General features: G+C 39.8%; 13 protein-coding genes, 4 long non-coding RNA genes, 1 other non-coding gene and 3 pseudogenes across 85 annotated transcripts; 11 read left to right on the top strand and 10 right to left on the bottom strand.

Moving 5' to 3' along the window:
• The first annotated feature begins 2,965 nt into the window (after positions 1-2,965).
• LOC148868160 (type I inositol polyphosphate 5-phosphatase 8-like) lies at positions 2,966-11,021 on the top strand. Of its 11 annotated transcripts, XM_088968190.1 has the most exons (12): positions 3,991-4,121; positions 4,221-4,628; positions 4,730-4,830; positions 4,923-5,001; positions 5,103-5,183; positions 5,738-5,828; positions 6,234-6,338; positions 7,504-8,050; positions 8,194-8,390; positions 8,480-8,588; positions 9,047-9,195; positions 9,850-11,021. In XM_088968190.1, exons 3-12 carry the CDS (start codon positions 4,801-4,803, stop codon positions 10,085-10,087), a joined length of 1,626 nt encoding a protein of 541 aa, XP_088824316.1. In that variant the 5' UTR covers positions 3,991-4,121; positions 4,221-4,628; positions 4,730-4,800; the 3' UTR covers positions 10,088-11,021. The 11 variants fall into 11 exon arrangements, with proteins under 11 accessions (XP_088824318.1, XP_088824314.1, XP_088824315.1 ...); XM_088968192.1 differs by lacking the exons at positions 3,991-4,121; positions 4,221-4,628 and adding an exon at positions 2,966-3,415 and having other exon boundaries at positions 5,103-5,180; XM_088968189.1 differs by lacking the exons at positions 3,991-4,121; positions 4,221-4,628 and adding an exon at positions 3,061-3,415.
• A 6,849-nt stretch (positions 11,022-17,870) lies between these two features.
• Positions 17,871-24,767, top strand: LOC148868159 (uncharacterized). Of its 7 annotated transcripts, none has more exons than XM_088972418.1 (7): positions 17,871-18,250; positions 18,500-18,872; positions 22,395-22,569; positions 22,639-23,771; positions 23,849-23,917; positions 24,029-24,227; positions 24,355-24,767. In XM_088972418.1, the coding sequence occupies exons 2-7, from the start codon at positions 18,870-18,872 to the stop codon at positions 24,435-24,437; spliced, it is 1,662 nt and encodes a 553-aa protein (XP_088828544.1). In that variant the 5' UTR covers positions 17,871-18,250; positions 18,500-18,869; the 3' UTR covers positions 24,438-24,767. The 7 variants fall into 7 exon arrangements, with proteins under 7 accessions (XP_088828544.1, XP_088828545.1, XP_088828542.1 ...); XM_088972419.1 differs by having other exon boundaries at positions 22,392-22,569; positions 23,852-23,917; XM_088972416.1 differs by having other exon boundaries at positions 22,395-23,771; positions 23,852-23,917.
• Positions 24,768-24,850: 83 nt separating this feature from the next.
• On the top strand, positions 24,851-25,843 carry LOC148868158 (uncharacterized). Its single transcript, XR_016107809.1, has 2 exons — positions 24,851-25,563; positions 25,631-25,843. It is a non-coding gene; the product is annotated as an uncharacterized LOC148868158 (long non-coding RNA).
• Positions 25,844-27,182: 1,339 nt separating this feature from the next.
• UMAMIT14 (nodulin MtN21 /EamA-like transporter family protein) lies at positions 27,183-29,248 on the bottom strand. The gene is made up of 7 exons (XM_088973781.1): positions 29,034-29,248; positions 28,846-28,908; positions 28,629-28,745; positions 28,226-28,466; positions 27,949-28,110; positions 27,521-27,672; positions 27,183-27,386 (listed from the first exon to the last, which is right to left on the bottom strand). The coding sequence occupies exons 1-7, from the start codon at positions 29,246-29,248 to the stop codon at positions 27,188-27,190; spliced, it is 1,149 nt and encodes a 382-aa protein (XP_088829907.1). The 3' UTR covers positions 27,183-27,187.
• An 11,548-nt stretch (positions 29,249-40,796) lies between these two features.
• LOC148868156 (dehydration-responsive element-binding protein 2C-like) lies at positions 40,797-41,570 on the top strand (annotated as a pseudogene).
• Positions 41,571-44,440: 2,870 nt separating this feature from the next.
• LOC148868155 (putative pectinesterase/pectinesterase inhibitor 41) lies at positions 44,441-46,416 on the top strand. Its single transcript, XM_088972412.1, has 2 exons — positions 44,441-45,465; positions 45,574-46,416. Exons 1-2 carry the CDS (start codon positions 44,475-44,477, stop codon positions 46,263-46,265), a joined length of 1,683 nt encoding a protein of 560 aa, XP_088828538.1. The 5' UTR covers positions 44,441-44,474; the 3' UTR covers positions 46,266-46,416.
• An 8,365-nt stretch (positions 46,417-54,781) lies between these two features.
• Positions 54,782-61,284, bottom strand: LOC148868154 (ras-related protein RABE1c). 4 transcript variants are annotated; one of them, XM_088968835.1, is made up of 9 exons: positions 60,931-61,284; positions 60,715-60,824; positions 57,847-57,919; positions 57,651-57,751; positions 56,967-57,032; positions 56,517-56,614; positions 55,614-55,676; positions 55,433-55,525; positions 54,782-55,208 (listed from the first exon to the last, which is right to left on the bottom strand). In XM_088968835.1, the coding sequence occupies exons 2-9, from the start codon at positions 60,785-60,787 to the stop codon at positions 55,128-55,130; spliced, it is 648 nt and encodes a 215-aa protein (XP_088824961.1). In that variant the 5' UTR covers positions 60,788-60,824; positions 60,931-61,284; the 3' UTR covers positions 54,782-55,127. The 4 variants fall into 4 exon arrangements, with proteins under 4 accessions (XP_088824961.1, XP_088824964.1, XP_088824965.1 ...); XM_088968838.1 differs by having other exon boundaries at positions 60,715-60,807; positions 60,890-61,277; XM_088968839.1 differs by having other exon boundaries at positions 60,715-60,816; positions 60,890-61,244.
• A 16,147-nt stretch (positions 61,285-77,431) lies between these two features.
• LOC148868152 (uncharacterized) lies at positions 77,432-82,624 on the top strand. Of its 2 annotated transcripts, none has more exons than XM_088973199.1 (2): positions 77,432-77,556; positions 81,204-82,624. In XM_088973199.1, exon 2 carries the CDS (start codon positions 81,301-81,303, stop codon positions 82,489-82,491), a length of 1,191 nt encoding a protein of 396 aa, XP_088829325.1. In that variant the 5' UTR covers positions 77,432-77,556; positions 81,204-81,300; the 3' UTR covers positions 82,492-82,624. The 2 variants fall into 2 exon arrangements, with proteins under 2 accessions (XP_088829325.1, XP_088829324.1); XM_088973198.1 differs by having other exon boundaries at positions 80,435-82,624.
• Positions 81,679-81,785, bottom strand: LOC148868153 (small nucleolar RNA R71). The gene has a single exon (XR_016108597.1). It is a non-coding gene; the product is annotated as a small nucleolar RNA R71 (small nucleolar RNA).
• A 17,850-nt stretch (positions 82,625-100,474) lies between the features above and the next one.
• Positions 100,475-108,818, top strand: LOC148868151 (soluble inorganic pyrophosphatase 4-like). 3 transcript variants are annotated; one of them, XM_088968833.1, is made up of 10 exons: positions 100,480-100,808; positions 104,004-104,148; positions 104,332-104,360; positions 104,632-104,697; positions 104,784-104,891; positions 106,413-106,478; positions 106,561-106,681; positions 106,835-106,916; positions 108,096-108,174; positions 108,311-108,818. In XM_088968833.1, the coding sequence occupies exons 1-9, from the start codon at positions 100,494-100,496 to the stop codon at positions 108,136-108,138; spliced, it is 975 nt and encodes a 324-aa protein (XP_088824959.1). In that variant the 5' UTR covers positions 100,480-100,493; the 3' UTR covers positions 108,139-108,174; positions 108,311-108,818. The 3 variants fall into 3 exon arrangements, with proteins under 3 accessions (XP_088824958.1, XP_088824959.1, XP_088824960.1); XM_088968834.1 differs by lacking the exon at positions 100,480-100,808 and adding an exon at positions 102,717-102,832; XM_088968832.1 differs by lacking the exon at positions 108,096-108,174 and having other exon boundaries at positions 100,475-100,808.
• Positions 108,819-112,796: 3,978 nt separating this feature from the next.
• On the bottom strand, positions 112,797-113,215 carry LOC148868150 (uncharacterized). The gene is made up of 2 exons (XR_016107049.1): positions 113,125-113,215; positions 112,797-113,047 (listed from the first exon to the last, which is right to left on the bottom strand). It is a non-coding gene; the product is annotated as an uncharacterized LOC148868150 (long non-coding RNA).
• Positions 113,216-113,436: 221 nt separating this feature from the next.
• LOC148868149 (small ribosomal subunit protein uS8z/uS8w) lies at positions 113,437-117,141 on the bottom strand. Its single transcript, XM_088968831.1, has 4 exons — positions 117,061-117,141; positions 114,451-114,601; positions 114,154-114,314; positions 113,437-113,758 (listed from the first exon to the last, which is right to left on the bottom strand). The coding sequence occupies exons 2-4, from the start codon at positions 114,581-114,583 to the stop codon at positions 113,660-113,662; spliced, it is 393 nt and encodes a 130-aa protein (XP_088824957.1). The 5' UTR covers positions 114,584-114,601; positions 117,061-117,141; the 3' UTR covers positions 113,437-113,659.
• A 6,503-nt stretch (positions 117,142-123,644) lies between these two features.
• On the top strand, positions 123,645-132,605 carry LOC148868148 (uncharacterized). Of its 2 annotated transcripts, XM_088969753.1 has the most exons (3): positions 123,645-124,890; positions 126,372-126,440; positions 132,305-132,605. In XM_088969753.1, the coding sequence occupies exons 1-2, from the start codon at positions 124,268-124,270 to the stop codon at positions 126,385-126,387; spliced, it is 639 nt and encodes a 212-aa protein (XP_088825879.1). In that variant the 5' UTR covers positions 123,645-124,267; the 3' UTR covers positions 126,388-126,440; positions 132,305-132,605. The 2 variants fall into 2 exon arrangements, with proteins under 2 accessions (XP_088825879.1, XP_088825880.1); XM_088969754.1 differs by lacking the exon at positions 126,372-126,440.
• An 8,607-nt stretch (positions 132,606-141,212) lies between these two features.
• LOC148868147 (uncharacterized) lies at positions 141,213-150,330 on the top strand. 13 transcript variants are annotated; one of them, XM_088969743.1, is made up of 13 exons: positions 141,220-141,331; positions 141,464-141,675; positions 141,786-142,084; positions 144,621-144,701; positions 146,520-146,624; positions 146,717-146,791; positions 147,162-147,286; positions 147,481-147,557; positions 147,748-147,939; positions 148,065-148,142; positions 148,261-148,326; positions 148,504-148,548; positions 149,884-150,330. In XM_088969743.1, the coding sequence occupies exons 6-13, from the start codon at positions 146,751-146,753 to the stop codon at positions 150,016-150,018; spliced, it is 759 nt and encodes a 252-aa protein (XP_088825869.1). In that variant the 5' UTR covers positions 141,220-141,331; positions 141,464-141,675; positions 141,786-142,084; positions 144,621-144,701; positions 146,520-146,624; positions 146,717-146,750; the 3' UTR covers positions 150,019-150,330. The 13 variants fall into 13 exon arrangements, with proteins under 13 accessions (XP_088825875.1, XP_088825869.1, XP_088825876.1 ...); XM_088969749.1 differs by having other exon boundaries at positions 141,213-141,675; XM_088969751.1 differs by having other exon boundaries at positions 141,235-141,675; positions 147,165-147,286.
• A 3,117-nt stretch (positions 150,331-153,447) lies between these two features.
• On the bottom strand, positions 153,448-160,952 carry LOC148868146 (U-box domain-containing protein 25-like; annotated as a pseudogene).
• An 8,023-nt stretch (positions 160,953-168,975) lies between these two features.
• Positions 168,976-170,059, top strand: LOC148868145 (uncharacterized). 2 transcript variants are annotated; one of them, XR_016107852.1, is made up of 2 exons: positions 168,976-169,226; positions 169,309-170,059. It is a non-coding gene; the product is annotated as an uncharacterized LOC148868145 (long non-coding RNA). The 2 variants fall into 2 exon arrangements; XR_016107851.1 differs by having other exon boundaries at positions 168,976-169,229.
• On the bottom strand, positions 169,639-170,499 carry LOC148868144 (uncharacterized). 2 transcript variants are annotated; one of them, XR_016107850.1, is made up of 2 exons: positions 170,249-170,499; positions 169,639-170,142 (listed from the first exon to the last, which is right to left on the bottom strand). It is a non-coding gene; the product is annotated as an uncharacterized LOC148868144 (long non-coding RNA). The 2 variants fall into 2 exon arrangements; XR_016107849.1 differs by having other exon boundaries at positions 169,639-170,150; positions 170,249-170,474.
• Positions 170,500-172,568: 2,069 nt separating this feature from the next.
• On the bottom strand, positions 172,569-173,746 carry LOC148868143 (histone H2A). Its single transcript, XM_088968071.1, has 2 exons — positions 173,427-173,746; positions 172,569-173,026 (listed from the first exon to the last, which is right to left on the bottom strand). Exons 1-2 carry the CDS (start codon positions 173,634-173,636, stop codon positions 172,787-172,789), a joined length of 450 nt encoding a protein of 149 aa, XP_088824197.1. The 5' UTR covers positions 173,637-173,746; the 3' UTR covers positions 172,569-172,786.
• A 9,711-nt stretch (positions 173,747-183,457) lies between these two features.
• On the top strand, positions 183,458-187,688 carry LOC148868142 (uncharacterized). Of its 30 annotated transcripts, none has more exons than XM_088972824.1 (7): positions 183,477-183,677; positions 183,780-183,942; positions 184,108-184,214; positions 184,578-184,700; positions 184,873-184,998; positions 185,613-186,064; positions 186,955-187,688. In XM_088972824.1, the coding sequence occupies exons 6-7, from the start codon at positions 185,642-185,644 to the stop codon at positions 187,378-187,380; spliced, it is 849 nt and encodes a 282-aa protein (XP_088828950.1). In that variant the 5' UTR covers positions 183,477-183,677; positions 183,780-183,942; positions 184,108-184,214; positions 184,578-184,700; positions 184,873-184,998; positions 185,613-185,641; the 3' UTR covers positions 187,381-187,688. The 30 variants fall into 30 exon arrangements, with proteins under 30 accessions (XP_088828959.1, XP_088828932.1, XP_088828930.1 ...); XM_088972818.1 differs by having other exon boundaries at positions 184,481-184,700; XM_088972814.1 differs by having other exon boundaries at positions 183,477-183,680; positions 184,481-184,700.
• Positions 187,689-189,017: 1,329 nt separating this feature from the next.
• On the bottom strand, positions 189,018-249,722 carry LOC148868141 (arginine biosynthesis protein ArgJ family). The gene is made up of 17 exons (XM_088969129.1): positions 248,803-249,722; positions 248,559-248,684; positions 248,134-248,257; positions 247,527-247,600; positions 246,650-246,694; positions 246,006-246,056; positions 245,839-245,907; positions 245,619-245,677; positions 245,288-245,357; positions 215,362-215,442; positions 215,182-215,268; positions 204,587-204,709; positions 196,082-196,144; positions 194,614-194,691; positions 194,367-194,512; positions 191,918-191,988; positions 189,018-189,563 (listed from the first exon to the last, which is right to left on the bottom strand). Exons 1-17 carry the CDS (start codon positions 248,860-248,862, stop codon positions 189,481-189,483), a joined length of 1,410 nt encoding a protein of 469 aa, XP_088825255.1. The 5' UTR covers positions 248,863-249,722; the 3' UTR covers positions 189,018-189,480.
• Positions 249,723-251,289: 1,567 nt separating this feature from the next.
• Positions 251,290-269,855, bottom strand: LOC148868140 (increased DNA methylation 1-like; annotated as a pseudogene). Its single transcript, XR_016107105.1, has 15 exons — positions 269,375-269,855; positions 267,640-267,740; positions 266,799-266,867; positions 266,593-266,674; positions 266,434-266,493; positions 266,291-266,343; positions 266,035-266,206; positions 263,512-263,695; positions 262,116-262,173; positions 261,974-262,030; positions 261,653-261,898; positions 260,841-260,899; positions 259,758-259,814; positions 259,553-259,646; positions 251,290-251,747 (listed from the first exon to the last, which is right to left on the bottom strand). The product of XR_016107105.1 is annotated as an increased DNA methylation 1-like (transcript).
• Positions 269,856-286,995: the final 17,140 nt, after the last annotated feature.

Here is a 286,995-nt window from a genome sequence, read left to right as displayed (position 1 = left end):
TCTAAAAAACAACAGAAAAAAAAATAATAATAAAGTTGTCGCCTGAATACTTTCCAAACAGGTACTATATATAGATATATAGATATATATGGTGAGTTGGTGACTAAAGAGAAGCACCAAAGGTCGTTCCCATGTCTTTTGAAATTTGAATCCATAATAATAATAATAATAATAAAAACCAATTCCATAATCCTATATTTAGAATAATAGAGATGCCGAGCCGAATTAAAACCCAACAAGAAATTAGAAACGGAACGAAAGTAACCGACGTTGACTTTGTGAGCTAGATAGAGATAAATGGAGATATTAAATGATTAATAATGCATTCACAAGATCCAAACTGCCTCTTTCAGGAAAAAGAAAAACCTAATAACTTAACCTTGTGCTTGAAACAGTCTTAATTAAACACAAGAAAAAATCATTGTGCTTACTGCTTGGCAAATCACAACTGAATTTGAATTGAGTTCGCACATTTACAATTAAAGCTTATCGTTTACAATAAATTATGAAATTAAAAAGGACTCAGCAGTCGACATGCGTTAATTTAACAACTATCACTGAATTCTGAATACATCAATATATATCTCTAATCACCTCCAGAGACTCAAGTTTTAAGCAAAGAGGTGGAGGTGAGAATTGTAAAATAATTTGGCTGATCGTCATCATCGACTTGTAAATGTCATGTCGCCCCTGGTAACTGACCTCTTAGCTGTAGTTTTGACACTTATCGTCAGTCGCGATGATGAAGACTCTTCCTTCATCTCTTCCTTTGCAACTGCCTACATGTATGCAATGACATTAATAAATATTTTAATTTACTCTTTTCTTTTCGATGAGTAAGAGTTAAAGACTCTTTGTATTAACCAAAAATGATGAAATTTGTACATCAGTAAAGCCTCATTTGTTAAAAACACGGTAAGTCATTTGTATGAGTAAATATGTTTATTTAATTAAATATTCTCTGAAAAACACACTTGTTAGATAATTACATTTACCAAGTGTTCTTTTGTTTTAAATTAATTATTTTATCAATAAAATGTAATTATTGGTGGGATAATATTGTTCCATGATGTATTATAAATTTTATATACAGAACATAAAGTATTATATTACTTATCCAGGTAAATGAATTATTCTAAAGTCGTTATTTTTTGTGGGATCCACTAATACCAAAATACAAATACAGATTTCTTTCTTTTCCATAAAACCTACCAACTTATCCACCCCGTCCCCCATTTACCGGAAAACAAATGTGCCCTTGAGGTTCACTCCCTCTTTCTTAAGCTTTGTACCCCCTACTGATCGGCCAAAAGTTGGGGCTACGACTATCACATGCAAAGTTGATTTTTTTTTTTTTTGAACAAATCACACAGAATGTTGATTAATAAGCCTACAAACCCAATTTGGATTACCCATATAAAAAAATAAAAGAGCAGAAAAAAAAAAAAAAAAAAAAAAACAGACAACAATTTGTGTTCAATAATGCATGATCTACCTAGTAGTTAAAAATTGTCATCTGGAAAAAGTCTCAAAAAACGCTGTTTGATATGTAGATTTGCTTTTCTTTCCATATACGTAGTTATTTTTGTTAAGTAATAAATAATATTACTAAGTAGAGATGTCACAACTCCTTTATCAAAAATAGGATGTGCTCTGGTTGTCCCCGTCTTGAACTGGTTAAAATTTGAAAAACATACAAAGGAAAGACCAATCACAAATGTATTTTATATTATTAGAGCCAGAACACACTTTTACAGGACTATTTTATGTATCTATCAAACTGTTGATAGGAATGTTGATCGATAACTTTTATATAAAAAAAAAAATGATTTCATTCAACGTCCAATGTTCATATCATATGTTTATAAGAGAAAAATAAAAGTAAACTTATTTATATTTAAATGAATAGTGCGTATAGAGCGGTGGGTTATTAAGCTAATTAAGATAAACAAAATTCCACTAAAATAGTTGTCATGTCTTAATTAAGATTTGTGAATGCACCAATCACAACTTATTATTTCGTATATTCAGTCAAAACTTTTGCGGAACAAGCAGAAGGCTGAAAGGAACTTTTAGTTTGAAATAAACAAAAGCTGCAGAGATATTTTTATACTGTGCAGTGTATACAAATATCCGTGAGCAGAAAACTATTTAAGTTATACAAAACGTTGACGAATCGAATAACGTGGGACCGTGGGTGGGACTACTAAACCAAAACCCGACCCGGACAATATTCCAAACACGAAGTGAGACCGGATCTGCTCCTGAAGTATGATATGAACGAAGAACATGGGAGAATGACGGACTTGGATCGACGGTACAGATCTCGACTCTATGATAGTGCGAGCGTAGATTCGTATATATACCGATCTAACAGTGTTAGAAGTTTGACCACGTCTATTTTATTTTGTCCGGCTTATCATGTCCCTTCCCTTGCAATCATATCCCTTCCAAGTTCAATTCCATCAAGCCTTGCTCGTTGTTCATAGTCAAACATAGTACTCTATTGATTTGACGGCAACAAGTAAATAAGGGTAACGATGGTAATTCGTCAAACAAGTGAGAGGCAATTCCGTCATCCTATGAAAGGAATCCAGGGGTGGGATTTGGAATGGGAGAGTCGATGGCTGAATTGAATTGAAAACAAGGGTGAGGAAGATGGGCCCACTGGCCCAGGTTGCGTAGAGACAGACCAGAGAGAGAGAGAGAGAGAGAGAGAGAGAGAGAGAGATGAAGCCATTAGCCACGTCCGTCGACTCGAGAGGGAGGTGGCGTAGTGGTAAAACCTCACACTACCACGAATTATCGGAATGATTTGACTGAGATTCAAACAATTGTCACATGAGCGGACCGCTACCCTCGCAACTTCGCAAGACGCAAGTGGGCCTGGGCCGAGCTTTGTTTATTTAACATGTAAGCAGAGCTTAAATATCGAAGAAAACTTCAATCAATTAATTAATGTTGGGAATTAAGATGGTGGTTTGGCTTTTCTCTGTGTGTGTGTGTGCGGCAGGTCCTTTCTCATCAGGTTATAAATGGAGAAAGACGAGGTCCTTTTTTGCTTTTCCGAGGAACACCTACGACTACGAACCTCCTGTCCTGTCCATTCTGGCATTCTCTTCTCCGCCACTAACAACGAACACCACCCCCCTGAGCCAATACCAATACAAAATATCATAGAAGAGACAGAGAAGGCGCCGATTTCTCACCATCCCTCCCTCTCTGTCACTGATGACTGAACCAAAAGGAAACAACTGCAAAAAGAGTTAAAGACAACCAAAAGCGCTCGTCTTTAGTTTTTTTTTCTATTTTTTTTTTGTCTTCCGCGCAGCAGAAGTAGGTCTCCTTTACGAGTTCTAACATCAAACCCAAAGAAAGATTGGAAGGCGTTGTTGATTCTGTTTCTTCGATTCCTGTAAGTGTTTCTGATTCTTTCTTCTTCTTTTGCCCTCTCTCTGGGCTTTCTTGCAACTAAAGATTATTACTTTTGACCAGATTTAATCCTATTTCGTTGTCTTTCAATCTTCTTCAGTGGATTTCCTGTTGTTCTTACATTCTCTTTTCTCGATTTCTGAGATTATCAAGCAATGTTGCATGCCACAGACCGGGAAACTGGTTGGTGTTCTGGTTCAGTTTCTTCGTTTTCTGCACCATGTTGTTCTTGGTTGCCATTTATTTGACTATCGCTATAATCTCATTTCTGGTACTTCATTTATTTTGACGAATATCTGTCTCTTTGCTAAACAGGTTTTTTCGTTTTTGTGAATAAAGAATGTTTTTTTCTCCTTGGTTTCAGTTCCCTTGTGCCAGGCGAATACTCTCTCTCTCTCTCTCTCTCTGTCTTTCGTTTCCGATTTTTAGAGCCGTCGAAGAAATTTCGGGACTCAAGTTCCTCTTGTTTCTTTCTGATCGTCTTGTCTTTTGTTTATGTATTTTATTTTTCCATCATGGTGATGGAGTTTCTAACTTGTTGATTTCTGCGAAATCTAGGAGATCTTGAGGTGAGAAGGTTGTTTTCAAATGCCCCAGTGATTTGTCGTTCTTTTGATTTCTTATCCACTTCTGCCGGAAACTGGATCTCCAGTTCTGTTCTTTTCCAAATTAAGACGGATCTTGACAGGGTATTCTCCTGCTGTCCCTTACCATATTCTTTACCTTGTTTATTTAATACTTCCGGATTCCTCTCGTTTCTCTGTATAACAAATTAAACTTTTATGCAGCGTTCTTTTAACGAAGAACTTTATTGACTGCATCACCAGATTCCCCATCTCAAGCTCCAGAAAGCTCCCAAGCTTTTGTTGATTTCTGTTTTACCTTTTCGATTTCTCTTCACCTTCCACCATGTTCACGCTGAAAAGAAAATATTCTAACTCTGAAAGAACTATCTATGAAGGAAAAGGATGAACTTGACCTATTCTCTCTCTCTCTCTCTCTCTCTCTCTCTCTCTCTGTATATACTATTATATTGGAAAACTTATTCTATTGGATTCCCTCCTACCTTATTTTCAAGTTTCAGCTTGCTCTTTTATAAATCGGTAGTTAGACTTCATTAAGCACTATCTGACACTAATTTAAAAAAGCAGTCCCTGTTCGAAGCCACGACAAATTTAGCCGAAAACCTGAAATTGGTTATCCATTTTTTCCTCAACTCCCCTTTTAAATTTTCGATTGAAATTCTAAATAAAACATGTGTTTAAGAGAAACATTTCTTCTTCTTATTCTTCTACAGGTTAAAGATACCTACTGCCGGTGTTGTACGCTGGATTTGGTCCCTTTGTGTGACCTGAAAGGTGGAGCAAAATGAGAATAGAGTGTCGTAAGAATTACAAGGTGAGAGAAATCTCCACTCTTTTCTTTTATTTTCTTTCTGAAATTATTATTCATTCAGGATTTGAGAACTTCAAGCCTAAAATGTATGGCAGTCTTCCTGGCCGAAAGTAATTGTGAGGAAATGGTTGAATATCAAGGGCAGAGGTGACGAGTTTCATTCCGATTATGTAGGTATGCTCCTAGAATGTGGTATTTGCACCGGGTTTTATCGGTTTCGTGTCGGAATAATTTCAGGTATCCGATCTTTGAAATTTTCTCCGTTGGAATTGCAGGGGCCTGGGGCACGACCGACAGAAGGAGGAGCTGTTCAGACGAGGACCGATATGTTTTCCTGCCACAAGAGTTCGCAGGTAGTAGTTATCTATCTGAGAAATTCGTATCCTTTCTGTCAGCCTCAACCATTCCCGTCCACGTGATCCACAGATGAGGAACCTCCTAGTCCTCCCTCCATGGGCTTCATTACCTCCTGATTATTCTATAAGGTCAGGCCAAGAGGAAGAGCCCTGCTCCACAGGTTATGTGATTACTGGACCATGATTATATTCGTGGGACCAGTTGATTGGATGGTCGAGATGCCATCGCATATGCCACGTGGACGGAAGATGGAACTGAATAAGAATTGATGGGCATATATTATCTCTCTGGCACTGGCAGAGTGGAGACCGGATCTGCTCCTCACACGCACATCCTATCATGGTATTGGGAACATCTCCCGTACTTGTTGGGAGATGCTCCCAATGCATGGTGGATGTGGCTGTGAGGCGCCCGTTTGTGAGGAGCAGATCCCGTCACGGCAGAGTGGCAGTGCGAAATATGTAATGGGATTTAGCCGTTTTAAAAGTGTTTATTTATCAGTTTATGGTGCTGAATAAATCAAAGTAATAAAAGCCGCGATTGGTAATGGTAGGGTGGGTGATGGAGGGTACTGAAAATCTGAAACGGCCGAGATTCGAGCAGGAAGCGCCAGCTGTTTCTACTACTGATATTCTAGACTTGAGGTATCTAATCGATACTGTTTTTGACCTTTCCTACTCTCTTTCTTTGTTTCTTCTTTCTTGAAAGAATTTTCATTGTTGAACTCTAGTAAACGACGAGATGGTGCAATTCTTCGATTCTTCGCCCTATAGACACTGCACGGTGGGACTCGTATTGGGTCTCACTTTATGACGAGGAAAATTAATTGTAGAAATTGCACAGCTCTTTTCATTTAAAAGAAATTGGAAGCTGCTCCATGTATGTTCCGGCATTACATAAAATGAACAAATTAACCACCCCATTAATGAAGAGAGTAACTTCGAACTTGGATGGATTTCTGGTCGTTTAATTATCAAATATTATGTCCTCCTTCTTAGCATTTCAAATTCTAAGCTGTGATTGTCCTTGCTGGTGGTGGGATGGTTTAGGATGTTTGTGGGCACATGGAACGTAGGAGGAAGATCACCTCACGACGGCTTGAACTTGAGGAATTGGCTACGGACGCCTGATCCCGCAGACATTTATGTTTTTGGGTAATTTCCTCCACCTACCCCTCCCTCTTCCCTTACCTGCACTTTCTTCCTATTCTGATTTTTGTCTGGATCATGGGGTCGGGGTAGTGAACCTTCCTTATTTATTATTAATTTTGTTTTGGGGGGATAGCTCATGGCATGGGATTCCGTCTCCCCCTGAAGCCCTGCCGGGGAAGAGAGAACCTTCCTGTCTTGTTTGGTTCTTGGCATTCGACAAATTGTCATATTATTGCACATTTTCTTTCTAGTTAAGAATATAACTATGCAAAAATCTTGGCTTTTATTGTCTGATAAAATGACTCGGAAGTGGGAAGGACAGTTTTGATATTTAATTTTGCTATAAGTGGCAGCTACTACTGTCTTCATTTCCTTTGGCGGACTAAAACGTGCTCCAGCTCATTATCGACAAGCTTTCTTTCTTTTTCTTTTATCTAATATAAAATAATTGAATCTTTGTTTCTGACGCCGTAGAACCAGCAAGCAAACTGATCAGAGCCCTACAACCGGCTATATGTCCCTCCCAACCTGCCAAAATGGCTGGCTTTACCATGCCAAGCGGTTTTTGGTTGGTAGGCTTCTCCTTCCACCCACCTTATGCGCTGTGTCTGCCCTGGTACTTGGTAGGATTTAGATTTTGGTCCTAGCTAAGCTAATCAGTCCCTATCCGGATGCTCTCAACATGCACAGGAAAGTCCAGAATTGTGGGACCCTAGACACCATTGTCGCTTTCTGACCCGTTACCCCAATCCAAAGGTTCAATGCTTCATATCCAATGTGCAACGTGTGGTTTCCTTTTTCTTTCTTTTTCTTTTCTTTAAGGGATTGCCAGTTGCCTCCTTTTCTAAATGATGAATGTGACTCGGCCTCTTCACTCGTCAATGTGGCCAGATTTCACTTTTTAAGTTTTACCCAAATCACACTGGTCAGGCCCCAGCAAATTGCGGAGTGTGTGTTTTACTTTACCCTTCCCTTTGGGATATTATCAATGATTATTAGAAAAGAAGGTCAAGTCGTCGTCTAAGTGAGTAGTGACTACTGACTATCTACTACTAGAAAGCGAAAATCTGCTTTAATTTCCACTTGTGCGCATATATTTGCGTAGTAATTTGTAAGAAAAAAGATGCTAATCCTAATACTTTCCATCCTATTCCTGCCGTATTATCAGGTTCCAGGAAATCGTCCCTCTAAATGCAGGGAATGTCCTAGGCGTGGAGGACAACGGTCCGGCATCTAAGTGGCTGTCCCTCATTCGGCAAGCTTTGAACAGCAACGACAAAGAAGACCAGGAATTTGGCCAAAACGTCAAAGTTGCCACTGACGACGCTGAGTGGAGAGGGTGCACCCCCACCCCCGTCGATGTGGACCAGCAGTACCCTCGACCTCAAATGAACCAAAAATCAAGAATTAGTTTCTCGGATCTACTATCCATGGAAGATGAACTGGATCAAGAGGATTTTGAAAGAATATGCACTTCATTCCGGGCTTCGAACGCGAGTGAGGAAGGATTGGTCAGCCCACCAGCTTCAGCTTCAGCTTCATCCTCATCGAGAAGGCGTAGCAGTCCCATTCGTGGTAGATATTGCTTGGCCGCGAGCAAGCAGATGGTGGGCATCTTCTTAAGCGTGTGGGTGCGCTCTGATCTTAACCGGCATATTAGCAATTTGAAGGTCTCCTGCGTTGGAAGAGGCCTCATGGGATATCTTGGAAATAAGGTTAGTAAATTCATAAACCAACTGAAATTTATACCAATTTTAGTTGACATACATATGAAATCAAAATTATGCCTTTTAATTTATACCTTGTTCTTATATTTATAAAAAAAAATAAATAAAAAGTTGGGTGTTTTCACTTGCAGGGCTCTATATCCATAAGTATGACTCTACACCATACAACCTTGTGCTTTGTTTGCACGCATCTGACGTCGGGCGAGAAAGAAGGGGACGAGGTCCGAAGAAATGCAGATGTCATGGAGATATTAAAGAAGACAAGATTTCCTGAATCTAGTCACCGTGGACGCCGATTTTGCTATCCTGATAATATATTGGACCATGAGTAAGTTTTAGTTTTCACTCTCATGCCTGCCTCGTTTTAGATTTTTACTACTTATGAATTGATATGTATTGTTTCTCTACTTGTTACAGTAAAATTATTTGGCTTGGTGATTTAAATTATCGGCTCGCGGCTAGCTGCGCTGACATGCACCAACTTTTGAAGAATAACGATTGGCAAGCATTGCTTGAGAAAGACCAGGTGAGACTGATAAGAGGCTTTCCCTCATTGTATGTTTGTACGAGTACCGATCGAGATCGACCCGTGAGTCGTGACCGATAGAATAGGCGGCTCGTCGATTCTTTCCCAAATCAATGTCACATTGTACTTGTGGAAGAAAATAATGAATGTTAAGTTATAGTTTTGTAGTGTAAGGGAAAGAGAAAAAAACAAAACAAAAAAAAGGCCGCTACCTTTGCCTACAAAAGACTGGACAAACTAGTGGTGGGGTCTTGGTTCCCACCCTCCCAACAACGTGTGTTCTGAATCTTTCGATATGTAGTATTCGATGTGACTGAGAGACTGATGAAGAACAACTCTGATACGAATAGGATTATAGGCCTCCTCACACAAACAAACCGCATTTATATTTCGTTCGCTTTTTGAAAATATATATATGATTCTAACTTTCATCTTGTGTGTGTGTGGGGGGTGAACAGCTGAGAATAGAGCAAAGAGCAGGGCGAGTGTTCGCAGGTTGGGAAGAAGGGAAGATATATTTCGCTCCCACCTACAAATATATCGCCAATTCCGACCATTACGTTCTCCTGACGTCCAAATCAAAACAAAAGCGGCGCACACCTGCTTGGTTAGTCTCTCTAATTCTCTATCTGTCTTTCTCTCTCACACACACATATTTTAAGGACCGATTGGTTCTCGGGAATAGGGGGTCTGGAATTTAAATCCAATTCCCATTTATGGTGATTTGAGGGAATAGCCATTCCCTCGGTCCCCCTCCTTGGGGATGAGAATCTATTCCAGCTATAATTCTAATGTTAATTCGTCTAAACCAAAGAAACTAGGGGGTGGGGGATATTAGAATAGAATATTCCGATTCCAATTCTAATGAATTTCCATTCTGATTCTTACTGCAAACCAATGGACTCTACAAGCCCGCGCATGTCGCAGGTGCTCCGCAGTTTGACCTTGAGAAATGAGAAGTCATTAGTTTCTTTTAATTAATAGTTAAAAAATATATATATAAAAAAAAAAAACTCTTCTCTTGACTCTTGAGGTTTTTAATCACCGCCCATTTGGTTTCACATCTGATAATTAAACTAGTACTAGTACTAGTTGGTTGGCTGGCGTTTGTGGACGGTAGATTAATAAAAGAATATATACAACATATTATATTTAGATAAATAAACAATTCTTAGAGTTGCAAGTGGTGAGCAAAATTATATTTGTTGTTGAAAATTGGAGCCAGCACTAACACTCACATCACATGCAATGTGGGGGACAGGTGCGACCGGATTCTATGGAAAGGGGAGGGACTGAAGCAGATGTGGTACGTGAGAGGGGAATCAAGGTTCTCGGATCACCGTCCTGTCTATTCTTTGTTCTCCCTACAACTCCACCTCCCCAACGTCACCAGCAATCCAGCAGCTTCACTTTCGTCGTGCGTGGCCAGAGTCCAGGCCGAAGAACTTTTGCTTGTAACCAGGGCACGGAGCTGCATAGAGACCGCCTCCAGGTTCTGATCATTTCCTCATTTACAAATCGAGATTTCAAGATATCAGATCCAACACCAGAAGACAACAATGAAAGCATTGAGCTGACTTCCAATTGTTCGTCTCCCAACCGTTTGGAAAGGGCATGCTGGATGAAAGATGATGGCGATCGATGTTTAATGTTCGTTCGGAGGATGATAACTACGGCCAAGGCCGCCGGCGGATTTGGAAGTCTTTCTAACTACTTTCAAGTTTCAAGTGGGGGAACAAGAAAAGCAAAATAGGCGCAAGATCATGCGTCTTGCACTGCAGCAAAGCACGCGCGATGCCTGATGGACACGTGGAACGAACGAAAAGTGGTGTTCATTTGTCAATATATCATTCAGTAGGCCCCTGCTAACGAATGATGCCGTGCGTGCTGGGCCTGGGCTTTAAGGCTTTTTCTTCCCCTAAACAAAGTCCAAGCGCTATGCAGCCTGAACCTGCAGATCAGATGATTGAGAACTGGGAAGGAAACATTAGACAATTTAATGTCTGAACTTTTATTTGGACTTTGCGTCACGCCCGCGCTGTTTCTAAACGTGCTGCGAATTAAAGAATCTGGATTGGCTTTGAATAGTTTGTTAGTTTTTGTCTTACAGTAGCAGTAGGAGAATGTTTCAGATGGAGGAAAAAAACAAATGTATACACAGTATCAAATGACAAAGGTTTATTAAAATGGGGCTTTCAGCTTTGGGAGGGGGAACAAGATTTGCAGGAACCAGGCAGCAGTGTATACGGAAATATGATTTAGGGTTGATGATCATTTTGGTTATTCAGGGGTCCTTTTTCTTTTTCTCCACATCTTAGTTTCATTTTTTTTTTTTATTGCATAATTGTTTGAATCCTTTCCCGGTATCATGTGTTTCCGGTCGGACATTATATATTTTTCCAAAATTAAAAACAACCTCTTCTTTTAAATTTATTGTTATCTCAAAGTTTACGGTTACAACCGATTGGTTACATTTTATCCACCCGTCGTTAATTTTGATGTCATTGTTACTTTATGCAGATATTTTCCCCCGATCAGACTCTAACCTCTAGAAAAAGAATGGTTTTACTTCTTCTTTTTTAATTTCGTAACGTTGTTTAGTTAGAAATCTGGTACCTCAAGGTTTTCATCCTTTCTACATCCTTACCCAATGGCATTATTGGGAATATTTCCCTTGTCATTCATGAGAAGATAGTCAGGGATGTTATAACAGTTTGTGAGCAGCAGATCCAAATCGCTTGGAACCAGACCCAATACGTGAAAAATAATTCAGTTATTATTAGCTGCCATATCGATCAGAGTTCAAAAAATACGCAGCACTTCTTTGTGATGCATTTGTCACCACATGGGTGCTCTCATAAGCTTGGGTATTTAGCACACATGTAATGGTATTCTTATCTTCTATCAATGGACCTGATATTGGTTCAATTCAACCCAACCCAATCCAATAAATACTTTGGACCATTAAATTTGGACTGGTCCATATCAATGTCTAGTTGTCCCATCCGCTCCATCCAATTTTATTTTGATTTGGATGGGATTCAACCCAAAACCGGTCTATTGACACTCCTAAATGGTATAACTGAAGAGGAAAAGGAGGGATTTTGCCCTAGGGCCCGTACTCATTCACAGACTTGAAACATGCATATTGTTTATTTGGATGCTAACACAAGTAAATAGACATCTCAATCCAACCGAGCTTGAAACCAATTCAAGCCTACACAAGCAAGAGCGCATTGCTGAGTTGTGTTACTTTGAGCTTGGGCTGGAAAACTACTGTTGGACCAGGCCTGAGGCCAACGTTTAAGGTTCATATTTCAGTGTTGGGCCTAGATTGACCCTAAACCTGGCCCAAATTACAACATAACTCCGGTTGTGTTTGGTATCATGGAATTTTATAGATATTGTGTTTGTGATTGATATGGACATCAAAAGTGAGGAAAAAAGGGGCTGGGTAGAAAGTCATGGTAGTATATTGTTTATTCCTGTTTTTTTAACAAATGAGTGCTTGGTGCTGGCACCACATAGGAGAAAATAAGGGTATCAATTGGACAGAATTTGGCCCAATCCAACCCGATGAATACTTTGGACTATTTTGGATCAATCCAATTCATTATTTGGACTATCCAATATGTTGGAATTGGTATTAATTTAGATTGGTTCCAACCTAAACCTGGTCCATTAACAGATGTAGGAGAAAATACCCACACAATTCATCCTAAGCAGAAAAAACATCTATAAATAGTGTTGACACACCACTCAAAGGAAAAGATGGATTTATTTGCATGTAATGCTTTAAAACTTTCGTTGTGACAGTAATGCCAGTTATTTGTCTATCTTTTACCATATGTTCATTTGGTTTCTGTAAACTTGATTTTTGTTTATATTCCACAAAATTCTCCATGTAACAAAGAGATGGCCCAGGCAACTACCCAATATAAATAGTACTACTATGATTAGAAAAAAGTAGGCATCTAGTAGCGGAGGATGGCATATCTGTTGCTGCGACTAGTGTCATAGCACTCCCTGACTCTTCAATGCTGCATGAACAGGCTAGCAATGGGAGCTAGTGCTGTAACATGTATGTTTTATTATGTTCATTGGGGATGGTTGGACGATAGCATATTTTGTGTGGCTTATAGAACATATATCCATGGGACGTGATTAGGGGAATATATTCTTTAATTTGTGAATTGTGACATGTACTTCTTGAGTCACTCCTCTATTATTATCCTTCACACAGTCTTCATTTGAAAAAAAGCGGTGTAAATACAAAACTTCATTAAACGCTCAAATGTATCAGGGTAAAAACTAAAGCGGCCAAATGCATGTTTTATACTCTTGTGCGTTTGGAAAAACGGTGTAAAATCATTGGCGTATGAGTATATCTGGTATGCGTCAATGGAGACATTGTCTCTACACTGAACAAGTCTCATTCTGTTCTCCTCTACTCACGCTCTATCCTCTCCATGCTCTTCCTGGGCCACCTCGGTGATATACAACTTACTGCTAGCTCCCTTGCCATAGCCTTCGCCAACATCACCGATTACTCTGTCCTTTTCGGTCAATCACTGGGCATGGAACTCTATGTGCGCAAGCATTTGGAGCTCAGTGTCCCAAGATTCTGGCCCTTACCCTTCATCGCTCTGTAATTTTTCTACTCTTCTCCTCAATTCCCATATCTCCTCTCTGGCTCAGCATGTCCAAGTTGCTTCTTTGTTTACACCAGAATCCTAAAATCACAAATCTCACTCAGAGCTATCTTCTATTGTCTCTTCCGAACCTCCTCACCAGATCCTTCCTGCATCTAGTCTGCATTTATCTCCGGGCGCAAGGATTAACCCACCCACTCACCTTAGCGTCATTGGCCGGGGCGATCTTCCTTGTATCTTGGTGTATCACCTCCAAATAGGGGTAGCCGACGTCGCCATTGCTTCGGTGGCTTCGAACTTGTTTAAACTGCTGTTCCTGGTTGGGTACGTGTGGGCTACGAGGTTACACCTGCCCACGTGAACAACGCCGAGCTGGGAGTGCTTGACTGGATGAGAGCCTCTTCTCCAATTGGCGGGGCCGAGCTACGCGTCCATATGTCTAGAGTGGTGGTTGCTGGAGCCGGTGATGAAGCTTCTACCTCTGTTCTCATTGAACTGTTTTTGCTGAGCCAGTGATGGTTTCCATGGAGCCGGTTCCCATGGAAAACGTAGGTGGGTTCAAATATGCCGCTGCAACTGGTTACATGTTTCCCAGCGGTGGTGACGGAAAGAGAAAAAAAGGGAGGAAGAGAAGAGAAGGAGAAGAGAGAGAGAGCGCGAGCGACGGCAGAGAAGAAAAGAAGAAGAAGAGAAAGATGTAATAAATACATCATGTATTTATTATATCAATTATCGATGTAATTCAACGGTAAAATATAATTTTACACCCTTCAAAATCGAACCGGGGTATAAAGTTTACCCCGGTTCCATTTTACACCTCTACCAAATGCAGCCTAAAAGAAAAAAAAAAAAAAAAAAAGTGATTGACTGCTTCTAGGTGGATCTTGAACCGGGGTATAAAGCCTTTGGCTTTCATCTCACAAAGGTTAAAGAATTATGACTTGCACATGGACTGGGCAAGTCTTGGCTAAAATTCAAAATCACCCTGATGAAGGTGCCTGCATGCTAGCTGGTAATGTCTAGTATAGCTAGGGAAATTGGATTGGATTTGGTCCAATCCTTTCCGGTCCAATGTGATTCCATTACAATTAGACCAGGTCCAATCCGATCCAATGAATATTAGACTATTTTGGACTGGTCCAATTTGATGTCTGGACCATCCAATCTATTCAAATTTGTTTTTAGTTTAATTAGATTAATTCTAATCTAAACCTGGTCCATTGACACCTATATTCTTATCTTATACCAATGGATCAGATATTGGTTCAATCCAACCCAATCCAATATAAGTATGTTATGGATGGGCTAGGTCCAATCCAGTCCAATAAATACTTTATAACACTAAGTTTGGACTAGTCCAATTCAACATTGATGTAACCGTTTTCGACCACGTACCAATGTTTTGTGATGTAAATTTTTTTGGCTAAGTACCTCGTTATTTGACCCGGTGGTGGCGTGCCTTAGTGATGAGCTACTTGGTGGTGAACTGCCTACTGGCGAACTGCTCGGTGGAGAACTGCCTGGGGGCAAACTACCTGGCGGCGAACTGCCCGACGGTGAACTGTCTGGTGGCGAACTGCCTGGTGAAGAGCTCCCTGGTGGCGAACTTCCTGATGGCGAGCTCCCTGGTGGCGAACTGCTTGGTGGCGAACTGCCTGGTGGAGAACTGCCCGGTGGCGAGCTGCCTGGTGGCGAACTGCCTACTGGCAAACTGCTCGGTGGCGAACTGCCTACTAGGCGGCCGGTGACTTAGAGAATGCTGGAGCTCCCTGGTGCGGCGCAATCCGACTGCCCTCAGCATGAGGTGGTTTTCTTTCCTTTATAGGCTGTGGGAGCTGAGGGACTTGCGAGAACTTCATCTTTTCCTCTTCTTTGTAGGTGGCGGGAGCTGAGGGACCTGCGGGAACTCCATCTTTTCCTCCTCTTTGTAGGTGGTGGGAGCTGAGGGACCTCCGAGAACTCCATCTTTTCCTCCTCTTTGTAGGCAGCGGGAGCTGAAGGACCTGTGAGAACTAAATCAGAGGTCCCGGGGGTATTTTCCCGGTGGGGGCTTTCCGACGCTTAAGTTAGCACTCTTATTATAGAGAGCTTTGAAGATAATATGAGAGCTAGAGAGCAGGGGTTACTTCCCTTTTTTCATTCCCTTTCCCTTGGGGGGTGAGGTCTTTATATACGGGAGTCCTCGCGGGTTAGGTGGGTGAAAAGCCTCAAAACGGTGAGACTCGTCGCATCCTGTTAGAACCGGGGTACGGTGGTGAATTCCTCGAGGTCGTCAGGCTGGCGCTTGTGTCAGGCGGCCAGGTCGGCGCCTGGGCTGGGTTGTCAGGGGGCGCCTGCGTCAGTCGGCGGGTCGGTGTCTGGGCCAGGTCATCAGGTTGGCGCCTGTGTAAGTCGGCGGGTCCGTGTCTAGACCAGGTCGTCAGGTTGGCGCTTGTGTCAGTTGGCAGGTCAGTGTTAGGCTAGGTTTGTCGGTGGGCGCCTTATGGGCGACTTGGCCGGATCATGCGCTAGGCTGGTCCAGGTCGGCCAGGTCGCGCAGGCCATGCGCAGGCCGCGTGCCCGCGCAGGTCGCGCCAGGCCGGCCAGACGTGCTCGGGTGGGTCACCAACTTTGTAAGTTTGTTGGTTGGGTGTTTTCCTAGTTGTCACGAGGTGCCACGTGTCACAATTTCACTGGAGGGCCAAATCTGCCCTCATCAAATATGACTTGTTGGCCTGTCCAATCCATCTAAATTGATTTTTATTTGGATGGGATCCAACCCAAAACCAGTCCATTGACACCCCTAATTGTAGGTACTGGTGGATTCGAGCTAAGCCAAGCCAAATAGTACAAGGTTTGAGCTCAGCTCACCAATGTTGTACAAGGCTCAAGATCGAGCTCAATTCAAGCTAGAACATTGAGCTCGAGCTTAGCTCGAGTAAAAACTCATAAGCTCGAGCTCAATTTCAAAAAAGAATGTTTTATAAAATATATATATATATATATTTTTTTTTTTTATTTGATATTTAAAAAATAAAAAATTATAATATTTTTATTATATATATTATTTTCTATAATGTAGATCTTGAAAAATTATCTAAAATCAAAAAGTAAAAAATCACTTTTGTGGACATCAAAGTGCAAAGTTATGACTTTCGAAAGTTTTGCATGCATCAAAGTGTACAACCTATTACCCGATCACAAGGTCAAACTGGTTGGATTGAATGATTTTTGACTATCTAACAGGTCTTGACTGAACTAAACCCGATATCATGGCCAAATGACAATTCAAACAATTTGATCAACTAAATCAACGACGAATTGAAAACATTAGAAATAAATATGTGGGGCGTATTGAGTGGGGAGTTAATATGAACTCCCTACCATTAACGGGGGGTTGAGGGGTTTAAGGGTTTGGAGGAGCTACCCCTGTTGTGTAGCCCAGTTGCCTGCCAAAATAAAAAATTCAGGCTATTAATCCATTACAGCTGAGGTTTTATACAACGTAAATACAATTTTTGAAAAACATCTTCTACTGTACACACCGGTATATACACTCTTTCCAAATTGAGCCTCGAGGACAAAATTTTACTATTTCGGCTAGACACAATGTGGGCCATGGCCCAAATATAGTCATTCTCAATTTGCCAGGAGATGACAAGTTCGTTGAGTGAAAGTTGAAAGTGACCCAACAACTATGACCAAACTGTCTAGGCCTGCTGCCAGTATTTGACGTTATCTACACACTTCAGTGGCTTTGTAGAGTGTTTTTTTTTTTCTGATTATCCACATTTATGGCTGCAAATAAATCGGATCACATACGATCCGAATCGGATACCAATTCCTTAAGAGGCGGATTCAGATATCCCTTCTGATTCTAATAAAATTGGATTGGATTGAAAAAGTTGATCTGTTAATTTAATGGATCGAATTTGAATATTGATTGATTCAATTTACTGTGACCCGATCCAATCCATTAATTATAAAATATTATATATTATATTATTTACATATTATATATGCATATTCTATATATTATTTTTATATTATTATATTTTATATTACATATATAAATATAATTCTAATTGAATTTGAATTCAAATCATGTTTTTAAAAATCCGATGGATCCTTATTGAATTTGGATCAGTCGGATTTTCTTAACGGATCGAATAGGATATGCCCTTACCGAATCCAATCCGATCCACATTAACATTAGACTCCAGATTCTGAATCTGATGAGACTGACCGCTCATCAAGTGCCGCATCAGCCCAATAGGTGGGCCCAACGAGTGGGGGACTCATGCTCGATAGAACTCACGTCACGTGGACCCAGTATTTACAAGCAGAACCGTAGACCATCATATGATTGGGAAGCTAATGAAGCTTCTGATCATTTGTCCAAGAAGGTAGTTACTAGTTGGTACGTGAGTAATACGAAAATCCTCACGGACATTTTTGTCAATGTACATCCGAAACCGACAATAAACCGAGGATTTCTTTGGTCTTGGTGAATAAAAACTAAAAAAAAGGTCCTGATGTTTTCTGATTCTCCCATGTGTCGCTAGTCGCTACTCCCTACTCGCTACTCGAATTTCAGTAACGCATATAAATAATAGACCTTATCACATATTCCCATCCAACAGTTCCTAAGCCCTGTCGTAAGTCATAACCTCAACTTCCCAGTTTCCAAATAGAGCAGATTGGTCTGAAGTCTTGCCTTCCTGCACCATCCGCTGCATGATAATTGGGCTATGACGCTGTGCACCATTCAGTACGTTTACGACTAATGGATGGTCCGGATGAATCAATGTCTTGCATACGTGTACGGTCTGGATTAGAAACTCTTAATTGTAGTCGTGGAGAGTGCCATCTTACATCTTTTCCTCCCAAATAAAACCCACATTCCAATTTCGCATCCAACGATACTTACTTGCTCCGGTTCAAATTCGCCGGTGAAGAGCGAAGGGAAAAGTTCTTCAATCTCTAACCGGAGACTATCTATTTATTCAAATTACCCGCCCTGTATCGAAGGTACAGTTGGTCGACAAACTCTCTTTCTTCTCTATCACCGTTTCTCCACGTTTAGGGTTAGGGCATCACTACTCTTGCCACTTTATTCCAAAAAAATAAAAATAAAATAAATCAATCCTTAAAAATTTCTCTGCCGTTTGACATCTATGATTCGATAAACCCTTCAAAACTTACTGCTATGAAGTAAAACGAGTTGGTTCGAGTTGAAAATGGAATGGTGAATTTACATGCATGGATTAGCTTTTGCAGGTGACGGGGTAGATGGTAAGGAAGATCGGGCACTAGTTCGATCAATTCTCTAAGCTCAACAGTGATCTCGACGAGAATAAGCTCCGATCCTGATGTCCAAGTGACTTCTAGTAGAGGCTGTAGCGGTTATCAGGCCGCACTTACACTATCGAAGCGCAACCCATACTACAACAAAGCTTCACAGCTTAAACGAATTCATTTTTCGAGTTTCCATCGGTCGTCCTGGAGTGCGACTGTGTTGGCCCGAGGGCTTGTGTTTACTTATCTGCTTATCCTTGTCGTAGACTGGCGAAGGAAAGCTCCGGGTTCATAACTTGATTTGATCGTGCCGTTTGGAGTTCCAATCACGCTTTGAAGCAAAATAGTGAAAATGGTATAACACAATTAAAGCTTTCTTTCTTGAAAATGTTGTGTTGTAGTTATGGTGTCTGTATGAAATTCTAGATCAAGGGAGTTTTTTGTACTCAATATTAAGGTTCAGATGGTTCTTTTGATGTTATCATGTCCATGTGGAATGCACCATGCATGTGGCCCAAAAATTTTCTTCTCACAACTGTAGAGCTTAATATGAATTCTAAATCTGATGGACATTTTGTTTCCTTCTCAAGTGTCTTATTATATATTTTATTTAGTAATTCTCCTTTGCTATTACAAGATCATGAGTACAAAATGCAGATACAATCCATGGGGTTTAGAAAATGTGTCATGAAGGGGCAATCGCTTCAGCAGTTCCTAGATCTTCTAGACTTCTTATGGTATTATCTCTTGAAGTTGTCAGCATCTTTGGAGTTTGGGTTTAGCTTGCAAATATACAAGCATATATCTGGACAATTTCTTCTTGTTGAATACCATATTGTTAGTTCCATTGGAGGTGACTGAAGCTACTATTGATTTCCCAGAGACTTTGGTGGGGATAGTTCTTACCATATTGCCCTGATGGATTCTTTGAGCAGCTGATGAGGAATGTGATGTTTGACATCATGCATGATTAGCAATGCTCAGTTGGATTGGATTATTGGCTTTGCCTGTTTTTACTTCCAAAAGTAGTCTTTAACTCAGTGCCCTAATCTGTGGATTTGGTTGGCATTCTTTCATTGAGAGCGTTCATTCATGAATTTAAGGGGAAATAACTACCAAGCACATTCCACAGGGGATGACTTCCAATATTTGGGATAAGGGGACTGGATTTTATTTTATTTTATTTATTTTGTCGTCCATTGTTTGTCCATAAATTTTTATGGTGGTGGTGATGATTTTTGGTTATGTATCTTTCTCATTATAAATTATTTTTGCTTTCTAATTAAGATACTTTATTATGTATCCCCTAATCCTTATCTTTCATGGCAATAACTTTCTCCTTTCTCTTCAATTGTTTAATGATTAATTGTCCCATACATATCTAAAAAGGTAAGTTGCCATAGTTGTCAATTACCTCATCTAGGCATGAAGTGAATGCCATGACTTGTATGAAAAAAAGCGCCTGTCCAGGTGACTACAGAGTAGAGGTTTGAGTTTCTTTGGATTGCATGATGTGGACAACATGTTGGTATAGAAGCAAAATGGAGTTAAATGTTAGGATTATGTATGGACCTCTTCCATTTGCTGAGCTCCTTTATTGGAAACATTGCTGTTGTCAATACCTCTTAATGGCTTTTATAGTTACTAGATTCTTCAACCCATTGAAAAGAAGGAATTAATCAGAATAGTCTTCACAAGGGAGCTTTTTTCTTTGGAAATTTGTCTTGGTATTGAGGAATCTTGCGCAACATGGAAATTCATTGTTATCTAGGGTTATGAGATTCACTTAAGAGCTTGCATTTTGCATAAGCAAGAAATTTGATCATGTTATGGGAGCGTGGCTTTCTATACCTCAAATATGTCCTTATCAATGACTGCTATGAGGTATCGTACATAACAAGGAAATTAGTTAAGGCCATTGAGACTGCATTAGGCGTCTGCACTCTTTTATGAAATGAGGGGATTTTGGCCACATTTTGGAAGATATGGTTTTACATGCATAACAATGTCAACTATTTACAACAAATAAGTTTTCGAAGAAAGATGGATGCACCAGGAAAGGAAATAAGGAGCATTACTTTTTTCCATTTTTTTGTTCTGTATCTTCGTTTTCCCTTTTCCATGTTTCCATTTCTTTTTGGACAAGAAAGAAGAAGGATTTTTGTCATATTGTAGAAGGCTGTATGAGTGGACCTAAATAGTGATTGTATCATTATATTTATTTTTGCTGTGTGGTCAGCATTCATGATGCTTTTGTCTCCATATCTTGAGCCACATAGTTAAGTGTTGGCGTTTTCTATCTCACCCTGGTCAATAACATCTTTCTGATAGTTGTTGCTGACTCAAAAATTAAAATAAAATAAAATAATGGTCTAGGAGAAGCTAGGATAAAGCTCTCTATTAAGTTGTTTGAGTGTGATCCTACAAATAACCTATAGATTGGGTATTAGTCCTGCCACTGGGTTCTGAAGAGTCTTTAGCTATTGTGTAAAAGGAATCGGTGATGTGCAATAGTTCCCAAGCCAGAAGTAGATATAGTTTTGAAGAGCCAAGCAAGAAGAGGATTCACTGCCAGAGCCACCATACATAGAGATATGAATGCCAAGAGATGGGTACAGAGTGTTAGAATGAGTTTGACTGTATTAATAGTGGGATACCTCCTGATCTTATTCTATACTGATAGAATTATAGTGGGACATAATGAATGTGATCTATGCCTCCAAACTTTCTATCTGAAGGTAGTGCTGTATGTTCATGCCATCTTTTGGAAGTATGAAAAGATAAATGGTAAGATGTTTCATGGTGCTTGATCAGAATGATTAAATGTTGAAGTCTATGCATCTGATACAAGTAATCTTCGCATTTTGAAGTGTCACAGTATTTACATTGATCTATATGAAATACAAACTGTTAGTCTCTGTCCTAGAGATAGTGTTTCTGAGCAATGCCTTATGCATCATAAATATCCATAACTACATACTCCTACACTTCATCAAGCTTTTGCAGGGCTGGATGGATCTTGAAGAATTGATTGCTTTGAAGGGTAACTTCGTTATCTGCTCTTTGAGCACTATAATTCTCAATGGTACTTTTTGTTGCATAATGGAACAAATGCAAAGGGTTTACCTTGCAGCCTCCAGGTGTTGCCAGTACCCTCCTCAATGAGGGTTTTAGTGTTTTAGAGTTTCTAGTTTGAACTACATAGTGGAGTGGTTTCTAAAAGCAGAGTCAATGCAAATCCTATGTGTTTCCTTGTTGGTTTGAAAAGAGAGAATATGAAAACATAGACTTCCTGGTTTTGGATGCCAGGATGGCCCATCCCGCACACTCTCAAATGAGTATATGGATTGTTAATTTTATTTCAAATCTGGACACAGATGCAGGAACCAAATTCTGATGCCAAGGAATATGATCCTTTAAGAAGAATAAACAAGAACTTGTGAACATGTATAGATAAGTACAAACTATTAAGTTAGTTCATCATATTTACTTGAATTTTATTGTTATAACCCTGTAGGAAAAGGTCTAAAGATTAGCTTTGCTACTTAATAACATTTTATAGGAAAAATGACATTGCTGTTCATTTATGACCAATGAACAAGGAGAAAAAGAAAAATATCACATAGAAGTATCCTTTAAGAGTCTATTGGATTGTTGAATTCTAACAGATGTATGATATTGTCACTTCATCCATTTAGGAGAGTCCATGCGACACTTCATCCATTTGGATGAACAGGATTGTCGGTGGAGTGATTAAGGATGGATTTTGATACTGGACCACATAATTGACTTATCAGTATTCTTTTAAACTAGCTATGTTCCGTAATCAAGTGACTTGTCTTTTGTGGGTCCTTTATTAACTAATTGTTTATAGCAGTTTTTCCAGAGCAAGGGCTTTTGGATGGCAAAAGGTCCTGGGTGTTTAAATGATGGTGAGATGACTTACGATAATTCTTCCAGAATTGAACCAAAGCGTGCTCACCCTTGGTTTGTAGATCCTACGGAACCGGAACTGTTTCCCAACAAGAAGCAAGCAATAGATGCTTCTAACAGTAAGTCAATTTCGGGAATTTCAAACATAAATGTTTCTCCATGGGATAACACTTTAAGTTTCCAATCAGTGCCGAGCCAGTTTGGTGACCGGTTATTTGGATCTGAGCCAGCAAGGGCTATCAACTTTGGTGCTAGGAACATACTTTCTGTCAATACAGGGCACCTCAATATGGGAAGAAAGGTTTTTGAGGACCAATTTGGACATGATCCTTCTGTTGGCTTGTCTATTTCTCATACAATGGAAGATCCTGCATCGTGCCTCAGCTATGGTGGTATCAGAAAGGTCAAAATTAATCAGGTCAAGGACTCTGACAATGGCATATCTGTGTCAATGGGACATGCATACAATGGGGGAGACAACAATATCATGTCAATAGGTGATGCCTATGATAAGAGGGATGACCATACCATTTCAATGGGTCATGCATATGACAAGAGGGATGGCAATGCTATATCAATTGGCCACACCTATGATAAGAGGGATGACAATCCCATATCAATGGGTCACACCTATGATAAGAGGGATGACAATCCCATATCAATGGGTCACACCTATGATAAGAGGGATGAGAATACAATATCAATTGATCATACCTACAATAAAGGGGATGAGAATACCATATCAATGAGTCATGCATATAATAAAGGTGATGATAATACCATATCGATGGGCCACGCCTACAATAAGGAGGATCAGAATACTATGTCAATGACTCATGCCTACAAGGGGGATGAAAATACTATGAAAATGGGTCACATCTACAACAAAGCAGATGACGGTACAATAACAATGGGTCACATCTTCAACAAGGGGGATAACAATATAATCTCAATGGGTCATCCTTATAACAAGGGTGATTCCACTACTATATCTTTCACTGGCTTTCATGAAGAAACTGACACAAACCCCTCAGGCAGGCTTATAAGCAGCAGCTATGACTTGCTAATGAGTCAATCTTCCGTTCAAACATCAGAGACAGAGACCGTCAATGAAAAAGAATTAGTTGATACAAGTGTAAATGTATTTGTAAATAATGCTCAAAATACATCTGGGGTAACTGAAACTGTTACTAAGAATAAGATGGAGATAAAAATGTCAAAGAAGGTTGCTCCAAATAACTTCCCTTCAAATGTCAAAAGCTTGCTATCAACGGGTATGCTTGATGGAGTTCATGTGAAGTATATTTCCTGGTCACGGGAGGTAAAATGCGACTCTTGTGTACTTTTAACTTAATGTTAGTTTGTGTTTAATAACTTGTTTGTTTAACTTCCTGTCAGAAGGAGCTTCGTGGAGTTATAAAAGGTTCGGGATATTTGTGCAGCTGTCAATCATGTAATTTCTCCAAGGTAAAAGCCAGTAATTGTAGCTTCCATTTCAAAGGATTACAACAGCAGTTTTTACCGTTCCTCTTGAACAAACTTATCAGCCAATTATTTACAGATTTAATGATCATTCAGGTGCTGAATGCATATGAATTTGAGCGCCATGCTGGTTGCAAAACGAAACACCCAAATAATCACATATTTTTTGATAATGGGAAGACTATTTATGGGATAGTCCAAGAGCTAAGGAGTACGCCACAGAACTTATTGTTTGATGCAATTCAAACTGTGACGGGTTCCCCAATCAATCAGAAGTCTTTCCGTATCTGGAAAGGTGATGGAAACTCCTATTTGATTACATTGTTGGTTTAAAAGAAATTTTATATGGTCACTTGTTTTAAGAAAGATGGCTTTCTTACTTGTTCTCACATAGTCACATGCCCATTTGCCTTGCTTTTCAGCATCATTTGAAGCAGCAACGCGTGAGCTTCAACGAATCTTTGGAAAGGATGAAGCACAGCAATCTCAAAGTGAAGTCTTTTAGGTGTGCGTCATGCAAAAGTATAAGGTAGGATAATCCTTAAATTTTGTGAATAGAAGGAAACATTTGTTCCGGCAGTATTATCGAATCAGTGTGGAAATTGAAATGGTTTGGGATATTGTGATGTTTCTCACACTTTAATGCGTATAGAGTTTTGCTGAGACATGGATTGTCCTCGTGCTTCAGCTTCAACTATCAATGTAATTAAAAAGAGCGTTTGTGCTGCACTTGTAGCTACAGAGGGAGATGTCTGGTCTCTCTTCCAAGGCACTGAATGTGTATGTTTTGCATAGTTTATAGTGGTCATATAGAATGAGTTGTTGGCTTCTCTTCCGTGGATGCTCTGGTTTAGTTTCTCTTGTAATTTACCCCTTGCTTTCTCTTTCAGAATGAAGTAGTTGAAAGTTGGGTACGTAGGAGTTGAAAATACAAGAGACCTGAATGGTTGAATGGATGTCACGACGCTGTTTTACTGTTTATGCTTCTTGCTCCCTTAAATTACTCAAAAGAATATACAAAGAAACGTTTAGTTAGCGGTTCCAACCATTTTGCATGCTTGCATTGCAAGTATTCCAAATTTCCAACCAACCAACCTACCTCAGCCCCCAGCCTCCAGGCTTCATTGAGAATTTGATCCCTTCAAGCATGAATACGTGATCATGCTGGTTCTAGTCTCTACTTCTACCCACGGCCCTAAGTGTGCAAGGGCTTTCGGCATTAATAGCGTCAGCACCTGCCACAGCAGCTCCGCATCACCCAGTACCAGTAGGCAAAACTCAAAAGCTTATTTATTTGGCGAATCACTGAACATATGTGGAAGCACCGCGACTCAGTAATTCATTTGGACAGCCAATACTAAGTTGCAAGAGATTCACACTGCATTGAAGTTCAGAGGTCGAATCCAGATCTTAACCATGAATTCATACTATTTGACCTGAGATCAGTTCGATTCCCTTGTGGGTCTAGGGTTGTTTTAAAAAACAAATATAGACGGCAGTGCGGGAATTGCTAGGTTCGAGGCAGTTGGACTTGGCTGGTAGCTTTCCAAAACCATCCCTTCATCTGAGATGAATCCAGAGGAAGCAGAAGCTTGAAAATGTTGCCCTTGAAGGAGATGCAGCTAATGTTGGTAAGTACCTATTGGATAAAGTGGAATCCTCTCCCTGGCAATTAACAAGTCTAATGGCGGATTGCAGGTCTCTCCTATTGTTCTCATCATACCAACTCAACCACATCTCAAGAAAAATAAATCAGGTGGCTCATTTATTGGCGAAACTGCGTTGAGTATCTCCACCACCTCTTTTCGGAGGAATGCTGTTCCTTTTCTTAGAGGAAATTGTGTCATTTGAAGCTTGTAATTTTCAGATTTCTGATGAATGAATTTGCCTAAAGTGCGTTTTCTTTTGAAATTGCTATGATATTCTTCATTCGTTACCAATCCAATGATCAATCTGGTACGATTTGAATCCAAATTCAAATCAAACTCGTTGATGCTCCTAAAATTTACCCCATCTCATCTGTATGACTGTTACTCCATCCATACCTGGCGGGCTGTGATCATACAAGAACCCTCCACAATCCACCTGATCTGATTCCGAATTCCGATGGTGGCTGCATTAATGAAATGGCAAGACCAACTATAAATTGGGTCCAATTGTTCATGAACACTTTACCAACTCTCCACCTCACTATAATTTACTTAATACTTACACATGAACAATGTGACGTTTCTTTCTAACATAAGAGTAGGATAAGGCACACGGCACAGCACACCACACCACGTGTAGGCCCTCGGAGCACCTTTTTAAGGCTAGTCCCTCTTTACAATCGATTTAATCATTTAACCCTCAGTAAAATGCCAACAGGCTACCGTGTAGAATAATAAAAACTCCTGTCAATCGTGTAGAATAAAAATCGTTCCTCAATTTCAAATTTGTGCCGAAATCACTTAGATAGGTTGGCATAGAGTGTTTTTTTTTTTCCTTTTCAACAGAAATCGCTCGCTTTAATACTTAATAAGCTGATGTAGCACAACAATGGTTTTTAAAATCGGACCAGAAAAACCGGGAACCGGTCACCTCACCAGTTCTGTTTTTCCCTAAAACCGTTTTTTTCCTAAAATCGTTGATTTTGATCAGCAAATCGTTAAATTGGCCGGTTAACTGTTTTGACCGTTTTTTAAATTTTTTAAATTTTTTTAAAATATTTTATTTTTGTATCAGAACAAACCGGACCATTCGACCCGGTAAGGGACCCTGACCGGTTCGGTCATCGAGTCAGTTTTAAAATTCATGAGCACAACAACTTCAGTATTTTCCACTCTCAACACCCGTAAGTAAAAGTAGATCCAGTTCATCAAGACATCAAATCGATATGCTGAAAGATGCGATTTCAGCAAAAATAAAAAAAAAAAAAAAAGTGCCGGTATAGTGCTATTCAATTCTGATTAGATCTTTAATTAGCCATGCTTAACACCAACTTTATTAGTTAGAACTGTACTGGTACGGTTACAACTTACAAGATCCGCTACATTAATAGCAAAAAAGGAGGCCAAGCTTTTGCATTCTCTCGCAGAGAATTTTGGGAAAACAAATAACGAAGACGATACTCTATACGGATAACATGAAACTTGGTGAGTAGAAGAAAGAGAAAAAACAAACCCCTTCTCTAACTCTTCAGAGAAGAGATGCCACGATTAAATTGGTGCAAATCATATCAATGCCGCAGCAAATCAAATCAACACACCCCTTCTCCTATACTTGCGCAGCTGCAGCATCGATTCCCACAAACTCATCATCATCGGGGTTGCCTTTCCCAGTGTCGATGGAACTTGCTTTTAGTTCAACTGGTGCAATCTGTTGGTTGGTAGACGGGGAGGAGGGGATGTGATCCTTGCTCTTACCCCACACAACAAGGTAAAGGCCAACCACTATGACGGTTGCTCCAATTACACTGTAACCATGCACATGCATCATAAAAATTAATGTTTTAATTTAGGCAAGCTAGCTATGAATGAATTTTATTTATTTAATTTCCTCCTTGATTATGGAGAGTAGAGGGATAATTAATAAGATATGTATATATACCTTCCTAGATACATCTCTTCTGCTAAGATGAAGGAACCCAATATGGCAACGATAATCATGCAAAGGGGACTGAAAGCGGTGACAAACACCGGACCTCTTTCCTTCATTATCACTCCTTGAACGTAATAGGCAACTCCAGAACACATTATTCCCTGCATCCAATCCAGATTCTTGCGTGAGCATATAAATTAAAGAAAGCTGAAATGTCAATCATATAGTTAAACTTTTTTTTTTTCTATGACACACATAAAGTCATGGGTTCAATACAATTAACTATATATTAAGTCAAATTAACCCATAAACAACAAAGGAAATCGAATCATTAATATTCATTGTTGAGATTGAACTGCTGAAATCTTGATCACTAATCAAAATCAAGCTGAACAGGTAACAGTTTTGTGATGGGTTCCTTTGAATTCATCACTTACACCATAGACAGCAGCGAGGAATTTGGCATCCCAATGAATGGCCCAGGAAGAAGTGTTTCCCCATTGCATGGCAAGCGCCACAACAGCACCCTCTATTGTTCCCATGAAGCACAGCAACGCAGTGAGAGAGAGTCCGGCTGGGTATGCCTTGAGTGTGATTGCCTGTAACAAACATATTTGCATGGCGTACTTAACAAAAGAAAAATACAGAGGAACAATGAATTATTATCAAGTGATCAATGATGATGTGAAAGATCGCACTTTAATTAATTAATACCTGTAAAATTATGAAACAAGACCAGCAGAAGCAACCGGTTGCGATCATAAGAGCACCCTTAATCGGATCTTGTTGGACTGGATGTCCTGTTTGGTTTGCATTATTAACTGTTCCTTTTGTCCAAGGCAGGTCCATCGTGGGGCCTTTGATTAGTGTCATGAGCATGGCTCCCCCAACCGTTACTAGAGTTCCCACCACCTTTGCTTGGCTACGCACGTTCTTAATGTTCACCTTCTCAAGCCTGTGAAATAATCCAAAGAAGCAGCAGCTGGGTTTAATCTCATCGGTTGAAATGTGCATGTCATGAAACGATTGATTAATGGAGAGAATAAATATTTAATCTAGTAGCGTTGGGTGGAAATTAATTAAGGATGCTGGCAACTAATGAAGCAAAGAGAGATACCTCAGAACGAAAGCCAACAAGAAGGTTAACGCAGGAAGAATATTGCACATGGCAGCTGTGAATGTTGCTGTTGTGTAACTCATTCCCGCGTAATACAGGTTTTGGTCGATCACCGGCCTGTAGAGACAAGACAAAATAAAAAAGTTTGTGGTTAGATAGATAATACTAGCAGCTCTATATATCTTTCATCAATGACGATCGAGCTTCAGATAGTTACTCCATTAAGCCTAGCAATGCTATCTTGGCGAAGACTGAGTATGTCATCTTGGGCCTCACTTTCCTGTTAAAATTTGTAAACCGAGAAACCGATTAGTTAAGTGGACATTTATTATATGTACTTATATAGCTAGAAATGCACAGCACAGAGAGAGAGAGAGAGAGAGAGAGAGAGAGAAAGCAACGGACCTCTCCAAGGTGATAGCAAAAGGAGCAATGACACAAGTAGCAACAGCATTACGATAGACAACAAATGTGTAGTGGCTGAGCCCCTGGTCCAAAGCAATCTTAGCAATGATAGCCATACCTGCAAGGCCGAGCTGCAGGAAGATCACCGCCAAGAAAGGCTTTGCCTTGTTGAATAGGCGACAGAAAAGTGACTGGCTTGACACTTGGTCTTTCATCTTGACCAACCCCAACACCTAGACGGTAGACACACTACTGTAGGAATAGGCTCTGTAGCTAGTTTGTATGGGAAATGTATATATGTGACAACACAAAAACACCAGAAATTCTGTCTTAGATAGCTTGGTAGCTAGCGAAAGCTTCTGTGCAAGTCAAACAGAAGCATGGATCCTGTTTATATACGAGTCTGTTCATGCACCAAAAACCATTTCCAACACAGCATCTTTCTTCATATATCCAAATCTAGGGACTCCACTAGCTAGTTTTGTCTAACCTCTCTTTTAATTAGTTTGCCATTCATAAACACCTAAAACAAGTGGCCTTATGCATCTGAAGTCCACTACGAACGAAGAATCATGCAAGCGCCAGAGGAATTGTAGTCCAAAACAATGTCTTCTCTGCATTATTAATTGATACTTTTTTTTTTTCTGAAATATTACAAGGGAGGGACGTCTCAGAGCCTATGCAACATGCATTATCGAGCTAGTGCGGTTCCTGTTTCAACTTTTCAGGATATGTAAGTTTGCTGCAACTCATATATAGTTTTGTGTCATTTATCTTGCTGATGTTGAACTGACGCTACCTCTTTGTATATTTAATATAATTCTCTGCTTGTCCAAGCTTAGACTTTTAACACACTGTCTTCCCACTACTACCCTTAAATTCTTTCTTTCTTTATTTCTTTTAATTATTACAGTAAGGTACGAGTTGACTTTGGGAGAGACACAGGAAATGGTTCGTGCCATGATCACCCTTGAAAGGCCGTCGTCCCCTAAGCCCAAATTAATCCTATTATCTCCCGGCCCATTCAATATTTAAGAGACTCAACTTGAACTTATGCTTCATATACAAATCGATTATTAACTCTGTTTTATTATAACCTCTATGAGTTTAGTCCATTTTATTGGTTTTATTTTTTTTTTCTGTTCATTTCTCTGCAAATTCTTTTTCTACTTGTTATAATCAATGTGAAAACGTTGATGAAGTCACATCTGCTTGTAACCACTGTCTTTCTTTAATTTCTTAATTCAAAAGAATGGATTATGAAATAATCCTTTTTAAAACAACTTAAAGAACAAAAAATGGATTCGATTTGCAAATTAAAGAGGGGTACGTACCTCTGATAGTTTTAAACCTAAAAGACCAGAAAATGGACAACAAAACAGAACCATTCGATTTGGATGGTCCAACCAAGCCCAAACAGCATTCATGTACCATCTGGTCTACTTTATTGTCGATTCCGCTGCTTATTTGAAATAATAAGATGGTTCTTCATTTACTTTCTCAATTCTGTCTACAGTCTAGTTTTTTGGAACGTCATCGGTTTGACACGTTAGAACATCGTTGGCACAATAACTAGACGGTTCCCCCCTAAGAGTAAGATATCGCTTCAAAGCCAAAAATCTTTTGTCTGTTCATTATTTTAATTCAAACCCTTCAAATAAATCTAATCCGTGGATTAGAGTGCTAAAGTTCATTCCATCACCGAGTCACCCAACTCGACTCGTCACTCATGTTTTAGATAAACCCAAACATATATATACTGCCAAATATATAGAATCGATATAAACTTGGGGTTTGAAAAACCAAACAAAAAGAAAAAAAGTTTAGTTAATTTACAGTTTGCGCGCGGCGAACAGGAACAGGATGAAGGTTACGCTTTGGAGATGAGTCATCCAGGTTTGAAAAATAAAAAAGGTTGCAGTTTAACTGTAGTGCGCGCCCCTCGCGGCGAACAGGATGAAGGCTGCACTTTGGACATGAGTCATCCTGAGTCATCCTGTATTCTGTTCTGTCTCTGTGTGATATATCGTAGGATGTTGGCGAGTCGTCCTGACTCATCCTGCCACCCTTATGCCAACATACGAACTTGTTGCGAGTGGATTCGCTGAACTTGATACTTGTGAACGGACTGTGGTGTGATACCAATCATTACATCCCATGCCAGCCATAAATCGAATAAATGGGGAGAGAGGGTAAGAAAAGTGAGTAGGAAATCTGGGTTCATTCAAGTTCAGCCCATATCCGTTCTCATGAGGTGGCAGAAAGGTATATTACGTAGTATTTCGTGTGGTCAACAGACTCAACGCTCAACACAGAAAGAAGATGTATTCCTGTACAAATTATAAACCACCTTTTTAATTAATTGCTTGTTGTTGCGAATTCAAAAAGATGGATCATTTCTAATTAATTAAGAAAATATCCCACATGCATTTTGAGTTTTGACCTCATCTTTCTACCAAACCAAATGATCGACTGAAACGTAGACGGCAACTGCCGCCTGCCTGCGAATGTTTAGGCTTCAACTGATGATCCCGATGCCTTCCATGCATTCCCATTCCTAATTAATTAATAATCTAATACGACTTTCATTAGCTTTAGTCTTTAGCAAAGTCAGAGCACCGCTTGACTAACGAATTACAGATCAAATTAGTGCCTATAAATTGTATGTGTGTGTGAGAGAGAGAGAAACAAAACCAAGTAGCTAATTACGAGGGATGATAGTAAGCAATTAATTAACAACAATGGCTTCCGTTTCAGACTCAAATTTGATGATTATTGTTGTGCTAGCTTGGGAACGCCAGAAGACCCTTCATTTCGTAGTTCCTACGTACGTGGAATCTGACTGTGTGTGTGGTTGAGTTCTGTGTAGAAGCACTCAACTCCAATTACATTTTCATGTCACCATCATTTGCGTGGATGGAGCTCTGGTGTGGTAGTGGTGTTTGTGTTGGGGAGAGAAAAAGCTACATATATTATTATATATAATGCGTTTATTGGAGACGGTGTTTTCGCATTTCTGCCCTTTTCGCCCACCGTTACAACAGGGTGGCTGACTGGCTGTATAACCTTAAAACCAGGTGGTATCTATGTGGTCTGCTACACTATAAGTGTGGTCTGCAGCTGAGTTGTGGGCTCCATATATTTTTATAATTGGCGTTGTGCAATACCACTGGTTCCACATCCTATTAAACAGTTATTGCGTTCAGCTAATATGAAGAAATCTGTTAAGACATTTTTTATAATTATTTGGATTTAACATTACCATTGGAGATCCGGAATGATCATGGGCCGGGCTTGGCTGAGACCGAATCAGCCCCCCACAATGTTCTACAGCATATCTTCACCGTATATTAGGAATATCTCCCAATAATGACATCAGCATTTCTGGTATCATCATTATGTTTCTAATACATGGCAGGAATGTGTCACGTTGTGGGGGACAGTTTTGCAGGGTGCTGATTTGAACTTGGCTTGGCTTGGCATTGATGGCAATGGCTATATCTCCCAAAATCTAGCCCAGGCCCAGGCTAGATTTTGGGACTACGTTATATGAGGGAGAATTGAGGTAGCAGGAAATTTTACCCAATGCAAAATTTGTACTGCCAGCAAGTGTAAATGAGAAAATATGTGCAAATTTTATATACTAGGTAAAAATACAAATCGTAGCCACAAATAAATGGATGCAAAACTGAGCCGGATTGGGGTGGGACTTCCCTTAAAACATAAATACTACAATTGACAAGTTCGAGATGAATAGGAGTGTTTCCAAACGTCCATGTTTGTATGTAATTTTCACCTTTTTACAATAAACATGTAAAGTTTAAGTCTTTGACAACAAGAAGAGCATTCAAAGTTTAAACTGGATTAAAAATCAGTATGAGCAATTAAGCAAGAAATCAGAAGATGGATACTATTCTCATCTTTAAGCGGGCTTTGCTTCTTTTGTTTTCCTGTTATTTACTCTCTTATATCATTCTCCTCCTTTCATAGAATTTCTTATTCTATCCCTAATGTCGATTTGCCAAGTTTTTTTTTTCCTTAATCATCATTCATCATGATTTTATGGATTACTCTTTCATATACTTTGGCAGGTTATTTTAGTTCCTGTGGCCATTTCCAAATGCAAGAAAAAGCATATATAGGCGTACAACTTGGACGGACTGCGCTGGGATTATGGCAAACCAAGGCCCAACCCTAGGAGGTGAACTCCAACCCAATACCAGGCCCACCAATCTGACCTAAACTTAACACAGTTGGGTGGACCTTAGAGTGTTCATTCAGTTTCTTCATATGTTAGGTTTGGTGTAAAAATAGTATCACTGAACAACTGCTTTCTCAACAAACGCTTTGGTCTCAACAAGTTATTACTGTTACCCTTTGGGACATTTTCCTATGAATGACAAGGGAGATGTTGCCACAGCTGCAGTGGCCTTGGGACAGTATAGGAAGCGTTGTTGGTAATAGATCCCTTCCGGATCAGATGAATAATATGTATGCCCTGTGGAAGAATTATAGTAAATCTATTAAGAAAGGAAGGAACCAGGATTTGACCCTCTCCATTGTGTTTCACACATCAACCTCATAGCATACCCCATCGTGTATTGGGAACATTTCTCTATGAATAACAACATACAAGTATGGGAGATGTTACCATTGTGCCGCTAGGATATGTTGTTGAGTAGGAGTATCAAGTATTGGAGATGTTACCCATGTGCTGCTAGGATATGTTGTTGAGTAGGGATATCAATTGGAACGAATTCGGTCCAATATGAATCTATTACAAACGGACAAGTTCAATGCAATCTGGTGAATACTTTGTGCCAATTTGGACTGGTCCAATTCAATGTCTACACTGTCCAATTTTAATTTAGATTTGCTCCAATGCAAACCTGGTCCATTGACACCTATATTCTTAATTTCTATCAATGAAATTAATATTGGTCCAATCTCACCCAATCCAATATAAATCCATTATCGATGAATCAGGCCCAGTGCAATCAAATAAATACTTCATACCATTATGTGTGGACTGTCCCAATTCAGTATGTCATATCTGTCCAATCCATCCAAATTGATTTTGATTTAAACGGGTCCAAGTCCAACACAAAACGGATCCATTGAAACCCATAGTTGTGACTTGTGAGGTGGGTGTGAGGATGCTTTATCAGGGCCATATCTATAAGGGAAAATTCCCCATAGGTACCCTGTACTTTAGGTTGAGTGCCAACTAAACTTTAAAACGAGACAATATATTACCCGAACTTTCATTTTGTGACAATTTAGTACCTACCATCTTCTTTCTTAAAAAACGAAATAGAGCCGGAGCCAGCTCTTTAAGCAATTGAGGGAGGGGGAAAAACGAGAAAACAAGAGGGAGAGAATCCACCATACCCTTTCCTCTTGTGATGTCGTGCTGGTCATCGAATATGTCGTAAGCAAGGGCCCTCCATTTGTCTTTGTTGGTCTGCTTTGATTCATTGGCTTCCGCGACCACCTTGAAGTTTCCCGATGAAAACTTTGGCTGATCGAACCCAAAACTTACCTATTTCAATTCCCTTGTTTCTTCAATCTTTCTTCCTGATGTAACCATTTTCGGCCACGTACCAATGTTTTGTGATGTAAAATTTTTTGGCAAAGTACCTCGTTATTTGACCCAGTGGTGGCGTGCCTTAGTGATGAGCTACTTGGTGGCGAACTCCCTGGGGGAGAACTCTTGGTGACTAACTGCTTGGTGGCAAACTGCCTTGGTGGCAAACTGCTTGGTGGCGAACTGCCTGGGGGCGAACTGCCTGGGGGCGAATTGCCTTGGTGGCGAACTGCCTGGGGGCGAAATGCCTGGTGGCGAACTCCCTGGTGGCGAACTGCCTAGGGGCGAACTGCCTGGGGGCAAACTACCTGGTGGCGAACTGCCTAGGGACGAACTGCCTGGCGAATTCCCTACTAGGCGAACTGCTTGGGGATGAACTGCCTGGCGAATTCCCTACTAGGCGAACTGCTTGGGGATGAACTGCCTGGCGAACTCCCTACTAGGCGGCCGATGCCTTAGAGAATGTTGGAGCTCCCTGATGCGGCGCAATCCGACTGCCCTCAGCATGAGGTGGTCTTCTTTCCATTGTAGGCTGCGGGAGATGAGGGACCTGCGAGAACTTCATCTTTTCCTCCTCTTTGTAGGTGGCGGGAGTTGAGAGACCTGCGAGAACTCCATCTTTTCCTCCTCTTTGTAGGTGGCGGGAGCTAAGGGACCTCCGAGAACTCCATCTTTTCCTCCTCCTTGTAGGTGGCGGGAGCTGAGAGACCTCCGAGAACTGCATCTTTTCTTCCTCTTCGTAGGCGGCGGGAGCTGAAAGACCTACGAGAACTGAATCAGAGGTCCCGGGGGTACTTTCCCGGTGGGGGCTCTCCGAAGCTTAAGTTAGCACTCTTATTGTAGAGAGCTTTGAAGATAATATGAGAGAGCTAGAGAGCAGGGTTACTTCCCTCTCTTTTCCCTCCTCTTCCCCTTTGGGGGGTGAGGTCTTTATATACCGAAGTCCTCGCGGGTTAGGTGGGTGAAAAGCCTCCAAACGGTAATACTCGTCGCATCCTGTCAGAACCGGGGTATGGTGGTGAACTCCTCAAGGTCGTCAGGCTGGCGCTTGTGTCAGGCGGCCAGGTCGGCGCCTGGGTCGGGTTGTCAGAGGGGTGCCTGCATCAGTCGGCGGGTCAGTGTCTAGGCCATGTCGTCAGGTCGGCACCTATGTCAGTCGGCGGGTCAGTGTCTAGATCAGGTCGTCAAGCTGGCGACTGTGTCAGTCGGCGGGTCAGTGTCTAGATCAGGTCGTCAAGCTGGCGACTGTGTCAGTCGGCGGGTCAGTGTCTAGATCAGGTCGTCAAGCTGGCGCCTTGGCCGGATCATGCGCTAGGCTGGTCCAGGTCGGCCAGGTCGCGCAGGCCGCGCGCTAGGCCGCGCGCAGTTCGCGCATTTCGCGCACGCCGTGCGCAGGTCGCGCAGGCGCGCGTCAGGCCGCGCGCAGGTCGCGCCAGGCCAGCCAGACTGGTGCCCGGGTGGGTCACCAACTTCGTAAGTTTGTTGGCTGGGTATTTTCCTAGTTGTCACGAGGTGCCATGTGTCACAATTTTACCAGAGGGCCAAATTTGCCCTCATCACTTCCCATCTTTTTCCACATGCATATTCGCAAGAAACTATAGGTGTTTCTGCTGAATGAATTCCAGCTCTAGAGATGGCGAATAGAGGTAGCGAGGTAAAATGGGTGGCCTTCAATTCCCGTGAAGAAGAAGAACAGGACGAAGCAGACTTATCGCTCTCTCATCTATTGATTATGGAATTCAAGAGAGAGAAGAATTCAGATGAGTAAATTAAAGCTCTTGAAGCCGAAGAGGACTTCGAATTTGGTTCATGGGTGCCTCTCTTTTCACAGAATCAGAAATGTGTGAGCCGACGATGTGTTCTTTCAAGGCCAAATCCTACCTTTACGACTCTCGGTTAGCTCTGGTAGTGGGTTGGCCGGATTCCATCAAGATAGTCGGAATTTTAGTCATTAAGGTTCAAGATCAGAGTCCTTGGAGCATAGTTCTTCTTGTAGTTTCACCAGCTTAAGCAACAATTGCAAAAGCCACAACTCGTCGAGTAGAAGCTCCGTCAACGCCACCAGATTCAAGCCAAGAGTGAAGAACCATTTTCATATCCACCCTAGCCCAAAACCCCAGTTGTGGTATTCGAGTGCTACTGCTCAGCCGGGGAATGTAGGTAATCAAGACAGGCTATTGTTGATATGGGATTTTTCTAAGTGGGTGTAGTATGGACACCGAAGATTGAGTTGTATAAGTGCCCTATTAACAACTCCGACGGTTGGGACAGCGGTAGCCATTTTTGTCGTACGGAACCCGACAGGTAAGATGGAATCAAGGCGCCCAAGAGAGCACGAACGAACTGAAACCACAGGGTTTTCCAGAGTAAATAAAGTAACAAACAGTTATTCTCTTTGAAAAAGAACCGGCACTACAGTCTCTTCGATAAAATTTTGCTTGATTCCGGCCAATGTAGCAAGATTTCTCAACACCCCGGTAATGAAGGCCTGAGAACCAGGTGTCCCGGCGAGAAAAATTTCTAGAAGAGAAGAAATCCCACCTCTAGAACCAATGGCTCTCGCATTCCCCTTGGAGAAACTTCGAGCTTAGAGGGTAATGCAAGCCTTCTCCTTTGCAAACCCACTTCTCGATTCAAGAACCCAAATCAGATGATTCAGTAGTAGAACCTCTTCGGCAATCAAAACATGCTTGCTAGAATCTGCAACCAAAATACTCAGAATATGCCGCAACGAATTTCTCTTTTATTTTTAGGGAGCTCGAATCGAGTAACTGAACAAGAACTAGAACCACACCTTGTGCAACAACAATTAGGGACGTTCTTCTTATCATCTTCATGGTGCAACCCAAGCAAGGAATCCATGGCAGCATTCTTAGACTAACAAATTAAAGGGGCGGAGAGGAGGAAAGAGTGAGGAGAGACGAGACGATGAATAGGTGGCACTGTGGTCTGGTTTTACCAGATGATTGATAAAGAAAATTAGATGAAACTTGAAGTGCATTTTTGTCTTTTTACATATCACTTAACGGTTGGTTAACGTCGGGTACTAGATTGTTACAAAATAAAAGTTTGAGTACTAGATTGTCGAGTTTTAACGTTCAGGTACTAAATTGGCACTCGACTTAAAGTACAAGATACCTATGGGAACTTTCCCTATCTATAACTATAATCTTATAGCATTTGGGAAGATGTACGGAAGACACTTAGGGTTTGACATGTGGTGTATTCTTAGCTTAAAGGACATGGTGTTTCTACCTCCTTTTACCCTTCAACTCCTCACCTTTTCTCTCAAGTTTCTCTCGATTCTCTCCCACACGTTCTGTGGTATTATTTTTTTTATTAATAAAGTAAGAAAAGAGTCCAGGTTGAAAAGGTAGCAGATTGTATTTCTCTAAAATAGCATGTCTATGTATCTTAGGCCATGTTTGGGAGTGCTTATTGAATAAGTGTTTAAAAACAACTGCTTATTTGAATAAGCACTTAATTGTATTTGGCACTTAACTTTTTCAAGTGTTTACTTTAAAAAAATAAACACTTATTTCATCTTTTAAGTTTAATAGTCTTTTTCTCCCTTAAGCACTTCAAAAAATATTTTTTGGCTATTTTGTTCTTCATTTTCTTTCAAATTGTATGAAAATATTTTTATAAAAATACTTTTATGAAAGTAGTTTCACATGAATACTTTTATGAAAGTAGTTTCACATAAATACTTTTATAAAATTCAACTAGGCATAGTTTTACAAGTGGTATTTTAAAATTCAACTAGGGATAATTTTGGAAGAAAATAATTAAATAAGTGATTATTGTATAAGCACTTAAAAAGAAGCCAAAAATTTGGGCTTAAAAAATAAGCACTTGTTTTAAGGCCATGTTTGGGAGTGCTTAAAAATGAGTGCTTATTTAGGTTGGGACTACACCATTGACCACTTATTGGTGTTTGGGAAATAATCCCAAAATAAGTGCTTATTTAAAAATAAGGGCTTATTTTTTAAACCCAAATTTCTAGCTTTCTTTTAAATGCTTATACAATAAGTGCCTATGTATCTTAGGCCATGTTTGGGAGTGCTTATTTGGGCCGGGACCACACCACCAAGTATTTATTAGTGTTTGGAAAATAAGCCCAAAATAAGTGCTTATTTTTTAAGCCCAATTTTAAAGCTTCCTTTTAAGTGCTTATACAATAAGCACTTATTCAAATTTTCTCTTCCAAAATTATCCCTAGTTGAATTTTAAAATACCACTTATAAAACTATCCCTACTTGATTTTAAATGTACTTTTATAAAAGTACTTCTGTAAAAGTGCTTTTATAAAAATATTTTTGTACAAGTACTTTTATAGAAGTGCTTTCGTACAAGTTGAAAGAAAGTGAAGGGCAAAATAGTCAAAAATGCTTATTTAAATGCTTAATGGAGAAAAATACTACCAAACACATAATATGAAATAAGTGAAAATAAGCACTTGAAAAAGTTGGGTGCCAAATGCAAATAAGTGCTTATTCGAATAAGCACTTATTTTTAACATAAGCACTCCCAAACATGGCCTTAGTATGTTGCACATGCCAACACTGGACAAATAAAATCCTACATGGGTCGAATTTGAATATAGGTTGATCTGATTCGCCATGAACCAATCTAATAGTTATGAAATATTGTATATTATATATTATTTACATATTATATATGTATTTTCTATACATTATTTATATAATTATATATCATATATTATGTTATATATTTTAATATATTATTATATTATATAAATAATACAATATATTATTTATATTACATCATTAAGTTTTTTATTACAATTCTAATCGAATCAGATATCCGATAATATATTCAAATTCAAATTCGAATCATGCTATTGAAAATCTGACGGATTCTTATGGGATTCAAATAAATTGGGTTTTCTTAACGGATCAGATCGAACTTACCCTTAACGAATCTGATCCGATCCATTTGTAGCCCTATCAACCCAACATAAAATATTGAGGACCCGACGAACTAGACCTAAAACCGACCCGTTGGGTCCAATTCTTAGAACCAGAACCGACACAATCAGTTCTGGTATGTCGGGTCAAACCGACCCATTGACAGCCCTACCTACAAAGCATGAAACATGAGACATTTCGACAATTTTTCTCATAATGGTTGCACATTAACAAAAAAATTAAGACTCAGTTTGGAAGGAGTATAAATACATACAAAATAATATAAATTACAATGCTTTACACTCTACATATTTATATTTATACTCCTTCCAAACTCGACTTAAGAAACAAAAATTGTGATGGACACTTTTATGCCCAAACCTATTACCGAGTATCCTAAACAAAAAGGATTTCATGTATATATATATATATATATTAAAAATGTTTAAGTTATTATTTGAATAAATAACTATTGTTTAAGTTATTATTGAATAAATAATATAATTATAGTATTTTATTTAACAAAAATAATCTTATTTATTATTATATCTTGGAATGGCATTTTTCTATCTCGTCCCTGCGACTCTGCGAAGCAGGAGGTTCCCGCTAGTCCGGATTCAAAAGAATGCGTAGGTGGCCCTCTTGAGTAGCAATGTAGCACCAGCACTTGCGATACAGCACCCGCACTGTGGATGCTGACATGGCAGCCATCATTGGCAATATTAAAATTCACACGTGGTCGTAGCTGTAAACTTGTCTACATTTATGCATAGAAATTAAAGAAGTTGGACGATTTTTAATTTTTAGGCCCTATAAGGCTCCAAAAGAATAAGTACTGGGGGGATTGAAATTGATTCACTTTATATTCAAATTTGAATCTGATCCTACCATCAGATTTTTATCGGATTCTAATTGAATTTGGATTGTAAATAGTATAAATAAATTAAATTAATAATGATATAAATATTTTATATTATTAATAAGGTTAAATCTTTTAAACTATCCGTACTGCTTGTTAAATTGAAAAAATGTACTTTTACCATTTAGATATTGTCTTACGCTATCTTAAGTTTTCTAACAATTGTCTAAAACTTCGTTTACCCATAATTATTTTAAAATTCTTAAAATACTCTTATTGTTTACCGCTATTGTTGGAAGTTGCAATGGTGACCGTGATTTTGGTATCAACGTCACAGGTGACGATGGCCACTGCAACTTCCGAATGAAACTCTCCTCTTAACGGTGATGGTGGTTGGGGAGAACGATTGTAGAGGCAGAAAACAAGTGATTCCCGTGGAGCCGACTTTGCCTAACTATAGAGGCGTCAGAAAGCGAGCATGGGGAAAGTGGGTCGCCGAGATTCGAAAACCGAACTGAGGAAGCCGGCTTTGGCTAGGAACCTTCTCCAATGCTCTCGAAGCTTCTCTTGCTTACAATGAGGCTACCAAAGCCATGTATGGTCGTTGTGTACGTCTCAACTTTCCTGAAAGCTCCGCATCGATGGAATCTTCATACTTAGCTACCACTTCATCCAGCTATTCTGGAGTTTGCTTAGATGAGGAATTGAAGGTGAATCTTCCAAAGGTAGAACCTAAGCCAGAGCAGTGTGAGTCGGGGATTTACAACCAGTCTTGTACTGCAACGGAAGCAACTACGCCAGCACCAATGCATATTGTTAAGCAAGAGCCAAAGGAAGAGCAGCCTGTGGAACCCATGAATCCTGATCAGTTTAGAGGGTACAAGATCACCCAAGGACCAATACATTCTAGTCACTTGACTCAGTTTAGTGAGAGTGGATGAAATCATTTTGATGATGTGCTGAACTTTTCATTGGAACAACTGTTTAATATGGAGGAGCTATTGGGGATGCTGGGTCCAAATACTCCTGGGACAAGACTGAAGAATGAGTATGATCAATTAGGTGTCTCTGATCAATTGCAGTGTGATAGTCCATCAGATTTATCGTATCAGCTGCTAAATCCCATTGAACTGGAGGGAGATGATATGTATGGGCTATAGAGTATGACGAGCAGGATTGCTTCAATCCTGATTTGTGGTTTTAAGTAGTTTCTTGGAGGGCTGAACTGATTCTAAGGGAGTAAGGGGGGACTCTGCTTCAACTTCTGATCTGTACTGAGTCTAGGTGTATATATTTTCTTTTTGAGTCTTTCGCCAACTGTTGGAGTTGAGGGATGTAAGCCGATTGAACTTTTTGGGGTGTAATCACGAATTCAGAGCTTATTGTCTATGGTAGCAGAAGAGACGTCGTGAGACGACAACGCGATATCAGATAGATTGAAGCCTTGCAAAAGAGACATAGTGAGTCTCTGGTAGCCCACTTCCCTATTGGTAATCCCAGGACTTGATCCTTCGACGGCAACGCGAAGCGGAAGAGACGAACGTCGTGAGAGATTAAAGTCTTGCAGATGAGCTTGCATGGAATTTTTTCATGCGGTATCAGAGAGCGAGAAAATCTGGCGAAACAGATGGCTTCTCCAAAGCCGTGCTCTCCGTGTCAGAAGCGACAGAAACAAGGCTGAGCCCATTACCAGTTTGTTCTCTGCCCGTGAATGGCTGACTTCCTTCTCTGTCCATGAATTTGAGGCAAGAACTGTTGCATTTTTCGGCAAACCCCGCTTACCCATCGACTCTTTATCTTCCACTAAATTCGCCATTGCTTTGACGTTGGGCGAGGTGTAGGATGAACAATCGCTCGAGAACAAAGAGGCACGGATTTCTTTTTTGAAAAAAATTGGAAATCAGGGGTTTTCATCAGCTGGGTTTAATTTTTAAAATTTGATAAATAATAAAGGACAAATTTGACATTTTATTTTCTTCTGTTAGCAGTTTACGATAAATTTGAAAAAATTGTCAAAAAAACTTAAGAATAATAAGGGTAGTTTAAGAGATTTATCCTATTAATAAATTGAATTAAAATTGGCTGATATTATAACTCAAAAAACAAATTGAATCAAATTATAAATCACCCCCTATGGAATAGTATTTGAATTCGAATTGGGAGTTGGGACAATCAGATAGATACTTGTGCAGTCCTACTCCTATCTGGTTGTCCCGTCCGGCCCACATTTAGGGGTACACTTACCTGGGCCGGGCCTTTTGGCTCCTTGTTGATGCCTGTACTCTGGACTGAAGGCATACGCTGCCAATTCTCCAACATACGGATACGGTTATTGTTAGGAACGACGGTGGAAGTCAAATCATTGACGAAAGGAAGGTCTAAATGGTGACTGCTGACTAGTAACTGACAGACGAGCGTTTTGAGAATTTTCGCATATTCTATATTATTAATATTCAGTAGTAGAACGTATGTATGTATGTATCGCTATCGCTATCAGAATTCAGAAACCAAAAAGACGCGCTTTCTGTATCGTTATCACAACATACGGCTGTGCTCCTGTTAGGTTAGGGATGGGATGGGATGGTCTGTTCACTTTTCAGTGTTGAGTTGGCTGACTCGATATAGCTTTGAGTTGAATATTCCCACCGCCCGCCCCCGTTGCGCCTTGTGTGTCTTACGCACGGTGCTAGCTCTAACTCTAAGGCCACAGGATGACACCATCCTCTCACCCTGTGATTTGCCACACTTGATACGTTGAGAGCCAATCGAGAGCAACAATCAACTCTGCACAAATTAACCATTGAATGAATATCATCATGGGGATGAGTTGTGGTTTCTTGAAAAAAAAATGGAAAATGGGTTCCGTCCGTGAAACTCATTTATGATAATGCTGATGCTTCTGGTTCTGGTGCAGGCTCTATTAGCTTCTTCTATTTGATGGGACCCCACCAATGGCGAGCATGAGTTGTGGATTGATTTATGGAAACCGCGTTAGCCGGTCTACACACTACCAGACTTCAAACAGGGAGATCTAGAATGGACAGAGTAGAAACGCAGACGCTTGTTATTGTCAACTTAATTTTGGCATGCTGGGAGTTCACCGTCTTGGTTCTATTTTATTTTATTTATTGGCACCGGCGCCCAGTTTTAAGTTTTTGGCCTTGTTAGTTTTTCATTTGTTCTTTTTTTCATTCTTATTATCTTTTAAATCTTTTTAGCTATACTAGATAGGGGCTCAACTCTCCCCCCAGCCTGTAGTTTGAATTCGACGAGGAGGATTTGATATGAGACTTAGATTTTGACTCGCCTAAAAAATTTCTTTTCTTTATTAGACTAGTATACCTGGCGGTATCTCACAATTCACAAATAAAATAGTTTTTTCTTTCTTTCCATCACTTTCTTCTAAGCCAGTAGAGTTTTCAATTTTGTATTCATTAGACGACTTGCCACCTGTGACATGTCTCAAGACTCAAGACTCAAGAGTAGGAAAAATCAGCATCTGATGGGACTTAACAATCACTATGTTAATAGCCAGCTGGATTGGTCATTATTAATCATATATAATTTGTAGGCTTGTTAATTTTAAACTTCATTAGAAACTTCTACTAAGGCCCGGCCCGTACGTTCTCTAGCACATCCGTATGGCATACGGTCATCCCAAAACGAAATTTTGCATGGTCCAGCCAGAACAGGTTCAATTGAAACCTGAACCATAAACAAAATTGGATTTTTTTTTTTTTTCTCTCGACGGGGCTATAGTATACAATGGGCCAAAATAAATAGCGCTTTGGCTTCTGCAAAAATGAGAAAGACCAGATGATTGTATTCTGTGCTGTTAGAGAGTTAATGTAGAATGTAGATGGAGATCGACGCGCTTCTGCGTGGTCCTAAGTAAAGTTTGACCTGAAATATAAAACAAATTGACATTTGCATACATATGCGTATGGCTTAATGCAACCACCTCTTTGCATCTCTCTCTATATATATTGGCCTAACTCCTACCCCAATTCATCAAATTAATCCCGTAACAGCCTTCTCAAGTCAAGACTCAACACCAATACACCATGGCTTCCTCCTATCTCTATTCCCTCCCTCTCTGCATTGTCATTCTCTTTCTCTTTTCCTCCTCATCACTTGCCCAAGATCCCTCGTCCACCCCAATTGCACCTGAAAATGCTTGTAACTCCACCCTTTACCCTTACCTCTGCAAGTCTCTTCTTCCACGCAACCAGTCGGGCAACATCTACGACTACGGTCGGTTTTCTGTTCGGCGCTCTATATCCGCGGCAACCAAGTTCTCGTCTCTGATTGATCGGTATCTCCGAGGCCGGTCAAAACTGTCCACAACTGCCGTTCGGGCCCTGGAAGACTGTCGACTCCTTACGGGACTAAATTTGGATTTCTTGTCAAGTACAATCAATACGATCGGTTCTGACAAAGCTCTCCCCAGCTTGCAGGCCGATGACGTCCAGACCTTGCTTAGCGCCATAATGACTAACCAACAGACTTGTTTAGATGGCCTCCTGGCAACTGCATCAGCTTGGAGTGTCAAGAATGGTATTTACACCCCTCTCTCCGATGGAAACAAACTCTATAGTGTCTCTCTGGCGCTGTTTACTCGTGGTTGGGTTCATAAAAAGAACAAATCCAAGGGGAGGAAGCTCATGTTCTCCGACACGAAAGAAGTTCGAGACGGCCGCCTACCTCTGATGATGTCGAGTCGTATCCAGAAGTTGTACGAGTCGGCGAGCAGAAGGAAGCTAGTTCAGACAACCATACCTAATGTCCTGGTCAGTGATTTGGTGGTGGTGAGCCAAGATGGAAGTGGAAATTTCACCACCATCAACGACGCTGTAGCAGCAGCTCCAAACAACACCAAAGCAAGCAAGGGCTACTTCGTGATATACATTGCTGCTGGGGTCTACGAGGAATATGTATCCATTGCTAAAAATAAGAAGAATTTGATGATGATCGGTGACGGAATTAACCAGACCGTGATCACAGGCAACCGAAGCGTGGTTGATGGGTGGACTACATTCAACTCTGCAACCTTGGGTAAGCTAGCTGACTAATTGCAATATTCTTAGATATGCAGAACTATTTCGTATTAATGGTTTAATATTTTTCATTAACGACATTGACTGGATTCATTCTTGGTTGCAGCTGTTGTTGGACAAGGGTTCGTCGCAATAAATATAACAGTTCGCAACACAGCGGGGGCAATCAAACACCAAGCAGTAGCCGTCCGGAATGGAGCAGACCTGTCGACCTTCTACAGTTGCAGCTTTGAAGGTTACCAAGATACCTTATACGCACATTCTCTCCGGCAGTTTTACAGGGAATGCGACATATATGGCACCGTCGACTTTATATTTGGGAATGCTGCCGCTGTTTTCCAAAACTGCAATATCTATGCGAGGCTGCCGATGCAGGGACAGTTCAATGCCCTCACCGCCCAAGGTAGAACAGACCCGAACCAGAACACCGGCATTTCAATACATAATTGCAACATCAGAGCGGCCCCAGACTTGGCTTCCAGCAGCGGCACTACTAAATCCTACCTCGGACGACCATGGAAGGAGTATTCTAGGACTGTGTATATGCAATCCATCATTGATAGCTTGATAGATCCCGCCGGTTGGAAGGAATGGTCCGGAAACTTTGCGCTTAGCACACTCTATTACGCTGAGTATAACAACACAGGAGCCGGATCAGTGACTACAGACAGGGTTTCATGGCCAGGCTACCACCTGATAAATGCTACGGATGCAGGCAACTTCACAGTTTCTAATTTCATATTAGGGGATAGTTGGTTACCCGCCACCATAGTGCCTTACAGTGGTGGCCTACTGTGAAAGCCATCTTCACCCTTCCGTCCTTGCTGATTTTTATAATTAATCTTTTTTTTCTGTAACTGTTTTATACACAATTTGTTTTCGTTCATCCATTTATTGTATTGTTCAGTAAGATGGAATTGATCTAAGCTTCCCAATTCTTCTTCACTTACATGCAGTGTTTTCAAAACCCGATGGAATGGTTGGACCAGAAAATCAGGAACCAGTCACCTGACCGGTTCCGTTTCACCTAAAACCGCTGTTTGGCCAAAACCTGTTGATTTTGTCAGCGAACCATTGACCCGGATTGTCAAATCATCAAGTTGGACAATGATTTTTGGCTGTTTTTCATGTCCGGTTTGGTTTTAAAAACCTTACTTACATGCAAGTTCAAAGTATCAACATATATCAGCCGATACGTGTCGTTCCAGGGCCCCTTTGATACGCCCCAATAGTGGGTGTATCGGGAGTCTGACCGGTTCAAGGGGTGGAGGAGCCCTAAACCGGGGCCCCTGAACCGATTTCATAAAAGATAAAAAAAAAGTAAAAAAAATAGCATCAATTCGATACACGCCTATGGACGTATCGGCTGTATCGATATTTTGAACCTTACTTACATATAATGTTATAAAAGAAAATTGTTAGAGGAAAGGAGTATAATACATTGGATAAAACAAAATCAAACTAAATGGAAGAATCTAATTTTTCCTTCAGTTGGGATCTGCTACTCACACCGATCTCACAGCCACATCCCATCGTGTATTGAGAACATCCATCTCCCATAAATAATAACATATAAATACAAGAGATATTCTTAATACACGGCTAGAACATGCTGTGAAGTTGGTGTGAGGAATAATAGATCCAGACTCCTGATCATGATCGAAATTTCAAGTATGGGATGGATCATGGTGTGGATTTTACAGGTCAGCCCTAAACATGGTAATGGTAAAGGACCCACTTGACTCATGACTGCAGTCTTCAAAGCCCTATCCTAGTGCGCGAAAAATTAATATCATTATTTTTTGTTTAATTTTAGGGGGTTGAACATGCATGAATGTTTTTGTTTTCATTTTATTTTTGAAATTGCCACATCAGAAAAAAAGAAATAAGAACATGTACATGAACTATATTTCTGTTTTGAAAAGCAAAAACAAGGTGATTTTTGTTTTAAAAGAAAAAAAAAACACATGCATACATGTTTTTGAAACTGTCAAATTAATGGTTTTGAAAACAATTTAAAACTGGTCGAGGAATTGCATTATGTATGGAACATAACATTAACTAACCACATGAAAACATGTTCTTTAAACAAGAAATTCAATTATATGTTTTTTTATTTCAGTTTTGAAAGAAAAATAAAACAAATATATAATCAAGGACATATTTTTTTGTGTTTTTGTTTTAAGAACCAATTGGTATTCAAGCCAGCTGGTTTTGTTTTGTTTTTTGAACTCATAACAAAAAAAACAATTCACATCGGAAGTAACATCCCCTTGCCCTCAATGACTCTTTTCAAGAAAATTTAGATACTCTCTGTCCACCATCCTTTTTTAATGGTTTTTCTTCTGGTCTCAGTCATGGATCGTTCTTTTTCCCTTCCTTCAATCAGTTTTTTTCTGACTCCTGGTCTTGTCCTCGTATCTTTTACCATTCTTCGGTTAAATCACCAAACCGGATCGATCGATGATAAACACTATATTCTGGTTGAAAATTTGGGCATGAGTTAGGGAAGTAGTCAGTGTACATAGAACAAGTGAATGTTGTGATTGACCCAGAAACAGAGAAAGAGAGAGAGAGAGGGGAGGGGGGGGAGACCGTTGGCAATTACCAGCCTAACTTGGAATTTTGTATTTAGCGGTCAGCATTCAGCAATAAGCAACCCCATGCTTCAAGTTTCATGGATCATGTTGACCAAAATTAATGGAAGTCCACTTACCACTACTCAGACTCTGCTTTTATAACAAGTAACTTAACAAACATCACTAATACATGCAGCTGTAGCCTCACTTTTGACTTTCTACGTAGCCGTCCGATTGGTAACAGAAGACTGAGGGTCTCGTCTCGTCTATCGTGGTTAGGTCGAGTTGACTGGGATTTGCTCAAGTTAGGTCAGGTTTGGCAATTGGCACGAATACAGACTCCAGCCCTTTACCTTCTTCTATATACAATTACCCCCCACTAGGCCACTGGCCCACCAATGACCTAAACTCACTTCCATCCTCAGCCTCGGATTTACCAAGGCCTCAGGCCCAACTGCCCAAGTCACACTTAGATTGGATTGGCTGTTTTTAGGCCCAAGCCCAACCTTGTCTGGACCAAACCAGGCCTGGCCCAGCTTCTAATTTCTCCTCTAAACTCTAAAAGTCTAAAGTGACTCTGGATCTCCTGTCCACAAGAACCCTGCCGATGCCTACTTACAATACATTATCCCGTGAATTGAAAACATCTCCCCCTGCATAATATTATGCGGAGGATGAGATGTTCTCCATGTATGAATACGATAAATATGGACAGAGTTCTTATGGACAGGAGATCCGGACTCGTCTAAAGCACCCTGTGATCCAAATGAAATGCGGATAGGTTTATAGAAACCGTGTCAACCCATCCCACAAGGCCACAACTCAAAGGTTACTTTGGCAGCAAGTTTCAATCCAATGGAAAAAGCCTAGGAATATGGCAGAAGCCAGAAGGATGAGTTCTATGGGAGAGCCGGTATTACTCATGTTCTTTTATTTCTCAAGTAAATAAGACAATGACCATTTTAGCCATAAAAATTCATCATTAAAAGAGGTATTTTTGTCTTATTTAAGTATTAGTGACTACCCCCATGTGGGAAAGTTATTTACTCACCCAGAAGATGGGTATCACTTACCTGGGTAAGTGATAACCAAGAAAATAAAGTTTCCATTGTCCTCACATAAATCTGAAAAAAAAAAAAGAATATAGGTTTCTTCATCAATGGAAATCAAAATCCAATTAACTAACATTTTCTCTCTCAAAATCCAAAAAAAGAACGCCCCCCTAAAGATGATATTTACCGGCTAAATATATAACTATTCAAAGTTCAAAGTATCAATATGTATCGGCCGATATGTATAACTCTGGGACACCTGCAATACGCCCCTACAGTGGGTGTATCGGAGGTCTGACCAGTTTAGGGGTAGAGGAAACCTAAACCAGGCCCCTTGAACCAGTTGAAAAAAAAAATAAAAAATAAAAATAAACGCAATAAAAATATGTATCGATTCATCCAATACGCCCCTACCTTGTAACTATTATGCATTAGATTAATTAATTCTTTTGCTTTGCAATCCAAGAGAAACTACGTTATTTGCCCACAGCCACCTCTCAAACTCAGTTATCGGGACACCAAAAACTTCAATAAATTCATCGGTTTAACACCTCAGATCCACCAGACGACCCAGGTTAACCCTTACGTACTTCAATAACTTCATTAATTATCAATGACAAACAGGGGTTTGTGATTATAAATTCCTGTACGTCTGATATTTATATTTCTTTACGCTGTGTGACTTGTGAGACTTAGGACAGATATTTTTGAAAGAACTAACCACATCTTCTACCCAAATGCCATCAAGAGCGTTGTCAATCAATAAATGAGTTCAATCCATATTAAGTGTGTATGTAGTAAATATAGATGATAAAATAATTATTATATTCTTTTTCAAATAAAAATAAATAAATGTTAATTTTAGTCTACAAAATTCATTTTATATCTACACTTCATATATAGTATGAGTTCGACTATGATATGAAAAAGATATGATAATCGAAAAACTTATGGTAACAAACTAGGTATTATTTATCAAAATTCATGGATGGGTTTTGATTGATGGGTTTTGATTGGTCAAAACTCTTTCCATACCATATCTTTTCCGCCTTGTATGCTTGTATTATATTGACCTGCTAGATGAAACTCAAACAGCCAGGATTCAAAATATCGATATGCTCGATATGCCAATAGAGACATATCAAGCAATATCGGTAGTCTTTTTTTCAAATTCGATTCAGAGAGACTGGTTTAAGGACCATCCACCCCTGAATCAGTTAAAACCCCAATATACCCTCTATAAAAATGTATCAATAAACTCTCAATATGATACGTATCAACCGATACTTTGAACCTTAGTGTAGGAGTGAGTGAATATTTCCTCTTCACCTATCCACGCTAAGCTAGGCTTGGACCAATGATCTCCTGACATGAGTCATATCTTTTAAGTTTTAACTATTAATGCTGAAGTCCAAGCCCTTTTTTCACAACCTTGCACAGATACAACAGACCAGTTCTTAACAAATTCCATTCTTTTATTTTATTCTTTCTTTTCGTTTTCTTAAATTACCTTTACTTGAACCCCGCCCATCAGCCGCTATACTCTTTCATTGGTTTTTAAAGTTTAAATTATAATTAAGTTCATAAAATAATTGCGTTGCCTTCTTTTATTCATGTAGAAACCTGCGGATACCGTAGAACTGAACTGTATGTAGATGGGGTTCGACGCGCTTTTGCTACCCAAAAAGTGGAGGTGTACAATAGCATGGCACAGGCTTAGAAGTGTAAAGTGGGACATGCCGAGTCGGCATGGCACGGCCCGTAGGCGGTCATGGGTCATGTTGTCTTCTCCGGAGGAAATTTTGGGGGTCGGCCCGGCACCGTTTAGACCCAAGCGGGCCCTTGCCATGTCGTACCAGCATGTGGGTCTGGACCGTGTCGTGGGCTTGGACAGTGCCAGGCTGGGCCACAGGGCGGGCCGTGGGAATGAAAAAAAATACTTAAACAAATTAAAATAAGAATGATGGAATAACAAACTAGAAGAAAAATAGGAATTTTATTTCATTTAAATTTGAATGGTACAAATTAGTGAATTACAAATACAACGATTTGATCATTGCATACTTGGATGAATGAAATATAAAAATGGAATAAATTAATAAAATATAAAAAATACAATATGGTTACGAATTGAAAATACAAAAAAAAAATTAAATATATATATATCAAATAAATTAAATAAAATTTATAAATTTTACAATAATTTGAAAAAATGAAAAATTCTACAAGTAGTCAAATTCATGAGTCATCATTCATGACTTTCATCATCTGCTTCGGGTGAAATGTCTGGTGTTGTATCATGCCCTCTCTTGTCTTGTAATCTACTTCTGCATCTAGTCGATCCTTGAAACTAATACACATCTCTATGATCTCATCGTTCATGCAGCTTCTTTTGTCATCCAATACCCTAGTACCTACACTAAAACAAGACTCCGATGGAATTGTAGACACCGGGAGGGTTAGTAGATCACGTGCCATGATGGTGAGAACCGGATAATTTTTCGAGTGTTCAGTCCACCAAATTTCTGCCTTCTACTTATTAAATAAAAAGGCTTTTCTCTTTTACTACTGGGCTCAAAGTCAAAAGGAGAAGAAGAAAATGATGAACAAGTTGTAGGAATACTTCCTACAATTTCAGATTCATACAAATTGTACATTTCAAATAATAAATTATTAATTTCTTCTTGTTAATTTCCTATATCAATATTCATATTTTCATAATATGTTTCAAGTAAAATATCTAAACCATCTTTCCTAATGCTAGGGTCTAATATCGTAGCTAAACAATAAAGGGGAGAAATGTTCTCCCAATATTTTTTAAATTTATTTTCCATAATTTCAACCATACATTGAAATTGTGGATTATTTCTATATTTGGCAAAATAACCACTAATCACCATTAATTGATACAATAAATTACAACTAATTGGATAATAAGTTCTAGATAATTCATTTGTTGCATCATAAAAATGTTTTAAAAAATCTCTTATACAAATTGTCATTTCATAATCTTCCTCAAATATCATATTATTAGGCCTTTTTAAATTAGAAAAATCAGAAAGAATTTGTTTATGAGATATACAACTTTCTAACACAGCATAGGTAGAACTCCACTTATGCTTTACATCTAATATAAAATGTTTATATTTTAAACCATAATTTTGTCATAAATATTTAAATTCTTGTTTTCTTGCCCTTGAACTTTTTATATATAAAATACAATTTCTAATTTTGGAAATATGATTTGAAATAATATTCAAGGCATCTTGAATACATAAATTTAAGATGTGACATGCACATCTAATATGAAATAATTTACCATTTAAGCATGGTTTTAATTGAGATTTTAAAATATTTATTGCAGAATCATTATTGCTAGCATTATCAAAACTAATAGAAAATAATTTGTTTTCTATTCCATAAGCATGCAAAGTATTTAAAATACTTGCAGCAATAGTTGGGCCACTATGTGACCATTCAAGCCTAATAAAACTTAATATTCTTTTATTCAAAAGCCAATTTTCATCAATGAAATAGTTGGTAACACAAATATAACTAATATTAAATTTGGATGTCTAAACATCCGTAGTAATTGCAACTTTAGAATTAAGATTTGCTAACAAAGAAATTAAATTTTATTTATATGAATAAAAAAAATAAAACACCAATTCTTATAGTATTCCTAGAAACTTTTTTATATTTTGGGTTTACAAAACTATGCAACCAATTTTCTAGCTTTGGATCTTCAGCATGTACAATATACTTAGCAAGTTCCCCTTCCAATCTGTGTTTGGGTTGTTTCTCTCCCTTCATCATCCTCTCGCTCGTGTGTGAGCAGATGTCTGCTCAAATGACCCATACCACCCTTGCTATAATAAGTAAAGTCTTTCCTACATTTTTGGCAAATGGCCATTTTCCTCTTCCCCTCAATATCTTCTACTTTGAAAACTTTCCAAACCGGGCTACTTAGCTTAGGAGCCCTCCTTTTTCCCCTAGTATTACTACTACTAGGGGTGAAATTTCCACTTCCATCGACATCAAATGCATCAGTGCTAACACTAATACTATCGTGATATGATTCAATGTCATCCATGGTGAACATGTTGGAGAATCGGTTTTGAGAAGGGCCAATCATTTTTTTTAATTCTTAAAAGATAAAAATTAATCTAATTCGACTTACCCATATTCCCGGTTCAAAATCCTAACTTGATTTTAATGGTTGAAGTCTTTCAACATCCAAGCCTCCCGAATTGAGATACTTGAGCTGGTTGAGCAAGCCTTCTTGTTGAAAGTCAAAACTTCGATAAAGTCAAGACTTGAGAATTGGAGAATGCAGAATCAGACAATCAGCTAATCAAAATTTCTCATATTGCAAATAATTGAGAATGTATTAGTATGAGAGAGAGAGAGAGAGAGAGAGAGAGAGAAAATTAAGAGAATTGTTGAATTGGTGTGATGAGAATGGAGGATAGGACTATTCAATTGCCCAAAATACCCAAAAAACTATTTGTTATTTATTTGTTAGGAGGGGTATTTTGGTCATTGTAAAGTTACTAATAACTTTACCCAAAATGCCCCCTAAAATAATTGTTATATAACTGTTGGAGGGCACTTATGTCATTTTTCAATTTCCCATAAACAAAATACAGAAATACCCCCTAATATGACTGTCGCGGGCGGCATGGCACATGCTGTCGTGCCGGGCTGGACCTGGCACGGCCCGTTAGTCATCGTGTCGAGCTGGTCCAAAATGTGCCAAGCTGCCACACCTCTAAGCACAACCCACCAGCTATAGTGACAGGTCGTGGCATGGCACTACCCCCGAGGCCAGGCTTGGGGCCAAGGGTTTCTAGCCTGTAGGCTATTCTGGCCCACAGCCCGTGAGGATTCATGTTGGCATGGCACCAGGTCTATATAATTCAATTTTAGTATTATTTTATTTTAATTTTGATGTAATTTTTTAATTTTATTTTATGATTTTATATATATATATATATATATATATATAAACAATTATATACATCAAAATTCATATCAAATAAAATTTTAAAATTTTCTCTCTTCCGAAATTTGTGCCAAACAAGCACAGCCCGCTACAGTGCGATAGACCCACAAAAGTGGGCCCGGCCCATCCTTAGTAAGAGTTTATCATCTGGCTTCTCTTCCCAGCAGAGTACAGACACAATGCCGGATTGACCATAACTCCACAAGTACAAAACAAATGATCATCTACTAGGACAAGACTCATCCCTCTTCTGCGAATATGCACCGACCATCTGGTTCCACCTAGGGGTGTCAATTAGACTGGAGTTGGTCCAATCCAATCCAATGTGAATCCATTATAAATGGACCAGTCCAATCCAATCCTATCAATATTTTGAACCATTTTGTATCAATCCAATTCAATGTGTCGGTGCTTCTTTTTTTTATGTTTTACTTTCTTATTTGAAAACAGTTCAGAGGGACCGGTTTAAGGCCTGACTACCCTCTGAACCAATGGCTGACCCGATACATATCAGGAAGCCACCAGCATGATACATATCAGCCGATACAAGCCGATACATGTCGATACTTTAAATCCTGGATATAACTAGTGAGATTAACAACCACCTCTCTAGTTTCTACTCCAAATAATTAGTAACCAATAAACAAATTGTACAAATGAAACAGTCGAAGGGATTCATAGGAGAAAAGAAAGGCTGCTTCTATTTATATTTCTACATTAAGATTTAAGGACAGCAACAATATTAGGGTTTTTAATCCCAAACCGAAAAAAAAGGAAGGAAATGGAAAAAAAAAAGACAAAAAAAGGGAGAAAAACAAGTAATGTCTGTTATATCATAAATTCCTCAAATAAGTGAGAAACTACCTTTCACACTCTAAAAACAAGTAGTAGGTAAAAAGAATGATGAGGAGAAAAATACAAGCACCCGTCAAATATTGTAAAACAATTAGTTTTTGCAACACTACTAGTGTCGCCACCAGGACCTGCCCTCTCTCTCCTCTCCGGTCATCATACTATAATTCTCTTAACCGCAGCAGGTAGATTTTTGAGGAGTTTGACCAGATCCAGCCGCTTGGTCCGTTTGATTAATCCTGATTGTCTGGGGCTGCAACCATCCAATAGAAGGAACATCTTAGAAAATTAAATGTCTAGAATAAAGACTTGACCGATTTGAGTTCTACATCCACTGCAACACAGGCACATGGTAGATGTGACCCAGTGCGGTTAGATGTGCAGATCCCATATTTTGATAGGATGACTACAATTGAAGAAATGGCACACCACATTATAAAAATTTATCTCACAAAATGAAACGGACGAATGTTATACCTCAGCCCTTGAGTCACTTTCTGCAAGCCTTTGCTTTATATCCCTTGCTATTGAAAAGAAAACTTGCTCCACATTTAAGTTTGTCTTTGCACTCTACAGAAAACAAAGTACATCCGAAATTTTATAAAGATCCAATAATTCTGGAACAGAGGATCAAGATCAGGAATCAATCTCTACTTACAGTCTCAAAGAACTTGATGCCATACTCATCAGCAAGCGCTTGGCCCTTTGAAGTGGGCACAGCCTAAAAAAGGACGGATCTATCTTATTTCAATATATTACTTGAAAATGATGAAGACAAGAGAAAGCCAAATTCGAATTATCTTTATTTCAACCATATGGAAAAACAGTACAGCAGGACCATGTAATAGCACCACACAAGTACCAGATTAAGGTGACTGATTCTATCAAAAAAAAAAAAACAGATAAGGTGACTGATTCAATCAAAACTTTTCTTCTTTTTCCTTTTAAGCATGATACATGGGCCCAACAATGTAACCCAAAAGCAAGCACTTCCACAGCCAGTGAGAGAGCTCACAATCCATCTTTAGAGCCTTTTAAAAGCAATAGGAACAAATAAAGCACAAGCATAGAGCCTGAGGTGAAGACCTGAACCAAAGTTAAGTGCCACTTATTGGAGAAAAAGTAAAACACACACACACACACACAACAAAAATAAGTTTAAGATCTAGATTCTGAAAAATAAAGCATGTCAGGAACCCATTAGCTTAACAAGTTGGAGTGTCACGTTATTAACACAAAGGCTGTAGCCTCATGCATTAAGGTCCTACATAGGCAAACTGCTTAGGTTCTAATCAATATAGGTACAACCAATAATTTAGTAAATTACATGTTCAACATCAATTTCAAAGTTAATTGATTTTTTCATTGTAATTTCAAAGTTAATTCATCAAAAGATAGCATAAGCCAATTGGTATGCACCTGGGTTCAAGCAAGGCACACTCCCACAAAATGAGCCTTGCCTGTGAGCCTAAGTGAACCAATGCTGCCCCTAACCAAACACTGCTGAACCACCAATAAAGACATGCAAATCCAAGGACAGAAAAACATAGCAGAACCTTACCCTTTTGCTTTCATCCATATCAGCCTTGTTCCCCACAAGTATCTTGTTCACATTGTCAGAAGCATGTTGTTCAATGTTGCGAATCCAGTTCCTGATGTCTGTAATCATGGTAATAAGCCAACTTTAACGAAAACAAGAAGAAAACTGAAGATTAGAAATCAAAGATCCACTATTAGCAGTGAAACAACCTCCTCCATAAAGTAGATTTACCCATCCACCTCAGTTAAACGAGATATCCAAGCACTGGGAGGTGCATAAAAGTCAAGGGGGGGAATCCCAACTTAAGAGAGCAAATGAAGTAGATGGTTGATCTTCCTTCAGTAAATAGAAATTTCAGGATCTTTTTTTGGAAAAGATAACAGAAGTTTCAGGATCTTATGATTTCTAAAATAATAGATCCAGCCATCAAATCACAAAATAGAAGGAAGAAAAAAAGGAGATAGCAATTACTGTTGAATGAAGACTCATCAGTAACATCATAAACCAGCAAGATACCCATGGCACCACGGTAATAAGCTGCAAAATACCAAGAGAAACAAAGAAAACTAAATTATTAAGAGGAATCTTAATACACCCACCCTACATATCTCACAGAGATCAAGAAGTATAATGCAAAGGAATTGAGCAAAGACTATAAGAAAAATGTAGTGTATATCATAGATCAGATATCATTTTTCTGGACTGGTCCTACATATATGTTCTATTTTCTTTTTTATTTCTTTTTTTTCTTTTTTGAAGAAAGATAGCTTGTATTATAAACAAAAAGGCAAAGGGTGTACACACAGGGCCTTAAGAGAACAAAAAGAACAAGAGCCCAAAATGACTAACATGGCATTATATTTGCACTAATACAAAACGCCACTTCCGAAACCAGATTTTGCTAATCCATCAGCCATTTGCTCCATGTATATTCATTTCATGAACTGAAAAATTCTATTTATCCAGGCCAGCTGCCCAGCCAAAAACATAATGGATAAGTTGCCCTTTTTTTGGCTACAGGTAACTAAAGGTGAAGACAATGAAATTTATCCCATCACACCATTGCCAGCACCAAAAGGGCAGCTTTTACTCGCATCTTTTATCTGGCAAAATTATGAAATTGCACAAGAAACTCATACATCTATATATCTCTACCTGTTGTGATTGTCCTGAACCGCTCCTGGCCAGCTGTATCCCAAATTTGCAGCTTGATCCGTTTGCCATCAAGTTCAATGGTTCTTATTTTAAAATCAATACTGCCAAAGAAACCACAAGCTTGAAATCAGAAGTAAATTTCTAAAGGAGTATACAGTGCAATGGGAATTAGGATACTAAAGATTAGAGAACACACCCAATGGTAGTAATGAAACTGGTGGTAAAGGACCCATCCGAGAAACGCAATAGAAGGCAACTCTTACCCACACCTGCAAAGGAATGTGAAAGTGAAAAACCTAAATGCTAAAGATCCATATGTAAGAATCAACTAACTAGAACCTAAAAAGAAGAAATTGATTTTCCAATTTCCGTTTTACAGAAATTAAAACTAGTAGCTCAGAACTATAAGAACCCTTGTAAGCTAACACAATCAATGTCAATGGTGCAAATGGATAAGCATCGTTGAATGAGTTTAGACTAGTTTAAAATGTCTCTACAGTTTCACATTTGAGTGTACGATGGTGATATTTTCAAACAAAGTCAACTCATGACAAATTTCCTATGCAAATGGGATATTTTGCCAGGATGGGGTGGACTTATTTTGTGGATTGATGATCTTATAGATCCCAGAAAAAGAGAAAGAGAGAAACCATGTAGTAGGCGTTACTAACAAGAATTTGTCCATCATTCTCAATCATCAATAATTGATCCTTTGATAGAAGTCATAGAACATTGAAGACTCCAAAAAAAAGGTAAAAAGATATAGACCCCATGGCACATAAAATCAAGATACTTCCCAATTAATCCAGAACATGCTCATGCATTACTTCAATGCACAACCTCTTTTGATCAATATTTCTTTATTATGTCAGTTCCTAAATAGCCCTTAATGTCACTTAGAGACCATACCCCACCCTCCAATTTGAACAGAATGTTCTATATTGGCACAGCAGAAAATCTAGCCCTTTTACGAGTAAGCTATCAGACAGTAGACAGTTTCCACTCAACTCTACCCATTCATACTGTTCTTAAAATGAAATCCAGACCTTAGTAGAAACAATCCAAAACACCACTGGAATAGCCTTCCAACTGCTGGATATTAAATGAACTGTACTCCCTGTTTGAATGAACTATCCCTTCAACTACAATGATCAAAGTAATGCCTATTATTCTATACATAACCATCATCATCATCATCTAAGCCTTGTCTGAACCATATGGGGTCAGCTACATGAATCCTGTTTCACCTGTCCATTCTATTTGGTGCCGACTGCCATTTCCCCTATTCTTGTATACATAAATGTGATAAAAAACATAGCAAATCCCCATAAACTTGCCTTCCCTCAGATTGACAAGATACAGACAAGACATTGGCAAATAATGAGTTTTTTGCTACAAATAACGAGTATTTTTGGCTGCAAATAATGAGTTTTTTCGCTGTATTTCCTTAACATTATCATATGTGGCATAATGTAGTTAACAGTAAAGACCAAATAAAAATAAAACTAATGCCAGAGGAAAAGAAATATGCAGTGTTTTAGAGGCAGATCATTCATGTTTTTTTATCAGTAATAAGCAGATCATCTGTGTTAAAAATGCATCATCAAATGAGCAATTGGAAATTTTTATTATGGATTAAAAAGGCCGTAAAACATTGGTCCAACCAGCACAGGTGAATATAATCACCAGCAAGATCCTGTCCCAATTATGCAAGAAGAAAAACATGAAGGAATCTGATAAAGAAATCTTCCCAGAGTTCAAAACAACTAAGAGAGACAGGTAGTTATTTGTTTATTTCACCAGTTTTGCAATGGGAAAATTTATTATGAAAAAAAAAGATCGAAAAGGTCAAGAAATCTTTCCCGGGTCCAAAATAACTAAAAAAGGCAGCTAGGGTATGAAAACAAACTCAGGATGCTGAAATTATGCACCGGAATTGTTGCTGAAAACAGACTCAGAACCAAAAGAGGCAGCTGAAATTATTTGTTTATTACAGGATCTAGGGGTTATGTCAAACGACCATGCAAGGTGTGAAAACAGACTGAGTTGATATATAACTTATTGCTGAAATTATGCACCAAAATGCAGAATCAGACTCACAAGCATAGTTATGAAGATTTTGGTGTAAATAAGCAACTTAATAAAGGCTTGGAGGAAGCATGTAAAAGGGGTATTGAATAACAACTTGACAAAAACTCAAAATAATCCCTTCATCATGCAATGCCATTATTGAACACGAAAAAGTAATGCCATACAAGGAAAACAATCATGTCGTATTACCATTACCAAAAAAAAAAAATATTTACTATCAAAACAATTAGCTCGACATTAATGCCAAGAAAAGGCCATAAGAACTTTTTTAAGGAAACAGATTGCGTCAGCAGTGAAAGGCACATAATCTCATAATTCTTCCAAATTCCTTCAGGATCAAATCTTAGATCCATGATAATTTCCAATGTGAACTGGGGAATTAAACAAGGTCCACAGGGTGATCGGTAAGACTTGAAAGAATCAGGTATCCATTATAAGCCTAAAACATGCCTAACCAAATAATTTCCGATAACCTTTCAATCATAGTTTGCCGTGCGATGTTTGTCCAGAAGTAAATCTCCATATGTCTATTAAGGGGAGAAATTCAAATTTGAATAACCTCCATTATGAAGAGAAAAAGAGGCATCATTTCGAACCAATGCCTCTTCATGAACGAATTATCTCAACGCAGAGTAAATACGTTCTTTAAAAATCACAAGACAGTAATCTGCTACAAAACTGGGTTAATCCCTCCGTAGCCCCAGACGAAAAATATATGATCTGTGAAAGCGTAAAACAGAAACCGAACCGAGCATCGTAAACCTTTTGGACTCTCCGATCCGCATAGGCGGAGTAGCATCAAATGAAAATAATAGGATCACAGTCGTAGAACTCTCACCATCGATGCCGGAAGATCTTAGAATTCCAAATCTAAATCACGATCCGGAAAAGTAAAAGAAAATGACAAGAAAAAAAAAATCGAAATAAAATGCGTTACAGAGGAAGGGACGAATGCAAAGAGCAAATCTCTTACCGCTGTCGCCGATCAGGAGAAGCTTTATCAAGTAATCGTAATCGGCTCGGGCCCTAGCAGGTGGAGCAGCCATCGAAGAAGAGAAAGAAAAACCTAGGAAAGCTTTGTCTCTGCGTGTAAGAAAATAGATAATAGATTAAAGATTAAAAACATTAAGAGAGAGATTGAGATTTACCAAATAGGGGAGGGAAAACTTTGATTGGTTCTCGTGCAAACCAGCTAGAGACTAGTATGATGGCTGGAACTGGATGCGCACTAGGCTTTCTTTTTTTAGAGGCGCCGGTTGCTACCGTGCGCACGCTAGCAGGTCGTCGGCGACGTGGGAAGATACAAAAATGAATGCGCTCCGCGTAGATGCAACCTCCTCCTCACTTTATCACTCTCCCTATAAATATATCTTATTCTTATTAGCTATTATTATGTATGTCATGTATAATATTGCGCTTCTAGTACCAGCCTTGTAATTGAAGGATGTTTATCTGTCGACTCGATATTGAATCGATTATCAACTGTTACTTCTTTATTTTCCCTCGTCAGTTGATAGATATAGATATTTTAATATCAATGATCAATAGATATATATATATATATATATATATTCATATATTCTTTTATATATATTCTTGCTCCTTGGAAAGCGAAAATATCAATCACGATTCAACTTTAATCAGACGAGCTGTTTTTCGTCTGTCACACAGGTGAGGTGACTAATATATTGCTTCAATCAGAACCGTCCAAACTGGGCATTGTCTCGTTTTAAGATTGACCAGTATATATGGAAATTGTACGACACCAAGAAGTTTAACATATCCTATGTGGGCCCCAGCCCAATTCAAGCCAGGGGATCCCTTGCCTTGACTAGTAAAACAGTAAAAAGCTTCAGAGACTAGTTTTTCTTTCAGAAATCAAAAGTGAAAAACGGACAATTTGCAATTTTTACAGTGCAGAAATAGCTAGGTTCCAGGACACAGCATCGTAACACGGTCTGGGCCCCTACAACTTACCATAATTGGGACCAAATAATCAATAGGTCCCACTATGGAGATTAGCTGGAGTCTGGAAAACAACAGAAACCTGCTTAAATTATGGGATCACCATAAAAAATTCGCGTTTACTGGAAAGCAGAAAAGTTCATATTACAACTCATTTTCAATTACCGGCATACGCCACATGGCATCGTTGAAAAATCTCTCTCTCTCTCTGACAAAGACGAATCCAATGCTGGGTCATGATCCTACCAAATATCCAACACTAGTCCAGTTCTAAAAGTGGTCTTAATACCCAATCACAAGCCCTGTGGACCCATAGGCCCAGACCCAAGAAGCCGAGACGGTTCCCAACGTAAATTACATTAGGATTTACATTTTAAAGTTTAAACAATGCTTTGAGAAAATAAAGAAAACAATCACTACATAGCTTGTCCTCTGTCTTATGGAATGAGGCATTGCCATCATCATTGGCTTCATCTGTCCGGGATGAATTGGGATTGGGACCTACAAGTTGTTCTTCATGGATCGTGATAAAAAAAAAAAAAAGGGTATTCATATACGTTGTTAGAAATTCTTAAAAAATAGAGAATTAATTCACTTGTTTTCTGGTAATTAATAAGATCAACCCTTTATTGATATGGCCCACCAGAGCAGAAACCACATTAGATGGGCTTGTCATTGAAAAGGCGAAAAAAGGATAGTGCAATTCTGCTTCCCTGACTGTCAAATTTCAAAAATTCAACTTCCACGGCTAGCATCAAACATATGGATATGGACACACAGCGATTTCAGTAGCTACCTCAATGAATGTCGGCCTTTTCCAGACATTAAATCGGAGGCCAATGCTTTGTTTGTAGTAGAGGGCTAGAAGGTCACAACCGCAGACGCGTCATCCATAAATACGACTAGACAACCCTTGTGAATTGTGACCCTAGCCACCCTTCCGTCCATTACTTCAATTGCAAAATATATGAAGAATTAATGTTGTTTCAAGCCTCCCCTACAATTATTATTACTTGTTTCTATTTTCTTTCTCCCTTTTTAACCTCTTCAATCTTTTTACAAAATAAGTTCTAATCTCCTAGTTCTCAGTGGTCAGTGGGGATGGATGTGAGAACAGATTGTGGGTAGAAGTGAAAAAAATAGGATTGATTAGTTCCAATCAACGTTCAAATTGATGCGCCTCCATATGTCGAAACGTATTTATTGGGGTTTTGACCAACACATTCCCCCTTTTTAAAAAAAAAAATTATAAGGGCACGTTTTCAGCAAGGCCTGGTTATATTAAAATACATTTATATTTATATTACTTACCATGAATGTTCATTCTTTCTCGAATTTTCATTGGATATTTTTTATTCCTTGTTCAAACATATAATGGGCATAAAGAAGACATATATCTTTTACTTTCATTTCAAAAACTGTCCACTTATAAATATTCAAAATTTGTTTATAAATAATAAATAATTTTATATTAAAAATACTGTCATGAGTAAATACACATATACATTTACTAGTAATATTTTATGTAGTAATATACAGTTGATCCTTGGATCCAACTGTATATTAAAATAAGTCATGCTCTTACCATTTAAATTTTGGGTAATATTGTCTTATTTCTCTTCTTTCCTTTCCTTGCAATTGAACTTTTATTTAAAATAACACACTTTAGGATCAAAGAGGACTAAATTAAAGAATTGTTTTGCATTGGAAGAGTAACAAGTGAATTGATAAAATTGCAATACATATAAATCTGAAAAAATATATCGAATTGATTGAATGGGATGATGGGACCGATTCTTACACTTTTGACCATTCTTAGAAAGCAAGCCGGTAAAAGGTTCTTCTGATTTCTTGTGCTGGATAGAAATAGAGGACAGATGCGGCCAGATAGACCAATTCGCTGCATCCAAAATGAAAATATTAAAAAAAAAAAAAAAGAAACAAAAGGAATTTGTGCTTGCGAGCACGACGATCCATATCCAACAACAACTACCCCCTACCAATTCAACATGGGCCCAATTCCTCGGCCGGATGACCAATTCATTCCTTCTTTTGTTTTCTAAACAAGATGGCCATCATCTAACCTCGCAATTCATTAAACCACAAATGGAAATTCTTACAAACAGATTAAAGTCATTCAACCAACAGGTTCACCAACTGACCAAGTCATCTTAAACCAAGTTTTGTAGATATAGTATTATCTTTTGTAAGACCAACATGGGAAATAAAAAACAAAATAAGAAATTCTGGACCACTTGTTAGAAATCAAAAACAAAATGGTAGAAGCTGACTTTTTTCAAACCGTCTTGACCTGGGCCGATGAACCAATGAAACCAATAACTTAATCAGGCTACAATGTCCCAGTTTTCGGACACCTACACAACAGGCAAGCTGCTCGATTGAATCGCCAAGAACCGGGACCAACAGATAAGGACTCAGGAGGAGATATTTAACTGGATGCCTTACTCTCAGGGTGTTGGCATGGTTTTTGTTTTGATGAAATACCATCTCATCAAAACGTCCGCGACCATGGTTGTACGTGATAGTTTATTGCTAAGTTGTTGAATTCACATCTGCGTCCCACAGTACATGTCAAGCATGCATTGGAAATGTTCGTAATGCCTGCTGAGATGTGTTGTGGGACGCAGATGTTAACTCTAAATTGTTGGACTTGGACTTTTATTCCTAATTATTTGTTCCAAATTCAATAACTACAATATGAATTCAAATCTGTGCCCCACAACATATTTGAATTATGTATTGAAAATGATGTTACTCAATCCAAGGTAGTGCACTAATAAGGTGGGGCTGAGTCAAGAAAAAAGTCAAAGGTTCGAGGAATTATTCCCAGGTAAGTACTACGACACTCAAATCAGTAAGAGGTGGTGAATATTTGGATTGAGCTATAGGGATGCTGGTCCAAACTAAATAGCAGTATTGGTGTCCAAAGTCCCTTACCTCGAGCATGGAGTACATTTTTACAGTCAGGGGGTATGTATCTTGGTTGGAATAGGGTTCTAGGATAATCAGGATAGAGTTCTCCGCTGAGGTTACTGGGGGTAGAGTCCTACTTCTCAACGGAGTTGTCTTTCCATCCTTATCCGCTAGGCGAGCTTATGCGCATGGCATGTAGCTGACATGGCCATCGAGATTAGGCAGGGGACCACGATAATAACGTGGCTTGACCGGACTATACCGACGTAGCCGAGCTATGACAGGTGGTTGTGGGCCTCTCTAGGCTAGTTCAGCCATGCCCCCAACACCACTCCCCCAGTTCCAAAGTCGATAGATGAGATCCTCTAGGTTTGTTGCCTAGCTGAGGAACTTTCGGGTGTGCATATCATCTGTGTTGTGTCGATCATTGCCGAGGAGTCCTCCGATCATCGGCTGCAGGATTTAAATGGGAACCAAAATTTCAGTTCCTGAACCACTCCCCAAGTTCTACTGTCAAGGAGGGGGAATGCTCGGCTGGACTATTGCGCAGCCTTGTAGCCTTGTTCGGTGTTGGTTGGGGTCGGTACCAGGCATTCCAGTTGGGCTTGCACCCTTGTGCGTAGACCTATTCATGGACCGGGTAGCCCGATGACCCGGCCCGCACCCCGGTCGGGCTTGGTGATGTAATTAGGCCCGCAGGCCTGACCCCGGGCCTAACATAGTAAGCCCGACTGTGTTTTGGGCCGGGCTCGGGATTTGTCAAAAAAGCCCAACCCGGCCCGACTCAGCATTATATATTTTATAAAATATATAATATGTATATTTATATATTATATAAAATATATAAATAATATAATATTTATTAAAATATATATTTATATTTTAATATATACATTTTTTATTCTTTTCTTTATAATCTCTCTCTCTCTCTTTAGCCGCTAATTGTATGGACTAAATTTTGGGCTCGGGCCCAGGCCCGGGCTTTGGACTTTTTATGAGAGTCGGGCTCGGGCCCAAGTTGTAGGCCCGATGATCGGGTTGGGCTCGGGCTCATGCCTTAGAAAATTTTGTTAATACAGAGTGAAAGCCCGACCCGAGCCCAACTCATGAACAGGTCTACTTGTAGATCAAATCGACACAATTAATGGGCGTAACCGATGCCTATTGAGAGTGATGCTTTGGTTTTCGAGATTTCACATTGTACGTTATTGAAGCATGGCCTCGCCATTGTGACTCAGCCCCATCCTCTCAATAAAAATTATCTAGTTACTCTCCTCAATTAGTGCATGTTGGGCGCCCTCTCTGCGGCGCAGCCACCTAGGTGTGATCTCCTACAATATAACTATTCTATCGTATTTGAGTTTGAACGAGTCACAATTGCTTGTGTGAAACGTGAAAAGTCGTGATGTGATTGAAGCGTTCAATTCAATAAGAAATTTTCAAAAAGAAAAGGGATGCATAGGGTAGCAGATCCCACCCTGGAGCCTTGATGTTACAAATTATAATATATGTGGGACGAAATTTTGCAATGAATTGGAGACTTGCCTTTCCTTTTCCAGAAGGCGGGGTGGATGACACAGCAGGTTACAGCTTGGAGATGCTGATTCCATAAAATTGGGTATCAACAACTATAACATTGAATATAAAAATGAATGATTTGACTAATCATATAATTAATTTGTTATATAATTGTTGTTGGTGTCAATATTCCATTTTGTATTGATTTAGAAATAATTTATAAATTAGGTTTTTTTTCTCTTTTTGTAGAGGTGGGATCCATTTATTCAACCAAGAGAGATAGATAGCATCAATGTTATAAAAACCGATTTAGAATCAATGAATTATTATCCGGGTCAAACAGGTTAACTGCTTCGACTGTCTGAATCAACGAATTATTAATCGAATCAACGGTTCTTTTACCAAAATAGGGGTAAAGGATGAAACAAAACCAATTGTCTAAACTATTTGCAGACCCAACGGTCCAACTAGCATCATATAGCATCATAGATGACATCGTATGGAGGAAGGGACCTATCCATGGGCCATGCATGGGTCAACAGTCTCGACAACGACGAACTGTTGCATGGGCCACTTGATTTGCATTTCCTCCCTGCTCAGAGTAGTGTAAAGAAACTTGCTATCTTCAAGACGTACGGACGGATAAAAGCCTAATATCAGAGATGACATGGAAGAGCGAATAATGCCTTGGCACATCACACAGTCACAAGGCATAAAATCTGGCTTATGGATCAGCATTAATGGTAGTGCTCAAGCCTCTTTTTGAAGAACAACATTGATAGGGCCCTCATCATATACGTTTACGGGCTGCAGCTAATCGTGGAGTGGCCGTTTATTTGTCGAGACAGACGTACAATAATGTCTTTAACGCAGTTATATATGCTTGTTGGAAATGCAGCCAAGGCAACATCATCACGCCTAATGTTACTTTAGAAAGTGACACTCAACTTCACGTAACATCACATTATTTCGGGAAGCAGAATACGTTGATACCAATACAGTTTTTTTATTAAGATAATGACGTGCGGGAACATTGAAATTACAATTTATAAACATAAGTTCTACTCACTGAAAATAATGAAATAAGTTTTTGTTGCCATTAAAAGCCTCAGGCTCGACGAGTGTAGAAAAGTCTTATTTTGGAGAGTATGAACAGCTAGTTGGGAATCCTAATATATCAAAAGATTAGTTTTAGCCATTTGAAATATTTGATGAATTCACTGTTGTATGATATCAATACAGTTGATATCGTTGTTGGTGAGTGTAAGATATTTTTTATTGCTATCTGATGAAGAAGGAAGATTTGGCCCGACCTCTCTATTACGTGACACGTGGCAAAAACAATAATTTGGCAAAAGGGGCCAAGGCAGGAACAAGGGGACACGAGCAGACTGAACTCCCTACCGGGGGCCCGAACTTACCCTTTGTGATAGCTCGGGGTACACTTCGCCGAACTGACCCACTTTGTAACAGCTTGGGATACACTTTGCCGAACTGACCCACTTTGTAATAGCTCAGAATACACTTCGCCGAACTGACCCACCTTGTAACAGCTCGGGATATACACTTCGTCGAACTGACCCACCTTGTAACAGTTCGGGATACACTTCGCCGAACTGACCTGCCCTATAGATACCTCCGAGCTCAAGACCGCCTCGCTCAGCACTTCGCATCACTTGGCACCAAAACCAAACAAGTCGTACCACACCTAACACTAAGGAAGTTCGTGCCCAAGGGCGCCGCGCCTGACTGACTTGGGATCTGACGTTTGGCGGTAGCACCCTAAACGGCCACCTGCCACCGCCACTGACACCGCCATCTCCAGTTAGATGACGGTTAGGCAATGACGGTTCTGTCTCAGCAGAAAGGACGACGGCCGAATTGACAAGCACAAGGGTAATCATACTTGACCTGACAAGGGCCCCGGGACGAGTGCACGAAGTGACTATAAGAGCCACCTGCCCCCCGACAACAGAGGTATGCAAACTTTGCGCTACCTGGTATTACCTTGCTTTTGAAGGATTCTAACTTGAGCTTCGGAGCCTCTACACCAGGTTCCCCCCGGAGCTTCTCCATCTCCTCCGTTTCATCCCTGCTACCCCGTTCGGAAGCAAGGCAGCGGACAGCTAAGACCGGCCGGATCGCGCTCCATCAATTGGCGTCGTCTGTGGGAACACGCTTCAAAAAGCCTCCCTCCAAACTTCGATAACCCCTTTTCTTCAAAAAACCCAACACTCATGGCCTCCTCCAGCAACACCGGACGTCGCACGGAGACAAACGCCACTGGGGAACAACTTCAAGTCCCCGTGGTGTGCGTTGGACAGTTCACCATCCCCCTTTCGGCGGATGGGATCCCCAGCTTGAACGCGCCACAAGCAGTGGCACCCGTAAACCCTCCTACCACAAGCATCCCCTTTCCTCCCCCCATTGAGACAACCTTCACTGGACCGACTGTCGTCTCCCTGGCAGCCAGCCAAAACCGGTTGGAGGACTTGATGCAGTGCATGCGGGCAATGCAAGCCCAAATGCAACAATTCCAGCAGCACCAGCTTCACCAACACCAAGTGCTGCACAACATCTCCCAGTATCACTATCAACAGCAGTTCCCCCAACTGCCACTGAACCAACCACTACTTCCACCTCGCCACCCCGCACCGAGGCCGGTCAAGGCCTCCCCGTAGGATGGACGCCCCCACTAGGCGAAGGCCTCCCGGCCCCAGAACCACCCTAACAGCCAGGCCTCGTCCCCAGGCCGAAGAGAGAAAAGTGTCATCCCCGCCTCGCAAACCGCAGGCGGGTCGGGAACCTCACCCGCGAGGTCGGCACCCCGGCGCTCCAAGCCCGAGCTCCTGCTCACCAAAAACCGATTCAGCGCCCTGGCGGTGGACTACCAGCATTCCGGGCCCATCGAGCTTGGTAACATGGAGGCCAACAGCGCCAGTACAAGGCCCACTCAACGGCGAAGGCGCCGGCGAAGTCGTCGAACCGCCACTCGTGCCTTGTCGAAATCCAGAGGCAAAGACACGAACTTGGGCGAGGTAGGGGCTGCCCCGGTTCTCTCGGTTCCTTCCCCCCTCGCATCGGAACTCCTAGCGGTCCCCTTACCCAGAGACTTCAAACTCCCACCTCTGGACAAGTACGACGGGTCCTTCGACCCCAACGACCACGTTGACGCCTTTTCAGTCCCAAATGCACCTCACCAAGGCCAGCGAATCGTGCATGTGCGTGGCCTTCACCACCACCCTCAGGGGGGTAGCCCGCACTTGGTACAGGAACCTGGCCCCCGGGTCAATAAAGTGCTGGGCCCAGTTTGTGCAGGTCTTCACCGCACACTTCGTCACCAGCCAATGGTGCCCCAAGCATCTTCGGAGTAGTCCAAAGAGAAGGAGAATCCATTTGGGGCTACATCAAGCGATTCAACGAAGCATGCCTGCAGATACCGCGGTTGGACCCCGCAGTGCAGCTCGTGGCGGCCAAAAGAGGGGTGACGCACAAAGAATTCAAATGGCACATGGTGGCCAACCAGCCCGCAATCGTGGCCAAATTCCTCAAACTCGCGGATAAGTTCATGAGGACAGAGGAAGAAATCAACCAACGAACCGAAGGCGGGAACGAGAAAAGAAAGAGAGAAGGCGAGCTCTCCAACCCGGTGAATAGAAAAAACCTGACCCGGGAACCGAAGCCGAACCAGTCATTCCGGGCCCCCTAGCAGTTCGGACGGACTACACGCCGTTAAACACGAGGCGGACAGAGATCTTAATGACGATCAAAGACGCTTCGTACGTTAAGTGGCCACCTCGCCTAAAGGGAAATCCGAACGAGAGAAATAAGAATTTGTATTGTAGTTTCCATAGAGACCATGGTCATAGCACCGAACAGTGTAATAACCTCCGGGACGAGATAGAGGGGCTCATCCATCGCGGATACTTGAGAAACTTTGTACAGCACAACAATAACAATAAAGTAGGTCGGCAAGGGGAGCACGAAAAGGATGCCCCCGAGTCTAGCAACAGACCTGCCGAACCGTTGCAGAAGCAGCCTCCGGAAGAGAGGCCAGTTCGGGGAACCATCCATGTAATAGTGGGAGGTTCGGTGGTAGCGGGGTGTACCTCGGTAGCAGCCCGGACTTCAGTTCGCGAAGCGGCCCTCGAAGAACGGAACCCCCCAAAGAGACCAAAGACCGAAGAACCAATCTTTTTCACGGAGGACGACGCGCGAGGAGTCCACTACCCCCATGATGACGCGCTTGTCATTAAACTAAGGATCAGGACTTCGAGGTCAGGCGCGTACTCGTAGATTCGGGCAGCTCAGTGGACATCCTCTTCAAATCAGCATTTGACCAGCTGTAGTTATAGAGGAGCGAGCTGAAGCCCGCGAACACTCCCCTGGTGGGTTTCAGCGGAGAGGAAGTCAGGCCCCTCGGAAAAGTAACTGTCCCTGTGGAAGTCGGCGCATGGCCTTGTGTGGTCAGACTCAACCATGATTTCCTGGTAGTCGCGATCCCCTCCCCATACAATGCCATAATAGGGCGGCCGATCACGCATATCCTACGGGCGGCGGTCTCCACCTACTATTTGGCCATGAAGTTCCTACAAACTTCGGTATAGGGGTAGCGCGGGGCGACCAGCTCGAGTCCCGCAAGTGCTACGTTGCCGCCCTGAAGGGAAAAACCAAGGCGACCGACGACCTCGAACTGGAGCGGCCGGCGGAGCAAGGTAAGGAACGAGCTTCGCCCACGGAGGAAACTGTTGCAATCCCGACTTCAGCTACGGACCCAGCTCGCACACTAAGCATCGGAGCTTCCATCGAAGACCCCCTACGAGCCGAACTGGTGAGTTTTTTACTTCAAAATTTAGATATTTTTGCCTGGTCCGCGGCCGACATGCCCGGCATTAGCCCCGGACTGATAACTCACAAACTTAATACTGACCCTGTAGTCAGACCCGTTAGACAGAAGAAACGCAACTTAGCCCCATAACGCTGGAGAGTGGTCGACGAGGAGGTCGAGAAGCTCCTCGCAGCAAACTTCATAAGGGAAGTCCATTACCCGAGCTGGGTGGCCAACCCGGTGTTGGTAAAAAAGGCAAGCGGCAAGTGGCGCATGTGCGTCGACTATACCGACCTGAATCGAGCTTGCCCGAAAGATTGTTTCCCCCTCCCCAGAATTGACCGTCTAGTGGACGCGACCTCGGGAAACGAGTTGCTAATCTTCCTGGACGCCTACTCGGGCTACAACCAAGTTAGGATGGACCCATCCGATAAGGAAAAAACCAGCTTCATAACCGAGTTCGGCCTGTATTGCTACAAAGTCATGCCCTTCGGACTAAAAAATGCCGGAGCGACTTTCCAAAGACTTGTAAATAGGCTATTTCGGCCCTTGATTGGTACGAAGATAGAGTGCTATGTAGACGACATGGTCGTCAAGACTCAGTTTTCACAAGAATTAATAGAAGACTTAGATTCTGTTTTCCAAATCCTGCGTCAGTTTAGCATGAAGTTGAACCCCAACAAGTGTGTCTTCGGTGTCACCTCGGGCAAGTTCCTAGGCTACATTGTCAATCAGCGCGGTATTGAGGCCAACTCGGACAAAATAAAAGCCATTCTAGATATGAAACCACCTCGGAAAGTAAAAGAGGTTCAGAAACTAAACGGCCACATAGCCGCTTTAAGCCGCTTCTTGACTAAGTCAGCAGACCGCTGCCTACCCTTCTTCAAGGCAGTCAAAGGCAAAGGGTTCGAGTGGACCCTGGACTACTAGTTCGCGTTCGACGATTTGAAAGGTTACCTCGCTAGTGTGCCGACCTTAGCCCGGCCTGAGGTGGGCGAAGTCTTAGAACTGTACCTCTCGGCGAGCGACGAGGCGGTCAGTTCGGTACTGATAAAAGAAACAGACCGGGTCCAACGACCCATCTATTATGTTAGTAAAATTTTGCAGGGAGCAGAGGCAAGGTACCCGGAGATAGAAAAACTAGCATACGCCCTAGTAATAGCAGCTCAGAAACTCCGCTCATACTTCCAGGCTCACACCGTCATCGTCCTAACTGACAAATCTCTTAAACAAGTTTTACTCAAACCCGAGGTCTCCGGTCGACTGACGAAATGGGCCATCAAACTCAGCGAGTACGACCTCCAGTACAAACCGAGGACCGCTATCAAGGTCCAAGCTTTGGCAGATTTTATCGCCGAGTGCACTTTTAGCCACGAATCCCTACAGGTCGAGCCCGAGGTCCCCAGTTCGGGCGAACCTGGAGCTCCTGAGCCCATAGAGTCCGAACCCCATGAAGTAGCAGCCAGTGTGGCCTCTCTCCTGGTCAGGCGAAGCGCGAATTGGGATGAGGAGCCCTGGATCCTTCACGTGGACGGTTCCTCGAACCGGCAAGGCAGCGGAGCTGGAACAGTCTTGTGCGGCCCGGGCGGCACAAAGATAGAATACGCACTACGCTTTGAGTTCGCGGCATCCAACAACGAGGCAGAGTACGAAGCACTGATCGCCGGGCTGGACCTAGCGCGAAAGGTAAAAGCAACACACTTGGTCATCTGCAGCGATTCTCAGTTCGTGGGGAACCAAGTTACCGGCGAGTACGAAGCACGCGATCTCTCCATGATTGCATATTTGGCCAAAGTAAAAGAAGCCCTTCTCAACTTCCGGTCACACATCATCAGGCAAATCCCGAGGTCAGAAAACACTGAGGCCGACGCCCTGTCTCGGTTAGCCAGTATGAGTCACAACAATATGAGAACTGTGTACATAGAGGACCTACCTCGGCCTAGTATTCTCGTGGGGACAGAGGAGGTTGCTTCCGTCTTAGAAGCAGAGCCGAGCTGGATCGATCCACTCGCGAGCTTCTTGATAGACGGAACCCTCCCTACAGAACGCAATGCGGCCAAGAGGGTGCAGCGCCAGGCGGCCAAATACGTCATAATAGACGAACGGTTATACCGACGGTCATACACGCTCCCCTATTTGCGTTGCCTACGACCTACCGATGCCGAGTTCGTACTCTGCAACACTCATTAAGGCCTGTGCGGCGGACATTTGGGGGGCAGAGCACTCACCCAAAAGGCACTTCGACAAGGATACTACTGGCCAACGATGAAGGCAGAAGCTGTCGAGCTCGTCAGAAAATGCGACAAGTGTCAGAAGCACACTAACATCCACCATCAACCTGCCTCCGACCTCAAATACCTCGCCAGCCCGTGGCCCTTTGCACAATGGGGCATCGACCTCCTAGGGCCATTCCCACCAGCAACAGGCGGAAGAAAATTCTTGGTTGTTGCGGTAGATTACTTTACGAAGTGGATAGAAGCCGAACCTCTGGCAACTGTTACGGCTTGAAACATACAGAATTTCTTTTGGAAGAACATAGTATGTCGGTTCGGGTTACCTCGGGTACTAATCTCCGACAACGGCAAACAGTTCGAGGGTATCAAGTTCCAAGAGTGGTGCCAGAACATGGGGATTCGGCAAAATTCATGTCAGTCGCGCACACGCAGGCAAACGGTCAGACGGAAGTAATGAACAGAGCCATCTTGCGCGGACTGAAAAGCACGTCTGGATCGAGCTAAGGCATTGTGGGCCGAAGAGCTACCAAGTGTCTTATGGGCTCACCGAACTACCGAAAAAGCAGTCACGGGAGAAACCCCCTTCAACCTCACCTACGGCACTGAAGCAGTGATCCCGGCGGAAATCAAAATACCAACGTTGCGATTAGAAACATACGACGATCGGACGAACGGAGACGAGTTACGCACCAACCTCGACCTACTGGACGAGGTAATGTACCTCACGCACATCCAAACAGCAGCATACCAGCAGCAGGTAGCTCACTACTACAATAGCAGAGTAAAGCAACGAAGCTTCCGAGTCGGCGACCTGGTCCTTCGTAAGATTATGGTGCCCGAACCTGGTATCGGCAAGCTTGGATCTAAATGGGAAGGGCCCTATAAAGTAAAAAGAGCGCTCGGGGGCGCATACGAACTCGAAATTTTGGAAGGCAAACGAATACCTCGAACGTGGAACATCGTGAACTTAAGGCGATACTACCTATAAACCACCAAGCGAAGTGGACGAAATCAGGCCCTATGTGCCACAAGGCAAGCCAAGAGAAACTTCGGCGTAGACAAACAAAGAGCACATTATCAGCTCAGCAAAAAATCAGTTCACGGCATAAAAGACCGCGGAAATTTAATAACCCGGCAAAGAAACAATTCGGGGAAGATAAGCAAGGGGAAAAAGACAATACTCCATTGCAAGAAACAGTACATTGGCAAAAAAAAAAATTTGCATTCCCGGAGCCACTTCTTCGCCATCGGAAGGCACTTCAACAACACCCGAAGGCCCTGCCTCTCCTTCAGAGTCTGGCTCGCCATCGGCAGCATTGGCCATCTCTTGAGTTATACGCGAAGTGGTTATGGCACTTACATCGAGGTCGGGGTACGTATTCCGGATCATCCACCGGCTCAACTTGAACCCCCTCCTGTAAGAGTCCACCATCAGATCGTCAAAACGCAGAGAGGCAATGTAGTCTTCAACTGACTTCTTCTTGGCGTCTTTAATGCCTTGGGAAAAAATCTGTGTTCTCTCCCTGATGTCCTCCTGAAGATATTCGACTTGATGCTGCAAATCCAACTTCAAGTCCGCCATATGCTTGACAACTACCCCCATGGCCTCGGCGTCACGCTGAGACCTCACCTGTCTGGCCATCACGACGCGAGCAGCCTCTTCAGCAGCATAAGCAGCCGCCTCAGCAGCCCGGGTATTTGCCTCTGCAACACGGAAGGCTTCTTCAGCAGCACGGGCGGCAGCCTCAGCAGCTCGCGCCTGTCGCGAGCTCCTCTCCACTTGGGCCGCCAAGGCATGAATTGAAGAATTCACCTACCAAAAGAAACAAGTGAGCAAATGACAGCAGAAGCAACAGAATAAAAAAGGAAGACAGAATCTAACTTACCACCATGGCATGTGTTACGGGGCGGCAAGCGACCTGATTCAAGGGAAGATCGGTCCATGCCACGACCTCCTCAGGGAAAGTAGCGTCCCTACTCTTCTAAAGAGCGTAGTTCGGCGTCAACACGCTCCTAAACTCCCCTTGAGCTCCCGAGCTTGAGGGCTCAGCCCGCGTATGAGCAGACCCGGAGTGAGCAGGAGCACTTGAGTACATAGGAGCGCCCGTATGAGTGGTTTCAGCGTAAGGCGCCCCGAAAGTTTAATGCACCGGTGGAGTCACTTCGGGCTCCCTGGGCAGATCCTCTGGCGTATGGTCTGGAACTTGGGGCACCTCATCCAGGGGCAGCTCGGTACGAGTTCGCTTGGCGACCCGCTTCCTCCTCTTCATACCTTGGAACAAACGCCCCCCACGAGTTCTCTCCGCGTCCATCACACCTGCAGAAATGAGTTCGACATCAGAAAAAATGAAAGAACAAAGCAAGCAAGAAACCGCATAGCTAGAAACCTACCCAAACTCAGGTCGGCTGCAATAAGCTCGGCCTCCGTTAAGTAGTGGTGGCACTTTAAGCCTTGCCGTGCCCATTGCCGGAGACCCTTCACCGTCTCTTTATCAAGAGTTACGCCCAAATCGGGAGCGGCCTCACCCCACCCGGTTTGAAAGGGCCATCCTTGTGCACTTCGCACGCTGAAGTAGTCCCGCTTCCAAGCCAGGACCTTATTAGGAAGATCGTGCAGAAGCTTAAAACCCTGGCAAGGAGAAAGGTAATACGCCCGTCTCCCCCCATGAAGAGAACCCGCCTGTCTCTTGAGCATCAAAATAGAGGAGAATATCTCTAAGTCTAAGGGGAAGTTCTGCTCGCAAAAAAGGGAAACTGTCCCCACCAGGTTCCGAATAGAGTTCGGATGAAGCTGACCAATGGTGACACCGAAGTGGTTTATGACTTCGACGAGAAGGGGATGGAAAGGAAGTCGCCACCCTGCAGCGAGCTTCTCTCAAAAAATCACGATCTCGTCGGGACCGTGTTCCCCCCAGGAAGATTGTAAGACAGAAGTATGGATTGAAGCCCCTCAGGCGTCATGGTCGAAGGACCAAACCTGTCTAGCATCCGCCCTTGGCGGGAGGTAGACGCCAAACTGTCCGAAGCGACTCGGCCCACTAGTTCATAGTCCTCAAGCTCCACCTCAAGATCACTGAGGCAGTCTGGGAACACGGCTCGGTTGGTGGAACCTACGTCGGCCCTACTCGAAGAATCGTCTGATCTATCAAAGCTAAACATTGGGGAAAAGATGGATTCAAGAAAGTACTCACCGGAAAGTTTGAGAACAAGCCAAAGAACCGTGAAGACTGTATAACCTGCCTTGACGCGAGCTGGAAAAGACTTGGACGCGAGCTGAAAGGTTGGACGCGAACTCAGTAGACAAACCGCAGAAGTGACAAACCGACTGGGGTCCCCCACTATTTATAGCTACAGTAACCAAGAATTGACCGTGCAGATCAAAGACGATTCGACGGCCCACGTTCTTACTGACCGCACGACCCCTAAGGTTGAGACGTGATTGGCGCACGTGTTTCCGGAAAAAGCAAAACGTCAGCGCACGTCTTTTTGAAACTGACGTCGCTTCGACACGCGTCTTTCCGAAACTGACGCGCCGCACGTCTCCCTGACAGTCGCCCGCGGACGTACAGCAGTGGCGCGCCTTTTTGAAATGACCCGTTGTCACGTCCCAGCAGCGCGAATTGGTTTGAAATTTAAAACGTGCGCTGTCACAAAGATGAACTTACAATTTATCTATAATTTTTGAGGACTTTAGCATGGATTTTTATGCCGGTTTTATTAATTTTTGCCTTAATTTAGCTTAATGCTAAGAATAGGTTCAGGGATAATCAATCCAAGAGAAGGAAGGAAAAAGGCAAGAAAAGAAGGTTCAAAAAGACCAATTTCAGTCCAGCCCGGTCGTGGAAGCAAGAGAGAGCACTTCGGCCCAAAAAGAGCAAGTGAATTCCTTGAGAAAACCCCAGAAAATAAAGCCTAGCTATGAGGAGAATTCGGCCCAGCAAGGAAGGCCCATTTTTAGCCCAAATAACAGCCTAGAGTGTAGCCCACATGAGCTCAAAAGCAAGCTAAGTTGTAGCCCAAATAGCAGCCCAAAGGGAGCTAGGGGCGGCAACTTCTAGGAGTTTCTTGAAGAGAAGGAGGGAGCACTCTAGAAGGTTCATGAGGGGTGTAATACACCCCATTCTAGAGGCTTCAAGAAGGGGCAAGAGCCCCCTTGAAAAACTATATAAGGAGGCCTCTAGGAGGGGAGAAAGTTGTTCAATTGCTTGAGAGAAAGGCTCTCCCACTCTTAGAGGTTCAGCCACCTTGAGAGAAGAGAAGAGAAGAAGGCTAGGCGCAAGGAAGAAGAAGAAGAAGGGCTGAAGGAAGTTCAAGACAAGCAAGCTAGAAGAAGAAGGTGAGTTCGAATTGAGGGATTGTGATTCAAAGATTTTTTGTAATAAATCATTTGTAGTTTCATTCTCTTTTGATTTGAATTCAGTTTCTTAGTTATATGTTCTTTCTTCTTTCTCCTTGTTTCCATTCTTCCTTGATGTATTTCAGCTTGTAAAATTTCAGTTCAGCAATCTAATTCTTTTTGATTCATTCAAATGATCATGCATTGTACTTGAAGTTTCTTGAATAAGGGTGTGATTGCAGATCAATTCGGCCAACTAACCTTCAAAACTCAGATCTGAATTCTCAGATCTGAGATTGCAAGATCTGAATTGCTTGAAAGAGAATTCAGATCTGCAATTTTCAGATTGGGCGAATTAATCTACAGCTTGGAATTCCTAGAGTGCTTGAGAGAGACTCTAGGAATTCAGATCTACTATTCAAGAACTGAATTGAGTGCAAGGTTAGAGATAACTTGCACAATTCAGTTGGTGATCAATTCAGATTTGAATTGATGCCTTAGAAGTGTTTGAAGAAATGCATGCATGGGGATTAGATTCTTGCTAGAGATAGAAGAACCGTCACTCATGCATAGGATGAACATGCACTTGAGAGAGGCTGTTCATGACCTTGGGGTTTCACCAAACCAAGGCTCAATCATGATTCATTCGAATGATCCAAATTGATAGATTGCTGAATTCTGAGATTGACATTTACTGCTTACTCTTCTAACCTGAATTGAAGGCAATTGGACCAATGATTTAGATAGATTTTAATTTAGGATTTCTTAGCTTTCATTAGAGTTTTGATTTATTTGTTGATCAGATAAGAAATGTTCAATTTAGTATTGGTAATTGTTTCCTAAATCCTCGTGGGAACGATACTTCACTCACTACTTTATTACTTGAACGGCTAGTGCACTTGCTAGTGTCACAATGAGCCACACATCAAGTTTTTGGCGCCGTTGCCGGGGATTTAGAGAAGCAATATTAGGAAACATTGAGCATTCTTAATCTGATCTCATTCAGCATTGCATTCATAGTTGGGTTAATTTGCTAACTTTTTCATTTCAGCTTGGACTGCAACTGCTGTACTCATGTAGTTATGTTTCTTCTTTCTTAAGTAGATTACTCTCTTTTTCTGGTTTCAGTTTCATTTTAATAAAGGCATATTTGATTTCTATTCAATCTTGATGTTGTTCCCTTCAAAAAGAAAAAAAAAAGAAAAAAAAATTTCACAAAAAACATGAGTGTTGCAGATCTGAGTTGCATTCGGCACTCAGATCAGCAGATTTCAGATCTGCAGCACTCAGCTGAAAAGAATTGCTTGTGTTTCAGAATTTTATTTCTTTTTCCATTACAAAAAAAAATATATATATATATATATATAAAATGAAAAGAAAAAAAAGGGAGATCTTTTGAACAACCAGAGGAGCAATTGAGAATTCGGATCAGAACTCAGATCTGAGTTCAGATCTGAATTCTGCTATTGCAGATCTGCAACAGTTCAGATCTGAGTTCCTCTGAACTCAGACCTGAACTGATGAAATTTTGAGGGGAATTAGGTGTCATCACCACCCCAATTCACCCTAGGGCACTTCTTCTATTCCCCAAAAAAAAAAAAAACAATTTGGTAGCAATAACTGAAGGTAAGGCAATTGAGATTTCAGATCCGAACTCAGACTTGAGTTCAGACCTGAACTCTGCTATAGCAGAACTGCAATACTCAAAAAAAAAAAAATCTGTTCTCAGCCCTTTATTATTCTTTTCTTTCGTTGCAAAAAGAAAAAAAATATATATTTAGATAGTGAAAAAAAAAAGAGAGAGAGAAAGAACCATGGAAACCAAGGATTCGGATCAGAACTCAGATCTGAGTTCAGATCTGAGTTCTGCTGTAGCAGATCTGCAACAGTTCAGATCTGAGTTCTCTTGAACTCAGACCTGAACTGATGTAAATTTAAAGGATAATTGGGGGTTATCGTCACCCCAATACACCCTACAAAAAATCTGCTATCTCCCAAAAAACAATTGGATAGTCATGGTTGAAGAAATTCGGATCTGCAACCACCTAGATCTGAACTGGGGTTGTGAACAGAGCAGGATACAGGGCATACTTTGCTGTATTAAATAACTTGTACTCCGATCTATCTAAGCTGATTTGGTTGAAGAAAAGTATATTTAATCTGAGAATTTTTTTATGCCTCAAGAGATTTCATGAAAAGTGGCACTTCCACACCATTTTTCTATTAGAGTTCAGACCTATAGCAGGGCTACTATAGCAGACCTGCTACAGCAAGACTGAACCAGGGCAGGTTTTGAACAGGTTTGTATTACAATTAACATTACTAAATTGGCATTGTGAATTGTCCTAGGCAGATCTTTGAAATTTTTTTTTCAAGATAGATAGCTCTGATTTCAGCTGTGCATGAATAGAAAGTCTAACAGATCTGAATGGGTGTGTGCAGCCGTGTGTACTACATTCCAATAAGTGTATACTCCATCAAGGGCTACATTGATGGAGCCATGTTTCTTCTCTTGATACTTGATTGTTCCATCCTTAGTTTCAGTTTTAATGTAGCTTATGCAAATCAAATTTCTCTTCTTCTTTTGGTTCTAAAAAAAAAAAAAAATACAAATAAATAAATAAATAAATCTCAAAATGAGTTCAGATCTGAATTGCATTCATCAATCAGACCTGCACTCATCCAAAAAGATTTTGGTTGCATTGCTGTATTTTGTTTTAGTTTTCTTCCTTTAAAAAAAAAAAAAAAAAAGAAGGAAAGAAAAGAAAAATAGAAAAAGAAAAGAAAAAGAAAATAAGATCCCAGCATCCACACCATGGTGAATACAGGTCTGATTTCAGATTATTTTTTTCTACTGATTGATTTCGGTTTTGTGCAGATCTGTATACAGCATGTTTCATTGCTAATATCAGTAGGTTATCCTACTGAATTGCTCAGTTTTAGTATGGCTACTCCATCTGGTGTTTGGTGATGCATAGCTCATCAAAACAGTGGGCTCAGATCTAATATTTAGTAGCCTTCCAATATGGAAATCAGACCTGAGCACAACTGTACTGTTATCAGCAGCTGCTATTATATTTATTGTTGTTCTTAGTGGCTTCTGAGATTTCAGAGCTGATCTCAATTTTGTGTAGAACTGATGTCTGAATTGCTATCAATCCTTTGTACATTGACTTCAGTTTAGTGTATTGACCTTCAGTAGCACAGAAGAGCCTTTTAATATGAAACTCAGACCTGAACACAATCACTGCTGATCCGCACTTGGCTGTCCTCAGTAGCTGCTAAGATTTCATAACTGTATATTACTGTTCTCAGTAGCTACTGAGATTTCAGCTCTCAGCAGTTTAGATCTGTGTAATTAAATCCCGTCCCTGATTTCAGCAATATAAAGAAGAGGAATTTGTAAACTGTTGTTCTACTCAGAGATTACTGAATTCAGACCTGTTTGTAAATTGCTACTGAATTCTGTATATTGAATAAAATGTTGATATGCTTTTAGTTAGCTGCATTTATTTATTTTAGGATGTAGGTTTGTATATTCCAATACTTCACTTTACATTTTCAGTTGTAATAGGATTAGTTATTTATTTTCTTTTGTGAATATTGGCCTTTTTATTGCTTTGACCTTTACAGTTTATGACAAGCAGACCTGAACTGGAAGAGATCCTTTACGACCCGGAGATTGAACGGACTCTCCGTGTCCGTTTGAGAGCTGCTAAGCAAGTCAGACAAGAAGCACAAGAAATGGCTGAACAAAGAACTATGATGGATTATGCCAAGCCTACCCTCACCGGGACTGTCTCCAGCATTATCAGGCCAACTATTGCTGCCAATAACTTCGAAATTAAACCGGCCATAATCCAAATGATACAAAATACGGTTCAGTTTTGTGGTATGGCCCATGAGGATCCGAATGCCCATATTGCTAACTTCTTGGAAATCTGTGACACCTTCAAACACAATGGGGTAAGTGATGATGCCATCCGGCTGAGGTTATTCCCATTTTCTTTGAAGGATAAAGCCAAAGCTTGGTTGAACTCATTACCGGCAGGATCTATAGCCACATGGGACGAAATGGCCAGCCGTTTTCTCTCTAAATATTTTCCCCCTTCTAAAACTGCTAAAATGAGGAATGACATCACTACTTTTTTCCAGCAAGAGGGGGAATCTCTCTATGAGTCCTGGGAACGTTACAAGGAGCTACTAAGGAGGGTTCCTCACCATGGCCTTCCGATTTGGCTGCAGGTGCAAACATTTTATAATGGTCTGACCGATTCAAACAAGACCATCTTAGATGCAGCAGCTGGGGGCTCCATAAACAATAAGACTCCCGAGGTTGCCCATGCACTCATCGAGGAGATGGCAGCCAATAACTACCAATGGCATTCAGAAAGGACACCAGTTAGAAAGCAGCATGGCCTTCATAATGTGGATACATACACAGCTCTCTCTGCACAAATAGGAGCACTTAGCAAAAAATTTGATGAGATGCAGATGGAAGCTATGCATATACAGTATGATAAGTGTGGGGGAGGCCATGATAGCACTGAATTCCAAGTTGGCAGTCAGACTTTTCAGTCCACAGAACAAGTAGACTTTGTTGGCAACTTTACAAGACAGCCAGGAAATCAGTACCATCATGCCCATAACCCCGGATGGAGAGGCCACCTGAATCAGCATGCACCTAAGCCTTTCCACCAAAACTTCTATCAGCCGGAACCAAAATCTAACTTGGAGGAGCTGATGACCAAGTTCATAGCTAGTGCGGAAAATAGATTTCAGAAAAACGAAACATCGATAAGGAACTTGGAAACTCAGGTTGGGCAGCTGGCACAGATGATTTCAGAAAGGGCTCCGGGTACCTTACCTAGTAACACCATGGTAAACCCAAGGGAACAAGAGGCTGTTGGGAGAATTCCCAATTCAGATACTTAGTCATAAACTGTCTTACTTGCTTTTTGTTTTTATTTTTCATAGCATTTAAGTTTAGTTAGTTTTTCTTAGAATTTAATTGAATAAAGATACTGATCTCCTCTTCTAGTTTGCAAGTGATTTCTAGCAGAAGAAGTTTTCCACCGACAACATATTGCAGAATTTAAGAATGAATTTAGACTTACCACCTATGAGAATGCCAAAGTTTATAAAGAAAGAATAAAAAACTGGCATGATAAGAACTTGCTGAGACGGGACTTTTATGTAGGCCAACAGGTATTGTTATATAATTCCCGTCTCCGCTTGTTTCCAGGTAAGCTGAGATCCAGGTGGTCTGGACCCTTTACCATTTCACAGGTTTTTCCCCATGGGGCTATAGAACTCACCCACCCAGTTCAAGGCACGTTTAAAGTAAATGGTCAGCGCCTGAAACCATATTTAATGGGCAGTACTGTACCCCCTCCATCCACTGTTTATCTAGATAACCAATAATCTCTTATGCTTGCTCATGAACAAGTTAAGGAATCTTTTTGTCATTTATCTTTTTAGAATATTAGTTAGTAAAATAAAGATCTTTTTCTCAAAATTCCAATTCTTTAAGGACTCAGTTCATCATTTTCTTTTCTTCAGTTTGCTCTAGCAAGTGTGACTCCCTAACACTACGAACATTGAGGACAATGTTCATCTCAAGTGTGGGGGAGTGAGCCCGAGGCTAGGGTATGGGGGTTGAAACCATGCACCTCATGCACCCCAACACACATATGCAAGCAATGACATCACAAAAAAAAAAAAAAAAAAAAAAAAAAAAAAAAGAAAGACTGGAACCCCTCAAGTTCATTACTATTTATTTGATGATTTTTTTTAAGAAGGAATTCAATGAGTTGAGGGAGACTGATGTACTTGTTAAGTTTTTATTCTTGTGAATGACCCAATTTGATTTATGCAGGAGAAAAGGGGAGATGAATATGCCTTTCAGCATGACTAGCCCTAACTTCCTTCATGTGTATGGAAGCCCTTGATTTCATTGTTAATGGTCAAGAGAGCTAGTGCACATCTGAAGTGCTAATTCTTGAGGTTCAATAATTGCAAAGAAGGACAAAAGCCCAAATTGACTCCGCTATTCTGAGCTGAATAGTAAAACTAGCAGCTTAGAACATGAGTCCTATTTACCTACCTCAAACAAGTGACCAGTGTGAGATGGAGCATAAGATGCACTCACACCAAAAAAAAAAAAAGTGTGAGATGGAGCATAAAATGCACTCACACCGAAAAAAAAAAAAAAAAAAAAAAAAAGGTGAGATGGAGCATAAAATGCACTCACCCTTAGAAATAAGTAATTGTGGTGACAACCGAGGTTCAAAGGGGCACTCTAAAGTTGAACTCTCATAGAGATTTAGTTATAGATGTGAAACTTAGTGAAATTTGATTATTAACCTTGACAATTAAGGAGCTGATTTATATATGAATTAGGAGTGAAGGCTAGACTATGATGAAATTCATATTCTCCTTTCCTCGGATCTGATACATATCTTAAATGGTAATTTACAAGAATAAGAGTTGAGCACTTACAAAAGTTCCCCGACTACTCAATGCATTTCTATCTTAAAAAGTTCACCAGGTAAATGGTGAGAACAGAAGGGGGGAATGTTAAGTTTATGGCTGATGTCTTTGCTTGAGGACAAGCAAAAGCTTAAGTGTGGGGGTATTTGATGAACTTACAATTTATCTATAATTTTTGAGGACTTTAGCATGGATTTTTATGCCGGTTTTATTAATTTTTGCCTTAACACCGCCATCTCCAGTTAGATGACGGTTAGGCAGTGACGGTTCTGTCTCAGCAGAAATGACGATGGCCGAATTGACAAGCACAATGGTAATCATACTTGACCTGACAAGGGCCCCGGGACGAGTGCACGAAGTGACTATAAGAGCCACCTGCCCTCCGACAACAGAGGTATGCAAACTTTGCGCTATCTGGTATTACCTTGCTTTTGACGGATTCTAACTTGAGCTTCGGAGCCTCTACACCGGGTTCCCCCCAGAGCTTCTCCATCTCCTCCATTTTAGGTTCCATGCTACCCCGTTCGGAAGCAAGGCAGCGGACAGCTAAGACCGGCCGAATCGCACTCCATCAGTATCAATAATCTGTCTCCCTTGTTTCCCAGACTACTCTTTAACTTGGCCGAATAGATCCCATGGGCCAGCCATGGTCGTGGTTGTTGTGTGGCACCCTTGGCCCCTAATGGCTTTGAATCTCTATTCTCTACAGTAGACCAGTATCCCACCATTCAAACTGCCCACCCCACTCCACTATGAAAAAGCACAAACTAATTAAATAAGGTAAATTAAATGAAACAATCACTAAGGGGTGTCCTGTACTACATATGCAAAAAATGTGGTGTGTTCTCTAAGTTAGTGCATGCTACTATGGTGTAATCAAAATGGTAGGGTTTGAAATTCATCACTGATTTGATAGTGTTATATGCCGAAGTGGTGAAGCGTGTTGAAAGGCATTAAGATTTGAAGTATAAGTATTTTTATCAAAAATATTATCAAATCAATGTTTTATCAAGTGTTGTTAGGTATTATTATATGTTCTAATTTGTAATACCTTGCATTTCTAAACTGAACTCATCAGCCAGTTCCAAAACACTACTACATGACTAAAAAATGCATATGCCATGGTGCATTTTGAAACCAAATGAAATGGGAAGTAGCCACACAGCACCACCGAAGAGTACAAGTTCTTTGCCAAAGCTTCAACAAAACAAAACATTATGCTGAAATGTTGTGATTTGATTGAGATGGAATTGCTGACAGCTGAAAACATAATAACAGGCTGACATAAGAGATGTTCTGAATGCACAGACAGGTGCATTGCTGTCGGTGTGTTAATACGTTAAGTTTGTGCTTTCAGCAGGCATGGGCTCTATTTGTTGAAATGGAAGCACTGCATATAGAATCCCGATAGAGTCTGAGCACACAGCTGCACCATAAAGATCCATACTCAAAGATAGCATTTAATTTCAGTATCATTTATGAGGTAAAGGAAATATTTTTCTAGGGTTGTATGAGAGTCATCCATTGAAGAAGGAAGATGTCAAAGCATTTCCCCCAATCGTAAGGTATTTCTTCACAGATTGGCACGTGTGATATGTAATAATAAACATTTTTAATGATTTTTTTCACTTTTCAAGAAAAGTAGCTACAGAACACTTATTAGTTAAATAGCAATGGGAACTAAGTAACTTCTTAAATTAAATCAAGCCTGATTCCAAAAGTGAGGATCTAAAAACAATCTGATAAAGGACTCCCCATAGGATCCTGATAGGGTCTGAACCCACATTCGAATTTTCTTCCCAAATCATGGATACGTAGACTGAGTACACATCTTCACCCCACATCGTCCCACAGGCCACAGCACATCCCGTCTTATTGGGATCCCGATGATAATATCAGAATCGATGTCGGGAGATGTTCTTAATTCATGGCGGGAATATACAGTAGGACGTTGTGGGGGAAAGATTGAACTCATGGATTCGGGTGAATCCATTTCATGCCCTAATGGCAACACTTTTTCTACAAAATCTTGTAAAGCAAAAAATGATAATAAATTAATAACAAAAAGGTCGTATTTTACCGATTTACTCATTTGAAGTAAAAAGGCTCACATAACGCTGTGTGTTCGGTGCATGGTTTTTAAAATTGGACCGAACTGGAAAAATCGGGACTTGATTGGTTCCGTTTTTCTTTAAAACCGTTGATTTTGATCAACAATCCGCTGAACTGGCTGGTTAATCATTCGAATGATTTTGATCATTTTTTAATTTTTTTATTTTTTTGTCAAAACGGTCTGATCGTTCATGACCCTGACCAATTTGATTACCGGGTTAATTTTAAAAAACCATGGTTCGGTGTGAGAAAATAAGAGAGAAATTAAAATTTTGTGAAATTTCTTAAAAGCTTTCTCTCTACTTTATGCTTTTCTATTGTTTTTATTACACAAAACATGACCTAAAAATAACTAGGTGAGAACAGATATTTTAATTAATCAACGGATGGCAGTTCAGCTGATAAGCCTTCCTGAAAGCACGAACTCTAGTTGAACCGAGTTAGTATTTTATACTGTCTTGATTCAGGCCATTGAACCAGATTTTCATTCCAATTTTAACAAAATTCGAATCCATTTTCTTGAAATGGCAGTTGCTTTTCTATTGTTTTCATTACACAAAACATGATCTAAAATAACGTAAGTAAGAACAGATATTTTAATTAATCAACTGATGGCGGTTCAGTTGTTGATAAGCCCTCCTGAAGAAATGAACTCAAGTTGGCCCGAGTTAGTATTTTATACTGACTTGACTCAGGCCATTGAATCGGATTTTCATTTCAATTCTAACAAAATTCCAATCCAATCCCGCCTAATTTGCACCCCAAGTATTTCTGAATAGATGTATTGCAGACTTGGGATCAAATCCTGTTACCAAAGCCCAGATACTGATTATCTAATTACTTTTATTACATAGTAAAAAATAAATGTTTCAATAATAACATACTAAAAACCATATATCGAGAACATTTTGGGGGGATATAAAGTCATTCATACCGATGAACACTCTATATGTAAATAATGAATATGATTATCAATGACTAAAATAATCGTATTTTATTCATTGAAGTAAATAAAAAAACAACTAAATATAACTTGGCTTAGTGTCTATTTATTGAATTCAGCTATGAAATTGTTGGTTCCATACTTCGTAAAGTAGGTCGAGGTTGGTACGTATTTCGTCTTCACTTGCTCTGTCCTCGTAAGCTTTTAATCGCAGCGAAGAGACTTCAATCTCGGCTGGAATGACTGCTTTGATGTCGTATATAAGGTTAAAGGGGGTTTTTCCTATGGTAGTCTTTTCCATGGTACGATAGGCCTATAATACATTAGGCAGCTCATCCGTATACAGCCCCTTAGCTCAGTTTAGGCGCGCTTTTAGTCCTCGAAGGATAGCCCTGTTCGTAACTTCCGTTTGGCCATTTGCCTAAGGGTGCGCCACCGAGGTGAAGTTCTGTTGAATTCCCATGTCTCGGCACCAATTTTGGAACTTGATGTCTTCGAAATGCTTACCATTGTTGGAGATCAGTACCCGAGGTAATCCAAAGCGACACACTATGTTTTTCCAAAAGAAGTTCTACACGTTCTGAGTCATAATTGTTGTGAGAGGTTCAGCTTCAACCCACTTTGTGAAATAGTCCACTGCCACTATTAGAAACCTCCTCTGTCCTGTTGCTATTTGGAATGGCCCGAGTAGGTCAATTCCCCATTGTGCAAATGGCCATGGTTTAGTGAGGTATTTTAGGTCGCCAGCAGGCCGGTGGTGGATGTTAGCATGCTTCTGACACTTGTCGCATTTTTTGACAAGCTCGGTTGCATCTGCTTTCATCATTGGCCAGTAATACCCCTGTCGTAGTGTTTTCTGAGCAAAGCCCTACCCCCAAAGTGACCGCCACATAGGCCTTCATGAGTATCGCGGAGGACGAGCTCGGTTTTCAAGGGTCGCAAGCAGCGCAGGTAGGGGAGCGTGTAGGATGTTTGGTATAGTCGTTCGTCTATCATGACATATTTGAATGCCTAACCTCCACCCTTCTGGTGGTGTTACGATCTGCAGGGAGGGTCCCGTGTAGCAGGAAGCTCGTGAGCGGATCAATCCAGCTCGGCTCTGTTTGAACGACGGGAACTACCTCCTCTACCCCCTGAGAATGCTAGGTCGAGGCAAGTCCTCTATATACATGGTCCTCATGGTGTTATCGCCAGTACTAGCTAAACGGGATAGGGCGTCGGCCTCGACATTCTCTGCTCTTGGGATTTGCTGTATGAAGTATGACCAGAATTTGAGTAGAGCTCCTCTTACTTTGGCTAAGTATGCTACCATAGTTGGCTTGCGGGCTTCGTACTCACCCATAACCTGATTTACCACGAGCTTGTTGTCACTACAGACGATGGTGTGCTTGGCTTTGACTTCCCTTGTTAGGTCCAGCCCGGCTACCAGTGCCTCGTACTCTGCTTCGTTGTTGGATGTCGTGAACTCAAAGCATAGCACATACTCCAGTTTCACACTGCTTGGTCCGCACAAAATGAGCCCAGCTCCGCTGCCCTGCCGGTTTGACGAACCATCTACGTGAAGGATCCAGGGTTCTACTTCATGGGGCTCGATTTCAACCGGCTCGGGAACCCCAGGCTCACCCACACTGGGGCCTCGTGTTCCACCAGCCTAGGGACCTCAGAATTGAAGGTACACTCCACGATCAAATCTGCTAAGGCTTGGAACTTGATAGTAGTTCGCGGTTTATACTAGAGTTCGTACTCGCTGAGTTCGATGGCCCACCTCATTAACCTTCCTGAGACCTTAGGCTTGAGCAAGACTTATCTCAAAGGTTTGTTGGTAAGGGTAATGATGGTGTGAGCTTGGAAGTACGGGCGGAGCTTTTGAGCTGCTATCACCAGTGCATAAGCTACCTTCTCTATCTCGGGGTACCTCGTTTCTGCTCCCTGCAACAATTTACTAACATAATAGATGGGCCGTTGGACCCGATCTACTTCTCCTATTAGTACCGAGCTGACCACCTCGTCACTCACCGAGAGGTACATCTCTAAAACATCACCCTCTTCGGGTCGGGTTAAGACCGGGATGCTGGTCAGGTGCCTTTTGAGCTCGTCAAACGCGAGCTGACATTTTTCAATCCATTCAAAACCTTTGCTTTTTATGGCCTTAAAGAAGGGCAGGCAGTGGTCTGCTGACTTGGACACGAAGCGGCTCAGAGCGGCTAGCCAACCGTTCAACTTCTGAAACTCCTTTAACTTTTGGGGTGGTCTCATTTATAGGATGGCTTTGATTTTGTCTGGGTTGGCCTCAATGCCTTGTTGGTTAACGATGTACCCTAAGAATTTACCCGAGGTGACACCGAAGACACACTTATTCGGATTTAACTCCATATTAAATCTACACAAGATTTCAAAGACTGGGTGTAAATCTTGTATTAATTCATGTGAAAATCGGGTTTTCACGACCATGTTGTTTACATAACACTTTACTTTTTTGCCAACAATTTGCTTAAACAACTTATTTACAAGTCGTTGAAAAGTAGCCTCAGCGTTCTTCAGCCCGAAGGGTATGACCTTGTAGTAGTACAGGCCGAACTCGGTTATGAAGGCAGTTTTCACCTCATCAGCTGGGTCCATTTTGATTTGGTTATAGCCCGAGTAGGCGTCCAAGAAGCTCAGCAACCCGTGCCCCGAGGTCGCATCCACTAAACGGTTGATCCTGGGAAGATGAAGCAATCCTTTGGGCAAGCTTGGTTTAGGTCAGTGTAGCCGGCGCACATGCACCAATTACCGTTAGCCTTTTTCACTAGAACGGGGTTGGCCACCCAACTCGAGTAATGGACTTCCCTGATAAAATCGACTGCAAGGAGTTTCCTGACCTCCTCATCGACTGCCCTCCATAGCTCTGGAGCTAGGTTGCGTTTCTTTTGTCTAACGGGCCTAACTACAGGATCAATATTAAGTCTATGAGTGATAATGTTGCGGTCTATGCCGGGCATTTCTGCTGCCGACCATGCAAAAACATCTAAATTTTTGAGTAAGAAGCTTACCAGTTGAGACCGCAATGGCTCCTCAATGGAAGCTCTGTAGGTCATCCTAGCTCGAGGTCGTCAGCTACCTTGGCCTTTCCTTTGAGAGCGGCTACGTAGCACTTGTGGGACTCGAGTTGATCGCCTTGTGCCACTCCGACTCCAAAGTCTGTAGGGAACTTCATCACCAGGTGGTTGGTGGAGACTACCGCTCGCAGGACATGGGTGATGGGCCAACCTACTATTGTGTTGTGCGGAGAGAGGGTCGCAGCCACCAGGAACTCATGACTGAGCCTTACCACATTGGGCTAGGTACCGATCTCCACCGGTACAGTGACCTTTCCCAAAGGCCTGACTTCTTCGCCGCTAAATCCCACCAGTGGAGTGCTTGCGGGCTTCAAGTCGCTTTCTGGGAGCTAAAGCTGATCGAAGGCTGCCTTAAAGAGGATATCCGTCGAGATGCCTGAGTCTACTAGAACACGCCTGACCTTGAAGTCGTTGATTTTGATCTTGACGACAAGCGCATCAACGTGGGGGTACCGAACCCCTCGCACATCGTCTTCAATGAAGAAGATCGGTTCCTCCACCCTTGGCCGCTTTGGGGGGTTTAATTCTTCTTTGGCGGCTTCGCGGGCTAATGACCAAGTTGTTGCCGAAGTGCAGCCCACGATAATCAATCCTTCGACGATTACATGAATGGTCCCCCGGATTGGTCTCTCATCTGGAGGCTGCTTCCGTGGATGTTCTGCCTATCTACTGAACTCGAGGGCTTCTTTATTCTGTTCCCCGTGCCAACCTGCTTTATTATTGTTATTGCTATGTTGTACAAAATTTCTCAAATATCCGCGACAGACGAGCTCTTCTATCTCATCGCGGAGATTCTTATGATTTTCGGTACTATGATCGTGATCTCTATGGAAACTACAATACAAGTTTTTGTTCCTAACATTAGGATCGACCTTGAGCCGAGGTGGCCATTTTACATAGGGGGCGTCCTTGATTGCCATGAGGATCTCTGCCCGTTTTGTGTTGAGGGATGTAAACACCCTTTCTGCTGCTGGAGCTCGGAAAGGTTGGACTGGTTTTGCCCCCCGAGCTTGGTCCTTTTTCCTATAGTCACTTGGAGCTGAGGGTTTCGATTCCCTTTTTCTTTTTTCGAGGATGTGCTCGCCCTTCTGGTTGATCTCCTCCTCTGTTCATATGAACCGATCTGCGAGCTCGAGAAACTCAGTCACGGTCTTGGGTTGGTTGATGACCACGTGCCATTTAAACTCTTTGTGAGTGATGCCCTGTTTGGCCGCAGTGAGCCGAACTGCAGGGTCCAGGTTGGGTATCTGTAGGCAAGCGTCATTGAACCGCTTGATGTAGTTCCGGATAGACTCCCCATCCCTCTGGACTATGCTGAGGAGTCTTTCCTGAGTCTTCGGGCACCTCTTACTGGTGACGAAGTGGGAGGTGAAGACCTGCACGAATTGCGCCCAGCTCCCTATTGACCTCGGCGCAAGGTTTCGGTACCAAGTGCGGGCTACTCCCTTCAATGTAGTAGAGAAGGCCACGCACATGAAAGATTCACTCGCCCTTGCCAAATGCGTCTGGGACTGGAAGGCGTCGACGTGGCCATTGGGGTCGAAGGACCCGTCGTACTTCTCCAATGGGGGGAGCTTGAAGTCCCTAGGCATGGGGACAGTGAGGAGCTCCGAAGACAGAGGAGAGGGGACTGAGAGAAGTGGTGCAGCTCTTACCTCTCCCAAACTTATTTATATTTTGCCCTTGAGCTCGGGAAGATTGTGGGTGGTGGCAGTTCGGCGAGCCCGATGGTGTCTCCGCCGCTTCTTGGTCGGCTCGGCGTTGGTGCTGCTGGCCTCAGTATTGTTGAGCTCGATGGGCCCAGGGGGAGACAGGGATGATTGTCGGTAGCTGCGGACAAAAGGACCTTGTTCCAAATCGTTGGCTAGCACTTTGAACCTGTTCTCCGCAAGCAAAGGCTCGAACTACGGATACTGAGGTGACACCAGCCTAACCGACTAGGAAGCCCCCAACCTGACTGCGGGCAGCGAGGTGGGGGTAGGGAGTCTTCCCTTCCTTCCATGAGATGATGCCAAAGTCTCTACCCAACGGGAAGGGAGTTCACTGCGGCGATGAGGCTTAGTTGGTTGTGTAGCCGGATGCCGGGGAGGGAGTGATGGGAATTGTTGCTGGTACTGATACTGGGACACTTGGTGTAGCACTTGTTGCTGGTGGAACTGAAGTTGTTGAAACTGTTGCATCTGGGCCTACATGGCTCGCATGCACTGCATCAGGTCTTCAAGTTGACATTGACTGGCCACTAGAGGGAGGATGGTGGGTTCAGCGAAGGTCATCCCGACTGCAAGGGGCAGCGAAACACTCAAGGGTGCCACCATCGTAGGCACATTCAAGCTAGGAACCCCATCCACAGAGAAGGGGACGGTGTACTGCCCGATGCAGATGGTGGGCAGTTAGAGTTGCTCCTCTGGGGTGTTCTGACGTCCGAAGTTGCTGGAAGAAGCCATGGGTGTTGGTGATGCTGATGAGTTAAATAAAGAAAAATTTCACAGAAGTTAGAGGGAGGCTTTTTGAAGCGTTTCCCATAAACGACGCCAAATGATGCTGCACAATCTGGGCACTCCTAGCTGGCTGTGACTTGGCTTCTAGCTCGGACGGGCGGCACCTGAGAGGAAGAAGGTGAAGGATTCTCGGGGAGCTCTCTCGATGGGAACACTCCGATGGCTAAGTTAGAACTGGAGAAATCTCAAAGGAAAAACAGAGAGTAAGAGTGTTGAAAGTGCTTAAGCTTCAATACCTTTGCTTTGTGAGGGTTGGGGTCCTTTTATAGTGGAGCTCAGTCACATCAGGCATAACCGTTACTGACTGGGCAGAGGTGGCATGTGTAGGCTGCCGCCACAGGCTGCTAGTGTAGGGTACGGACGTCAGGCGGGCCATGCTTTTCAGAGACGGCAGGCAGAATGCCGCCTGGCAAGGGATCCGAGCACTGCCACCGGATCTGGTAGGTATGGATGTCAGGCAGATCTCCCTACAGTTTGCCGAGCTATCGTGCACCGAACCACCTAGGGCAGGTTTGTCTTGCACCGAGGCTTCGAGGTACACCGAGGTGCCCATACTAGAGGTGAGCCTTAAGCAAGTACGAGCAAGAGTCTTGATGGTGTTGTCCCGAGGTGTTTCTCCCTCATGACACTTAGCCAAAAGTTGGGGTGCTTCCTTCTTAGGAAGGGAGAGCTCGGAGTCCCTTAGGAGGAACTCGGGTCCCACGAGGAGCTTGGGTCCCTTTGCACGGGGGAGCTCGGGGGCTCCATCCTCAGGTCCGGGGCTAGCGGAGCCCGGCTTCTCGACGAGCTGTCACACCCGATGAGTTGTTTGACAAGGCCTCGACGAGCTTGCTGCACCGAGTAGTGGCCAGGCTGTCACACTGAGTTGTCACTTATGCCAGGTCATGTCCACGTGTCCCCATGTCATGAGGTTGGGCCAAATCACCCTACATCATACGGTATAAATGATACCAAACAACAGATTTTGGTAATTTTTGAAAATCACCAATTTTAGATAATCGACAAAGAAGAATCATCATCGATGTCAAACATCACCTTATGGGAATTTGACTCTAGTTTGTACATCTTGGAAGAGAAGATGAAACTTGAAGAAGGAAAATAAAGAAAAAAAGCACTTCAAAATAATCAACCTTTACCAATCATGATCAACTAGAAAACGCAAATGCTAGTGTTAAAAAAAAAAATGAATACATGCCAATGACAAAACCATACAGCCAATTATTACCCATGAATTTGATAAATAATCTGCTTCTGATTTGTAATAACAGGTTATTAATACAGTTGTGGCCCATCATTCTTAAAGATGATTGCCTTCATTTTGGATTTGTGGTATCGTAATATTTGTTTTTGTTGGGATTTCGTCTTATTTTACAATCGCTAGATTAGTTTTAATATAATGATTGGTGTGGTCTTCTTTTAGGTTAAAGATGTTTTACATATAAAAGCTTTCTTTTGTATGTGCTTTTTGGGGAGAAAATTTTGGAATGCTCTTGGTGTGAGAGTGGGTTTTTTCTCTTGTTTTGTTCTTCAGGTTGAGAGGAAAGGGAGAACGGGTGTACAAGGGTAAGGGCTAGTTTGGGCTACAAGTTTCAAGGTACTTGTATTGTTCTCAATTTTTCTTTCATAGTGAAGAATATATTTCGTTTTTCCTGTAAATGTAGGCAATAAGGCCAAACCACGTAAATCTTTGCATTCTTTGCAACGTATGTTTTTATTTGTCTTTGCTTAGATTTCATCTTTTTTGTTGCTATTAGATTTCCCGTACTTGTTATTTCAAAAACGTTGTTATTATAACGCCAGGGTCATCTTTTTTGTTGCCCAGGACCACAGCCTACCAACAAAGGGTAGCTCGGTATTATAACGCCAGGGTCAAAAAGCGAACTCTCATCGTTGGCGACTTGGTTCTCCATAAGGTTATGGTGCCTAAGTCCGGCGTTGACAAGCTCAGTCTGAACTGGGAAAGACCCTACCAAGTAAAGCAAGTACTCAATGAATGAACATACGAGTTCGAAACTTTAGAAGAGAAACAAGTACCTCGGGCGTGGAATATCATCAACCTACGACAGAAATACCTATGAGTAACGGAGTAAACCGCGGGTCACTCTCAGGGCTCAAGGGCCAAAAGGCACTTCGGGCAATTCGGGCTCAAGTGGCCACTATGATGCGAATGAACTTAAAGGGTTGAAACGAAAAGCTGACCATGGAGATCAACACCATAGCACACTGCACCGAGGGCATGGGCAGACCAGTAGACCCTATGGCGTTAAGCCCACCTCAGTGTACATCACAAGGTAGTTCGGGCATACGCCTTACTATGCCTTACTATGTTAATCACCTATGTACGTCACAAGGCAGTTCGGGCATGCGCCCTACTATGCCCTACTACGTCAAACCACTCCGCACACAACCATGATAAGCTCGGATAAGACAGTACTTGGAAAGATCACTTGGAAAAGGGTCATTCATTAATAGATAAAGTTTGTACAACGAGTTCAAGAGAAAAGAAAAACCAAGAACTCGCTAGCTCAAAGTACAAAGGTAATTACTTCAGGGTCTCTCCACCCCCGCGTGAGACTTCCTCAAGAGCTTCAGGTTGGTCAGGGGCATCTTCTTCGTCACCACCCTCCTCCTCTAAGTTCGGGTCCTCCGCGGCTTAACGAGCTTTCTCGTCCGTAATTTGCGAGGTGGTGATGATGCTTGTGTCAAGCTTGGGGTACGAATGCCTTATCAGCCACCTACCGAGCTTGAACCCCTTGCAGTAGGCCTCCCCCAGAACGACATCAAACTTATCAGACTGGATGTAGTCAGCAATGGCTTTGGCCTTCGTCTCCTCTATTGCCTGAATGAAGATCTCTGTTGTCTCTGCAATGTCCGCCTTGAGGAACTCCACCTCGTGTAGAAGAACCTTCTTAATTTTCTTAAGCCCTTCCGCCTCTGCTCTAAGGGCATCCAACTCGCCTTTCAGCACAACCTTCTCACGTGTCAACTCTGCTTTAAGGGCCTCCATCTCGCCCCTCAGCTCGTTATTCTCACAGGCCAACTCATCCTTTTCCACCGTAAGTGTCGTGATGACGCCCCTCTGGGCCATGGCACCACTCTCCAACCGATGGATCTGCTCACGAGCTATCCTCGGTTCAGTATGGGCAGAGCGGGAAGACACCTCGACAGTCAAAGCCCGCTTCAGGTTCCTCTTGGACTGAAGGGTAAGGGCGTGCACGACGGAGTTCACCTGACAAAGAAGATAGTTAGTACCGAAGAAGCACAAATACAAAAGGAAAAGAAAAGGGAAGGAAACTTACCACCATAGTGTGGGTGGCAGCCCGGGCTCCAAGCTGAGCAGGGTTGAGCATATTGGCCCAAACCAAAATCTCCTCGGAGTAAGTGGCCCCCTTGCTCTTTCGAAGACCGCATTAGGGGAGCAAGATGCTTCGACCCCCATCCGGGCTCCCCAAACCAGAGACAACCATCTCGTCTGTGTGAATGGGCTCGGTAGATGCTCCAGCTGCAATGTTAGCAGCTCCGGTGGCAACCTCGGCCTCGGCTACCGACCTCACAACGGCCTCAGGCTCCCTAGGTGGTAGAGACTCCTCCAAGCTGATGATCGGAAGAGCCCGAGGGAGCTCGGGCTTAGAGACTGGAGCCAACGAAAGCTGGGGCTCGGGAATGGGGGCAAGTGGTGACTCGATACAAGCTCTCTTGGCAGCCCACTTCTTCCTCCCATTCATATGCTTAAAGAGCCGGTCTCCCTTGATTTTGTTTGCCTCCATAGGACCTGCAAAAGTGTTCGACATTAGTATTCAAGTAAAAGAAAGAAAAGGAGAGTAGACCAAACAACTAAGGTACTAACTACCTACCTGGGCTCAAGCTAGCATGGAAGAGCATACCCTCTTTGATATAATCTCTGAAATCGCAGTCGACCTCAGCCCATGACCGGAATGCCTCCCTGGTCTTCCTATCGAGTATGATGCCAGAGTCTTGGATAGCTGCCCTCTAGTGAGTAGGGAAGGGCCACCCCGTGGGATTCCGGACTATGAAGAGTCCTGCTTCCAGGCCGGGACCTTACTAGGAAGCTTGTGCATGAGCTTAAAGCCCACGTGGGGGGACAAGTAGTAAGCCCTCCTATGCTCGGGGAGAACACACAAAGCGCTCTTCTTGATGGTGAGGATGGAGCAGAGTATGTCCAGGTTAAGGGGCCTGACATATTCATAACAAAGAGAGATGGTCCCGACCACGTTACAGACCGAGTTCGGGTGAAGCTAGTCTATCATAACGTTGAAGTGCTTCAGGACCTTCACTAAGAGTGGGTGGAAGGGAAGGCATAGCCCGACTATAAGTTGCTCTTGGAAGATCACGACCTCATCAGGGTCGTGCTCCCACGAGAAGTTCCCCGCAAGTAAACTATAGGTATACTCCTTTGGCAAGTTATATTGCCAAATGAGATGGCGGAGCCTCTCCAAGGTCATGGTGGAGGGCCCGAACCTATCTGACATCCAAACTCAGTGAGAGGTGGACGCCTGGTGACCAGAGGCCTCCCGCACCTCGAGAGACTGGACTTCGGTAGGGTTACCCTGAGCTGAGGTGTCCACCTCGGGCTCATCTAAAAGGCTATCAAAAGAAGACATAATTGAAACTAAGGAAGAAGCTAGGGTGACTCACCAAAGAAAAATAAGACCGGACTGGAAAGGAACTAACCCGAGCAGAAGGCTTTGGACGCGAGCTTAAGACTACAACTGAATGTTTGTGGCAAAGGAAAATGACCAGGACCCCCACTATTTATAGCCACTATCCGTGGGCATCAACGGTTGAGATTGAAGCAATCTGACGACTCTCATAAAAACCAATTGTGCGACCTTCAAGGCAAAATCAGTTTAGCTCAATTTTTGATGTCCGTGGAGTCTATAAGTCGTGTGACATCCGCGCGTAGGCCATACGCGACCCGAGTTGCGCCTGGAAAAACCAAGTAGAAGACTGGTCCAACCTATGAGTTGGCATACAAGAAAGTTTGGACTCCGAAGCCAAATCCACCCGGCATACTGCGGACTCCCTGTGCTAGGTCAACACCCCTAGCACAGGGAGTGGGGGCAATTGATGTAGGGTGATTTGGCCCGACCTCGTTGCATGGGGACACGTGGACATGACCTGGCATAAGTGACAACTCAGTGTGATAGCCTGGCCACTACTCGGCGCAGCAAGCTTGCCGAGGCCCTGTCAAACAACTCGTCGGGTGTGACAGCTCGTTGAGAAGTCGGGCCCCACTTGCCCTGAACCTGACGCTGGAGCCCCTAAGTTCCCCTGTGCAAAGGGACTCGAGCTCCTCCTGGGACCCGAGCTCCTCGTGGGACCCGAGTTCCTCCTAAGGGACTCCGAGATCTCCCTTCCTAAGAAGGAAGCACCCTGACTTTTGGCTAAGTGTCGTGAGGGAGAAACACCTCGGGACAACACCATCAAGACTCTTGCTTGTACTTTCTTAAGGCTCGCCTCTAGTACGGGCACCTCGGCACCTCGGTGCAAGGCAAACCTGCCCCAAGTGGTTCGATGCACGGTAGCTCGGTAGACTGCAGGGATATATGCCTGACATCTGTACCTGTCGGATCCAGTGGCAGTGCTCGAATCCCTTGCCAGGCAGCGTTCTACCTGCCGTCTCTGAAAAGCATGGCCCACCTGACGTCCGTACCCTGTAGTAGCAGCCTATGGCGGCAGCCTGCACCTGCCACCTCTACCCAATCAGTAACGGCTAGGGCAGTGACGGTTACGCCTGATGTGACCAAGCTCCCGTATAAAAGGACCCCGACCCTCACAAAGCAAAGGTATTGAAGCTTAAGCACTTTCAACACTCTTACTCTTTGTTCTTCCTTTGAGATTTCTCCATTTCTAACTTAGCCATCGGAGTGTTCCCATCGGGAGAGCTCCCCGGGAATCCTTCACCTTCTTCTTCCTCTTAGGTGCCACCCGTCTGAGCTAGAAGCCAAGTCACAACCAGCTAGGAGTGCCCAGATTGTGCAGCATCACCGTATAAATCAATTTTTGAGAAATCGATTTGAATCTCTTTGATACTGATTCTTATCAAGGGTTGACTATTCTTGCATTAGAATTACGAGGCTATGTTGGATGTCATGTCATCCTCAAAAAATAAGAGGGATAGTAATAAGGAAATCACCAAAAAAATGTGATATCTGATTTCAATAATCGATTATTGGCTGATTTCTTAAGAATCACTAAAATTTGCCAACCATACAGAAATTTCAATGTCAATTTCTCTAACATTTGACATTACTTTGACATAGTGGTGATTTTCAACAAATCATCATTGATGCCAAACATCACCTAAGATGATATCTAATTTGAAATCAAAAGGTTGAGATAACATCACAGGTACCATTCGTATAATGTTTCACTACCTTACCAACATGATCTAACACCGCACATCTCAATCATTTGATTTATAAACTAAATAATGGTACTTTGAGATGTGTGGTATCAAATTATATTGGTAAGGAGTTGAAACATGCTCTGTTGATAGGAGATCCCAATTCAACTTACTTATAAGGTAAAGAATTTGATATCCTTGGACGAAGGTCCCAATCGAACCATAGATCAATCAACAAAATGGAGTTTGGATTGGCTCCCCCACAAAGTGCGCCTATAGCATATCCCAATCGTGCATCGGGATACACACAACTTTCATAGATCTTGATCCACTCAACTTGCATTTGGCTATGAGATCCAATTAGGTAGGGATGCAAACAGATTGGATTGGATTTGAATCAGGACATATTTGAATCAAATCTAGTATTGTTCATGTCGAATCCAATCCAATCCTAAGATCCGATCGGATCTAATAGGACTCGATTTGAATTTGGATCCTATCGGCAAGTCAGATCCGATCCAATCCAACTTCTTTTCTTTAAAAAATAATAAATTATTAAAATAAAATATATTAATTTAAGTAAAGTAAAAACAAAATATACAAGTATTTTTTAACTATTTTCGTATATATATACATGTTTTTATAAAAAATAAGTATTATAATAAATTTATAAATAAATAAATAATATATATGTATTATATATATTTATATTTATAAACCTAATACAAATCGGATCGGATTTTGTTAGATCGGATAGGACGATCCAAGTTCTATTCGAATACTATTTTATGATTTGATAAAAAAAATCCGAACAGTAATAATTCGAATTCCATCAAATAGGATCGGATGTCGAATCGGTTCAAACCCATTTGCACCCCTACAATTAGGCTATTGATGTAAAAAGACCGGTAGGTTTGTTATAGTCAAAAGTTCCTAGAGCGGTGGAGATGAGATCTCAGTGTCAGTGGTGTAAACTTCTCTCGGACGTAAAAGCCAGAGAGAATTATCCCTTTATCCTAGGAATAATGCCTTGACAGAGCCAGATTCAGACTCGACCTCGCTTCCACGTTACCTCACCACACACACCGTCCCCCAGGTGTCGTTAACATGTCTGTCATTCCACCATCTGATCCGCGAAACCTAACGTGTGACTAAACTGATCGGGTGAGACCGTTAAGAACTCCGTCTCTGTCCATGTGGGTCCTAAGCAAACCAGCCAATTAAAACCTCATTCGTGTCACCACTGGCACCGACTACACAGCTGGAAACAACGTTTACAAAACTCGGCTTTGATAACCTACCGAAGGAGCACTCCGGATCTCCTATTGATAATAACTCTCAGAATACACTACCGTGCATCCGTAACATCTCCCCGTGTATAATAACATGTAAGACGATGAAATGTTCCCATGTATGGTTGCGATGTAATGTGGGTAGGTGTGGATAGAGTCTCGTTAGCAGGAAATCCGGACTCGGACAAAAAAACATACCTCCTCCGTTCCATCAGCAGCGTAAGAAAAGGCGGCGGCTTTAAAACGGCAAAGAAGAAAAGAAGCGGGAATGCGCACATCATTCGTAGCACAGCTCTCGACTCGTTCTATTTAATTGCATTACCCCCACGGGTTTCTTTACACATTCCTTTGCCGTTCTTCTCACTCATTCTCTCCTTTTTTCGAGATCTGAGATTATCTTCTTGTTCTTCTTTGGTTTTCGCCTCTGCTCTCGTGCCCGCACTGCTTCAGGTACGTTGCAGATTCAGTCTCATTTCTAGGGCTTTTGATCTCTTTGTTGAGATGCCATTCTCCATGTTTGATTCTAGTTTAATTAGGGTTTTTCAATCTGTTGACCATGTTCTTTCTGTTTATGGATCTCTTTCTTCTGTTCACTGCTAATGAGTGTTGTGGACCTTGTGGTAATGTTTAGTCGCTCGCATTTCGTCTTTGTTGTTACGATCTGTATAACCGCCGTTCCTTCTATGTTCGAAATTCTCGCACTGATTGGGACTGCGTTTTGTTATCTTTCTTTCCATTTCGATTTTTTTTCTTTTTCTGTTTGTTGTTACTACAAGATATTCCGCTTTGCAATTGCACAGATTGTGCATTGTTCCTTTGGTAGATCTGTAAGTGTTTAAAATGCAGTGATGAATTCCTGCCGGAATTATATTATCTTCCGCAGTAACATGCTTCAGACCGTATAGCTAATATACCAGCTTGTCTAGCTACCTACAAGGGGAAAACGATCGAAGTTCTATCCTTGTTCTTCTCTTTGGAATTTGGGAGGGGGGATGGAGACTATTAGAGAATCTACAGTGCCTAACTTTTGTTATTTTGGCATTGTGTTTCAGCCAAATCGAATCTTATATTTGCATAAATATTTGGTAGTCAGGAATTCAAGATCCCTGAGGGGGTTACATTTGCTGTTATTTAGCCACAAGCAGAAGCTTATGGCCTTTATGGTTCTCTAGGATGGTTACCTTTACTGTCCTGCAGTTGCAGACATGTAGAGATATGAATGTATGCAATTAGTATGTAAATCATTTCCTTCAGGGTCGATATAGATTTGAAATCATGTTTGCTAATTGCACCTACCATGGTTGCAATACTAACTTATTGGAGAATATCTTGACTCTTGATTTTCTACTTGATTGTAGAATTGACTATAAATTTTGAAAATGATATTGAATGTCAATTGCAAGAAGCACTGTTGTATAAATTTTTAATACTCTTATTGACAACTTCCTTATCACAGATGTTTGAATTGCGCCATGATTTGAATTTCCTTCTCGTCCACTTTATGTTTTGCACTTTGTTTCCAAGTTCAATACCTTGACATGTTCATGTCTAAGTTACTAGAGGTGCAACTTGGGTCGGGTTGGGGTTAGGAATTTGTTAAATTTCCAATTGGCCCAAACCCTAACCCGAGCCCAATGTAGTTGAAATTATTCAAATCAGGCAACCTGACTTGAAGCCCTACAAGTCACAAGGCTTATTTTTACCAAAAGTTCTACTGGTAGTCTTATTAATCATCTTCAATTTAAAGCAAGAAGTTTCTTTTTTTCTGAAATAATTATACTGGAAGTTCTTTGATTGTCGGAGAAAGAAAGTGCAAGGCTTATGGAGTTTGTCAAATTTTCACATATTCTGTTCTTTATGTTTTAGTTTTCCCTTTTTTTTTTCCTTTCTTCTCACACCATCCATCTAAAATAATAGTATGAGGGCTCCCAACAAACCCCTGACAAGGGGTTGATTGGGGACTTCATCCTCAACAATAACAACAACAGTAATAATTTGTCAATCTAATGAACGTTAATGTAATGTTGGATTTCTGTACACCATGATGATCAATTTAAAGGCCTTACTGTGTCTTGCAAGGTTCTATTTTTGCATTTTATCTATCAACTTTCTAAGTTGTCACGTGCTACCCATAGAACGTTAGATGTTATGAAAAAAGAAAACATGGCAATTATTATTACCTTGCTATTGATCAAAAGGGAAAGGTGAAAATAGTATAAAAGGTTCTGTTCAGACTTCATATACTCAATTCAACTAAGCCTTAATTCCAACTAAAGAGGCTTTTCTAAAATCATGCCCACAAAAATTTAGAAAAGCTATTGCAAACAGTGGCATAATCATTGATGCTAATTCAGTTCACAGGGGTCTACATTTGCCATTAAGCAGCTTGTATCATTTTCATGCTTGGCACTTAAGCAGCTTGAAGGTGCACCGTGCACCTATATGAGAGAGTATCTCTTCCCTTAATAAACATGGTGAGAGGGCATAGCCATCTAATTCTTTTTACTTTTTATCTATTTATTTCTGGACCATCTGTTCTAGTGTTGCACACATGTTGGTGGTTACAAACTTACAGTTAATCTGATTGGATGTTTGTCACAGGATTTGGTAGGTGTTACCCATCAAATTTTGCTCACCCCCAGCATGTTTACCCCGAAACAGCTATAAAAACTGTAACCAGTGGTGTTTTAAAAGCAAGAAGTACAATTAAAGTGCATTTGTGCAAGGGGTACCTAGAGCCATGGTTCAAAGTATCGATACGCCTCTGTGTGTCGGCAGAGGCATATCGGTACTTAGGTACAAGTGGAAATACCTTTTTTTAGGTTTTTTTTTTCAAAATTTGGTTTTTGGGAAGATATTTAAGCATGTTTTTTTATTAAAAAAGAGTGGGGTCCCGAAACACCTGTAAACAGGTGTATCGGACCCTCAAAGATATGATATGATACGCTTGATACAGGGCGTATCGTATCGAAATTTTGAACCTTGCCTAGAGCCTGAGGCACAAGGAACAATGCAAGGCACACACACCTGAATGATGTGAAGCGCCATTTTAAAAAAAGGAAAATAAAAGAAAAGCTTCATATACATGGAGTGTTTGTGTGTGTGTATATGTTGGTTAGAGTACCATGTTATTAGCACAAGTATTTAGCCCTAGCTCATTTAAAAATCATTTCTCATTACTTCCACCCAAGTTCTTTTTGGTATGCCCCTAGCATTTCTAGCCCCTTCAACTTGTAACATATTACCTTTTTTAACAGATGCTGGCAATCATAGTGTAGTAAACTTGTTTATTAATCTTCTTATCTATAACTTGTACATCAGTATATATAAGTCAAGAGGCTTGGCCTATTTCTTATACACATCATTCAGAATTATCTGTACTTACCTAACAAATACAATGGGTTAACAATCGTTGGAGACTTTTCTTTCATGTTTCTTGTTCATTATGATTTCAATGATAACATTCTTGTATTTGTATTACTTGTTTTATGAGAACCTTATTGGTAATTTTGTCTTCATTTGTGCATCCATTTGATGAAGTAGCTTGCAAACCAATTTCCACAAATAATTTTTTTCTCCTTTAGAAAATGTTCTGGAAAAGGAACTTAAACAATCATTTAAAACAGTCAGCCATATGTATTTCAGGTTGCAGTTATGTCTCCACCTATTGAAACTCCAAACAAGGCAATTGCATCAACCCAACAGCTGCATCCTCCTCTCAATGAAAGGATACTCTCATCCATGTCTAGGAGGGCAGTTGCTGCACACCCCTGGCATGATCTTGAGATAGGTACACGATTTCAATGCTACATGACATCACTTGATAATTATTTAATCAGTTTTATTTGTTAACTTCTATTTATTTTAATCATGGTATTCAAAATCAAACATGGAATTCTTAGTGCTTAATCTTTCAATTATCTGTGCCAATGTAATGACATCACAACTTATTGTATTGTATCTTTGGATTCAGGACCTGGAGCTCCAACAATTTTTAACTGTGTAAGGATACCACACTTGATTGATTGATTTCTGAAACTTAGTTTTCATGATGAGATGTGATTAATACCCAAATATTGCAATTCCTGTAATAAAGGGTTTTCTACCCTTGTAAAAAAGGTTAAAGAATGCAATCTTCTGGTATGTGTTGTCATAAAAGGTTTTAGTTTTCATTAATTGTTCACAGGGGGGAGAGTCAAATTTTTGAGTTTTATGATGGATGAGGCTCGTTCTGCTTATCGGGTTTTACTAAAGAAACTTCCAATTCTTGCAGGTGGTTGAAATAGGAAAAGGGAGTAAGGTGAAATATGAACTGGACAAGAAAACTGGCCTGATCAAGGTAAAGGTTTTACTAAAGAAACTTCTAATTCTGGCATATTTCTTAGTTGACCTCCCCTTCATGTTCATAAAGGTTTTCATTTACAGGTTGATCGTGTACTTTATTCATCAGTTGTATATCCCCATAACTATGGTTTCATCCCACGAACACTCTGTGAGGACAATGATCCAATGGATGTTTTGATCCTCATGCAGGTATTTGCAAGTGTCTATGTTGAATTCCTGCTCACAATAGTATGTGTTTGAATGATAGTAATGCATGGTATACAAACAGGGTTGCATGAGCACCCCACCTTTGGAGGGGACTCATGAGTTAAACCTGTGTCAAACTTGGCTACAGTGTGAATCAGACATATTTACCAAAATGGCAGCCACATCAATTCCAAAACTATGAAATCCTCACTTTAGATGCCTCTATATAATGATGGTGCAATCATTTAAACTGTCCAACAGGGCACTCTGGTATTTGTGTTTTTTAAATCTACATACAACTTGTGATTCATCATAATATTAATTATGTGAGACATCCTCAAATCTTACTTTTTAGGTTCACTGACTCAGACTTCCAGACACATCATATTCTGGATCCTGTATCTGAGTCCATGCAACACTGTATACAAGCGAACAATTTATTCTTACAACACAAGTATGATTAGAATGTCAAAGATCACGTGATAGAAATAATATATTGGAAGGAGATTACACAAGTGTGTAATGACTAGGGTTATACACTGGCTACAAATGGTGGAACTATTAAAAAATTTCACATTTAATGATATTTGGAGGAATTGGTCTTTAGTGGCTTCTAGCTCAATGCAGAAGGTTATGGCAATATTGGCTTGGGCTCCTCCCATTGAAGTATTTCTGAAATTAAGCTTCGATGGGAGTAGTCAAGGCAACCCAGGCCCAGCTGGAATAGGAGGGGTCATCAGAGACAAGGAAGGAAACTTAAGAGCACTCTTCTCAGGACCACTGGGGAATGGAGACTCCTTAAAGGCAGAATTGTACACAACCCTACAAGGTGTACGGATTACAAGAGAGTTAGGATTGGAAAATTTGGTGATCGAAGGGGATTCTAAGGTGGTGGTGGGTTGGCTAAAAAACCCGGATTCAGTGATCTGGGTTTACAGAAATGAATTGAAGAAATTCAAATGGTTAACTCAGCAGATGGAGGTAACTATACAGTGGGTGGGGAGGGAGGCAAATGCTTTTGCTGATTCTCTCTAGCTAAACAAGGGGTAACTAGGGAACAGTTGTACTGGGCCCAATTGTAACTTTATGATGTCTCTGTATCAATGAGTGAGGCTGCACCTCGCACCTCATATTGGGATGCTTGTAACGAACTATTTGTCATTTGCTTCCTAATGAAATCAATTGAATTTTATCTATAAAAAAAAAAAGGAGATTCAAAGCTAATTGTTTCATGGTTAGTGGTAGCAGTCAGACTCCGTGGACTCTTAGACATGCTTTTAGGGAGGCAGAAAGTATTGATAAGGACAGCATTTGTTTTGGGCTGCTATGTAATATTGAATGTAGCATTTTGGGATGGCAATCTTTCACCTTTATTAACTTTAATCTTCTTTGAATAGAATTGGTATCTCTGATGCTTAAAACATGGGTTGGTGTCTACTCCACTTATATTTCATAATGGAATATCCTAGTTTCTCATTGATGGAGACTGGCTTACTGCCTGTTTGTGGTATTGCAAATGATTAGGAACCAGTTCTTCCTGGATGTTTTCTCCGGGCTAAAGCCATAGGCCTCATGCCTATGATCGATCAGGTATAAGATCCCACTTATAACCAAATTTTGTCATTTAGCCTTTGAAAGAAACTCCAGTGTAGTTTAATCAAAAGAAGTACAGGGAGAGAAAGATGATAAGATAATTGCGGTGTGTGCTGATGATCCCGAGTATCGACACTACACTGATATCAAGGAGCTCCCACCCCATCGTTTGGCTGAGATCAAGCGTTTCTTTGAAGATTGTATCCTTGTTCAGTAGATGCACTGATTTCATGTCATGCATTAATTGGTTTTCTCTTTCTTCGCTTTTGATGGTTTGTTACACTTTTTATTTATACTCTGACAAAGTCAGGAAATATTGTCTGTTAATATTTTCTTGACATATGGGGAATCAGACAAGAAAAATGAAAACAAGAAAGTTGCAGTTAATGAGTTTCTGCCGGCATCTACAGCCTATGAAGCCATCCAACACTCTATGTAAGTTTTTCTTTCAAATATCTTGTATTATTCTCATTTTCCCCTTTATGGATAGAGTTCTGATGACATGTGCTAGCATAAAATGGCCGAAGAGAATAGCTGTTACATTAGCTTATTTATATGAGCTACCCTATCAACAGGTCCCTGCTAATGTAATCTGTAATCTTTGTGGAGAAAAAGGAAAAGAACAAAACAACCTATGTTGTTTGATGGGTCCCCTAATCTTTGTTTTTCTTCTTTTAGGGTAAATTACTCGTACATTTCCTGGTGTTTTTGTCAAATATTAAGGACTCCCCTCAGGTTTATTTATTAGCTTATACTCCATCTGATCTCAAAATTACAGGGGCTTTATTACAGAAATAGGTATTTTACCTAAATGCGCTAAAATTTTTAGTTTTTCTTTTAAATATTTATTTTGGATTTGATGAGAGTAACCTCGTTTATAGACACTAAGTAGGTACCATCTCATATATATATTTTTTCATTTTATATTTTTTTTCTTGAACCTGTTTTCAACTTTTTATCCTCACCTTAATATTATGGCAGAAAAAGAGTGTCCCTTCAAGAAATATAAATGAGGGAATTTGGTCCATATAATATACAAGAAGATACCATAAAAGGGTAAAATAGAATTTTGAAAAGTCACAAATATCATTTGGACACTTGGTGACTAAAACTGAAGGGAATTTAGCAGTAAGGTGGAATCAAGGTTCAAAATATACGCCAGCCTATCGGGCGAACTGGTATTCATTTTTATTGCTTTTTTTATTTTGCAACCTGTTCAGCGGGATTGGTTTAGGGCTCCTCCACCCCCTGAACCAGTCAGATCTCCAATACACCCACTGCACCCACTGTAGGGGCGTACCGGAGGGGTCTCATAACGATGTGTAGGTGTCAATACTTTGAACCTTGGGTGGAATAAACCAACTCTTTTTTTTTCAACCCCAGACTATAAGGGGTGAATAAGTTGCAGTCCTGGATGATGAAGATTCCCCTATTCATGAAGTTTTCACAATATTTTAACAATATCCTACGATTATACTGATCATTGAAAATGGAAAGTTGATGAGACGATATAATCATTTTATCGATATACGTTTAAACTGGTGTTTGGCTTAAACAAATTCCAATTGCTTAGAATGTTAGCGATTCACTTGTTTTATTTTAATTGTCGTGAAGGAATCTTTATGCTACCTACATTGTGGAAAGCCTGAGGAGATAGGCAGGTTCATCACAGTAGAAGTTGGTTTCATACAAGGTTGATGCTCATATATGGATTTTCATTTCTCAATATTAAACGAATGTATAAATCTTTGTATTCACGTTTCTGCCATTGAATGTGCGTGATCATAATACATTTTCTGATTATTGGGTTTGTAATATGCTTATGACAGGGCTTATCTGATTTTCACACGAATGGATGTCAATAGGGAAAAAATCAAAGTACAAAGAAAACAACCTGCCCATAGAATAAAACAATTGTCTAGCCTTGAGTTGTTATTCCCCCCTGGTCTTACAAAATCATAATTCAGAACCACTGATTCACTATAGGGAAGGGGACGGATTTGCTACGGGAAGATTCCTGCCAACCAGCCAATACAGGGTCTGCAGATGTTATGTGGATTCAATCCAACGGGCAACAGTATCCAAGCTGCCTATTTGTGCACGTTCTCATGTCGAGTCCTTTTCTCTTTCCTGCATAAATACATTGGATCTTTAACAAAGCTGGATCGTTTGTTGGGTTCCGTAGCATTGAAATGGTTTGGAGTGGTCGAATTGGAGTCTACACTGTTTATGATCATTGATCAGCCTGCTGCTATTGTATTACATTATTACCCGAGCTTACAAGCCTCTTTCTGTGAATAATGTTAAGTGCTCTGTTAACGATGTCGAGCTTCACCACATTTTTTTTCAGTGCGATCTTGTTAAACAACTGAACAATATAGAAATTACTACAAAGGGTTGTGTCCAAAGAGAACTTTTGTTGTTTAGAGAAAAAAAAAAAACAGTTGGGCTTTTTTAAAAATTCCCTGTGCATTACACGTTAGCATGGGCTCCGTGTAAGAGTATTTGCAATCTATGATGCCCCAAAAAAACATGACACTTGCAGATCCTTGAATTTTGATAAATACCACCGGTTACCACTTTTGTGATACCGGTTGATTACTTGCATGTTTTACCGGCATCATAAAGATGTTGGTCACTGTCATCCACTACAAATATAAAACGCAAATAATATGTTTTCGGAAACATATATAAATGGACTAAAGCAATTATAAAGGATTAAGAATAAAAATACATTTCTCAATGATTATATATATATATTAAATTCTCCTCATAACTGCACGTATGGGTTACCGACTTACAGTCTGTTCTGAACCATCAAGAATCCAGAACAAATACAAATATAGGCTCAGTTTGAAAAGAGTATAAATACAAATATATACAAAATAATACAAAAGGTAAGATTTTACACTATATATTTGTATTTGCACTCCATCCAAACTGAGCCTTTAGAACAGACTTGGATGGAAGTTACATGAGTTCGTGATGAATGAGAAGGCCCATATTTGTTAGAATTTGGATGGAAGCTACGCATGATACAGTGTTGTGCCAGTTTGAAAAAACGAATAACTCCAAAATCAAAAGGGAGAAAAAATGAACAGAGTGAAAGATCAATAGGACAGTCTAAAAGAGAGTCATACTTAGAAGATTCCCCCAATTGCTTTTTAGAAAGAAAATATATAAGGTAAATCTATGACGTGGAAAAGATATGGTATGGAAGGAGTTTTGACCAATGAAAATCTATTCATGAATTTTAATAAATAACAACTGATTGGTTAGCACGTTTATGATTCCAATTGATAGGTCAGAAAATTTTCAGATATCATATTTTTTTTATACATGATCGAACATATATATATATATATTATGAGAATAAAGAGAACGTGCGACGGTGCGAGGCAGTTTGTGCTTCGAGTATATGCCGAGAAGATCCTCTCTTCCTTTACAACACCGCACCCCGGTTCCTTCAACCAACAGCAACCCTCAAAACGAGCCTCCTCTTTTTAAAGCCCAAACACCCTCCACATCTTTCTCCATCTTTCATTTATATGCTAGAAGATCATCCCGTCCGTCATTTACATCTCAACTGTTTTTCACTTTTTCTTTCCTTGTGGATTCTCATGGAGTCTGAAGCCTTGGTGGACGACGTCAACGGTGAAGATGATAACGATCAAAATGCGTGGGGGTGATGACGACGTTCATGTTCCGATGGTAATTTGATTTATTACCATTTGGGCAACTTGAGATCCTTTGGCAATGTCTCCTCTAGCTGACATGTTTGTGGCTGCTTAATCATTATCAAGCTTTTTAAGTTGTTATATTAATGGAGGAAATTTCTTTCTTTTTGAACGGAAAATACCAGGAGCTCTTCTTTTCTTTCTGTGGACAGGTTACTATTCATTCTTTCATTTGTTAATCTCTCTCTCACTCTCTCTCTCTCTCTCACTCTCTCTCTCTCTCTCTCTCTAATCTCTATATACATATATTGCTACATGTTTTTCTTTTCCTTTCTCAATTTGCATTCCTCTTTTAAAGATGTACCGATTAATCAATCAATTGGGGTCAGTTTGGGCCGTGGAAACACAAAATATAAGTGTCGACAAGAACATCATCTTGGCATAAACAATAAAGATTGGGGAGGGGGATTCATCATTTTCACGGTATGTGTGGAAACTCATTAAATCATTTTGCAGAGTTAATGTGGAAACCTCCAAAATCAATACCTTTAGCTATCTTTTTGACTATTCACTTCGCAGATCTACCTGTTCAGATAACTCCATTTTCTTCTTTTACTTTATTCGATCAACTGGATGGTGTTTGAAACTACTTTCTGGTATCATATTCTACAACTTGAGAATTTCTTGGCGACCCCGGCGCTGGCCAGTGGGTTCAAGTGAAAGAGACAAACGACAGGCCTTTGCTTTAAAGTTTTTTTTTTGTTCTTGATATTTTTTTTTTCCTTTCAAGGAATAAATAAATGTCAACATTTCTTCTGATTTTTGCCAAGCGTTCAACCTATCAAAGGTTTTGTTTATCTTACAATATATCGATGTGTCGAAGTCTCAAAGATTGAGTGGATACTTAGAGGAAATCACTTCGACTCTTCGAGTGCAAACGCATTGTGGATCCGGAGTGACGAATTACGTGTGCGGATCAGATCGTAACTTATCTCTGATTTGTTTCAGATTTCAGGGCTCAAACGGTTGAGAACTTGTCATTAGAAATGATGGGCGATCGCCAATCGATTCATCCTATATACATGAATATATGAGAAAATCTATAGTGCCGGAACCATAAGAGTGACCAATCAAAACCCGCCGGTGAATTTTGATAAATATTTGCTGATTGGTTACCTTTGATACCGGTTGACTGGTCACAAGTTATTCAAAACCCGCCGAGGTTTCCATTTGTATGATACCGGTTGACTGGTCACAAGTTATTTGGTATCCTAATCAAACAACCAAGAAAAGATACCATAGTATATTAAGGCAATAACAAACAGTCCAGCAAAACCATGGTATTGAAAACCGGACCGGTTGACTCGGGAACCGGTTAGGCACTCGATTCTTTGTTTGTGGGCCAAAAACGGTTGATTTGGTCAGTAACCTACTGACCTGGGCGGTCCAAACTGTAGACAACGGTTTTTAATTGTTTCTTTTTTAATCAGAACGGATCATTCATTCAAACTGAACTATTAAACCGTTTGACCCAAAAACTGATAACCAAAACGGTTATATATCCGATCCGGTTTTTAAAAACTTGAGCACTACAGTGAAAAGAAGGCTTCTAATTGGCTTACTAATTGGCTTACTAATTGGCATTGAGGAGTGAGGGCCAGAGGAGCCAACGAGGGAGATGGCGACTGGCGAGAGATTGGCACAATGAGTTTGACTCTTGAGGATGCCCCCATTGGACAGTATTGTCAATGCCAATCTAATCAAACTCTCCTCGGTGGCTACCACTGTTACCCAACCTGTCAAGCACAAATGGTTCTCTTTGAGTCATTTCTCAGTTTTCTTGTATGTTACTGAGCGATGCAACCTAAACAGCCCCCGTGAATTACGAATCTTTCCCCTTCTTAACACTGACCCCAAATGTATGAATTCTATGCTTTTCAAAACCGGATCAGACCGGAAAAACCAGATTCCATTTTTTCTCAAATCTGCTTTTTTTCTCAAAACCATTGATTTTGGTCAACAAACTGCTGAATTAGTCAATTAATCGTTTAAACTGTCCCAATCGTTCAAACGGTTTTGACTATCTTTCAAATTTTTTTATTTTTTTGTCAGAACAGGCCGGTCATTCGAATCAAGCGATTAAACTGTTCAAACCAATAACCAGACCCGGTCACCGATTCGGTTTTAAAAACCATGATGAATTATGGGGTGGATGATTGTAGCTTTTTACCTTGGACCCTTCAAATCTTGCTTTATCCCTTTTGTACATCTATTTTTCCGATTTATGGGGATGTGGCGAAGCACTGCCCGTCTTGTTTTAGTGTAATCCCTCTATTATCATTTTAGGTGGTGTTCGCTAGTATAGTGAACCCATTAGATAATAATGGGTTTCAAACCACACCACATTCAGTTATGGTGTGGTCTAGTTTGAAATCCACACTCAGGATGTGGATTATACCACAATCCAAAATATCGGCCGGCCCTGTGGTAGAAATTTGCACCGGTATAAATGCATGGAAGTGCACATTTTGCATTAATTTTCCCTTGGTGGTTTACTAACCTATGCGGAAGACTGACAGTTCGATTGAAAAGCTAAGAGGGTTGTTTTTTTGGAAATGATATAAGAAATAAGAAGTCATTTTAGGGAGGAAAAAATTGCACTGCTAGTGAGTGCACATAACTACATAAGACGAAATAGTGAAATACAAATATTGTATGCTTTGCATCAGATAGAAATACAAATTATAGGCACAAACAAACAGATGCAAAACTGAACCAAGAGCCAAAAATTGTATCTGATGCACATTTACAGTACAACCAGACAGCCCGTGGAAGATATCCAAGCAACCCCAAGTTTAGGAGCTTTATCTTCAATGCCATTTGGATTTCCTTCATTTTATATTAAGGTTAACGAGGCTATAAACATTAACGGGAGAAGAAAACAAACAAAACTCTGGCCTACAAACCTCGTTAAAATTCAATTCACCATTCACAAAGTTGGTGCAATTTCCTTCACATGATGCGTCGATAAAGTGAATTCACAGCCAACCTATATACAAAAAGGTTGGTACAGTTCACAACAAAGTGAATTAGGTAGCCAAAAGGTGAAGTGTATTTAGCCAGTAAATGTAAATATTTGAATAGCACATTCAAGAGAGAACACGAGGATGTATAGTCTGGGTTGAAAGAAAGGTTTGTATTGAAACTTGAAACACCCTTTGAAAATGCTCGATGCAAGTAAATTTGAGTAACCATCCATGGTAACAAGAATAACAGGATTGAACGAGAACTAGAATTTTACCTTCCAAAATAGCTTTCTTTTCTAATAATCTCCAATAAACTTCATAATAAAAAACAAAATTCGCCCAAATTAAACATAGAAATAATTCAGAGTATAACGTTTCAAAATGCACCCAAAACTCCTCAGAATGCAGAAAACCGAATCTTCATCCTGAGTGAAAATTCGGCTAATGGAAACAGCTGATTCACCGACTCCTCGACCTAGTAGAAGAAACCAAGTACTTTACCACCTACATTCTTTCTCCTAGCCTCTTCATGATCCATGATGCCAGCAGACGTGGTCAGCACAATGTAACCAAACTGCAGGGTTTTAAAAATCCATCAAAACAAGGCAAAAGTCACTATAACGTGGAATTCACCAAGAGGTACGATTTTGTTTTTCAAACAAAAATTGGCACACCAGCAAAATCAGGTTCGAAACCAATAACCAACTGCCCACCACCACAGAAGCATACAAGCTCCGAGGCAGAAATCACTAATACCCAGCAAATCTTACCGGTGGACAGTGATACAAAGGCAAACAGCCTATCAATAGAACTATCTAGAATACACAAAAAAAAAAAGTTGACTAGTCACAGACTCAGTGGACATATGATCTACTGAAGGCATGGCAGCAGGATCCTAACAACAATTTTGGTTCTAAAAAGACGATGCAATCAGCAAGTTTCTAGAACAATTAAATACAAGGCTCAAACCTGTCTTGAGGGAAGCAATCTTGCAGTCCAGTTCTCAATGTCCTTGACACCAAGGTCAAAACGAGGGCTAATAACACCACACTTGTTCAACCTTCCATTCAGTTCAACCACAATTTTCCCGGCCCTATGGTCATCAACATACTCGAACTCTCCAACGTATCCTTCATAAGAAAGGATGCAATAAATAAACAAATAAATCATAAAGCCATAAAAAAGAACATGTCACTGATAAAATAGGAAAATATCTAAATGAATCATATAAAAAGTCAATAAAAGGAATGAAAGAACAGGGCAAACCATGCTTTTGCATCACAAGGAGGAACTTAATGATCACTTTCGAGGATGGTCTGATCATAACCTGTCGCTTCCCACGCTTCTCTGCATTGTACATGCTTTTAAGAGCATCGTTTAAAACGCTAACTCTCACCATTTTTCCCAAAGCTTGCTCCTGCCAGTAGTTAACAACAGGGATTATTGTCTTTGTCAGTCTCACAAGTGTGCTCAAGTACTTTATATTGAACAGTTAAATCATGCCAAAAAATAAAGAATAGATAGACAATTCTGCGCTGTTCAAGCCATACATGTTACAACACTCATTCAATCTGGTCAATTTTTGCTCATGTACATATCAAAACATGAATACGGAATGGGAAAATAACAACCATCAAGAATAAATCACAAACATGTTGGCCCAACCAATGTAGGAAGAGCTTAAAATATCATGGTCACAATTTTTCCCATGTATGAGGTGTGACCATGCTAGCAGAACGTGTTTAGATAGTCAGAATGCCAAAACCAAATGACCAATGGAGATACATCTAGCAGTAGCATGGCCATACTATTTTGCACATACTTGTGGGGTATGAACATTCTACTGGAATATGGACGGATAGTTACAGAGATTTGTGACAAAAAAAAGCATATAGGTATCAAAATTAGACCTTCCAAATATTGAAAATAAAGAGTGCATGCAGAAAAATAGATTCTACAAGTACTGTTAATGTGAGATTGCTAATATTAACTCTCATTGCATGTCTAGACTCAATAGAACAAATAAAAATCCCCAATAATATCTCTATAAAAGTGTAACAATGGACTTCCTAACACTCATAGTGATTCCAAGTTGAATGAATTTATATAGCCAATGGAACCTTTGGTGGGTTAATTAAAGCAATGAAAGAATAATAATGATATAAAGTGAACTACTGTATCCAATGAAAATTAAGGAATAGTGAAGTTGGGGAATAATAATGAAATTGGGGTATCAAAATTCAAGGAGCTACTTGATAGCAACTAAAGTTGCTTAACTAAATAATTTACTGCTTGTTATTTAGTGAACAAATTATTAAGTAAATTGTAAAGTGTCTGAAGCTGAACTGCTGAAGTTAGAATGATTATTTTATTCACTAAATAATGCTGCAAACAGATTGGAATTGAAATCAAACGTTATCCATTGTTATTCACTAAATGGTATATTTTATTCACTAAGGTAATATCAACTTTTAATTCATTTATACTCAAACAGAAATCAAATGTTATCCATTGATAAATCAGATTGAAATTGAAATCTGATATTGGATAGCATTAATAAATTAAACTAAATACGATCAACATATCATATATTATTAATAAAATGACATAAAAATGACTTTGATATTGTATGTCATGAAAAAAAATATATTCAAAATAAACTTTATGAAACTTGAAAAAAAAATTACTCTTTGGTAAAAACAGAACATTCAAACCAGTTTTAACTGTGTAAAGCAGGTTAAATTTTATAGGTTTCTACATTTAAATATGATATGTATTCAAATCCGATTGTATAGGGATGGATGCATTCAGATCAAGGTATAGCAGAGTAAATTGGATTGGATTAGGGTGGCCCATAATCCATATTATAATTATAAACAAAAGCACAAACCAACAACAAATTCAACTGAACCTCTTCAGTGTTATCAAACAGTTCCTACGTATTTCTTCCAGCACAACAGTATGACCAAACTATTGACAACCAAATTTTTAGGCAAGATGCCGAGTATAACAAACTGTACCTATTTATTGTTATCAACCACAATCCCTAAATTTTTTATCCTGAATCTTCCGGTAGCCATAGTGCTATTTAGGATTAAGTGGAATGCTCCAAATGTTGCTGGAAGCAACCGTAAGAAGTCTCTAATCACACCAAATGACAAGTTAAGATATATCTTACAACCTATGCTTCAATATAGAGCCAAGCTGATGAGGGCAATGCACATGTGCACCGTTTAACAACTAACACTGTCCGGGATGTAAATGTTCAAGAGGATCCGGTTTCAGGTTGCATACTCATCTGCGCAATTCCAATTCAAGTACAAGCGAGGGATTTTGGTGGCCCTGCTTAAAATGGGACCCAGCATAATGCAATAGAAACTCGATCACTTAAGAATAAAATAAAGAATTAAATGTTGGCTAACAACGTCCCTTCTTAATGGATCATAACATTATATCAAATCAGACAGTTAGGTCTATTCAACCGGTAAAATATGTTTACACCACTAGCGGCCGGCTCATCTAGATATGTATACAAGTTGAGATAAGAGGAAACAAAAGTCTGCCTTTAACTGCCACACAATTACATAAATAAAGAAACAAAATCATCACTGAAAGTTAGACCACTCCTCCCAAACAACATAAGCAGAACGAAATTAGATGAACACATTTGCGTTCCATGCAGTGAAGGAACCTAGAGAAAAAGAGAAGTAGAACAAAATTGAATAACAGATTCATGGCTGGGCTTTTGTCAACCGAAGTATAAACACAGAAAATGAACAGATCGGAGATCATTAATCGAACCTATAAGAGTAAACCCTAACAAGAAGGGTAATGGAGAACGAACTAGGCTCTTCGTTTAGTGGTTTAAAACGGTACCTGTAAAGAGAGATCTGCGGCGGCCTCCCTGAAAGCGTAGAATATGGAGAGCAGGAGCTAGGGTTTTTGGCCTCGGAGGGTGAAATGGAGAAACCCCGGTTACCTATTATACAAGGATCTCTTCTGTAATTACGGAACTGCCCTCCTTTTTAGGTTTCGGATTACCATTGCCGTTAAATATTGACGGAAGGGATAAAATATCAATTTTACCCTTTCGTTAAATATTTCCTTTTGTCTCTCTCACTTTACCTCCGTACAACGAAGGCACCGTTGCCACGACTACGCCCCTTCTTCCCCCTTCGTTTTCTCTCTCCGCCAACACACTTTGTTCTCTAACCCGTTCAAATCCTCCCTAAGAGAATCGAATGTTGCAAAAATAGAAAGGGAGGGAGGCACTTGAAACACTGCCCATATATGCTTAGAGGGAGATGGTGGTGGAAAAGGCTTCTTAAAAAACCTCATTGGCATAGAATTAGAGATCGGTGCCGGAGATTTCTTATAGAGTAAATAATGAACAGTACTTGTACCTGAGTCGTAAAAAGGAAAATAAAAGGAGATTTTTTTTCCCTACATTTGCCTATGCTTTTTGCTACTATCGTTGTTGGTGGTGGTAATGCTTACTACTTTATACTTTCTGCAAATTAGAGCTATGCTTGCTACTTCTACCTTCTCTATTGGCATAAAGATCAAGTCTTGGGGGGGTGGAGGGGTTTCGAAGTGTAGAGCCTCATTTCCCTGTTAATAGAATTCTCAAAAAGCTTAGGGTTTTCCTGCAATCGCTCCTCTTCTCTACTGGCATAAAGATCAAGTCTTGGGGGGGTGTGGAGGGGTTTTGAAGTGCAGAGCCTCATTTCCCCTACCTAAACCCTAATCTAACACATCTCTCCCCAAATCAAATCATTTCAATCAAGGATCTCTATCTCTCTCTCTTGTACTCTTAGCTTTTTTTCTCTTATAGAAAGAGAAAGGGGGAGAGGGAGATTGTGAGAAAAGAGTAAAAAGAATGATGAGGAAGAGATCCGGGGTTAAGATCATGGAGAAGATAAGTGATCTCATCTAGGGTTTATAGAGATGGAAAAAAAAAAAGAAAGAAAGAGAGTTTAGAGAACATCTCATCGTGAGAGGATTTTTCCAATTCGGACATGGTCTTCACGATTTCTTCTCCACTATCGTCGATCTCTCCGGTGGTTCCATCTTCTATGGTTGTTATGAAAGCTATTGTTTTTCTTCTATCCTACACAAACAGATAGGAGGAAGAGAGGTCAGAGGAGGGTGTCTTGTTTTAGAAAGAGAAGAAGGAGAAAAGGAAGAAAAAGGGTGAAAGAGAGAGGAGAGAGAAGGAGGAATGGGTGCCGAACCTACTGGTCGAGAGGAAGGGAACAAGGGTAATATTGGGTTTAAAAAAAATTAAATGTCACGTAGTATCACGTGTATGGCTTTTGGCAAAATATTGTCATATATTAACAGTAAGGGTAGAGCTAGTCAATTGTCAAAAACATTAAGGGTAGCGTTAAACAATAGTTAAATAGTAAGGGTATACTTAGTCAATTAACTAAACCATAAGGATAGTTTAAGAAATTTGCTCCCCCCCCCCCAAAAAAAAAAAAAGAAAAATGTTGATCGGGCCGAGCCAAACAACTGGGCGGTTTTGACCTTCAAGCTATTACTCGATTTGGATCCAACCTCAAACATGAAATTAGGGATCCTTTAATAATAGTTGAGGTAGCTAAAGTGAATGACTTATTATTTCGTTTTATTATTTTTTTTAATAGTGAGGTGGTGTCATCATATAAGCATATTCATACTCTTTAAGGTGGGCTACTTTGGCTACTTTGAGCCACATTACATTAGATATAGTATTCATATAAAACACCTTATACAATTATATTTTTATCATCTACTGGTAAATATGTATGTGCATTTACATGTGGCATTATCTCGAAGACAAAACTATTTATAATTCATGGACAGTTTCTAAACAGTTATAAGTGAACAGTTCTGAACAATTATAAGTGGACAGTTTATAAAATGAGAATAAATGACATATATGCCCTATTTATGCCCATTGTATATTTAGACGAGGGGAATAGAAAACATCCAATGAAAAAGGGACATTCACTATTTTATAAATAGTATAGATTTCTTTTTTGATTTTGATAAACCGTTCAGTCCAATCCACAAACTGTGTATGCTTAGTAATTTTGCACACCACCTTTTGAACATTCAGAAAGAACTGTGAACATTGGGAAATGGATGTATCTATATCTAGTGCTTGGAAAAGAGCCTAAGCCTACCACCACTCAGTGAGCATGTTTCGCATTGATGGCATAGGTTAACCGTGCTACTGCAATCAATAAAACATTTGATGGATGATTTCCTTTCATCTCGCATAAATCCTAAGTTTCGCGCTTATGGTCATCCTTTATCAAACTCCAAGACGATGGCTTCCGCTATTTTGAAAAATTCTTCATAATCTGGGTTTCTACCTGATACAAATGGCACCCTCTACCAATGAATTTCTACGGTCATCTCTCAAAAGGGCCTTGATTTTGCCAATGATGTATTCATAGAGAAAACAATTGCATCCTTTACACCTCTTAGCTTGCCTCGAGTCTAAAAGACTACGAAAATCCCTTGAACAGTACCAAATTATAAAGTATAAAAAAAGTTTGTACTTTGATGTTTTCTTTGAAAATCGTTTGGGTAAAATATTTAGTAAAGTATGTTTTTTGAAATAAAATAACAATTTTTTGTTTGGTAAAAGCATGTTTGTCCATACTTCCGGTGATGGTTTCCAATGGTTTCGTGGCTGAAACCAGCGGCGAATGGAAGTAGGGCTGAGAGTTGTATCATAAAGTGGTCAAATTTGACCACCTGTTCACAAGAAAACGAAAGTACTATTTCACCAAAAGCACGAAGTATAAACACGGACTTGGCGGAGGTTTTTGTACTTGTGCAGGAGCATTAAGTATAAAATACAAACACTATATTGTACTTTTATACTTTCAAAAGTATGAAAGTAATTTATAAAAGCCTACCCAAATAGGGCCTATCAAACATCACAAATCTATTGAGTCAATGTTTCTACATCAACCATAAAGCCCGGTGGCACATTATTGCATCGGGTGTAGGGCTGTAAATGGGTTTGGGTTGGACCCAATGACCTTAATTGATTGGGTCGATTATGGTTTCAGGAATTTGAACCGATGGGTCATTTTTGGCTCTTGATATATTGTTCTGGTTCTTATTGGGCCAAAATCGGTTCCATCCAATCCCGAGCTGATTCAGACTCAACCTGAGCTATATATATATATAATTTAATATACAAATAAATTAAATAAAAAATATTGTATATATAATATTTTCAATAGGTTTATTATAATTGGGTTCATAGGGCGAGATCCAATTGTCTCGATAACCAGTCATTTTGGTTATGGGTCTAAAATTAAAGACCTTGTTAGGTCCAATTTGGTTAGTTCAAATTGAGGCCCAATCCAGACCCGACCTATTGGTAGTCCGAATCGGGTAGCACCGCTGATTTAAGTATGAATTCATATTATTGTTTACTCTTTATGGTAGTTGGCTCGTCACTACTGTCACCAGATAAAGCGCTCTCTCTCTCTCTCTTATATCTCTTAAAGTGCTACACAGGGTAGCCCATCCTCCAACCCAGGTGCAGGTAGGATTTGATCCCAAGTCTCTGCTACATCCAACTGGATACCTTACCAACCAACTAGTTAACATCTTGCTTTATCAGATAAAGGTCACACCATTGTATATGATGCGTTTGGAATTGGTGTAAAAGTACATCGATGATGTTTTTACACTAAACCGTGAACAAGTAACTATTGCACTTTTGAAAAGTGTGATGTGACCGACGTAAAGTTTTACATTGATTGTATCAATATAGTATTTACATTGATTTTATCAATGTAGTATTTACACCAATAATCGATGTAAAACTTTATGTTTGATGAGGTTTTACATCGAATCGCTACGTAAAACTACATTCCATCTAAACGCACGCAAAACTGAATTGGAGTGGAATAAACTGAATTGGAGTGGAATTTTATGTCGATCATGACTACACACACCTTCAAAACATCGACAAAAACGAACTAGTGTAAACTTTTACACCATTATTGATTTTCACCGATTTCAAATGCATCCTTAGGTATACACCATCATTGGTGTGTTTTTGGATGAAGCAAAACGCTGCATATTCAAACCTTGCCGTTGTAGCTCTTAAGAGTTTTTTTGCCTATTGTGGTGACCATGGTGACTAATTCCAATTTGTATTAGCTGAATACTTTGGCTGTTCAGCAGGCTGTTGAACAAATGATGGGGTTCAACGACAGTAATAAATTGATGGCCCTGCTGTAAAAGGTGTGTGCCCCATGTATTTTATTGTTGGTGTGAAACCTTGTCATTGGTTCTAGTTATTGTCTATCGGAATTCACATGTTTTGATTGCCAACATGTCCGAACTTTCTCAATGACAGATCTAGTTATTGTCTATCGGATAAACAATAGAGAAGACAAAAAATGTTAGACTAAGGTTATGGTATATTGTAACTCAAAGGGAATATACCCATCGTGAATTGCAGCCACACAACGCCATCTTTCATTGCGAGGATAGGGTGTGGGTAGAGAAAATGAGCATAAAAATAGTGTTAACATTCTTAACAAGCCTAACCATTAAGAGAGAGCATTGTCGTTTATTTTGAATGAATACAATTGAGTGACATGGCTTAATTGAAGAGACTATGTAAAACAATTGACCAAATGGTCCATATAGTTCCAAAACAATTTACTATTTTTTTGGGTAGAAATAGGAGGAGCTACACAAGACAGGGGGTAGCTCGGCCCCAAGCATCACAAAAACAAATAGAACTTTAAGTCTATAAGGATAGAGAAAGGGTAAAAACTGAGAGTGCTGAGAGGAAAAGAAAGAGGTTGGTTTTTCATCCAATTCGCAACTTGATTGGCCTCTCTATAAATATGGTTGTAGGTAACACCACATTCCAAATCTCCATCCAGTTTCAAACACTCATCGATGATGGTCTTCGATATCCACGGGCAGTCCACTTTGTTCTTTAAACATGAAATCACAATAAGAGAGCCTCCCTCAATGAAGATGGGGAGAGTCCTATAGTTAAAAGCAATATTGTGGGCCTCCCATTATTGTCATTATTTTGTTGATATGGGGGGTTTTTAGTGTGGTGCTGTGCTATTCAATGGCCCATATGGTATATTTACGGGTATCACCAAAAATACCAAAAGAATATTATATCATAGGCAATTATAGATGTCAAGTCTAATTGGTATACCAATTATCACAATTAATAATTGGTTTGGTTATGTATCTATTTTATAAAATTGATTATTCTGATTATCTTCTCCTGAAGTAGACCTGATCATTTGCCAACTCTATTATTGAAGAAGTTGTAAGCTATTTACTTACTGAATTTGGAGTAGGATTGAAAGTAGCAGCTAGAATGTTGGTAAAATCTCTAGCTGATTGTAAATTTGTTTTGGGAATTGATTATTCGCTTTTGCCCCATAGGGGCTGTAATTCAATTCTCCTTGGCATGGTACCACATTTTTCTAGCAACATTAACAACTTTTCTCAAAGGTGGTGAGAACAGATAGTGGGGTTCGCTCATATTAGAACCAATACATACCGGCTAGTATGTATAGTACAAATACATACAATATAATACAAAATGCAAACTTTTGCATTCTTTAATTAATACCCCATGAGATTTTTTTTTTCATGTAAAGAGCTATGAAAAAGAGGTATTTGTACCATTCTTCCAAAATATTTATAGGGTAGGATTTTGTTAGAATCAAAACTTGGGAGAGGATTTATAATTGCCAGAAATTTGAAAATTCATTAAAGTTTTTAGAATTTATCCTTTATTTTTATTAATTTAGATGATCAAGACTCTGTTCTTGGAGGTAAGATGAGCTTCATGTGTGAGTGTACAAGTGTCTTTTTTTCAAGTGAAAGGTTACCAAATAGATAAAGATGGGCATGAGTACACCAAATGGGTAAATAAAAGGTGATTCCACTTTAACTAGCCCTCTTCACAATTGACAACACAAGAGTGAATTAGGGTAGAGTTTTGGAAATTCTAAAGGTTTCTTGTTGGTCATAGGGGAGACTTGGGGTTGAATCCCAAGTAGGGGGCTTGGGTTGAGTCCCTTTGTGTAGCCCTTCAAACTATATAAAAAAAGGGTAAATTACAGATGGGTACCCTGTACTCTGAGGGTAGTGGCAGATAGTTATCCTAAAATTTCAATTGCAACACTTAGTACTTTGAACTCTAAAAAATATACTTTTGGGTCCATCTATTAGTATTCCATCAGTTAAATATTACATAATATCAAATATACCCTTATTGTGTATATTTGAAATAATTCTATCTTAGAAAATTTGAATATGCTATTTCCTATCCATGTGAGAACGTCATGGTGGGGAGACATTTAGTTACCTAAGAATGATACCATAAATACATGATAAAAGTATTTTTGGCATCATGTAATGTTTAATTAACAGATATACCTATGTGTCTATTTTTTAAATATAAGGGTACTTAAAAAATAATTAAATTAATAAAATAAGTTACATGTAAGCAATAAACAATAAAAATAATTTGAGCATGTAAAAATTTTTAATAATTAAAATATTTTTCAATGGTTTAAATATGTACAGATCGGGTTTGTCCAAGAACCCGCACCTTATCCGTACTTATACGAGTTTTAAAATCTAAAAAACCCGTCTCCACCCCCCAGATTCCGTTTGGTCGGGTGGAACTTGGAAGTTCCCTTCCCACCAGAAACATGCAATCAACACCAGCACGTGTATCGAACGGTTTTCTTCGAGTAAAAAATAATCTCCGCTCTCCAAGCTTTTTGTCCTTTGCGCGAACGGGTTGTCGGGTTTTCTTCCGATTACCGTAACCACCACCAACGGGCGAAAGCGCGAAACCAAAACAAGTTTGCATCACAATCCCGCTCCATGTAAAAACCCCAAAGTGCCCACCCTCCCTTCCACACATATGATGCATATCCCATAGGCCGGCCACAATCGGCCCATAGCTCTAAACCCTCGTTAAAACCCTCCTCTCTGAATCGCTCATCCCCATTTCCCTAACTTCCATTTCTACATATTCCCTTCCGAACCAAAAAACAAGACACAGAAGATGGCTTCTCACAATAACAACTTCGACAGTCTACTCCTTCAAAGCCTGATGGGCAGATTGCAACTCCGATCTCCCTACCTCCACACAAACTCTTATCTCTCTCAAAGTTTAGAAGATTTATTGCTCGACAACAATTCCTTCAATGACGTCGACGACGACGACGCTGATGAAGGCAAGACCCCGCTCGCCAAAGAGGAATTGAAGCTCGAAAAGGAAATCATCCGCATCATCCTCAGTGGCAAGACCGAAACCCTAAAGCCTAATTCCGGACAAGCCGTCACGATTGGCGACCACCACATCTGCGTTGGTTTCCATGAAGAGACGGGATCGGACTATCGTGTTTGGGAGTGGCACGGTCATATCATGTTGTTCGATGAGGAGAATGGCTATACGCCCGAGTATATATACGGGAATTACTTTGAAAGGGCGCCCTTGAAGCGGACTGCACACGGCAACAAGGAAGAGGAGAAGAAGGATAAGGATAACGATGCTGATAAGGAGGAGGACGAGGAGGGGGAGGAGGAGGAAAAATCTGGGACTTTGGGGCTGAGGGAATTGATTGACGGTGGAGATTCGGTCAGCGGTCGTATTCTTCGTCGGAATTTGAACACCGGATCTCCGAGGTAAGATTATATTGGCTTTTATTTATTTTTGTCATTTTCTAATATTTCCCGGTGACAAGGCTTACTATTTCGTCATTAATTATTCAAGACGTTCAGCTTTGATCAGACATGATGCCAAGGTCTCGTACACGATAAATATTTTCTGACATAATTCGTAGTTGTTCTATCCGTGATTGTTTTTGATGTTATCCAACGAGATGTTTCGTGGAATGGTTGGACAACTTGGACTTAAATCGTATGCTTTAATCCTAACTTGCAGAGGTTTAAAATCAGACGTACTGCCAATATTTTCTGCTTATTTGTTGTTGTATTTGAACCTGGATATTGGACATGCCCATGATAGTTACCTGCTGTTGAAATTGGATTTTCTTTATATGCATTCTGACTAAGTTCATAGTCTCCCTCTCTGGCACAGGGTAAGTTACAACTTAAAAAGAAAGCTACTATTATTGTCAGCATATATTATTGCGTTGCATAGAAGCATTTCATTTTTTTCTTTTCACGTTAAGTCTACATGGAAAAATAGCCTTAGACGTTGACACACGTCTGATGCATTTCCATGTTTCCTTGGATGCCTTTTAACATTGATTTTCTTTAAAAGCTAATTGATAATATGAGAATGGTATCTTATGATATGACGTGTTACATTTTTCTTATGAAGACATGAGAAGCTCTATAATTATTTCTTAACTATTTCTGCCATCCCTGGCCCTTGCTATTTGTGGTTAGTGAGTTTTTATTTTTATGATATGATTAGGTTTATGATTATAACAAATATTTACCATGTAAGCGCTCATTGTTACTATTCATTTTCTTTCTTCAATTTTTATAAGAACATTGGAGGCTTGTATGTTCTAGTATTAGCCAGAAGTCTTGACTTTGGTAGAAGCAGACTGATGCATAAGTGATAGAATCTTGGTAATGTTCTATGAATGATGAATCCATGGGTATGCACTCCATGGTCTGTGTATTTTATGTTTATGGATTTGGTTGCCTAGGATGCCTGAGTTGAAAGATATTTTGATGTGTTATAAGTACGAGCTTAGTTCAACATAAGGATCAAATTACCATCAGAATTTTTTGAGATGCCAAGATGTCACTCTGATTAGGGTTACCAAAATGAAAGGTATGCATGACTCAATGTAGTAGGATTAAAGATAGGATAGAGAAAAAATGGGAAAAAGGAGAATACAAGTTGGGGTATGTGCAAACACTGTTTAAGGGAACATACTTGTTTTAGTGAGGTTTCAAACAGATTGGTAAAAACTTTGTTTCCTAGTTGGGAACCCAGTACAAACTCAAAATTTTAGTCCATGGACGAACCATGTTGTCAGTGAGAAAGATATCTGCAATTTTGTTGGTATTCATTTCTTTCTTTAGTAATTTCAGAAATTTCAGAGATATTATGCTGTGTTAGTGCTGCTGGTTGTTAACAGTGGCATCATATTGGTTTTCATCTTGCTGTATTTTACTATATGCAGAAATACCATAATGTGATGGCTATTAGTTCAACTGATCTCCATCATACTCACCATGCTGGAATTCTGTTGGTAAGCAAGAGACAAGAGTAAATCCATTTGCAATTTGTAACCTTAAGACTGAGTCTTGTAAGCTCCAGACATGCACTATCACTGCCATTTCAGTGTATCCCTGCTTCTGATTATCTCGTTCTGATGTTGCTCCTCCCAGTCAATTTTTTGGATTCTGGGTATAGTGTTTTTTCTCTCATTTTTTACAAATGCCAAAACTTGCACCTGGTCACCATTGCAACCACCATCTTTTACAGGTTGTATAAAACAAAATCAGTATTTTCAATTTGTTGATATATGTGCCTCTTCAAAAGTCTTCTTAAAACCTTTTAACATTCTTCTACTTCTATAAAAGTGTGTTCATTTTGTTTGTATGAACTTGAACATTAATCTAAGTAGGACTGCAAAAAATCTGCTTATCCAATTCTGGACCTGAATATGAACAAGTAAAGTTCTTTGAATGTAACCTGTTTATGAATTTGAATATGAATGCACACACACAAATTAGTATTTATCTATTAGTAAAGTTGGCTTGAATGCTGTATGTTTATAAAAGGAATCATAGGTTCAAGTCTAATACAAGTTATTTTCAAGTAATTTCATTCATGATATGTAATATTCTATTGTTTTAAATCAATAACCAAATCCAATCAGAGTCCAATCTAGATCCAATGGATAAGATTTGGTTTGATCTTTTTGCAGTCCTACATCTAAATCTACTATTTCCTTTCTGTACAATGGGTTGTTAATCCAGCAGGAGAAGTGGCCTTCATGAACCAATCATTGCTTGCGTGTAAAAAAATTGATGTGGTAAAATAGGTAATCCTAGTAAATCTGTATGAAATGAGTATTGATTAATTTATAGCCATGTTCTGCTCATTAAAAAAAGTTATGGTGGACTATCAGGTCCATTTGTCAGTGTTGATGTCAGGATAAGCATGTATGTTGACACTCAACTATGTGCGGAAATGTTATAAGTGAGCTATCTATAGAGAAACCACATGGAAAGATACAGGAATACAGAAATACAGAAATACAGGATACAACTGTTTAAACAGTCTCTCAGTTTAACAGGGATGCACCCACCCATTGGACAGTTCTCCTATTTAGTCCAATCTAATACCATATCCTTTTTCCTTGTTGGTAGCAAATGTCCAGTAACTTATCATATAATAAGTTTCTTTTAAGATTCATGACTTGTTCTTCTTGAAAGGGTCTTCTGTGCCTCCATTTTGGTTCTTTCCAGCCACTAGTTAGGGAGCTGATATGGTTGAAGAAGCATGAGTGCCAAACCTTCTCTTAAGAGCTCTTTTTTTTTATCCCCTTGAAGGAGCAAAAAGAGCATTCTTAATTCCTAATAATGACGCCTACCAAATACCAATCTTATTCATGCTGTGTTATAGTTATTTTATATAATGAGCTTTCTGACAGCTTGTTTTTGTATGCGGTTTTATTCCATTGATGCCTTTTAAGTTCTACAAAATTACCTAGACAGGGCACTTTTCTAGTATCTATTGGCTGATAACTCATCACCTTCCTTTTGTACTCTTTCTTTTTTCTTTAATGAATTTTCTTTTTTACTTTTCAAAAAAAACCTAGACAGTGTAATATGGCCTCAAAAAGGAAGGTTATCTATAGTTTCTATACAAGAATATGTATGCCTTTCTCGATGGTCTGCCGCATAAAAGGGCAGCATAGAGAATAATTTAAAGAAATATAGCATAGGAAGAGACAGGGGAAGTGGTAAATCCTCATGTTCTGTCCATTATGCATGTGATAGAGAATAATTTAAAGAAATATATCATAGAAGAGTCAGAGGAAGTGGTAAATCCTTAGGTTCCATCCATTATGCATGGCCAATCTGGTTTTACCACTGATATGAGGAGTCAAACCTCCCAAATGTCAGGAGAGACAAAATTCTTTCTCTGAACTTGAAAAAGAAAAATAGCAATTTATGGAAAAAAAATACAAGTAGGAAAGGGAAAAAAAAAGTACTGAGAGTGCATTGGATATTAGCTATCTTCAATTATTTCATCCTCCAAATGGGCCAGATTGGGTAGATACTGTTCATGGACTCAGTTTGGTACTTCCATGGCAATGGTTTTCTGGAATGGCACCACCAAATGTGCAAACTTGCCTCCATACTGCTTAAATAACAAAATCTTTTTTTTTTTTTTTCCTGTTTATGTTATTTAAGAGGAAGAATCTGGATACATAAAAATTTTGATAAAGTTGGTATGACCTGAATACTTTTTGTAAATCCTACAGCACCTCTATGTATTAAATATCATCCTTAGAAGCAGGGATGCTTTGTGTCTTTTCACTAGGGATGCTCCATGATTAAAAATGAGATATGACCAATCCAGTGTTCTTATTTTAAATAGGCACGCTTTCCCCTTCAGGTTTGGAGATTAGTTTTTACTAGACCAGCCATGCTTCCTTAAGTTTATTTTGACATATTCCTTTTACCTTTATGTGTGCAAGTTTTCCAGCCTCATGCACTTAGCTTCATCATCATTATCATCATTGCTATTAAATCTATTTTGTAATATAAAACGAAGTGCAAGAGGCACAAGCTTTCCAATATATAGCAAGTCATTATGTTGTGCTCTTGTACACCTGCATGTTTTTTAAGGAGATAGTAACTTTCAATAGATTAATTGGAATAAGAATTAAACAGGTTCAGCCCCTACATTAGGGAACCTGAAACCTAAGTTTTTGTTTTTGAGAGAAGATAACTGAAATCATTAAGTAGTCAAAAAGGAAGGGGGGGGGGGATGTACATGAGAGGATGTACAAGCCTTTTAAGCACAACAAAAGCAAAGAGACAGCCCTCAAGGAAGGCAGCGTATTGGAGCTATACAAAAAAACCCTTCCCAGCCCAGATTTAGCTAAATTATCAGCCACATGATTTAATTCTCTAGGAATTCATCTAAAACTGCAGTGTAAATAAGAGGCAAGCTCCCTGATTTCTAGCAACAGATGGGATAGCTTCCACGGGTCTCGAATCTGTCCTGATGCCCAGTTAATAACATTTCTCGAATCACCTTCCACTGCAATGCAGCTGAGCTTCTGTGATTTGGCAATTCTGAGGCCTTCCAAGAGGGCCCTTGCCTCTGCATCAGATGCATCTTCTGCCTTGGCTGGGCCACCATAGGCCCAAATCAAATCTCCATTTGCTCTTTGAATCAGACCTCCAATTCCATCCTTTGATCTGTCCTCAGTGGCTCTCCTAAAACTGCCATCGAAGTTTAGAAGAAATTTACCATCTTGTCTTGGGGTGATTATAAGTGGAGGTTGAGGGGGAAAAGGAGAGGTTGTTAGTAGAGCAGGGAAGTTACTATGTATGTCATTCCGATTGATACCCTCGAAGTTTTTCTATTCACCATCCAGCTGCTAATGTTGGCTAGAATACGATCTTGAAGAGCCTCCAAGGAGGAGTAGCTCTCCCAAATAATCTCCTACTTCTTTCTTCCCAGATATTCCACATGACAGCATGAACAATTGCTTTCCAGAAACAGCTTCCTCTCTTGCCCAAAATCATCTTTAGCCCTTTCCAAGAATTGATAAACACTATAACAGAATTAGGGGGAGTCAACTGACCTTGCCTCCAGCCGAGGAATCGAGAAAGAACTTCCAAAGATTTCTGGCCACCACACAATTAAAAAATAGGTGACTGATAGATTCTCCATCCTTGTAGCACATCAGACAGATATTAGGAGAGACAAAACGATGACCTTGAAACTTCTTTTGGAGATTGTCACAAGTATTCAGCTTTGAGCAAGAAGCCTTGAGGGGTTAAATCTTTTTGCTTGGAAAAGGAGAGGGGGTGGGTTTGTGGGTAAGTGCTGAAAGGAAGAAGAGGTTGAGGGTGCATTTTCATAAAAAAAAAAGAAAGAAGAGGTAGTGAAGGAGCCTTGAGGGGTTAAAGACCAAATAAGCTTGTCTTCAGTGGAGTGAGAGACTGAGAGCAAGGAGAGTAAGGGGGTGATTTCCAAAAGTTCAGAATCTCTTAGCTCTCTGTGAAAATTGAGGTTAAAGAAAGGCCTTCTGAATCTCTTTATCAAGGTTCCAGAAATTAGTGCATGCCTATCATGCCTAAAGAGAGAGGGAAAGGCTTCACAGAAGGGAGTGCTTCCCCACCAAAGTTCTGTCCAGAATTTAATAGTATTTCCTTTTCCTACTTTCAATCTAATAAGGGGAGAGAAGGAATCAAAAGGATGAAGGGTACCTTTCCAAGGATTTCATGAGGAATGAGTCGGTAAAGGGAGAGAGTTGCCCCATCCCCAACTGCTTCTGCCATATTTGCTGCAGATTACAGAGGCCCATAGAGAGTTTTGTTCTGTTTTGAATCTCCAAAGCCACTTCCCCGAGAGCCTGATTTCTTTCGGAGATGTGACTCAACCCTATCCCACCATCTTTCTTGGCCTTACACACCGTTTTCCAGTTTACAAGGTGGCAGCCCTTCTCTCCTCCCTCCCAAAGGAAGTCCCTTTCAATTTTTTTCCAATCTATTTCTGATCTTTACTGGAAGCCTGGAACTTTAAAGAAGGAGATGAAATAGATAGGGAGATTTGGAGAGTAGCTTTAATGAGGGTTAGTCTACCGCCAAGGCCGACTAAACCTAAGATGGATTTTGCTATTATAATTCATCTGAAACCTAAATAATTCATCCCTGTTTATCCCTCAATTGGCTAACGCACTGCCAAACCATTAGCTGATCTTGTAACTCATCTAACATGTATCCATTTTCTTCTGAAAGACATCTAGCCACCCTATCAGCAACTTCGAGCCCCCCTCCACTTCAATATGTTGAAGGAGGGCCCATACTTTTAGCTCTTAGAGAATCACCCACTCATAGTTGTCAAGGTGAAGCCTAGGCAAGTGCTTAGGTGACTCCTAGGTGATAAGGTGCTCATGGAGGGCCACCATGCTTAGTTGCCAAGATATTTTTTTTTTACACAGAGCTCTTTGATACTTTTATATTCTTTACTTTTTGAGATTACAATAATAAAATAGACTTTATTAAATTAAATTATTTAGTTCAAGTTCAAATACTAGTTTCCTTTTATCATTTTTCTCATCTGTTAAGGTTCAATCAACATGTGTATTGCTTTTAACCTCAAAGACTTGAAATCTGGAACTGATAAGCATGGAAGAACTCAAATTTTTATCCAATCAAAACATATTGATTATTTTCATCATCATCATCATTTTCTTCTTTTCCTAGGACAAAAATAGTCTCAGTCCCTCTATTCTCTAAAATTTCTTTCACAATTAATAATAAAAGATGGGTTTTATTCAAAAAAAGGAAAAGCTTAAGATGTGGGGCAATGGCTACACATAGTCACACCACTTTCTTTTGACCCTCCAATAAAACATGGCATGCTATCAACCAAATCACTTATTGAGTACTCTTCTGAGTGGTTTGGTTTCAATGTGTTCACATGATCACAACACTTGTGATCCTCTAATAAAATGTAGGCATGCTATTAATCAGATGAAAAACCAAATTATCTAGTAAGTGCATCCTGGTATTGCTACTCAAATGCCACATTAACAATCCGCTATCATATGAAAAATAGAGTTTGCAGCTAGGGTCTACTATCTTACAATTTAAAAATATCAAGGTAGCCTAACATGTTGAGTGGTTAATTTAGACGACTATGGCACCCAGTGAGTATATGCCTTAGTGATTTGGTTTCAATGAGTTACATAAATCCGCAATACAACTCTTTTTACTCTCTCTCGTGTACACACACCACTTAACATACACATTATTGTCAGAGAGTTGATGCTTGCAATTATGCTGTGTATTCTGTTTTCCTGCCAAACAGTTAATTCATGTTCACAGCCCTGGCTCTTCTTCTTTCCTTAAATTCCAGGTTTTAGGTGGGGACACGGATTCTGGAGGCTGGCATGGGTTGGACAGCTAAGAAGCCTTGTTATGCATTTATATATACCTTCAGTATTTGAAGATTTGTGATTGATTCGGTGATTCATATGTGCTTTTTAGTTGTACCTCTCCGATATGGCTCCCGAGGTAGGATTTTACCCACCATCATCTGATAAGTATAAACTTCAAATATGAATTGTCGTTGCAATTGCAGAACCACCTGTACTATCTCTTATTCAGGACAGATGGAAGGAAAAGGAAATGAAAAAAAAAGGGAAGAGAATTTAAAATATTGTGCTTGGCAATGGTATCCCAATATGCCTTATTAATTTTTTGGTGAATCTTCAATTTAAATGTATACAGTTCTTGTCTGAAATTGTGCAAACTGGTTGGTATATGATGGGGGTAGGAATTTAGATTTTCAGCCGTTTTCTCTTTTAATAAAATCGCAGGATGATTTATTGGTTAATGGTTAGTAACGGTGTGGGCGAGGTTCACTCCCCGGCTGTTGTTATGCAATTAGTTGACTGTTTATGCATATTGCTTCACTTTTAGGTTAAGAAAAGGCCTTGTTATGTTGATTTCTATCAACTAGAAGATGTTCTCTACTTCTATTTTTTAGTATCGAGATCTGTAAAATAGGTTGTAGGTTAGCTTCCATATTAGCTCGTTTGCAACGTCAAACTGAGGTTGCTGTTGGTTTCTAAATGCTAACTTTTTAGCATTTATTTTATTTATTCTGATAATGAATGCTGTCTGTATTTTTCCACGGCTTTAAAGGATCATAAACTGGAATAGACCATGGAGATCTAAGACAGAACTTTGAGCAACCAAAGCTTGGTCCAATTAGGGGTGAGAAAACGGTTTATTCAGTTAAAAAACAAACTGAATAAACTGAAATTTTAAATGGAAAACCAAAATGAAACTGAAATTTTTGGTTTGGTTTTCAGTTAAAATTCAATTTCAACTTTATATATATATAAGAGAATAAAGTTAGGTTGATTTGGTTTTTTTGGTTAATCGAATTCCCAAACCTGAAAATAGAAACTGAAATATTGTAAAATTGAAAAATTAAACCAAAATAACAAAAAACTGAACCGGAAAAACCCAAACCAATTTTTTGGTTTTAACCCAATAATGCTAACCCCTAGGTCCAACCATTGCATTTGCATCTTGAGTTCAGCCTCAGTCAGTACTAGTCCATGCTCACATTGTTCGAATGGCCTCTTACAAACTTTTGAAGTATGAACTCTTGCATCCCTAGGTCCAACCATTACAAGCTTTTACAGCTTGCATCCCAATGCAAGCTGTAAAAGCTGTTTCAACGGGTGTTGCACTGACTGAAGCTGAACTCTTGCATCCCTATATTGCATAATATTGGTTGTGTTGGATTCTTATTTGTCTGAAATGCAAAAAAGATAGACGAATGAAAAAATTAGAAAGGATAAGATTATGTATGTATTCATCTGTACGAACCTAGGAATAGATCCTATTTAGCCATGGATGATTTATGTAGCCAATCCCATAATTGGGATAAGACATGAATGATAATGATGACGAGGAGGCTGCGTTAGACTCTTGACACTACTTTATTAAAGTTTTTGCTTAATTTCATTGAAGTACAATTCAAGGGTACTATTTAGCTTTAAAAAGACCAAATAACCAAGGGTTAAAATTTCACAATGCATTGACCTGTATCAGCCAATCTGTATCGTATTTGTGGGCTTTTCATATGCCAAATGCTCCAAAGTTTTTAGGGTTTGACCCTTACATACATATATAGGATCACATCAATGTTCGGAACCTTGTGAATGCCTTGTTCATACCAACGTAGATTGACCATTTGGTGGCCATGTGATGCATTCAAATAAAAATATATCAAGCCATCAAGGCATTAATCCTGACTTTTGACAAAAAAATGTTGATTTGGTAAAAAAATCATTTGGCACATAGGCCATAATTTTTTATATTGGGGTGATTTTTATATTGATGGGGCAACTTTTGATATCTATGTGTTGCAAGGTAATTCATTATTTTTGCCCAAAAAAAACATTTTAGCCTCAAAACCAATTTGTTTGACATAGACGGTTGAACTGGTGATCCATGACCCAGAGGTAAAAATGGTTCAGCCTTAGTTAGATTTTAATATATTGGAAAAAAGGAGTTTGCTTGGACCAATTAATGATGATATTTAAAATATAGATTTCAAATTATTCGTAAGTTCATAATAATGGTTGAAAAACAACTAAAATGAAGATATAGAAAAATGGATAAAATTGCAATTAACTAAAATTAAATAGAGATAATATGTTTTAGATCAATTTCATCTAGTAAAACTTCTTAATCTAAATCATCCGGTCACCTTCTCTTGGGGGTGGTCATGGCTGGGTCGGACCTAGCTTGGGCTTAGCAGTCATGAACAGAGGCATAGCCTAGGGAAAAAAACAAGAGGCATAAAATATTAAGGGTTAATCCCCTAAACCTCCACCAGTTTTCAGAAAAGCTCTTAAGTCTCCCCTCTACCAGGGCATACCCTTAAACCTCTCGACTTTTAGTGGTAAAGTACTTATATACCCTTTCTGTTACTTTTATCGTTAAAAATCTAACATGTCAACAACTAATGATTTCATTGATTTAAACTTTAAACATATTATAATGCCAAACTTCTGCCCTTTTGTCACGGGGATAATTGTTGGGGCCCCGTGCGGCACTCGAAAGGGGCGAGTAAGCCTATGCAACAAAGCAAACACACACAAAAAGGCAACAAGATGGAACGCGAATTAGCAAAAGGTTATTTGTATTGCAATAATCAGTGGCAAACACAAGTACACAATACAGTGTCGAGGGGATCTTGTGCTTAACCTTTACACGCTTATGAACTCACTCGACTACCTACCTTCCCTCAAAGAGTACATTAAGCTTTTGGGGGAGTGACAATAAGAAACATTAAAAATATGGAAAAGAATACTATAATATTACAATAGTGCCATTGGCAATCCCCCATACAAAAGTACATGCATAGTCCACCCATGGCACACACTTGGACGCTGGAGCGGCGGCTGTAGGCATGGTGGTTGGCACTTGAAGGCGTAGCGAAGAGAACACTTGTTACAGTCTCCCCCACTCAATTCAGTCTTCGCCCTCGAAGACTATCTTCTGTTTGAGGCTTGAACTTGTTGTTGGTGAAAGAAGGTTCTTCGACTGCTCCACGAACCGGGTTTCTTCCAAGGCCCAGATAGTAGGTTGGGTAGATTGTTAGTGGATGTTCTTGATGGTGGGAAAACCTATGACTAGTCCCTAAGTTAAGTCCCTGCTTGGCTGCTTCAAGGTAGGATTTTGACTTGTTCCTGATGGTGGTAGGAAAGTTGGTGGCCAAGGCTGGGTCAAAATGGTATTTTGGATTGTTAGGGTATTGGTTCCCATGCATTTTTCCCCAAGGGTGACTCACAAGGCTACTACGGAATTTACCTTGAGGGATGATGTGAATGTGGTCCCTAGATAGCTCGGGTGGCACTCGCTCTCCCCGATGGTTGTGGTAGTAGGTGTGGGCAAAGTTTGATATGGCCTTGGGTTTTCTATTGGGCCCACCAGTTGTGGGTGTGTGCGGCTTCTGCTGCAACGGTGGCTTCCACTGTTGTTGTTGTGGCGGCACTGGCATTGACGTTGACTTCTTCCCAGAGTTGCTGCGATCACTTCCTGTTGAAGTGGTGGTAGTTGTAGATCTCTCTACCAACAATGGTGGAGGGTGGTGTTGGAGTTGTAAGGCAGAGACGTGCTTCTTCTTGGTGCTGGTGGTGCCGATCATGTTAACCATGCAAGGTGATTGCTCGTCCAAGATCATCAGGGTGTTGAGGTGAGGCGCCGGTGCAGCTTTGGCCTGTATCATGAAGTCCATTCCAAGGACAATATTGAAATCATCTATGTGGATGACAAAGAGGTCAATCTCTCCATCCCAGGTACCGAGTTGTAGTCTTACTCGGCGGGCCATGCCTTCAATAGGTTTGGCACCTGTGTTAACTGCTTTGAGCTAGTCAGGCTCTTTGGAAATGGCTAAGTTTAGTCTCTTGGCCTCTGCAATGGATATGAAGTTGTGAGTGGCCCCTGTGTCAACTAGGGCCCTGGTTGGCCTCCCGCCAATGGTTACATCAACATACCTTAGTCCTCTTTTGACTGAGGAGGGTTGTTTAGAGGTAGCCCCTTTCTTCTTCATGGCATTGAAAAGTTGGAGTGCGCCCACTCTTGGCGCCTGGGTATTCCGTTCCCCATCACTCTGCTCATCATCACTTAGCTTGGCAATGAGGGCATTCAACTTTGCTCGCTTTGGGCAATTCCTGGTGAAGTGCTCCTCCCCACAAATGTAGCAAATGGGAGGACGACTTGGTCTCCCTTGATATCTGTTGTTGTAGTAGCTTTGACTTCCTTGTGGCTGCTTCCCCTTGTGGTGCTCGACTGGTTTGTGGTTGAAGGGTGGCTTCTCTTTCGGGTGACTGGGTTGTCTATCTCCTCCACTCAAATGTGTGGTACGCGGGCTGGCTGGTCTGCTTCCTTCGTCATCCGACAATCTCTTTTCACTAAGTTGTTCGACCACAGCCATGGTAGAGGCAAGGTCCTGAACATTGCGTCGTTGGAGCTCGAGCTCGGCCCAAGGTTTTAGACCATCAATGAAGTTGAACAATAAGTTTTTGTCTGACATATCATTGACTTCTAATATAAGGGCTGAAAACACTTTGACATAGTCACGGAGGGAGTCGTCGTGCTTGAGAGTCTTTATCTTGCGACGAGCGAGGTATTCCACATTCTCTGGGTAGAACTGTCTCTTCAACTCTCTTTTAAAGTCAGCCCAGGTACGGATAACACACGCACCACGTTCTATATCAACACACCTTCTGCGCCACCACAACATAGCGGCATCAATCAAATACATAGTAGTAGTACGTACCTGAGTCATTTCATCAATCACATTGGCGGCGGCAAGGTATTGTTTCATTTGCCACAGGAAGTTGTCAAGCTCTCTTGCATTGCAGGTTCTCGAATAGGGGGTTGGCTCCCTAATCTTGATGTGGGAGGGAGTATGTGTAAAGAAAGTGCTGGTTGGATTAGCGACGTCCCTCTTCAGGATTGCACATTCTGCTTTGAGCTCCTCTAATTGAGCTTGGGTGTCGGAGGAGGAACATGCGGCGGACTTCATTGAGGCCCACTCCGCTTTCATTTCATATAGTTGGGCCTGGACGGCCATTGATGTGGAGGTGCTTCTTCTCCACGTTGCCCACTTGTTCTTCATCTCATCGAGCTGGGCTTGAAAACTATTAAGCCTGTCTTGGACCTGCGAGTTGGAGGAGCTTGCTTCTTGTTGGCGCGCAGTGCTACAAATTTGCTTGAGCGTGCCATTGATTATGTCTCGGACCTCGTCCACGACTCTACTCAAGCGACCTTCAATCTCGACTAGTGTGTTGTCCATGGCTTCCATGTTTTGATGCAACTCGTCTATCAAGTCTCGCATCTCACCTACGGTGGCTTCACAACGTAGCATGCGCAACTTAACGACTGCATGCTTGTTGGAAGATTTCTCACGTTTGCTGGGCTTTGGTTCCTTGTCCTTGCCGATGTCATCAGCAGGCACATCATCGGCCTCATGGGCTGTGGAGAGTCCATGCTCGATCTCCGCCACGATGTCCTTGTTGTGCTTCATGCTGTCACTCACGTCGCGGGTCAAATGGCTTAAGAGGAGCTCCTGCTCTGATACCAACTGTCATGGGGATAATTGTTGGGGCCTCGTGCGGCACTCGAAAGGGGCGAGTAAGCCTACGCAACAAAGCAAACACACACAAAAAGACAACAAGATGAAACGCGAATTAGCAAAAGGCTATTTGTATTACAATAATCAGTGGCAAACACAAGCACATAATACAGTGTCGAGGGGATCTCGTGCTTAACTTTTACACTTTTATGAACTCACTCGACTACCTACTTCCCCTCAAAGAGTACGTTAAGCTTTTGGAGGAGTGACAATAAGAAACATCAAAAAGGTGGAAAAGAATACTACAATATTACAATAGTGCCATTGGCAATCCCCCATACAAAAATACATGCATAGTCCACCCATGGCACACACTTGGACGCTGGAGTGGCGACTGTAGGCATGGTGGTTGGCACTTAAAGGCGCAGCGAAGAGAACACTTGTTACACTTTTGTAAAATCATCCAATGTTTGATGATTGAAATATCCTTAAACACATATTAAAATATCCTTTTAGCCCATATATTGAAATACCCTTAAACACATATATTAAAATATCTTTTAGCTCATATATTGAAATACCCTTTAACCCCAAAAACCCTTAAATATTTAACTAAATAAACTAAATTAAAATATCCTTGCACCTCTTTTTACTCAAACACATATATTATAAAAACAACTTAAGGGTAAAATCAGAATTAGAAAAAACCTACTATGAGGAATTAGTATGGGTATAATTGACATTTAATGTCGCTGTCCACTTAAAAGTAACGGAAGGGGTCTTTAAGTTCCTTTATTCCCAAATATAAGGAAAGTTTTAAGGGTATGTCAAAGTTTTAGGGGAGGATTAAGGCTTTTTCAAAAAATCTAGGGGGTTTAAGGGAGGGGTTTAACCATTATTACGGTTAACAAAATTAAATAGGGGATAATCATTCGGTCAATTTCAACTCATAAAACTTCTTAATCTAAATCATTGGGTCACCTTCTCTTAGGCTATGTTTGGCTTGAAAGAAAAGGTAGGGAAATGAAGGGAAACCTATATAAAGTTTGTAAAGGTTTTTCTATCTTTCCTTTCATTTTCTTACTTTTTCCTTCAAACAAAACAAAGTGTTAGGGTTGATCGCGGTATATGTTATCAGAAAGACATGATACTTGGACTTTAATACCACCTTATCTACCACATTTATAATACCCATTTATTGGTTATAAGTTTATAAGTTTATTTGGTATGTTCCTACCCATTTGGATTTGGAGAACATTCACCTTACCAAAATCATTTTAAGCACCAATTTTAGGGTTTAAGGGTTTGGGTTTAGGGTTTAGGAATTTAGGGTTTAAGATTTAGATTTGAAAATCACGAGATGGTTGGACTAAGTTGACTAACATAGGATCCAATTATTGCTCGGAAATTGTGGTTTGGGTAGGAGTGCTAGTTGGGTGGGTTGGGTTGGATTTAAGTTCAACTTAGGCCCAACCCAGGCCTAAGGTCTGAGCCCAAACCAAGCTCAAAGTCAAGTCGGATTTGCCTAACCTGTCAGTCTAACTGTCGCCCAACCATGATTTCAAGCCTGGAACTAAGGGGATTGGTAAAAAATTATCTGACTTGGGTGGTTGACCGCTGATTTGGTTAGTAAGGATTACAGGTTGCACATTAAACGTAAATACAAACTTTTGGAGGTCATAACTTTGTGCTCAAATGTACAATTTTGTATAACTTTTTGAGATCTATGCATTCCAAAGCACCTTGTCCCATTATTTTTTCCAAAGAAAATTTTGACCTCAAATCCTAATTTTTTTTATTTTTATACAAAATTTAAAAATTGATAAAAAATAATTTAAACATAAATTACATGCATAATATAATTATATATTATTTTATTGATATAGTACATATTCTAATCTGTCCCGTCCAATTTGGACAATCAAATCGATGACCTATGATCCAAAGGAAAAAACGGTTTAGATTGACTTAACGCCGAAGCTAGGCTCAGGTTAATCAATCAAACCTTACTAAAAATTGTATTTATGTATGCAGGTATATATCTATGCATGTATTATATATAACAATGTAATATGTTTTCAACTACCAAACTCTTGCCGAAGCAAAACAAGCGGGACATATGAAAACACAACATTCTTAATTTAATAATTTACTAATATCATAGAGCAGCGATAGAGAAGAAAAGGATACGTTCAATAAAGGAATCTTATTAAGAGCTATTCGATTTGAATTGTTCATACTAATATTCGAATTCACATGAAATAGTATCCATGGGATTCATGTCAGTCATGAGATCTGAGTTCATGTATCTTATACCATTAATAAATTAAAGTAAACACCATTAAATAATCATATATCATAAATAAAATAGATTACAAGTAAACTTAAGGTCTGTTTGATTCGCAAGAATAAAAGTTTGGAATTGGAATTAGAATGGGTCATTCTGATTCTAGATGTTTGGTTGGGTGGAATCGGAATCCGATTCCCATTTCAAGCGGAATGATAATCCCCCATTCGAGGGAATGGTCATTCCCGACTAGACCTGTTCATGGGCCAGGTGGTCCGATGGCCCAGCCCGGCCCGGCCCCCAAACGGGCTTAAACATGCTTATAGGCCCGCGGGCTTAAAGTCAGGCCAAAAAGCCTGACCCACAATAAATTCGATTCAGGCTCGGGTTGTCAAAATAGCCTGGCCCGACCTAATATTAAACTTAAAATTAATTATGTGATTATGTCCATTTGAATAACTTTTTTGATTTAAGAATGTAAAATTGTGTTTTAAAATATAAAAGAAAGGAAAAAATATCATATTGTAGGCCCATTGTTCATTTAAATAGAAAAAAAATACTATCCGAATTTTTAATTCTAATTTGAATAGGGAAAATTGTTTTTTTTTTCAATTAGGTCGGGCTTTGGGCTCGAGCTCGGGTTTCGGTCTTTTTACCAGAGCCGGGCTCGGGCCCAAGTTATAGGCCCATTGGTCGGGCCAGGCTCGGGCTCCGGCCTAGTATATTTTCATTAGTGACAAGTGAAAGCCCGGCCCGAGCCCGGCCCATGAACAGGTTTATTCCCGACCCACCCCCCCGGAATCGGATTCCCATTCCAGCTGGTTAAATCAATATAAAGGAAAATGACGGAAAAAGCCCTCAAACCCTCAATTCCCTCTTTCTCCTCTCTCTCCACACTCCAACCCTCTTTCTCCTCTCTCTTGACACTCCCTCCTTCAAACCTTCTACAGTTTGGCGGTTGGACTCTGAAGATTCGACCTGTATTACTCCGGGTAGGTCATGATGGATCTCTCTCCTTTTATCTCTCCCATTTTGCAAACCCTTCAACCAACTCCCTCCCCTTCTGCAAAACATCTCTACCCATCCGTCAAAGAGTTAAAGACCTGACTCTCGTCTTACTTTAGATGAGAAGATCTCTCAACTCGTTAACAATGTGGCGGCGATTCCCAGACTTGGTATTCCCAGCTATCAATGGTGGTCGGAATCGTTGCACGGCGTCGCCGATGCCGGACATGGCATCCGATTCAACGGAACCATTCAACGTGCTATGAGCTTTCCTCAGGTCATCCTCACTGCCGCATCGTTTGATGAACGTCTCTGGTATCGCATTGGACAGGTAAGCGAGTATTCACTGTAACAACTCTGCTCATGAGAAAAGGGCAAAATCATTTGAATCTGTATCCCCTGCGCATTGTTTGATTCTTCAATTTACTTTTATTTTGAAAGCTATTGGTACCGAAGCTCGAGTTGTATACAATGCCGGGCAAGCCAAAGGAAGGACGTTTTGGGCTCTGAACATCAATATATTCAGGGACCCCAGATGGGGTAGAGGGCAAGAAACGCTAGGTGAAGACCCATTGGTTTCTGGCAAGTATGCAGTTTCTTTTGTGAGAGGGGTTCAGGGGGATTCATTTGAAGAAGGAAAACTTGGCAATCATCTTCAAGCTTCAGCTTGTTGCAAGCACTTCACTGCTTATGACTTGGATAATTGGAAAGGAATCAATCGCTTTGGCTTCGATGCTCGTGTAAGTTGCATCTTTCCTCCTAGTGCCTGGAATTTCAAAAGTGTGGTTGTCACTTTGACAAAGTGTTTTCCCCTAGAAAACTTTTACTAGTGAACCCCACTGCTCAAATTTCCATAAACATTGATTGGCTGGTGGAGATGCTTTTTGGGGTTTTGGTTTTGTTTAGCGGCCTTTCGAAACTGTAGCAGAACATGCCTTCCTTTTCTGTCTGTTACTGTATTTTTCAGTAATATATAGGTGCTTTAATGGTGGAAGTGGTTTCTTTTTTTTGCTCTCGGCTGGGATTCTGGGAAATGGAGAAAAGATCATCCAATAAAACTTGTCAACAATAAAAACATCACACTTATCAATGTTTTTTGATGAATCGATTTTTGTTGATGTATCGATTTTTTGGCTAAGTACCTCGTCATTTGGTCTACTTCCAAGTGGCCGATGACTTAGAGGCCGAAGTGGAGCTACCTAGGTGCCAACCTGCTTGTGAGGTGCCGAGCTGCCTGTGAGATGCTGGTTGACCAGGTGGTGAGCTGCCTGTGAGGCGCCGGGCTGACCAGGTGCAGGGCTGCCTGTGAGGTGCCGAACTGCCTAGGTGCCGAGCTGCCCAGCTGACGAGCTGGATTGATGTGCTTCGTTGCTCTTTAGAGACCTACAAGGAACCAAATTGCAGAGGACCCGAGGTGGCTAACCTGACGAGGTTGCTCCGATGCTTAAGTCAGTACTCTCATAGTAGATTGCGAGCTAAAAATCACACAGTATGAGAGCTAGAATTTTCTTATTTGCTTCCCCTTGCCTCTGGGGTTGGTGCCTTTATATAGGCATTGTTTGGCGTGGGCTTCACGCACCATATCCAAGATTTCTGCGAGGTCGTCTAAGTGGTTCGAGATTCCTGGAGGTAACCACCATGTCTGTTGACCACCCTACAGATCGTTCGGCACATGGGCCAACTTCCAAGGATCGTGGGAGTGTTAGGATATGCATGCCGAATTCGTCGGCGAGCACGTCTTACAAGTCGCCAGGTCGGCGCATGTGCCAGGTTGCGCCTGGGCCAGGCCACCAGGCCGCCAGGTCGTGCCTGTGTTGGGCTACCATCTCGCGCTAGGGCAAGGCCGCCAGGCCACGCTTGTGCCAGGCCGCGCCTGGGCCGCCACGTGGGACACCATAAACTTGGCTAAGGCAAGTTGTTGCCAAAGTGGTTCCGGGTGTCACCTAGTTGTTCTGAGGTGCCATGTGTCACAATATCATTGGAGGGCCAAATCTGCCCTCATCATTTGCCCCCCACTCCCGAGCTAAGAGTAACTTGGCGAAGGGAGTAAATTTCTCCTTTTGGCCCGGAATGAATAATTCAATGAGCTCGTAAGCATCGATTCAATTCCTTAGGCTCTGGGAGCGACTCGCAGTTCACTCCTTGATTTTGCCCATGCCGAAGAGGCGACTGGGTCTTATGTGGTGAGGAGGTCTTCGCTAGTTCGGTATTTTGGCCCTTAGTCTCTGGGAGCGACTCGTGGTCCACTTTCCTTTATCTTGCCCATGCCGAAGAGGCGACTGGGTCTTATGTGGTGCCGAAGTCTTTGCCAGTTCGGCATCTTAGCCCTTAGGCTCTGGAAGCGACTCGTAGTCCACTCTCCTTGATCTTGCCCATGCCGAAGAGGCGACTGAGACTTGTATGCCCATGCCGAGGAGGCGACTGAGACTTATCGTAGTGTCGAGGTCTTTCATCAGTTCGCCAGTTCGCGCGTGTGCCAGGTCGTGCTAGGTTGTGCCAGGGCTAGGCCGCACCTGTGCCAGGTTGCTAGGTCGCGCCTGGCCAGGTTGCTAGGTCGCGCCTGGCCAGGTTGCACTACATCAGCCTCGTTAGTGACGTCGGTTACCACTCCTACAAGAAGCTATTAGGAGCTCGACCTACAGGGGCAACACCACTGACTTTAGGTCACCAGTCCTCGCAAAAAGGACTGATGAGGCTTTACGGAGTTGAAATAAAGTTGGTAGAGCTGCTTAGTCTGTTGGCCATCAATTTCCTACATAGTCTTTGAGTTCATAAAAAATGAAAACTAAAAAGTGAGTGCTTTTAGTAGAACTTAGCTTTCTGGAAGAAGATGACTTGGCCTTTCAGAGGGTGAGAACTTAGCTTTTTGTAGCGTTTCCTACAGACGGCGCCAATTGAAATAACCGTTTCTGGTCATGTATCATTTTTTCATGATGTGTCAATTTTTTGGCTGAGTACCTCGTCATCTCGTCTGCTCCCAAGTGGCCTGTGACTCAGAGGCTGAAGTGGAGCTGCCTAGGTAATTTGGAGCGGCCTTTTGTTAAGTATTAGTTATAAAAACTTGCATTGCAAATATCATGCATCTTTGTATTTTTTTTCTTTTTTTGCTTGCAAAAATGTATCTTTGTTATTGATAAGGATGAAAGTGCTCTTTGTAATTTTTGTACGTGACTTCTGATAATTTTAGAACTTGGTTTTACTGTTTTAGTGCTGCAAATTTGTAAGATCAAATTGTGGATTTTATTATGGTCACAAGGTTACACTCTTGCCTCTCAGCTTGGTCAATCAATTGTAGACCCAGTTCCAAGCTTATTCACCTTCAAGATTGAGGACACACAATTAGCAGAGTTGTCTGGGGTAACATTCTTCAAAATTCAACTACATACTTTTTGTTCTTCACAACATATTTATGGAAACAAGATATATGTTAGGTGGCTCTTTATCATTTTACCTCCTTTTGAAGATTGGCATTCTTGTCTTTGATCAATGCATAAAAAATTACAAATAGAAAATAAGGATGGAAACTTTTAAATATGAGAGGAAAATAGATAACACCTTTACATAATGAAATCCATACTAGTAGGCCTAGGCAAGTTGGTCCAGCATTGGACAACTAGAATATGAGTGCATAAATTGTTTCTTACAGGAAAGCTCCTCGGATAGACCTCCCTGATCAATTTTGACTACAGAAGACATGAATGCATTAGCTTCGGCAGCGTCTCCAAACTGTGGAAAACCAGTTTTTGAGGTTCTTTTAACAGGGGCAGAACTAGAAACTTTGGCTGATTCCGATTCCAGCTTTTAGTTGAATAGGAATTCTGATTCCTGACTGAACCAAACAGATTCTAGGAATGGAGCATTCCGGTTCCAGCTGCAAACCAAACGGACCCTTAGATATTATCTATTATTTATAAAATTATTTAAAAATATTCTATGATACTTTGAATTTGAATCTAGGACTATTTAGTAAACATACAACATTCAAAGCCAGCTATAATTAAATGGATCCAATTCATCATATGGGAACTGGGACAATAACTGTGTTTACAGCCTCTCACTGTTCTTATTATCTTAAGAAAGGAATCTTGATTTCGTAATTAAAAGTACAGGTGAGGAAGAAAATCTCTCTCTCTTAATTAATAATATCTCCATTTTCTTTGTTTCTCAATTAACAAAGAGACTAATAGTAGATAAGAAAATGCGTGGAGAGAATTCTTAGTTTACTAATTTATTTGAAATTTCTAAAATAAAATTTAGTTAGTGTTTAATTTGATATTGAGTGAAAACTGGAAATGGGAAGGATGAAAGCGAAATCAAACGGACGAGTTTCTAGTAATGCAAAGACCACCAAGTATGAAATAAGAATAGCCGCCTTTCTCTTACACTTTTACTTCATCTGCTCACAACGCCGTTCCATTTCCATCTTGTTGCATTCAATGACCTCGTGAACAGAAAGCTCCTCAGAACAGAAATGAGTCATTCATGCACTCAAACTGCGATCAATAAGCTTAACTGCTTAACATAGAAAGAGCATCGATCTCTTGCTGGTTACTGCAACCCAATCACCCCATCCCGGCATTAGCTGAGCTGGAGAGTGAGTAGCTTTCTTCATCTCTTCTCTTCCTCCCTACAGAGCAGAGGTTAAAGGGAGAGAAGTTAGATGAACAATGTTGGTGCTTTCTCGAGTATATACAGGCTTTTATCGCGGTAGGGTTCTGAAAGCTAGCCGCTCTACATTCCTTTTATTTTCTTCCCCAAACTTCATCAATTTGATTATTACTATTGTTATTATTTCTGGATTCGACTCGAAGGAAATTTTACGTCAAACGTTTTTGTTTATATGTAATTCTATTAGTTTCTTCTTTTATTCTTCCCAAATCGCTTATTTTCGGTTTCTGAATGTCGAATCCAGTACATACAACGTCCTATTTGTTTTATGCTTTATGCACGTCGAGTGATACAAGAAACAGTGCTCCTGTCGTCCTAAGCTAGTGCTGTAGTGCCTAGCTATAAACCTCTGATCCCGCGGCCTTTTTGTTTTCGAATTCGGTTCCTTAAATTCGACTTGCCGATATTTATGGTTCTTGATTTGAACAGTAGTAACCTTGTGTTCTCTCGACGTCTGAGAATTTTAATTTATATAGTAGAAGTTTTATCTTCATTGTATGCATGCAGGAGACTGAAAACAGAGAAGCCACAATCACAAAGACAATCTCAAGTTTTTTTCGTGAATGAGATACGCCATTTTTCCATTCTTCTCTTCACAGCTTTGCAGCTTCGGTATTTTAAAACCCTAATATCAAAGTTCTTTTTGTAACTAGTAACTATAAACTACCTCTAAGTTGCGCTTTATTTTTTATTTTTATATGTAGTAAGTAGGTTTAGCAACGAGTCGACGAACTCCAGATGCCATCCACCTCCAACGTCTCGATGCAGCTCGGTGGATTGTATGTGATTTCTCTCAATACGTTTAAGCTTCTCTTCCGTGTGATTTGATTTCTGAAACATATGTTGTTATTATTTTATTTATCATTATTAATGCAAGTTGAGTTATTCGCTCTTTACACTTGCCAATCATTCCGGGTCGCACAATTAAGTAATGAGGTGGCCCACAAAAGAGCATTTAGATTAAATTGGGTATCCCCGATCCCATGACCCATCCACCGTAGGATCAGATGAAGTATTGATAGACTCTACTCTAGGCAGCAACCTCTACATGGGACGAGGGTGTTGACCATTGAAAATAAAAAGAAAACTAATTTGACCGATTCTTATTATTATTAATGCTTCTCGTTAACACGAGTTTCTGTGATGCAGCAGTAGATCTTTTGCAGATTCGCATCTCTCCAACGATCATCATTTTGGATGCTTCGATCCACTTTCAACGATAGAGATGCCCCAGACCCCTAATGATAGCAGCAGTATCAGCAGCTTCCTCCCAGGTTGATCTGAAGAATCAAGAATAATCCCTCCCTAAATTTGAAATCTTGATGATGAGAATCCAATTCCAATCTCCATATGATTTTGGCTTTTGTCCATGTGATCATGAACATGATAAATGAAATGCATTTATCTGATCTATTACGCATTTATTAATTTTTCTTCTTTTCTTGTTCTTGTTTCCATTTAAGAGCAGTTTTTCTGAGAACTACCGCTTCCCTGCACGAGAATACCACCTCTCAACAGAGGCTTCCGGTTTCATACACTGAATTGGTAAGTTATTCCTCTCCCTGATCTTGCAAATAATTAAAGCTTAGCAAAGAAAGAAAGTTCCATCTGAATTCACCATTCCTTTTAACCTTTAAAGGGAAATTGACAAAACTGTCTCCTCCTGCTGTTGCTGCCGCTGCTGTGAAACCTGCACTGTTCATACTGATATGGTTTATTCCCTACTCTGTCACAGAGTTTTCATCAAGAGCTCGTACCGAACGAGAGAAAACGGACTCTTACGGTCGGTGGAGGAATCAACAACAACAACAACAACAGCGCAGCTAAGAAAGATGTCAAGAGAAAGAAGGCTGTGTGCCTGGAGTACCCGCAACATCGCAATTATCAAACTCCTGAAGAACTACTACGATCTAATACTCAACAACAAGTACGTAAATAAAAAATTTTCTTTTCTTTTCTTTTCTTTTTTTTCATACGTTGAGTCCAAATTACAAAGTACTTATTTAACTGTTTTGTCATTTACAAACTCTCTCTTCTCCCGGCCGTGAGCAGCTGCCAGCAGTGAGGAGGACCCAAAAGCTAGGAGACAGAGTAACAGCTCTTCAAAAGCTGGTTTCTCCCTTTGGCAAGGTGTATACCAATGAAAACCATCTAATGTTTAACTTTTCTTATTTTTCTTTCCGGGAAGAGCAAATATTCGGTTTCACATTTTAGTAAACTACATGTGGAATTTGTTGGTTGGTTGCAGACGGACACCGCTTCAGTGCTTCAAGAGGCCTCTGTTTACATCAAGCTCTTGCATGAACAGATTTGTGTATGACATCACATTTACTGATATGCCTCTGTTTATTTCCAACTCCTACCTTTCTCCAGTTAACTTCCACTGTTTACTAGAAACTCCCTCATCGCTTCAAAAGAGGGAAACTTCAGTTTAATAATGTTCATTGATCTTATTGGCAATATGAGTATGACGTATGTTCTTTTGTTTCAGACGTTAACTATCCCATACTTCACCGCCGGACCTCTTCTTCCCCAGGTAAGAATTAGATCACGTGCATCAACCAATAAAAAGAAAAAAAAGGGTGAAAGTTCCTATTACTACTCTGTATTTTAGGTTTAGTGTCAATTTGATGTTAAAACTTTAAAATGCAATAATTCAGTACCCAAATTTTCAAAATGTATTAATTTAGCACTTGTGGTTAATCAGTCTTTAAGTAGTATTTAAAAAGATACAAATGTCATTCAAGTATTATCTAATTTTCTTTATCAATTATCCAAACGTTGATAAAATATAAATAATCTAGATAACCCCAATTTTCTTGAATAGAAGAGATAAGGACTTGGGATTGTTCATTCTTTGTTAACCTTTAGATGATTGATAAAAAGAATTAAATAACACTCACAATTGTATATTTTTAAATATCACTTAACAGTTGTTTAATAGGATTATTAACGATAAATATTGAATTAACACGTTTTAAAAGTTGAGGTATTGAATTATCGTATTTTAAAATTCGACACTAGCCCTCAATCACAGGATATTTAATGGGAATTTTCCAAAAAAAAAAAAAAACACACACACAATGATACCCCAAAGTATCTTATAACCAATCAATAATCAATCAGTCATCAGACAGGGAGGCACAGAAGGGTTGGTTGGTCTACAATTTCACGCATCATAGAGCTATTTTCTGGTGCATGTACATGTATTGGCAGACCAACTGCAATGGCTGTTCACCGGCTGTAAAACCAGTGGTAACACGTAGTACTCTGCACCAGTCATGAAATACATGCGGCCCACAAACTGTTTCATTGAGTCGTGTATCAATCACTGGTGTATGATACTATCATTGGTTTCACAGCCATGTCTAATTCAAATTACAATTGCACACAAACTAAGCTGATTTTTACGCCAAATTAAAAAAATCAAACTTGACCTTGGATTCAGGTCTTAGGCCCAAATCTTAAGATTGGGCCTGGGTTGACAATTACCCGGCCCATCTGCCTGACTTGCATCCCTAGACCTAATGAGACCTAATGGTATTATTATTCATCATCTCATAGTTATATAAAGTGACGAAAACACCCTTCAGTAACGACTGTATTATTCTCTGGCAACCGAGCATGCTTTGATCATTTCAATTCAGAATTGGCATGCTCATCTTGTCTAAAAATGGAACTGAACTCATATATTAATTATCAAAAAACTGTCATAACTCATAAAAAACTGGAAATTATCAGATTGAGTTCAAGTAGTGTTACTGTCGGCAAAACCATCTATCAATTGCACAAAGCTAAAAGCTTCCATAAAAACTCCTTTCTCACCCTGTCTCTCCTTTTTTTTCCCTTAATTTGTTTATTTTCCATATAGGGCTTTGAAGAAAAGAAAGGGGACCTGCGCAGCAAAGGACTTTGCCTTGTTCCTGTCTCATTTACTCAGAATCTGAATAAAGAAGACAGCGTTGGTCAATCTATTTCGAGGAGAACCTGCCTGCATTTCCCATAGGCATTAATACCCAAATACAAGCACCTATTGAGTATTGACAGAAAGCTTCTCTCAAATCGGCTTTAATGTCATCATATTCAACCCCCACCCCCAAAGAATAAAAAATCTGTAATACCTTTTTTATATTTACACAATTTGATCAAATTGTTACTTTTAATAAGTACTGTTTTATATGTTTTTTTTTTATAGAAGACTGTTTTATATGTTTTTTTTTTTTTTTTTTTATAGAATGTTTGATCAAATTTCCTTTTATTTTCAATGATGAGGGGTAATTTGGTCCTATTAATCATATTGTGACATGTGGCTTTTGAGTAATATCTTGGCACTGAGTAAACAAACTAGTTCGAAAAATTAGTCTGAAACACCTTGCTTAGGCCGACCTCCACCTCGGCCAAGATGAACTAATAGGCTCCTCATTCACGGCAACCTGCCTTAGAGACTAATCGAGCTGTAGGAGTCAAAGGTGACTTACGAGGAGAACCCGCTGACAGCCCGAGATCTCTGGAGCATGTATACCTCGATCTTTAGACCAGCCTATTGCATCGCACGCCTCAGAGTTATTTGGGTAGTTCGTAACCTCCACACAGATCCCGTAACTAGTGTATTAATGCGCCCAACTAAGCAGAAACAATTCCGCAAAAGGGTGAGACCCATTGTAAATGGGCTTTGACCATCGAAACCTATATAAAACACTTGTTTCTACTTGAGAAGGTAAGCGCGATAATACACTTTCAAGTTCTCATTCTCTCAAGAATTCTCTAAACACCTATTTACTTAAGCATCGGAGTGCCCTCCCTGAGTAAAAGACAACCTGGGCACTCTAATATTCTCTCTTACAGAAACACATCACCTCGGCCCTGACGAGGAACCTTCCGAATTAGAGTACGTATCACCTCACACGAGGGAACAGTCATATCGCACATCACTTAATTTCCATACAGCTATGTGGACAGGCTTTTTTTTTTTTCCACTTCTCTAGTGATGCTTCCCAAAGAGGAAGTGTGTTTGGGTTGAATTGCTTCAACCAACTATTTGAGACCTCCATGAAAATAAAATTCAAAAAAAAAAAACCCTATTTTCCACCCAATTGCATACAGCTTAAATGCTGTGCCCAACCCATTCCTCCTCTATTGTTATAAAAAGAAAATGACAAATTTCTTAACTATACCCTTATTCTTTTATTTTAAAGTATTCCTAATTTTTTTTTACAAATGTCTGAAACTTCTCTTATGTTAATTTTCTGTCACATATGATATCAAAGTAACTGATATATTTTAAAAAAAAAATTAAACTATTCTTTTTGCCTCTATTCCTAAAATACCATTCATAAAACCCATCTGTTCCCGTTTCCAGGTCTCTGTCTCATCTCTATATCTATAACAGTAGGTGGAGGACACTGCTACATACAACCACCATGAATAAAAATAAGGGTAAATTTCTTAAATTACCCTTATGAATTGTACCAACGAAAATATTAAAAAGACTATTTTACCCTACAATTTTCTTTAAATTTTCAAAAAATGTATCTCTCCCTTTCCTGTTCGTTCTCTTCTTCGGAACTGCAGATTTCTCCCTTTCCCTCTCGTTTTCTTCTCCGGAACCGTTAGAACCGCCAGAAATGTAGATTTTTCAATTCCCTCCATTTCCCTATCGTTCTCTTCGTGGAACCACAAGAACTGCCGAGTCTGTAGATCTCCCAGTTCTCTTCTTGGTTCCAACGAAGCCAATGACGGAGAAATATTGGTTGTTCTTAGCGGTTCCGGCAAAGTCGGTGACGGAGAAATATTAGTTGTTCTTGGCGGTTTCGGCGAAGCCAGTTTCTCTGTTATCAATTCATTTGTTCACTCCATTTCAGATTTCTTTTAAAACCCATTAAAAGACGATCTCCTGTTTCAAATCTATAAAAACCTCAAGCTCCGTTTCAGATTTCTTTTAAAACCCTTTAAAAGACTATCTCCCGTTTCAGATTTCTTCGTTATCATCTGTTCACTCGATTAGACCTTGGATGTTATTGGCGGTTCCTCCGAAGCCAAGGAGGATCTCCCATTAGATTTTTAAAACCCATTGAAAGACTAACATTGGGTAGATTGTACCTCTCAACAATTAACCGAAACCCATTAGATCTTTTAAAACGAGGGAGGGGGTACTACATAACCAGCATGCTGGTTAAGATCGCCGGAACTGATATCAAAATCTTGCTCCTGAGTCTTCGTTTGAAACAGATATGCTGGTTAAGATCGCCGGAACTGATATCGAAATCTTGCTCCTGGGTTTTCGTTTGAAACAGATATGCTAGTTAAGATCGCCGGAACTGATATCGAAATCTTGCTCCTGGGTTTTCGTTTGAAACAGATATGCTGCTTAAGATTGCCGGAACTGATATCGAAATCTTGCTCCTAGGTTTTCGTTTGAAAGAAGATTAAGTAATGAAGAAGAAAGCCTTTGAGGATGTTGGAACTGAGATCTATTCTACACATTAGCTATGTCGGAAGCTTTTAAGTTTCAGAATGTCGGAATTGACCAGATGAGACTGAGAGGAGACCCAAAGATGGTGGAAAGGGTGTTTTAAGAATTTTTAATAAATATATAATAGTCAATTTTTAAAAACTCTTAATATTGAAGGTACACCTAATCAATTAGCTAAACAACAAATACGACACCAACGGGCTCTTGTGGTCCGCTGGTACCATTACTTGCTAGAGCCAACAATATCCGGCCGCAACATCGTTAAAGCTGCTGCATTAGAGTCAGAGCCTCAGGTTTTAGTTTTCGAAAACTCTGATTTCGGAAGATGTAGGATCAAAGCTTAACCCCCGCCGAGCTATGATGTTTTCTTTTGGGACGAGATATCCCCAAACTAGTAAGAACTTTCTGCAAAGAGCAAGTCTCTCTCTCGTTAGTGAGAATTACAGTAAACAAAGTCTGAACGAGAATTAACAGAAATAGAGTTTGAATAAGGGTAAAATACAAAAACCTCTCTAAAGTTTCTGACAATCATAAAAAGCTTTCTTAGTTTTACCTCAGCAAAAAACTTCTTTTTATTTAAAAAAATCAACAAAAAGTCTGTCCTTGGCTGTTTATCTTCTTTTACCTTTTTATAATTAATATACATCTGTTTTTACTAAAATAATCCTATCTCAGCAACTCCATAATCTAAAACTGTTTATCTTCTTCCTCACGAGGCACAGCGGCAGGGGAACCATAAGTCTGTCCTTGGCTGACCCATCCCCATATTGAACAGATTCACAACGTGAGGCTTGCATTCCAATACTTCAACATTTGAATCATTATCAACCCCTTAAACATCATACTCATTACTGTCGCTAATGGCGAAAGATCCGCTCCCCGCTGTTGATGACACAGGAGGGCAGCTCTCAGGGTGGAAGCCTCTGGTACCATGTAATTTCCACAGTGAAAACACAGATTAACTTAGGCATCATACTGTACTTTACTTGGGTCCTCAGCCCACATCGATCTAAGCAACTTAAGCAACATCCTGGCCTTTGTTCTTGGCCCTGGAACTACACTGGCTCTGAAGTAATAGTAGCAGTTGTTCCAAGACTCCAACGCTTATTGCTTCTTCTCGCACCCTCAACAAGTCGTAGCACATGATCAGCAGAGAGCTGACCGCATTCTCACTGCCTTCATGATCAGATACTCTGAAAACCATCTTAACAAGAGCATGAACTGCACTTGTGTTCTTAATTGCAGCCTTTTGCCGCTCTCTAGTCCTAATAGAAGCTCAAGCGTGGTCAATGTTGTCGATGCTTGGCGTATGTTGGCAGTAGAAATATAGGCTATAAGGTCGTCCACCTCACCTGCCTTAACAATATTTCCTTGATTCAGGTCTAGAGAACACAGAGCCAGATATGGCTTTAACTGTTGCATAAGAGGCTTCTGAGTTATGATGCAGGAGAGTTATCAATCCTTGCAAAAAATTTCGGGTTTTCCCAGGCTTCACGCAAAGTTCTCTGGTTTCTGAGGACGATGCAACTGCCTCTACTATCTGACACAAGTGAGAGATTGTTCTGCGAGCTCTGAATAATCTCGGTCGAGTTTTTCTTGTCGACGACTACCGACGTTAACGAATAACAGTGGCAATAGTAATGGGAAGAAGCCTAACTGGATCAAGCCATACCTCCAAGCCAAATCCTTGGATAGAATTCCGAGTTTCCCGAGTGTTTCTATCTTTGTTGTCAAGGTTACTTCGTGAGATTCAAGCTTGTGATTGAGGGCGGCCAAGGACAGGTCTGGATAGATGGCTTTTAAATAATCAGGGTCAAAGCCGTAGTCCATGCAGAGCCACTGGTCTATCAGATGTCGAAGCGTGTGATTGGGGACTACGGAAGTGATGTAACCGTTTTCGGCCACGTACCAATGTTTTGTGATGTAAAATTTTTTGGCAAAGTACCTTGTTATTTGACCCGGTGGTGGCGTGCCTTAGTGATGAGCTACTTGGTGGTGAACTGCCTACTTGTCACGAGGATAGTTCTACAGCGGAAGAACCCGTGCGGCATCCTGGCCAAGGCAGGCCAGAACAAGCCTTTGTAACGCATAGAGGCTAGGAGTTGCCCGATGGGATGGCTCCACCAAAGTAAGTAGCACTGGATCATGACCTCAAGTCCAATGGCCGGGGCACTCTCCTGGCTCAGACCGGTCCATGGGAGGCACCGCTTACGTGCTAAAGGGGGACAACCATAATGGAAGGCGACCATGCGCCGATGAGGTGACTTGGCACCGATGTGATGGGTCTCCTGTAAGCCGATGATGACAGGCACCTGTGTGCCATGATGATAGGCAACCGCTTGGGCCGGAACACACCCGTGCGCCAAGGGCAACGGGTAGCTCACTCAGCTTGGGCAAGGGACTGGCGTTGTGAAGGGACGTGCTTGAGCCAAGCCCGCATGCCAAGCCTCCCTTGAGTACCGGAAGCGTAGTGCCGGTCCAACACTGTCCCCATGAGCAAGTGTGCGCCCATGAGGAACCCTGGTAGCCATGCTAGCCATTAACCAGGGCCGCCCCGCAAGGGGATGATGGTCTAGGAGTGCCAAGGTTAGGCACCCAAGGAGGTCGACCACCCCTCCTCAAAGAGTACGTTAAGCTTTTGGTGGTCTGCCTGAAGATGACATCAATTCTCTCAAAAATCTTACAGGCAAAAATGACGGGCATGTCCCTAACGTAAGCCTACCAAGCGTAGGCAAGGCTAAGCCTGTGTCAGACCGTCACAGGGTCCCCCACTCAACCCATTGTCGACCTCGACAATGGTCTTCATGTGAATGTGCGTCTGTGTCCCGCGCCATCCACTTCTCCACCAGTTCCTAGGCTCACCAGGTCAACCCGGGTCTTGCCTATGTTGGTGTCCATTTATGGGGACGGAACCGTTTCACCATTGTCGTCCTGCCTGGGCTTCACCCCTCCAATGTTGAGATTACTCAAACCGCGCAATGGCTATGCCGTTGATTTGTGAAAGAAGGGCCCTCGAAGAAATGTGTGTGGTGCTTCGCGGAGGTCCGCCCCATGTATCATCTTACCTCAAGGCTCAACCGTCTTCTTGGTAGCTTTTCAGTGATGCTACCGAACACGCTGATAGGTCTACTCCTCCTGTTGGCGAAGACCTGGGTACCCTTTCACCATGCTGGCCTGCAGACTTCACCTTGCCCTGTGCGGGTTACTCAAACCTAGCCATGGCTTATGCTCTCCTGGCCCTCGAAACTACGCTTCGCCTCGCTGACTCAGGCTACATCTTCACTCCGAGGGGGCCCCACTATTGCTACCTCAAGGAGACTTGACCGCAATCTGTGCGAGTGTGGCAACTTTTACCCATGAGTTGCCGAACATACACTCGCCTTGTGATGAGCTTCTGCTGCTGCAAGTGTTCAACCAGAAAACTGAGCATGTCCACCTGAAACTTTGCCGGTGTAGGGCCGCCATGCTCCAACGGCCAGCGTAACCACATTCCTAACAAGGCTCACGCGTCTGCCCCCACATGAGGACAACAACCAATGCGTCTGCACCCACAAGGGAAGTTGTTTTAGGGTCATTGGAATGGGAACACGAACATTGAATGGCCTCTTGCTAGGCTGGATAAACAATCTGCTCAGGCAGTGTACCCGCATTCCTATCAAGGCTCACGCATCTGCCCCTGCATGAGGACAACAACCAATGCGTCTGCAACCGCAAGGGAAGCTGTTTTAGTGTCATTGGAATGTGGACACGAACACTGAAATGGCCTCTTTCCAGGCCTGATCTGAATTCTGCTCGATCCTAGGAGGAAGTGCCTAGGGACCGCACCCCACAAAATGCTGCTTGTCGAAATGACCACGTCAACTAGCTCTGGGCTAATCTGCTGAAAACCAACTGCGGCTGCAATTAGCCAACTTGCTCTGATACCAACTGTCACGGGGGTAATTCTACAACGGAAGAACCCGTGCGGCGTCCTGGCCAAGGCAGGCCAGAACAAGCCTTTGTAACGCATAGAGGCTAGGAGTTGCCCGATGAAATGGCTCCACCAAAGTAAGTAGCACTGGATCATGACCTCAAGTCCAATGGCCGGGGCACTCTCCTGGCTCAGACCGGTCCATGGGAGGCACCGCTTATGTGCTAAAGGGGGACAACCATAATGGAAGGCGACCATGCGCCGATGAGGTGACTTGGCACCGATGTGATGGGTCTCCTGTAAGGTGATGATGACAGGCACCTGTGTGCCATGATGATAGGCAACCGCTTGGGCCGGAACACACCCGTGCGCCAAGGGCAACGGGGTAGCTCACTCAGCTTGGGCAAGGGAATGGCGTTGTGAAGGGACGTGCTTGAGCCAAGCCCGCATGCCAAGCCTCCCTTGAGTATCGGAAGCGTAGTGCCGGTCCAACACTGTCCCCATGAGCAAGTATACGCCCATGAGGAACCCTGGTAGCCATGCTAGCCGTTAACTAGGGCCGCCCCGCAAGGGGATGATGGTCTAGGAGTGCCAAGGTTAGGCACCCAAGGAGGTCGACCACCCCTCCTCAAAGAGTACGTTAAGCTTTTGGTGGTCTGCCTGAATATGACACCAATTCTCCCAAAAATCTTACAGGCAAAAATGACGGGCATGTCACTAACGTAAGCCTGCCAAGCGTAGGCAAGGCTAAGCCTGGTGGCGAGCTCCCTGGTGGCGAATTGCCTGGTGGCGAACTCCCAGGTGGCGAACTGTTTGGTGGTGAACTGCCTGGTGGCGAACTGCCTGGTGGTGAACTGTCCGGTGGCGAACTGCCCGGTGGCGAGCTGCTCGGTGGTGAACTACTTGGCGGAGAGCTACCTGGTGGCGAACTCCCTACTAGGCGGCCGGTGACTTAGAGAATGGTGGAGCTCCCTGGTGTGGCGCAATCCGACTACCCTCAGTATGAGGTGGTCTTCTTTCCTTTGTAGGCAGTGGGAGCTGAGGGACCTACGAGAACTCCATCTTTTCCTCCTCTTTGAAGGTGGCGGGAGCTGAGAGACATGCGAGGGTATTTTCCCGGCGGGGGTTCTCCGATGCTTAAGTTAGCACTTTGATTGTAGAGAGCTTTGAAGATAATATGAGAGAGCTAGAGAGCAAGGGTTACTTCCCTTTTTTCATCCCTCTCCTCTTTGGGGGGTGAGGTCTTTATAAACCGGAGTCCTCGCGGGTTAGGTGGGTGAAAAGCCTCCAAACGGTAAGACTCGTCACATCCTGTCAGAACCGGGGTATGGTGGTAAACTCCTCGAGGTCATCAGGCTGGCGCTTGTGTCAGGCGGCCAAGTCGGCGCTTGGGTCGGGTTGTCAAGGCGGCGCCTGCGTCAGTCGGCGGGTCAGTGTTTGGGCCAGGTCGTCAGGTTGGCGCCTGTGTCAGTCGGCGGGTCAATGTCTAGGCCAGGTCATCAGACAGGAGATCTTCCTGCGATACGCCAAACTACTCCTGTACCGAACTTCTCTACAAGTGGCGAGCTACCTATAGCGAGCTGTCTGGGGGCGAACTGCTTGGGGGTGAACTCCTTAGGGGCGAACTCCCTGTGGCGAGCTGCCTAGTACTTTGGCGAGCTCCCTAGTGAGCTACCGAGCTCGTGGGGTATGTACGTCGCTGAGTTTATCGGTGGGTGTCTTATGGGCGGCTTGGCCGGATCATGTGCTAGGCTGGTCCAGGTCGCGCAGGCCGCGTGTAGTTCGCACAGGCCGCACATCAGGCCGTGCGCAGGTCGCGTCAGGCTGGCCAGACTAGTGCCCGGGTGGGTCACCAACTTCGTAAGTTTGTTGGCTGGGTGTTTGCCTAGTTGTCACGAGGTGCCACTTGTCACAATTCCATTGGAGGGCCAAATCTGCCCTCATCAATAGCCCCCCACTCCCAAGCTGATAGTAACTCAGCGAATGGAGTAGATTTCTTTTGGCCCGTAAGTCGATGAGCTTGTAAGCACTGATCCAATTACTAGTGTGGCCCGTAGGCTTTGGGAGTGACTCGTAGTCTACTCTTCTTTGACTTTTGCCTGTGCCGGAGAGGCGACCGGGTTTTAAGTGGTATTGCGGTCCATAGGCTTTGGGAGTGACCAGTGGTCTACTCTTTTCTAACTTTGCCCATGCCGAAGATCCGACCGTGTCTTAAGTAGTAATGTGGCCCGTAGGCTTTGGGAGTGACTAGTGGTGTACTCTTTTCTGACTTTTCCCGTGCCGGAGAGGCGACCGAGTCTTAAGTAGTAATGTGGCCCATAGGCTTTAGGAGTGACTAGTGGTCTACTCTTTTCTAACTTTGCCCGTGCTGGAGAGGCGACCGGGTCTTAAGTAGTAATGTGGCCCATAGGCTTGGCCTGTGAGGTGTTGAGCTATGATGAAGCTGCATCAGCTTCGTAATGCCGGTCACCTACTCCTACAAGAAGCTACTAGGAGCTCGACCTTCGGGGGCAGCACTACTAACTTTAGGTTGCCAGCTCACACGGGAGCCTTGGAAGGCTCGACCGGTAAGGGCACCTATGTAGTCAGTTGGCTGCCAACTCTCACGGAAGCCATGAAGAGCTCATCTTTGTAGGGGGGACCTTGCGGAGAGGACTGATGTGGCATTATCTAAATTGAAAGTAAGGTTGGTAGAGCTACTTAGTCCGTTAGCTCCCTACATGGTCTTTGAGTTCATAAAAATTGTAAATTATAAAGCGATATTTTCAATTTCTAAAAAAGTGAGGGCTTAGCTTTGGTAAGATGAGAACTTAGCTTTTGTAGGATGAGAACTTAGCTTTTTATAGCGTGTTCCCACAGATGGCGCCAATTGATGTAACCGTTTTCGGCCACGTACCAATGTTTTGTGATGTAAAATTTTTTGGCTAAGTACCTCGTTATTTGACCCGGTGGTGGCGTGCCTTAGTGATGAGCTACTTGGTTGTGAACTACCTACTGGCGAACTGCTTGGTGGAGAATTGCCTAGGGGCGAACTGCCTAGTGGCGAACTGCCCGGTGGCGAACTGTCTGGTGGTGAACTGCCTAGTGGCGAACTCCTTGGTGGCGAACTGCCTAGTGGCGAACTGCTTGGTGGCAAGCTCCCTGGTGGCGAACTGCCCGGTGGCAAACTGTCCGGTGGCGAACTACCTGGTGGCGAGCTGCTCGGTGGCGAACTGCCTGGCGGAGAGCTACCTGGTGGCGAACTCCCTACTAGCGGTCGGTGACTTAGAGAATGGTGGAGCTCCCTGGTGCGGCGCAATCCGACTGCCCTCAGCATGAGGTGGTCTTCTTTCCTTTGTAGGCAGTGGGAGCTGAGGGACCTGCGAGAACTCCATCTTTTCCTCCTCTTTGTAGGTGGCGGGAGCTGAGGGACCTGCAAGAACTGAATCAGAGGTCCCAGGGGGTATTTTCCCGGCGGGGGCTCTCTGACGCTTAAGTTAGCACTTTGATTGTAGAGAGCTTTGAAGATAATATGAGAGAGCTAGAGAGCAAGGGTTACTTCCCTTTTTTCATCCCGCTCCCCTTTGGGGGTGAGGTCATTATATACCGGAGTCCTCGCGGGTTAGGTGGGTGAAAAGCCTCCAAACGGTAAGACTCGTCACATCCTATCAGAACCGGGGTACGGTGGGGAACTCCTCGAGGTCGTCAGGCTGGCGCTTGTGTCAGGCGACCAGGTCGGCGCCTGGGCCGGGTTGTCACGGCGGCACCTGCGTCAGCCGGCGGGTCAGTGTCTGGGCCGGGTCGTCAGGTTGGCACCTGTGTCAGTTGGCGGGTCAGTGTCTAGGCCAGGTCGTCAAACAGGAGATCTTCCTGCAATACGCCAAACTACTCCTGTACCGAACTTCTCTACAAGTGGCGAGCTGCCTATAGTGAGCTGTCTGGGGGCGAACTGCCTAGGGGCAAACTCCTTGGGGGCGAACTCCCTATGGCGAGCTGCCTATGGCGAGCTCTGCCGAACTGTTTGTGGCGAGCTTTGCCGAGCTGCCTGGCACTTCGGCGAGCTCCCTGGTGAGCTACCGAGCTCGTGGGGTATGTACGCCGCCGAGTTTATCGGTGGGTGTCTTATGGGCGGCTTGGCCGGATCATGTGCTAGGCTGGTTCAGGTCGCGCAGGCCACGTGCCAGACCGTGCGCAGTTTGCGCAGGCCGCACGCAGGTCGCGCCAGGCTGGCCAGACTGGTGCTCGGGTGGGTCACCAACTTCGTAAGTTTGCTGGCTGGGTGTTCGCCTAATTGTCACGAGGTGCCACGTGTCACAATTCCATTGGAGGGCCAAATCTGCCCTCATCACGAAGGATCGTGGAGCTTCTGCATTGTTAGAGGACAAGTGAGATTCCCAGCTGCAAGCCATTTCTCAATGCTGGGTCGATCATAGGTCTAGCCTGTACATAGGGTGACTGGATCTGTGAACAAGTCTAAACTAATTGGGCATCTGAACAAGGGAGGAATGGTCATCTGATCATCCCAAAGATTGTCGAAATCGATACAGTAAGATCCAAGTCGAGATCCCGTAGAACCAACACCTCAATGTCGGAGTGCGGCGAAGACCCAACTTATCAAATGGTCTCCTCTCCCCTTCCATGCTAGATTCCTGCTCGTCTCTCTATACCGGATTGCCGTAATTTCCAGGACTTCGACTGGAGCCTCACCGGCGACGAATGTAGGTTCTCCACCGCACAGAGCACCCCTCGGTTTGTAAATTCTGGTGGGTCCAATGCACCCGTTACTCCTGCTAAGAGCGTGTGCGGCGATAGCTTCTTCCTCGGACCCAGCTCTGGCCTTTGCTTTGGAGCACTGTATGACCTCACCTTTGGAGCACAGTTCAACCTCGGATGGGTTGTGCTCAGATCGTAACGAGAATCCGGATGGATTGTTCGTGTAAAAGGGAATCGAATGTAGAAGTTGCTGATATTTGATTTCCTTTTCGGCGTTCCTCCCGTCGGCCTTCTTTTGCCTGAAAAAAACATAAAACCACCACTACAGAAGTTGATCGGCCTTGTCATTTTCAGGCAAATGGAGGAAGAGTTTCATGCTCAATACAGAGGGCAAAGGGTATTTTAGTAAAATAAGTATACAATAACTCATACAGAGGTTTAAGGGTATTTTAGTAAAAATAAGTATACAATAATTCATATAGGGGTAAAATAGGTATTTTGAAAAAAAATATATATATAACGATTTAACGTTTATAGTCTTATTCATTGACGGAAGGGAGGTTTTTTTCGATTTCTTTTGAAAATAGAAAGAAAAATTTTGATAAAATGAAATTATAGAAGAAGTTTTTATGATTGTCAAAAACTTCAGGCGAGATTTTTGTATTTTAGCCTTTGGATAAAAGAAGAAAGGAATGCAAGTGCACCACGATACGTACCTCGACTATACGTCACGGGAGCAATTCAGCAGAGTAGGCAACGCCCTCGTTCTGGTTTTCATGTCGCCAAAATGTGCTGATTCTCGAAACCCACTTTGACTTTAGGGACCTCCAATGTCCAATCCCACCCTGTTTTTCAGAATTACGTACAGAAAGTTTTAGATTTCTCCCTATCTCTTTTTGCGTACAAAGAGGAGAGAAGGAATAATTCAAATTTTCAATAAATTAAACAAAAATGTAGACAAATGAAGACCGATAATCTCTTGCATTAATAATCCCATCAACGGTTGATGGTTGATGGCTAAAGAAGAAAATGAGATTGGAGAGAAAACAGAGATATAATCAATATCTGCACCAAGTACAATACTTATTTAGACGTTCTTTAACGGCCGACAAGAGCTTGTAATTATCTTGCTCTTCTGTCGCAAAAGCTCACTTGGGGACGAGTTGACGACTGACGATCAAGTTTCCTGACATCGATCGTCTTCGCCTGTCCTCTTCGTCTTTAGCAAGCATTCAAACGTTCGAAGGACGAATAAATGAGTCATTTCCGGCTTCTAATTCGATCTCGAAGTATTCACTTCCATTGGTGTAGGCCACCAAACTTAACATCCTTGATAACATCAGTGGTTTTGTGAAGTCAGGAAGATAAATCCACCATTGGAGTTCTTACGAGTTTTTCTGCGTTGGGGATGGCGTTGGTGGTTCTCGGAAGGACGATTGACAGGGGAGAAGGAGAACCTTGATTTTCAAGCAATGTTGGTGGTTCCCAGAATTCGTTACCTAAGTTCTGATCGGAGGACCGATAAGGTACGGTTACGTGATCGATTTACTCATCTTGAAAATTTTCAACAGGACACATTTGACATTTTATTTTCGGGAAAAGTATGGAAACACACGATACAGAATTATGAATTCCAGTCCTCTATAACTAGCTCTCTCCCCCTTATAAATCATATCCTGTCCGTAAATTTGGCATCAATTCACGGTCAGGATGCATTCCCCTGTACTTTGGGCCTAATAAACTCTGATTGGTACTTCTTCTTTTATTTTTTTGGTTTAAGAAATTTAAAAAATAAAAACCACTAAGCTATCTCTCACCGTCGAAATATTTCAATACTTCTCGGCTTTATTTTAATGAGAGATATTCTGAATGCAAGGCTATGAATTGATGTCAAATTTACGGGCAGGGGGCTATTAGTACAATATGGAGGGCTGTCATTCAGAATTTTGCATTGGGTTGTAAAATCTCTGACTAGGATTTGCAGTCAGTGGCGGGAGAATCACCACTATAAACAGTGAATAACCGGGTGGTGTAAATTTTTGCTTGGTGAAACCATCAATCTTTATCGAAAACAATTGAAAGAGGAGAATTCAGCAGTGAATGTTTGCCTTTGATTTCTTATTGGTATTGCTGATGGCAACCTTCCTTGTGAAAAAGATGATTCGCAACCCCTCGGTTGTCGTTGTCTTTCCCGAGGACATTCAGCTTGCAGTTCCTTATAAGCAGTATGTTGTTGTGTCACGTAAAACCCTAATTCTTTATTTGCTAAATTTTTATTTTTATTTTTATGTTTGAATTTTAAATCCTTTCCTCCTTGAAAGTGAAACATCATCATTGATGCAGGAGAAACTGTTACTATAGGCTATGCTCCAGCCTCTTTTTTATAATTTATATTTCCTATAATATGTTGTAACAATATATTGTTTGCCGAATTTGCTTGGTTAATTTATATTTCCTATAATTTGCTTGGTTAAGTCTATTGTACAATACGGATAAAGAATTAGGGAAGTTATTTTTTCGCTCACCCACCTGAACCAGCAATTCAAGTTGGTTCCCAATGGTCTCATGTCTTATTACAAAAAAACGCAAGTCCCATGGTACAGTTGGAACTTCTCTCCCAATTTTCAACCAGTTGAAGACCTCAATACAGTCTCCTACTTGAATCTTTGCCCAACCAGTTGATGATGAAAACTTTAGTCCTTGTAGAGCTGGAAGAAGCTCTACTTTAGTGTGCTTCCAACCCATGCTGCCCCTGAGAAGCTTAAAATAATGTTTTCCCTATGTCTAATGAACCCGGATTACTTAGCAACCATAAAAGTTAAGATTTGCCACTTCATAAAAGTTAATTATGAAAACCCTCAATTCAAAATGGAGCATATGGGTGATATGTACGTGCTGTAGGATTAAACATGGTCTGGGTATATGTGTGTGTGTACACAAATCCTCAGCACTTGAAAAACAATGCACAGCTATTAGCTGCCTAGCAAAACCTCAAAATCATAACTTGATTACCTTCATCCTTCTTGCTGACCCCTTGAGCCTCATGCCTACCAAAATAAGTCAGTTACTGTTCCTCCCTTGTCTTGAAAGTGAATCAGCCAAGGCATTAGCTGATCTAGAAATCTGAGCAAAGATTGGTTCCCTTTAAAAAAGACCACAAAGCTTGTTTGCAGATTTTCTGAGAGAAATAACTCAAGAATATGCCATTGACATTTTTTCTCATGTTACCTATGCAAAACACATTTCGACCGATATCCATACCCACCAATCAATCTTGAGTAAAATATATTTTACTAATGAAACCAACTAGAGAAAATCAAAGAAAGAAGATTCCACCAAGATTAATGAGCAGAAGTCAGTAAATTGAAATCCTTTTTTCCCTTTGACAAACAGTTTATTACCTGGTATTAATAAAAACAATTAGGTTGAAAAAACTGCTAATCAAAGTTGTGTGGGATTGTTTTAGATTGGATTCTTAAAGGAATACTTCGCTATTGTCTAATTAATTGATGACAAGAAGTAGCAACAGTCCATTTCAATATCTAAAGTGAAACTAATTTTCCATAGGTGCTATGGTTGTAATATCTAAACAAGGAGATACACTTATTTTAGATATTTGTAACGAGTTAAGTCAAAACCAGTTTACTCCCCAATTTAAATTTCCAATATATCTGATCATTGGTGGAGGGTTTAGATGGATGGCATCTAGTCATCTTCCTGGGTATAATGAGTGAATTATTCAGGATGGAAAATAGTGGAAATCTATCACAGTTAGGAAATGAATACTGATGATCAAAACAAAGTAGATAGCGGGTCAGATGTTTGAAATAAAACCAGTTATGTAATCAACTGGTTAAATGTATTAAATAGAGGATATATCCCAGCTTTGTTGGGCGATGGATGATGGTGAATGTTGGGGTGACTGCAGGGGTGATATTAGTGAAGAAAATCCAGTTTGTTCAACTGGTTCTAATAGGGTTTATCTTAATACCGGTTTTATGTTGAGAAAGAGAAAAATTTTCTGGTGGTTATCAATGTAGAACAATGGAAATGCTTGCACTAAACCTGAAAATAGATATCCGGTCTTGATCAGTGGTTAATGGCAACCAATGAAGGAGATTCAAGGGGTAGTATTTATTGTTTGGCATGAATCTTTATAGGAGTGCATATTTCTTTCTAGGAGTTTTACGACCTTGATGAACAATAACCTCCCAAAGAGCAAGTGTATTGCCCAATTCTTATTTCCTATCTCTATATATAACGACTTTGAGTTTAATTCTAGTTTTGCTTCATTTTTTTTTCTGAATTTCTGTCTTTTAATTTGCTTGCACGGAGTGGATGACCTTCATATAAAGCTAAATTATTTAGATAGAGAAGCTGGCTATAGCTTTCTCAGATCTAAATTGAGCAAAGGTCTTTTTCCCCCTCTTTCTGCCTCTCAATAAAAAAAAAATAATAGTTTTTTTTTATTATGAATTTGTTATTTTTTTTATTATGAATTTGTTACATTTGGGTGGGTTTGGGTTGGACTTCATTGCTTCAACCCACCCATTTAACGCCCAACTGCAAACAGCCTAAAAGGGTGTGTTCGGCCCACTCCACCTCTAACACAACCAATAAGCACTTAAATCCTATGCATTTTCAAGTTAGTTGTAAGCTTTAACAGGTTAGGTTTGGTGCAGAAAAATATTTCCCATTGCTTTAATATCAATTTAGGCAATGCGTACTGAGATGTCAATGATCTTGGATGATTCACTATTGCCAATTCTTAGGGCTAGAGTACGCATTCCATAACTATATATAAATTTTCAAAAGCCCTTGATTAGGATTGTGTTTCCAAATAAACTGTGGCAAAAGAGTAATTGTTGTCTAATTACAATTTTAAGGTCACCACTTTCATTACCTTAGTCTGATAATCCATAATAAGGGAGAGACTGAAGAGGAGGAAATCACCCATAGCAAGATGGGCAAAAAGGAGAGGCGAATCCAAGGTCTTACGTAATGGTTATGTGCACTTCCTATCTAAATAATGCTCTTAACGAGATCATCTGAAAATAATTTATAGTACTGACTAATTAGGTTCAATCAATCATGTACCACTAATAAGGTACTAAATAATATGTGTGAAACATACAAATACAAAATAAATTCCATTCATTTCCTCATTTGAATTGGGTTCACAGCCTTCAGGGAACTATTCCCTTCATATCCTTTAGCAATAATCCCAATCTCATGTATTGGAAGAATCTTAGCTCAGGGTAATCGAAATGTCATCTCATAGCGAGTTGCCACGTTGGATCTTGGCAAACTGGTCGCGTTGAGTTGTCACTTATGTTAAGTCACGTCCATGTGTCCTCTTATGATGAGTTCAGGCCAAATCACCCTCCATCAAGAACCATGCCCCAAGTCAAAATTAAATTGATTAAAATTTGTAGACATTCTGTAGACATTCTGCAATGGGATATTTGATGAATAACATCTGATGTCTTTTATTTTAACCTCACAAAATGCTGTGAGATTTTAGTTCTAGTTAGTTTATCCTTAGCAGCAATTTCCATAATGCTCCAAATAATCCCCTTGGGCTGTTTGAAAAATAAAAAACCCAGCAATAGAACTGGTAAAGATAAAATCACTTATGGTTTTCCATTTCCTTTAAGCACAAGTTTACCATCCAAAGGAAAGATGATACCAGTTGGCACTTGCTAAGACAAGATAGAGATTAGGTCCTTTTAGGATGAAAGGAACAGATTCATATTCTTTCTTCCTTCAAACTGAAAATGACTCCATTTTTTGAGGTCATTGTGGCTTCAAATTATATTTCAAATTGATATTAAATATTTAAATTCAAATAACATCCAAACACCATGCAAATGAATGTTTATGCTACCCCTTTTGTGATTGACCACCATATCCTTGGTATTCCGGCTTGTATTAATTCCTTCCAAATAGGCAAAGCACTAACAGTCTCAATTTCTTATTGTACCATTGCAATCTATTTCTCATAGTTGAATGGATTTTACCTTTCAATGCTCCATGCCATTCATTTGGTTGGTATAACCAAAAAGATCTTTCTAGGTAATAATCAAATTTGTAAAAACTATTGTATTTAAATGTCATCATGTGATGAGGAACAGACCTGAAAGTGTATTCATTTCTGGCTCATGAGCATGAAAATGTATTTTGTTAGTTCTCATTAGATAGATTGGTTAACAACAGCTTATCGGTGACAGGATTATTTAGCAACTTATCAGAGAGAAGAATCATGAAACAAGGCCAAAGAGTGGTTACCAGTGCAAGTGTTTCAAGCACAACCATTGAGGAATTGGCTTTAATGGAATAACAAGGGCAGCCCTGTGCATGAGGTTCCTACCAATGCAGGGTCTGTGGAGGGATAGATATATGCAGTCTTCTCCCTGTGCGTACAGAGAGGCTATTTCAAAGACCTAAACCCTAGTCACCTAGGTCTCAGTTGCGCCAAAACCCACACCCAGCCTCATCTGCTTTAATGGAATAGTTATAAATTTTATTCCTCATTGTAGAAAGCATAACGAGAATTATTTATGTATATAAAAAATAAGGTACACATGAAGATGTAGATTAATGTTCAAAAATGTGCAATAGCAGTCCTCCAATATGGAAACTAGCCAGATAACAAGCTATGTAGATGTTTGAGAAACTAATTTTTTAGCTCATTGATTTCTCATAAATCAGAGAAATTGTTTGTTTGGTAATGATTATCAGCAATGGTTTTTGTGTTTATAGGAATCGTTGAATTTGCTGATTTCTCTTTTCGGTTCAATTTTAAAAATTGTTTTCGGACCGACTTGTCCATTTACTGATTATCATTGAATTTGTTGATTTCTTAGAAATTGGCCAATCAAACACCAAAATGATCAGTAATTTTTTTAACCAAAAAGTACAGAGGCCCATTGCAGATTTCAGAATTTCACTGCACACCTATAAACATTCAAAATGTCAAATACCCCCACTCCATACACACACCAATGCCCCCCCCCCCTTGAATTGGTATCAATTCTAGATTGACACCTCCAACTATACTTTGGGCCTAAAAATTCTGACCCTGGGCAATTTATGAGAAATTGGCATCAGTCCCAAACACCACCATAATAAGTCTTTATCCGAGTTTTAGGCATCTAGCTAAAAAGCCCACCGAAGCCCAAAACCATTTAACTTGGGCTCCATGAATTTTGCTTTATCACTTCCCAGCACATTTGTCCATTTTCATTACATCAAATAAAATCATCTCGTGTAGTTAAGGCTTAATTTGGGAGCCAAGGATTTCGGACAAATAACCATATATTGGCAAAATCTTGGTTTCTTTTTCACTGATCAAGTTTAAGATGGCGATTGGCACAGGGGAGAAAAAGTCGGTACTTGCTTTGAATAACTGTTCCATGTTCATGTGTCTTGATACCATAATATTCGTGGAGGTGGCAACTTAAAAGGCTAGAAAAAGACCTGAAGACAACAAGAGGGTTACCTCTTAATGGTGCCTGCTTTGAAGTAGATATTTTATTGTTCCTGTGGCAGAGGCATTTTATCTTCAACATCTACTTCTTTCCATAATTCTTGGTGATTGATAGCCAAATGAAATAAAAAATTAAAAAAGAAGGGATGCCCCATACATATTTTGCTTCCCATCAATATCAATATGGACCAAAAGTGGAAACTGACATTTCTGATTGATCACTCTCACACCCACCTCACAATGCTTCCTAATATATCAAAAATATATCCTGTATTTTGTATAAAGAAATTTCTCAATAAGTATAATGTACTTTAGGCTTAGTGCTAAGGTGAGGTGCAATTTAAATGTTTTCATAATGCCAAAACTAACCCCCATAATAATTTTCAAACCAGTTTACCCTTTTCTCTTATTTTTTCCTTTTCCCCTTTCTCTTTTCAATCTAGGTTGAAGAAGGATCAAGTGCAGCCCTTCATTACGAACACAGTGTTCATAGGTGGTAAGCGTAGCCTTTGATTCCGACCTCCACGGTAATTTTCTGACCTCCTCCTCTTGCTCGCGTAGGTGGTAAAATTCGATCAACTCCAACTTGAAGGAACATAGAGGAGAGGAGAGGAGACTGTTCACGTGCAGGTTGAATGAACGTCAAAGAAGGTGGTAAGCTTTAAACTCCTAACGTCTGATCAGTTTCACAAATTAGCTATCGTGCTAGAGTGGCTGAGTAGTTGCCTGTCAGGTCGTCCGTTATGAGAGAGCGCAAGGTCAATTCTGAGAATTGATGAGGGCGAGGAGCTTGCCGACTTTTGGGATTCTCTAGCTAGTGCTCCGCTTCTTAGTGAGGATCTTGACAAAGTGGCCGGCAAACTCGATTTTTCTGCCGGTAAGGATCAGGTTGCAGCGCAATTCGTCTTGGGGTTGGTGGGAAGAAGGTGGATGAATATGATTTGGACTATGAGATTTTCCAGAAAGCGCTTTCGGGTGGTGTGGTTATACAGAGAAAAAGAACCTAATTTTTCAGGTTGAAAAAGTCCCTTTCCCTAATTTTCTTCCTGTTCTTTTCATTTGATTTGTTTGGAGGGGCAAGGTGGCTGTTTATGAAGTATATATGTAGGAACATAAATGGATGTGCAGCAAGAAATGGATGGGGATTGGAACATTGTCTAGGAAGAAATGGATGTCCAGCAATAAATGTCTCTGCTTTTCGTCTGATCAGTTCTGGCCATTGGTACGTTGCCCAGCAAGAAATGAACGGGGATTGGGAAATTTTGATTTTTTGACAAACGATTATGAAGTATATATGGAAAGAAAGTGTGACTTACGGCTCTCCATCACTTCGTAACGGTCTCACCTGTGTCTCTGTAATTCGATCAGTTTGTTTACTCAGATTCATCTGGAGCTCTCTACAGAAGCTACAGCCAACAAGTTAACAGAAACAGCTTGGCCAAACCCAGTAGTTGCACAGCTAGACCTTGAACCCTCTAAGAAAAACCAAATTTTGCCGGAGGCATCAGAGATGGTGGGACCAAAAGGTTCAGTAGCAGTAGCTTCATATAGGCTGATCAGAAAATCCCTAAAAATCTTGCATTAAAATCAACCAGAAGTCAATGTAATATAAATACATTTAAAAAGCATAGAGAATAATATAAAAAAGCAAAAAAAAAAAACAAAAAACAAACCCTGGTCGTCTCTTCCGGCACCGACAACAAGGGGTCTTCTTTTCCGGCAACGGTTGAGTTAGAAAAAGGGGTACTATTATCAGATGTGATTTCTTCCGGCAATTTCTTCCACAATACACGGAGCAGATCTTCGAACGACGTTGTCTGATTGTCATTCGTCGATTTCAACTTTTCCGGCGTCACATTCCGCTTGACTTTACTGACGTGTGGAACTGGTTTCTTCGAAACTTCAGGTAATAGAATGGGTGAACAATGATTCCCACTTGCAGACAAACGATTATAGCTGGGTCATTTTCATCATTTCGAAGTGGGTAATTATGTCTTTTTGCATTTGACTGATGGTGAGTTAACGCCAGGTATTGATTTTAGTAAATTGAAAGTTGGGTATTAAATTGTTCGTATTTTAAAATTCGGATATTAAATTTACAATAGGGTTAAAATACAGGGTATTTATCGAGAATTTTCCCCTTATATTATTATTCATCGAGAGATATTTCTAATACACGGCGAGATAAAGCTGTAAGGTCAGTGTGAATTGCGTTCTGTGAGAAGAAAACCCCGATTCATTCAACTGATCCAATTTCCAAATTGTGATTGCTCCACCTGCAAGAGATGGAAGAGAAAACTTTGAATGTTTATGTTCGACATAGTGTGTTATTCATAGGCTCCCTCGGTATGACGCACGTTGACCATACAGGATACAGTCATGCCTTTAGCCCGGCTACTGTTTCACAGAGTCTCCACTACGAACAGGGGGAGCTTACTAACCCTGTTTCTTTTGGGGAAAAAAAAGGTTCACGCATCCAACTCCAATATTGTTGCAAGGTTCCAACCGACTGGTTAGTAATTTCTATTGCTGATCGTACTGGAGACTTAGGATGGAACCCGTAGGGGGATGGGCTACCCCGTTGTATAGCCCTTAAAAAAAAAAAAAGAAATATTGTTAAGGAATATATTTAGACGGCCAAAATTTTCCCCATACAATGCCCTCCCATTCAGGGAATCATACTTGTCTATTCACACGTTTCACTAATGCTCCATGCATATTCAACTTAATGGAGTTCTTTTAACAAAACAAAAACCAAAATAATAAAGAAAACAAAACAAAAAGGATTATCCAAAACCCTTCTCTTTCCTGATTTCCTTTGTTACTATTCCATTTCAGGACCTCGCTGAGCTCCTTTCTCACGCGGGCCACACCCCAACCCAAGCCACTCTTCAATCTAATGTGCATTGTGGGGTACGCACGGATTAAGCATATGGGGGCATTTGGAGTCTTTTTTATTTTTGCGGGCATTTGTAGTCCCAAGTCCTAACCAAATTGAAAATTTAAACTGTTTGGGAATCAATTTACCCTAATTTGGTGGGAAACATAGAAAAGCTACTTGGGCCAAATGATTTTCCATCAAATTTCGCCACCAAGTTGACAGAATCAATAGTTTGGGAAGAGTGCAAACTGCAAACACCAGATGTGTTTGGTACAAAACCTTATAGGCTGTGTATTTGTAAAGTATTTGTCCTTTCATCCTTGCAAAATGGAGCCCAAGGCTCAGCTTCCATGGAGTAATGCAACATACAAGCTTTGCACTCTACGTATTTGTGTATTTGTATTTGTACTCAATCCAAAACTGAGCCTAAAATTCTGGATTTGTACAATAACAATTGCATAAAGGTTTAACACCATACCACTTCACTTGGGCTGAAACGCGACCAAGACTCATGTGTCAGCATAAAAATCTTTAAATTAACAAAAGCCCCTACAATCATTTTACTTTACGAAAGAAATTTTTATTTACAAAGCCACAAAAATGTTTGGAGACATTTTCTAACGTTGCTTGGCTCACTACAAATGGCAAATGGGAAAGGAATCCTCTATCCGCCCTAGAAGGAACAGAAAGCATCATTGAAAACATCTGGAAACAGAAAAACATCTTAGCTCCCTCCATCCACATCATCAACGTCCAGGATAGGGAGGACCTCGGAAGTAGTTAACAAAGAAAACTATGCCTAAGGTATGAGTAAGGAATGACTGCATCAAACGCATTCACCATTACCCAATAAAATCAACAGGGTACGTAAAGATCAGCAGTTTTGGGTTCGCCATATTTGACTTGCACTGGTGCATTTCCGACTGCATTGCCATGCGGTGGGCAAGGATTGACTAATTACAGGAAATACAACAAATGGGAGTTCTTTAATCTTGGTTACAAAATATTCAGATCCCCCAAGAGCCCACAGTTTCCATATCAACCGGGGTGAGAAATCCACCTCCCGATTCAAGGGTTGACTAATTGGATAAATCATAACCAAAGCAAACAAATTGGGATTAAGCTACCGACAACTTTCATTCATTGATCCAAATACATCATCATCACAGAAAGATAGGGTAAGATGGAATTGAGTACAATGTTTGAAATCCCAAGAGGAGACGAGTATCCCAAACGTGAAATAAACAAAATTACATACAGACAAGAGAGTAAGAGAAGGGAAGGGGGGAAACAAGAAAAAATGAGTCTTTCTGGCTTTCGCCAAAGCCATTCAAGCCTTCTTGGGAGATTTGACGGCCTTTGTAGGAGATTTAGGCTCTTTAGCTGCCTTCTCGGACTTCTTAGGTAAAAGCACAGGATTGATGTTGGGGAGAACTCCTCCATGTGCAATTGTCACACCAGCAAGAAGCTTTCCCAGCTCTTCATCGTTCCTCACAGCCAGAAGAACGTGCCTTGGGATGATTCTGTTCTTCTTGTTGTCTCTTGCCGCGTTGCCGGCCAACTCCAGCACCTGAAGCCAAATCCATTAACATCAGAAACCGCAATAAAACTTCCGAGGGAAGAAAAAAAAAAGGCGCGATGCAACGAAGTCAAATGCGAGTCCGATCCTGGTTGAACTTAAAGACTTGTTGTGAATTCAGCATTTCGACGAGAAATTCTAAAGTTAGAAGAAACTATGAACAAAAATAGCATTTCCCTTCAAAATTTTCTACTACGTTTTTTGTTTATAGAAAATTAAAGAAAAAAACAAGAAAATAAAAGCTCGGACATTTTGAAATCCAGCCAAATTACCAGATGGTAGAATAAAAATAAATGTTCAACGAAAAAAAAAAAGGATTAAAGAAAAAGTTGAAATAAGGGAATCTAAGAAATGAGACACATAAAAATTGAGACAAAGAGAAGGACACTACCTCAGCTGCAAGATACTCGAGGACAGCGGCCAAATAAACAGGGGCACCAGTTCCGACACGCTGTGAATATCGGCCTTTTTTCAAGTACCGCCCGATCCTTCCAACAGGGAACTGCAAACCAGCCTTCACAGACCGAGAGACTGGCTTCTTCTTTGGCCCACCCCCTTTCCGTCCTCCAGCACCTTTTTTCACTTTTCCAGTGGACTCCATCGCTCAACCTTCTCAACGGAAGAAAAAAAGAAACACGAGATCACGCCGGAGTAACGACTCCCCCACACCGGAAATACGACCGTCCACACTTGTCCGAAGAGAATGAGGATGTGTTGGGTGGGGCTTGTGTGGCCAGTTTTATATGGTCTTGTTGCCCGCACTTAGTTTTGGGTGTGAAGGGTTAATACCGTTAGATCTTTATTTTAATCGACGGCCTTGGGCTTCTCATGTTGCGATCCGTGCATTTAGAAACGAACCAATGGGGTGCGAGATTGGGTCACTGCGTTTTTTGGCGGGGAAGTAAAAGTGGATGACTGGAGGATAAAAGGAATGAAGATAAGAGTGGGACCCGATCTGACTCATTGGACGGGTAGATAAATCTGAAATGGGTCCCATTATTTTCTAATAATAAAATAAAATGATCTTATGGACGGTATGATAATAAAATGATAATATTAATTATATTAAATTAATAATCAAAAATTGTTATTAATTAACTAAAAGTATTTAAAGTTATCATTAATATCTAAAATTTTAACAATTGTACTTTTATTTAATGTTGATTTACAAAAAATAATTATTGTTAATTTAATATGAACAAATATTTTGTAATAAATTTAATTTTATCAATTATTTATAGTAATTTTAATAATTGTTATTATTTTATTTATTTTTAAATAAAAAATAATAATTAACTTTAAATAAATAAAAATAATAACAAAAATTAATATTTTTATTAATTTCACTAATAATTAACAATTATATAGAATTGACAATAGGGTGGGTTCATAGGGCAATCCATCATGTCCATGCCCTATAGTCAAGACAATTTATCCCATCCCTAATGTCAGGCGGGTTTAAGGCAAGGCAACCACTCCTCAATGTTGGACGAGTTTAGGGACAAGACACCCCATTCCTCATAAAGGAAGGGGAGTCCTCAAATTTTCCCATCTTGTCCCTAGTATTGGGCGGGTTCAAGTAGAGGTGTAAATCAGGTTGTATTGGGTCAAGCCTTGGGCTAGGCCAGGCCGTAGACCAAGCCAAGCTATGAGAGGTCCATTTAAAAAATAAAAAATAAAAAACGATGTTTAAAATTTTATTTAATATGATTTTTGATGTATACAATTAGACCTATTCATAGGCCAGGTAGCCCGACAGCCCGGCCCGGCCTAACCCGTTATTTTTCAGGCTTTGACAAAAATTTAGGCATGTGGACTCGAGCTCAGGCTTTCCCAAATAAGCCTGGCCCGATACTATTATATATATATATATATATAAAGTACTTATGTTATATATATAAATATATATATATATATATATATATATGCTTCTTAAATTATTAATAAATATAAATTTACTAATATGAAATATAAATTAGTTTATTAATTTATATAAATTATTACTAAATTAATATAATATTAGTTTATAAAAGTATATTGAAAATAAGACATTTTCTGTACAAATCGAGCTTCGGGCTTGGGCTTGGGCTTTATATAAGGGTTGGGCTCGAGCTCAAGATCTAGGCCCAATGGTTGGGCTAGGCTCAGGCTCGAGCTTGCACATTTTCTATTGATAAAGAGGCCTGTGTTAATTATAAAACTATGTTTTTTTACAAATTACAAAATTTTTATTTAATTATAGTCTATTATAAATAAATATATAAATGTTATATTAATATATATATAACATTTAATTATAGTCTAGTATAATATATATATATATATTAATATAAAATTTGTTATTTAAATATTATACAATAATATTTACCATATATGCATATAAGTTCCAAGTTGAATTTATTAGGGGTTTTTTAGCTTGAGTCCTATCCGCTAAATCTTTCATTGAACTCCAAAAGTTTGATACCCAACTAGACTTCGAATTAGATTATCCCTAATAATTTGTGGGCATGGTGCATATATCACAGCTAGACCTAACTCAAAAGAAAATAATTACTTGAGCCTGCAAATTTATAGATTTAATCGAGTTAGGTTAAGTTATAAATGATTTGTTATTTTTTATTAGTATTTATTAAAATATTGTAATTATTAAATTACTATATTTAAAACATAGTAATTTATGGAAATTATCATATTTTCAAGAATATTGCTAATTTCTTTGATAAAATTAATTAAGTGTACTTTTTTTGTAATTAAATATAACTTTTTGGTAATTAAATGTAATTTTCTACTATTTATAGCTTAAATTATAGTTACTGTTAATTACCATTTAAAATAATTATTGTTAATTACATTACTATTAATAATTAAAATACATTATTTTTTTCATTATTATTCAGTATTCTTTGCAATGAAATACAATTAATTTAAATTTTTTTAATTATTTATAGTTCTTTAATTAAGCTTTGGGTTTTTCATAATTTTTGGGCTTTTAATTAATTTTTTGTGTTTTTTTCATTATTATGCAGTAATTTTTGCATACGAGCATTTTTCAATAATTTTTTAGTATTTTCATTTTTTTTCATATTAGTCACTACAAAATTAATTTGCATTTGCTTTCAATAAAATAAATTAAATAACTAAATAAATACCATAGTCAATAAAAAATACATCTATTTTTCAATAATTTTTAGCTTTTGTATTTTTTAATAATAAAATACTATTAATTATATTTTTTAATTATTTTAGTAAATACCCTTATTAATATAAAATATTGTTAATTTTCAATATTTTTTAATTATTCTTAGTATTTCAATTATGTTTAGGTTTTTTAGAAATTTTTAGATTTTTAATTAATTGTTGGTATTTTAAAGCTATCAATTAGTATTTTTATTAGCGTTTATTAAGGCCTCAACTCATAAATTATCTAATAACATCATTAAAACTAACAAATAATATTTTTATAATTAAATTTCTTACTTTTATTAGTGTTTATTAAGTTGGATTTTTAAGTGGAATAGAACAGAACCATTATATCGCCAAAAACCATTGATTTGGTCAGCAAACTGCTAACCCGGGCAGTCAAACCATTTGAACTGTCCAATGGTTTTGGCCGTTTTTATTTTTTTTTAGAATTGGCAGTCTATTCTATTCAAACGGTCAAACCGTTCAACTTGGGAACCAAACCTCTGACTGGTTCGTTGTTTGGTTCAAATTTTAAAAACTTGATTTATATTATTACTATTCTCTCTATCTCCCACTCTCTCTCTCTTAAATGTAACAATAACATTCATTAAAATAATAGGCCTTGGAAAACTCAAATGTCTCTCTCTAATAATGTGTACATTTAATCTAATCAATATAAGCAATGACTAATGTTTTATATTTTTAAAATAAAAGAAAATAAGAAAAAAAATACAAAAATTAAGAAAATGGATAAATACCTTATCTCAAAGGAGAGACGTGATGACATGGACAGTCCAATTTTATTATACATACATACATACATATATATATATATATATATATATATATATATATATATATATGTGTGTGTGTGTGTGTGTGTGTGTGTGTGTGCGCGTGTGTGTGTGTGTGTATGTGTGTTTGTGTGTGTGTTGTTTGGCAAGTACTTTTTAGGAAGATCTTGGGACAATTTAGATGGCTGAAAGATGTATGTCGCGTGATAAGCTATTGGGGTCTTGTCTAGTTTTTTTAAGGTTGTGTTTGGTTGTAATGCAAATAAATTTGCACTTATGCAAAACTATGACAATGTAAATGATTTTAGTGTGAATTTTGACCTTTTTTTTTCAAATTCTAGCTTAGGCTGCATTTGAAAGCGATGTAAACCAAGAACTGATGTAAAATTTACATCAGTTTGATTTTGTAAGCGTTTGGAAGGAGCGCATAATTATGATTGATGTAAAATTCCACTCCAGTTCAGTTTTGTGTGTGTTTCAATGGAGTGGAGTTTTACGTCAATAATCGATGTAAAACCTCATAAAGCATAAAGCTTTACATCGATAATCGATTTAAAAACTATATTGATTTTATCGATGTAAAATTTTACACTCTTCCACCCATCGCATTTTTCAAAAAGCAACAATCACTTTCACAGTTCGGTGAAAAATGTTATCAATGTATTTTCACACCGATGACAGTTTACATTGATTCCAAATGCAGCCTTATTTTGTTTGATTGTAGTACAAATGGAGTAAATCAAGACATAAAGCATTGTTCATGCTTTTAATATAATTTATAAAATATGTTAACTTTTTAAAAAATATATCAAATAAGGGCAAAAGCATTGTTCGCCTTTTTCTTCCTCCAAACCATCGAATAAATCTCTTTCAAGATTAATAAATATTTTTCCCATCTGGCTTCCACCCCAGCCCCGCAAACCTTAATGACCACCATCCACCGACGTCATTGCTGCCTTTGCCCACCTCCGACAATGCCAATATGATGATATGACTCTACTACACTAGCCAGTGGCGGGATTAGGATGCATACACTTGAGTGGAAGAGAATAAACAGAGGCTTTCTGAAAGATGACGAGGAGATCATCGTTGGCTTCATCTAGGTGCAGCATCAGCGGTGATGGAGTGGGCTGGGTTTTGTTTGTTGGTTTACGCCTAGAGGAATTAAATTAAAAATCAATTGGCGCATCCTCAAATTTCCTTTCTAGTTTCTCTCTGTATTGTTTAGATTCTTAGATTGATTACTAACTCATTTATTCATGAACATATACCATAATAAAATCAGTCAATATAGCCACACAAAAATAGAAGTTCAGATTTCATACTACAGTGTGATAGATTGATTTAGAAGACTAGAACCATTCTTTACTATGCAATCCTCACTTTTTCTGTACTCTTTCTTGTTTGATTCATGGTTGAGCTTGGTGTGGTGGGTTTGGATTAATTTTTCTTGTGAGAAAAACTAACTGAATTTTTTTTGAAGAAAATCGGGAAAAAAAGGCACTTTTCTTCTTGTAATCTTGTTCTTGTATGGTTATATTCAAAGAGCTGTAGTTGTATAGTCTTGTAGTAGAGACGTTTTGTCATTAGTTCATAGCTGTTTCGAGTTTTCAGATCAGAGGGAAAACAATATGGAAAACGAGGCATGTGAAAGTGTGAATGGAACTTATTAGTATTTCTTTTTACAAGAGTGAACAAAAAAGTTGAGATCTATGTTTGAGAGAAATTTACTCAGTGGTTTGGAGGAGGAAGAAGATGAACTGTTTTTTGCCATTTTTGGTATATTTTTGAAAAAGATAACCTATTTTATAAATTATATTAAAATGATTATTTTTATTGATATTAAGACCCAAAAGTTGCCCTTATCAACTATAATCTCTGAAGTAGAATACAAAACAAAATTAAACAAGAATTTACATTTTTTACATTTGCACTCCTATGCGTTTATACTAGTGCAAATAAAATTGCACTGCAACCAAACAAAGTCTAAAGATTTAGACCATTTGATTTTTCATTTGAATTTTCATATTCTTGACGAATTCAGTTGTAAACCCAAAGAAGACTACAAAAAATGGTTTCAGTTCTCCTTAGTAAAGGAAGCCATTGGTCATATATTGATTGACCATTGAAGCTTGACTGGATGGACATCGATTGACGATGCAACGAGCCTAACAACCAATCAACCATTAGTAGTAGTAGATGTATGCTGTAACTTCATGATGGTAGTGCATGCTTGAACAATAAAGCTTGAAGGTAGTGCCAGTGCCCGTAAAACGTCAGACGATTCGGGCTTGTATCAATGGAAATTTGAAGAGTTACTGGTAGTCTATTTAAGGCTTATTAGTTGATTTGAGTAGTTTTGTTAGATTGTTTTTGAAGGGTATAGGTTATGTTTGGGAGTGCTTATTTGGGGCATTAATCACTTATTAGTATTTGGGAAATAAACCCGAAATAAGTGTTTATTTTACAAATAAGGGCTTACTTTTTAAGCTGAAACTTCCAGTTTTTTTTTAAGTACTTATTCAATTTTTTTCTTCCAAAATTATCCCTAGTTCAATTTTAAAATACCACTTATAAATTTATCCCTAGTTGAATTTTATAAAAGTACTTTTATGAAAACATTTATACGAAAGCACTTTTATGAAAGCACTTATAAAAGCAAATTTGTAAAAGTACTTTTACAAAGCACTTTTTACAGAAGTACTTTTACAAACACTTTTATAAAAGTTCATAAAAATGTTTTTAGAAAAGTACTTTCATAAAAGTGATTAATAAAAAAAATGTAATAAAAGTGCTTTCAAAGGGTATATTTTGAAAATTTGAAAGAAAATGAAGGACAAAATAGTCACAACCAAGGTTTAAGATTTCGATACGACACGCCCAATACGGGGCATATCGTATTGTATCTTTGAAAAACAAATACATGATACACATGAAAATTGGGTGTCTTGTCTTTTTTCATGCATATCGAACCCGTATCAGGGTGTATCGAGGCTAGGGTTGTTCACGGGTCGGGTTGGGTCGGTTTACTGTAGTTTTTCCAACTGACCCGACTTGGTCAGGTTACCTAACATAGAAATTGAAACTGACCCAATGTTAAGCAAAACCGACCTGGTCGGTTTGAGTCGGGTTGGGTTGGTTTCGGTTCTAAGTTCATCCTTGTGATAAAATTTTGCTAATTTTAAAAATAGTCATAAATTGAACATCATTTCAGCAATCTCCTATGATAAAATTTAAATGAAACGTTAATCACAAAAGTTGTTCATTAATCACTATTCACTAATCCAAAGTTTCTTGCAACCATTCAAAAACTAAGTGGCCTAATGGGCTTTGGAACTTCATGTTTGAACTGGGAACTAAGTCGGTTCATTTCGGGTTGGTTCTGTTTTCTTATGTGAAAACTGAAATCAACCCGAATCATTAGTTTAAGAATTTGCACAACCCGAAACCGACCCGTGTTGATGGAAACCCGGTCGACTCGGGTTGGATCGGTTCGGTTTGGTCGGTTTGGTCGGGTTGGGCCTTCTTATGAACAGCCCTAACCGGGGCATATCGACGAAAAAGATATTGACCAAAAACTGAAAAAAAAAGGGGAAAGCAAGCTTTTTTTCTTGAAATAATGCTTCTTTTACCCCCAAATGACTCTAAAACTCCAAACCTCATTCATGGAGTGCTAGATTTGCAACAAACAAGTATGAATCATTATTTTTTTTTTGAAGATTTTTCAAATTTTGAAAAAAATATTGCAAAGATAGGTAAAATTTTCAATTTTTTATAATATATTGTGATTTCTTTTTTTTCTCGAATGTTTAAATTTATGTTGATCTACATTTATTACATTAAAAATCACATTTTTTTTGTGTTATCAGTAGATTTATGAAAATTTCATGAAGATATTTGGGGAAAATATAAATTAACAAAAAATTTGAAAATGTAATTTTTCTCTGCCTATAAAGAGTAAATGTTTTAGATCTATGGATTTATCTATCATATCCATAGAGCAATTGAAATTTCTACTTTAATATTTTTTATTTTTATATTTATATAATTAAAAATAAATAATAATTAATTATGTTCTATCATTTGATCACACCAATTGAATATATTATAATTCTATGGATGATCTATCGTATTCACAAACCAATTGAAATTTCTTGTTTAATATATATTTTTTATTTTTAGAATAAATAATTATATTTTATCATTTTATCACAATGATTGGATATATTATAATTCTATAGATGATCTATCATATCCACAAATCAATTGAAATTTCTTCTTTAATAATTACTTTTTGAATATATTATATAATGTTTATTTATTTTTTTTATGATGTTTGTAAATAAATAAATAATAATTATTTAAATAATAAATACTTATTAATTATATTTTCACTTAGAAGTTGTGCCAATGCATGTTTTATGGTTAGATAAGAGAGCTAGGTTTTTCCCCATCACATAAAAAATTATAACTTGAGAATTATAATTTATAAATTATAGTTAAACATAGGATTTTTAACGAAATTATAATTAACTACAATGTATTTTTTCACAAAACCATTAAGATATATTAATTTAATGTATATACACCTCATTGAGGTGTTATATTTAGTGTTGTTGATGTATTTTTTATGGTGTTTCCAAGCATATTTATGCGTATCTTAGTTTTTCTCCAATACATATGTGTATTTAAGGCATATCTTGATATGTCTCTTAAAATTGCCTTTACGATACACTTGGTGTTTCTGATACTTTGAACCTTAGTCACAAATACTTATTTAAGTGCTTACTAGAAAAAAAGACAACCAAACACCAAATATAAAATGAGTGATTATTTTAAAAAATAAGCACTTGAAAAAGTTAGGTGTCAAATGCAAATAAATACTTATTCAAATAAACATTTGTTTTTAAGCACTTATTCAACAAGTACTTATTTTTAACTTATGCACTCTCCAACATAGCCTTAATCTAATTTAAAAAGAGATAGAGGTTTTAGTATTTATATTTAATTTCAAGGGAGGTCTTGAGTCTTTAACCCTAATTTAATATGGATAAAGTTTAAAGATTTTATCATTGGAATAATGGTTTTTTTTTGGGTAAGTATTGGAATAAGGGTTTCTTTTTCAATGTCATTTTACAAGAAGTTTTAAAATCAATTTACATTTTAGGGAAAATTCCCTAGGTACCCTGTACTTTGGTTAGTAGCTGAATTTTAAAATGCAACAATACCTGAACTTTCATTTGCGACAATTTAGTAGCCGACGTTAACTTACCATTACTTTTCGAGTAATGCATATAACTTAATCTCTCTTGACCAAAAAGAAAAAAAAGGAAGAACGCTCCCCACTCTCTCCTCCGAGCCCTAACCCGAAACACCCCACCGGCTGCTCACCACACACCAGTGTCCATGATTGTGGAACGACGACAAAAACTCTAATTGAAGAACCCTTGTAACTCACGCCGACGGTTATCAGTCCTCAGAAACAAAGCAAATACGACCAATAACTAGCATAATGGTGATTGAAGATCTAGCAAGTTCATCTGATGGAATGTCTGATCTTGAAATTACATCAGAAGAGTTGAATGGTGAAGAACTTGAATATACATATGGTTCTATCCCCAAATTGCAATTCAGAAAATATACATCTAAGGCTCGTTGGAATGCAGAGAAGGGAATGGCTGAGGTTATTGAAAAGAAGGGCAAAATGTGGATAACAACAGGAATAGTTCGAAGAGGAAAGCTCTACTGCACAATTGAAAAAACCTTGTTTTTGGCTGAAATAGGGGCACTACATCTGTGGATGTTGATGATACAACACTTTTCCTGAAAGATTTATATGAGAAGGTTGTAGAAGGAAAGAGTGGGTGCTGTTGGGTGACTTTTGAGGTTTACAGACACCTAAAGTCCCTTGGGTACATTGTTGGTCGGTATGGTGTCCCTTGGACCATGAAGAGTAATAATGGTTGTAACTCTGCTCTTCAAGGAACAACAAAAACCAGTGTAGTTTCAGACAGTGAATTGTTGAACAGGTTTTCCTTCATCAACCAACTTAAAAATTTGCAGGTTAGTGATTTGAGACCGGATTTTGAAGTTTACCTTCCTAACAGCAAGTTTAGAAAATCATCTCCTGGTGTCCAAGTTTTATGCTCTATGTAAATAGGGCTCATCCACAATCAAGAAATGAGATGGAAGAACTAGAGAGGAAGTGCAATGGCATTCCCTTAAAATTCTCTCATGTAGAGCATGGGCGAGTCAGTTTCTTTTCCACCAACATAGTGGAGCTTCCAGTCCTACCCTAACACGTACAAGTAGGTGAATTGGCAAGAAATGGGTAGGGAACGTTTGTTTGGATTGGGGATGCCCAGGTTTGGCTGTAATTTATAAATTAAAGCTTTCAGTTTTTTATTTTCTTGTGGGATTCAGTGAAGGGAAGCTATTGTAGTTAGAAGATCACCCCTCATCCCCTCCGTACCGCGCCCGCCATTCGTTCCCGTCTCTCTGATCTTCCTGCTGCTCACATAGATCGGATCGGAGAACAGACACTGCATAATTTTCGCAACTTTTCTTCCACAAATCCCTAATAATCCGTCATTAGGGCTTCCGAGGTGCTTACATGTCTGATCTCTGCAAATTCGGTGTTCTGATGGGCTGATTTGAGAGGGATGGTGGTATTTTAGCTTTTCTTTTTTGTTCAAAGTGATTAGGGAGACCTCTCAACATCTGAGGTTGATTTTGTATCTTCTTTTGAATCTGGTGGCTTTGATTAGGGTTCTTGATCTTCCAGCTTAGGGTTTCAAAGAGCATCGACCATGCCTTCGGTGCTCGGAGAATTCATCCACCGGCGTGAAACGACGATTCCCTCGGCGACCTCTTTCCATGGTGGTTCATGTTCTCATCGCCTGAAACAGCTTGAGAAATGGAATCGGCGTGGTAATTTGAGTTAACGTTCGGCCTAATAATGGTTATCTTGTTATTTTAGGGTTTCTTCTTCTTTTCTTCCCGTTTTCGGATCTGAACGAGATAAAAAGAATTAGAGATCTAGAAATCACTCATTGAACAATCACACTCCATTTCTTCTTAAATTGGTTGGGCCAGCACGATCTTTCAAGGAAGTTGGAATTTGTGGCTGTTTGGGTGGATCCAGGTTACCGTTTGGACTTCTCTCTCATATAAGAGACCTCTTTTCTTTTTTAACTTTAGAGGTAAACGTTCTCAATGATTATTCACAATATTATTCTCTTTGGATCCCAACGTGTCAATTGCTATGTTTGCTTTATTTTTATCATACTTTTCTAAAAATTATATTCCTGCTGTGCTTTGTGCTTTGATGTTGCCGTATTTAGATGAATTGTTTATATTAACGTGTAAAAATTTGTGATGTTTTAACCGAATAGCGTACCATTAACATGCTCGCGAGTCGCGATCTTATTGTGGTTAATTCTTCCTTTGTTTAATTCTCTTCACTCAGAGATAGGAAGACTAGATAGAGTTTAAAAAGAAAGAAGGAAGCAGAAAGACATCTGACATTTTAGAAAAAAACGAATGATCTCATTCAGTACATGCAGAGAACAGGAAGACATGCTGACATGCTCGCGATCTACTGCTCGACTGTTCCTTTTTGCTCCTTTCAGATCTTTTATTTGTCAATACTGACCCTGATCCCATTCCTCTGCCAGGAAATGAGCCCTGTTAAGTACTCATCATCCTTTTGGGTTTTGTGCAAATTCAGTAATAGTAACTATGACTATGAGCTCAATTACTTTAACAACTGGTTGTTTTGTCTGGCGATATGATTCTTGCTTTGGGTGCTAGAGTTGCTAGTTCAATTCTCACAGTGCCCTTTCAATGTTGTATTGCTAGAACATGGGCATGAAGGTGTAAAAGTTGCATCTAATCTGCACCTCGAACATCGGAGGCATGATTTGTGAAGAGATTTGAATATCTTAGGCGGCTACTTATTACCCTTCTTAAGGTCAAGGCAACTAGGCAAGGCCTCAGCTTGCTTCCCATTGTAAACTTTCTCAAAAAATGATGTGGTTTGCATTGCGGAATTCTATAGCAGTTCAAGTTTTTATGTTTAATTATATCATCCTTGTTTTCTTTTCAGCACATTTTGGTATTCCCTTAAATGCAACTGCATGATGAAATTCACTATTCCATGCCTTTTTTTTTTTCCGCAGCATTGTCCAATTTTCTTAGCAGTGTTCAGATGCACTTTTCTTTCATTTAACTGTACCCACCGTAGACTGTATCTGTGGAACAAAATTATCTTTTATGTTAATTTCTCTTTTAATGCCCTGATTCTTATGTCAAGTATTTTTCCCCAATTTACTCGGGCAATTAGAATGACTTGTCTCTGTGAGTGTAATGTATTTTTGTGCCTGTTGCATGCATAGATGCATAATTGTAAATTTTAGTCCTGTACGTCATAACAGCCACCATCGTTGTCTTAATCATGTTTATGCCATTGGATTGGATGATACATTTCAATAGGGGTGGGCCGGGGGGTGTATAATATTGTTGTTGGCTCGTTTTTCATTGGATTATGTCTTAGTGAATTATATAGATTTTTGTTTCCCTAATATGAGTCCTTTTGGCAGTTCTATCATCCTAGTACCTTGTATTATTGATGGATGTAGCGGAGAGTGGAAATTCAGCTTCTAAATATGTGGATAATCTTCTTGAACTAGAGAAATCATGTTTGAATCTTAACCAATGCCCTTATGGTAGCATGGAAAACAATTTGGTAGAGGAACTTGAAAATGCACCTGGGGTCTTACATAACGATGATCAAGAACTGGTACCAGACAGCGGTCCACTTTTAGGTGGGGATGATGAGATATACCATGCAGATGGCAAAACGTGGGGGGAGTTGAAAATACACCAGCTCCAATCCTCAATTTCAACGACCCAGAAGGGTTTGACAAGATTTGCAACTTTTCCATGTTCTGGAATGACATGTGCTGCATCTATGAATGGGAGAGAGGAAATACCTGCGCAAAGTTCTACATCGTCTGGGAATCCAACCTGTACTCGTTCTATATCTCTGCCCGTAAGTATCCCACCTACCTAGTGTCCTACTAGTCTGTGTGCGTTGAAGTCATTCAAGTTTATACAACTAATCCCCAACTTGTTGACTTGTATGCTTTTTTGCATATGGGTCTCTCTATTCAAGAGGAGGGATTTGTTAGGAGATCTTTTTTTTTTTTTTTTTGCTTCCACTTTTTGCACCACCATTAAAGTTTATTGTTTCACAAGCTTGATTCTTGTTGTTGCATTGCGTAATACAAGTGCGTGTATCAACTTCATTGTGCTTATTGCAAACCATCTGATACTTCTGAGTCACAAGGTTTGGACAAGTACCCTCATATTTACCAAGATAAAGAATGTTGGGTGTAATCATCAAGAGTTTGACTTTTTGTCTACATCGTTGGAAGTTAAAACTTTAGTGCTAAAATAGTTTGTGAATTTTTCTTCCTATGTTTCGTTTCTCAGTACTTAAAAGAGTGTTTGGATCTGTTACCAACAAACACTCCCAACTCTGTCCTAACAAGCCAATATGGTGGTACAATGGGAACATCTCCCATGGCAACTGGCCAGGGAGATGTTGCAGTGTCCTGTTCGAACAGTGTTGAGAGCGTTTTGACCCCAACTCTATTTTGTTTTGATCCTCACCACCTATGAGGCAGAAACTCCCAACTGAATATGTCTGATTACTGTAGTAAATACTACGATGAAAGGGCGTCCCTGATATTTGATCGGAATAAGTGAGACTTCACCTGGTTTCTTAAGATGTGAAAAGTTGATTCCTTAATTACGACGTTTTGCCAAGCTTTGTTCCCCAGTGTGAAGTGTATTACCAGTGATGAGTTACTTGCTTTGGTTGGTTAATTCCTTACAATATCCTTTTGTTTTCCTGTTCCATGTGCTTTCTCCTCTCAGACTCCTTTGAAGCTTGTGTCTGCAATGAAAGGTAGCCGCGAGAAGCAGGGGATGCCTTTGAAGAAGTTGAATGTGACATGGGCTCCCGATGTCTATGATCCACCTGCGACGTCCCTATCTCACACAGTGAAGAGTCACAACCAACATCGTTCCAGAGGGAATAAGAAGAATGGCAAACACAAGCACAAGAGCAAATCTTCTCGGGGTAGCGGCAGTGACAAGAAGCCGTCACGCAAAGTTGTCTCAAGCGCGGATACACGTTCGAAGTTGCCGACTAGCAGTGAAAGATTACTCATAGGTGGTCTGAGGCAGTCGACTGTGGAGACGGTAGATTTCGCTACAACTGGTCAGGACACCAAGTGCGGCAGTAGCTTCCTGAGGACGTCGCTAGCTAAGATGCACATTTCAGTCGCGGAGGCTACATAAAAAAGGGCACCCAAGTTCTGTTTCCCTATGCGGATCTATGTAAATATATATAAACAATTATAGTTTGGGCGACTATGCTTTTCTTCACTGGTTGTTATCATAACTATTTGCTAATACTCGCCCCTACACCATTTTGGTTGTGGATGGTGAATTGGTGAATTCATTCTGTAAGATCATAATGGTAGAACACTAGAACTCAGATAGGCTATGTCGTTTTTCGACCAAAGTTTGATCTTTGCTCGGTTACAAGGGTTTATTGTGTTGTAAAATTTCGTTTCGTATGTATGATGCATCTCTTTCGTCCTTTACATGGGATGGGGTTATTGTTTTGTAGGTTTTCGTTTAGCATGCATCTCCAATTCACAGCTAGTCTGAAAAGGGAATTGAGATCTCCTCACTGAGTGCGCTTTACACAGACCTCACAGCCACATCATGAATAATAATTAATGCAAGTAGAGGTTCCCGATGTGCGGTTCGGACAGGCCGTGAGGTCAGTCTGACGCACGCTGTGTAAGGAGATCTGGACTCCTAAAAGGGTGGCTCAGGGGGTGGTTTGTTCTTCCATCCATGCTCTGTTTACGTAGAATCTAACTGCACATTGGAAATTGTGTGCATATAACAGCATCCATCGGAAATAACTCTTGTACATGCATGTTAAACTTCGCAATGTGCGATTGGATTCTCATTTCAGATTGCGGCTGGAGTTTTTTGCTTGCAGAAAATCCTGATCAGTAATGTGATGGGTTTCATTTTCGCTAGAGATTCCGCAAATAAGCGTATCTTCATTTTCAACCATTTGTCATTTCCGAGCATTATCTAATGTATTTATAAGAGACGAAATCGTCCGTATGATCAAATCTAATTTTTGTATGCATCTCCTCCTGATTCCTGAGCAACACCTCTCCACTCTTTTGAATGCATTGCCATTTACCTGCAATGATGCTTGTACAATAGTTACTTCACTATGCTCCGTGATTTACGACTAGTGCATCTTATTTTATTATTATAACGCATCTTTTGCTATTTTCCCTTTTTAGGTAAATCATCTTTTGCGACCCATGCCCAGAATATCTTAACCAAAACATGAGCGCGTGGCCACAGTGAAAAGGCCATAACGTTTTCAAGAATGACCAACTTTACGATGTCACAAGTCGTATTAAAAAATATGATCACCCTTGTGATGTTGTAACGAGATTTACTGCACCTTTTCGAGCATTACTTGTGTTTTCATATTATTTTTTACACACGTAATAGAGTCAGACTGAATCAAGTGCAGCAAATCCCGACCAATTAATATTAGCCTCAAATAATACATCAAAGATTTCGACCTCAGAAACGAAAGTTTTCGTCAAAATCTTCATTTGGAGATTCAGTAAATGCTACATGACTTACTGGTTGGTTATGACTTATGAGAGGTTAGTACTGTTGCCTGGGAAATATAGGGTCTAGTCAACGGTCTTTCTGAGCTACAGATTCATGAATCCTGGGTCATGGTGTGCGAAAGAGCACTCTTGGAGTTTCACCTTGAAGATTGAAGATAACGAGTAAAGATGCGGAGCTTGTAGTTGTTTGAATGGGATCCACCTGTGAACTTGATTTAGGTTTTAACCCTAGAGATAAGGAGCAGCAAACAAATCTGCAGGCTATTAACCAGACAATTAGAATAGGATTAGAGGCTTACCGAGAACGAACAGATACCGATCAATCATCAATCGTTAGTCACGGGGATAATTGCATCCCTGGGATCTGCTGATACCAAGAAGCTATTCATTATTCTTCCAAGTTCATACTCCATAAATAGTGTAAAAACAAGGTAGATCTAAGGTAAACTTCATAATCCTCTTCAGTTTTCCTCTCTGGTCCTTCCACTGTCACTGACACCGTCATAGTCCTCATGTGGCAGTACTTTTCGTTAATTTTGACGTAGTCGTGACTTAAATCGTAGCCTTAAGCCTTCCCGGATCCTTGGGCTCTTCAATTTAATTTATTCTTCCACGTCGATATATAGTGACGAGACAAAGTAGTCTTGGTTAAACTTCACAATCCTCTCTTTGATTTTCCTCTCCGGTCCTTCCACTGTCAGTGACACCATCATAATCCTTATGTGGTGTACTCTGCGTTAATTTTGACGTAGTCGTAACTTAAATCACAGCCCCAAGCCTTCCCGGATCCTTGCCCTGTTCCTGTTGACGAAAGATAATACAAAATAAGAACCTTGGGTAAGAGTTATTCATCAAAAATAAACTATCCAGCATAATTAAAAATGAATACATGTCTAATACATTCTTTAAAATATGGAATGATAATTTATCATATCTTTTGCATGTAAATGTATGTATAATCTATTAAAAATATATACATTAACAGATAATAATATTTTTATATTTACGAAAATATCTTAAAGATGACAAATCCTCGTGTTTTTATCCTGTATAATTACATAAACATATTATCTCTTTATGAAAAACTCCTATATTTTTCCATATTTTTAAAATATTCAGCATCTAATACTTTTTAGTAGGGGTTCAACTATGATATGGAAAGGATATGGTATCTGAAAATTTCTGGTCCCAGACCTATGTTATTTACAAGCACGCATTAGGCCCATACTGCATTCTTATTTTTTGTATTTCATTTCCATCACTGATAAAAAAAAATATATTTTTTTTATGATGGGTATATAATATTACAGATTTTCATTTCTATGTTCTGTAAGATTTTTGTATTTTTATCTGTTTTACAAATTTTCATTTTTTTATTATGACATCATGGGTTTAGCCATTTAATCCATACGATTGAACCATTGTGGCTTGACTTGGATGAAAAAACGACTTTGATGCCATTAAATTTTAAATTTTGTAATATATTTCCATTTCGATCAATTTGTATTATATTTCCATCACTAATAAAAATAGTTCTTATTTAACACACTTATTTTTGTTTAATATGATGAATAAAAATGTCCAAAATTTTCTACAGTTTTTCTTTTGTATTTTTATATGTATTTTTATGTTTATTATCTAATCATGGCATTGGCCCATTTGACCCAGGTTCAACTACTGACCCACCACCTAGATGGGAAAATAATTTCATTTTCGGGTCACTTTTAAATTTTGTATTCCATTTCCATTTTCAATAGAATACTTTTTTTTTTTTTTTGTTTATAGGATGAATATATAATGGGTTCAACTATGATGGTTGAAAGACATGATACTGGAAAAATTTACAACTAATCAACCAGCTTCATAAAGGCGGTGGTAACCAATCAGGTGGGTTTTCATCAAAATTAACAGGGGGTTTTGATTGGCCAAAGCCTTTGTGGTATCATGTCTTTCTGGCATCATAGATTTTTCCATATATAATATTAAATGTCCTTACATGTTTCTACAAAATTTGTAATAGCTCTAGCTAGCTTAAATTTTTATAATTTAATTATGACATCATGGGTTGAGTCGGTTGACCCATTTGGCCTGGATGGAAAATGGTTTTATTTCTGTGTTCATTTCTACCATCAATAAAAATAAATCTTCTTTATGACAGTTTTTTTTAATTTTTCATTTTGTTTAATATGATTAATGTATAATATTAAAGGTGTGCCCAACTTTTTATAAATTCTATATTTTTCTATAATTTGGTGTGTTTCTGTCTATTTTAAATTTTTATTATTTAATTATGGCACATGGGCTGTCCTAGATGATTGAACTGCTAACCTGGTACCTAGACAAAAAAATCAAATTTGGTTCCAAGTTTTAAATTTTGCAATACATTTTTTGATCAATATAAATTTTGCAACACATTTCCATCATTAATAAAAATAATTCTAATTTACACCTGTTTTGTATAATGTGATGAATATATAATATTAGAGACATGCTGTACTGTTATTTTACAAAATGTCTATGTTTTTTGTACTTCTATCTATTTTTCAATTTGCCTAATATTGCCAGCTAGCAGATCAGCCCATTTTGTTTTGTCTAAGTTTTGTTTTCTGGCTAGTTTTAAATTTTGTATCCCATCTCCATCATTAATAAGTTATATATCATGCTTATCTTTGTTTAATATGTTGAATATATAATATTTTAATATTAGTGATATGCCAGCATTTTTTACAAAAATGTTTGTATTTCTATCTTTTTTAATTTTATTTAACTATGACATCATGGGTTAGCCAATTTGACTCAGATGGTTCAACCACTAACCCGCTATCTAAATGGAAAGGCAATTTCATTTTTAAGTTGGTTTTAAAAACATAGGTTTTTATACCATTAAAGTTATGGGTTATAGAGGTATTTTATTCAATAATAAGTCCCAGACCCATTCACAGTATATATTCAACATAGAAGCATTAATTAAGCTCAATGCTGGTACATCACACTGTCAACTATCATATCTTGAGTGCACGTCTTAACACCAGAAAATTGCCTAGAATTTACCCTAAAATATATTGAAGAGATGGCATCCTTAGAAATGTTTCAACATGTTTTTTTTTCAAAAAAAAAAAGTATTCGACATGTGCATGAATTTGAAACATGCTTACCGACAGAAATGTGAATTCCAACCGTACCATGGGTCTTACCAGCATTCTTCAGATAATCACTAGCTGCATTCCTGAAAAGGCTCCATATATCAAGAAAGAACAATGAAAGAATCGGAGAAAATGCAGTAGGGAAAAGAGCTAAGTTCCATTGCTTGTAGATATGAATGTGTGGAATTCCTCTCATTGTTTACAAACTAGATATTGTAATGAATACTGTGAAAATTGCTAAACAAGTCCAAAAATCAGTTATTGTGATGCTAGAGTATTATAGGGGTGTAAATGAATACCGTGGAAATTTCTAAACAAGTCCAAAAACCAGTTATTGTAATGATTAATGAATACCATGGAAATTGTTAATACCTTGTGCTAAGCCTGGCCAACTATGATGCCAAGGAATTCGCACCGACTCCCCCAAAGCATGCCCCACAGCACATCTAACTGTGCATAGGGAACATCTCCCCATGACAAGTACAGCAGACGTTCCCAAAGCACACTGAGGTGTGCTGTGGGGTGCATGTGGGATGCACTCTATGGAGAACCAATCCGAACTTGATGCCAAAATAAGGATATAGGGGTGTAAATGGATTGAACTTGAATTGAATCAACCAATATCTGAATTCAAATATTTGATTTGATTTGAATTCAACAAAATGATTACTTTAGGAAATTAATATATAATACGAATACTTTATGTATATAAAATATATAAATTATTTATATAACTTAAATAGTATATATGTACATTACCTAAAATGTTTAAATATTTAATATATTATATAATTGACCAGATTTGGATATTTATTGAATTGAATAAAGTCACAATCTGAATTCAACTCGATTATGTTGAATATCAAATTCGAAATCGGATTTCTGGATACTGTTGACACCCCAATATGGGTATGGACACAAGATATTGATATGGGAATGGGGATATGACTCCATTTCCTAAAATCCTGGATACAGACGTGGACAAGGACATCCCATGTAATATGTACATATTATGCATTTATTTTTTCCTAAAACAAGTACATTAGGAACAAAAAAATTAAAAATAAGTAGAACTAAAGTAGAATAAATGCAATGTAAGTTTAATAATAGTGGGAATGTAAACCAGTATTTAGGATTGGAGACCAAGAGATAGCTCAACTTAACCTATTCCTTTATTTTGAGTCAATAATTCATAACAAAGGGGAGATCGAGTTAGATGTCACTCATAGAATTAGAGCAAGATTGCCAAAATGGAGGGGTGCATTTGGAGAATACCAATTTGGCTAAAAGGAAGTTTCTGTAAAACAGTTCAGAGGTTAAGCTTAACCTTGTCCTAGTTGGGTATCTTCTGAAGCAGGGTTCATAAAGCTAAATTTTGATGGAAGCAGCCTTAGCAATCCAAGGCTTTCAAGAATAGGGGGTTTGTTTAGGAATTAGAAATGCAGAAGGGCATACAATTGCTTTATATTCAAGTCCTGTAGGAGTGGGGGACTCCATACATGCTTTATATTCAGGCCTTCAAGTATTGCAAGGAGCACTGCTTGCTAGAAAGCTGAACGTGGACAGATTGATAATTGAGGGGTACTCAAAGCTGGTAGTTGGATGGCTGACAAATTGACCAATGGGATAGCTAATTACTTAGCTAAGCATGGGGTGTATAGGGAGCACTTGTTTTGGGCTCAATTTTAATCTGTGCATTGTAATTGAGGCTGCATCTCACACCTCTCTATGGGAAAACTCTTTTTTTTTTTTTTTTTTTTGTATTCCTATGGGAAAATTCATTGTATAACTACTATTTGATTTTATTAACAAAACTCTTTACTTATAAAAAAATCTGTAAAACGGCTGTAACGCCAGCTATGTTGTATGGAGCAGAGTGTCATGTACAAAAAAAAAGCATGGCAGATAGGTGGACGAGTGGTATAACAAGAAAGGATAGGGTCAAAAATGAAGGTCATATGAAGGAACCTAGAAGTAGCTCAAATGGATGATAAAATGAAAGCAAACTGAGGTGGTTTGGTCACATGCAAAGAAGACCATCTACAGGCAACTTTTTTTAGTATAATTTGTTAAAAGACACCATGATACATATTTTAAAAGTATCAGTGTATAACATACATCTAGAAGTTACTTTTTTTTCCCTTTTCAAAAAAACGTAACTTGTAAAAAAAGACTATACATCTAGAAGTATCCATGCAGTATCCAGTATTGTATCTGAATCTGACATTGGTATGTTAACATGTATAGGTATCTGAGTATTATAGCTGGCCAAGCACCACTAGATTAACATCCCCAAATTGCATATGTAGCCGCCATAAGTGAAGTTGGTTCCCGATTTAGTGTTTTGATATACTAGAAAGATTCAATTTTGAAAAGAAAACAACTAAAAGAAATATTGAAATCTAGTACCTTATTTCTGGTTGCTCATAGATAACTTTGCTATGAAACATAGCTATCTCACCTGTCGAAAGGAAGGGGTTGCCCACCATCCATGAGCAGAATATCTCCAAGTGATATGCGAAGCTTATTTGGCTGGAAAGGAATCCCTGAATAGCCAGCAGCACAAGCAATGCGTCCCCAGTTTGGGTCTCTGCCATATACTGCTGCCTAAAGAGAAACAGAAATAAGAGAGATGGCTTGATTAATAGTTCATACATCATACTAGATACATTACCAATTAGGATGTTACATGTTGAGAGAGCGGATACCTTGGTAAGTGAAGAAGATGCTACCGAGCGTGCAATTTTTGCTGCTTCAGCCTCATTGTTGGTGCCAGTTACCGTGACCTACACACTTATTAAGATTTCATTAGAAAGATGGTACATTGTTTTGAAAAAATATGATGTAATGGACCCTGGTACTAAATTTATCTTCTTATCTTCATAACATATGGTTAGAAAGTCTACACCTTATTGAGAAGAAACATGCTGGACTCGGGTAAAAAAACCCTAATTTCATAACATCTGCATCATTCACTATCCCCTACTTAGAGGTGTAAAAGGGCCGTGGACCTGGCCAAAGTTATTTATTTAAAAAATTGAAAAAAACTTAAAATTTTAATATTATATGAATTTTGATGTATACAATTGCTTATATATACATTAATTAAATAAAATAGTATAATAAATTGAAAAAAATTGTTTATTTTACTAATATATTATATACTATATATTATTATATAATTATAATTTAAATAATATATTATATATTATATATAAAATATATAAATATAAAATATATATGGGCCGTGTCGGGCTGGCCAGCTGACTTGAAACCCCAAGCCTGGCATGGCCCATACAAATCGTGCCGGGCTGCGGGTGGCACGACCCAATTTACACCTCTACCCCTACTTGAACTTTGAATTTAGTGGGCCACCTCTTGAACAGAGTGTTGCTCAAAATCAGGTTTTATAGGGGTATCATAACTTTGTTACCTGGATAACTGAATCTAAAATGTAGAGGGCTACAAAATCCAGGTAAACAATTGCGAAGTAGTCTGTATATTGGAAAATTTTCTTTCAGTGTGTATATGGGACGGTCCACTGATAGGCTATGATACTCGTATACTTGTCTCAGATATGACACTAATCAGATGCATTACCAGATACTGCATGGATGCTTTCTAGATGTACTTAATAGCATTAACACTTTTAACATATGTAAAATGGGGTGTGTTTTTAACAAATTATATCATAAAAGATTTATATTTGCTTGAGATTTAATCAGAACACAAGTCTTGAGAAATGATATTTAGCATAAAAAACTAGATATAAACACATAGTAGAAACATATTATATAGATACCCATATCCATATATCCCTGTTTCCTACATCCATGTCAGTGTTTGTGTCTGTATCTTTATCAGGGCATTAACACCTATATGACTGCCAGGATGTAAGAGTCTATTGAGAAACATGTTGAGTTCATTTCTGAAGGTAGACCATTACAGACATGCAAATAGTTGCAAAAGACACAATAGTTACTACATCCAACGCTTGAATTTCCTTTATAGATAGAAGAGCTTCAAGAATTTAACTTTGCAGTCCAATAACGAATGAATGTATTCTGTTATTTGTTCAAACTATGCTTGTTCTGACCATAACATAGTTTCACTCTATGTCCGAAGGAATCAGAGAAGATACTGCCTCATTTATCAAAGTTGAAAATTATACAATACCTCAATTAGACAAGTTGCACCTTCTCCATCCCATGCTATAGATTTTGCAAGACCCTGCATTACCTGAAAAAGGAAATATTGTCTCATTTAAATTATTGCCCTTCAAAATCTTGCAAATTCTAGATTACCGTTATTTTCACAATCAGCACCCAAGGCAATTTGGGTTCAACTACATGAATACCATCATTGACTAAGATATTTTGAATATTCAATTCATCACATGGGAGCATGCATTGTTTTAAAAGGCTTAAGCCTTGAGGCATGATGCATATGCCTTGACACAAGACAGATTTTGCCTCAAGGCTAAAGCTTCGCATCAAAATTTTGAAGCTTGAACCTTTGTCAGAATGGGACCTAAGCCTCAACCCTCAAGACGTGAGGCATAACTTGAGGCGTACAAAGGTGTAAGCCTCAACTATCAATGATTATTTAGTGATTTAGTGCAAAAAATATAGATTTTATGCATTTTTGTAGTTCAGATTCAGAATATATGGGAGAAGCACATCAATAATTGTGGGCCAAATAAAGAGTAGAAATGAAAAATCAACAGGGCTAATCAAATTCTTAGTTTCTCTTGAATAAATCAAGTAGGATTTTTTTCTTATTATCATAAATCTAACATCCCAAGTATGTTAATTTTCTAATTTCTTTGCCTAATGGATTTATTCTTTTATTGAACTTTTTGCATAGGTCAAATCAACTAAGTTGTTTACATTCTTCTAAATTGTTGGATCACCACAAATATAATATCAATTATATGGATGATTCTTCATATGTTTGCTTTCTTTTAAATTGGTCATTTGAATCATTTGAGAACTTTGCATTTTGAAACATGAAATGTAAAATGTTTATAATTATTAGTTATAAAATTTTATTTTATGGATATTTGTACCTTCTATCATTCTAAATTGGTATATTATATGCTATTTTTATCATTTATAAACTTATAATTATTTTTTTCTTAATTTTTGAGGCTGCCCTGAGGTTTATGCTTCACCTTTTTGGGCTATTACACCTCAACTATGCCATTGACTTTTTAAAACCTTGGAGTGTTCAGGTTAACCAGTGTCAACATGCTTCAGGTTTGAGAATTGAATCAACCCGTGAACAGCCCTAGTTCAAGGTATCAATACCCTTGATATGCAAATTTTGTGTATTGAGAGTTTCAGCTCAACAAAACAATTTTTTTTTTTTTTAATATTTTGGTCTAACAATTTGACAAGAGACCTTGAAGATCCTTGAAGGGAATGGAGTTCGTGCAGGCAGGTCAGTGGAGGAGATCCTTGAAGATAGAAGCAAAAAATTTCCTGTTCGAAGAGATGAGAATCAAGGGGAAGGTAAGCCTGAAGGTAAGGGAAGCGAAAAAGGGTACAGTATTGCTGGAAGGATTAGAAGTGATCGAGTGGCTAAGAGAGTTCATAGCTGGAGCCTGTTCAAAAGGTAAGCAGATAAACTGGCAGGATTTTAGTACATTAGAAGGGAGAAGATATATTGTTGAATGTAAGACGAATAGAAAAGGCTTCTTCATAGCTCTGGCTGAATTTTTTGGCAAGGGACGAAGGCAACTGGTGTGTCTACCAGCAGGAAAACAGAGCCAAGGATGGGGGGAAGTTGACTGGTTGCTCAAAGAGTTTTTAGCTCAAAGAGTGGCAAATTATAAAAAAGCCTCCATCAGGGAGGAGAAGGCATATCTCAGCAACAGCAGGGTAGAACAAGGGCCAGTGGTCATGGCAAAAACAAAAGGCCAATGCAGAATGGTGGGAGGTCTAGAGAGGGAAGAGTGGGATAGTAAGTTTGTGATACAAGCCAAGGAAAAGGTTAATGATTGGAGGAGGGTAGCTGACTTACTGGCAACCAGGTTGAAGCTGAAGAGTGTCTTCATAGTAACCCCCTTCGATAACTGTAAAGCCCTCCTAGATCCAGTAGAGAATGAAATGGAAATATCAGCTATCAATATTCAGGCTGATTTCGGATCATTCACAGTCTTTAAATGGAAACCAACATCCAACTCCAAGGATTTATTTGTCGAAGATGGTGTGGTGGTGCGTGTAATAGGCTTGCCATTTCATCTGTGGAAACAAGAAGTAGCAGAGTCTATAGCAGTATTGTGTGGAGGAATCTTGAAAGGAGTTTTCTGGGGTGATCTTTATTCAGTAGCAATCCTGCTAAGTGGTGTGAAGCTGGAAGACATTCCACGAAAGGTAGAGGTATGAACAGAGGGGAGTTTTGTCTCTGTGTGGCTAGCATCCTCCATTGAAGCAGGGCTGTGGAAGGAGGCTCGTATGGTAGGAGGGGAGGAGGAAGAAGAAGCATTACATGGACTTGTGAGATTGGTTAATTCAAATGGGAAGGAATGTTTCGCTAAAAAGGGCCAACAAATTCTGGGATGCCAAAAAGCTTTGGGGGAGATGGAAGGTCAAACCTGTAAAAAACAAGAAAAGGCTATGACAAATGACAGATCTTTTGTGCAGGTGGTGTTAGGGGAAATTGACAAAAATATACCAATGTCTAAAGGGAGAGGGCTGAACCAGCAACCTCAGACAGGGAGGGTTGCTGGTTCGACCATTAAAACAGGGGGGCATGACTTGTTAAGAGGTCACGTGGGAGGAAAATACTTAGAAAATGGGCCCAGTCGAGTGGATCCCTTTTCTGGTGGGTCGGAGAAGGCAACTCAAGTAAAGGTTTTAAAGCTGGGTTCTTATATTACAAGTTTTGAACCCAAGGCCCATTACAAGACAGATGGGCCAAAGCACCCTTTAAGTAAGCACGTGACTGGGAAGAGGGATGAGCTGATAGACGAGATTAAGCGTCTATCTTCTTCTACCCCGAATCCCTCCTTTCGGTCGAACAGTTCAGGCGCAAAATCCAAGACTCTCAGTCTCGAGGCTCTCTACAATGGGTCCCATCCAACCTGGTGAACCGTCTCTCACCAGATAGGCGCAACCCGAGATACTTGAAGCCTAGTGATTTGAACAGAACAGGGTTTGAAGATTGGTAGAGTGAACAAAACAGCAGTGGCGATTCTGATAGAGATGAAACTACAAGTTTGGGAAGTCTGTCTCCGAAAAGCAACAATGATTTACTTGAAATAGAAAGTTTGCATACAGAGCTGTTATTTTTAGAAGAAGAGATTGAAGAGGCAGGTGGTGGGAAGACTAGAAATGGCAAAGAAAATGGTCCTAAAGCTGTGAAAACTCCTCTTCCCTTCGTCGAGGGAGCTGACCCCAAGTCTAATGAATTACAGGATGTTGGTGGAGAGGGACAAGAATCGACCATGAGGGAAGATGTGGGTATTCTAGTGTCAGAAACACAGAGAAAGGATTTCCAAGTGGGTAGGTCGTCAGGAAGTGATTCTTTCACAATGTCTACTTCACAACTTTGTCCAAAAAGGGGAAAAGCCTTAAAACCATTTGTCGTCTGTCAGCAACTAAATTCCAGTGGTTCTAGTCCTACCCCCGCCCTACCAGGTATGGGTGTCAATTATTTTTTAGGTACTGACTTGTGTGCTATGCCTGTAACAGATATGCCAGCTTCCCATCCAGGAGGTTCTGATGCAGGAGAGAGGGTGATAGTGGAAGGAAGTAGTAAGGGGGAGGCAGACAGAATTTGGGAGTTGATCTGTACAATGATGGAGGAACTAAAAAAAAAAAGGAAGGATTCTTAGAGAGATGCTGTAGCCAAAATAAGCGCGAGCAGGGTAAAATTCTTCCTCGGACATTGGCTGGAAAGGGTGGAGAAAAGAAAGAGGATGATTGTTGTATTAGGAAGGGGGGAAAAAGGAACAAAGAAGAAAAAAAAAAAAGATCTAAAGTGGAAAGGCCAATCTTAAACATTGGGGGAGATTTAGAATTTAGTGGTAGAGGGGATAGGAGGAAGGGCCTAAAATGAGGAGATTATGGCCTTTTCATGGGTGTTTTTGCTATTTTGTCTCAATGAAAATTATTAGCTGGAATGTAAGAGGGTTAAGAAGTGCAAGAAAGAGAAGGGTGATCAAAGACCTACTCCAAAGGGAAAAACCCGATATTGTGCTGTTACAAGAATCCAAAATGATGGAATTAGATGGGAGATGGGTGAGGAGTTTTTGGAGGTCTAGAGGTTTAGGTTGGAGCTCGTCTCCTTCTTGGGGAGCCTCGGGGGGGATCGTAACACTGTGGAGGGAGGATGTGGTGGAAGTAGTGGAAGAATTGATAGGCAGATTCTCAGTTTCCATTAAGTGTAAGAAAGTAGAGGATGGGTGTGTATGGGGTCTTAACCAATGTGTATGGCCCTAATTCCTATAAAGAGAGGAATGAGATGTGGGAGGAACTATATGCAATCAAGGGGCTATGGTATGTCCCTTGGTGCCTGGGCGGGGATTTTAATGTCATTAGATTCTCTGATGAAACCAGTAATCCCCAACAGGTAATTACAACAAGCATGAGGAAATTTAATGGTTTTATTGAAGAATGTTAATTGAAGGAAATACCTCTGCTGCAAGCCAATTACACTTGATCCAACCTTCAAAAAACCCCTTTGTGTTCGAAGTTGGACAGGTTCTTGTTTAACCTTGCCCGGTAGAATGGTTTGGAAAACTTGGTTGCTAGAGTGTTACCCAGGGTCACCTCTGATCACTGTCCTATCCAGATAGGTACTGAGTTTTTTCCTACAGGACCCAAACTTTTTAGATTCGAAAATATGTGGCTTACCCATCCAGATTTTGTGAAAAAAGTGAAGGAATGGTGGGGTGAGGAGGAGAGGGGGTAAGATGGAAGGGGATCAAGTTTCATAAGAAATTAAAAAGGTTGAGAGCCAAAATAAAAGAGTGGAATAGAGATCATTTTGGTAGAATTGAGGAGCAAAAATTGTGCCTAATCTCTCGAATAGCAAAAATTGAGGAGCAAAACTTGGATGTAAAGGAATCTCAAAATGGGTTGACCGAGGAGGACAGAGTGTTAAAGAGACAATTGAAAAAAGATTTGGAAGAGGTGTTACTGAGGGAAGAAATCAGTTGGAGACAAAAATCTAGACACAAGTGGATTAAGGAAGGCGATGGGAACACTAGATTTTTCCATGATTTGGCAAATCGGAGACGAAGAAAGAATCTTGTGACCAAGCTAGAGATAGGAGAGGAGGTGATTACTAGCTAGGATGACATAGCCAGAAAATTTGTGGTCCACTTCAAATCGATTTATAGAAGACCTTTGAGTGAGAGAGCAGTCATGGAAGGGGTGGAATGGCCAATAATTGATGATGGAGTGGCAAGGTGGCTAGAAAGAGATTTCGAGGAAGAGATTAAGAAAGTTGTCTTTCTAATGGATAGATCCAAGTCTCCAGGTCCAGATGGCTTTACAATGGGTTTTTATCAAGACTGTTGTGAGGTGTTGAAAGAGGATTTAGTTGAAGTCTTTAAGGAATTTGCAGACAATCACATTATAAGCCTTGGAATTAATGCCACCTTTTTGGCCTTGATACCTAAGAAGAATGATGCCAACCACCAAAGATTATAGGCCTATTAGTCTGGTGACAAGCATCTATAAAATTCTGGCTAAAATGCTCTCGTTGAGGATCAAAACAATCCGCCCTTCTATCATTAGTGAAACCCAGGGGGCTTTCATTCAAGGGTGACAAATAACATATCAGATCTTAATTGCGAATGAGTGTGTGGAGGAAATGAAAAGGTCTAGGAAGAGAGGTTTCATTTGTAAATTGGATCTTGAAAAGGCCTATGGGTGGACTAGGAGTTTCTATTAGAGGTTATGCGAAACTGTGGATTTGGGGACAGGTGGTGTAGTTGGATTTTTGGGTGTATCAGTACTTGTCACTACTCTATTCTGGTAAATGGTATGGTGAGGGACTTTTTTCCAGCTTGCAGGGGTGTCAGGCAAGGGGATCCACTCTCACCCTTCCTTTTTACCTTAGTAGCTGATGTGATTAGTAGGATCATTACTAAGGCTGACAGTGAAGATGCCATTAGGGGTTGGAGAATAGGGAGACACCAAGTCCCCGTCACCCACCTTCAGTTTGCAGATGACCTAATGATCTTTTGTGAAGGAGGTTTTAGCGAAAAGGTAGCAAACCTAAAGGAGCTAATCAAAGGATTTGAAAGTATTTCTAATTTGAGAATAAATTTGGAAAAGGGCTACATAGCGGGTATAAATTTGGAGGTAGGGGAGGTCGAGGCCATTGCGGAGTGTCTTGAGTGTTCCACCTCTGCTTGGCCTATGTCATACTTAGGGCTTCCTTTAGGGGCAAATCCTAGGCAGAGTAGATTTTGGACCCCAGTGATAGAAAAGTTTGAGAAGAGATTAGCCTCATGAAAGAGGAATTGTGTCTCTTTAGGAGGGAGAATTACCCTAATAAGAGCTACCTTGGCTAACTTACCAACCTATTTTTTGTCTGTTTTTAGGATACCAGTTAGGGAAGCTAGGAAACTGGAGAAGTTGTTGAGAGATTTCTTATGGAAGCTGGGACAAGAAAAAAAGGATCACTTGGTTAATTGGGAAATTGTGTGTAGAAGTAAAGAAGAGGGGGTTTGGGACTTGGGGGGGTAACTAGAGAAAATCAAGCTCTGTTAGGGAAATGGTTGTGGCGATGGACATTGGAAAGAGAGAGATTGTGGCATGAGGGGTGGGAAGCATTCATGGGAGGTCAGAGAATGGTGGGGATGCTGGTGTATCAAGGCAAGCTAACCTAGTAGCACCTTGGAAAGCCATTCACAACACCCTTCCTCAATTCCTCAATTTTATCAGGTATGAAGTTTGTTCTGGCAACTGTTCATTTTTGGGAGGATATTTGGGTAGGAGACACACCTTTAAAGGATCTATTCCCTTCGCTATTTTCTGTTTCTTTGTACAAAAAAGAGAAGGTCTCAAAATTTGTCTCACCTTTGGGAACACCCTTAGATCCTACTTGGGATTTTGGGTTTCGTAAAGGACTTAGGGATGATGAAATTGAATCTCTTTTTGTCTTGTTTGGTTGTCTTAATCAGGTTTGTTTGGATCCCTCCAAGCCAGATAAGAGGGTATGGACTCCTAGACTCAATGGAACCTTCACTTGTGCTTCTTTTTCAAGTCCATCTCTCAACTTTCTACTCACCAACCCTTTCCGTCAAAGGAAATTTGGTGCAGGCTAGTTCCCCAAAAAAATATGGTGTTTTGTTGGGAAGTATTCCTTGGGAAAGTAAACACTCTAGATAACCTACAAAAGAGAAGACCTTTCCTCTGTATTTCTCCTAATTGATGTATCCTCTGTAGAGCTCAAGGTGAGGATTGTTACCACCTATTAATATCTTGTCCCTTTTCTGCAGACCATTGGGATTGGCTACTTTCGTTGTTTGGGAGTCACATGCTCTTCAACCATTCTACCTTTTATTGGCCTACAAAAATAGGGAGAATTATGTGGAGATGTGCTCGTGTTGCCTTGATTTGGACTCTTTGGGAAGAAAGGAATGTTAGAATTTTTCAAGAAAAGGAAAGGAGCAGTCAAGAATTGAAAGAATGTGTTAAATAGGGCAATACCTTGGCCAAAGACCTTGGAAATCTTTCATCAATTCTCCTTTAATGACCTTTGGAGAAATTGGTCAACAGTAGTGAGGTGTTCATCCCTAAAGGACAAATCAATTACAAGTTGGTCTCCTCCATCTGAAGGCTCACTGAAGTTGAATTTTGATGGAAGTAGCATGGGTAATCCAGGATTATCTGGAATGGGGGGTGCTTTGAGAAATGAGAAGGGAGGGATTTTGTTGCTCTACTCAGGTCTCTTGGGAATTGAGGACTCCATCAGGGCAGAACTTTTAGCTACTGTACAAGGGGTACAATTTGCAAACCAGCTGGGGGTACAATACCTAACAATCGAGGGGGATTCCAAAGTGGTGGTGGGTTGGTTGAAAAATCCTGAAGAGGCTATGTGGCGTTACAAGAATGAAATGAAGAAATTTAGTTGGTTGACAAGGAATATGTTGGTCACTGTACAGTGGGTGGGGAGATCAGCAAATACTTTGTCAGATGTGTTAGCTAAGCAAGGGGTAAATAGGGAAGAATTGTTTTGGGCTCAGTTCTGATTCTTGCTTTTCTTTCCTAGTTTACTTGTAAGATTCAAGGAGGGGCTGCAGCTCGTGCCTCTCCTTGGGATGTTGTATGAACTCACTCTAAATCTGCTTCTGAATTAATAAATTTATTATCATTCATAAAAAAAACATGCTTCAGTTCATATTAATTTTTAAATTTACATTTTAATATGACCAAACCCAGTTGGCCTAGTGATTGGTAAAAAATGAGAGAAGAGGGGAGGATAGGAAGATCCAAGCCCCTTCTGATCTGCAGATTTTTAAAAAATTGGTAGTCTTTTTAACAACTAAAAGAAGATGTGTAAAGCCACAAACATAAGAAACAGCAATGGTGGGGGGTTCTAAGAACAAAGCAGATGGAAACTCATCTCTCTTTGGATTTGTTGGTGATTCCAGTGATTAGGGGCATCTAATCACTGCATTAAGGCAGAAAAAAAAAGTTGCAAGGGAGCGTAACTCACTGCATCAAGGCACACTTGGAGCTTTTTTGCCTCATAACTATCCAAAAAAGATATCATGTTTGATCCTGACATTCCACTAGCCAAAGCAATGACAGTATCATTGGTACTTGTATCCCCATCTACCTGCATTCCCACCATACCTGAATCAGTAATAGGATAACCTGAATTCATAAACCTAAAGCATGATATCAATTAGAAGATTATAGATGCTGACTCCAAGCATGCTTTTAGACATTGACAATATCATGTATAGAGTCCTACTATGGTGCAGAAAATGAATATTTGCAACAAGTTAAATCTAGATATCAAGCAATCATGTTAAAGCTGTTACATCGTTACTTACCTTTCAATTGGTTCATGTTTCACAAGGTTTACTTGCCAATCAAGTTAAAGACCCCAACTATGTTAAACATGACAACTGTGACGTCTCACTTTATCACTGGTTCATGTTCTTCACAGTGCAGTTTATGCACCATAGCATTTATCTCATGTATATAATAATTAGTTGATATGATATAAGATGCATGCATATTCCTTCCATTGCTAACCCACCAGCCAATACACTTCCAGATTTGAGGATCTAACCAAATGAACAATTCAAGTCAAATGCTAATGCCATTACTTCCCATATCATAAATCTTAGTGCAAGGTCCTTCCAGTCCCTAACAGGAACCAAGTTACTACTTTACAATCCACTTCAACTATTATGTCACATCTGCCACATCTGCTAATTTAAACTCTTGAAGAATTCCCTGCTCCAGCTGGGCCTGAAATCTTGTAGCTATATTTCTGGAAAAATCTTTCAGGTGTCTTCCATGGCTGAAACAAAACCTATCTTTGATGAGAAAAACCACTATGGACCATCCACTCTCACCATACACAGGTCAATAATGGCATTTAAGTCTTATTTTTTGTTTTCACATGGTTTAAAATGTTGACATATTTCCATTTCCATGGATACCGACACGAAATAGTAGTAGAATAAGCACTATGTGGAGTTTATGAGACAATATTATAACATAATGAGTAAGCAACAATTTTGCAAATATATGGAGCAATATTATCAGTCTCTCTTCTTTCCTTCCGCCTCCACTTTGTTCATCAGATAATAAATAGAAGTACAAAAATAAGATAAAAAAATCTCCTGCAATAATCATTCCAAAGAGGTGTTAGAACCGAGAAGAAAAACAGCCTTTTGAGAAGAAAGGACTGTTTAGAAAGTTGCAAAAATTCAAAAGAAAGTAGCAGAAATCAGAGTTCAAGAGGAGAGAAGAAGAAGAAGAAGGTGGCGGCAACTTGGGTTCAGAGAGAGAGATTTTCGAACATAATCTCTTCTCTTACTCCCTTAATTCTATTTCATTAAGTTAAACTTTAGTAATTTACAAAGAAGCCCCTAGTTGGGCAGAAAATTAAAAAGACATAACATAAGAAAGAATAAAGCCCAGATTAAGGCCCACTACAGCAAAGAACATAAAAGATAAAAAAGGATAAACAGCCTATGGGCCATTCGGCCCATCTTCTCTACAAACCGCAAAAGAGAACAACGGAGAATTCTGCTTCTTTAGAAGTTAGGCACTGATTCAAAGAGGGTGTTTCAGAGACGTTGAAGAATTATATTAGGTCAACTGGGTTTTGTAGAATCCGTTGAACCAAAGCTTCTAAACCTGGATTTGAAGTCTGTTGGGAAGAAGTTGATACCCATTCTGTCTATGAAATCAACCTACCTTCAAAGGCCTAAAAGTTTTTCATGTGAACAGAGAGTTGCAAACATAGGAGCTTGGATTTTATGAGAAATTTGAGGGCACCAGCAGAAATGGTGAGAAAAGAAAAGGCTTCAGCTGTTACCACGTTGCACCTTTAGAAAGAGATTGAACAAAGACCACCTTTCTAACCTGTTTTCATCTCCTTTTCTGCAAATTCTTAGTATGAACCCCATTTGATTATAGCTCTGCACCTGCTCTGCAATGGGAACAGTTCATTACACTTTAAATTGTGATTCTCTGCAGATTCCATTTGAACTGTTTTCTTGACACCTAGCTATTTGATTATTTATTAACCATTCAATCAAGGCATCATGTCACAAGTTAGTCCAGGATGATTGATTGATCGTATGTTCTCTTGGAGCTTTGAAGCCACATACTTGACTATGAAGTCTGAACAGTGAGCATGGTGCAACCTTTAATGCAAAATGACTCATTACATGACAGGTTAGACACAGATCTCTCCTTCCCTCTCTCTCTGAATCCTCTGTCGTCAATGTGCAAGGATGCCAAATAGGAAGACGATGACCCTGAGCTGGGATCCTTTGGAAAACGGTGGTTGCAACTGGTTCTTCAAGTCCCAGGACAACATCTCCTCTGCAGTACCCCTCAACTTGGTCTCTTCAGGATTGGATCACCTTCACCTTATCATCATCATCACCACTACCCCATTGACTGCCATTGATGTCAGCCATCACCAATAACTACTGCATCATCTCAGTCAACAACTGCTTAACCAAATACCCGTCCTCCATTTTTTTTTATGAATGAGTATAATTTATTAAATCAGAAATATGAGACAATACAGTAGACCCAAGAGGAGGCACGAGTTGTTACCTCTTCTAACAAGTATTACATCAAATTAAAACAGAATTGACTAGAATTAACCACAACTAGAATTACAAAGCAGCCAAAATAAATGTTCCCTTGAAGCCCCTTGCTTAGCTAACCCATCTGCTAAGGAATTTGCTGATCTTCCCACCCAAAGAAAGGTAACAGTCATGTTTCTTGTGATCCAGTTGACTTTCCTTAACGTATTTCTATGTTGCCACATAGCTGAAGCTGGTTCTTTGAGCCATCCCACAACAATCTCAGAGTCCCCTTCAACTACCAAGTGCTGAACTCCTAATTGTTCTGCAATTTGAATACCTTGCACCGCCTCTAATATCTCAGCTCTATTGGAGTCTCCTATTCCCACGGGGTCTGAAAACAATGCTAATATTTTGCTTTCATTATCTCTCAGCACCCCTCCTATCCTCGATGAGCCTGGGTTTCCTTGGCTACTTCCATCAAAATTCAGCTTTACCCATCTTTCAGGTGGAGGCATCCACACTACAGATTTCCTGTCCTTCCTTGCACGGCTGCTGTTAGACACCATTATCCAATTTCTCCAAAAGTCATCAAAGGATAATGTATGAAATAAGTCCATAGTTCTTAACCAATTGAAATAAGTCCATAGTCCTTCCTTAAAAACCCTTGCATTTTTTTTTTGATCAATAACACCAGATTCATTAAATTAAAAGAAAAGAGGGAATATGGATACAAGAGGGGAGATAAAATATCTTAGCTCCCTAAAAACAGAAAACAAAGGGAGTGCAAGGAGAAAAGATTAAAAACTAGCCCAAAATACAGACTCCCTATTCACTCGTTGCTTGGCCAACCCATCCGCAAATGAGTTGGCACTCCTCTTCACCCAGCTGTACTGAATCTCAATGTCCCTACCCATCCGTAAGAAATGTTTTTTTTTTTATTATTAAAGTTCCACAAACCATTGTCCTCTGTCTTCAACCAACTAACCACCACCTTCAAATCACTTTTCAGGATCAAACGACTGATATTTAATTCCTTTGCTCTTCGAATTCCTTCAAGCGCTGCAAGGATCTCAGCCCTAAGTCACCTTCTCCAATAGGGCTAGAGAATAAAGCAATAACAATCCCTTCCTCATTCCTGAAAACTCCTCCAATCCCAGAGGGCCCTGGATTTCTTACACTGCTGCCATCAAAATTCAGCTTTATAAAGCCCAAGGGGGGAGGGGACCAAAATGGACAAAGAGTCCTCTTGCATCTAGCATTGGAAGCAATCTCCTTCCAGTTTCTTAGCAAGCCATCCACAGGAAAAGCTAAAAACAACTCCAAAGATTTTAGCCAGTGGACAACCCTTAAAAGGATTCGATCTAATAATTCTTCCAATGTTCTTTCCTTGTCGAAAAAAATGCGTGAGTTTCTTTCTTCCCACAATGACTAGCATACCACTGCCCTAATACACCTCCACATAGTCTTCCCTCGCTTCTTAGGCCAACTGAAAAAAGGAGGAAACAAACCTTGGACAGTCTCCGGAGGATACCAAGAACACCCAATGCGAGAGAAAATCCACTCCCATACAGTTTTAGCAGCCTTACAAGAGACCATGAGATGGTAGCTAGATTCTCCATTAGCTTTACAAAGAGCACATCTATTAGGAAGTAGACAATAGTTGGGTCTCTTTCTCTGCAGTAAGTCCAAAGTGTTGATTCTTTCTAGAAAAAATTCCCAACAAAAAAAACCAACCCGAGGAGGAATAGGCCTGCTCCAAATTTCCTTAACCGAAAAGGACAGCCCAAAGGGGATAGGAGGCTGAGTTAAGGTTTCAAAGAATGAAGCACAAAAAAAGGTACCAGAGATAGAAGGGGTCCAAAATCTGGTGTCTTCCTCAGCAGGGTTTAGGAAGACAATCTCAAGGGAAGCTAGCAAAGTTACCAAGCTATCCATGTCTGTATCCCTAATTGCCCTATGCAGGCCTAGGTTCCACCCAAAACCAGAAGTGGAGGCTGAAGGGACCAAGAAAGAAGATATGGGTTCATTTTTCAAGTCTGATAGAGCATACAAGGAAGGAAACTGGTCCTTCAGAGGAGAATCCCCGACCCAAAGTTGTTCCCAGAATTTTATTCGGCTACCTAAGTTTAGACCAGATTGTCCACAAGGCGGCTGCTTTAATACATTTCCACATTATTTTTTCCTTTTTTGTAGGCCACACAAAAAAGGAAGGATCGAATAGCTGACTTAAATCTGTGGTCAGATTCCACCTGCACCCAAACAAAGTGAAAATCCAACTCCAAATAACACTAGAAAAGGAACAAGATACAAGTAAGTGAGAACAATCCTCACCACTAGCCTTGCAAGGTACACACCAGTTAGGGGACAAACACAAAGAAGGCCTTTTCCTCTGCAAGCAGTCTAAGGCATTAATCTTTCTATAAAACACCTCCTAGCAGAAAATAACAACTTTAGGTGGAACTGGTTTAGGCCAAATCTTCTTGGTTGTCTTGACACTGCAACTATGACTGACATTTGTGATTTGAGCATAATTTTCAAGGTTCCAAGGCGAGGCTAGGCAACAGGGGAGCACCTTGTCACCTAGTTGCCTACATGGGAACCTAGGCATCACCTAGGTTTCATAACCATATTCCCTTAATATTATCCATAACTTTCATAAGGTTTGACTTCTTGACAGAACAACGAGCATCAGATTTGGAGAAGCCCTTTTTAGAAGAGGAGGTAAAGAAGGTTTTAGACGAATTGGAAGGGGAAAAGGCTCCAGGCCCCGATGGTTTAACTTCTTCAAGAAGTTTTGGGAGCTTCTTAAGGTTGATGTTTTAAAAGTTCTTGAGGAATTTCATGATTCTGCAGCCTTGGAAAGAAGCTTGAATGCAATGTTTATATCCTTAGTTCCAAAGAAGAAAGGGGCCTCTGATTTGAAGGATTTTAAACCAATAAGTTTGGTAGGAACTAGGAAGTATGTACAAAATCTTGGCCAAGATTATAGCCACTCAGTTAAGAAAGGCGATAGATTCCTTGATATCCAAATACCAAGGAGCTTTTGTTCACAACAAGCATATTCATGATGTGGTTCTCATAGAAAATGAGCTAGTTGATTCAAGAAAGAGAAATGGAAGAAATGGTTTGGTCTATAAAATAGGTTTAGAGAAGGCTTACAACCATGTTTATTAGTCTTTTTTTGGATTATTTGATGGAAAGAATGCACTTTGGTTCAAAATGGAGAAGCTGGTTGAAAGTTTGCATCTCCACTCCAAGATTCTCGGTCCTTGTTAATGGAGTAACTAGAGGCAATTTCAAAAATTCGAGAGGTTTAAGACAAGGGGATCCCTTATCCCCTCTCCTATTTTTAATAGTAATGGAAGGCCTCCACAAATTGGTGGATAAGGCGATGGACTTGGAGCTGTTGGAAGGTTTTGAAGTGAGCCCAAATGGTACTTCCATTCCTATTTTGCAGTATGCTGATGACACACTATTTTTTTGCAAGGCTTCGGAGGAACAAGTGCTTAATCTAAATGCCTTTTCTGGTTTGAAATTGTTTCTGGGTTAAAGGTGAACTTAGCAAAAAGTGAAATGATTGCTGTGGGTGAAGTTTCTAGCATTCAGAGGCTGGCTGATCTTTTGGGCTGCAAAGTAGGACTTCTACCCACAAGTTATTTGGGGCTGCCACTTGGTGCCAAGTGCACATCAAAAGCCATTTGGAACCCAATCTTAGAGAGGATGGATAAAAAACTGGCCACTTGGAAGGCTAGGTACCTTTCCAAAGGTGGGAAGATGACTCTCATTAAGAGTGTTTTAGCCAGCCTGTCAACCTATTTTATCTCTTTTTCCAATCCCTTGGAGGTGGTGGAGGCTTTAGAAAAAAAGATGAGAGTTTTTCTGTGGGTGGGATGGAAAGACTCACACAAGTATCACCTAGTGAATTGGGATCAGATTTGCAAACCCCTTTCACAAGGGGGCTTGGGGATAAGAGATCTAAAGTCCTTCAACACAGCCTTATTAGGCAGTTGGCTCTGGAGGTTTGATGCTGAGCCAAACAACCTTTGGAGGAAGGTAATAGCTGAGAAATTTGGGTTGGATAGTGGGCCTCCTCTTGGGACTTATGGATGCAGATTGCAGCCTATGGAAAGGAATATGTAGAGACCCAGTTCAGACATTGTATCAGGTTTAAAATAGGAGATGGCAGAAGGATCAGGTTTTGGCTGGACCCTTGGACTGGGGAGAGTTCCCTCAAAGAGATGTTTCCAACTCTATTTAATCTGGCAGTTGACAAATATGTGATGGTAGCTGATTCTTATGTGCAGAGGGGAGACAACATTTGCTGGACCCCTCTTTCAGAAGGGACTTTAATGATTGGGAGATTCAGCATGTAGGAAATCTCCTAGCTCTGCTCCAAGAGCAGACTCTGAATTTGCAAAGTCAGGATTCAAGAGTGTGGAAGTGGAATAAATCAGGAGAGTTCTCAGTTAAATCCTTCTACAGTTTTTTAGTCAAAGGAAATCAAGTTCCTTCTCCTAGCTGGGCTATTTGGGAAACAGTGGCACCCTCTAAAATCATTTTTTTTGCTTGGGTGGCAGCTTTAGAGAAATGCCTCATAAAAGAGATGCTGCTGAAGATAGATTACAAGTGTTTTAGCTACTCTGTAGTCCAGAGAACATCCAGATGCAATTTGCCCCAGATTACAAGGATCCTCATCTCTGTTTTGCTACAATCAGCTACAGCTTTGCTCAAAATAAAGTAGACCTGTCAACTCCCTGTTTTGCTAGAGTATCTGCCAATCCATTTGCTGTCCTTTTAACCCAACCAAATTTAGAGTTAAAACTCTTTGCAAGAATGTCAATCTCCCTGAATGCAAATTTATATTTCCAGGGTACTGAGTTTACTTGCTTAGCCCAAGGGATGACCAATAGTGAATCCCCTTCTACTTCCAGCTCTCTCACTTCTAATTCTACTGCTAACTTCAACCCTTGTAAAATCACCATAATTTCTGTCTGAACCGAATCTCCATACCCAATTAGTCCTGAGAACAAAGCCACAACTTCTCCATGATGATTCTAAAGACTCCCCCTACACCTGCCCTCCCTGGGTTTCCAAAAGAGCTACCATCAAAGTTCAGCTTCAATTTATTTGGCCAATCCCCTATTTTTGTTATAGGAAAAGAAAAGAAAAGGTGGAAGAAGAAAATGCACTGATTAGACAAAATTTTAAATTATCCCTTACTTATTGGTTCAGCTTTTGAAGTCTTTGAGGGTTCAATACAACATTTAGCAATGTGTGTTGATTAAACCCTAACAAATAATAAAATAATAAAAAATTAGTATATAAACACACAACATGAATATTTTAGTTTAATAATGTCTATTTTATAATTATAATCTCAAAAAATTAAGAATATAAAAGTATTTTATAACACAATGTACAAAACTGCTTGGCAATTAGCAAAGTGAGCCTACAAGGGCGCCTTGTCACCTCGGCTCCTGTCTAGGCACCGCCTTGACAATTATGGAGTTGAGCACCATCACTGAATCTGAGCACCACCCCTGCAACATCAGCTATTACCACCCCCTTCACCAACTTTTGTTGCATCAGTATCCTAAGCATCCGCTCTGCCAGAGCCATTTCAAAGTCATCGAAAACACAGTAACACACTTGATTTTCTCACACATGGCATCGAGCAACATCAATTTTCAATTAAAGGCTACATTGAAGGAGGTAAATCCACTTCCCGAATTCATTTTATACTGTTGCTTTTTATTCAATAAAAAGTAGTCATGCCTTTATTTGAGGGAAATTACTCTGGTTGTATCTCTCTGTATTCTGGATAGGTAGGCCTCCGTGTCTTTTTCTGCTATTCTAACTTCAATAATGGATGCTAAACAGAAGGTTGTGACAGGGTTTTTGGTATTATCACTCATGGGTTTCTTCACCTTTCTCTTCTTGGTTACTGATATATTTATTCAGCTGCTATGACTCCATGGCAGTGCATCTCACTCATATTTACTTCCGCTGACAGAGAGGGTTCGTGTTCATTCTGCTAGCCTTCAGCTTGCCTCAAGGGAGGCTTCAGCAACAATGGAAGGCCATTTACAAGGCTGACTTGCATTTGTCATTGCCATGGAAGGAGAGAAACGGGAAAGAGAAAAAAAGAAAAAAAACAAAAGTCCAAGTTCACTTGAAAAGAAGTCATGTGATGTCACAACTCACATGCAAACAGAATGCTATGGACAACTAGCGGAGGGGTAGTATTTGTTATATTACATCATACCATAAGGACCTTTAAGTAGGTTTTGAAATCTTAGGAGTACATCAAGTATTTGTCAGAAACCTCAGGGGTACTTTAAGTAATTTACCCCAAAACTAGGAAATGCAAATGGGTCGGACCATATTTGAAGCAGGGTATATCCCGAGTCCGATCTGATAATACAAAACCTAGACCTGATCTGATCCAAATATCTGATCGGATCTTACAAATGGCGATTCGAATCCAAATCCATTAAGGATGTCAGATATCCGAATTTGATCCAATTAGATTTAATTTCTGAAAAATTTAATAAATTATTAAAATATAAAAACATAACAGTTTATAAAAAGAAAACAAAAAATACAAGTATTTTTCAACTATTTTCATCATATATATTAATATATGCACGTATTTTTTATAAAAAGTTACAAAAAATGCAATAAAATATATGGGTCGGATCGGAGCAGATCCTTTCAGACCAGATAGTGGTTATCCAAATTTGATCCGATTTTCAATTAAATCCCGTCCAATCCAAAAATCCAACAAGGGGTTATACAAATCCAACAAAAAAAGGATCAGATTCGGATCGGATCAGATCATGATCCCCATTTGCACCCCTGCAAAAAACAATGAAGCAAGAAAATCCTTGACATCTAATGGTGATGAAATTTTTTTTCCTTCAATTTCTTTTTTTATAATAGCTAAAAGCTACTAATAGTCTAGTCAAACCAACCTGGAATCCATGTCAAATAATGGCCTAGATTAGACCAACCCTCAGTCCCATGAGCTAAATTTAAGCCAGATGGCGGCCCAGATCAAATCTAATATGGCTATAGAACATTATTATCTCTTGCTGCCTCATTGAACATTACAAAGATGTCAACTTCCTACTGCCTTCTAGTCTAGAAAAGAAGACATGTAACTGCCAAGACTTAAGGTTTTCATGATGAAAAGGTTGATATTGAGAATCCCCAGTTCATGAGCTAGTTCCAAAGTGAGTTCAGAGTAGGAATATTTGAAAGAATATAAATATATTTAAAATGAGCAAAAGAAATTTGTTTTTTATTTTTCCAGAGAAGTTTAGATTCATATCATTTCTAGGCTCTGATGTGGCAGTATCCAGTATGTCAGCATTTCTGTGACAGGCTGTATGCAGTAGTATTCTCAATTATACAAGTAGAAAGTAAACTGACTTGACATTCTCATAATTCAATGGAGCTCATTGCACATATTAAAAACACAAAAAAAGGTAAAAAATGGAAACATCATAATTCAATGGAGTTCTCTAATAGCTTAATAGGTAGTATTCAGTAATGTTCCCACTTATACAAGTTGGAAGTAAGTTGATTTCACAGTCCCATAAATTCAATTGAAACATTCATCCATGCCTTACCCCAACTACATGGGGTCAGCTACATGAATCCTGTTTCACCAATCCGTTCTATTAAAAACCCATAAATTCAATAGAATCAATTGCATATATGTAAAAGCACAAGGATATCAAGAATCAATTGCATATATGTAATAGCCACAAGGCCCGCAATATTCACTGACTCGATAACAATATGTTTAGCAGCAGACAGGAGATTTAGCAATCTTATTGATATCACAACTATGATTTACCCAGCAAGGTTCCAGACCTAGGCAAGATATTTTCTAATTCAAGAACAATGTGCATTTAGAAGCAAAAAGGTTGTATATTAGTTATAGCATTTGCACTGCTTTGTAAGCTTCTATGTCCCTTGGTCTCATTTTCAATAATAATAGGATATGGATACTCACTGTGATTTGGTTAAAACTCCGGTTGACTGCAGTCTGCACCATCTTCCTCCAGACATCACTGGTCACCCATGCATCTGTTGTTATCACCTGGAGCAGAAGTGATAATTCATTGTCATTTGTAAAACTCAATTTTCAATTTGAACTTTCTGAGATTATTAGAGTTCATTGAACAAGACATACACCAAGCATGGTAGCCATATTTGGGTGGATCATGCCAGAACCTTTTGCCATTCCCCCAATTCTTATGCAAGTTCCTCCAACCTATGCAACCCAACAATTGCGATCATGGATATGACATCATGTTAAAATTGTCAGGAGCATGAAAATTTAGTGCATACAAAATAATGCTCCCACAAAGTGCTTTTTTTATGTTACCTCTCCGTTCAAGTAATTAAGGTGTTATGCCAGCATGACTTCTTTTATTGAAGATGCAACAGAACTCAGAAGGCACAAGAAATATCATAAAAATGAATAATATATCTTGGTGCAATGCTTATGAGAATGGATGGATTTTCTTTTACAAAAGAAACTGCAAGCAAAACTTCTTCAAGGTAGACATTAGAAAATATATGTATACAGCACAACTTGACTGTAATTTTGTATCATAGAAATCCGGTCTTTCAAACTTAAACTAGACACTAAAGTGAAATCTTGAAGTTTTTTTTTTTTTTTTTTCCTTTGCTTTTGGGGGGCAAATAACAGTTCTTAAACAATTTTATCAAAGAGCTTTTCACAAGTAACAATAATTCAATAGTTTTTTTAAAGATAGGGAAGACAAAGCAATTCACACTCAAATTACACACTAGAGCCTAAGCTGCCAAATCATTCAACTCTACACTGCAATTTTTTATTTTTACATTGTTTGCCTCTTTCCCTGGTTCGCCCCAAAGAGCCCACTAAGGGACTGTTTGTTAATTGCTGAAGTGGCCGAACTGAAAAGCTTATTGCTTTGTCTTTTAGTGAATAAGAATGAGGTTATGAGATCCTAAATGGATGAAAGCTGAAGTTGGGTAGATCATTATACCTTGATATTTTAGTATTTATTTCTTTTATCCACCAAAAGACAAAGCAATAAGTCATCAAGTTTAGCAAGTTCAGTCATAAGCCATTATCAATGCCCCCCCCCCCCTTTTTTTATCAAACACTTTCATTAATTTACCATAAGAAAAGTTACAAAAGGAAGACAAACACACTTATCTTCCAAGTACAACAAAGGACCTCAAGAAAAAGGAAAAAGAATAGGAAAAGACACTAAAATTACAGCTTAGCCCAAAACATTGAATCCCTTTCTGCCCCTTGTTTAGCTAAACCATCAGCTAGAGAATTGGTTGATCTTATAACCTGACACATCTTAACTTCCATTTCTTGCACCAGCCACTTAAATTTCCTCCTTTCATTGTTGTAATTCCATAAGCCGTTGTTGTCTTTATCCAGCCACCCTATCACCACCTCCGAATCCCCTTCAATTAGGAGTTTCCTGATGTTCATCTCCTTAGCTTTCTGGACTCCTTCTCAGGCCCACTCCAATTGGGCCTGAGAACATGGCAGAGATGACCTCATTCTCATCCCTAAAGACACCCCCAATCCCTGATTGTCCAGGATTCCTCCTACTACTCCCATCAAAGTTTAGTTTCATGAATCCAGCAAGTGGAGGGGTCCAAGACACACTCATTACTGACTTGGTCTATGTGCATTTTGCTATTTCACCCCACTTCCTCAACATGTCATCCACTTTGTAATCTGTGAATAACTCCAAAGATTCCAGTCACTATACAGCCCTAATATGTATGATAGCCTTCAATTCTTCCACCCTCTCTCAGCTTCTGAGAATATCCTGGAATTTCTTTCTTCCCATAGTGTCCAACATACTGCAGCCCTCAGTCCTCTCCACATAGTCCTTCCCCTTTTCATACGCCACCTGAAAAAAAAAGGGGAAAAAAGGCCCCGCAAGTCTGATGGAAGGTTCCAACTACACCCAAAGAGAAAAAAAGCTCATTCCCAAATTGACCTCGCCAAATGGCAAGACACCAGTAGGTGAAAACCAATCTCCCCATCCGCTTTACATAGAATACACCAATGAGGTGACAAGCAAATAATGGGTCTCTTCTTTTGGAGTAAATCACTAGTGTTGAATCTTTCCAAATAGGCTTCCCAACAAAAACTACCAACCCTAGGAGGAATTGCTCTGCACCAAACCTCACCAACAGGGAAAGGGGGGGATACAGGACTGGTGGACTAGCTTAAGACTTTGAAAAAGGAAGCACAAGAAAAGGAGCCATTGGGGGTAGAGGTCTAAATTCTAAAGTCCACCCTAGTAGGGTCTAAGACAACATTATCAAAAAGTTCAATAAGGCTCGAAATATTGTCGAAGTCCGAGTCCCTCAAAACCCTTCTTAGACCCAAGTTCCACCCAAGCCTAGAAATGGAAGAGGACGGGGTGATGAAGCATAAAATTGGCTCATTTTTAAAATCAGATAGAGCATACAAAGAAGGAAACTGGTTCTTTAGAGGGGCATTCCCCACCCAAGTTTGTTCCCAAAATTTTATGGAGTTATTGGAATTCAAATCATACTTGATATTAGGGGAGAATACTGGTAGCATATTGTGAATGGCTTTCCAAGGAGAATTGCTTGTTGTCCTAGCTCTGATTCCAGCGTCCCATCCATTATGCTCCAACCCATGTATACTTGCCACTATTCTAGCCCATAGATTCTCCTTTCCAAAGGAAACCTCCACAACCACTTCCCCAAAAGAGCCATATTCCTTCTAATATTCCCAAGGCCCAAACCACCACAAGTTTTACTCTTGGACACTATCTCCTAGCTAACTCTATGATCCCTCTTCTCTTCCGATTCCCACGGGATATCTCTCATCATCTTCTCCAATCTGTATGAAACTTTCACTGGGATTTTAAACACAAACAGGAAATAGATGGGTAAATTAGCAAGCGTGGCCTTAATCAGTGTAATTCTTCCACCAAGATAGAGGTCATTCTTTTTCCAAGCGACCAATCTCTTTTCAAACCCTTCCACCACCGGGTTCCAAAAGTTCTCTCTCATAGGATTATCACCTAATGGCAACCCTAAGTAATTCAATGGCCACCCTGAAACTTCACACCCCAGCTTGTCTTATACCCCTATTGGCTGGAAAGAAATCTATCACTGTCCCATTCACTAACACTGAATAATGACAATTCCGAACACAACCCATGATCCAATTGAACCATCTAGCCCCGAACCCAAATTTGATCAAAACTTTCCTAAAAAATTCTTAGTCCACCAAGTCATAAGCCTTTTCCAAGTCCAACTTACAGACCACTCCCTTCTGTTTATCCTTCTTAAAGTTCTCCACACTCTCATTAGCAATTAAGATTTGATAAGTGATTTGTCTTCCACTCACAAAAGCTCCTTGATTTTGTGCAATGATGTCTGGCAATACCTCCTTCAGCCTCAAAGACAACACCTTTGCACCAAGCTAATTGGCCTAAAATCCTTCAGGTGGGAAGCATCTTTCTTTTTTGGAATCAAAGCTATAAATGTAGAGTTCACACTCGGATTGACAATTCCTCTCCTAAAAAACTTCTCAAACACCCGCAGAAGATCATCTTTCAAAATATCCCAACAACCCTGATAAAAAGCCATTATGAACCCATCCAACCCTGGAGCTTTTGTTCTATCCATAGAAAACACAGCTTCCTTGATCTCTTCCAAATCAAATCTTCTTTCCAACCTTCTCCTGTTCTCCACCCCTACATCTAGCCAATCCAATCCTTCTACCCACACCCTTCTACTTACTAGCCTTCTTAGAATAGATTTAAAGTGGTCCACACATGCCCCGACTATCCTTCTTGTTGTATTAACACAACTCCATCTACTACCAATTTGAAAATAAAGTTCCTCCTTCTCCTACCATCTGCCAAAGAATGAAAATACCTAGTGTTTCTGTCTCCCTCTTATAACCATTTACACCAAAAATTTTGCCTCCAACTTATTTCCCCCATATGCAATCAGTCCTCTAACTGTCTTCTCAAACCTCTCCTGAGTTCATTGTCTTCCTCTCCAAATTCTCCCCTTTCTTCTTTACAGTCAAGGCTTTCAAGTTGATCCATCAGAGCTCTCTTTCTTTCTTCTATCCTCCTAAACTCCAGAAGATTCCACTCCTTGATTTTTGCTTTCAAAAATTGTAGTTTCTTATGGAATCCCATCCTCTCCCATTCCACCATCGGGTTACATTCATACCACCACTCCCTTACTTTGTTGGTAAACCCGGGATGGAGTAACCACATATTTTCAAATCTAAAGGGGGCAGGTCCTCCACTCCTTTCCTCCTTGCATATCACTATGGGCCAATGATCCGAGGTCACCCTTGGGAAAGCTCTAGAAGCCAAATTTCCCCAATGTTCTTCCCAATCCAAAGAGAACATGAATCTATCCAACTTAGAGCAAATGGGTCTAGATTGGAGACAGTGTCTTGGTTTATTATTGTTAAAGTCATTTTTTTTATTCAAATAATTTGTAATAAGTGGGCTACCTAGCCTACTAGCCAAATCATTAAAATTATAAAAAAGTATCCCGTATGGGAGTTCCCTCTCTTAAGTGGAGAGTTCTCTCTCTTTAAGTGGGGAATTCCCCCTCTTTAAGTAGGAGGGACAGGTGTCCTTCACCTAGGAAGAGAGAGTAGTTGCATAACCACCCCACTTCCTATTTAAGCTCCTTAAGGGGAAGCTAATTACACACAGAGAGACTCTTAGGAGAAAATTTTCACAAGAGATTCTTAAGAAAAGCAAAGATAGGGAGAGAAGAAAAGAGAAGTTCTCAAGGGAAGGCAAGGAAGGAAAAATCTCACTAATACAGGTAGAGAATACTTGCTATTTATGTCTTCTACTATGTATCCTTCTTTCTCTCTCTTTTGTTATTACTTTTGAGAAAGGAAAAAGAGGGAAATAAACCATCTACAACCAGGTGCCTTTACTTGGTTGATTATGGTCCCTCTTTCAAGACAAAGCTAGGGATTAAACCATCTATAGTCTAATTCTCAAAGACTGATTATGGTTCCCTTCAAATGAAAATGAAGAGTAGGGGGGAATAAACCATCTACAACTAGGTGCCTCTACTTGGTTGATTATGGTCCCTCTTTCAAGACAAAGTTAGGGAGTAAACCATCTACAGTTTCAATCTCAAAGGCTGATTATGGTTCCCTTCAAATGAAAATGAAGAGCAGAGAGATGAAAATCGTCTACAATCAAATATTCAAATTGATTGACTACGGTTCCCTTTTTGTATGCAAAATTCCAAGGAGTAAGGCTGTCTACAATCAGAATTTCATCTGATTGACTACAACTTATTATGAAGAAAGGAGTGAGAAGGAAATTTTCTTTGTATTAAAGAAAACAATGTATTGCTGTATAGTTTCTCAATTGTATTTTCTTCTTCTTTCTTCTCATTCTTGTACACCTGGTGTAAAAGAAAAGCAAATGAAAAGTTCTTTTTTAAGTATCCTATTGTTCTTTTCTTTTGTTCTATGCGTTCTTTTCTCCAAGTCAGAATCAAAAGGTGTTCTCTACTTTCTTGTGGGGATGTAATTAAGGGGAACAATCCGTATGATTCCCTGAATGTGCCTTACCCAAAATAATAAAAACTCAATCACTTGATTGAGTGAATTATGTTGCATGAGAATTTATTAAAATTTTCACACCAACATAATTTTGGCACGCCCGGTGGGACCCATTTTCCTTTTCATCTTTGACTTAGAGTATAGAACAAAAGTGAAAAAAAAGAATGTGTAAGTCTTATATCAATATTATCTACTTATAGCAAGAAATATCTCAGACATGGCACCTAAAGTGGTTGTCTACTACCACAAACTGACTGCTACGGAGAAGGAAAAGATAGGAGGCTCTAAGAAGCCTTCCTACAAGACAACATTTACTGTGGACGTGAATCCTCTTTTTGTTGTTACTATGTCTTCTGTCACTAAGGTGGAGAAAAAAATCAAGAAGGAGAAAAAAAGGAAGGTCATTAAGACCTCTCCTGTGAGGAAAAGTCTACATTTCCAAGCCATGTTCAACACTGCCAGGAAGGAAGGTTTCAACCCACCAAGGGCAAACTCCTCCAAAAAGATTGCTTTGTCAATCTTGAATATCACAAAATCAATGATGACTTCCCCAAAGAAGTCTACTAAAGCAAAAGCTAAGGTTATTTACCCAACCCAAATCATGATAGGAACCATTCCAATGAATATTTCGATTCCTCCTACAACATTAGTCATGATGGTGACTATTTCTGAAGAGAAATCTACTCTTCAAACCTTCAATGAGGCTATAGGAGAAAAGGAAATAGATGTTCCTTCATCTACACAAGTGAAGCCCCGAGTAATTAAACTCGGAAATTCAAGTGGAAAAGGTTCATCCTCTTGTGGAAAAAAAATTATTTGTAATCAGAAGCCTTCAGCTAGAATTGAAGGATCTTCAAAACAATCCCCAATTCCTGTTCGTAAGCCTAGATCCAAGAGACCTCCAAAAGCTAAAAAGCTACAAAGTAGCACTCCCATTTCCCTTGTTGATTTTGCTGCAGAAAAATCAAAGAAAGCAAAATAAGACATGGAAGCTAGAAAATGGGCTTTTATTATTGGATACATGTTTGCTAAACAAGCAAATTTTTACTTTGCACCGGGGGCATATACTATGCCCAATGAAGAACTTAAACCTTATAAAGGCCCTATCACTAGAGCAAGAGCTCGATTGTTGCAAAGTTCTGAAGACACGTCAATTTCAAGTTTGACTGGTGAGTCTATCACTTCCAAAGTTAAACTAATCCAAGAAGATAAATCTTCAATTCAAGAAGATGAATCTGTGGATGAAATTACTTCACAATTGCAAGGAATTTCTATGTCCTTTGGAGAAGACCAAGAGCCATCTCCTATGACAGTCATGGTGACTGGGACCTCAAATTTAGAAGAGCAAATTCAAGAGATGCAACGAAAGATCACAGAAAAGGATGCAGAAATTGCATCTTTGGTTGCTTAGTTGGCGGCTCAAGCAAGCACATCTGCTAGAGAGTCATCTCAACAAGCATCAACTTCTTCTCCTGCTCCTCAAATAGATCTAAATACACTTATTGCAGAGGGAATAAAGGAATTTCAAGCATCTCTCACACCACCTGTCCTTGGTTACAGGAAACCATATCCTGCCCATTATGATACACTCCCATTTCGTTGAGGATATCAAAAGCCCAACATTGAAAAGTTTGATGGAATAAATGGGTCTCCCCATGAACATTTGGCCCATTTCTATTCTGCATGTGGTGAATCAGCAATGTCTGATGCCTTATTAATAAGGCAATTTGTGCAATCTTTAAAAGGAGCAGCTTTTACCTGGTACACACAATTAGCACCAGGATCAATCATCACATGGGATGATATGCAACGTGCTTTCTTAGCACAGTTTGCAAGCTCCAAGAAGAAATTATCAATTAGACCTGGCTGAAATGAAACAAAGGCCAAATGAAAGTGTAAATGAATTCATTACACGATGGAGAAATATGAATCTTCAATGTGTTGAACAATTAAAGGAAACCTCGGCAATACAAATTTGCGCTAACAATCTCTTGCCAAAGATTGCTACCTTTGTAGGCACAACAGAACCTCAATCATTTGATGCATTGGTTCCTAAAGCCAGCAATGTGGAAAGGCAAATTGCCAGGCAAAAGACTAGCACGCAAGCCCAATCCTCCTTTAGAAGTAAAAAAAGGATGGAAAAAAGCCTGTAGGCAAAAGGGAGGCCATGACCACCTTTGTTAATATTAAAAAGAAGGATAAGGCTAAAGGAAAGGATGTCCCTAAGCCTATAACTCTACAAGAAAGAAGGGAAAAGAAATACTCATTTGATAATGAGAATGTGGAAGGAATTTTTGAAGACCTCTTAGCAGCAAAGGCAATTGAGTTGCCAGAGCCAAAGAGACCATCTGAGGTGAGCAAGACAAATGATCCGAAATATTGCCGGTATCATAGGATGGTCAGCCATAGCATCAAAGATTGTTTCGTTCTCAAAGATATCATCCAATCAATGATAAATAGGGGAGAAATTGAAATTGCAGAACCTCCTCCTAAAGAAACTATTGCAACTGCAAATAATGTTTCTCTATTAGAGGAAGAGGGTCCTACCCTCCCTTCATTATATGAATTGATGCAAGAACCAAGTATGGTGTGCTTCAGTGATTCTTCTAAGGATGAAACAAATTGGCAAACTGTAGTCAAGGAGGCAAAGGGGGCAAACAAGCCCATACAAATTACACTCTCCAATTCTACGGGCAATAAATTTCAGGGACAAAGAGCCTCCACAAAGAACAATAAGAAGAAAAATAAGAGGAGATTTAAGAAAAAGGTTCAAGTTGATTTTGAAGAAGAGTATGAACAACCTCCAAGGTTACTAGTCACACTGAAAGAGTACATCCCAAAAGAAATCTTGGGAGAAAGTTACGATGAATTGGAAGTAGCACCATGTCATGTGGCTTCATTCAAAGAAAATGAAGAAAGAAAAGAAAATGAGGTGGATCAAATTACTTTGCAATGTAGCCGAAAACACAAGAAAGAAAAGGATATAGATGATTCTATCTCAAGAGTAGAAAATGAAGAGCCATGAGAGAAAAAGGAGTCAGAGTTGACTCAACAAGTTCAACAAGACAAGGAGGAAGACCATAGATTAGAGAATCTAATCAGGGTCCGACTCAAGTTCAGAAGGCATTGCAAGAAACAAAATTGCGCATTAAATATGACATTCTTGCCCAACTAAAGCGCATTCCTGCATTATTAAGTGTTTATGATGCTCTCAAGCTTTCTCCAAAATTGAGAAAGGCATTAATCCAGGCATTGCTTAATCCTGAACAATTCAAAGATGAAGTCAATCAAATTGAAGTACAACTAGAGTCCCCAAAGGTTTGTGCTTCATGTATGGCATGCATATCTTTTGATAATGAAGACTTACAGCTTGGGACGAAATATCACAACCGTCCTTTGTATGTATCAGGAGCAATTAGTGATACTCCCATCAATAGAGTTCTCTTAGATTGCAGATCTGATGTTAACCTTCTACCCTTGAAAACTCTATTGGTTATGGGTATGACACCTTGCTAATTATCCCCTTCATGTTTGACCATTCAAGGGTTTAATCAAGAGGGGCAGAAGGCAATGGGTACCATTGCTCTGAAGATTGAAATTGGGGAACTATATTCCAATGCTTTGTTTCATGTTATTGATGCAGTTACTTCGTATAATGTCCTTTTAAGACGTCCATGGTTACACACATACAAAGTTGTCCCATCAACACTTCATCAATGCTTTAAGTTTAGCAAAGATGGAGAGGTAAAAAAAGTGGTTGCAAATACGGATCCATTCCAAGGAGAAGAAGTACATTATGCGGATGCTAAATTTTATAAATCTGCTAATTTTCATTCTTTTCCTTCTTCAAAGGAAGAAGTTAAAGAGAATGTTGAAAGTAGTCTTCAAGAATGCAAAGAACCATCAACTTCAAAAATCAAGATTGTTGTATCATTGCGACAAGAAGTCAAAGGGAAACAAAAACCCCAAGTTGACTCAAAACCTAAAGGTACTTTTAGGTACATTCCAAAAAGCCAAAGGAAATTGGGGCAAAAGGCTCTTACTTCATTGCAAGAGACTACAATGGCGACATTGATGACAAGTTATACTTGTCCACTTAGGAAGATTGACCAATCCATCCCATACACTCAATTTATTGTGTCAACTTCCCTTCCAAAAAATGGAAGAAAGAATAAAAGGTTAGTTCTCCAAAAGTTCAAGCCATTGAGTCACTACCATAATCCTACATGTAGTGATGCAGAATCGACCTCAGCAATCCCTATGTTCACAGAACGTGAAAAGGCTATTTTCAGCCAAGAGGAGATAATGCCATGAGTCTCTGTGTTCAAACGACTTAGAGGTTTGAAGAATATACAGAAAAATGAAAAGAAACGAGTCTCTGTTTTCAAGAGACTTGTAATTCCGAACCAAAAGGTGAACAAGGTTGTAAAAAAGAAAGAGCAACCCAACATTATCATTAAAAAGCTAGAAGATGGTGGAGAATTCAAAATAGAGGTCAATTACATCTCCACCAAAGAGCATGAATCCTCATTGGAGGATCAAGGTATGAACCCTATCCAGGATTCTAATACTTCAATGGCGCTTCAAGGTACAAACCTTAATTGTAATAATTTGCAACAGGTAATGCCTCAAGAGGATATCCCTCAATCAGTTAATCTTCTCCATGAAGATGAAAAAATAGAAGTCAAAGAGGCTCAACCTACACTGTCAAAGCTTGAAGATGGAGGTCAAGCAACAGTAGATGACCTTCAAGAGCTAATAATGTATGAATCTTTACTGAAAGAATACAAAGATGTTCTTGCTTGGGGATATAAAGACATGCGAGAATTGGATCCTAAAATAGTTGTACATAGCTATTTCTAAGGATAAATGTCCTATAAAACAAGCTCAACGTCACTTTAGACCAGAGCTCACTGTACAAATTGAATATGAGGTTGATAAATTGATAAGTGTTGGTTTTATCGGGGAAGTTAAATATCCTACATGGCTTGCTAATATTATTCCTGTTAAAAGGAAAAATGGACAAGTCCGCATCTGCATAGATTTTAGAGATCCTAATGATGCATGTCCAAAAGATGAATTTCCACTACCCATTATAGAATTGCTAGTGGATGCTACTACCGGATTTGAAGCATTGTCCTTCATGGACGGTTTTTCAGGTTATAACCAAATTAAAATGGCTTAAGAAGATGAAGAGCTAATTGCTTTTCGAATTCCAAAAGGGATATTCTGCTACACAGTTATGCCCTTTGGCTTGAAAAATGCTGGAGCTACATACCAGCAAGCCATGACAGTCATATTCAGTGATATGCTTCACAACACTGTGGAATGTTATGTTGATGATTTAGTGGTGAAAACTAAGGAAAGAGAACACCACTTAGATGATCTCAAAAGAGTTTCGACAGACTTCGAAACACCAACTTAAAATGAACCCCTTAAAATGTGCATTTGGGGCAACTTCAAGAAAATTCCTTGGATTTATTGTCCGACATCGAGGGACCCTATAAAAATTAAGGCAATCTTAGAAATGCCTCCTCCCCAAAATTTGTGAGAATTACGCCGCTTAGAAGGGAGACTTGTTTATATCATCTCCAACTTGCTTGGTAGATGCCAATCTTTCTCCAAGTTGATGAGGACGAATGCACCTTTTATATGGGATAAAGCATGTCAAAATGTTTTCCAAAGCATAAAAAATTATTTGTTAAACCCACCAATGCTTGCCGTACCAATAAAAGGGAAGCCATTATTATTATATATTTCAGCTTCACCAAATTCTCAGGGGCATTGTTAGCTCAAAATAATGATAAAGGAAGGGAAAAATGCCCTTTATTATCTGAGTAGAACCTTAGTTGGGGCTGAACACAATTATTCTTCAATTGAAAAGATGTGCTTAGCTTTAGTATTTGCTGTCCAAAAGTTACGACATTATTTGCTTGCACATCCAGTTACCTTAATTTCTAAAGCTTGTCCCCTCAAATATTTGCTCTCTCGGCCAGTTCTAACGGGTAGACTAGCAAAATGGTTACTTATTTTAGCTGAGTTCGAGATAAAATATGTTCCTTTAAAAGCAATAAAAGGGCAAGCTTTAGCTGACTTCTTAGTAGCTCATTCTGTGCCAGATGACACTAAGCTTTCAGAAGACCTTCTAGACGAAAAGGTCTTATACATAGAAACTGAAGGACCATGGCAACTCTATTTCGATGGAGTTTCTTCAAAACAAGGCGCAAGAGAAGGGATTGTGTTCATCACTCCCACAGCCGAGTATGAAGCAATCATTATCGGTTTAGAAATGGCTCGGGAGATGAATATTAAATATTTACAAGTCTTTGGAGATTCTCAATTGGTGGTTAACCAATTAAGTGAATTGTATGGGGTTAAAAAATTAAGTTTAATCCCTTGCTTTAATAGAGCTAGAGAGCTGATATCTCAATTCAGCAGCATACAAGTGAGCCACATTCCAAGATCAGAAAATGATAAGGCTGATGCCTTACCTAAGTTGGCTGCATCTCTTAGTTTACCTGAACAAAGACAACTTCAGATTGCAGTCGGTGAGGGACATGTTCTGCCCCCCATAAATGAAAGAGTTTGGGAAACTAAGTTTGTGAACTTTGTCACAATTCAATTGGAAGAAGCCGCCTCAGATTGGAGAATGCCCATAATTAATTATCTACAATATAGGCTCATCCCGATAGATCCTAGGAGTACCGATGTGCTACGCCAAGCTGAACATTACACATATATAAATGGCATTTTATATAGAAAATCCATTAATGGAATTCTACTTAAGTGCCTTTCTGGAAATGAAGTCCAACAAGCTCTCCACGAAATACACGCAGAAGAGTGCAATGTACATTAGAATGTCCCTGAAATGGTAGGGAATTTAGAAGAATTGGGCTATTTTTGGCCCACTATTATCTTAGATGCTATCTGCATCTTAAGGAATTGTGTTAACTGCCAAAATATAAGGGGTGTGTTACCAAAAGTTGTCAATGTTAACATGGTCACAGTGTACCAAATCGAAGAAGAAACAAATAAGAGGTTACATACAAACCAAAAGAAAAGAGTTGATATACGCCGACGGGCCCCACGCTTCACTTATTTCGGCGACACCTTATATAGAAGATCCTCTGATGGAATCTTGCTAAGATGTCTATCTAATGAAGAGGCAAGAAGTGCATTATATGAAGCCCATTCAGGCACATGTGGAGCCCATCAAGCCGGACCAAAAGTTGTAGGCCAATTAAAAAGGTTAGGTTATTATTGGCCTACTATGATTCGAGATGCAATACAATTTGCTTCTACTTGCAAAGTATGCCAACTTCATGGCAATCTTATACATCAACCGCCCATGCCTCTTCATCCTACAACATTATCATGGCCATTTGAGGCTTGGGGCCTAGATGTCATCGGTCCTTTTAAACCACCATCTTCTAAGACACATTCATATATTTTGGCTACCACGGACTATTTTTCCAAGTGGGCAGAGGCAATTCCATTAAAAGAAGTTAGGGCAATAGATGTTGCCAACTTCATTCAAAACCATATCATATACAGATATGGAATTCCCTCCAAAATTATATCGGATAATGCCTCGTACTTTAAGTACAAGACCATGATAAAATTAGCTGAGAAATATAAATTCCAGCATGCCAAATCTACAGCTTATAACCCCTCGTCAAATGGACAAGTAGAAGTTTTCAACAAAGTTCTTTGCAAAATACTTAAGAAGATGGTATTGAAGAATAAAAGAGATTGGCACGAACGCCTCCCTGAAGCACTTTGGGCATATCGAACAACAATGCGGACAAACACTAGATGCACACCTTATAGTTTGGTATTTGGAGCAGAAGTTGTTCTTCCTCTAGAAGTTCAATTGCAACACAACTCATACATCCAAAAGAAAATGTAAAGATAAGGCTTGCTGAACTTGAGGCTCTTGATGAGAAGAGACTCATAGCTCAACAAAGACTTGAAGTCTACCAAGCCCACGTTGCAGGCGCCTTTAATAAAAGGGTGAGATATCGGTCATTTGCGGTAAGAGATTTGGTCCTAACTGTCAGAAGACCTATTGTAGTCACAAGGAAAACTTCAGGGAAATTTGAACCTAAATGGGAGGGTCCATATGTAGTCACTAAAGTCTTCCCAAAAGGAGCATATTAACTCTCTGACTCTGAAGGTCAATAAAGTACCATTGTGTAAATGGTAAATTCATTAAGCGCTTTTATGCTTAAACAAAAAGAAGGCCTAAATGATGAGACAAACCACCAATTGCTCTTATGTGGCTAAATTGATGAGTAAAACCACTATGTCTGCACGTGGCTAAACTACTTAGATAAACCACCAATCGCTCTCATGTGGTTAAACTGTTGGAGCGGCACATGAACTACGTTGGCTTGATCCCTAAATGGGTACGTAGGCAGCCTATTATATAGGTCCAACCACAACAATAATGTAAAACATATATTCATTTGAATATCAATGTTATTATAAAAGTTTCTAAAGAATGTATGAACAAATCAATACATTTCAAATATCTTTAAAGAGTTGTGAGCCTTCAATTGAACTTCTCGCTCTTTACATTCCATGAGCTCACGGTCAAGAGCAGATTTCTCTGCTTTCAAGGCCTCATCCTTTTGTTGTTCTTCAACAAGTTGATGTCTTTGATTAGCGACATGGCATACAACTTCCTTGAGCTCAGCAGACAAATCAATCATTCTTGAAGTTATCTCAGAATAGTTCACAACCATGTTAGCCTGCCTCTCATGAATAGCATCAATGCGGTCAAGGCATTTCTTATAACGAAAAACGGCTTCTCGGTATTTGAGTTCATCTATACCTAAACCTTTTGCAATTTCAGCCTAGTAGGAAAGGTCTTTAGCTGTAGATAAAACTTTGGTCACAACATGACAGAAATTTTCCACCTTTGTCCGAAGATCGGGTGCTAGAGTCACCATTGATTGAAGTACAGAAAGGTTGTTATGAATATCCTTACTTTGAAGGATTAATTCACTGGGGGAGGAGTTATTTACAATTTCCAAAATTTCTTGGAAGCTGTGATTTACAAACTCCATCATACGAGACACCATGTTCCCGGGAAAGGTAGCAACAGGAACACCAATACAGTCCTCATTACCTTATGAGGTAGGTAAACTATCAACAACAAGCGAAACATTTTCAACCTCAATATTCTTCTCATTACCTTCTAAGGAAGGTAACTCATCGTGGATACATGAGGTTTCTTGCGCATGGCTAGTTTCAAATTCAACATTCTTCCCATTAACCTTCCAAAGAAGGTAATTTATCAGAAGCACCATCCATCACCATTATACCACCAGAAGGGTCAATCTAATCTTCAAACATTTTGATATGATCTCCTTTAAATCCTTCTCTCTTTATGAGGGCAAAAGTTCAAATCTGAAATTGAGAATATATCAGCCTAACACCAAGGCAATCTTCAATGAGGTCAACTTGGCCTAATCTTTTATGAGATCAAAATGATTTTCAATTTAAGGTGTATTTTAAAAAAAAAAAAAACTTATTTCTTTGTGAGATCAATTTATTCTTCAGATCAAAGCAACCTCTTTATGAAGTCAAACACTTGGCTTAATCTCTTTGGGAGATCAAAATGATCTCTTAAAATTGATTTCTGCAGTCCCCAAATCAAATCCTTCTCTCTTTTCAAAGCTGAAATTGAGAACATATCAGCCTAAGACCAAGGAAGTCTCCAATTAGGTCCACTTAAAAAAAAATCAAAATGATTTTCAAACAAAAGAAAATCTCCTTAAATTGATTTCTGTAGTCAAATATTTTGATATAATCTCTCATATGATATCGGTCTTTGATCTAAGAGAAGAGATCAGATTTTCTTATGATTGATTTCTGTCACTGATTCTCGTATGATACCATCATTGATTTCTGTAGTCAAATATTTCTTCTTTTTCTAAGTTTGATCTCTTTTATGAGATCAGATGTGAAATTGATCCCTGTAATGAGCAAGGGGGTCACGTGTGAGAAGCCCTTAATCAAAAGATCATCAGTACTAAAAGAAGCTTTAGTACTAAAGACAGAGTGAACATACTTGAAAGAGAGAGATTTTAATTAGCTAAGAGATTTTCACTTGATAAGGAAGCTCTGCTATATTTTATAGCAGACGTGTTTCTGATGCAGTGGCTATACTGCGATGTTGGTTTTAGATAAACAGCAGATAGGCTGCTGCAAATCTTGACTTTAATAAACATCAGATACGCTGTTTCAACAAATATGCTGATGCAGTGATTATACTGCAAAACTAGTACACTGCTTCAGCAATATGCTGATGCAGTAATTATACTGCAAAACTGGATTTAAATAAACAGTAAATACACTGTTTCAGCAGGCATGCTGATGCAGTAATTACACAGCAAATCTTCTTTAAATAAATAGCAGATACGCTGTTTCAGCAAATATGCTGATGCTGTGATTATACTGTGAATCTTGGCTTTAATAAATAGCGGATACGCTGTTTCAGCAAACATGCTGATGCAGTAATTATACTGTGAATCTTGGCTTTAATAAACAGCAGATATGCTGTTGGCTAAAAAAAAAAGAACAGCAGACATGCTGATGTGGTACTGCAAACTTGGCTTTAAATAAACAGCAGATACGCTGTTTCAGCAGACATGCTGATGCAGTGATTATACTGAAATAATCCATTGAAGAAACAAGTGAAGCTTTCTCTTGATAAAAAATAATATATATATCAAACCTGGTTTAGGGATTTTTTTCTCCCCAAGAGAAGAGGAAAAAAAATCTCTCTTTGTTCGTCCACCACTTCAGAAAACAAAGAAAACTTTCTTTGTTCAATCACAGATTGTGAAGAGAAGACAAAAAGTCTCTCTTGTTGAAAGATTTCAGCAGCTCCTTGACTTGAAAACTGAAGGAGAGGTTTCCCTTTCTCTCATGAACCGTAGAGGGCTTGTGAAACAAAAAAAATATATATAGAGATTGGAATGCCAGCCCATGCCTTTTATAGCCAAAATCAGTCTTACAGTCCTAATATGATTAGGATTGTTCACTAGGGTTAGGGTTAATAACAAAGGCTGGGGAGTGCAGCCAACAGCTTTATAACAACTTATTTGTGGGCCTATTTTAAGTATAAATAAGAAATTTTATGATAGCCCACTTACAGCTTTTAGTTGGGCCCAAGTACACAGCCTTATTTAGCCCATTTAGTGGCTTCACAGTAGGCCATACGTGGGCCTCATAACAACTCATGATACAGCAGCCCATTTAGGCCCATTAAGTTTAAGCCCAAGCCTCTTTAAATAAATTAAGAGGCTGGGACCACTTCTAAAAAGGAGTTAAATGCAAAGAAAGTTAAACCCAAGCCCTCTTAAATACATTAAGAGGTTGGGACCACTTCTAAAGAGAGTTAAATAAAAAGAAAATGTAATCAAAACCCTCTTAAACATATAAAAAGAAAATGTAATCAAAACCCTCTTAAACATATAAAAAGAAAATATAAGTCCAAAATCATAATAAGCCTTCAAATTTTGCCCCTTACAATATCTCCAATTCAAAAGGATTCAAATTGACCATTAATACCCTTAAGGGCCCACCTGATGTTTAATTAAAATTATTCATCAACTAAAACGAAGTAAAAAAGAGAATAAGAAAACGGGAGTAAATCACATCCATCTTTGGATGCTATAAGAAAATAGAGACCTATTCAGAATCCTATTCAGATTAGGACTCTTCTGTTCCAAAAATGGAAAAAAACTAATTACATGATTATTTAAAAAAAATCCTACTAAAGCCAGGATTCCTCCACGAATCCTACTTAAATTAGGACTCCTATTTTATGAGCCTATAAAATGATTGTCTTGGTCAAAAACAACTCAAGATCAAGATTTAAGGGTGGATCAAAGATAATTTGATAAAACCAAAGAGTCCCACTTCAACCAAGACTCTTCCAATTGTGAAAATCTGTGATTAACCCTCAAATACTCAAATCAAATCACACAATTAATAACATCAAGCATAACAAAATAAAAAATCCTAGTTGCACTAGGACTTCTCAATTTAACAAGATGAGTAACTACAAAGCCTCATCAAATCAATCAAATAGTTAGATTATATCAGATTTTGTCTAACAAAAGATATTGCAAGAGTCCTGATCATACTAGGACTCTTCTGATTTTGGCTCAATTCTTTTCTAACGAAAAAACTTTCATAAATTTTGACTTTAACTGCTTTTTTGAGTCCTATATGCCCATATTCTAGGATTCTGGGCCCACAGTGCTCAAGGGGGCATTGTTAAAGTCATTTTTTTATTCAAATAATTTGTAATAAGTGGGCTACCTAGCCTACTAGCCAAATCATTAAAATTATAAAAAAGTATCCCGTATGGGAGTTCCCTCTCTTAAGTGGAGAGTTCTCTCTCTTTATGTGGGAAATTCCCCCTCTTTAAGTAGGAGGGACAGGTGTCCACCTAGGAAGAGAGAGTAGTTGCATAACCACCCCACTTCCTATTTAAGCTCCTTAAGGGGAAGCTAATTACACACAGAGAGACTCTTAGGAGAAAATTTTCACAAGAGATTCTTAAGAAAAGCAAAGAGAAGGAGAGAAGAAAAGAGAAGTGCTCAAGGGAAGGCAAGGAAGGAAAAATCTCACTAATACAGGTAGAGAAAAGGAAAGTCCTCTATAGTCTTCAGCTGTCAACTTCTGGCTACAGCTTCCCAGTTCCGCCATAAATCATTAAATGGGAAAAGGAAAAAGAGCTCCAAAGTTTTAATCCAGTGTATAGCCCAACCAACAATACATTCCCACAAGGCCTCCATGTTTCTTTCTTTATCAATGAAGATTATAGTGTTGCTTTCCTCCCAAATAGTCCACACCAGAGCAGCTCTAGCACATCTCCAAAGGATTCCAACCCTCTTCTTAGGAAATGTGAATGTGGAAGGGTCAAAGAGATCCCTAACCTGCAGGGGCATAGACCACCTACTCCCAAACAGTCCCAACAACCTTTCCCAGAGGCTTGCAGTCACTGGGCAAGAGATTAGCAAATGGTAACAGCTCTCACCATAGCTTTACAAAGGATACACTAGCTTGGAGAAAGACAAAGGGGAGGTCTCCTTTTTTGCAAATTGTCCATTGTGTTCAGTTTTCATGAAAGGCTTCTCAGCAAAGAGCACTAACCTCGGGAGGAATAGGTCTGGACCACACATCTTTGGAAGTGAACAGGTAAAGGGAAATCACAAAACGCAAGAGAAGAAGGAAGCACAAGTAAAGAAACCTTTAGGGTGAGGGGTCCACACCCTAGTGTCAGGTGACAAAGGGTCCAAAAGAAAGGAATGAAGAACTATTAGTAGTGAAGCCACCTGATCACACTCAAAATCCCTTAGACCTTTTCTGAAACCCAAGTCCCAAGTTTTTGCTATCAATGCAACATACTATACTTTAGCTTTCTCAGGAGGGAAAAAAAAGGCCAGGTGTTTTGACAATAATCAATCTTTTTGTCTTGTTAACTTGCGACTTCTACAAGGACTTCCAAAGTAGAGGTCATATTTTTCAGATCCATCAATTGCTTAGGAAAGGAGGCTCAAGAATAAAGATTTTCCAATTTAATCTGGTGAACTTATCATGTTCCTGAGAGTTCCAATAACTTGGCTGACCTTTTGCTTCATAGATAAGGATAGAGTCTAGAAGAGCTAAGAACAGGCCAAAAGGACATGGATTGAATTAGTAGATATGATTTGAGGGATAATAGATAAACAATGGATGTGGCATTGAACAAGGTGAAATGGTGGAATAGGAATCATGCAGGCAACCCCATAGTTGGAACAAGACTTAGTAAAATTGAGTTGAGTATCATAGACAGGAAGATTCACTTTCTTATTTGGGTGTGGCAGATGTGATAGTTATATTACCATTAAGGTATACTTGTCTCAACACATCAGTTTGGGTCATTTAGTTTTTTCCCTCTTTAGGTTGTTTTTTCTATTTTAAAGTCTTTTGCATTCTACCTTGAGAAGGTGATAGATACAATAGAAGATTTATATCTAGTTATCCCAAAAAAAAATAGAAGAGTTCTATCCATAAGCTCATATTTCTTTTCTATTGTCAATGATAGTGGAAATGATTTTGTTCTCTCCTATGTATGCAACTGGGCCATTCCACATTCCGTGGAAATGATTTTTCTTCTTCCTTCTTTGCTGATTACTATTTATTCTCCATTGATTGACATACGCAGTCCTTTTTATCATATTTTACAGGGGACTCTACTTTCCTGACATCACTCTTTCACAAATACACATATTTACATTGGTGAACGTGCAAATCTATACTACTTATAAAAGTGTGAATGAGGACGTATTGGCTTCTAGAATTTTTCTTTACTGAAATAACCATTCTCTTGAATTTAGCCCATCTCCATTGAAAGGGCAGAAAATGTAATTAAAAGAATACCATTAAGTACACTCAATTATCTCTCATTTAAAGTCATTAAATAAATCACATTCTCTCTCATTGAATCCAACATTTATACTTTTGTTTATCATCATTAAATTCCACTAATAAATCCATACACAACAATTATTAATAGAATGAAATTTTATATTTTTAAAATAAACATAGAAATGAAATCATATTTTTCATCTAGGTCGTGTGTAAGTACTTCAACCATTTGGGTCAAATGGATAATTTCATGATGTCATAAATAAATAATACAAATTTAGAAATATAAAAAATACTTTTGTTTATCATCATTAAATTCCACTAATAAATCCATACACAATAATTATTAATAGAATGAAATTTTATATTTTTAAAATAAACCTAGAAATGAAATCATATTTTCCATCTAAGTCATGGGTAAGTACTTCAACCATTTGGGTCAAATGGATAATTTCATAATGTCATAAATAAATAATACAAATTTAGAAATATAAAAGATACAAAAAATATAGAAAAAAAAGAAATTTTGAAAAAAGTGAACAGTTTCTATTATTATATATTTGTCATATTAAAAACAACTATGATAAAATAGACATAATTTTATTAATGATGGACATCAAATATACAACTTAAAACTGATAGGAAATTAAACCATCTCCCTATCTAGAGGGTGGGTTAGTGGTTCAACCTTTTAGGTCAAATAGGTTAACCCATGATGTAAAATTAAAAATAACTTATTTATTTTTAAATAGAATAGTACAAAAAAATATGAAACAATTTTGGGCACATTTATAATATTATATATTAATAATATAAACAAAAATAAGTATGACATATAATAATTATTTTATCAATGATATAAATGAAATGCAAAATTTAAAGCCAATTTGAAAATGAAACCATTTCCATATTTGGATGGTGAATAGGTCAATGATCTAACAGTCTGGGTCAAATGGGTCAATCTATGACGTCATAACCAAGCAACGAATATTAAATACATACTGTTAGAGTTAGCCGAATAAGGGTAGATTAGTCATCTCACCTTGGTTAAGTTATGAGCTTATGTGGCAGTCTTATTAGAGGTTCTCTGTTCCATACTTAAGTAGGGGCAGTTTAGTCCTTGTACATTTAATTAGAAGCCTAATCATTATTAAGAGGTCGACTGATAGGGTTTAGCTATCAAGTTCGACAGTTCTTTCATATTCTTCTTCTTCTCTTCTCTTTCTTCTTCTCCTTACTGGTTCAGACTACTGTAGCTATAGTAGCTACAGTAGCTACAGTAAAAACATGGTATCAGAGCGTGACAACTTCAGTTCGTGACCTGTTTCAGTTTGTGACAACTTCAGTTCTCTCCTTTTCTTCTCTGAGCTATCAATGGAGAAAAGTGATTCGTCCCAGGCCTGAAACATCACAGTTTTTTTCTGGTGCACAGAACCTTCTTTCCTAAGAAAACAACTTCAACAGTGAATGGTTGGCTGAAGCTCTCAAACGAAGGTTGGTTCTCTCTCCTCTGTGTGTTGTTGGTATTTCTGGGTTGAAAATCTTCAAGAACTTGAGATGACTGATCAGAACCTAGAAAACTAAGTTGGTTGTTGCCCTGGTTCTTGGAAAAAATTCCAACAAGCTGTGTTTACAGTGACCAAATGGTGTAAGGGCTGCTACTGTAGGTGGCCGAATGGTGCAAGGTGTAATGCAATGGTACTAGTTGACTTTTTTTTTGTTGGTCTTGTGGTGCCCTCTTAAAAGCGTTAAAGCAGGTCTGTATTGTGTGTGACAGCTATGGCTGTGTGGTGGTGCTTGTAATGCACGAACTCTTGACAGCAGTAGTGGTGTGACAGCTAGTTGGGTTTTTGCTAAGTAGTTGTGGTGGTGCTTGTAATGCACAAACTCTTGACAGCAGTAGTGGTGTGACAGCTAGTTGAGTTTTTGTTGAGTAGTTGTAAATGAGCTTGCATGTGGTTAGTAAGTGCTGAGTTAATGTCGGTGTAGTCTGTGTTTCTTTTTTGTGAAATTAGTAGTGGTGTGGATAAGAACAAAGGCGTGTGTATCTATCATTGTGTTTAGGGGCTGCTGTAGGTTCTGGAACATCAAACTCTTGACAGTAGCACTTAGTTGGTGATTGGGAATTCAGATTAGAGGCAGCATTGAAAGAGTATCATGGCAGCAATGGGAGATGGCTGTAGTGATCAGAAACCTAGTGTGGTGGTTTCCTCTGACTATCTAGGTGTACAGATGACCTCAGTTAAACTGAATGGTGAGAACTATGTTCCATGGGCTAAGTCGGTGGAAGCTTTTCTCAAGGCAAAGAGAAAAGTGAAGCATGTGAAAGAAGATAAACCACCGGCTGACTCTCCAGGGTTTGATGATTGGGAACAAGAGGATGTTCAAATCATGACATAGCTATGGAACAGTATGGAACCCAAAATAAGTGCCAACTTCATGTTCTTAGATACAGCTAGGGACATATGGGAACATGCCAAGAAGCTGTATTCTGGGCAAGATAATACTACAAGGGTATATCAGCTCTATCAGGAGTACTTTGGTCTGTAACAAGGAAATAAAACCCTAGAAGAGTACTATGCCAGTATGAAGAACCTCAGAAATGAACTCAATGTCTATCATCCTCTCACTCCAGATGTTAAAGTTCAGCAACAACAGAGGGAACAACTAGATGTCACAAGGTTCTTAGTGGGGTTGAAATCAGAGTATGAACCAGTTAGAGCCCAAATATTGGGGGGCTCTACCCTTCCTACACTTGAGGAAGTGTTTGCTCGGCTCCGCAGGATTTCTTTGGGACAGGTAGAGAATCCCACACAGTCTGATAGATCAGCTTTTGTAACAGCCAAAGGAGGTGGACGTGGTACGAAAGGGGGAGGACATGCCTCCCAAGGAGGTCGTGGTGGTTCCATATTTGGCCGTGGTGGTGGTCGTGACTCAGGGGGAGGCCGTGGCAAAGAAAAATGCAGCTCTACAAGGAAGTGTACCCACTGTGGCAGGGAAGGACATTCCGTAAATTTCTGTTATGATCTTCATGGCCGCCCTCCCTCTAAATGGGCCAATCATGCTATTGCTGGTGGGGTTGATGTTAGTGATAATCAACAGGCAGACCTAACTCCTTCCACATCTACATCTGTTTCCAGAAGGGAAATGGTGAGTGTACCGCGTGATGAGTATGAGCGGTTCCTTCAGTCCACTTCACAGCACACTACTGCTACTCTTGCCCACTCAGGTATAGTTTGCCTGTCATCTAAAACCTCTCATTGGATTATTGACTCTAGAGCCTCTGATCACATGACCGGGACTCTAGGTGTGTTCTCTTCTCTCTCTGAAACTTCCACATCTCAAACTGTTACCCTTGCCAATGGTTCCTCCTCTCCCATCTGTGGTGTTGGCAATGTTGACATGGCTTCTCTTTCTTTATCATCTGTTCTATATGTTCCTAAGTTTCCATTCAATCTTATGTCTGTTAGTAAATTAACCAAGACTCTTAACTGCTCTGTCACTTTTTTCCCTTCCTCTTGTGTTTTTCAGGATCTCAGGACGGGGAAGAAGATTGGTGGGGGGCATGAAGCTGGTGGATTGTATTACCTTGACGGTGGTGGATCGTCAGTTGCACTTCAGACTTCACTCACTCCTCTACATTGGCATTGTCGACTAGGACATCCTTCTCTCAAGGCACTCAAGATACTAGTTCCGTCTTTGAGTCATTTGTCAGTGTTACAGTGTGAGTCGTGTCAGTTTGGGAAACATTGTCGTGTTTCCTTCAGTCTTAGAGTTGAAAGTCGTATGTTGAGTCCTTTTGCTTTGGTTCATTCAGATGTTTGGGGCCCAATCAAAATAGTCTTATAATGGTTACAAGTTTTTTGTCACTTTTATTGATGATTGTTCAAGAATGACATGGATTTATTTAATGAAAGAAATGAGTGAATTATTTTCCATTTTTCAAAAATTCCATGCTGAAATACGTACACAATTTGGTGTTCCAATCAAAGTTCTTCGTTCAGATAATGGTCGTGAATATTTTCTAACTTCATTTCAACAGTATTTAGAACAGCATGGCATCATTCATCAAACTTCTTGTGCATCAACTCCTCAACAAAATGGGGTGGCTGAACGGAAGAACCGTCATCTCCTTGAAACAACTTGGTCTATTCTTCATCATATGTGTTCCTAAACGGTTTTGGAGTGATGCTGTACTTACTGCGTGTTTCCTCATTAATCGGATGCCCTCCTTTATTCTTCATGGTCGGTCTCCCTTCTATATCTTGTTTCCCACCTTGTCTCCCTTTCCATTAACACCTCGTATCTTTGGTTGTGTGCTTTGTTCACAATCTGAGTCCTGGAATAGACAAGTTGGATGCACGCTCCATTGTGTCTTTCTTGGCTACTCTCGGACTCAAAAAAGGGTACAAGTGTTACAATCCCATTACTCGGAAGTGCTATGTTTGTCCTGATGTCACCTTTTTTGAGTTTGTTCCCTTCTTCTCAGGAACTGAAGCATCTTCATCTCCACCTTTACTTCCTCTTCCTCTTCCGGTCAGTGATCCCGTTCTGGGTGTTCCTGTTGAAGTTGACTCGTCATCTCATCCAGTGCAGATCCCTACTGAACGACCATCAATTCGGCAAGTGTATACACGTCGAACGACACCGGCCCCTCCTCCAGCTTCTACCTTGTCCGCGGATCCTGTCGTTGCTTCTGTTGCTGAACCTTCAGGACTTGACCTACCCATTGCCTTACGGAAAGGTAAACGTAATTCTACTATCCATCCCATTTCCAATTTTGTTTCAGTATCTCGCCTTTCCGCCTCACATCGCCAGTTTGTTTCACTATTGTCATCTATTTCCATACCTAACAATGTCCAAGAGACTCTTAGTTCACCTGGGTGGAGGCAGGCAATGGAGGAGGAACTCTCTGCTCTTCAACATACTCACACGTGGGAAGCTCATTACTCTTCCCCCTGGTAAGCATGTTGTGGGTTGTAAATGGGTGTATACTGTTAAATACTTGCCAGATGGTAGTGTGGAGCGTCTGAAAGCCAAACTTGTTGCTAAAGGGTATTCACAGTTGTATGGAATGGACTATATGGAGACCTTTTCTCCAGTGGCTAAGATTAACTCTGTCCGTGTGTTAATTTCCCTGGCAGTTATGTATGATTGGCCCTTATTTCAACTTGACATAAAAAATGCCTTCCTTCATGGTGACCTTATAGAGGAGGTATATATGGAGCAACCACCTGGGTTTGTTGCTCAGGGGGAGACTGGTAAGGTGTGTAGACTGAAAATGGCAATTTATGGGTTGAAACAATCGCATCGTGCTTGGTTCGGGAAGTTTAGTGAAGTGGTGAAGAACTTTGGAATGAAACAATGCCAGGTTGATCACTTAGTGTTCAGCTATGACTCAAAAGTTGGAAAGATTTTATTAGTGGTCTATGTGGATGATATTGTCATAACTGGTAGTGACAAATTGGGGATCGACAAACTCAAGGTCTTTCTGCAAAATCATTTTCAAACAAAAGACCTTGGGACATTGAAGTATTTCTTGGGTATAGAAGTTGCTAGATCAAGACAATGTGTAAACCTGTGCCAAAGAAAATATTTTCTCGATCTATTGGACGAAACAGGACTGTTAGGTGCAAAACCGGCTAAGACTCCTATGGAACCAAATGTTAAATTGAGCGGTAATACAGGGGGAATATTTGATGATCCTGGAAGGTATAGACGACTAGTGGGGAAGCTGAACTATTTGACTATCATGAGACCAGACATCTCCTTTGCAGTCAGTGTGGTGAGCCAATTTATGCAGAACTTAGAATTGTAAGATATTTGAAGGGAGCTCCAGGTCGTGGGCTATTGTATAAACCAGGAGGAAAACTTGAAGTAGTTGGGTACACGGATGCAGATTGGACGGGCTCTGTGTCTGATAGAAGATCTACTACAGGTTACTGCACATTTTTGGAGGAAATCTTGTGACGTGGAAGAGTAAAAAACAAACGGTTGTGGCTAGAAGCAGTGTTGAAGCCAAGTACAGAGCCATAGCACACACTACATGTGAATTGGTGTGGTTGAGAATCTCCTACAAGAAATTGGGTTCCACATGGATAAACCTATGAAGTTGTACTGTGACAATCAAGTTGCGCTCCATATCTCATCCAACCCTGTTTTTCATGAGAGAACAAAGCACATAGAGATTGATTGCCACTTTGTGAGGGAGGTTCTTACTAGAGAGATAAGCACAAAACATGTAAGCTCAGGTGATCAGTGGGCAGATTTGTTTACAAAAGCCTTAAGCTCAAGGAGAGTGAATTATATATGTAACAAGCTGGGATTATATGATATAATTCTCCAGCTTGAGGGGGAGTGTTAGAGTTAGCCGAATAAGGGTAGATTAGTCATCTCACTTTGGTTAAGTTATGAGCTTCTGTAGCAGTCTTATTAGAGGTTCTCTGTCCCATACTTAAGTAGGGGCAGTTTAGTCCTTGTACATTTAATTAGAAGCCTAATCACTATTAAGAGGTCGACTGATAGGGTTTAGCTATCAAATTCGACAGTTCTTTCATCTTCTTCTTCTCTTCTCTTTCTTCTTCTCCTTACTGGTTCGGACTACTGTAGCTATAGTAGCTACAGTAAAAACACGTACAAACATACATACATATACACTAAAATATATATATATATATATAAGCTTTGTATAAAGCATATTGATGCAATTCTATTGTTGGATATATATATATATATATATATATATATATATATATATATATATATATATATATATATATATATTCACCATATTAAACAAAAATAAATGTGAAAATAAGAATTTTACTTTTATCAATGATGAAAATGGAATTACCGATTTAAAATCAACAAAAAAAAAACAAATATTTTTTCCATCCAAGTGATGGGTTAGTGGTTAAACTATCAATGTCAAATGGATGTTATTATTAAATAATAAAATACATAAAATTCTAGAAAATATAGTAAATTGTTGATAATTTTGAGTACATTTTATAATATTATATATTCATCATATAAAAAAATGTGATTAATGAGAATTATTTTCATTAATGAAAGAAATGGAATAAAAACTAGGATAAAAAATAAAGAGCATTAAATTATTTTCAATAATTTAATTAGCTAGGTCATCGTAGGCAAGTGGTTTGGTAAGGCTGCAAATAGATCAGATCATATTTGAATTAGGGTATATTCAAATCTAATATAATCCAAAGATTCGATCGGATCTCATAAATATTTATTCGAATCCGAATCCGATCAAGATGCCAGGTATTCAAATATGATATGATCCGGTTTAATTTAAAAAAAATAAAAAATTATTAAAAGAAAAAGGAAAATATAACAATTGAAATGAAAAACAAAAAATATAAGTAATTTTCCAACTATTTCCATCATATAAAAAGTTTACAGAAATGTAATATAAATAACATATTTATAAATAAATAATAAAATACATATATATACTAAATATATAAATAATTGATTTGACCACAATATTAAAAACCAATGTTCAAACAATATTTTGGAATTGCATTTCCTCTTGCTAAATAAGTAATTTTCATTCTCATAAATTAAATAATAAAAAATAAAAATATAGAATTTTTATAAATTTTATAAAAAAAATTTGAATATACATTAATATTATATGTTCTTCATATTAAACAAAAATATGTTTAAAAAATGAGAATTATTGTTAGTAAAGATAGAAATGGCTAAAATACAAAGAAAAAAATGAATTAATGTCTTAATCATAGTCCATTTTCCTGGTTAAATAGGTTAATGGTCCAAATGGTAAGGTCCTTTGGTTATTTATGATTCATAGTCTTCAGGCACCAATGCGAGGCTAGGCGACAGGGGGCGCCTAGGCGATGGATTTTTTTAAGTAAAACACTAGATCCTAGGGTATTTCCTTAGGTTCCATAACCATCTTTCCTTAATAATTGTTCATAATTTTCATAAGAAAAGTATAAATTTCTTGTTTAAGTCTAGAAAATCAACATTTTATGAGAACAAAAAGAACAAAGTAAAGAAATTTCAAAAAATATAGGGGCTGGACCCCTACTTTTGTTATAGGAAAGACAAACGAAAACGTGGAAGAAGAAGAAGAAGAAAATGTGTTGATTAGACAAAAATTTAAGTTCTTCCCTTGCTTATAGGTTCAGGTTTTGAAAATTTTGAGGGTTCAATCAAGGATCAAAATTTCAATATGATACGCCCTGTATTGGGTGTATTGTATTGTATCTTTGGGGTCCCGATACCTATTTACAGGTGTTTTCGGGGACCCATTTTTTAAATAATATATATATATATATATATATATATATATTTAAATGAAATTGAAAACCAAAGAAATAAAAAATAGGGGGAGTATCATTACAAGTACCAATACATAGAGGTGTATCGATACTATTAACCATGGGTTCAATAAACCCTAACAAAATAAGAAAATAATAAAAAGAAACTAATATATAAACACATAAAATGAATATTCTAGTTTAATAATGTCTATTTTATAATTATAATGTCAAAAAAATAAAAATCTAAAAGTATTTTATAACCAATGCACAAAAACTGCTAGGCAACTGAGCGAGGCGAGCCTCCAAGGGCATCTTGTCGCCTAGGCATCGCCTTGACAACTATGATCATCATTTGATACTGCCACATGCAAAAATAAATGCGAAAATAAGAATTAGTTTTATTGATGATGAAAATGACATGATTTAAAATCAACCGGAAAAAAAATGGATCTTCCATCCAAGTGGTGGGTTAGTGGTTCAACTATCCATGTCAAATGGATCAACACATGGTGTTATTATTAAATAATAAAATACATAAAATTCTAGAAAATATAGAAGTTTGTAGATAATTTTGGGTACATTCTATAATATTATATATTCATCATATAAAAAAAAGTGTGATTAATGAGAATTATTTTCATTAATGATAGAAATGGAATAAAAAATAAAGAGCATTAATGTCTAACACATGACAATACTAACCATGTCAAATGGTTCAATGATTTAATTAGCTAGGTCATTGTAGGCAAGTAGTTTGGTAGGGATGCAAATAGATCAAATCGGATTTGAATCAAGGTATATTTGAATTCGATTCGATTCGAAGATTTGATCGGATCTCATAAATATTGATTAAAATTTGAATCCGATCAATATGATGGATATCCAAATATGATATGACCCGATTTAATTAAAAATAATAATAAATTATTAAAAGGAAAAGAAAATATAATAGTTGAAATAAAGAAAAACAAAAAAATGTCTTTTTCAACTATTTTCATCATATAAGATGTTTACAAAATGCAATATAAATAACATATATATTATATATAAATGATATATATACATATAATTGATTTGACCACAATATTAAAAACCAATATTCAAACAATATATTGGAATTGCATTTCCTCTTGATAAATAAGTAATTTTTATTATCTCATAAATTAAATAATAAAAATAAAAATATAGAATTTTTTATAAATTTTATAGAAAATTTTGAACATGCATTAATATTATATATTCTTCATATTAAACAAAAATATATTTAAAAAATAAGAATTATTGTTAGTATAGATAGAAATAGCTAAAAGACGAAGAAAAAATGAATTAATGTCTTAATCATAGTTAGGAGTGGCCACAAGCCGAGCTCTTCATGATCTACTCGAGCTTGGCTCATGAAAAGCTCGGCTCGGCTCAGTTTCAATCGAGCTTCGAGCCGAGCTCGAATAAACATATTATAATTCTTAATTTTTTAACTATCAAATAAAATTATTTTTTTATATATAATTTTTTATTTTTATAAAATATTTTTTCTCAAATCGAGCTTGAGCCGAGCCGAGCTCGAGCCTTGTACTATTCGGCTCGGCTCGAATCCCCCCTAATCATAGTCCATTTTCCTGGTTAAATAGGTTAATGGTTCAATCAGTAGGGTCATTTGGTTGCTGACGATTATCATCATCATCATTTGATATTGCCATGTGCAACGCGCATACATTTTTACTAGTCTATACAAAAAGAATTAAGCAAACCTCTGACTCAATGGCCACAGTCTTGCTCACAAGATCAGTGGTTGTAATTGCTACTGCTGCAGAATCTGCCCTGCATGCCAACCAAAACAAATCAGAATTTTATACAATATATAGGAGTAGTAGAAATAAAAGGCATATCACATCTGTGTTTAATTATTCATACAAACTCAAGGCAAAGGGAAGAAACAAAAAAAGTGAGGCATAATAACATTTCATGTTGTAGAAATTAAAATGTGAAAATAACAGAATGCAAACAAGCTCCTTCACAAACAAGAAGATGTCAACTTGTCAAACCAGAAGTTGAATGAACGAGAGTGGTGAAAGGAAATACCCCCCAGTAGTTGATGACAACAAACCAACTATCTTTGGAAGTGAACTTAGAAGAGCATCCTGCATAAAATAATATAAATGGATCAAGGAAATCAGATCCCAAGATTAATGATAGGTTGGAAATCTCCAAGTTGAATCTCAAGAAGGTAAAACACAGTATCCATATGCCAGATATAAGGTATGGAACACATAGCAAACAAAGGCAATGTCTCTACATCTACCTTCTTTATCCGTTGCCCAATCACACCAGTAGATTCAATTAAAACTTCCTCTAGTCTAAGTTCAAGAAGCTGCAACAACAAGATGGTTAATTAGCAGAACAGAAACATCCAATCTGTGCATGACCAAACTTGATAACTTGGTATTTTAACACTTGAAGTTCAAATACCTTTGCAACAGCACTTGCACATTCTATCACATCCTGATAACCTGCATCACCCTGGGATAAATTGGATGATCACCTTAAGTGTATGACAATCAATTCTTCATAGAGTGCAAAAGCCATTGGAACTCAAATTCTCATAGATTCAGTGGAAAAAATAAGCACAGAAGCATAAGATTTATAGAGAAACTATGAGAACTGCAACCTTCTATGGTAATGGACTAGAAAAATGTGTAAAAGATTTTCAAGTTCTTTTTTTTTTTTTTGATAAATAAAGATTTTCAAGTTCTTTTTATGCACGACAATGTTCATACTAAAATCTAAGATAAAAAAAGATCATTGGCTAATGGTTAACTGAGTGCCAGAACCAAAGGATCAAAATATAGCAACGTATTGGGGCATATTAGCCAAATACAACCCTCCAATATGCCCCTATGCTCAGTGTTTTGAGGTCCCACCTATTTCAGGGGGGTAGACGGACCTTAAACTGACCCCCCCCCCAAACCAGTGTGAAAGAAAAAATAATAATAATAATAAAGGCAGCCTTTGATACAGGCTGATACACCCCATCTGGCGTATTGACCTGTATCGATATTTTGAACCTTGGCCAGAACAAATATGGCTTAAAAAATGATAACAGAAGTGCTTACTGTTGCGGCATTTGCTTGGCCAGCATTTATTAACACCGCACGTGCCTGAAAAGATGGCAATATGAAGATATTGAAGAATGTAATATCCACAAAACACTAAAAGTTGCCGTTATCAAGAATATAAACAATGAAAATAATTTCTCCTACCGAAGTAGTTGGTTATTGACCATATAAAGTCACACCATTTTCTTTTAAGTTGCCTTGTTAGAGACAGATACACATGTCATATATACTTATGAATAATTCTACAAATAATATAAATCCAATATGCCAGTTACCTTGATTCCTATATACTAAATATGTGGTTTACAATTAGACGTGCATCACCTCACATACACTATTCAGTGGAATACTGAAATGCTCAGACCAATTCATTTATTTAGAATTGAACGATTGAATTAATTGAAGATAGTAATAAATATTTGTAATTGAACAATGACATGAAATCTACATAAAGTAAAATCATCAATTTATAGGTCTTAGCTAAGAGATTTCCATGGTTAAACCATCAAAGAATGAGAGGAAAATAATATAAGAACACAAGGGATGTTGTCTATATAGTTGCAACCACCCAATCAGATGAAACTTTATTCTGGAATATGCGGATCTTAGTTCATATCAACTCAAATCTACCTTAATTGCAATTATTTGGGGTCAGAAATATGCAAATCATATCTGACATGTGCAACTCTCATCTCTCATACTATGCTACAGACTGCTTTTCACTAATTGGCCTAGTAATTTTTTACAAAAAAAAAAGAAAAAAACTTTTTTTATCAGTGTAATCTAAGCAAATACATATCTTTTATTGGTGTAATTCTGAACAGAAATCCAAAATGGATAGGGCCTGGGCCCTGATACAGTTCCACTGGCATACCGTTTTTGACTTATCCAGCATCTGTTTGCAGTATAAAACCGGTGCAGCTGAAACTACATTTGTCGTAAATGCCCCTGAGAACAAACGAGTATGAGATGATTAGGAGTCTGTGAATTTTAAATATTGGTACTATGTACTATCCAATCTGTTTCCTTTTCTAAATCAAGTGGTGGGAAGATATCAACAGCTTACAAATCAACTACAGATTTGAAGAGACAATAACCGGTTCTAAAGCAAGATCAAGGATTAGGTTTTGTTTCAGTTTCCAGAGCATCCGGAAGGAAATATATGGATAAGAAAAATCCTAAGTGTTTTTTTCTATAATTGATACTAATAGGAGAATGGTTAATTGTTTATAGGTGCTTTAGAAGAAAAGAAAAGAGCCAGATGGAGAAAGGATAGTGGAAATGAAAAGAATTTAAAATAACAAAGATATTATTGATAAGTTTTCTTGAAATTTCACCAAAATTTTGGAGAAATTTTCTGTTTCAAACTAGGTCCAAACCCAATGTTAAGAAAAAATTTAAATCCTTGAGAAATGTATAGGTCCAAGCCTATCTTAGACAAGATGAGTAAAGTTGGAAATATTTCAGGTAAACAAAATCACCTGCAGCAACAGCATCAACGTCACATGTTACAAGTGCAAGGTCAGGCTTCTCTCCCTTTGCACGCAACCCACCATACATCCCTGCAGCCTTGAATCCCTTTGCAGCAGTAACGCCTCCCGGAATCTACATTGTTAAAGCTATTAGTAAATTATAAGGGTTGAATTCATGATTTTCACAGGCTTGAGAATCCGTTTTACCTACTACCATGTACGTGACGTTTTAGCAGTTAACATCTAAATGTAGAATATAGGAAAAACCACAGCTACAATACTGAGAATCACCAACAACCGGATGCAAAAGGCAAAGCTTGGTGGGCACACCAATATGTTATTGTAGACATCGAAAAAGAGAAATACGATAACCAAAAGCCAAGTGACACCACCATCGCGCATAGCAAGAAAAAAAAAATTATCACAAACCTCACCTGTTTCCATGGTCCCTCTGGCAGGAGAATCGGAGCTGCAGGTATATAGTTTGAAGCTTCCTTCAGACTCGAATATACAGAAAAGACCCTAAAGTCACGGAGAAAATAAACAAGCGAACTCCGCCGCTGCAAAATATCCATTTGTTACTTAACAATAAAACTAACGATAACCACTTGGAAACACTACCAATACGCACTTAAACCCCTCAAATTGACATAAAAGAACATGGTTTCTTCAACCCACCTTTCCGCAACCAACTTCTGGAATTTTGAGCGTAATGTGGTGATGGACAGATAATGCCATTCGAGAAAGAAACGATGCACGAACTGGGGATAGGGTTTAGTAGTGGCGATTAGGGTTTATTCTAAGGACGAGCTCTCTGTGTCTCTGCCCTCGTGCACAATCAATCGAAGTGAGTGAGGCAAAGTAAAGATTTTGTAAGATTCTATTAGAGCTCAGTAAGCGCTGGATATATTCTAGTTATAGTTCTAGTAGAAAAAAAGAATAATGCGGGATATATTCCTCTCTCTCTCTCTCTTCTCGTTCTTTCGAGCATCCGTTCTCTTTCGAATCCTAACCTCGCACGTGATATGAAAATAGAATCTATAAATGCTACTCAATGCTCCATCGGACATAATAAAAGCAAAAACTCCGCATACGTTCTGCAAGTCTTTGCATCCAGCCGCAGATTAGAAACATATCTCATTACATGAATTCAAGATATTCCGAATCTACAGTGACGCCTTTTGCGCAGAGTTTTTGCTTGATTCGCGGGAGATCCGGGTCTGTCTGTCTTCGCCATCACGACTGTCGCTCCGTCTTTCGCACAGTCCACCCCCGGGCCCCCGGTACCATGAGGTTAGTGATAAAGATCCTGTTCCTTTTTTTTTTGCAACAAAAACCTGTTGAATTTTGAACCTTTGCAAAGACCCCTTTTGTTGAAAAAAAAAAATCTCTTTTGAATGTTTAAAGTTTTATCCTTTTTCTAATTTGCTTACGTGTTAGAAGAGGAACAAGGGAAATGAGGGAAGAAGGGAGTGGGGTTTAGAGAAAAAAAAGGAAGAGAGAGAGAGGAAAGAGAATGATAAAGAGAAGAGAGAGAGAGAGAACGGGATGTCATGGCTGCAACTCTTAGCAGCAGTGGTAGCGCAGGAAGTAGGATAGAGATATGAGAAGACGTCACCAATGAACTTGTTAGAGATTTTTTTTTTCCTTTTTTCAGCGATGATCACTGGTGAAAATGTCAATTTTCTCATTGCGGGGAATATCTCACCAGATAATTTCTTTTTTTCCTTTTCTGGCGATGACCAAATGTGTTTTTGGGCCAGTTATATTTTAAGAGAAAATGGCAAGAAAAAAATAAGATAAAGAAAATTTAGTGGGACATTTTGGTGATGTAATACTTTTCATTATTCGACATAACAGTCTAGGGGATATTATGGCAACGCAAAAGTTTGGTCTTGTCACTAAGCCCATAGTACATGGGGATCGCTATAACTTACCCAAAGAATTAAAGCTCCCTCATAATTCACCTAAACATTCCACGGCCTGCTGATCAGTTAAAGTGTTCAGCTAATCTGAATTCTATCATTACATTATTTTTTCCTAAAAAAATGGATAAATTCATCTGACTAGGTTTGGTGACATTATACTACCCAAATATGAAATGAAGAAGACAAAGACAACATGATTTAGATGGGAAATATGGATATTTACCATTTAGGGGCATTCTTTTCTTGGATTTGAAGAAACGGAAAAGTTCCCATTGACCAAGAATCCTATGTTCTCTTTTCAATTTTATGTGGAGATTAAGGAGAGTTTATTTTATTGGGTATCACTTACCCAAGAAAGTGAAACCCATATCCTAGATGGATAAATAACTTTTCCACAATGAGAGAAAATTGCCAATACTTGAATGGGACAAAAATGCTCCTCTTAATAATGGATTTCTATGGAAAAAATGGCCATTACCTTATTTATCCAAAAAAATAAAAAAACATAGGTAAATGCACTTATTTGGATAAGTGTTTCCCAGGAAAAACTTATCCAGGTAATTGCATTTACCTGGATAAATAATTTACCAAAAAGCAAACCGGGCCTTAGCTTTTAGACATATCTAATACACCAAATGATGCATATAGGAGCATTCTTTTTCCCAACGGAATCTCCTTAGAAAAGGAGAAACAGCAACGTTCACAATCCACATACAAACGAGTTTTTAATGCCATATACCTCAACCACAGCTTCACTGAATTCCTATCAGGCTCCGGGATCCACCACCACAAAATTGAACCAAACAAAGCTCCTCTGCCAATCTCTCAAAATCGTATCCCATTAGAAAGCAGCTTCCAAATAAAGAGTTGAATTTTGGGATACAAAGGTACCCTACAGTCTACAGCTTTTTCCACATCCTGAAATCCTCATTTTCACAAATCTGCTGAGAAACCAGGATGTTGTACCCCGATTTCACACTATACTGCCCAGTTTTTTCCCACACCCATATCCATTTGCCTTCACGTCTACCATGACTAGAGAAGTGAATCTGATTATTGCCCGATTGACATGTGTAACTCTTGGCTCTTTCTCTTGTATTACCAAAACAAGTTGTGACAATTGAAAGTTGGGTTAGAAACCATGGCTCAACATTGACAAATTTGCACCCGCAGGTGTAATCTGGAGCATGCATGACAAAAATGTATGCATCATAATATTGGTGCCTGTTAGTATTAATGCACATTTGGCAATTTGACATTCTCATTCTCATTCATACTTTTACAATGCGCATCCATCATTTCTTTGTGAGCTTTTTCTTCACTATCTTTCCTTCCTAGATTTTACATGCAACCAATTGTCTATCTAGTCCTAAATCAATGATAGCCACTGCACTCAGAAACAAAATGGCAGAAAAAAATAACAAATAAAAAATTAACTAAATTCACAGAATCTTAGTTTTGGAACAACCATACAAGGAGAGACTGTTATTCTGTTATTTGCTATACTGCCTTCTCTAGCATTGAAAGTGCCCCAGAAAATCATTAGCTGGAGGTCCTTTGTATGCTTCAATAACTGCCCAAAATTTATTTTCATAGTTATTTTCAGCTTTCCTCGGAAGAAGGAAGCACAAGATTTTCCACATTGAAAGAACAAAGTAGCCCCTCAATGCATGAAAACAATGCTTGAAAATAACCCTACAAAACAAGAGTTAAAACTATACTCAACCAACTGAAGGCCAAAACCAGTATTATATTACACCAATATTGAATGAACATCAATACATAGCCAACAAGCATATACAAAGACTATATTAAGGTTGTTTCCTTCACATTGGGAATTTGGTGCTGCCTAGCAATTTTCCCCTTTGAATAAATTTCATGCAAGGCAAAAAAACAAAGAAATGAAAAACATGAAATAGACAACTGAACAAGGCAGTGACAAAATAAATCTACCTAAGCAGAAAAGTTTTATGCCTGTATGCACGGTTGCCAACTCGTTTCTTGACTTCTTGTACAGGATGAGGGAAACCCCATGAGAATAGGAAGAGGGAGATGGATTCCACCAAGTCTGGGGGCATCAAGAATTACACAGGCCCAAAGCTAAGGGATCTTTAAGGTATGCTCCAAGCAGCATGCTTCAACAAACTCACTTTTATGAAGAGAAAATGCCAAGGACAGCTAGTATGTGCCCCACATGGATTCCATTTGCAAGATATTTTGGCTATTTCTTCCTTGTTTGTTCTCATTCTCTTTCAAAGATGTTAGTTAATGTGGCTTTTAATGCCTTCCTATCATGACAAATATGAACTTACCTAGAAGCAAAAAAAATGACATTTTTTCCTTCTTTTCCTATTTTTTTTTCAAGGTATATTAAGAGCTGCTAAAGGAGAAATTTTACAAGACTTAAGAAGTTGCAAAATTGTTTGCCTTACTCCAAAGAAAAGGGAAGAGCAGGATATAGGGTGGAGGACTAAAAAAGGACTGTTCTCGGTTAAATCCTTTTATCTTTCTTTGATGGGTGGAATCAGATCAATCTTTTCCGGCTAAGGCCTTTTGGAGCACAGAAGCTCCACCAAAGATATATATATATATATATATATATATATGTATATATATATATATATATATGTATATATATATATTTGTGTGGGTGGCAGCTTGGGAGAAATGCTTGACCAAGGAGATGCTTACAAGAAGGGAGTAGGCCTTCCACCAGATGCACTTTGGTACTTCCATCTGCCAATCCAGGCTACTGGAGCAAAGGGACCCTCAGGTGAGGGGCACGAGTGCAACGACTTTGAATGGCAAAAGTGGTTTTTGCCTTCTAGCCAGCAGTTGCCGGATTAACCTTACCTGCCTTTATTGAGAAGGAAGAGATCTCTAAATCACCTATTCCTATTTGGCAAGTTCTCTAACAGGATTTGGCTCCACTTTTATAAGGCGGTTCCAGTGTACTGGTGCTGCCCAGATTGGGTGAAGAGTCTCCTGGCAGGTTGGCAAGTGGTATGACCAAGAGATGAAGAAAGTGTTGGGCGACAGTGCCTCTTGCGGTCTTATGGGCTATTTGGCAGGGGAGGAATGACAGGATTTTTGAACATAAAGATAACCCTGACGAGGTCATTAATACTTCGATAGAAATGCTAAAGAACTAGATTTCCACCCTAAATACCTTTAGAGGGGAGGAATTTACTTCATCTTTTTTGATAGTAGCCTTTATTGGGGGTCCCTAAGATGTGTAAAATGTACAGAATCTCTTTGTTCAGACTGTAGAGACAGTGAAATCTAGTCGTAGGGCTACTTTTGTACTTTTACTTTTCTTTGTTGTATATCTATTCTTTGTATTATCTCTCTCCTGTACATTAAGGGCAGATATGTCCTTTACAACAATATAAATATATCTTTTAGGGTGTTGACTGACACAAGGTGTCACACCCACCATTCGGCTGTTCTCTCTCTGTCTGTTTGTCTGTCTCTTTCTTTTCTGACTTTCAAGCTGACTCTGACATGGTATCAGAGCACGTCACGACCTGAATTTCACTCAACACCTTGGCTACTACTGATTCAAGAACTCCCTAATAGTATTTGGAAGTTCTTGAGTATCTTCTTTACTTCTCTTCCTGGATCGGCTATAGATCTGAACTTTACAGATCTGTTTTCTGTACTGCTGCGCCACTGGGTTCAATCTATTTTTCATATCTCCCTATAGAGACATCGGATCAGCCTGGAACTTTAGATCTGGTGTTGCCCATAACAGATCTATTGAACTTCTTTGGTTTGGTTTTGATTGGTTTCGTCTTTGAGAGGTTTTGATCCACTTTTCAGTTCAGCAGAAATCTATAGTTGCCATTTTTGGTCATCAGCCGAAAGGTATTCTTCTTTTCTTCTCTGGTTCGAATTTCTTTTAGTTTATGGAAGTGCGTGTTGTTTCCCTTTGTCATTCAATGGCATTAGAAAGGATGGATGTTCTTCCTATTAAGTTCAACGGTACGAACTACGCACTATGGAAGTTCAATTTTCAGTTCCATGTCGAAGCTAAGGGTCTTTGGGGGTACCTAGATGGATCTGTGTCTAAACTTGATGACTCTGACATTAAGGGACTTAATCAGTGGAAGATCGACAACGCAAAAATTGCATCATAGATTCTAGTCTCAGTCGAAACTGATATTGCTATCCCTATGAGAGGGTAAAGGACAACCTATGAGATGTATCAATACCTTGAGAAAGTTTATTAACGGTCGAATACCTCTAGACAGTATCAGATAGAGGTTGACATTTTTTCTTACTATCAGGGAGATAGAAAGGTCCAGGAGTACTATGCTGGGTTCATTAACCTTTGGACAGAATATAAGTTAGTTCATATGGGAGATGATCCTTCAGACTGTTGTGTTAAATACATGAAGGAACACTTCAACAGGAGAAAAACTATGCACTTCCTAATGCACCTAAGGCCAGAATTTGAAGTTGCCCGATCTAATATCCTAAACTGAGGAACACTTCCTGACTTAGATACTATTCTTGGGGGGATTTTGAGGGCAGAAACCAGATTGACTACTCAGACTACACTGGATGGAAGGAAGGATTCCAACATTGATGTTGTCTTCTTGGCAACTAAGATACGGTGTTATGAATGCAAGGACTATGGGCATGTTGTCTCCCATTGTAAGAAGACAAACACATGCACCTATTGCAAGCAGGTCGGCCACATCATCACTAAATGTCCTACTCGGTCGCAGAAAGGTAGTGGTCCAAATCAAATGAAAGGGAACTACAAGGCATATTAGACTGCTGTAGATGGTTCAGATGCTTCCTCCTCTATCACTTCTATAGCTGGCCAAAACAACACCTCCAACATTATGTTTGAAGAAAGGAATTGACAGCTCATATCCTCGGTCATCTCCTCAGTGTTTTCTGCTATCAGTCTGTCTGGTAAGTCACCGACCTATTGCCCTTCACCAAACCACCTCTGGTATATGGACTCAGGAGCCTCTAACCACATGACAGGGGCTACTCTTGGTCAGTATCCCAAACCCCATCTTCCCAATAGACATTATTACTGCAAACGGTGAGAACTTGACATACTTGGTTGTGATGATTTGTATTTATCTACCTCTAAATCATCTTCGTTTCATTTATCCAAAACTCTATTTGTACCTAAACTCACCACCAGTTTGATTTCTGTTGGCCAACTTGTAGAGGAAGGTAATAATGTCTCATTTACTTCTGATGGTTGTTTGATACAGGACCGACAAACTAGGGAGGTGAAGGGGAAGGGGCATAAACTAGGAAGACTCTTTGCCTTGGAGTTTGAGAAGAATAAGACAAATTCTGCTTCTACTTCTTGTTTGCTTTCTACTACTTCTAGTTCTGGATCTTTTAATTGTAATAGTGATTGGCATTTGTGGCATAGACGCCTTGGCCATCATTTTTCTAAGAAACTTGATCAGTTATTTGCTTCGGGTAGTTTACCTATTTATGATGTTTCTTTTAAGAATGCGGATAATGATTGCATTACTTGTGGTTTATGTAAGAGTTATATTTTACCCTTTCCTTCTTATTCTGAGCATGCAACTATTCCCTTTCATTTAATACATAGTGATGTCTGGTCGTCTCCAATTGTTTCACGGCTGGGATATAAGTACTTTGTAACCTTCATTGATGACTGCACTCATTCTACTTGGGCTTATTTTCTTTGAAAGAAATCTGAAGTGTACATTGTTTTTAAACACTTTCTATTTTTTTAGAAATGACGTGTGCTACCCTCGATTACCCCCAAATCCAAAAAACCTAATCATTTCGCAAGGAGGAAGAATGCCTCTCTCTCTCTCTTGCTCTCGCTCTCTCCCCCTGTCTTCTCTCTCTCTCTCATGTGTTTTCACCACCATTGTTCAATGAGTAAAAATATTTAATTATAAATTAATTTTATTAGTTATTAATTATTTTAATATTTTTTATTAAATTTACTTGTGTTATTTATTAATTATTAATTATTTTTATTAACTAGTAAATTTTAATTATTTCATTATTTTTTTAAAATTATTTTAATTTTATTTGTGTAAATTATTAATTATTTTTATATTTTTATATTTTAATTTTAACCATTTCATTTATTAATTAGTAATTATTGATTTATTATTTTTTATTTGTATTGTTTCAATATTATTTTGAGGTTGAAAATTATTTTTAATGAGATCATGCAAATTGAACTCAACATTTACAAATAGTATGTTCTAGGGGTAAAATAGTAAAATCAGTAAATTTCATATGGCAAAGGGTTGATCCAACACAAGCAAACTTATGGATTCAGATCCTCTAAAAAGTAGAAAAGCATCAATGCCTCTTTTCAGATTTCAGACACTTTTAATATCTTTTTAACTTTTCAGATTTATCAAACGCCACATAAGTGTACCTAACCTTCTTCTTGAACCCATTTTACATCATTCCACTAGAATCTCTCGACCACCTAACCGCTATGGTTATTCACCAGAATATAGCTCATTTTTTGTTGTTTTATCTACCACAGACATTCCCAGATCTTACCAGCAGGCCGTAGCAGAACCACACTATTAAGATGCCATGGATTCTGAGATTCGAGCCCTTCTTGAGAATGACACCTAGGACCTGGTTCAAGCTCCACTTGAAGCCTCTCTTATAGGAAGTCGACGGGTCTATTCTATGAAACCGAAATCTGATGGGAGCCTAAACAGATATAAAGCTAGACTTGTTGCACAGGGATACAAACAGGAATACGGGATAGACTATGAGGAGACTTTTGCTCCTGTAGCTAAAATGACTACTATATGTCTTCTGATGGCCATATGTGCAGCCAAACAATGGACAACTCATCAGATGGATGTCAAGAATGCCTTTCTTCATGGGGAATTAAAAGAGAAAGTCTATATGAAGCCCCCTCTAGAATACTGTATAGATTTGTAGCTTATTTGTCATTTGAAGAAGTCACTTTATGGCCTGAAGCAAGCCCTTAGGGCATGGTTTGAAAAGTTCAGATCCATCATCATTGATGCTGGCTTTAACCAGAGCCCTTCTGATTATTCCTTATTCATCTTAAGGAGGAAGCAAGGAGTAACAATGCTACTCCTCTATGCTAATGATATACTCATTATAGGGGATGGCATAGAAGGAATTTCTAGGCTACAACAGTTACTTAGTGAATCCTTCAAGATGGACTTGGGGCCTTTGACATATTTTTTGGGCCTTGAAGTGAGCAGAAATTCTCGAGGCTACTTTGTTAATCAACAAAAGTATGCGGCTGACCTAGTTAAACTAGCAAATCTTAGTGACTCAAAGATTGTTGACACTCCACTAGAACTAAACCTAAAACTCAACAAAGATGATGGGTCTCCCCTTGAAGATCCTACCCTTTATCGTCAGCTAGTGGGCAGTTTAATCTATCTCACCATGACTTGGCCAAAAATATCTTATGCAGTTTAGATAGTAAGTTAGTTTATGTCTTCTCCGAGACAACCACATTCATCTGCAGTTCATCGGACTATAAGATATGTGCAAGGCACACTGTCATATGAGATATTCTTCTCCTCATCATCTCTCATTCATCTTATGGCCTATGTGGATGCTGATTGGGCTGGATGCCCTGACACCTAATGGTCCACCACTGGCTGGTGTGTCTTCCTAGGCAACTCCCTTATCTCATGGAAGTGCAAGAAACAAGCTATTGTGTCCAAATCTTCTACTGAAGTTGAATACAGGGTTATGTCTTCCGTGTGTAGTGAGATCATATGGCTTTGGGCTATTCTATTTGAAATACTAAATGAGCCATCATTGCCCGTTCCTCTTTATGCAAACAATATCAGTGCAATAAAAATTGCATCCAACCCCGTCTTCCATGAGCGCACCAAACACATAGAAGTTGATTGTCACTTCATTCGCGATCTCCTTCTTGAGGATACCATATCTCTTCCTCATGTCTCTTCCGGGCTTCAACTAGCATATTTGTTGACTAAAGCAATGACACGGGCTCGACATCTATTTCTCATGGGCAAACTTATGCTTATTCCTAGGCATCAGTTTGAGGGGGAGTGTAGAGACAATGAAATCTAGCCGTAGGGATACTTTTGTACTTTTACTTTTTTTTGTTGTATATATGCTCTTTGTATTATCTCTCTCCTGTACATTAAGGGCAAATCTGTCCTTTTACAACTTAATATAAATATATCTTTTAGGGTGTCAATTGACACAAGGTGTCACACCCACCATTCGGTTGTTCTTTGTTTGTCTATCTTTCTCTTTCTTTTCTGACTTTCAAACTGACTCTGACACAGAGGACCATGTATATTTTTTGCTAGTTAATACAATACAATGATACTTCACATTCTGGAAAAAAAAAAGAAATTTTACAAGACATGCCATACTTGTGTAACTGTAACCAACCCTAGAATGAAGTAGGGCTTTGACAGGCATTGGCATCAAAGAGGGCCTATTTGGTGCAGTCTAAAGATAAACAAGGGTAAAGAGAAAGCTGATAAGTCAAAGTTGCAATAAGAGATTTCAAGATTTTGTTGCAATTCCAAAGCCACATTTTACACCTTTCCTTGATTTTCTCTACTTGTAGCTACCAAAGGAAGTTCTGCAAGTGCAAGAAACAAGCTATTGTGTCCAAATCTTCTACTGAAGTTGAATACAGGGCTATGTCTTCCGTGTGTAGTGAGATCATATGGCTTTGGGCTCTTCTATTTGAAATACTAAATGAGCCATCATTGCCCGTTCCTCTTTATGCAAACAATATCAGTGCAATAAAAATTGCATCCAACCCCGTCTTCCATGAGCGCACCAAACACATAGAAGTTGATTGTCACTTCATTCGCGATCTCCTTCTTGAGGATACCATATCTCTTCCTCATGTCTCTTCCGGGCTTCAACTAGCAGATTTGTTGACTAAAGCAATGACACGGGCTCGACATCTATTTCTCATGGGCAAACTGATGCTTATTCCTAGGCATCAGTTTGAGGGGGAGTGTAGAGACAGTGAAATCTAGCCGTAGGGATACTTTTGTACTTTTACTTTTTTTTGTTGTATATATGCTCTTTGTATTATCTCTCTCCTGTACATTAAGGGCAGATCTGTCCTTTTACAACTACTTAATATAAATATATCTTTTAGGGTGTCAATTGACACAAGGTGTCACACCCACCATTCGGTTGTTCTCTGTTTGTCTATCTCTCTCTTTCTTTTCTGACTTTCAAACTAACTCTGACATAGAGGACCATGTATATTTTTTGCTAGTTAATACAATACAATGATACTTCACATTCTGGAAAAAAAAAAGAAATTTTACAAGACATGCCATACTTGTGTAACTGTAACCAACCCTAGAATGAAGTAGGGCTTTGACAGGCATTGGCACCAAAGAGGGCCTATTTGGTGCAGTCTAAAGATAAACAAGGGTAAAGAGAAAGCTGATAAGGTCAAAGTTGCAATAAGAGATTTCAAGATTTTGTTGCAATTCCAAAGCCACATTTTACACCTTTCCTTGATTTTCTCTACTTGTAGCTACCAAAGGAAGTTCTGCAACCACCCGGCCAAAAATTCTTAGAATTCCAGTTGATACAACAATGGAGCTGCAGAATGGAAAATATAAAAGTTTAAAACAATCAATGTAAGATTAAAAAGAACAAATTTGGAACAAAAAGGCTGCAAGAAAAACCTTTTTTTTTTCAAGGGAAACTTACTTCACAGTCAAAACAACAGAATACATCCCCCCAAATTCTTGCCCAGCTAAATTTCTCCTGCACAATATTAAACAACCAAGATAGAACATTTTGTAACATTTATGCAGATTGGGGGTGAGGAGACGTGCAAGCAAGCACAATTTTTTCACACTGATATTCCAGCATGAGTGGTGCAACTTATATCCGTTACCATGCATGCATGAACGATTCCATCATCCAGATACACTATACACTTTTGTTAACATGCTTTCTTTCCGGCAGAAAAAACTTATTTATTTTGACTATGCATACACAAGCAGAAGTGTGATGCAAACATGAATCCTATTAGCAATAAACATGAGGGAAGTAATTATTTTCTCAAGAAGTTATTGGGAGTATAGTGGTAAGAAAATAACAAAATTGTAGTACCATTAAACTATAGTTCCATTATTTAACTAAAATCCCAAATACCTTCTCTCCCTAACCACTTTTATACAAGAGATAATTATATGCTTAAAAAACTAGCTGCCTAAAAACAGCTTAAATCTAGGGATAAGTTCTATGGGAAGATTTCTTTTATATGAGGTAAAAATTAGTTTCCATTTCTGACCTCATCAAATCCTTCTTCGATAACTGTTGATCTGAATTTTGAAAGCAGAATAAAAAAAACAGCTTAAGTCTAGGGATAAGGTCTATGAAAATCTTTTAGGACAAACCAATAACCCCATTGGCCATGCTTCATCGTTCAGCAAATAAGTAGGTAGCAAGTTACTAAAATGCAGAATGGGTCATTCTTAAATTTGGAATTACTTTCTTCATTTTGTTTTCACTACTTATTTCAGCAGTTATCAAACACCACCTTAGTTAGAAGTTGATGTTATTAAGTCGTAAAAAAACTTGCTTTTAGACAACTGTTCTTATTTAGATCTTTTTGCTTATTAGCATTTTTAAGTTATGCAACATTTTGATTTAAGCAAGCAGTCCAATGTAGACTTTTAGTTGGAGCTATTAATTGTCAAAAAATGTCAAAAACATCAATGGAAGCAAAAACCATATTCTTGAAGAAAGAGCGGTTAAAGTAAACAGAGTATGTTAAAAACTTACCCATAGACCATAATAGGTACTAAATCACGACCACACATGACAATAGGATCAAAACAGTCCTGTAAAATGACATCAGAAGGCATACTTAAACAATAGGATAATGTTTTTTATTGAAAGGAACCAATAGGATAACGTTCAAGCATCAACATGTAAACAAGAACAAGTTGAAAACAAGCACATGCATTACATTCATTTTCAAGCATCCTGGGTTAAGAAGCATGTGACAATGCAGGTTCAAGACTTCGAGTCTGAGAGCAACCACTTTGTGCAAAAACAAAAAAGTTCCAAGAGTTAGGTTCTTGTCCAGTCCACCCCATCCAAGACCCCAAATAGCTGGGAGCCTGGGGCCAACATTGGGTAATTGCCTATTTATTTCCACAAGATTCAATAGATGTTCAATCCAATGTCATTAAGGCAGCAGGGTGCCACCTAAGCTGCCTAGGCGTTTTGGCCTGGCAAGGTGAGAGTCAATGCCTAGACTAGGGATGTCAGTGGGTTGGGTTAAGTAATAAACCCTCATTGACTTGACCCCATCAAGATAGGGCCAGGTAAGCTTTAATCTGGCTTTGGATCGGGGTCATATTGAAGTAGGCACATGCCAAACCCAGCCTAGGCAACAACATTAAATAAACAATGAAAAATTAAATATGTTCTAATAAAAATACATATATAGTTAACATAAGCATAATTTAATTACATGATAACTACAAAAAGTTCATAGGTTGCAAGCAACTTTAATTCTTAAATTTACATGGCACTCAGAAGAGTGGATTAAAGATATGAAAATCCACTTTGTACCAGTAGAGACTTACACGGAAGATTGCAGCAGCCTTGGAAAGCAATGGGCGATGGTCTGGAGAGGCAACTTTCCCACTTAAAAGTTGCCATTGCACATCATTGCCAGCTTCATCAGTTAGGCCTTTTTCTTCAAGCTTCTTGTTTATTATATGGGAGATTGGTGCTGGAATAATTTCTGCTCCTCTAAGAACCAAATTCTGTAATGCAGAATGGATCCTACTACAGTCCTCACAACAAAACCATTTGCCCTTGGATAGCTCCTGTGATAAAGAAAGTAGTAAAATGAATATCCTGGTAGCCAAGTGGTGAATATTGTAGGAAGTTTCAGGACTTACTTCTAGATCACATAATCCACAATTTCATAGACAACCAACATGGAACTCCTTCTCACACTGAAAAGGAAGAGAATGTCCCAATGATAAGAAAAAACATAAAGAAAAAAAAATAGTAAGAAGTAAGAAATGGGAGATAACATACTTGGTCACAGAGTATAACGGTCCGCTCATCAAATTTTGACACACTGAAATCATGGGCCCTAAATAAGAAAATACCAAAGAAAGTAGATCAATTAGCCAATGTAGATATTAGGACTTCTTTACAAAAATAGTTTTTTTTTAACTAAGACAATTCTTTATCCACACGATTATATTAACTACCTAAACTATCGCTGTCATCATTATCATATAAGCCTTGTCCCAACCATATGGTTTTGGCTATATGAATCATGTCCTGTCATTCTATTATGTTCAGTGCCAAATCCTTTGTTAAATTATGGGCCCTTAAATCATTTCTCACTAAATCAACCATGTCCTTTTTGGTCCGCCACTAGCTCTTCTGTAGCAACTGGTACTGTATGTAGTCTTCTCTGCACATAAAAAGACCATCTTAGTTTACTTTCCCTAATTTTATCACCTATCTACTCCTAGGTTCCTTCAATTAAGTTATTTTCAATCCTATCCATTCTAACTTTTCCATTCATCCTTCTCAACATTCATTTTACTGCCACTCATTTTTTGGAAATGTTGTTTCCTGACTGCCCTGCACTGTGCTCCATACAACATTGGTCATTGGTAGTCTTGTAGAGAAAAGGAAATTCCATGGGTTTTCAGATTCACAGTTAAGAAACGTTGTGACCTCATTTTTTGAAAACCCATGGAATTTCCTTTCCTGTATCATAACAATTACCATAAGGTTAATACAAGTTGTTAAGTGGAGTATAGTCTGAGATGGTAATGCCTTATCACCCCTGATTGTATCTTTTTTTCCTTTTTTTTTAGTGAAATTTCTTTTTTTATTATTATAAGAAAACATCATTGGGACTGGGGGTGTCAATGGACCGGTTTTGGATTGGACCCAGTCTAAACCAAAATCAATTTGGACGGATTGGTCAGACCAATAAGACATATTGAATTGGACCAGTCCTGATTTAATGGTCCAAAGTATTTATTGGATTGGATCGGACCTAGTCCATCCATAATGAATTTATATTAGATTGGGTTGGATTGAGCAAATATCTGGTCCATTGATAGAAGATAAGAACATAGGTGTCAATGGACCAGGTTTGGGTTAGAATTAATCTAAATTAAAACAAATTTGAACAGATCGGATGGTCCAAACATTGAATTGGACCAATCCAAAATGGTCCAAAATATTCATTGGTTTGGATTGGACCTGGTCCATTTGTAATGGACTCACATTGGACTGGATCGGATGGGACCAAGTCCAGTCCAATTGACACCCCTAATTGGGACCACCGGATTAGAATATATTTTACTTAAGACATAGACGAGCCAAGATTCATCCAATCAAACTCATGATACTAGATAGATGACCTTACTCCATCATGTTAGATAAATTACCCATGGCAGCCTACCTGCAAACAACGCAGCCACTAATCCCAGTTGCTGGTGCTTTAAAAACTTGGCTCTACCTTATGGTAATTGGTCCCACACCATTTGCAGATTCACTACAAATTGTATTTCTACCAAGCCTGGCTTTATCCTTACAATATGGACAATGCCAGTCACCTTCTGGTACACACTGTAATTCCAAACAAGCTGCAAGTGGAAGCAAAGAAAGATGAGTTGGCAAAAGAGATGAATTATAATATTACATAAGCATAAATAGAGCCTATATATTAAGCATTAAAACACAATATAACAAAGCATCATTACCAAGTGAAATATCTATCCAAAATTGCAAAAACAAAAGGACACATGACATTTGAAAACTGTCTACCTGCATATTATCTACTTAAATCACAAAAATAGTAAAACAAGGGATACAAACTAAACCATATTCAACAGTCAATGCCTAATATACAGAAATAGAAGAAAGCTAAATCATGGATCAGGGTTGGATGTTTTTAGAGCTGGCTAAACAAGGTCACTTTGGTCTTTTAACTCTTATTTATTAAGTTGTGTTTTGTCTATTTTGTATTGCTTTAAGTTACATGTTCCCACACTTAAGTAGGGGCATAATAGTCTTTGTAATCTATAGCAAATCTATATAAGGTTGAGGTCATCTGGGTGAGAACTTTCTCCAGTCCAAATCATTATTTTCCTTTCTCTCTTCTTCTCCTCCTCTCTTTCTTTTCCTTCTTTCTCTTTAACCTAGGACTGTAACACAAGGACCGAAGCATTAAAACAGATGTGATCAACCAATCATCTATTTGGCAGTGGCAGCTCTTGGTTGGTTTGTAGGGGCTGTTGCTTGATGCAATGGCAAACTCTTGGGTTGACAAGTATAAAAATGTGACTCTGTGTCTGACAATGACCACTTCATGCTTAAATGCTGGAAGTTAGTTATGCATCTAGCAGTGTTTTAAAAGGCGCTGGAGGTGAATAGGGATTTATTGTATTGGGTTCAGTTGTAAGTTGTAAAGTGCTATCTTTGTTGGGAGAGGTTGCATCTCACGCCTCTCCAGGGGATGCTTGTAATGTTTGAAATTTTTTGATATTAATGAATTCATTAACTTATAAAAACAGAAGAAGAATTGCAATTTCACTGACCAAAGACCTGTAAGTTTTGAAGGGAATGTTTACACAACTTTTTCTCAGTAATTGGGATGATACCCCACAAAACAACTTTTTTTATGGGGATTAAATTGTATAAATATAAACTGCCAGTTTCAGGTTTTCCTGCTTTTGATTCTGTAAAAATGAATCACCTCTTCCTCCAGAATATCTTAGCGAAACTTGTGTGTTTTGTCAGGGTGTATCTGAGCTTGATTTGCTTAACACATTTTATTCAATTTGTTAATACATTCAGTCTTCTTCCATGGGCTATCCTGTATCTTAAAAAAAAAGTCCTTGATTCTTTTAAGTTAAATTTAGGCATTGCACAATGCAAATACTGATGGAAGACTAATCTTTTTCCATTTGTGATTGATAAACATTAATGAATTAATGGTATTGCCCTATTGAAAGGGCATCAAAGGCCAAAACAAGAAACCTAGTAGCAAGAAGACTACAAGAAACATGAAAAGAAAGTAAATTTTCACCATATCAACGAAGCAGTGTTTTTAATAATAATAATAAAAAAAAAAAAAAAAAAAAAAAAACAGAAGGGTGAAAACTATGACACAATGCGCAGCTCAGGTACCACAATGCACTGCTTATGTATAAGGCGTTTTCCCAGGGTTAACACAAAAAACCATCTGATAGACAACATACCACATCTTCCTAATAATCTGAGCAAATTCCTAGGCAATAAGACATGCTAGGTGATCACCTTATGGTATATTAAGAATGATGTACAAATGGTACAGCCATGGCACATTGCACCAAATCACATAAAATTGATCAAGAAGAAAATATTTTTATTTTCAGACAGATTTTGGAGAAGCATACCCATGTCATATAACCAAAACATCTTAAAGTTGTTTATTGTTGTTGTAATCCTTTGCCTGATTTCAAGCTAAGGTGCCTCTTGTTTTTTTGTTTACTGAGATTTTCCAGTAAAATATCAAGGAGAAAAGATATTTCCATTGTTTTCTTCATTCTCTTAACTTCTAATTTAATGATTTATACAAAAAATAGATTTCTTAAACTAGTCATACAAAAGGTCATTACCCAATGTTGGTCCCAGCAATCTGGGGCCTTGGGAGGGATAGACTGGACAGAGTCCTAACATTTGGGTCTTTTTTTTTGTTGCACAGAGTGACCACTCACAGACTCAAACCCATGTTCTCAAAACTTGCCAGCCCAATATTTTACCTTTACACCAAGTAATGGTACTTGTTATTTCCTATTTTCCTTTAGAATGGCATGAAAACATCAAAAAGAAAATGCTAACATTCAAACTGTACCAAAAGAAGAAAAAAAGAAACAATCCACTTATATAACCTGAAACAGGACAAATCCACAGAAACATCATTTTGCCACAATATATACACCTGTATGGAAGGCTGAGGACATCCATCACAAAGCATCAATATCCCCCCCCCCCCATCTCCCCATACTGTACATATATCATCACTGTCACTAGCAGCAAGATTTTGTCCATTTGCTAATGACATGGATAGATCGTGGAGTGAAAATTCACTAGATGTATAGATGTGATGGTAGCTGCAAAGCACAGAAAATGTTAAAAATAAAGAAAAACATGTATTGACCATTAACAGGTAATGACAGTATTTTATAGGTACTCACAATTGACGCCTAGTTGCCCATCCAGCATGAGCTTCAAACTGCGAGAGGCTAATCTGTCCACAGAAAAATATATAAAAAAAGGTGAGTTCATCTTCTTGAAGCAAAAATTCTTGGATGAAATCAATAAAATGATATGATCTTACCTCATTATTACAACAACTACACACTATACCATTTCCCTGTTTATAGCCCTCAAGCAATCTCTGCAGAACATATAGGGACATCTCAGATGTGTGTATTTTCAACAAGAATTATTCACACCAAGAACCAGTCAGCAACATAAAAATAGACTAAAACAACACCTGTCCCTTGGAATAGTAAGCTAAGTCTGCTCCATCTGGAAGCCCATTTGGCAAGAAAGATAACTGATGTAGATCACTGTCCCTGTGAACAGAAAACAATAAACTGCTATACCCATTCAATCATAGCTAAAAGGTGCACTGTTACTCAATAATGTGGTTCTGATCTTTTTTATTCTGGTTATAGAAAACCAGAATGTAATACCTACCTCTTCTTGCCCGCAGCTTCAGCGGTATTTTTCTGTTGTGTACCTGAGTTACAAATATTGGAATTTGTCCTAACAATAAATAGGAAGTCAATAACTCAAACGATAAAGAGAGACAAAGAAATCATCTTGACAGCTCCAGATTTCTCTAAGAACCAAGAACCAGAAGCAACTATCCAGTCACTTCAACTGAAAATGCATCACCTAGCCCACCAACTCCCCATGTTGGAGTCTCATGCATTTAAAATCATGGTGACTGATTAGAAGCCAGTTGATTAGCAAAGCAAAGGCATGACCCAGGCATTGAAGTACCAAAAGAAGAATGATCACCTAACTTCCATTTCATCATCATCTAAGCCTTGCCCTAACATCATCTAACTCCAATTTTTAAGAAATTCCTTCGTGAGTGCAAACTCACAAGCCCGTTGATTTATATAAACAGCCTTGGAAAAGGAGACCTTAAAACAGTTGAAATAATTTCAGAATGATGATATTTACTCTCCAAAAAGGTTACTAACACTAATCTCTTTCTTCATAGTATTTTTGTTCATAATGGTGGAATGAGCTAGCACTTACCAATTATTATCTCCTATCTTCTTAGATATTTATTTTCTTTTTAGGTTCTCCCACAAAAGAATTTCTTAACTGTATACGGTGTTTCTTTTCCTTTCCCTTTCGATGTTTTACTATCCCTCATTATTAATCTACTATTGTATTCTATTTCTTTGCAACTAGTATTAAATTTCAGCTACCTAAGCAATATCAACTTCTATGAGCACATTAACTTGAAGATTAGACAAAAACACATGGGGGAGAGGGGCAAAAATTAAAAAAGATTGCTAACATTTTGCCTTTTGCTTCATCAAACTCTTTTGCTTGGTATGAAACTTCTGTGCATAGTAACTTGAACCACAGTTGTTGTTTCTCGTGTGTTGACTGGGGCAGCTGAAAGTTTCATTCCAGAAAGAATGTTAGTCACTAGACAAAAAAAAAAAAAGGAAAGGAAGAAAGAATGGGAAAAAAAAAGATAACATACAGACCACTATGCCAATTTGGGGATCAAAAGTCATCAAGGCTATGTTTGGTTTGATGCAAAAAGGGCCATCACCCAATGTTGGTCCCAGCTATAATGTTTGGTTCGATAAAAAATGATACAAACGAAAATTGATAAACTTTTCTCACCCTTTTCCACATCCAGAAAAGCTTTCATGACAAACTCTTCTCCCACAGCCACAAAGTAGAGACCTAATAAATTGCTAACCTGCACTCCTCTCCCAACCACTTTATTCAGATCCATTTTCATCTCAGCTGGCCTTGTTTGATCTAAAACATGTTCATCCTCACTCTCCCCTACCTCTGAAACTTCTCCATCCCGTCCCATTCTATCATCAACAACGGCTAAACTGACAACTCAGAAAGCTCTCTTACCTGATCCACATCCTTCAATTGTACAAAAACTTGATCTCCAACTTGTAGTGAATCTTCCAAGTTTTCCTTGTTTTGTTTGCCTTTTTCTTGATAAATAAAGTATCATATTCCATTAATTCAAAGATTGGTTACATGAAAACCCCCTTAGAGAGATGCAAGGTGCCCTCTCCAAACAGAAAAGACATAAACTACAGCAAAGAGTACAAGAATGTTAAAGCAAAAACCACAGTTACACCCAGAACAATGTTTTCTATTTGTCTCTTGTTTTGCCAAGACGTCAGAAAATGCATTAGTTGATCTCCCAACCCACTGTGGTTTTACAAACATATTCCTTATCGGTCACTTGAATTTCTTTAACTCATTTTTGTAGCCCCACATGATATCCTCTGCGTTACCCCACATGATATCCTCCGCGTTATTTAACCAGTCCACCACTGTCTTAGAGTTCCCTTCAACCAGAAGCTGTTAATCCACTGTGGTGTTACAAACATCTTCCTTATCAGCCCCTTAAATTTCTTTAACTCATTTTTGTAGCCCCACATGATATCCTCCGCGTTATTTAACCAGTCCACCACTGTGTTACAGTTCCCTTCAACCAGAAGCTGCTCCACACCCATTTCTTTTACAAGAAGGATTCCTTGTATTGCAGTTAACAATTCTACCGGAATAGAGTTCCCAATACCTAATGGGCCAGAGTAGAGCAAGAGTAAACTTCTCCAGCCTCCCAACCCAGAGGTCAAAGGGCCTCAGGTTGCCCTGGGTACTCCCATCAAAATTCCGCTTCAATGAACCGTGAGGAGGGGGTCCTAGCTTGTTCCTCCCTTTCAGTCTTTTCGTTAATTTGTTGAGCATTTTTGGAAAGATTCTGGAAAGGATGGAATAGGATATTTGTTAAGATATATGAAACCCAAAATAATTTCCAATTAAGAGACCAGTAGTTCATTTCCTGTCTCCCTCTTCCCCTGAAAAGGGTAACTGACCTGACATGCGCGAGAGTGGAACAAGCAACATAAAAAAACAGATTGATGTCTAGGTAAGACATGCATACAACTTCACATCTAAGATAGAACCCTTTGTTCCATCATAAACGCAGGTATGCTGCCCTTTGTATAACATATTGAGTCAGAAAGTAACTCGTACGTTTGCCTCACCTTTCCAAGCCAGGTAGCGCTTCTCATTGACTGATGTACCGGCAACTGCATAAATCACATTTAGCGACAGGTGGAGAGGTGTGATCTTTAGCTCTTGGACGATACCGTGAATTGACTTCCCATTTTCTCATTAGGATGGGAGAAGTACCAATCAGCGATCAAAATTTACTAGGCCCAATGGAAATGCATCCTGACCGTGAATTGATGTCAAATTTACGGGCAGGATGTGATATATAGGGGCAGAGGGCTGGAATTCAGAGTTCTGCATCCTATGTTTCCGTATTTTCCCTAAGAATTTTCCTTGATAGAACCACTGGGAATTAAATATTACCAACTTACTTAGGAGAAATTACATAAAGGACAGCCGCACAAATATCCCCCACCTTGTATAACTCCAAGAAGCTCTTCCTGATAAGCATCCCGACCAACGAGAATGTCAGAAAAAGAAGAAAGCAATGGAACATAAGTAGATAACATACAAGGTGAGAAACTTACTTCCCTTGCAAATGAAATATACTTCACAGTAGCTCCTTCGAGAATACCGGTTGATAACAACTTTCTCACGTTTGTAGCGTAACCAACCTTCTAAGACATCTGTAAATCTATTACCCTTACAGGGTCACATTGAGGTTCTCAGACTTTTTCTTGTAGCCTCTGTAAGAGAGGTCATTGTCCATAGCCTTCCTCATATGCTGACCCACTGAAAAGAGAGTGCCATTGTTATAAACTTATAATCTTCCTCGCTCTTGCTGAACTTAAATATTAATCTTCTAATTCCAGATGAGCAAACAGTGTTTGGATCTTCCATTATGACTTGAGACATATAGATACAGAAAGAACATTTTTACTATGTTCATCATCGGCTTCGGTCAGTGCATGTCCCGTTCGAACAGCCTATTCAGGCTGGAATATTTTCGTACCTATACAGTTTATTTATTCGAATTCGGCTTCAGTCGGGACAAAACCCATTCGACCAGCTTTTTACCGCCTTCCGAATATCTTCGTATATGTAAAGTTGCAAATGTTCAAACGGGCCTTGCACTGATTGACATCCGGAGTCTCGTCCAATACGCCTCTACCGGCATATCAATATATTTGAACCTTGATTCAAAGGTCGTTCCCTAGAAAGATAAATACCAACAAAGAATATCCAAATAAGGAATTAACGTGATTCCGACTTCAACTAAAAAATAAGAAAGGGCGAAAATATAAGAAAAGTAATTAAACACTCTCTCTGCTCTCCCCTTGAAACCTTAAAAATCAAAACAACACGAGTGATGAGGGTAGATTTGGCCCTCCAGTGAAATTGCGACATGTGGCACCTCGTGGTAATTAGGCAAACACCCAGGCAACAACTTACTAAGTTGGTGTCCCACCCGGGCACCGGTTTGGCCGGCCAGGCATGGCCTAGCGCGACTTGCACGCGGCCTACGGGCAGCCTACACATGGCCTAGCGCGGCCTGCGCGCGGCCTGTGCGACCTGACCGGATCAGCCTGGCACATGATCCGACCTGGCCGACCTAGCCGCCCATAAGACGCCCACCGATAAACTCGGCATGCATACCCCACGAGCTCGGTTGCTCACCAAGGAGCTCGCCAAGGAGCTCGGTAGCTCACCAAAGAGCTCGCCAAGGAGCTCGGTAGCTCACCAAAGAGCTCGCCAAGGAGCCAAGCAGCTCAGCAGAGCTCGCCACAAGCAGCTCGGCCTAGTTCCCCCGAGCAACTCACCACTTGTAGGGTAGCTCGGTATAGAAGAGTAGTTTGGCGTATCGCAGGAAGATCTCCTGCCTGACAACCAGGCCTAGACATCGACCCGCCGACTGACACATGCGTCGACCTGACAACCTGGCCCAGGCGCCGACCTAGCTGCCTGACACAAGCGCCAGCTTGACAACCTCGAGGAGTTCACCACCGTACCCCGGTTCTGACGGGATGTGACGAGTCTTACCATTTTAGGGCTTTTCACCCACCTAACCCGTGAGGACTCCAATATATAAAGACCTCACCCCCCAAAGGGGAGGGGGAGAATGGAAAAAAAAATGGAGGTAATCCCTGCTCTCTAGCTCTCTCATATCATCTTCAAGCTCTCTACAATCAGAGTGCTAACTTAAGCGTCGGAGAGTCCCCGCCGAGAAAATACCCCCGAGTCCTCTGATTCAGTTCTCGCAGGTCCCTCATCTCTCGCCGCCTACAAAGAGGAGGAAATGATGGAGTTCTCGCAGGTCCCTCAGCTCCCACTGCCTACAAGGGAAAGAAGATCACCTCATGCAGATGGCAGTCGGGTTGCGCTGCACCAGGGAGCTCCACCACTTTCTGAGTCACAGGCCGCCTAGTAGGGAGCTCGCCACCAGGCAGTTCGCCACCAAGTAGCTCTCCACCAGGGAGCTCGCCTCCAGGCAGATCGCCACCAGGGAGCTCACCGCCAAGCAGTTCGCCACCAGGCAATTCTCCACCAGGGAGTTTGTCACCAAGCAGTTCACCACCAAGTAGCTCATAACCAAGGCACGTCACCACCGGGTCAAATAACGAGGTACTTAGCCAAAAAAAATTGATACACCACAAAAAATTGGTATGTTACCAGAAACGGTTAACATCAATTGGCGCTGTCTGTGGGATCACGCTATAAAAAGCTAAGTTCTCATCCTACAAAAGCTAAGTTCTTATCTTACCAAAGCTAAGTCCTCACTTTTTAGAAATTGAAGCTATCGCTTTATAGTTTACATTTTTTATGAACTCAAAGACTATGCAGGGAGCTAACAGACTAAGTAGCTTTACCAACCTTACTTTCAATTCAGATAATGCCTCATCAGTCCTCTCCGCAAGGTCCCCCCTACAAAGATGAGCTCTTCGTGGCTTCTACGGGAGTTGGCGGCCAACAGACTACATAGGCGCCCTTACCGGTCAAGCCTTCCAAGGCTCCCGTGCCTAGTAGCTTCTTGTAGGAGTGGGTGACTGGCATTACGAAGCTGATGTAGCACAATCATAGCTCGACACCTCACAGGCAAAGCCTGCGGGCCACATTACTGCTTAAGACCCAGTCGCCTCTCCGACACGGGCAAAGTAAAAAAAGAGTAGACTACGAGTCACTCCCAAAGCCTATGGGCCACATTACTACTTAAGACCCGGTCGCCTCTCCGGCACGGGCAAAGTAAAAAAAGAGTAAACTATGAGTCACTCCCAAAGATTACAGGCCACATTACTACTTAAGACTTGGTCACCTCTCCAGCACGGGCAAAGTAAAAAAAGAGTAGACTACGAGTCACTCCCAAAGATTACAGGCCACATTACTACTTAAGACTTGGTCACCTCTCCAGCACGGGCAAAGTAAAAAAAGAGTAGACTACGAGTCACTCCCAAAGCCTACGGGCCACATTACTGCTTAAGACCCGGTCGCCTCTCCGGCACGGGCAAAAGTCAAAGAAGAGTAGACTACGAGTCACTTCTAAAGCCTATGGGCTAGACTATTGCTAAATATCCATTCGCTTCCTCAGCAGGAGCAAAATCAACAAAAGTGAACTATAAGTTGCCCCAGAGCCTAAGGGCCACACTACTGAACTGGCGGAGACCTCCTCACCTTACTAGCAGCTCGCCACATACAGGCAGCTCCCAAAGCCTAAGGAATTGGATCAGCACTTACTAGCTCGTAGACTTACGGGCCAAAAGAAATCTATTCCCTTCGCTGAGTTACTCTCAGCTCGGGAGTGGGAGGCAAATGATGAGGGCAGATTTGGCCCTCTAGTGAAATTGCGACACGTGGCACCTCGTGGCAACTAGGCAAACACCCAGGCAACAACTTACCAACTTGGTGTCCCACTCGGGCATCGGTCTGGTCGGCCAAGCGCGACCTGCACGCGGCCTGCGTGACCTGGCTAGATCAGTCTGGCACATGATCTGACCTGGCCGACCTAGCCGCCCATAAGACGCCCACCGATAAACTCGGCATGCATACCCCATGAGCTTGGTAGCTCACCAAGGAGCTCGCCAAGGAGCTCGGTAGCTCACCAAAGAGCTCGCCAAGGAGCCAAGCATCTCGGCAGAGCTCACCACAAGCAGCTCGGCCTAGCTCCCCCGGGCAGCTCGCCACTTGTAGGGTAGCTCGGTACAGAAGAGTAGTTTTGCGTATCACAGGAAGATCTCCTGCCTGACAACCTGGCCTAGACACCGACCCGCCAACTGACACAGGCGCCGACCTGTCAACATGGCCTAGACACCGACTCATCGACTGACACAGGCGCCGACCTGACAACCTGGCCCAGGCGCCAACCTGGCCGCCTAACACAAGCGCCAGCCTGACAACCTCGAGGAGTTCACCACCGTACCCCGGTTCTGATGGGATGTGACGAGTCTTACCATTTGAGGGCTTTTTACCCACCTTACCCGCGAGGACTCCAATATATAAAGACCTCACCCCCAAAGGGGAGGGGGGCTCTCTCATATCATCTTCAAGCTCTCTACAATCAGAGTGCTAACTTAAGCGTCGGAGAGTCCCCACCGGGAAAATACCCCTGGGTTCTCTGATTCAGTTCTCGCAGATCCCTCAGCTCCCGCCACCTACAAAGCGGAGAAAAGAATGGAGTTCTCGCAGGTCCCTCAGCTCCCACTACCTACAAAGGAAAGAAGATCACCTCATGCAGAGGGCAGTCGGGTTGCGTTGCACCAGGGAGCTCCACCACTTTCTGAGTCACAGGCGCCTAGTAGGGAGCTCGCCACCAGGCAGTTCGCCACCAAGGAGCTCGCCACTAGGCAGTTCGCCACCAGAGAGCTCGCCACCAGGCAGTTCGCCACCAAGTAGCTCTCCACCAGGGAGCTCGCCTCCAGGCAGATTGCCACCAGGGAGCTCACCACCAAGCAGTTCGCCACCAGGGATCTCGCCACCAAGCAGTTCTCCACCAGGGAGTTCGCCACCAAGTAGCTCATCACCAAGGCACGTCACCACTGGGTCAAATAAAGAGGTACTTAGCCAAAAAAGATTGATACACCACAGAAAATTGGTACATGACCAGAAACGGTTACATCAACGAGAAAGCAAAGGCGTAGCAATAGCCCAATCTAAAACCCGACACGAGAGAGATAATGTTGAAAGCATAATGTGACGTGTAGAAGAAACGATTAACGAGAATATGAAAGTTTCATTTTTTTTGGAGAATGACTATTCAGTCCACCACAATTTTTAGCCCCACCGTACAGGTGGGATGAATCTTGAAAGTGGAAGGATGTTAAATCCACAAGTAGGATGCAATTTATAGGGGGCTATTAGTAGATTATGGGAGGCTATAATTTCAGATTCTGAAGTGAAGTGCAGTGTATTTCACATTTTTTTGGGAGAATGGTTGTTCAGCCCACCTTAGAATTCTTAACCCTACCGTACAGGTGGAATGAATCCTAACCATGGATTGATGCCAAATCCACGGACAGGATGCAGTAATTTCAGAATTTTGTAGTGGATTGCAGTGTATTTCTCCGTTTTTTTCTTCAAGGGTACACAAAATTAAAATTGACGTTTTATAGGTTATCCATTATTGTGGACCCATTCGCTGCTGACATGTCATTTGTATAGCGTTGGTGGGATCTCGTATCAATGATTCTTGTTATCGTGTGAAATTTTCCGCTGACGTGTCGAGCATATGAGCGGATTGAGATTAGGGCTAATCATTCTTGGTCCGGCTTGGCCCAGCCCGCAAATTTCCGGGCATGACCCAGCTTTTTGTGTATAGCCCAGGCCCAAGCCCGGAAATATAGGGCCAGCCCAACCCACAATATGTATATTAAATATAAAAGTTTTATAGTTTATTAACTTTATTTTAACATATAAATAAATATTTATGAATTGCCCTCCTAAGCAAAGCTTTATATAGATGAAGGCTTTGCCTTCCTTCTCATTCCCTAAGTAAAAGGGACTTTGGAAAAACACTCAATAGTTGCATTAATTATTTAGTGTTGTTACGAATCCCACATTGCTCAAGATTGAGAATGAAGGCCTTGCCTTCCTCTATAAAGGGATAGATAATTCAAGCCTATTCAAGTCTAACAATTAAATGATAGTCATACGTTGTTTTTTTGTGCCATATATCTGAAGCCTAGTTAAGCCCAATTTAACTTTGGATTATCTATTTGTTTTTGTATGTATTATATTTATATATTATTTAATTTAAAATGTTCAATAAATTAAAATTTATTATTTGATTTCATGGGCTTAAAGTCTTTACTTGTTACGCCCATAAAGCCTGTAAGCCCAGTCTTGGCCTGTGTAGGGCCAGGCTTAGGCTTTAGGCCTGGGGTGCAGGCTGGACGGGCCTGGGCCCAGGCCTAGCTTAAAGTCCTTATCATTGGATTTGGTGCTAAGCCCGGGCCATAATCAGCCCTAATTGAGATCTCCTACAAACAAAATACATTCCAACAAAGATGAGATTGGCGCCCCACATACACATCTCAGCGTGCGTGGTGAACATCTCCCATACTTGTCATGGGAAGATGTTCCAATACATGGGTGGGAGGTGCTGTGGGATGCCAATCTGATCTCATTCCAATGCCCTTCCAATGTGAAATGTGATCTGACACCACACATCTCATAAATGATGGGTCCAATCTCATGATAGGATATTAGGATGTGTGGTATCACATCATGTTGGAAAGGGTATTTGAACATATTTTATTGACAATGGCAGAGGAATCCTAATTCCATTTGACCCAATCAGACAACATGATGCAGGTGGACACTGAAATTCTAAATGACTGAATTAGATGAGAGTTAAATGAATATGATCTGCTTGCGGGAAAAAATGTCAAACTGTTCCAACAAGTTTTGAGTCCAAATCTACTCCTCACACTGATCTTACTTCATGTCCTGACCACACATTAAGAACATCTCCCATACTTTTTTTTGAAAGATAGAACATCTCCAATACTTGTATTTATTATTCATGGGGAGATGTTTCCAATACACTGTGAGGAGCAAATCTCAATTCACAAGTTTCAATAAGATTTGTGTCTGAAGACACAATGGGTCCCAATCTTATGGGTGATCTTTTTTTATAGGTATAGATGGTGGTGGATCTCATCCCATGGTGAGATGTTTCACAAAAAGTATGTTGAAACTTTGAAGCATGTTGAGACTTGGGACATAGGATTAAACATAGATCATATTGGCGTCCCACAATACATTCCAACCATGTGCAGATGAGATGTGCATGTGGGGCATCTATGGGGTGCATCCATAGAGCATGCCCCATATGTACATCTCAACATGCATTGGGAACATCCCCTATACTTGCAATGCGAAAATTTCTCAATACACGATTAGATTATGTTGTGGGACACGTGTGGGACACTCTGTGGGAGACAGGATTGTTCCTCACACTTGGGCGCCTCACATGCATATCCACCGTGCATTGAAAACATCTCCTGTGAATACTAAATTAAAAGTACGGGAGATGTTCCCAATGCATGGTAGGATGTGCGTGTGAGGCGCCCTCTATGAGAAACTGATCCGGTCTCACTCTGTGGGCACCCATGTGAACTCGGGTTAAACTATTCTGCAACAGATAACCTGGAAGCCCATCAATGAAAGGCCACCTGAAGTGCAATTGTGATGTAGTAGTTGATGCTTGATATCGGCAATAGCCAATATGTAGGCGTGAACGGAATTGATGTTACTGGTTTTTACAATTCCCTATACCAATCAGTTTTTCTAGGTTAATCAAAAACCAAACTGATGTTTCAGTTTTTTCAAAGATACTAAATCAATCTTTTTTTTTTCATTAAGGCTATGTTTGGTTTAAAGGAAAAGGTAGAGAGAGGAAAGGAAAGGTAGGAAAATCTATAAATGTTTCCTTTCCTTTCCTTTCTTTTTCCTTCCTTTTCCTTCTTTTCTTTCAAACCAAACACAGCCTGACTGTATTTTTTTCCAGTTTCTTTATAATATACACCTACGTAGGAGTGCCATTCAAACAATCTTGGTACACCAGACCCTTTATAAGCGCATTCAAAGCAGATTGGTGATTTGGCCGTTAGTAAGCACATTCACAGGTTTTTTAGCTGTCGCTGACTGATCGTTGGACTGATTATCCGCCACTCGACTTATGATCTTGCATCCAACCAATTTGCTATGTCTTTGTGGTTGTGGTTACCTCCGGCAAATCTTTAGCCTATTCATTCGTTGCTTCATGTACTACATTCACGGTGTCATTTGCTCGGATGTGATTCATTCATTGTGTCGTTTAAAATAATAAATAATTTTATTAATGAATATAGTAAATTACTATTAATAAATAATTTTATTAATTATTATAAATTACTATTAATTATTATTCTTTGGGGGATTTCCATGTTGGAAGTGCTATTAAAATTCCTATTTGCTCTCCTGTGGAAGTGGAAGCCCAAGCTGCTCTAGCTGCTGTTCGACTTGCCCTTGAAATTGGTGTTCATTCTACCATTTTAGAGGGAGACTCTCAACTTGTTACAAAGCCCTGTTCCTTGGTGTATCAAGTCCTTGATTTCTGAATGCAAACTCATAATGTCATCACTCCCTCATTGCTCAGTTCATTGGATTTCCAAACATGGAAACAAGACTGCCCATGTGATAGCCAAACATGCTCTTACTATTTTCCATGTTCATACCTGGAGTTCTCCTCCAGCTTTCCTACTTGATATCTTTCATCTGATTGTATTTTTGAGCAGTAGTAAATGAATCTGGCTTAGCTCTCTGCACTTTAAGGCCTTTGTTCAAAAAAAAAAAAAAGCTGAAACTTCTAATAATTATATTTTACTAACTAAAGCATAGGGTGCAGCAGCTTAGGCCAAGTTAGCCTGAAGAAAACCCAAAAAATATAAGTTTGGACTGGGTTGAAGATCAGGTTAAAACTTAAAAAGTGGCATGTAAAAATACAAAAAAAAAAAAAAACTCCTCTGTGTGTCATCTAATTTTTTTATCAACCAACCACATTGAATTTATCTTATCCTAACTCTTCTCTATTTCCCTTATACAAAGTCCCTCTTGTTGTTGCTGCCACTCATCTCTTTACAACCACATTGAATTTGTCGCTGGAGCCTGGAGGTAGTTGATGGAGAACAGAAGAATCTCCTCCAACGCTTTAACTTAACGAATGAATGAAGCCACATATAGGATGAATTCATGTTAGGTGGTGCAGTTATGTCAGAATGAAAATCCCCTCCAACGCTTGTGTGTCAGCAACTGTCAAAGTTTGGAATTTTGCATAGCAAGGGATTGCACAGAATAAAGTGGTATCCGAATCAATGAAACTTGTAGAGGAATGACACAATTCGTTACTGTTCGGATCCTTGTCTCGGTACCTTTGAATTGATTTAGTCCTTTGCAGGACTGGACGTACAAGCAGAGAAGAGGTTATATTGACTGACTGAATCCACCCAAGCCCAGCACCTCTTGACATCAAGGAATCCGTTAACGTTAGAGCAAACTGTGAAGCCTCAATCAAACATCAGAATTCGATAGACTTCAGCATCGATGTGATGGACCTTGGTGTAGTAGTACCAATCCGGATTTCCTACTAACTCCATTCTGCTGCCTTTCCTACTAACCCAATCACTTGGTGGCAATTGTCCCATTTTCATGTGACCTCAATCTTACGTGCAACAATTTACACGTGAGATATCTTCCCCTCCCACCCCCTTCTAGTGCTGGTTCAACTCCGGCTGATAGGAAATCCCCCTCCTCCCCCTCTGGTTCAACAGTGTTCCAATCGCAAAAGTTGATAGGTCAGCTCCGTATTAGCCCAGATTGGATAGAGTCCGTCATGAACAAAATCAGCGTAACCTAGTCTTGGTCCAGGATCCAGGACCGTCGGGCAGGCCAAAAAGAACTGAAACATCATATATTGACAATTGAATGAATAAATGGATACCATAAGCTCGTTTGGATTCAAACGCCTTTATATTCTCTACATGCAGCGTCACCGGAAAATACACACAGCAATGGTAACAGATGTACCTGAAAATTCATATGCAAATTACACCATAAAATTAAGACAAAAGTTATTTGGAGAAAATTAGGGAAAAAACGATTTTACCATGCCAATGTTCGACCTAATTACTTTCATCGTTAATAGGAAGCACCGTAAAAAACAAGAGCAAAACAAATATCCTGAAAAAAAAAGCGTCAGAATTCAGAAAGACGAAAAAAGAGAGAGAGGGAAAAGGCTAAGCAGAGCTGACGGAGAAAAGGAGAACAACTTTACTACGCACGAGAAAGCTAGGTAATTTGGAAGGAAGCACGCCAAGAGAATCAATGCCGCGACCAAATGTAAGGGACCGAGCAGAAGGGCAACAATCGTTACTGATGTAACCGTTTTCGGTCACGTATCATTTTTTTTTGTGATGTGTCAAGTTTTTTGGCTAAGTACCTCGTCATTTCGTCTGCTCCCAAATGGCCTGTGACTCAGAGGCTGAAGTAGAGCTCCCTGGTGGCGAACTGCCTGGTGGTGAACTACCTTGATGAGCTACTAGGAGGTGAGCTACCTTAATAAACTGCTTGGAGGTGAGATACCTTGATGTGATGAGCTGCCTAGAGGTGAGCTACCTTGATGACGAGCTCCCTAGTGTAGTGCAACCTGATTGCTGTCGGCAAGAGGTGATCTGGCTACCAGTGATGATGGGAACTGAACTGGATACTCCCTGTTGGCGATGATCTGTTCATCTTTGTAAGCGGCGGGAGCTGAGGGACTTACGAGAACTAAATCAAAGAACTTGGGGGTGTTTACCCGATGAGGTCACTCCGATGGCTAAGTTAGCGTAGTATAGTAGTAGAGAGCTTGAAGATGATAAGAGAATGAGAGAGCTAGAGAGCAGAGGTTACGCATCCCTTTTCACATCATACCTTTGCCCCTTGGGGGGCGGGGGGTGAGGTCTTTATATACTGGAGTCCTCATGGGTTAGGTGGAGCAGTTCCTAGATCCCAGCTGTGATGGGACTGGCTTGCGTGTTAGGTGGGTGAAATGCCATCAAATGGTAAAACTATCCCTTCTCGTTAGAACCCGGGAGTGGGTGAGCTAATATAGTCGTTACAAGTCACGATCACGTAAAATGCGGGGTGCGGTGGTAAGCTCCTCGAGGTTGTCAGGTTGGCGCCTGTGTCAGGCCGCCTGGTCGGTGCCTGGGCCAGGCCGCCAGCTCGTGCTAGGGCCAGGCTGCCAGCTCGTGCCAGGGCCAGGTTGTTAGCTCGTGCCAGGCCGCGCCTAGTGGGACACCATCAACTTAGCAAAGGCGAGTTGTTGTCAAAGTGGTTCCAGGTGTCGCCTAGTTGTTCTGAGGTGCCATGCTACATGATGGCGAGCTGCCTAGTGGCAAGCTGCATGATGGTGAGCTGCCTGTGAGTGTTGCATGATGGTGAGATGCCTAGTGGCGAGCTGCCTGTAGTGAATTGCCTGTGGTGAGCTTCGAGCTGTCTAGCTGTCAAGGGGCTGCACTTAATTGGCATGAGGTGCCTGATGTAATTCGACGAGCTCATAGGCACTGATTCAGTTTCTTAGGCTCTAGGAGTTGCTTGGAAGCGAGCTGCCCGTGAGGCACCGAGGTCTCTGCCAGTTTGGTACTTTAGCCCTTAGATTCTGGGAGCGACTTGTAGTCCGCTCTCCTTGACTTTGCCCATGCCGATGAGGCGGCTGGGTCTTGTACAGTAGTGTTGTGCATGCCATAGAGGCAACTGGGTCTTAAGCAACAGTGTTGCCCATGCCGTAGAGGCGACTGGGTCTTAAGCAGTATTGTTGCCCATGCCATAGAGGCGACTGGGTCTTAAGCAGTAGTGTGGCCCGTAGGTTTTGGGAGCGACTCGTAGTACACTCTTGAACTTTGCCCATGCCATAGAGGCGATTGGGTCTTTCAGCAGTAATGTGGCCCTTAGGCTTTGGGAGGGACCCGTAGTCCACTCTTGAACTTTGCCCATGCCATAGAGGCGATTGGGTCTTTCCAACAGTAATGTGGCCCTTAGGCTTTGGGAGGGACCTGTAGTCCACTCCTGAACTTTGCCCATGCCGTAGAGGCGACTGGGTCTTTCAGCAGTAATGTGGCCCTTAGGCTTCGGGAGGGACCCGTAGTCCACTCCTGAACTTTGCCCATGCCGTAGAGGCGACTGGGTCTTTTCAGCAGTAATGTGGCCCTTAGGCTTTGGAAGGGACCCGTAGTCCACTCCTGAACTTCGTTGCTCTTTAGAGACCTGCAAGGAACTAAATGTCAGAAGACCCGGGGTGGCTAACCTGGTGAGGTCGCTTCGATGGCTAAGTCAGTACTCTCATAGTAGACTACGAGTTAAAAATCATAATCTGAGAGCTAGAGCTTGCTTACTTGTTTCTGAGGCTGGTGCCTTTTCAGTTCATCAGTTCGTGCCTGGGCCAAGCTGCCAGGTTGGCATCCATTCCAGGTCGGCGCAGGCTGCCAGGCAGGCATCTTAGAGCTACTTAGTTTGTTTGCTCCCTACATAGTCTTTGAGTTCATAAAAAATGGAAACTATAAAGCGAGAGCTTCGGTTCCTAAAAAGGTGAGGACTTAGCCATCTGGGAGAAGAGGATTTAGCTTTTTGTAGCATGATTCCCACAAACGACGCCAAATGATGTAACCGTTTCCAGTCACATATCATTTTTTTTCGTGATTTGTCAAGTTTTTTGGCTAAGTACCTCGTCATCTCGTCTGCTCCCAAGTGGCCTGTGACTCAGAGGTTGAAGTGGAGCTCCCTGGTGATGAACTACCTTGGTGAGCTGCTAGGAGGTGAGCTACCTTGATGAGCTGCTTGGAGGTGAGCTACCTTGATGAACTGCCTGGAGGTGAGCTACCTTGATGACGAGCTCCCTAGTGTAGTGCAACCCAACTGCTGCCGGAAAGAGGTGATCTGACTACCAGTAACGATGGGAATTGAATTGGCTACTCCCTACTGGCGATGATCTGTTCATCTTTGTAAGCGGCAGGAGATAAGGGATCTGTGAGAACTAAATCAGAGAACCCGAGGGTGTTTACCCGGTGAGGTCACTCCGATGGCTAAGTTAGCGCAGTATAGTAGTAAAGAGCTTGAAGATGATAAGAGAATGAGAGAGCTAGAGAGCATAGGTTACCCATCCCTTTTCGCATCATACCTTTGCCCCTAGGGGGGTGAGGTCATTATATACTGGAGTCCTCATGGGTTAGGTGGAGCAGTTCCTGGATCCCAGCTATGATGGGACTAGCTTGCGTGTTAGGTGGGTGAAATGCCATCAAACGGTAAAACTGTCCCTTCTCGTCAGAACCGGGGAGTGGGTGAGCTAATATAGCCATTACAAGTCACAATCCCGTAAAATGTGGGGTACGGTGGTGAGCTCCTCGAGGTTGTCAGGTTGGTGCCTGTGTCAGGCCGCCTAGCCGGTGCCTGGGCCAGGCCACCAGCTCGTGCCGGGGCCAGGTCGTGCCAGGGCCAAGCTGCCAGCTTGTGCCAGGGCCAGGCCGCCAGCTCGTGCTAGGGCCAAGCTGCCAACTCGTGCTAGGGCCAAGCTGCCAGCTTGTGCCAAGGCCAGGTTGCCAGCTCGTGCCAAGGCCAGGCTGCTAGCTCATGCCAGGCCGTGCCTGTGCTAGGTCGCGCCTGGTGGGACACCATCAACTTAGCAAAGGCGAGTTGTTGTCAAAGTGGTCCCGGGTGTCGCCTAGTTGTTCTGAGGCGCCGGGCTACATGATGGCGAGCTGCCTAGTGGCAAGCTACCTGTGAGTGCTACATGATGGCAAGCTGCCAAGTGGCGAGCTGCCTGTGAGTGCTGCATAATGGCGAGCTGCCTAGTGGCGAGCTGCCTGTAGCGAACTGCCTGTGGCAAGCTACCTATGGCGAGCTTCGAGCTGTCTAGCTATCAAAGGGCTGCATTTAATTGGCATGAGGTGCCAGGTGTTACAAGATCAATGGAGGGCCAAATCCACCCTCATCAGTTACCATATGCAACAATGGAGATTCTTTTCTCTGGATTACTATAGGCTCATTGGCGGCATTAACGGAGTTTTCACGGTCACCGATAATGTCCGGCATGGATAGAGGCATATAGCTATCAGAGAGAGAATTAGGAGGAGGTTCCCGTGAAGTTAGGTTAAAACGAACTTGGGCTTGCTTTGGAAAGGTACGTCTTAATGAAAATTGAAACTCTATTGAACCAGAGGGGGAGGAGGGGGATTTTCTACCAACCGGAGTTGAACCAGCGCTAGAAGGGGGTGAGAGGGGAAGACATCTCACGTGTAAATTGTTGCACATAGGATTGAGGTCACATGAAAATGGAACAACTGTCACCAAGTGATTGGGTTAGTAGGAAAGGCAGCAAAATGGGGTTAGTTGGAAATCCCAATAGCCCTTCATGAGGCTTTTTTCTTGAATGTATAAATTGAAATTTAGATAAACAAAGAATGTATAAATTAAAATTTGATAAATAACAATGTTAAAAATACAAACATCATATAACATAGCCAAACAAACATGATGGACATACCAACCAAACTATAGACACACCACAAAAGAAAGAGCCAGGCAATTCTCTCGCAATCCTTTTCTAGAGCCAAATCGGGGGAGTTCCAACTTCCAAAGTGCTCTCCTTCCTACACAAAACCCCTACAAGCAATTGTGTGAGCAGAAGAGTTATAAGATCTATAATAAAACCCCTTTCACATGGGGAACAGGATCTGCTCCTCACACTTGGGCGCCTTACATGCATATTCATTGTGTATTGGGAACATCTCCCGTGAAAAATAACTTATAAGTACGGGAGATGTTCCCAATGCATGGTAGGATGTGCGTGTGAGGTGCCCTATGTGAGGAGCAGATCCAGTTTCTTCACAAGGATAGGCAAACGGTTTCTTGCATCTCTTAAGGTTGTCCAGTTGTCCCGCTTTCTACCGACAATTTGGAGTTTCAGCACCCAATAGATTAAGCCATTAAGGAAATTAAGCGATCGCTTTCTATAGACAATTTGGAGTTTCAGCACCCAATGGATTCAGCCATTAAGGAAGTTAAGTGATCATTTGGGAGAGCTGACCTGAACATCCCAGGTAAACTAGTTCTACTGCTTTGAAGCATTCTAAATGAGACTGAATTGAGCAGCCAAAAGACTTGACTGACTGACAGCTAATTTGGGCTCCCTAGGTTTTTAACCAAGGGTAATTGTCTAAAACCCACCATATTACTTTTTATGAATTCTCTTAAACCCACCATAACTTTTTAAAATGTCTAAAACTACCATCTCTCTAGCACTCACATACACAAAAACACAGGCTCCACTGATGATGTTTGAGTTTGATGAGGAATCGGATAGGGACAGACAGAAAGAAGAGTAAACAAGGGAAAAACAAACAAAACTCCATAATTAATTCATTGATTGAGGCCATGTACTCCTGCTCTTGCTCCTACTGCTACAAAAAGAGTGCATCGCCCCGGGGAGAGAGAGAGATGGTAGTCTTGATTGTGACTCTTTCATCGTCACAGTTGTGTGATTAAAAGGAGGGGATACTATTTGAGTATCGGAAAAAAAGTTACAGAATCAATGGAGGAGAGAGTGGAGATAGAGTTAGTGTATCGACACCAGAGGTGCTAACTCCATTGGGGCAGAGATCTCCAAGGAGGGAAAGTCATTGACTTCTTGGACTCCAACATAGCTGATATCGCCGAGGTTCCCAAGCCCAACCGGTACGCCGTTGAAGAGGGTGCTCATTAACATGAAAGGGTACTTGGAGGTGGTGGGCCACCTCACCCAAGCTAAACCCGTAGGACGCATGGCTGCTTTCCACAACTTTAACGTCGGTGCCGGGTTTCAGGCACTCATCTTGCCTACCTTTGCCTTCCTCAGCTGGTACATGATACATCACCTCCTCACCCCGTGTAACTTGATGACTTATTATTTCTCTCTATCTATCCAAAATATAGCTTTCTTTGGTTTTGCATTGAGAGTATACGATAATATTTGCATGTGGCATTTGATCTTTCTCCCTTCGCTATGCTGCCTTCCACCCTATTCTTATCTCCTGCCATTTATCGTCTCTCTCCTTGTCTGCTAGCAATTCAATTCAAGACTCAACCCTGAGATTACCTTCCTTAGAATCGAGGATCGAGTCTTATTCCCAGCCCATAAGACTCTAGAACCAAGCCTCGTCGCTTCGGGAGTGGATTGTCTATCACACATGGCTTGGTGTGGAGTGCTGGTTCATCTATGACAGCAATAGCAATGACAACATTAAGGAAGTAATCGACAAGCTAGGCCTTTCCTACCATATTGGCTTGTTTCCATTTCTCTTCCCTTTTCAGTTTTCATCTCCCCATCCCTGTCTTTGTGTAATTTTTCTTTCTCTTGGCAGGATTATGTTCTAACTGTTTTTGATATGTTTAGTGCAAATGTTGTGGTTGATGGCAAGACCGTGGATCGGGTACCATCTATGAAAAAAAATCATCAAATTCCTTTTGTGAATCTGTGGATTGGGGTTTTTCAGCATTTTCAGTATCCAAGCAGTTTAGTCATGAAACATGCGTTTAGGTTGACATGGACAATTTGGGTCATTGAACTTTAATAGTGATGGAGCGCGATCCGGCCGGTCTTAGCTATCCGCGGCCTTGCTTCCGAATGGGGTAGCAGGGAACCTGAAACGGAGGAGATGGGGAAGCTCCGGGGGGAACCCGGTGTAGAGGCTCCGAAGCTCAAGTTAGAATCCTTCAAAAGCAAGGTAATGCCAGATAGCGCAAAGTTTGCATACCTCCGTTGTCGGGGGGCAGGGGGATCTTATAATCACTTCGTGCACTCATCCCGGAGCCCTTGTCAGGTCAGGTATGATTACCCTTGTGCTTGTCAATTCGGCCGTCGTCCTTTCTGCTGAGACAGAACCGTCACTGCCTAACCGTCTATCTAACTGGAGATGGCGGTGTCAGTGACGGTGGCAAGTGGCCGTTTAGGGTGCTGCCGCCAAACGTCAGATCCCAAGTCAGTCAGGCGCGGCGCCCTCGGGCACGAACTTCCTTAGTGTCAGGCGTGGTACGACTTGTTTGGTTTTGGTGCCAGGTGATGCGAAGTGCTGAGCGAGGCGGTCTTGAACTCGGAGTTATCTGTAGGGCAGGTCAGTTCGGCGAAGTGTATCCCGAGCTGTTACAAGGTGGGTCAGTTCGGCGAAGTGTATCCCGAGCTGTTACAAGGTGGGTCAGTTCGGCGAAGTGTAACCCGAGCTGTTACAAGGTCAGTTCGGCGAAGTGTAATCCGAGCTGTTACAAGGTCAGTTCGGTGAAGTGTATCCCGAGCTGTTACAAGGTGGGTCAGTTCGGCGAAGTGTATCCCGAGCTGTTACAAAGGGTGAGTTTGGGCCCCCGGTAGGGAGTTCAGTCCGCTCGTGTCCCCTTGTTCCCGCCTAGGCTTGGCCCCTTTTGTCGAGCTGTTGTTTCTGCCATGTGTCACGTAATAGAGACGTCGGGACAAATCTTCCTTCATCAATTGCCCCCCCTCCTTGCGCCGGGGGTCTTGCCATGGTGCGGGGAGTTTCGCGAGGTAGCAGGTGGATTTGTCCCGTCCTTCGAACCTTCACTAGGTGAGTTGCTTTTGCTTGGGTTCTTTCGGTTTCCGAGAAGGCTGGAAACGTGCTTACTCAATAACGCTGGTGGTTGTGACCGCGCGTTTTTAAATTTC

Source organism: Nelumbo lutea, chromosome 2, assembly GCF_056320005.1.
Source record: "Nelumbo lutea isolate HS-2025 chromosome 2, American lotus-T2T, whole genome shotgun sequence".
NCBI classification, from domain to species: domain Eukaryota; kingdom Viridiplantae; phylum Streptophyta; class Magnoliopsida; order Proteales; family Nelumbonaceae; genus Nelumbo; species Nelumbo lutea.
The sequence above is the reverse complement of the archived record's forward strand: the minus strand, read 5'-3'. Positions and strand labels throughout refer to the sequence as shown.

What these genes read in the sequence shown, in the direction of transcription:
- LOC148868160 (XM_088968186.1), top strand. Translation starts at nt 4,801, where the DNA reads ATGAGAATAGAGTGTCGTAAGAATTACAAG. An exon ending in GCAGACATTTATGTTTTTGG is followed by an intron (nt 6,339 to 7,503) that starts GTAATTTCCTCC and finishes CCGTATTATCAG; the next exon opens with GTTCCAGGAAATCGTCCCTC. An exon ending in GATAATATATTGGACCATGA is followed by an intron (nt 8,391 to 8,479) that starts GTAAGTTTTAGT and finishes TACTTGTTACAG; the next exon opens with TAAAATTATTTGGCTTGGTG.
- LOC148868159 (XM_088972413.1), top strand. An exon ending in ATATTTCCTGGTCACGGGAG is followed by an intron (nt 23,772 to 23,848) that starts GTAAAATGCGAC and finishes ACTTCCTGTCAG; the next exon opens with AAGGAGCTTCGTGGAGTTAT. An exon ending in AATCATGTAATTTCTCCAAG is followed by an intron (nt 23,918 to 24,028) that starts GTAAAAGCCAGT and finishes ATGATCATTCAG; the next exon opens with GTGCTGAATGCATATGAATT.
- UMAMIT14 (XM_088973781.1), bottom strand. Translation starts at nt 29,248, where the DNA reads ATGAAAGACCAAGTGTCAAGCCAGTCACTTTTCTGTCGCCTATTCAAC. An exon ending in TTGTTGGCTTTCGTTCTGAG is followed by an intron (nt 28,467 to 28,628) that starts GTATCTCTCTTT and finishes ATTATTTCACAG; the next exon opens with GCTTGAGAAGGTGAACATTA. An exon ending in TCCTCGCTGCTGTCTATGGT is followed by an intron (nt 27,673 to 27,948) that starts GTAAGTGATGAA and finishes GATTGGATGCAG; the next exon opens with GGAATAATGTGTTCTGGAGT.
- LOC148868155 (XM_088972412.1), top strand. Translation starts at nt 44,475, where the DNA reads ATGGCTTCCTCCTATCTCTATTCCCTCCCTCTCTGCATTGTCATTCTC. An exon ending in ATTCAACTCTGCAACCTTGG is followed by an intron (nt 45,466 to 45,573) that starts GTAAGCTAGCTG and finishes TCTTGGTTGCAG; the next exon opens with CTGTTGTTGGACAAGGGTTC.
- LOC148868154 (XM_088968835.1), bottom strand. Translation starts at nt 60,787, where the DNA reads ATGGCTGCTCCACCTGCTAGGGCCCGAGCCGATTACGATTACTTGATA. An exon ending in TCTCCTGATCGGCGACAGCG is followed by an intron (nt 57,920 to 60,714) that starts GTAAGAGATTTG and finishes ATTCCTTTGCAG; the next exon opens with GTGTGGGTAAGAGTTGCCTT. An exon ending in AGTTTCATTACTACCATTGG is followed by an intron (nt 57,752 to 57,846) that starts GTGTGTTCTCTA and finishes TTTCTTTGGCAG; the next exon opens with TATTGATTTTAAAATAAGAA.
- LOC148868152 (XM_088973198.1), top strand. Translation starts at nt 81,193, where the DNA reads ATGACAAGCAGACCTGAACTGGAAGAGATCCTTTACGACCCGGAGATT.
- LOC148868151 (XM_088968832.1), top strand. Translation starts at nt 100,476, where the DNA reads ATGTATGGTTGCGATGTAATGTGGGTAGGTGTGGATAGAGTCTCGTTA. An exon ending in TCATGCCTATGATCGATCAG is followed by an intron (nt 106,479 to 106,560) that starts GTATAAGATCCC and finishes AAAGAAGTACAG; the next exon opens with GGAGAGAAAGATGATAAGAT. An exon ending in CAAGCGTTTCTTTGAAGATT is followed by an intron (nt 106,682 to 106,834) that starts GTATCCTTGTTC and finishes ATGGGGAATCAG; the next exon opens with ACAAGAAAAATGAAAACAAG.
- LOC148868149 (XM_088968831.1), bottom strand. Translation starts at nt 114,583, where the DNA reads ATGGTGAGAGTTAGCGTTTTAAACGATGCTCTTAAAAGCATGTACAAT. An exon ending in CCTTGTGATGCAAAAGCATG is followed by an intron (nt 114,315 to 114,450) that starts GTTTGCCCTGTT and finishes TTTCTTATGAAG; the next exon opens with GATACGTTGGAGAGTTCGAG. An exon ending in GATTGCTTCCCTCAAGACAG is followed by an intron (nt 113,759 to 114,153) that starts GTTTGAGCCTTG and finishes AAAACCCTGCAG; the next exon opens with TTTGGTTACATTGTGCTGAC.
- LOC148868148 (XM_088969753.1), top strand. Translation starts at nt 124,268, where the DNA reads ATGGCTTCTCACAATAACAACTTCGACAGTCTACTCCTTCAAAGCCTG.
- LOC148868147 (XM_088969740.1), top strand. Translation starts at nt 142,035, where the DNA reads ATGACTTGGATAATTGGAAAGGAATCAATCGCTTTGGCTTCGATGCTC. An exon ending in TATCAGCAGCTTCCTCCCAG is followed by an intron (nt 147,287 to 147,480) that starts GTTGATCTGAAG and finishes ATTTAAGAGCAG; the next exon opens with TTTTTCTGAGAACTACCGCT. An exon ending in TCTTGCATGAACAGATTTGT is followed by an intron (nt 148,327 to 148,503) that starts GTATGACATCAC and finishes CTTTTGTTTCAG; the next exon opens with ACGTTAACTATCCCATACTT.
- LOC148868143 (XM_088968071.1), bottom strand. Translation starts at nt 173,636, where the DNA reads ATGGAGTCCACTGGAAAAGTGAAAAAAGGTGCTGGAGGACGGAAAGGG. An exon ending in TCGAGTATCTTGCAGCTGAG is followed by an intron (nt 173,027 to 173,426) that starts GTAGTGTCCTTC and finishes ATTTGGCTTCAG; the next exon opens with GTGCTGGAGTTGGCCGGCAA.
- LOC148868142 (XM_088972833.1), top strand. Translation starts at nt 185,642, where the DNA reads ATGGATGTAGCGGAGAGTGGAAATTCAGCTTCTAAATATGTGGATAAT. An exon ending in CTCGTTCTATATCTCTGCCC is followed by an intron (nt 186,065 to 186,954) that starts GTAAGTATCCCA and finishes TTCTCCTCTCAG; the next exon opens with ACTCCTTTGAAGCTTGTGTC.
- LOC148868141 (XM_088969129.1), bottom strand. Translation starts at nt 248,862, where the DNA reads ATGGCATTATCTGTCCATCACCACATTACGCTCAAAATTCCAGAAGTT. An exon ending in GCCAAGCAAATGCCGCAACA is followed by an intron (nt 246,057 to 246,649) that starts GTAAGCACTTCT and finishes AATTTATCCCAG; the next exon opens with GGTGATGCAGGTTATCAGGA. An exon ending in CTGTGGCCATTGAGTCAGAG is followed by an intron (nt 215,443 to 245,287) that starts GTTTGCTTAATT and finishes TGGGTTGCATAG; the next exon opens with GTTGGAGGAACTTGCATAAG.